This window comes from Natrix helvetica, assembly GCF_964273705.1.
Source record: "Natrix helvetica genome assembly, chromosome: 4".
NCBI classification, from domain to species: Eukaryota; Metazoa; Chordata; class Lepidosauria; order Squamata; family Natricidae; genus Natrix; species Natrix helvetica.
The window spans coordinates 50,483,428-50,771,785 of NC_138550.1; the positions used below are offsets into that span (position 1 = coordinate 50,483,428).

General features: G+C 37.8%; 5 protein-coding genes across 13 annotated transcripts; 2 read left to right on the plus strand and 3 right to left on the minus strand.

Annotated features, from left to right (window-relative positions):
* Positions 1-15,079: 15,079 nt before the first annotated feature.
* Positions 15,080-28,795, minus strand: MRPL39 (mitochondrial ribosomal protein L39). Its single transcript, XM_081950763.1, has 10 exons — positions 28,586-28,795; positions 26,701-26,907; positions 25,942-26,081; positions 24,665-24,764; positions 21,366-21,433; positions 19,994-20,106; positions 19,247-19,312; positions 18,120-18,270; positions 17,129-17,176; positions 15,080-15,202 (listed from the first exon to the last, which is right to left on the minus strand). Exons 1-10 carry the CDS (start codon positions 28,632-28,634, stop codon positions 15,137-15,139), a joined length of 1,008 nt encoding a protein of 335 aa, XP_081806889.1. The 5' UTR covers positions 28,635-28,795; the 3' UTR covers positions 15,080-15,136.
* Positions 28,796-45,395: 16,600 nt separating this feature from the next.
* JAM2 (junctional adhesion molecule 2) lies at positions 45,396-78,740 on the plus strand. Of its 4 annotated transcripts, XM_081951476.1 has the most exons (10): positions 45,396-45,665; positions 52,953-53,018; positions 55,917-56,030; positions 57,345-57,497; positions 63,744-63,949; positions 65,030-65,132; positions 71,727-71,834; positions 74,043-74,058; positions 74,764-74,803; positions 75,970-78,740. In XM_081951476.1, exons 1-10 carry the CDS (start codon positions 45,605-45,607, stop codon positions 76,000-76,002), a joined length of 900 nt encoding a protein of 299 aa, XP_081807602.1. In that variant the 5' UTR covers positions 45,396-45,604; the 3' UTR covers positions 76,003-78,740. The 4 variants fall into 4 exon arrangements, with proteins under 4 accessions (XP_081807602.1, XP_081807603.1, XP_081807605.1 ...); XM_081951477.1 differs by lacking the exons at positions 71,727-71,834; positions 74,043-74,058; positions 74,764-74,803; positions 75,970-78,740 and adding an exon at positions 66,605-67,028 and having other exon boundaries at positions 65,030-65,128; XM_081951479.1 differs by lacking the exons at positions 71,727-71,834; positions 74,043-74,058; positions 74,764-74,803; positions 75,970-78,740 and adding an exon at positions 67,057-67,252 and having other exon boundaries at positions 45,397-45,665; positions 65,030-65,128.
* A 1,460-nt stretch (positions 78,741-80,200) lies between these two features.
* On the minus strand, positions 80,201-89,097 carry ATP5PF (ATP synthase peripheral stalk subunit F6). Of its 3 annotated transcripts, none has more exons than XM_081951484.1 (4): positions 88,959-89,097; positions 86,182-86,373; positions 81,623-81,747; positions 80,201-80,312 (listed from the first exon to the last, which is right to left on the minus strand). In XM_081951484.1, exons 2-4 carry the CDS (start codon positions 86,349-86,351, stop codon positions 80,284-80,286), a joined length of 324 nt encoding a protein of 107 aa, XP_081807610.1. In that variant the 5' UTR covers positions 86,352-86,373; positions 88,959-89,097; the 3' UTR covers positions 80,201-80,283. The 3 variants fall into 3 exon arrangements, with proteins under 3 accessions (XP_081807610.1, XP_081807609.1, XP_081807611.1); XM_081951483.1 differs by lacking the exon at positions 88,959-89,097 and adding an exon at positions 88,746-88,945; XM_081951485.1 differs by lacking the exon at positions 88,959-89,097 and adding an exon at positions 88,625-88,742.
* A 241-nt stretch (positions 89,098-89,338) lies between these two features.
* Positions 89,339-106,516, plus strand: GABPA (GA binding protein transcription factor subunit alpha). Its single transcript, XM_081951475.1, has 10 exons — positions 89,339-89,468; positions 92,268-92,368; positions 93,410-93,554; positions 94,424-94,508; positions 95,004-95,249; positions 96,545-96,739; positions 98,642-98,698; positions 100,529-100,669; positions 102,198-102,390; positions 104,047-106,516. Exons 2-10 carry the CDS (start codon positions 92,292-92,294, stop codon positions 104,273-104,275), a joined length of 1,368 nt encoding a protein of 455 aa, XP_081807601.1. The 5' UTR covers positions 89,339-89,468; positions 92,268-92,291; the 3' UTR covers positions 104,276-106,516.
* Positions 106,517-107,851: 1,335 nt separating this feature from the next.
* APP (amyloid beta precursor protein) lies at positions 107,852-215,341 on the minus strand. 4 transcript variants are annotated; one of them, XM_081950032.1, is made up of 17 exons: positions 215,103-215,336; positions 180,093-180,260; positions 165,883-166,012; positions 160,816-160,928; positions 157,113-157,306; positions 153,023-153,222; positions 141,353-141,520; positions 132,487-132,620; positions 130,863-130,937; positions 128,629-128,787; positions 126,941-127,069; positions 124,900-124,999; positions 122,683-122,901; positions 117,389-117,442; positions 111,440-111,540; positions 110,613-110,759; positions 107,852-109,128 (listed from the first exon to the last, which is right to left on the minus strand). In XM_081950032.1, exons 1-17 carry the CDS (start codon positions 215,160-215,162, stop codon positions 109,027-109,029), a joined length of 2,253 nt encoding a protein of 750 aa, XP_081806158.1. In that variant the 5' UTR covers positions 215,163-215,336; the 3' UTR covers positions 107,852-109,026. The 4 variants fall into 4 exon arrangements, with proteins under 4 accessions (XP_081806158.1, XP_081806159.1, XP_081806160.1 ...); XM_081950033.1 differs by lacking the exon at positions 117,389-117,442 and having other exon boundaries at positions 215,103-215,339; XM_081950034.1 differs by lacking the exon at positions 141,353-141,520 and having other exon boundaries at positions 215,103-215,338.
* Positions 215,342-288,358: the final 73,017 nt, after the last annotated feature.

Consider the following 288,358-nt stretch of genomic DNA (forward strand, 5'->3'; position numbering starts at 1 on the left):
AAGTCATAGACAAATATTTTAAAAAATATGGAAAACCCTACAAAAAAAGGGATTTGTCAACAGATGTCATTTGCTTTTTATTAAAACAGGATTGAAGAAATTTGCTGGTTTGCATTTTAATAATACAAAATTACTATCTAATTCTGACTTGCTTCCAAAACATATTGTGACTGTTACTATCATAGAAAATAAACTGGACAGCTAGAATATTTTGAATTTCTGCTAGTTTTAGTGTCTTTCTGTTTTAATAATCTTTCCTACTTTGAGAAAATGATAAAAATTGTTAGGATAATTTGCTGGACCCACACTGCCAATTTCTAAATAATCTTAAAACTACTAATAGTCAATTTTCAAATAAATTTAAGGGGAGAATAATGTGATATCATATAGTTCAACAACTAAATTCTTGAAGTCACTATGCTAATGTGTAATAACCACACTTGGTATCATTTGATCTCATGTGGATTTTTCCATTCACTCCAGAGATTTTGATATGAAAATGTTTGCCAGTTTCTCACCAACAGCTAAGCTGTTCGAAAAGTACTGGCAGTAGTTTCACTTTCATTTTGTCTCTATTCCTGCTGCAATTTAGTAAAGTTCATCAGAAACGAAAATATGATTTATGATCTAGGATCCAGAAAGACAACAGGTGCTTTCCCAACTTATATGACGTTTTAAAGTACATTTTACATGTCTATACAAAAGCAAGTTTTCATTAGTAGGGCATTCTTATGGCACAATTAAGTCAATAATTATTTTATTTAAACACCATTGGTTGTATTCTTGTTGTTTAAAGGACACCAGAGTCAGAAGTAGGGTTTTTTTCCCTTGCTTGCTTTTCTGAAATGTGCAAAACAAGTAAGACTTAAAACAAACTTTTCAGCAAATTTGTTATTAACTGGTTCATGTGGTGCCACTTATTTACTTTTCAAGATTTATGTCCTACTCAATCCCAAACGATTCCAGAAAGGTTAACAGTAAGATAAAATACCAAAAATATATTCCCAATGCCTTTTTTTTTAAGTAATTGAAACTGTTCATTTACAAACTCTGATTAATTATCATTCACAATTGTTCTGGGACACAGGAAAAATGTGGAAAGAGTTATCTCAATACATCTCTGACTAGGTGATGATACTAAAGCTATCGGGAATTTGGCATACTGAATAGACATCCATCACAACTAAAAAAAAAAGTCTACATGAATTATAGTCCCATGGATAAAAGTAATGCTGTTTGGGGCATCTTTTTGAAACATTGGCAATATAAGCCATTGGGGCGAGAGAGAAAGGCGTCTGTTCTTAACTATTAAACAAGAGTACAAGCAAATGCTTTCATATTTAACACTGCAATGTCCAACATGCAAGTCTATTCAACACTTGAGCTCTCAGCTTAGATAGTATGGTACCTCTCTCTCCATATAACTGCCATAAACCATAGATTCATCATAGTGTTAAAAAAATGCAGGGGGAGGGAGCAAGGCAGGGAGAGAGAGAGAGATTTGGTGTTTATGCCAGACATAATGGTAGTTCTATAGATTTGAGACATTGCTGAGTCTCTCTGGTCTCTATTTGGATCGTTTCATTTGAGATGGAAAGACCTCCGTCACAAAAGTCATGTCAAAGGAATTCTCATTTAATACAGATTTTACAGTTTGTCTTGTTAAGCTCTATATAAAATAAATTACCTGTCTACATTTGTATGATTGCCTGTAGTTTTGACTTGTACATTATACCTGTATCTTTTAAAGCATAAAGCCAAATGATATATTCAAGAAACTGTAAGCAGAATTCCTTTTTGTAGATTGAAATTTGATTATCAGGAAGGATTGTACATTTGCTTCCATACAAAAATTCTTTGGAACTTTTAATTTCCCAAACCAAACTCAGCACTTTTCTATTTGCTTTTTGTTTTGATTTGTTTTGTTTGGGGGTGGTGTAAAGCTGTGAGAGGCCATACTGCAAAACCTGTCATATTTCACAATATGTGACGTAACTACACATGCTCCACAGTGAGGTATTACCACCAATTTCACTGGTAAATGACAGGTTATAGTAAGTGAGCATCAAGTCTGATGTCAACATTTTCTGGGAAAGTTTATTTTGTCCACCGACGTGTACTCCCCATTTAAATAAAGGGTGGCTAAATTTGGTAGAAATCTTATTATAATCCTAAAACCAAAAATCACAGCTTGGATGCATCCTATGGTCTTAGGACAATAATAATTGACTGAATTACTCCTATATACTTATGATCAAAGGTGTGATCACAATATGCAATACCATGTTTCAAAACCCATATTTTTTTCTGTTGCTTTCAAAGTCCATCAATTTTTACAATGTTGTGTTAAGGTTTCGCAGGTGTACCTCATTAATTTCTGTGATAACAATGATATCATTTATATAGATTTCTTGACATGCCTGGAAAGCCTAAACCACTTTTGTAGATAATGACCCAAAGCAAAGTGTGTTATAATTATAGGCCAACATCTTAACACCAAACTGGCTCTCTATACACTTACACTTTTTAAAATTCAAAATAGAGCTCTAATGGTTGCTTCCATGCTCAACTGTTCTATCTGCCAGTCTTATGTCTTTTGTTTTGTTTTCTTCTAGAATTCCATAGATAAGCAAGTCTTCCAATGCCTCATTAAGTCCTTTGCTAAACTTGAAATATTCAGACTTCTTTTTAAGTGCAACTGCATTCTTGCAATGGACTCTGTCTTTTAATTTGTGCTTATGAAATTTGAAACATTACAATAACATTACAATTGCCTCAATAACAGTTTGGCTGTTCCCCATTTCTGCATCACTGCTGCTAGTTCTGGAGACCTGAACTGCTAGGATTTTTGTGAGGCAATTAAGCTTCTCAATGAGTTGTGTGGTTTGTCTCCCATAACTCTCAGTGAAACAGCTTTTTTTTTCCTCCTTTGCCTCAAATAGTTGCTCAAGTCTCTCTGTATATAATGTCCAGTCATCTATGGTACTATGAAATACATCAATCTTTCCAATAAACACAGTCCTGCTGGCCTCTTTTCCCTTTTGTCTTTACTCACTGTCACAAGTTCAGCATTATTTTTGTTTGTCTATTTGTTTTTCTCTATCTCTATTTCTCTATTTTCTACTATCCTTTCTCTCTCTCCAGAGATAAGGCTTGAGTGATTTCTGTTATAGTCCCACTTCATTGCCACTTGTGTCTTAATATTGACAAGTACTAAAATCAAGCCTACCTGTTTTTTGCTACTTGTCTTCAGAAAAACTTCAAGAGATAGTCTGCAAGAATGATAACTTATACCGACAGCCCAAGGCAGGTAACAATATATGAACAAAGCATACTTAATCAGTCCTATAGCTTAACATCATTATTTTTAATTTTAGTTAGTAAAGCTTTGGCATGATCTTAAATATGTCATTACAATGGTTCAGCTGGACTATTACTGAATGCCACACAGTGCAAAGGCTATATCTATTTATCTTCATAAATTCATTGAACACATGTGAAAGGAGCAATGTCCATGCTTCTGTCAATACATTATCAATGCATGTTTGGTAATGCACAGAGAAAAGCACCCCATATTGTTTCTATCCAATGATTTTATCACAATTTCTGTTTATTTCAACAAACAATTTAAACTTTCAGTACAGGACAATTAATGAATGAGTGGGTTTTATTTATTTATTTACTACAGAAAACGTTGACAGTGGATTTTTAAAAAGATAAGAATTTCATCCTAATAAAAGACACAAAAAACAATAATTCATATGGAGGATGGCACAATTTCTTTTTTAACAAGTCCAGCAGACTTTACAATGATAATTTCTGGGAAGAAGGTCGAAAAAACCCTAGACTGTATTTAATAGTTTAAAATCCCCTGTACTTTTGTTCACCTAGTGATCAGTGAAAAGATTGGCTTGAAAGCATGAAGACATTTAACTAAAGTCTCCCCACCTACATGATTTATGTCAAGTATGCATATTATCACGCTTCTCTTTCTTGCTTAGAGACTGTTAACCTACTATGGGCCAAATATAGTCAATCTTTTTTAAAATTACAGGAAATCTGTGTTCAGTTTCCTCCCATGTGTGCATACATTCATTCAAAGAATTAACCCTTCCAATAATTCAGTCCAGCTACAACTCTACTACCATACGTAATTAAAATACTGAAGTTTCTAATTATTCAAATATAATTGTAAATCATAGACTTAATAATTGTAATATAATAAATCATATTAGAATTATAAATGATACAACATATTAAGCAGGATAGTTAGAATCCAAATAACTGCCAAGTTAAGGGCCAAAGTAGATTCAACCAGACTGTGAAATATGGATTATTATGGTTCGGCGCACAAACAGCCAGATGTTCAGACTGGATTTGGCATTTTTGCCAACCTAGGAAGATGAAGATCTTTGATGGTGTTACAGATATTGTGACAGGATGTGTTAGCTATTCCGAGTAAAGATGCCTTTTGCAAGTGACTGATGGTGAATCTCAATGCTGGCGGTATTCGCTCAAGTGATGCTCCAGTTGTTTTGGGACTACACGCAAGGTATCTATGAGTATTAGTGTTACCTATGATGATGATGAACATTGTCATTATAATATTTTAATGTACATTTTACCAAAGTGAGATGTCTATGGAGATTCTCATTCAGGTCACAGTTGTCCCCAAGGGTGCTTTTTTCAAGAGGCAACTGGAATTTCTGTTTTTTCTTTGGAAAAAAAAACAACAGAAAAACAAGAAAGTCTAGTTGCTTCTTGAAAAATCACCTTTGGAACTACCAAAGTAAGAGTCAAAGACAACTTTTGGAGAAACAGGGAAGGATATTTATTTATTATTTATTTATTTATTTATTTATTTATTTGACTTATCAGTCGCCCCCTCTCCGCAAAGGGACTCGGGGCGATGTACAATCAAAACAGATATACAGATGTGGCATGGAGGAGGTGACATCAGTGTTTAACAAATAAGATTCAAATAAAAAGCCACTAGATTAAAATAAATAGCAATAAAATTAAAACAGTTAAAATAGTTTAAAACTCCAACCTTTACATTTACCATAATTAAAATTGCCAGGGAGGTTAGAAAGTTCTAGTTAAGCCAGGCCGGCTAGTTGGAACAGGTGGGTCTTGAGTTTCGTGCGGAAGGAGCGGAGATCGGTCGTTATCCTGATGTCTGGGGGGAGGTCATTCCAGAGGGCTGGGCCCATCACAGAGAAGGCCCTACTCCTGGGTGCCGCCCTCTGACACTGCCTGGTGGACGGCACCCAGAGAAGTCCCTCTCTGTGAGAGCGAATTGGTCGCAGGGATGTATGGGGCAGAATGCGATCCCGCAAATAGCTAGGTCCTGTGCCATGGAGCGCTTTAAAGATGGTAACTAACACCTTGAAGCACACCCGGTAGACCACAGGGAGCCAGTGCAGCTCGCGCAGGAGAGGTGTTATATGGGGGAATCTCGTTCTCCCCATGATTGCCCGCGCGGCCGCATTCTGGACCAGTTGCAGTCTCCGGGTGCATCTCAAGGGGAGCCCCATGTAGAGAGCATTACAGTAGTCCAGGCGAGACGTCACCAGCGCGTGAGTGACTGTGCGGAGGGCATCCCGGTCCAATAGGGGGCGCAATTGGCGCACCAGGCGAACCTGGTGGAACGCCCCCCTTGCCACGGCTGCCACATGGTCTTCCATAGACAGCCGGGCGTCTAGGAGGAGGCCCAAATTGCGCGCCCGCTCCACGGGGGCCAGTTGCTCGCCCCCGATGGCCAGCGATGGAATACACTGGTTGAACCGGGGGGCCGGTAGCCACAGCCACTCCGTCTTGGAGGGGTTGAGTCTGAGTCTGTTGTCTCCCATCCAGACCCGTACGGCTTCCAAACACCGGGACATCACTTCGACGGCCTCGTTGGGGTGGTTTGGGGTGGAAATGTACAGCTGTGTATCATCAGCGTACAGATGGTATCCCACCCCAAAACCACGGATGATCTCGCCCAGCGGCTTCATATATGTGTTGAACAGGAGAGGCGAGAGGACCGACCCCTGTGGCACCCCACAAGTGAGCAGCCTCAGGGTCGACCTCTGCTCCCCTGCCAACACACATTGCGTCCGGTCGGAGAGGTAGGAGCAGAACCACCGCAACACGGTGCCTCCTACCCCCAACCACTCCAGCCGGCGCAGTAGGATACCATGGTCGATGGTATCGAAAGCCGCTGAGAGATCTAATAGGACCAGGATAGAGGAACAACCCCTATCTCTGGCCCTCCAGAGATCATCCACCAACGCGACCAAGGCCGTCTCTGTGCTGTGCCCAGGCCCGAAGCCGGACTGGCGCGGGTCTAGATAATCAGATTCCTCCAGGTGACGTGGGAACTGCTGAGCCACCACACTCTCTACAACCTTCGTTAAAAAAGGAAGGTTGGAGACAGGACGATAATTTGCTAGCTCCATTGGGTCCAGAGAAGGCTTCTTGAGCAAGGGCCTCACAACCGCCTCTTTCAAGGCGGCTGGCAGGAAACTCTCACTCAATGAAGCGTTCACAAGTCCCAATAGCCAGCCTCGTGTAACCTCCCAGGATTCCAGTACAAGCCAGGAGGGACACAGGTCCAATAAACACGTGGTGGCTCGCAGTCGCCCACACAGTCTGTCCAAATCCTCGGTGGCAACAGAGTCAAACTCCTCCCAGCATGGTCTCTCAAGACTCGCTTCGGACGTCCCCCCTGGAACACTGAAGAGGGCCCATTCCCTCTTGAGCCATTTTCTCCTGTCTCACAGAGTTCAAATTAATATTGGGAGTGAAATGTCCTTAATAGTAATGAAGTTCAAAGCTACAATCTTAGCAACTAATTTAGCAGAATTGATGATATTCCTATACTTGGTTCTTTCTCCATATTCACATATGTTAATCCTAACCATCAAAGGCTTCTGAGCAAACTCAACTGCTTTGAAACAAGAGGGCATATATAATCAGACTGACTCTAATTGTTAACCAGTTACCAATATATAATAAAGCCAGTTAACTAATCCACAAGAACAGACACTTTTCAAAATGAAAGGATGGACAAATTTGGATCCAATAATGATATAAGCTTGACCGAAGTCTTTAATACTTGTCCATAAAAGATCTGGAGTTAGGGATCAGCAATGAAATGTCTAAATTTGTAAATGACATTAAATTATCCCAAATGATAAAATAAATTAAAATTGCAAAAGGTTTTTTTTTAAAAAAAATCCCTAACTGACTGAATAAGCCTAAAATGGCAAATAGAAATCAACATAAATAATTGCAAGGTGGCAAAGTTTTTAAGATGAATAGGTTTTGAACATTAACTGGAATGAAATTTTGGAGCATGGTAAAGAATTCAATAACACCTTCAGCAAACTCATTAAAACACCAGTGTGCAATTATTATAAAGATGAATGCAATTAAATGTTTACATTAGCTCCTTTGGTCCAGAGGGCACATTTGGAATTGTGAAAACAACTCTAGATTCTTTCTGCAAGTCTTACCATGGGATAACCTTGTTTGCTTACAAAATGATTACTATTACAAAGTTCTCATTTACAGAAGAAAACTAAAATTCTCTCCCATCAATAGTTTAGGAATAACTGCGTTCTGCATGTGTACAGATATTCTGCATCAATGATATAGTTGCACAGAAGTAACTTATCAGGATTAATGCCTAAGCATAATATTCATTTATTTTTCCATTGGGGCTACTAACCTGTTCAATGACCCATTAACATTTGGAATATATTTATAATATAATCATTGATATTATCAAGTCACAGCAGCAGATATCTTTTACTGCAGATACAATCAACATAATCCACAACAAAACAAGTACATAGGCACCATGTATAACTTACAACAGTTTATTTAGTTAAAAGTTACAGCAGCACTGAAAAGTGACTTATGACCATTTTTCAGTTACAAACTTTGTAGCATCCCTATCATTATGTCGTCAAAATTCAGATGATGGGCAATTGGTTCATACTTAGGACCATTGCTGTGTCCCAAGGTCATGTGATCATCTTTTGCAACCTTTTGATGAGGAAACTCAATGGGGAAGCTAGATTCAGTTAACAATCAGGTTACTAACTTACCAACTGTGGTTAGAAAGGTTATCAAATGGGGCAAAGCTACCTGTGCATGATTGGGGGAAAAAGGTCATCTGACAAAAGCCAAAATTAAATATCAATGTAATATTGTTTCAGAATATTCAGAAACATCAAAAATAGACCTTTCGATCCATTTGCATGCCTTATAACTTAAACTGCATCGTCAAATTAAACTTGACACAATTTTCTGCTCACTTGAGGGCTAGAGGAAAATTTACTATGACTTCACAAGAGTGTTTCACAATGATAAGCTAGATATTGCTCAGTAATAGATTTGATCCATTCATACAACTGAAAATAGAAAACTTAATCACAAATGCAAATAATTAGTTATTTCATATATTCGACCCATGTTTTCTACAGAAAGTACATGTGTTTTTTTTTAACATACATGGAAATTTTATAATGCCACTGAAAAAAACCTGAGCATTAGATTCTAAGAAGAAAAGATGTAGGGGAACCCCTGCAAAGAAGAGAATGAGTCACCTTCATGACTTATATAAAAGATCTTGGGAATTTATAGGACTGGCTTTCTTTGCCTATCTTTTGCAGCAAGGATGGAGGGTGCAGAGCCAGACACGAGACCAATTCCAGCAACTTCTGGGCCACAGAGAACCTTGTGCTTCTTTTTTATTTATGGTCCTTTTTCTCAAAAGAGACAGAAAAGAACCTACACACCGAGCACTTTTGATTTCCATGAAACGTAACGAAAGGAAGTCTGTGGCTGCTTTTCTGAACTACTTATGTCTATGTCAAAACAGCTTCTAATAACAGGTAGGTGTTTTCTCATTCTCTTTCTCTCTCTCTCTCTTTCTAAAATAAAACTACAGGACGCAATGAAAGAGCAGGCATGGGCCCAGAGTCATTGACAGGTAAATAAATGTGAATATGTTTAAATAATATGAAGAGTTAGTTAAAATTATACTTATGGGAACCATGGATAGTCTTTGTATGCCTTAGGAAATTGAGACAATGTTTTCAGGCCATATTCTGTCAAGATAAAAACATATGAGACTCATAATAGCTTCATCATTAGTGATTTAACATTAGGCCACATCTACACACACAGTATTGCTATTTTACCCAATAGATTCCCCCCCCCCCCTTTTGATAAAGTAATTTTACAAGTGCAATGAATCTTCTGCATTGGCAAGGTCGAACTAAAATACTGTCATCAAAATCTTGTTACATTGAAGAGCCACTGTACTAATAAGATTTGAATTAAATGTAACTCTCTCTTCCACTGATTTTTATTGGGTTGCAACATTGCGCTCTTTGAATTGTTTATAAATATGCTATTTATTCAGCATCCCTCTTTAAAAACTAAACCTTTAGAAATGTTTATCTAGAAAATGTACTTATAATTACACATTTCTTAAAAATATGTATTTTAGTGTTTAAAACTTTCATGGAATATTTTTTAATAATTTTAACTCAGGTTTTTGAACTCCTTGTATGCAGTTCCAGTTCAATTTACTGAAGTATCATTTACTAATTTCAGAGAGGGTTTCTCTTTGCTACAACTCAAGTCAGATAAGATAGTTCTGTGAAATTTGATTTTATAGGAAGAATTTTAATTCAGAGTTGCTCTTCTTCACCAAATGCTTCCAAGAAAGCATGTATTACTCAGGGATGTTAGTCTTCAGGTTTCTCTAATGGCCCAGTGACACATACAGTGAAACCAAGTAATAACACTTCCTTGAGCAGTACCAATTCAGGTAACTCTGGGGGAGAGATGAATTATGTTCCTTTATTTAAAAGAGGGAAATTCCCTGCAAACGTACTCTGTAAGATTGAAAACTAGGCTGATCATATCTCCTACACATACTGTTATTCCGTTGGCAGGAATATTTTTATGCTGCTTTGATAATGGATACACAATTTTAGCCTTTGATAGCCATCTGGATGGGTTCATATCTACAACCACATTACTGGCCATCACAGAAGAAAGGAAAATTCAAAGTATGTTTTCATTAAAAAAATAAAAAAATAATTAAAGTCTCCAAATAATAATCAGTTAGATAAATATCCTTTTAAGTTCTATATGTTTCAATAAAAGTTCAACATCTCTGGAAGGTAAATGATACCCTTCAAATAACCATCTAATATGTGGCTTTTATGTGGGTAGATGTTATTAACTAAAGTCATATATGTTGTTATCCATAAGCAGAATTGAAACTGGTAACTGTGAGAAGAGATTACTGTAATTTCCACACTGGGACTAAGTAACAAAATCAGAAGCTCCACTACCTGACTTAATTAAAGCAATCCCATCCCCTTAGACAGCATTTCGGTTTTCTGAGCCCTGGAAGACAACACAGAATGAAATCATTTGCTTTTCACAAAAACCTTTATGAATCAGGATAAGGAATAAGAATGATGCATTCCTGCATACACTAATCAGGAAAGCCCAATTACTTATGTACTTAACTTGCAAGGAAAACTCTTGCAAGGATATCTTGAGGACCATTGATTAAAATATGCAACTAAAGAATAAACATTGCTGCTCTTCAGAAGGGCCATCTGGAATGCTGGTAATCATATTTTGCACTTTTTTCAGAAGTTGTAATATAGCATTTGTTTGCAAAAGTCCATATAGTTCACATTTACTGTTTCTTCTGGGCATTTACTATTGTGTCTTGTGATTATACTTAACTGGTTTAATTTAAAATAAAAAGGAAGAAGCAATTTCCATTTATCACTTAAATTAACTTACCACATCTTAACCCAACATCTACTTCCTCTTTGTTTTTCGGTTACTAACTGCAACTACTATGAAAACATAAACTGTTTCATTTACTTCCATCTCCCCCAAAAGAAAAAACTTTGGAAATAGGTTGATGTACTTTAAACTAGGTTTCTCCATTACTGGAGCTGCAATTTAGGACAGTAAAAATATACACTACGAACTAAAACGCCGAGTGTCCACAAAATTCCTGCTGTATAGAACCACAAGAAACTGCTTCTCAAGTACAAGTAGTTGGTGCTAAGAGAGAAAGGATTATTATGTTTCATTTACATGACAACATACAAAACAGCCTGTAAGATTACATTAATAGTATCAATATAAATATGAATAATATTCCTGAATTTAGAAATGGGAAATCTAATCTCAAATTTTCATACAACCATAAAATTCATCAAGTGATCTTAAAACAACTCACTACCCATAGCTTAGTATATTGCAGAGAGCAAAAGCAGGTCTATACTTCCTGTTTGAGTTATTGTTGACACCTGGTGACTGTTGAGATAAATTCCCGCAGTTTTCTTTCAGAAATGTTTCAGAAGTGGTTTGTCATTGCCTGCTTTCTGGGGCTGATAAGGAACGACTGGCCCAAGGTCACTCAGTTGGCTACATGACTTAGGAAGGTGGGGGGGGGGCTAGAACTGTTTAAAGCCAGATGACTTAACTACTACACCAAGCTGGGTCTCCTTCAAATATTTACCGCAATTAAAATAATCTTTTTTTTTCAATTCACATATGCAATTCTGCTTGAAATACCATTTTTACCCAATTTCAATATTTCTAATACATGTATACCAAACTTGATTTTTTTTAAAAAAAAATGGTACAGTAATTGTTACAGATAAAGCTGTTGAGATGTATTTCCTATTAACAGAATGTATTCATCAATATTTATTAATTTTTAAATATTATAGTGCTTGATTTGTTTAGTACGAACTCCATTGCCTTAAATTCATTATTGCTTTTATATTATAGGTCCTGTAAATAAGACATAATTGTCCAGAAGCTTCACCTTTATGGATTACATTAAATCTGCAGGCCATACACTGTTAATGCTAATTGTGATAGGTGTTTTATTCTGATCAACTCCTACATGTTAGCATTAATAGGGTGTGGTGCTCTTTTCCAGAAGTAATGTGGAACATACTGCTGCTGTTTGTAAGAAAGCAAAAATAATAATAAAAATAAAGGAAACTATTTCATTTGCCAGTTTGTTAGCATGCATTTGTTTTCATCCAACAAAAGTAAACCATTGTATCAATACATCTTTATAAAGACAACTGACAAGCACAAGTGATACACTACAACTTTTTCTGTCATATCAAAACCCATCCGTCTTGGTACCAGCAAACTACAACAAATAAAATGATGCCTAATGTGTTCATAAATAAATTTTCTGAAACCAAAAGAAAAATCAGGTTAAAATGTTCCACTTCACAGACTACACTTTGGGCATGTACCACTATTGAATGTAGACATGAGGGAACTGTAGCTCATAGAGTAAGTTTCTGAAGTTCAAAGTTGAAATTTCTAGCTACTAGTACTTCAGATCACATTTCCCATCATTTCTATCCATGGCCACACTGGCTACAACTGACATAATTTGCAGTTTAAAATATAGGGAAACCATTGATAATTCACAATCTCCTGGTCTTAAATAAATCTGAAAAATAAACATGCTATGCTCTTAGTTGTAAAGAACATTAAATGCATTCTATTTTCTTAAGGCAGGATAGAGACACATTTCAAAATTTCCAAACTCCCACCTATCCTTTGTCATAGAACCACTTTTCCTCCTTTCGCTGTTTCAATGTTTCCAGAAACTTTACATTACTTAACTCACTTCCCACGGTCTGAGTTTCACAAGCATGAAAGTTCTGCTATTTCAAGAAGGCAATAAAAAAAAACCTTCAGCACTGCAGATAGTAGATCAGAGATCATAGAGATTCAATAAAAATGCTTCAAATGCAACTATCGTAAGAGTACATTTGTTCCCTTGTACACTTGACATGCTTTTTACCTACATAAAAAAAGCTTTATTATCTGCAATCCACTCAATGTGTTATAGACATATAGGGCTAAGTGGTTAGAAACTATGACTGGTATTAATGCTTGAAAGCAATGGACATTTGATTTGGCTCCAAGATATTTCCGAAGATTAAGGATTAATACTGATAATTCATGCTGCTCCTTTTGAATAAGGGGACTGTGGTAATACAGACTGCATTCTGATCTCTTTCCAAATAACCCACACACAAAAAGACCATAAATTAACACACACAAAAGAAGGTAAAGGCCAGGCCGATACACAGTTAAAGTGGAATAACCTAAAATACATTTCAGGATGATGAATTACAAGATTGCAAATTACAAATTCCTTTTTGATGGAATTCATTGCATCCTTAATTAATTGGTTTTTCTCTCTTATAGTTATATTTACCAGTGCATAAAAAATTGTCACTAGTGGATGGAAATTTCAACTTTGAAGTTCAGAAATTTTCTGCACAAGCTACAATGCCCTCATGTTTACATTCAATAGTGGTACATATTCAAATTAAAATAAGCTTTCAAAATATCATGTAGGTACAAAGTATGCCCATTGTAGCTATACTGAAACAGTAGCAGCATTTACCAATATACAAATGTCCATTTGAGCACTACAATCTAAATACAAAGATTAAATCTGATCACACAACTTGGTAGCATTGCTCTAGTATCAAACATAACTAACTACTTTTTCCAACTTTATTCCTGGAATATAGGAATAAACCATGGAATAGACCATGAAGTACTTTGTTAGCCTTGTAAAACACCCCAGACCTTAAAAGGTCGCTTTGCCACTTCTGAACTTGTTACTGAGGACATTCTGACATTTTTTCAGAAATGGAAATACCAGACATAACGGTGGAGTGATGAACTCTCTGACATAGGCTTCAGCACCTACTCTGAATTCTAATTTTTAACCTCTTATTACCAGAACTCTTTTGAACTGGCAAGGACTTCATTCCCTCTTAGCTCTGGGCTTCTTTAATATGGTGATGTTTCAAAACTGTTCTCTCTCATGCTGGTGTATTAAACTTTGATACTAGTTCTGCCTACACAACTGATTCAACTCAATCCTCAACATTTTGAATATGGACTCAAGGGTGGCCATTCAGATTATGTATTATTGGCTGAAAGCTAATGCTTACCTTCAGTATCATTTGGGCAAATTTAATTATTTTTAAGAACTAAAGGGGGACCATGGTAATACATCCAAACATTTATTGTTTTCTTAATAAAAGTTATAATCATATTAAATATTTTTCTGTGCTAGCTTTCTTACTTTCTCAACTGTCTTCCTCTATAGAATTGTATCTCTCTGACTAAATCTGTTGCTGCTGCTAACTGTTGCCAAAGGCACAACTGAGTCCCAATAGGGAGGAAAGGGTTCTGCTCAGAAAGCAGCAAGAAAAACATCCTGATATATCTATTTTCCTATCATTCTGCAAATCCAGAGATAGAATTAATAAAGCATTTTTTTGGTGGAGTGCCCAGACAAGGCTTGGCACTCCAGAAAACAAGCATTTATCTTAAAATATTTTCTGAACGTCTTTATTATAAAACTGGAGTAAGGTATTTGCTGCATTGGTTCAGTAAGCACAAATCAAGCTCTCTTTGCCTCCAAAGAGGTTCAAGAATATTATTTCAAAAATATTTTGTAACATCCAGCTGTAGCATGACAGGGTTAAAAAGTCTGCTGAATCGCCTATTTTTATCTCATTCAATAATAAACATCTGTGGGTATTTCAATGCTTTGCTCTCACAGTCCAGGGATATATATTTTTCTAATCTGAATCCCAATTGTTTAAGTAGTTCAAATCAATTTGGCTCCAAATATCAAATTGCAAACACAAATTCAATCAAACCCTCTTTGAATCTTCCATTCAAACTGAATTGGAGTGATGTGTACGGGCTTATTGCTCATATTTATTAACTGTGAATCGTAGAGGTATTAAAGCTGAGAGGAAAATCCAACATCTGCCAGGATCAGTATCTGAACTCATTTCTCATTTTGCAACAGGCTTTGAATACCTGCAGATACTGTAAAACACCCCTAGATATGCAATCTTTTTTTATTGCCATTACAATTCTAATCTGGTAGAATAAGGGTGATGTTCTGTGAGTCTCTGAAAATCTGAACTTTTTCAAAGAATTGATCTGAATAATGAATCTGTACTTTAAAACAATCTCAATTTAATTCATAAGTATTTCCACATATACAGATTAGAAAGGGTCAGGCTAGTTCAACATTTGTAATTTCATTCCCATCGTTTGTTTCTTTTTGTCTTCTTTCACTGATCTGTAAAACATAATACATTCTTGAGGTAAAATATGAACTTTCACATTCCTTTTGCCAAATCCCCAAATCCATTCCAATTCCTCCCCCTTATTCACTGTTCATGCTGATCATCCTGCATGTTGGCAACCACACTTTGATTTTCTTAATGAGAACTGCAATGGGTAAACTGAAAAATCTGGGCAGAAATGATAACACTGTGCCTCCTGAGAAAAATATTGTTCATTTCTCATTAGCATTTGCTTCAGAAAAAAAATACTACTGAAAAAAACACGCATTAAATATAATTTTGTTTAATATTCAGACTACCCAGGAAAGAAAGAGGATACTGAGAAGCTTTAGAATTATGCTTGCTAGTAGATATTATAGCAGATGTACTTATATACATGGCAATACAGAACATTTAGAAAATATATTTACATAAATAGGAAAGTAGCACTGAAATTTGAAATCTTAAGGTTTTTGTCAATAGTTTAAATTAGCTGATAATATTAGATTGACAATGCCATTATTCTTAAATCTAATTCCTACTACTACTTTTATACACTCAAATCAAAAATCAGTTTTGCAATTCAGTACTCTCCCTATTGCACCCATAAACAAAATAAAGCTTCAAGACTCCTAGCAATCTTCAAATCATTTATGTGCTGCCTTTGGCCACAACTGTCAAAGCAAGCATTACATTTTTTTGGCCATCGAGAGATGAAAATCCCATGTCTACTGTAATTTATACTATGACAAAAGTAGACATTCCCACACCTCCAAACTCAGTAACAGATGGGTAAGAATAAGTCTCTGCTTTTTAAAAACAGGAACAAGTCAACAATAATTTTCATGGATGTTTGCAATACACATGCAGTGTGTATGCAATCTAAAACGTGAATCAATATTTTTTTAAAAAGTTTTTATTAAACATTTTTATCTTTAAAAACAGGGGGGGGGGGAACACAACAAAAAAACCAAGACAAACCTAACAATATAAAGTAGTTATACAGTCTTCTGTATCGGCATTCATGTTTAGCCTTTGTAGTTCTCCATTCTACATTGCCTTCCTATCGATTTTAACTTCTCTAATAGTGTAATAACAGTAGTACTAACACTTGTAATAATATCCATTGTTCATATCACCATTGTATTTACATTGTAGTCAATACTTTTAAGTTTGATAGTAATTACCCAAAGTTAAAACGTGTATCAATATAACATACAAATAATAACAGAATAGTGCTATTGTCATTCCTTCCAGGCCCAAGAAAATAAAAATAATTTTATGCCTTACATATTATGAACATCTTATGAAAAATTCTTCTTTACACATTGGTACATACTATACGTAGTCCTAAACTAATGACTATTAGGTTCACAAATGTTTGAAATTACAATGGTACTAAAAAAGTAACTTATAACTGGTCCTCACATTTATATCTGTCACAACATCCCCATGGTCAAGTGGGGTCAAATTTCCCAGGGAGCTTCCAACAAACATAGTCTGATGAGGGAAGCCAGATTCGCTTAATGACTGTGGCAAAAAAATCTCGTAAAATTGGGTGACACTTAATGACCACATATCTTAACACTGGACATTTTGGTCACAATTGTGATTGCAAGACCAGGATTACCTATAAAAAAAATCTACAGCAGGGGTCTCCAACCTTGGCACCTTTACAAGTTGTGGACTTTACCTCCCTGAATTCAGCGAACTGGCTGAGGAATTCTGGGAGTTGAAGTCCACAAGCCATAAAATTGCCAAAGTTGGAGAATTCCTGCTCTAGAATATCAGAGCAAAAGAAACTGATTATAATTTCTAATGCATTTTTCTAAAATATTGATATTTTATGTTACATTTTATTACAGGGCTGTGTTTCTTCATAGGTTTCAAAAAAATAAGTCATGCAAATGTAGTGATTATTCCTTGAGGCTTAAACTTACTAGTTTCTCTGATCTTTTCCGCAATCTGTGCCATATAGTATGATAAAGCTGTAATGAAACAGAATCAGTCAGTATTTAAGTTTAATAAATCGTTATTATTATTTTGCAATGAAAATGTGTTTCCATGTTGTGTATTATGGGCAAAATCTCATGAGAGGATCAAATAACCACATTTCATAATTTTTCAGCTTTCTTATATAAAACCTCTCAGGATTTAAAGAGGAAAAATCCAGTTGTATTTCTTAAGAATAAACATTAAATAGTGGTGTCCATTATTTTGGACACCACTAGAATGTGTGTGTGTGTGTGTGTGTGTGTGTGTGTGTGATTAAAATTTAATATTTCTCTGGAAAACATTTCTTTTCCCAAATATAGCAATCAGGTAAAGCCTTTTGGGGGAAAGTGATGTTACATTTTCTAAATAAAAATACAGCACTATAATTTGAAAAGTTTGGCTGAATCTTTTCCACTAAACTCTAAGATGCTGGGTTTGTATTATTTATTTCTAGTTTAAAAAGGAACAAGAGATGCTTTCCAATTTCCTATCATTTTTCTTTAATTCTCCTTATGGATTCTAAACTATGGAGCAGTGACTGTTTAATAATTACTTTTCCTAATAATTCTTGTATCAATTGTTGCTGGGGGTTGTGCGGTATAAAACCCGTTTAAAAAGCCCTTTCCTTTTTTACTAGCCCTTAAACTCTTCACTATTGCACTGCCAAATTGCAAGCACATGGTTTTTCATTCTTTTCAAAGAACTGACAAACATTTTTTATTTTTCCAAAACATTTAATGTACTTATTTTACTTTTTTAAAAAGACCTCAAAAATTTTCCAGGAGTTTTTAAAAGGGTAAAATATTTTCTACTGCCTCATGAGAAACATCAGTGAATTTAGGATGAATAATTTGAAGGCTATTTACTGCATACCATCCTAAGTCAATATTCTCTTTCTTACCCTAAACAAAAAATACTAATAAATAGATTACTAACCTTTAAATGATGTGGTACAGAGAGACCCTGGAATCTTCTTAATTCAGACTGGCTGCTTTGAAGATGATGAGCTGCTGTCACTTCATACTGATCACACAAGCTAGTTCTTGAAATATGAGGTCCTTCACTAATGTCTACAAAATCACCAAATCTGGTTGAAAACAAATCACAGAAAATGTGTTAGTAATAGCTTGAAAAGTGTATCTGTTACCTATCCAGTGGGGTGATAAGCTCCCCATTCACTGGATGTGTTGAAGTGAAACTGAATAGATAATTGGAAGACTGACTAAATTTCTTAAGTGTTCCCTATTTGACTTTTGCACAAATATGGCTTGGAATCATGGCCTACATTTCTTCTGACAACACTTGAAGCTTCTGGAATGATTGTCTTTAAAGATCTATAATGAATGTGTCTCTGGCTGAAAAATTAATGAAACATTAAACCTGTAACTTTATTTTTGCTACATATTTTGCCATTTAAAAGTGCTAAAATAAAGTATTTTAATGCCAGTTAATCAACATTTCTAAAATATATTATAGCTTTCAGGTGGTGACAGACTTGTCTACTGAGATAACAGACCAAACACTACACTGAATTGCACATGGCAATATAAATAATAAAGTATAAATAAATGGAATGAAAATATATTAAAAGGGAACATCAGCGATGCATACGTGAATTGTGATTTCCTTCACACTATATAATTTTCAACTGGAGGCTTCCAGAACAAAGGATTGAGGCCTTATTTATCCCTTGCAAAATATCTGCCCTAATCACAAAAGATAATTCCACGAGTTCTGAAAGTGGTTTGGGTCACTGAATATAATGCATTTTTGTAGATTTTTAGTATAATGAAATATAATGCAAGAGAAATTGCTGATAATCATATATTCTGATGAGTCAGGAATGACGGGTCTCTTCTTTGACATCAATTTAAAGGGAGAGAAAAAGAGAGATGAAAGCAAAGACATAACTTCTCACTGAAGTGTTAAAACATTGCTCAGATGCTTACCTCCTCATTTATTCTCCCCATGATTGTAAGAATATTTCACTTCTTTATGTAAAGGTCATAAAGGTAAAAATTTCTAGTTATTAAAAGAAAAGGGCTGGCTTGGGCTTTGCTCACCTGTGCACTGTAACTACTCCTTTGGAATTTTGAGCAGCTCTTTCTTCAACCATATCCTGTTTGAACCTAAAACACAAAGAAACAGGTCCATAACTAAACTTCCTACTGTATTTAATGTAAAATAACCGCAAATTCAGGTAGAAGAATATGTACATGCTATTTAGGTTTTTTAAATCATACGTCATTTTTCATTCCTACATGCCAATTCTAGTAACAGTGGGCTAAGGAGTATTTTTTCTTTCTTTTCAAAAACTGAGAAAATGTCTCTTTACACCCACCACCAGGCCTTTATTAACTGTTGCCGGCCTTGCTTCTAGTGGAAATGTTTCTAAAACTTCAGAACCCTATTCTTATACAATAAATGTTGATGCATTTAAACCCACAGAAAACATATTCCGTTTTACTCATTCTTCTTATTACTCTTCAAAGTGGAATGGTGTGTATTATTATCTATTAGAAAATAAAGAATATACAACTTATGTTAAGTGCAATATATGGCTATTTGTTTTAACAGGAGTTATACATTGTTCATGCATATTCCTTTTAGCTAACAGTAGCATATTAATAGACATGAAAACCAAAAGTAAATGAATAAGGACCTGTTTATTTTTTTAATCTCAAATTATATCATAGATCTTCAGAATGAAACACTAATTTCAGATTATATACATGACTGCGGGGATAGGCAGATACACATCTTTTTTTGAATGACATTTTAACTCTGACATATAGGTTGTTAATACTAACTTGTTATACTCAAATATTTCAAGTGCCACTTTTGCATCGACATCCAGCACTTCAAACGGCAAATCTTTCTGAATTAATCGAAAAGCATCTTTTGAAAGGGAATGGAGATTTTCCTTCAAAAATGAGATAAAAATACTGAGATTATATAGACAGATAAACAAAAAGGTGGAAATAATTTAAGTACTTTAAATTCTTGGTGTGCAATATTTAAATTTTATTCTGGAGACTTTTCAAGCTGTAGCTATTTAAGTTAGCTCTGTCTTTGCAGGAATATAGAAAGCATAAAAAGTGGAACATATTTCATATTTACTATTCCTCCTTTCATCTAAGCTTTAAAAAACCCAATATCCTCTATCTGCCCAGCAGTCTAAAAAATTATTTGACTTAATCAATTTAAACGCATGACATAGTGTTCCTTTCATGTCATCCCTAATGCAATACAGAAGGAAGTTTCTGAATTAATAATTTTAGCAATTATAGAAAATACTATAAGAAATATTTGAGGAATAAAAAGGAAAGCTTGTGAGGCTATCCAAATCCAATTTATATATTTTAATACACCATACTTTTAAAAAATGTTTCTACTATATTAACGCAAGACTGAACTTAAAATTAATCTTCTTCCTTGCATTTTTCTACATGATCTACAATCAATAGTATTGGTTTGTCGCACATTCAGGCAACTGGGTTAGGTATTTTTGTTTGCCTACCTACTGGTAGTCCTTTCCAAGGACCAGAGATAGACATATATGGATATTTGATGTTATTTTTATTATTATCATTTATTAAACATCTGCTGCCCATCTTGCCTGTTCCAGAGGGTGAAACAATGGCAGAAAAAGTGTTTTATAACAGAAATATGATCAGACTAAAATGACCAGACCAGAGCTGAAGAAGTTCCAAATTAGGTTTTATAACTTAATATTATATGAATTAAGGTCTGAATCCAGAACAAAATCTAATATTGACTCTATCATCATAGGAGGATTGATCAATCAATTTCTGGTCTGCTAATTCTGCATACATTCTGTTTTCAGATCAATTTTTACAAAATATTTAAATATTTCCTCACAATATGCAGATTTTAAATAAATTTTATTCAAAACAAATAGACATTTGTAACCCAAATAAGTATTAGAGGCTTGGTCCAGCAGTCTAGGAAGTGCAGTTTAAGATCTACATTTATAAAAAATGAATTTCTCCAGTAGTTCAAAATCATGTTTTATTACATAATAAGAGCAAATAAAACACAGGGCACAAACACATAAAGTTCTATGTGGATACAAATGCCCATTGCAATTTTTACATTTAGCAATTATTCTTTTCATAGAATCGATATATTGAGTTGTCCATTAAACCAGTTTGATCTTACCTCAGTTGGCGTCCATGCATCAAGTTTGCTATCCAAGATTACATCATAGCAAAATGCTCCACATGTCACTATATAGCAAGACAACATTTTGAAATATTGATGTGAATAGATTTTTCAAAATCAGATATTAAACAAAGTCAATGAGAATCAGCATATAGTTACAGTATCAGTTTTCCCTCCCAGAAATGTGGCTATACAATTAATTCTAAATCCATAATTAGGCATGTCTTAATCAAACAAAATGTCAAACACAAGGTACAAGGTTTTGGGTTATTTGGGATTCTTCATTAGAAAATATATTATCAAAACAAATAAATCCTGGATGGTAAAGAAATGAAATCTAAATATGGCTGAATAGTTAATTATTGAGTTCTATATATCCCACTCTTGAATAAAAATAATGAATTATGTCCAAATATCAAGATAGACTTTTGAGTCTTTCTCCAGCATTGACACTTGCTCTGGCAAAAAACTGAAGAAACATTTTGGTCAATAACTGTATGTCTTTGGAACCTTTTCACAAAAAGGTTCACCTAACACTATCTTACCGTATTTTTCGGAGTATAAGATGCACCTTTTTACTCCAAAAAAGAGGGTGAAAATCTGGGTAAGTCTTATACTCCGAATGTAGCTATCTGGGTCATCTGAAAAAGGGGCAGGCGAAGCGGGCGCTGCAGAGATCATGATGGCTGGAAAGGAGAGGTTTCACTTTCAGAGTTCCTGCTCGGCTGGGCTCCTGGGAGGGCTTAGGTGGTGGCTTTCAGAGCTTCTGCTCGGCTGGGCTCCTGGGGGGCTTAGGCAGTGGCAGCGGTGGCAATGGCTCCTCACATTGCTGGGGAGTGAAGTCATTGTGGCCATTGTCTCCCCTGAGCTGCCCGCTGAATCTCTGAGACACCTTTCGCTTGCAGCAGGAGGAGGGCGAGGGCAGAGTATACCAAAGCCTCTGAGTAACTGGGAAAGAAAGCTTTTCTCAGAATGCTAGATTGGGAAGTTAAAAACCTAGAATGGGACACAATCAAGCTTGATTCTTAGTTACTTACGGGATCGTATCCTGCCCCATACATCCCTGCGACCAATTCGCTCGCACAGAGAGGGACTCCTCCAGGTGCCGTCCACCAGACAGTGCTGAGGGGCGGCGCCTAGGAGTAGAGCCTTCTCTGTGGCGGGCCCAGCCCTGTGGAATGACCTCCCTCCGGATATTAGGACTACCTCTGACCTCCGCTCCTTCCGTATAAAGCTCAAGACCCACCTATTCCAAGTAGCTGGCCTGGCTCAACCATAGTCTGAACATATCGCTCCTGACGGGTTTGTTATTTTTGTAATTTATTTAATTTATTTAGGGGATTTTTAATATTGTGATTTTAATTGTTTCCATCCATTTGTCCACCTCCTCTCTGTATACGTCTATATTATATGTATGTTTTGTCCATATTTGTATTTTTATGTGTTTTATTGTACGCCGCCCCGAGTCCTTCGGGAGAGGGTGCGGCTAAGAAATAATAATAATTATTATTATTATTATTATTATTATTATTATTATTATTATTATTATTATTATTATTATTGATTCAAAGGCTTTGGCTCCTGAGATCGGTGCGCTGCCATCCAAAACGCTGGTACCACGATCTCTGCAGCGCCCTCTTTACCTGCCCCTTCTCGGGCGGTTCCAGGCGGCAGAGATCACGGTAATAGCATTTCCGGGTGGCAGCACACCGATCTAAGGAGCCAAAGCCTTTGAATCAAGCTTGATTATGTCCCATTCTAGGTTTTAACTTCCCAATCTAGCGTTCTCCACCCCCAACCCCAAATCTCTCTGGATCTGCTTATTGCTATTGCTGCTATTGCGCCCAGCTACTGTATCTCTTTGCTGCATGACAGATCCGGGCAGATTGGGGGGGGTGGAGAAAGGGTAGAGAAACAATTTCCTCATTATGAAGTCTTTTCTCAAGATGCTAGATCTTCACTTTCTCTCCGGGAAAAGCTATTGGCATCGTTGGGATCTTGGCTAGTGGAAGAAGTGCAGGATGGAAAGGAAACTTCGGAATGCAAGAGTGCCAGGTCAGGAGTCTCCCTGCATCCTGGGACCTGCTTTTGCCCTGAGACTAAGGAAGCGGGTTGCCAAGAGGGCTGTGAACAAGCCTGGTTGTTCAAGGAGGCAGCCTTGCTGGGTTGTTTCGTTTGGGCTTCCCTTTTGCCACTCAGGTACCATTTCAGCAGCCCCCGTGTGTCTTTCCTTCCTCACTGAAGAGAAGCAAGCTAACTGCCACTCCTTGGGCCAAGTGGCTCCGTGTCGCCGGTCAGAAAGAAGTGGGCGACAAAATAAAGCGCAGAGAGATATGTTTAGTCCTGCCCTGCCATGGGAGGGATAGAGAAAAGTAGGTTTGAGATTGATAAAAACCTTACTCTTTAGGAAGATCAAGCCCCCTTGTGTCACCCATGTGTTTTTGCCCTCCCCCCCAAAAAACAGAGTGCAGAGTGCTCCTGGGGGCCAGGGAGGGCAAAATCTTTTTTAAAAAATTTACCCCTTCAAAATCTTGGTGCGTCTTATACTCCGGTGCGTCTTATACTCCGAAAAATACGGTAATTTCACTTTTTATTCAAAAGAATAAAAAAGAGAGGTTTTTATTCAAAACCTTCTTTTGGGAGCCGAGAGGGTTATAACACAACTCTCTATATATACATACATAAATTTCTTCTAGTTCAATGGGGTAAAACCTTTCAGATAAATTGAACAAATTGCAGAATTTGAATATTAAAAGTAATATTCAAACTATGTCTGCAATTCTGTTCTATTTAAACAGGAATTTTATCTGTTCTGCTATAGTATGCAATTGAGAATTGAACACGGGTAAATAAATCATTTTAAGAAGTATGCATTCTCCAGCATTATGTTGTTTAGCATAGCAGTTTTGGATATAGCCAATTCCAAATAAAGACCAACTGAAAAAACCTTTTATCTTCAGAGAAAAAAATAACTGAAGTATTTACCATCATAAGAAATGTATTATTCTTATGGTGGTAAATACTTATTAATTAGATGAACAACTTATTAAATACTTACAAAAAATTTATTAATTAGATGAACAAAACCAGTTGACAATCATCTATTGAAACTGGTAATTTAGTAAATTGTCTATTATAATTTTCTTCAGCTTTAAAACCTTCCAGTGGGTTCAGACTATAATTCATAATATTTTGCATGCACTTCAAATGCTATAATATCTACATTTTTGAAATGTGTAAATTACAGAGATTATTTTCCATGTTCATTGTAATACTCTTCCAGAGAGTTATGTTACCTGGTATTTCTGGAGCTTTAACAAGAGTCACTGAATATTCATCTTTAAATGCTTGTTCTAAAACACAGCCCAGAATCATAGCACAAGAACGCCAATAAGCCTGCAATAGATATTAATTCAAATTATATCAACAGTTCAGTGTAAGTTTCAAAAGCAAAATTTAAAAGACTCAAAGCATCACTTATGAAGTTTTATGTTTGACAGCAAATATAATTAAAAATGCAGCCAGACATAAAAGGTATTTGCCTTGTATTCTGTTTCTGACTATCCTAAGGAATAAGAATGTCATTTATTTTATGAATCAAAAATACTCCACTTGTATTATTTAAATCTGTAATTAGTAGAAAGTCAGAAAGATGAAACTTTATCCTTTATATCCTTTATAATAGATCTCTTAATATACCATTCACTTAAATCTGGAAAAGAAAAAAACTTTGAGATGAATAATAAGAGAAACAGAATATCATTATATTCAAATCATGTTTGAATCAACTTCTCTACAAGTTGTTATTGGGTTATGACCTCAATGGTGCTCAATGAATGGCATACTGTTATTGAATTTCTAGCTGCCACAGCAGTGCCACGAGAATCACAATTGTGTTTCAGGTATTAGCAATTATTTCATTCTTATGACAGTTGCAATATTCCAGTTTTTCTCGTGAGTATCCCTGCTACAAAGTTAAAGATCTGGAAAATCTTACATTCTGTAGAACATGTCCACTGTATCTGCACTCCACAGTGTATGCATACCTGACCATGTTTGCACTGGGCCATAGGCACCCTGCAATCATGCTAGGCTGCAAGACTTAACTTCTGCCTAGCTGCACTCCCATCACAGTACCCTAAACCCTCCCCTACCTGGCCATATTCCATAACACTTACCTGCCTACTGGCCTGCTTGCAAGCTACCTAAAGAAAGATTTGTCACAACTAGGACTTGCAAATTCCTGCCTGCTTCTCCTTTGACTCTGTTTGCAGGAAGTCACAACTGCAGCTTCCTGCTTGCTTCCCCATTGATTTTGCTCGCAGAAAATCACAGGACGTCCTTGCTTAATAACCCATGATTCTCACAATCAAGATTCCCATCACTAAATGGCATGGTCACATTACATTGTGCTTTACCACTGCATTGCTCAGTGACAGAAATTCCAGTCCCAATTATCAAAATTAAGCAAAGACTACCTGTATTTACATTCAACTAAATTTACACCATGCATCCTTTTGTCCTTCAGGTTTAATAAAAACAATATAAAGCAAGAACTTCAGTATTGTCATACTTTGTTCACTTCTTCTGCATCCTCATCTTTGAAAGTAAGAAACTGAATTTCACAAGAATGAGTCAAAGGTCTGTACATATCCCAGAGCTGCCCATCTACAAGGGCAAGCACAGATCTCTTAATATACCATTCACTTAAATCTGGAAAAAACAAAGTAAAATAAAAATTAAACTTCAAAGAATCATAAAATCATATTTTATTAGTGAAACAACAGTCTAAAACAATCACCTGTATAATACCTATGATAAAAACTAATTGTTTTTAAGAGATGCAGCAAGGTTTCACCCATAGTTTTTTTTTTAACCATCTGCTACTTCTACTTATTTTTCTTTTTTTAATCCTACTATGAGACACTATTAGAATCTTTTTTGGTTAACAGGAAGAAGCCAGGATTTTATTTTATTTTTTGCCTGTTTTGGATCAAGTTATAATTCATTGCAAAATAGCATGAATATATTTCTCTCCTTTAATGATGCTTCATGGGGAATTAACAGGGATAGGTGAAATTGACTCAACAAAACTGAGGATTCCAAATGGCTAGAGACTAGGTATCAAAGAAGAGAACAGATCTGTAGAAACCAAGAAACATATTAGGGAAGCAGAATGACTGGTGATCCCAAGTGAACACTTACTAGAGTAAGTTTAACTCCCAAACATTATGTATTTGTAGAAGCACAACTAACTAAGCCATAGCCCTTCTTACATAAAACATGTTTCAATTTGTTATTCAGCCTAACAACAACCATTTCAATTACTTACGCATGGCACAACTGTATGGAGTGGAAAGTCCTTTGTTCATTATAAATAAGGTGCCAGTATGTGATTTACCAACATGTTTTACTTCAATTTTCTCAATCCGTGGATTAAGAGACAGTTGTCTTTCTTTCTCTTTTATGAACAGATCATTGCGCCTTTGAGCAATTTCTGCTGTTGAAAGTTGAGAAGTAGGTGCAATGGAAATTAACCCTGAGGGAAAAAAAAGAAGGGTTTGTTAAAATTATTATTTTAATTGTCTAATATCATCTTTGCTAATACATTTATATAAAAGTAAGCTCTATAAATTTTGACTAAAATTAATGAAGGAAAAATATTCCTTGCTGCAATATATAATTTATAATTATAATTATTATAATTAATATCTAACGAATATCTCTGGAATCTGTGAAAGTGCATTTCCTTTATTCAAATTCTGACAAAAATAACTTAAGTCTTAAGAGAAGTAAGTTCCTGCTAGTTTGAGGTGTGTGTGTGGGTGTGTGTGTGTGTGTGTGTAAGAGGCAATGCAATATCACATGCCATTAATACCTGCCATATCACATAATCAAATGATCATTTGAGCCTTTATAAAGATGCACAATGATGCTATGAACTTCACTGTGCAAACACCTTACCATATACAATGCACATTGCTTCTAATATGTCAGACCTACCAACTCTGCTTTTCTTACCAACAATTATCAAGAAAATACCCTTCAACTTTAGCAGCATAGAGTTTGAAATGTCAGGCTATAAAATCTCCAGGGTCAGAAAGCCAGACACCAGACACCTAAAACAAACTGAACTCAATGTTCATAATCATGGAATCCATTTTTAAATTCCAGGGTTAAACTTTAGAAATGCAAGCCTTCCAAGAGGAAATATTATTGATACTGTGCAAGTGGTTATCTAACTTTCCCTAATCATTAAAGCAAACAGCCATCTCCATGCTCGGGAAGCTGTTCTTGCAAGGTTTAAGAAAGACATGAGGAGTCATTCATGCTGTCTGAGATTGTTTTCTTGCAGACATTTTGTTACCAAACTAAGCAACATCAGCAGTGCTAGTAGGGAGTGGTTTGCTCTCATTTTATATTCTAGTCACTGGTGGCTTTCCCTGTCAGTGTCAGTGTGAATCATCCTGGTTGTTCTTTGGTCCTAAACCAAATGTTAAATGTGTTAATCTAATGTTCATCTTGGTATTAATCTCTACTTATCTGGGTGTTGATTGCTGGTGAAGAGGTTCTAGTCTTTTATGTTCCCTTTTGTTGATTGTCTCTTTTGAATGGCAGATAGATGTTGTTTGTGCTTGCTGATGGCATATTTGTCAGAGTTAGGGCCATCAAATTGGCCACCAACAAGCACATAGACACAAACAACATCTACATATTAATCAAGAGACAATCAAGGAGCAAAAAAGGGAACAATCTTACATTGTTATTGGTCTAATGTTAATATTCAGATTAACATTAGACCAACAATTAACAAACAATCAATGCCCCAATCAAGGAATTGCCAAACAAGCTAGCAATAAACAGCCCAACCAAAGAAGGACCAAGACCATTCCCACCAACACTGCCAGGGCAAGTCACTAGAATACAAATTGAGACCAAATGTGTATACTACTCCCTAACAGAAATGATGATGCTGCCTAGTTTGGGTAACGAAACGCCTGCAAGAAAGCAACCAAAGGACCCCACGTTTCAATTCTGGGTTTCAGATATTATGCTGCTCGGTCATTAAGAAGGACAGGCAGGGATGGCAGTGTTTTAATCTAAGCAGCGTAACACCAAGGTACATCGAAGTGAATGGCAATATAACAATCCCTTAGCTGCATCCCCTGAGCCCAGAGTTTAAACCAGCCATCCCTCGGGCTCCTCCTTAGGCTTACTTTTGCCGCAGCCCCGCCATAGTCCGCGGGCATACGAAACAGAAGCCATCCCCCGTTTCCTTTCACTCGTCCTCCACCACCTCCTCTGGGCGGTCCGACGCGCTTCGCGTCCTCCGGAAACACCGATCGCGAAAAAAGCGTTCCGTCTCTCGCGGTTCCTCTCCGACCGCTTCGCTTCAGCGGTAGTCGAGGCTATTTGGAATGGATGTTTCTTTCTTTCTTTCTTTCTTTCTTTCTTTCTTTCTTTCTTTCTTTCTTTCTTTCTTGCATCGCTATGAGACAATAACATTGCGGGGGGCGGGGGGGAGAGATTGCTATCCTAGCTTTAAAGCCTCTTTTTTTTAAGGCTGCCATATCGGTGCTTTGAAGTCCCTAATAGCCACTCAATGATAGCCAAGGCGTACTTGATGATTTCGTTGCGGAAGAAAGAGACCGCTTTGTGACGTTTGCTTTGAGGCATAGCTATAAGGAGATTTGTCAGGAGGGGGGTCAAAAGCAGCCACCTTCCTCTCTTTTTGAATCGTCTGATCTTGACTCATAGACAAACTTTCTTTTATGACATGAAGATACGGCACTGCACTACTGTACTGTCTGGAGAGTCTGTAACGTTTGCTTTGAAATCCTGGGTAGGTTCTCGTTACTCGGGGATGCAAAAAGGCTGCCTTGCATTAGACCTTCCTATAAGGAATTAAAAGTGAGATGGAAAACTCTGTGCTGTACGTAAAGCTGGCTCCAATTAAATTATGATAGTGATGATTCATATTCGTCTTCATTCCAAAATTGCAATCCCAAAACCCTTTACTTCGAAGTAACGGCAATTAAAATAAATGCAACTTATTTCTTCTGGATAAATATAAATGAACTGGAAGAGTTCCAAAGGGATAAAAATAGATCCCTTATGGATTCACCTAAACAGCAATTAATTCTACCGTATTTGGGACTGCAAACCCAAAGTTGACCACCAGATGGCAGCGATGCGTTATCTCTTCTTTAGTCTCTTGTCTCTGGAGGCTTGTAGTTAAGACATGGCAGCCCTAACTTAGCTACTGTTATCTAAGTAAAGCCAAAGAGAAAAAGAATAATTTTTATTTGAAATATACTTGTGTTTTACAGCACTCACAGTGATAAGCATCAGTGATGTTTTCAGGATAGTTTTCAACTTTCTAAAACAAAGTGATGTGAAATAACAATCTTCATCTGACTTTGTAACTCATTATAAAGTAGCTTTCAATTATACTTTAGTGGAGATAGTGTTCAAAGACTAAGATACCACCCTTGGAAAAGCTCATTGCAATGCTCTGCTTGGAAGGCCTCAGCAGAAGATTTTATGGCTCAAGTAGAAAGAGGAATTTTTTACTGACATTGTGGCCTTAAGCTTTTAGAGCTTTAGGAGTTGAAACCAGGGACAGTCCTAGGACAGTTCTCCAGTTCAATGCAACAGGCATGGAAGAAGGCAATAAGTGTCAGCATGTGCATTAAAACCTTGTCCTTAGGCTGGTATTAGTGCTTCCTTGTGGATTATGGTCTGATCTTTCATCTTTTGGTTGAACTCGGTCCATTGTTGGATAGCCATTTGTCTGAAACGGTATAGGGTTTCCTGCCTAGGCAGTGGGTTGGACTAGAAGACCTCCAAGGTCCCTTCCAATAAGGTGACCAACCGTCCTCCTTTAGGGAGGACAGTCCTTCTTTTGTAAGTTCTGTCCTCCCTCGAAAAGTGTCCTCCTACATGTCCTCCTTTTTGATATTTGAAAGCTAATCTGTTGCGCGTTATGTGACGTATTTTATTAAATAGTTTTTAATGGTGTTTTTTTTACTTCATCGCAAGTATATTGAACAGATATTGAATCTTGTGTTGAATTTTTCTAAAGAAATGCTAGACATTAAAATAGACGACAATTGTCTCTTTGAAGAAATTAGAAACTGAATGTACATTTAAATTCTGAAAAATTAATACAATGGGAAAATCAATATGTTGAAATTGATAAAAGATGGGTGGATATTTTCAGCCATTTCAAAAATGAACATATTCCATGTGAACATTTATTTATACTTGTTCAATTTACGTTGTGCTGCCCTGGAACTAATGCAGCAGTTGAAAGAGTTTTTTTCAATTGCCAATGATTTTTCAACAAGTGAGAAATCGAGATTGAATGTTGATACTCTAGCTGCAGCACTTGCCGTAAAATTCAATATGAAGGATATTTCTTGTTCAGATATTTCCAATATATTGTTAGAAGATGATACATTGACAAAAAATATTAATTCAATGGAAAAGTACTCGTTTAAATAATAATTAACAGGCATGTAAGCATAATTACAATATAAAATGTTGCAAATGTTTTTATTATGCATATATCATATTTTAGTGTATTATTGTTGCAATGAATAAAATATTTCTTTTATTTACGATATATTTTTTCCAATTTATTTGTCCTCCTTTTCATTGTAAAAAAGTTGGTCACCTTACTTCCAACTCTACTATTGTATTGTATTGTATTATTATTGTTTCTTGGTCCAAGAAATAATAAATGGAAACTAATCAAGGAGAGAGCCAACCTGGAATTAAGGAGAAACTTCCTAGCAGTGAGGGCACTTAACCAGTGGAACCTTCAGAAGTCATGAGTGATTCATCACTGAAGGTTTTTAAGACATCGCTTGTCTGAAATGGTATAGGATCTCCTGTTTGAGCAGGGAGTGGACTAGAAGACCTCCAAGGTCCCTTCCAACTCTGTTCTGATTCTGATTATTCTGATTCCACAAAACTGATTTGGTTTTGGTCTATGATCTATTTAATGTACATTTTGATGATATTATTATAATGGCTGCCAAGGCCATAGATGCCTGCTTTATCCTACCATATCCAACATATTTTTTATTTTCTTGTGGGTCCATAGTGTCCTGGGTTGCAAGTAGCCCATGGGCCATGGGTTAGACATATCTGCTTTATAGGGATTTATCCTACTGGAGATCAATGTAATACTCTCTAAAGTCCCAAAATCTGATAAATGGAACATCCAAGTACAACACCTGAAACAATTATTCATGTCCAACCAACCATAAATACAACTTTATTCCAATTTTCCTACTTAGTGTGGTAATTTAGAATTAAATGCTGTAGCTTTTTTTTAAAAAAAAACCTTGGCTTTTTAATCTGAGGGGTCAGGATTGTTGCATGGAAAGTTATTTGTGGTAATTTTTAGAATGTCCTTGTTGGAAGTAGACGAGTTTTCCATTTTCAGATTTCATATGATTGTTTCTCTGACGTTACAGATCTTGAATCACCATTGTGGCTCCTGAGGACAACAAGTGAGCCTGCCAACTTCTGCTTCCTTGACATTTACCAGATTTCCTGTTCCTTAGTTGTGTTTTGATTATTTTTTAGATTGTTAATTAATTATCAGATTGCAAAACAATGTTTATCCTGAAGCATATTGTGTTATTGAGCAGTGACTCTAGCACGCAGAAAGTCCCTAGAGGTCCTCTTAGCAAATTAAATGGTGGGTCACTATCACTCATGGATGGGGAAGAGATATGGGAGAGCTTATTATCACTAAATTTATCCACCGCAGGATGACAGCTTCTTATTGAAGGTTATAGATATTAATCCACCATGCTGGTCCAGTGCAAGTTGCAAATAAAATGTTTTTTGACCTCACAGTCTAGGGCTGAAAGTGTCTCCTCCCTGGCGGTGGCATAAAGCTAGATAAGAGATGCCCCAATCCCTAAAATCTGAGTTGGAGATCAGAAAATTATGCAGCAAGCTAGCAACCACTGGACTTACATGTAGTATATACAGTATATTTCTTTGATATGAGCTGTTGCAGGTTTTGCTCTTTGGGCAGGGGGTTTGTTTACTTGTGTGTGTTCTGGGACTGGCTGATTAAATTAAACCTGTTTTGAAATACTTGTTCAATCATCTTTGGCTGCTTATTTTCTTTCAGCTTCTTCTCTGATACATACAACAATAAAGATCTGAATTCTAAATGAATCAGCGACATACAGTTTGGACAAAAAAAAAGGATACTTTACCCCCATCAACTATTGGAGAAAAGGCAGGAGGATTGTTACTTATCTGATGTTGAATGACCGCTCCAGAGAATTTTTTTGCCAAAATGGCTTGTGGCAATACTATCGAATAGTAGTTGTGAAAGATGTAATAAGATTGTACAAGTTTAAATTCCACTGCATGGGAGCTAATACACAATCTTCTACTCAGGCATATTGTATGTGTTTTGATTTGTTACTACTGTACAATAAAGTACAAAATAGCATTTAGGTATATATCAAGATTTATTTAAGAATACTTGTTTTATTTACAAAAATGGAACTTACAATGAGACATTATTTAAGTTTCACTTTCGCCTTTATTTTGTTATTATAGTTGGTGGTGGAGGTAATGTCAGCTTGCAAATCTTGGCTGATCCCAAGTCAGACCTGTATGGGATGATCAGGTAATCTCAGGATGTTGATTGGGAGATCAAAAGAACACCCTGGAGAAAAGCAATGACAAAGGGTTCTATATTGTTGCCATTAAAAAAGAAAGAAAGAAATTCAGCAAATGTTGAGCTCTACTCAAGGAAATTTTTATCTCTGAGCAGTATACTTTTATTATATGTTTAATGAATCATAATTATAATTTATAAGGAATCCATAATTTATATTTACATTTGAGATTTTGGTTACTTTTGCCTGCTTCTCTCTTACACACAGATGAAACCCAAGCAAATATTTAACCTTTATAGTTTTCTTAATGATTTTTAATCATTTGCAGAAACCCTAAACTGAGAATTGCACATCAATAAGCACTTACAAGCTTTGGCTACATCAGCTAGTCATGTGGATAGCAATTTAACTAACATGATAATAAAAGCAGCCAATGATGACATGGTGATGACCGCAGAAAGAACCATGATTATATGTTTGGATGTCTTAATATGTTGCCAAAGCAGTACTGAAACTCAGTGAGTGCATTGCTCTTTCTTACAAGCATATGTAATATTTTACTACTCTGTAGTCTCAAGACTGAGGATGTTGCTTAATTTTACTGCTTAATATAGCATTATAGGTAAACCTTGGGAACAAAATATGCAAGGTGTTGTTAGTATATGTATTTATTTACAGTATATTTGTTCTTACCTTTATTCCTGCATAAATAATTTGGTGAACATACCTAAAACTCCTTCCTCCTCCTCTTTTTCCCATAACAAGAACCTTGTGAGATGCATTGGTCTGGTATATACATAGAACATTTTTGGAGTATTTTAGAATCACTTCTAGGTAAAAGCATTTGACAGTGTAAATGTGGAGGCTCATTAGATCACCTCGAGACACTGTAGATGCCCAAAGGAAATTTGTGAAATTGATTGAGCCTGAACAAAATTGAAGTACTTTGCCAGCCTGTGTCTAATACTAAGCCCTGTAGAACTCCAAATCACTATTGATGACATTCCACTGAGAAATGCAAACAGCTTCAAATACTTGAGAAACATCATCTTGAGCAATGGGTTCTTGGACAAGAACTTAACTCCAGGATTAGCCAAATACTGGGATGGCTGTGTACTAGAGTGTTCAATCAACATGACATTGGTATCTTCACAAAGCTAACAGTCTATAGAACTGAATGTGAGTCCTGGACTCTGTACTGAAGGCAAATCAAACAACTGGAGACATTTCTCATATGTGCTCTCCACTCCATCCTTGACAATTGTTAGAAACACCCAAGTCTTCAACCTGAAAGTCTTGGAAAATGTGAAGTCCCCAGCATTAAATCATTTTTATGTTTATCAGAGCACAGATGAGGCAGGTGGGACACCTCATCAGAATGTGTGATTCCTGAATGCCCTGCCAATTGCTCTATAGCAGCGATGGCGAACCTTTTTTGGCTCGCATGCCATAAGTGGGGGGAGCGCAGGGGGGGTCATGTGCGGGCGTGCCACACCCATAATGCAATGCGCAACCCCCAGTGCGCATGTGTGCACTTCAGGCGCGACCCCCCCATTTTTACATGCTTTTTTCACCCTCCCCAGGCTCCAGAGGCATTATAGGAGCCTGGGGAGGGTGAAAACAGCCTCCCCCACCCCCCCAGATGTCCTCCAGAGGCGTCAGGTAAGCCTCCAGATGGTTCCTGAAGCCTTCGGAGCGCTCAAAATGATCCTCCGAGCAAACCGGAAGTGACTTCCTGTTTGTTCAGAGGGTCGTTTTAAGCATTCCGAAGGCTTCAGGGACCGTCCGGAGGCTTCCCTGATGCCTTCGGAGTGCTCAAAACGACCCTCCAAGCAAACCGGAAGTCACTTCCGGTTTGCTCGGAGGATCGTTTTGAGCGCTCCGAAGGCTTCATGGACCGTCCGGAGGCTTCCCTGACGCCTCTGGAGGGCATCTGGGGGGGCTGGGGAGGCTGTTTTCACCCTCCCCAGGCTCCTATAAAGCCTCTGAAGCCTGGGGTGGGCGAAAAATGGCTTTAAAAAAGGGTGAACGCAGCTGGCCAACGCGCGTATGCGAGCACCTCACGTGCCCTGACAAATGGCTCCGCGTGCCACCTATGGCACGCGTGCCACAGGTTCGCCATTACTGCTCTATAGTGTACTGGATCCAAGAAAGAGACTTCGAAGTCAAGCACACAAGCACTGTAAAGACACTGTAAAAGAAATTCTAAACTTTCTGATATCCAAAGGGAACTAGAAGCTGCAGCTACTGACAGAACTTGGTGACAAGCCCTATGCTATGAAGCTCCACCAGATTTGAATGTACTTCAATGGGCTTCCAGTGACCCACTTGCTAGAGTCTATGCTTCCAGAATCTACACAGCCACCTCCATGGACAACAGAGTGTCTTCTTTGAAGTTGAAGGGCTACTGTCTACATAATATTACAAATATCCATATAACCAATACATGACAAAAACAAGATACAGAAAATGCTAACTCTTTGCAGCCATCTAGTTGTTGTTAGGTGGATTTTTGCAGCCCAGATTGCAAAGATACTTTCCTGAGATTCTCTGAATAATAGTAATAATAATAATAATAATAATAATAATAATAATAATAATAATAATAATAATAATAATGCCCTCCTTTGCAACAACCTTAAAGTGTAGAGCTAAGTGATCTAGCAAAAATGCTGAAAGAAAAAATTGAAAACCACATCATAGTTAATGTAGAAAGAAAAAGACTACCTATCATTCGTGAAGGGCATAGCAAACGAGTGAAAGATCTGTTAACTGCCATGAACAATATTTTAACTTCCATCCCATCCAGCACACTATATGAAACCAACCAATTAATGTATAGCACAGCCGCCGTTATAACTGCAGAACTAGATTATAAAATGCCAAAAAAGAAACCCACTGGAACACCAAAGTGGAAAATTTGACTTGAAAATAAAATTTAAAAAACTATGAGGGGATATCAGCAATCTGAAGTTCTCAAAAGAAGGAAAACTAAAGAACAAAAAGCTGAAAAATAGTTTACACAAAAAATGAACCTGGATGAAAAAACAATAATGGAAATTATGGAAGAACTAAAACAACGTGCAATAGCAACAGCAAGGAAAATTGAAAGATACGAAGGATGAATAAAACAATATCGTAAAAATGTTCAGTTCAGAAGAAACCAACACCTCTTCTACTGGTCCCTTGATGAAAATCGAATCCAAACTAATATTCACCCATGTAAAGAAAAAACTTTGAACTTTTGGAAAGAACTGTGGGAAAACCTAGTGGAACACAGCAACACTGGCTCCTGGATCAAAGATATTCAACAACAAACAACACAAAACAAGATGGAAAATATTGTAATAAAAACTGACATGGTGGCAAAACAAGCAAAGAAGGTCAAGAACTGGAGTGCACCTGGCCCAGATGAACTGCATGGATACTGCTTAAAACACCTGACAAGCCTCCATCATCGCATGGCCACTCAATTTGATCAAATGCTTCAAAATGCAACAAGTGAAGAATGAATAACACCTGGCCGAACATAATTGATAATGAAAGATCCAGAAAAAGGCACAGAGCCAAGCAACTATTGCCCAATTATTTGTCTGCCAACAACGTTCAAACTTTTTACATGGATACTGGCAAATTCAATATTCAATCTTCTGATGGAAAACAGTTTGTATCCAGTAGAACAAAAAGGAAATTATAAAAAATCAAGAGGAACAAAAGATCAGCTGCTCATAGACAAAATGGTACTAAAAAATGCAAAACGAAGAAAAACAAATTTAAATATGGTGTGGATTGATTACAAGAAGGCATTTGACTCAGTACCCCACAGCTGGATTAACACCTGTCTGGAAAACTTTGGAATCAGCAAAAATATCTGCACATTATTGAAAGCAAATATGCAAAAATGGAAAACAGCTCTAACAACAAATGGGGAGAACATTGGTGAAGTCAACATCAGACGAGGAATCTTCCAAGGGGATTCACTTTCACCACTAGTTCAACATTGCATTAATTCCACTGACAATAATCCTACGAAACGCAAAACTGGGATACCAAATCTCAAACCAACATGGCAAGATAAACCATCTACTATACATGGATGACTTAAAAATGTATGCGAAAAGCCCCATTGAACTTAAATCAATACTCAACACAGTTCAACTGTTCAGCAGTGACATCAAAATGAACTTTGGTCTTGAAAAATGTGCTATATTATCCATGCAGTGAGGAAAAATGGAAAAAACAGAAGGAATAGAACTGGGAAATGGAAATATAGTGAAAGCATTAGCAAAGGATGATGGTACCTAAGCATATTGGAAGCAGATAACATCTTGAATGGAAAAGTCAAAGAGTCAATGCAAAAGGAATACATCAGGAGGGTCCCCAAAATATTAAAATCAAAGCTGAATGCTGGAAACATAATTAAAGCCATTAATACATGGGCAATTCCAGTGATACTCAGCTGGAATCATCAACTGGACTCTGGCTGAACTGGAAAACTTGGACCGGAAAACATGCAAACTTTTGAATGTGTACCATGCTTTACATCCACGAAGTGACATCGACAGGTTGTACCTGCCAAGAAAAATAGGTGGGAGGGGGCTATTGCAAATCCATCAAACTGTAGAAGAAGAAAAACGAAGTTTGAATGATTATGTGAACCAAAGTACAGAAAAATTGCTGCAGGCTGGGAAAACGGAGAACAGTATAAAAACAACAGAAACAAAGGCAGAATATAAGGAAAAACAGCTGGATGACAGATTAAATAGATGGAAAACCAAAGCTTTGCATGGACAGCACTTGAAAAACATTGAAGGAAAATGTGATGACAATTTGACATGGACATGCCTTAAGATGGGAATTATCAAGAAAGAAACGGAATACTGGCAGCTCAAGAACAAGCACTACAAACTAATGTCATGAAAGTGAAGATACAAAAATCCATTGGCAACCCAAACTGCTGATTTTGCAATAACAAAGTCGAAACTGTTTCATATTTAATATGCGAATGCAGCAAAATCGCACAAACTGATTACAAAGCTAGACATGACCAAGTTGCTAAATTAATCCACTGGTCATTATGTAAAAATATGATTTATCTGTATCCAGGAAGTCATGGGAACATAAAGGTGAAGATCTTGTGGGACTTTCGAATACAAACGGATCATCATTTGGAGCACAACACGCCAGATATCATGGTTATAGAGGGCCGAAGCGTACAATCTATTGATATCGCTGTTCCTGGAGATGCTAGAGTCGAAGAAAAATAATTAGAAAAAATCATGAAATATCACGACCTGGCCATCGAAACTACACGGCTAAGGATGAAGCATGTAACTGTGATACCCATTGTCATCGGGGCACTTGGCACCATGTCCAAGAATTTTACAAGATACATCAAATTGCAGCTTCCTGCAATAACACCAGCAGAACTGCAAAAAACGGCACTACTCGGAACAACTTATATTTTAAGAAGGTACTTGGTTGATATCTAGGACGCTGGCAGCAAACCGGATCAACCATTAACACCAGTCATTGGTATTTGTAATGCATTTTTGAATGTTCAGTTGGCTGAGTTTCATGTTTAATGAATAAAGTTTATAATAATAATAATAAAATAATCACAGGATTACCCAATTGATTTTGGTGAACATGCTTGACTACATATTATTTAGGAATTAAACGGCCACTTTCTTTCCCTATTATTAATCCTTAAAATGCTCTAGGATAGGGGTGTCAAACTGGCGGCCCACGGGCCATATGCCTCACATGCAGGCCACGATCACCTCTGTGAATGGGGAAAAGGTCGCGAAACATCACATGATGGCAATGTGACACAGCAAGTTTGACACAGGTGCTCTAGGAGATGGTCTTCCTAGAAGAAGAGTGGGAGAGAAAACTAAGATCTATGTTGTGTCTGGATTGTTAGGCAAATCTTGGATCGTTGGGCAAATCCTAAAGTAGGATAAGTGTTCTGTTTCCAGGTGCTGGAGTATTTTGGGCTTCTACTCAAACAAAGATAATTACAAGAACTCCAATAGATGATCCAAACAGACCCCTGTCACCATCATGAGATAATTTCTTTGGCAACCTTCCTGGGTAATATAAAATTATGTACAAGACAAAGAATTTGTGGAGTATCAGTCTGTTATGGTATATGACCCAGTGAGGGAAATAAAAACATTTTCAGTGTAGCATTACTGGGTCAAAAGTATCTGAGCAATACAAGACAGCTGCATGTTCCAAAATTGCTTCTTAATGATAGCTCTAGGAAATAGATATTTCTGTGCCAGCACTGCTATTTAGTTTTTCAGTTTAACCTACTTTATACTACAGCCAAAGCAAAAAAAAAAAAGGTGCATAGAAGTCACTATCAAAACAACTGGACATTGAGATAATCATGGCAGTCTACCGTGTTTCCCCCAAAATAAGACAGGGTCTTATTTTCTTTTGACCCCAGAAATAAGCACTTGGCCCTATTTTCAGGGAGGTTTTATTATTTTTGAGGTGCAGAAGGCAGCAAATGTGGTCACCTCATGGCTGCTGCTGTGTTGCAATATTTTCGGGGTTTATTTTCGGGGAGGGCTTATTTTAGCACATGCACTCAAAAGCCCAATTGGGCTTATTATCCAGGGAGGTCTTATTTTCAGGGAAACGGGGTAATCCTATGGGACATATTATTTCTGGCCATGCATCATACCTTTTCTCAAGAACCTGCTTGAAAAAAAGTGAAACTAAAGCAGCACTCTATGTAAGAGTTAACCACCACAGAAACTTGCTCAGCTATAACACATTCACATCAAAGATCATTACCGCAGATGCCTTGTCCTAGAAATTATTTTTGTTGTTTTTATGATTGTGTATATTCCTTTGTATATATGAAAACATATGAAACATAAACACGTCCTGTTTCATATCGGTTAGATTTAATTACTAATTCTTCCTGCAAGTGTTTGAAGGAGATTAAAAAAAAAACTTGCAATGCACCTCTGTTTGAACTGGAAAGCCTAAAAACACTGTATGCCACATTACAGGCAGAAATCATGTATTGTATATATCAGTGATGTCTAACCTTTTTGTCGTCGCATGCTGAAAGCGTGAGCCCGCACCATAATGCAAAGCACACGTGACATCTCCCCGCATCCCGCCCCTGTACATGTGCACACGACCCCCCCATTCTCCCCTGCCCACACGCATGTGTGCACGATTCCCCCCGCACTCCCCCCACCCCCCATGCATGCCTGTGCAACACCACCACCCCCTGCACCCCATTTTAGTCCTAGTAAGCCTCCCGCAGCCTCCTGGGACCAAAAACGGGCCACGGGGGGGGCACTAAACCCATGCTTCCTCTTGCACATGCACATGTGACCCCCTGCATATGCAGCCCCTACACATGCGCATGTGATCCCACCCCTCCCCCCGTGCATGAGCACATGACCCCCAAATCAGCTCGTTCTTTTCTCTTGCCTTTTTCCTGGTGCGTGGAAAGAGCAGCAGAAGGAATGAAAATTAAAGATCATGGAAAGAAGTGAAAGGTGGAGCTTTTTTGCCTATGAAAGGGCAGGTCTTCAGATCTTGAGAAAATAGAAAACTCCAAAATCACACAGTTCAAAGGCAAAAGCTGGTTGTGATGTAAACAATAGGAGGGAGGACACTATCTTGATCCCAGAAGTGTTTATCACACAATAAAAGTACTTTCAAATTTTACACAAAAATTGTATTGGATAGATGTGGTAGTTATTTACTTGTTTTAATACTTGGCCTTATAATTATTTCACTTTATAGTTTCATTTTGTATTATGTTAATATCCGTTGTTACGTCAGCTTAAGTTATATGTAGACAAAAACTCCAGTAGCTTTTCTTAAATAGCAATAGACTTCTATACTGCTTCACGGTGCTTTACAGTCCTCTCTAAGTGGTTTACAGAATCAGCATATTGCCCCCAACAATTTGGGTCCTCATTTTACCCAAGGATGGAAGGCTGAATCAATCTTGAGCCTGGTGAGATTTGAACTGCCAAATTGCAAGCACCCAGCAGTCAGTAGACGTAGCCTGCAGTACTGCAGTCTAACCACTGTGCCACCGTGGCTCATAATCCCCAAACTGTAACAATGTACTTGATGCTACAAGAGCAAACATTTTACTGCTCAATAAATATTAGGAGCGCTATCATGCCTTTCATGTTGCAGGAGGTTATTAGTCAATTTGGAAACATTGGGGTCATTTTTGTAGTAAACTGGTGTGTGCATGTGAACTGAAGTCAAGACACATTGGCATGAATCCATAGCTCGTGGCCACTTTATGCACTTTATGATAAATATTACTAGCATCTCCATGGATATCTATCTACCTAATATCACATTTTCTGCCAGTGATCATGTATGAGAAATAGATTATAGCAAAAAAAGTACATTTTTATAATATTTGTAAACAACTAGTGGTCATGTTTGTACTCATCAAACTAGAAGGATTATATAGTACTGACCTGCCTTTCTTTCCTCCACTTCTCACAAATACATACATATACACATACATGCATAATAGCAATAGCACTTAGACTTATATACTGCTTTACAGTGCTTTACAGCCCTCTCTAAGTGGTTTACAGAGTCAGCATATTGCCCCCTCAATTTACGCACCTCGGAAGGATGGAAGGCTGAGTTGACCTTGAGCCTGATGAGATTTGAACTGCCAAATTGCAGGCAGCCGGCAGGCAGCAGAAGTAGCCTGCATTACTGCACTCTAACCATTGCGCCACCATGGTGCCACATTTGGCTAAATGCAAGTTGGATTGAAAGCATTGGTGGGTATTTTTCAGGAGGATTCAGGGTCGATGAATCTATAACTTTTTGAATAGAATAAAATCCCAAAGGTAGGGCAATTGGATCTGAGCTCTAGTAAAAATAACTCTACCACTGCTACTATCTCATGGTATCTAGATTTTTGCAGTTATCATGATTATTTAGATTTCCCCTCTCATTTTTGTAATTGATTGTGTGCCATCAAGACATTTTTACTTCTAGCAACCACATAGATTTTCTCCACGATGATCTATCTCTGACCTGGTGTTTCAGGTCTTCCAATGGTGTACTGATTGGCCAGCATGATTGAACCAGTGGTGGGTTCCAGGAGGTACATCCCGGTACGGGCGTATCGGAGCCTGCCCGGCGCACCGGATACTATTCTGGTACGGTGCTCCAGAGGGCCCACCTGCCCACCCGAGCTCCTTACCAGTCTTTTAAGTCTTCGGGGTTTCCGCGCATGTGCACGGCACGTACAGCGCCTGTGCAACGCTCCGCTGAGCAGCTGGAGTGTCACGGAGGCTCATGGAGGTGCTCATGGATGCCACCAGTTGGAACGGGATCCGGAACCCACCACTGGATTGAATCCATCTATCTGTCTTCTTTCCTTCCACTTTCCCTAGTGTCAAAGCCTTGTCCAGTTCAATGTGATATTGTATGATAGTTAATTTCATTTTTGATGCATGATTTGCAGATATATATTTTTTTCCCTGCATAATCTGTTCAAAGTCCCAGGAATTCCATTAATTACATGGGCTTTCGTGTTATAATGTCAAGCCTTATCATTAAATTCAAGGATGGACTGAAGATGGTGATGGGTGAATCTCTGCCATATTATTTTTTTATTTTATTTATTTTTCAACTAAATTAAACTAACACCTGAAAAGTTGTTTAACTGGTCCAGAATCAGATATAAAACATGATTCAAGGATTAGCAAAAGGGAGAACCTACCTTGTCCCAATCTATACAAGCCACAACATAGACTCCAACCAAATCTTTGAATCAGTAGAAAAGGATTAATAAGCAATAAGCAGAAAACTTCAGTAAGTAACTCTGATCCTAGTTACTCCCCAGGCAGGTATGACACAAATAACTCTTTGAAATTGGATCTATAGATAGAAATTAAAAATCAACAGTGTGTTGAACTTCTCTCTAGAACAGTTTGTTGTAGAGGATTCCCTGCCTTCCCCAGCTGCTGCTATTTGTTCACAAGCTGCATTGCAAGATGGGGATGATATGAACCTATAATGGGAAAAAATAACAGACTTCAAAGCTAGACAAACAGTAACTCACAGAGTAAACAGTAATCTCGATCTTCAAACTTTTTTACTTCAGTCAAAAATAAGGTTGACCTACTAAAGGAGCCTTTTGTAAAGTATACTGAGTAAAGTAGTATAGTGAGAGTTACCAAAATAAAACTGAAGAAGCTGTAAAGACACGTCATACCAACAATCAACAGTTAACAGGGAATTTGGAGCTACTCCTAAAGCTATTAAGAGAAAGAAATACTGTTGAGAGTTTGACTCCCTAAAAGGGCCAAAGGTGAGATAAGTGCAATTATTACTTGCATATCAGTCAGATTATTTTGCAGATTTCCAATAATTGAGTGAACAGAGAGTGATGAGATTCCAAAAAAGCAGTTATTCTGTCCTAGAGGAAGCTGCCTCACCAAGGCAGCTCTTTGATAGATCTATTACATATCAAATGGCTACCACTGAGAAGAGGCTGCATGTGAATTTTGCTCACTTTTAAGCAATCTACAGTCTCTAGCATGCTTTTCAGAATGAAGCCCTTCCTAATCACCTTCTTCTATTGGCAGTGTATGACTTCTGATCAGAGAAAGCTACCCCACATTTAGATCAGTTTACCCAAAAGAACATTATTACTTTAAAATCGAAATTTACCCTATTGAATCCAGAGAACCTGAGGGATGTTTGACTAGCAATCTTGTGCTGGTTAATTATTGCAATAAACCTAAGTATTAAAGTTTCATCAGCACCAATTTTGAGAAAGAAGAGATCTAATCAGCAAATTGTGTTACCTACAGCTGAAGGTTGTAGCAGAAGGTTCTGCTAAGGACTTACATGACTTACAGGATGTAAAATTGATTGGCTCATTTAGTGCATTACAAGATTCAGAGCAAGCAGACACCACACTGAGATTGGTTAAATTAGGACAAACATTGGTAATAGCACATTTCAGAATGGCGCCATTAATTAATTTGGTTCTACTATGTACTCAGGGTTGTGGCAGTAAATTCAAGCAGCAAATTGATAAGGCTGCCACAGCTACAAATAGGTCAGAACGCAGATCACCATTAATGTCTAACCCTAGGTTATAGCTTGACAAAATGCTCTATCACTCAGAGAATCTAAAGTATGCAGACGCCAAGAAAAAAAAGCATGTTTCTTGCCTCATCTGATCCAGGCATTGTTTTAACATCAATATGATCCTATAGTGGAACTACTCAATTGTATTCTGCCCCAACTACTATCATTGTAGGGGTAGATGGGAATATTGAAAATAAAATTGAAAAAAGGAAAATAAATCTTATTCCAGCAGATAACCACTCAGAAGCAGAAGTCTGGCGTTGGGTCTCATGCCATCCCTGGAAGTGTTTTTTTAAAATATTTTCTAATGTCACATTTTCATTAAAAACAAACAAGCTTCAAGGCAGTGAATATGCCTTCTATCTTGTCCACAACAGTCACTCTCCTCCGAGGTGAATTGGGCTGAGAGACACCACGGACCCAAGATCACCCAATTGGCTTTTATGCCTAAGGCAAACCACAACTCATAGTTGTTACACCTGATCTTTTAAAACTCTCATTGAGCAGCTCATCATCACTGTAACTGAGTCCATCCATTTTCCTGCTGGTCAACCTCTCCTTCCCATTCCTTCCACCTTTCCCAGCATTAGAGAGCGGGGTCTCCGTACCCCTGTTTATTGACCCGTTGACTTCAATGAGGAAGAACAAAAGTCTACAGATAAGGCTAGCCATCAAGATAATTTCTTCTGTGTGGAAAAAGACAGCATAAAAAGGCAGAAGCCCAACGCATTTATATGACAGATGCAAAGAACAATGGTTGACTCAACTTGATTTCAGATATCAGTAACAATTAAATTCTATTCTATTCCATTCCATTCCATTCTATTGTGACAAATACACTTATAAACGCGATTTTTGGTTAAAATGAGGCTAGCTAGCTGGTGGCTCCTTGGAACGCAGCGTTAAAGGAAATCTGGAGCATCTCCATGGACCATTTCCACACTAATACTTTATAGAGTCTTCATACCACCATCTAACCACAGTTAGAATGGTATAAAACTTGAACGCACCGCTTACTTTGGCGCTAAACGCAACCTTGCTGCGATCGGGGACTTCTCTGTTTGGGGCGTCACGTCCCCCCCAAGTGGGTGGAGGGCTCAGCTCAAAGACCCCTCCGGTTATCTCTTGCCCACTCGCTTACAAGGATCCAACCCGCCGCTCCCTTCACTCTCGCTTTCTTGCACACACACACACACACACACACACACACACACACACACACACACAAGCCCTGGCCTACAAAGCAAAGCTCCCTCCCTCCCCTCCGCGAGGTGCGCAAGCGGAGGAAGGGAGGAGCAGCAGCGGGGAAGCTGGAGTCAAGGCTTTCGGCTGCTGCATCGATTTTTCTCCCCCAGTCGGAGGGAGCCGCCGCCGCCACCCGCCAGCCACTTTTCTCGTTTGTCTTGGGGGGCGGGTGGGGGAAGCAGCTGTTGCTCTGGATGGAAGATGGCGAGCTGCCGCCGCTTCCTCTGCTGGCTTCTCTTCTCCCTCTTGGGGTCCCTTGGCTGTAAGTCTCCCGAGGTTTCTCTCCCCTCTCTTCTGGGGGAGGTGGTGGTGAGGTACTTGCTTTAGCATTCAGTTCTGGGCTGCGAGGGAGGACGGTTGGCCGAGGTGGGGAGAGGACTCTGAGCTTAGGAGCTGCCAAACTCGACGCCGCCTTAAATCTTCCTTCTTTTGGCGAGGAGCATCTTGTGGCGACGGGGAGGCTCTCGGTGCGGGCGCTCTTCCTTCGCCGCTTTCCAGGCTGGCTTTTCCTCTCACTTTTGAGGGCAGGGGAGCAAACAAAAGCCCGCTCCCGGGTCTTCCTACTAACTAGGCTGCTTGCGAAGAAGAAAAAAAGGGGTAAAGGGCTCCTGCCCTCCCCTTCCCCACCCACGGCTCGCTTTGATTTGATTAGCAAGCTTGGCAAGGAAGGCGAGCTTGGCTGTTGCTGCCGAGAGGCGTGCGCTTCTCCCGTCAACGACTGGGGAGCTGAGCCGGTCGGGTTTGGGCTTCAGACGTTGCGGGGACCCGGGAAGAACCGAGGACACTTTTCCAGCCGACCAAAAAAAAAAAAAAAAAAGTTCGTTGGCTTGTTTTGGCTGGAAAACTGCAGAAGGTTTTGGGTGTTGTTGTTTTTTCTCCCCTCGCAAATAAAAACCACCGATTCGGTGGAGCGTTTTGTGTTTGCTAAGTCTGGCCTAAGACGAACTGGGAGTGAAGCTTTCCTCAGCATGTTGATGAGGCTCCGTCCTTTCACCGTGCTTTGAAGATCCCTTCGCAAGGCAGGCTGCAGAATTTGTCTTGGTTGCCGGAGAGGTGGTCGTGAGGCTGACCATGTTAACCAACTACCCAAGATGAGCTCTTAAGGCAGGCTTGCGATGAAGTTTACAACCTTAGAATTCGGGAGCAGGATAAACTTCTATGGAGTATCAATAAATCTGTTGATCTGTCCATCAACCAAGTGATGATCCATCAGATATTTTAAAAAGTTTTTACATTTCTTCTCAACTGCCCCCTTTCCCCGCTGTAGGTTATTCCTATTCAAGAATATGTCCTAATGTCAGTCAGTACAAAATAGATGCTACCTATCCTATTGATGATGAGTAGAATTTCTCATACTTCATTGCTGCTGCATATTAATATTTAGCTTGTGCTTTGCCAATTCTTTAATTGTCTTCTTATGGACTCCAGTACAATCAAATCTTCTGCCCAACATCATGCATGTGATACCCCACTAAAATGCAAAATTGTATAGAAATCCATTTTGTTAGTTTTGGCTTCGTTCTACTTATTGTTTTAAATGTTCTTTTCAGTGTGATGGCTTGTGCAAATTTGATAAGCTTTATCTGTACCTCTTCATCTATGTTGTTTGTAAAGATATTTGAGACATGAGGACAAAATGGTCCTTTTCTGGTTTATATGAAATACCTGCTAGTCATAGATACATGTAAGATTATCTTTGTTTAGTTTACAGTTGCTAGTTTTGCAGTGTTGGCATGGATATTATTGAAAATGTTGCTATAAAACCCACTGTAAATTTCTGAGCAAGTCTGGTTAAACAGTTAAAAGTGTCACAGAATCCTCCTTCAAACAAATTATATCAGATGTTTCAAAATATTGGTTTGTAGTATTTTGATGTTTATAAAAATGGGCACAGCTATTGAAAACTAAAACACTTAAAAAAAAACAATAATGGAATAGAAATCACCACACCCAAACAATGTGTTGATCATAGATAAGTGAAACTGGAATGCACAGCTGTCAAAATAGTTTACAATGAAATATGTAGGACCATATTTCCATGCTAAACCATATCATATATGCTAAGGTATAGCCATGCTAAAATTATACATTACACTTGGTTGGCTTAACATTGATGTGATTATGTCAGAGGTATCCTTTATTTATATTGGAAGGATTCAAATCATGGCATTACAAGCACACAGAAAAAGCAAGGGGCAGAGAACAATTACAAGTTTTCCACCAGTTCAACGTGTTTAATTTCTGTGCAAGATGAAGTCCATTTTTGGATCATGTCTAAATATGTAGTAATTATTCTTTTTTAATAGAAGTCTAAGTAAAAACTTTAAAGTGCTACTATACGTTTACTGTTTCAGAAACATGTAGTTGCCTGGAAACTGTCTTCTCTGAAATATGTTTTCCCTATCTAATGATTTGGTTCTTTAAAACTCCTTTCCAATGTCTTGTTGCTATTTGTTTGTAATTTCATTATAAGAAGGAAGCAGGTGCCATAGTTCTGCTATCTTTCTGTTAAGCCCTCTGTAGGCTTTCAGGTGCTTAGGCTTTGTAAAGACCTTTAGGAAGGAGCTGCCTCATGTTTGCAGGTATACCTTTGGAACTGTATTGAAATAAATCAATAAATCAATAACATTGCCACTTTACAAAATGATTGTAAAGTCAAAGTCAGGACACTTGCACACTTCCTTTGACTATTTTATAACTAAGGTAACTGCAAGAATTCCACTGAACTTCCTTTACTTTTGAAAACAAAGTCGTTTCATTTTCTTTTCTTTTTTTACACATTTTGCTAGCAGCTTAGGAAGCAAAGTGCTAACCTTGAAGTAAGAACTTTCCCTAACATTCTAACATGGCCAAGGCAGGCTTTTACTTTGGGGATCCACCATTGCCTTTAGTGGAAAAAGTGAAAATGATAAAAGGGTTAGAAAAGGTCAAAGGGTGTTGAAAAGTAGTGGCATTACAAAAATAAAAAGGAAGCAAACAGAAGTGGTGAACAGTAGAGAGGATGGTTTTAAGATGAAAAAAAGTTTTCAAAGAGAAAATCCTGTTTTTATGATATCCAACTGCTGTGGAATCTAGCAGCTGGTAAACAATGGGAAGAGGACTTCATTTTCAGAAATTAAACATGTTGCAATTAAAAGACAAGCAATTTTAGTGTTATCACCAAAAGGTGGTAGAAGACTGGGAACTGCTCACCACTGCTAGCATTGGTGAAAATGTGTACAGAACAGCAACAATTTCTGGATGCTATTTGGTTCTCAAGACTGCAAGCTGCATTGGAGGACAGCAGTGCAGCTGGAGGGATGACAACATGTTCAAATAAAAGAACAGTGGGCCTCTGTGGAAGCATTTGTAGTGTTTATTATGAAGTGTGTGTGTGCACGCGCATGTTTAAATAGGAGTCTACTTGTGCTATGATGTGGTAAATTCTTAATCAAGGATTTCTGCATCAGTTCTCCATTCCTTGCCTTTCCCTTGTCTGAAATACTCATGGCTTGCACTAGATCAATCCTATTTAAAATTTGCTAGGTGGGGTCTGATTATTAAATCACACTTCCAACACATATTTAATCTAGTTAAAATGCAGGTGAAATGATAATACATGGAAAAGAAATATGGAAATGAAAGTAAAGACTAGTCATGACAATTTTATGTAGTTTGATTCTGTGAAGAATAAATTTTCCAAACATCTATTATCAAACAAATATCTGTACAAAATAGGGCAATCAATAAATACTGTATAAAGACTTTGATCTTAATATGGCTTTTAATTCATGCAATAAAAATTCTGCTGATAGAATAGCTATTTTATCCTTTGCTTAAGATATAATGTATAAGCAAGGAAAATAAAGTTTACACTGTGGTCCTTTTTGGATAATAGTAACACTGTAACTGGCAAAGTAAAAGTGAGAAAGTAATTACAGACCTACTTAGCAGCTGTATTCACTCTACTGATACAATGACTATTTCATTCTGCCTAAAATAATAGAGAACAAATTTATGTATCCAATATTTAGATTTGTTTATATCTACAGTATATGTGTTTGGGTTGATATTAGTATGATCTGTCTAATGCTTTGGATTCAATTCCATAAAGGTACTTCAAAGTGTTTGGGACAATATATTTTCCTGGGATTGCTTAGTAGCTCCTTTCAGAAATTTCAGATCTCTTCTACTTTGATGCTTCCATATGATCCAGAATATCCTGGTGCAAACTGGCTGAATCCCACCACTGTATATACAGTGTTCTCACACATATCATTGGATACAATTTATGTGAGATATTCTAAAAACATCTTATGATGTATCTACTTATGCACTTTAAAATGAAAAATGCATACTTTTAGGCATATTAAATTTGTACTTTAAAAGTATGCATGTATGTGTGTTGATTTATTCAGCTGTTCATCAGAGAAAATCTATCACATATAGCTCCCCATTGTCAAGGATAAACAATAACCCCACACACCCCAATCACAGAATAATAAAATTCATCTACCCACCTGAATGAAATGTTGGGAAAAGATACTGTAATATATATATGTTTTATCAACTAGTAACCTTTCCCACAATTTTGTTGTTTTTGTCATAAACTCTATACAATATAAAAGTATCAACCTATTTTTCTGTAATGCTAAACCGTTTAGCTTATTTTCCTGTTCATTTTCAGGAGAACAGGATTGGCCAGAAAAATGTTCAGATTTTTTTAAATATTGCCGCATTTACTCATTTCATTTGTCAAAAGAATTTAAAAAACACTATTTAAAACTGTTATAATATTGATAAATAGACTTGGAAGACATAGCATTAAAGATATGCAAGAAATATCCTAATTATTTTTGGTTACTAAAAAATTAGATTATAATTCTGAATTTTTGAGGATCTTTGTGTAAGTGATGTTCACTAAAATTTAAAACTATGTTCAATTTTTCTATTAATTTTAATCTGAGTACTGAGCATTGAACTCATTTTTTCTAGTCACTGTTTTGAAAGTGATTGTGGTTAGATGTTTTGGAGCTTGTCCATAGTTATGAAAGATCTTTCCAAATAACACAAGGTGAAAGGGTTTATATAAATATTTTTTCTCCTTTGGAAAAAGGAAACAAGCAACAATAGGGTTCACAAAATGTACCACATTTATATGGATGAAAATTTTTTATACGGTATTATATTTTATTATATTTTCTCTATTGTAGTATGAGAAAACCCCACATTTAGCTTGATTGACATAAGAATCTAAGTTAAAGCAGAATAATAAATGATTCATATAGATGAATGCCATAAGATTGTTTTATATATTTTTTAAATTGGCATTTAGATATATAATGAGTCCAAGATCTCAATCTACATACAGAATATAATAGCAGAGGTTAGATGTCATATCTACTGTTTGCCCTATATAACTCAATGTTTATTTATTTGTTAAAAATTACAGGTTACGAACAAGTTACTGTTAGTGGCACACAATAGTATTTTAAATATATACGATGATACCTTTAATACCATCAAACAAAACCATTTGCCTATTCCAGTTTGAGTCAGAAGGACTCAAATGTGGACAAAAATGTCAAATCCTATCTAAACAATAACACTTGATTTTGTTTGATGGTATTAAAGGTGTCATCACAGGAGATAAGTGTTCCAAGTAAAGCTGCCTTTTGCAATTGACTAATGGGGTTTTTGTCAATACCAATGCTGTTCAAGTGATGCCCTAGATGTTTTGGAATTGCACGCAAGGTGCCTACTTTCTTTGGTCACAATTATTCTACTTTTATTTGCAGGTCTTTATATTTTATTATTTTCTCAGTTTTTTCCACTCTTTCTCTTCTATTCTGCTGCCTCCAGGTACTGCCAATTCCACTATCCATTTTTTTGTCTGTCTTATCAACAACTGTTATGTCTGGGGTGTTGTGTGCAGATGCTCATCTGTGCAAATTCTAAAGTCTCAGAGCACTTTAGTTTCTTCATATTCTATTTATCTATTTTGTGGTCCTTCCAGTTGTTGCTTGCAGGCAAGTGGTATTTCTTGTAGATATTCCTGTGCACAATGTTGCATAATGTTGATTGTATTTAATTAATTTTTGGAATCTGTTAGGGATGTAACCCTAGGCTTGGCTTGGCAATGTATATAAGCTATGATTACTTTACTGTTGCTTTAAATGCTTAAGAAGTGTAATTGGTTTGTTACCTCATGCAGCTATAAGAGGGAGCCAGAATGGTGGTTAGATCTCTCTCTGTTTTGTTAGAAGCTGGTTGGTGTATTTTGAGGTATTGTGGTTGGCTACTGTTTAGCTACTTTGTGTGTTAAACTGAGACTATTTGATAACTGAATTACTGAACTGTGTATGACTTGGACTCTGAATACCTCTATATTTCTACATAGTAAACTACTATATTTTATACTATTCAGGGTCTCTGTATGCTGGTTTGTGCGTGTTATTCCATATCACTCTCATTACACTTCTCTGCATACTCGCTCTCCTAACGAGGAGCTTAATTATTTAACAGAATCCATTCATTTATTTCATAGTAATTGAAAGGGAAGAAGGGATTGATTTATTCTCCATAGCACCCAAGGGCAGGACAAGAAGAATGAGTGGAAACTTATCAGAGAGAGATTCAACTTGGAAATAAGAAGGAATTTCTGACATTGAGAATGAGTAATAAATTTGACAGTTGTCTCCCAGAGTTATGGGTACTCCTTTGCTGGAGATTTTAAAGAAAAGATTTGACAACCATTTGTACCAGATGATGTAAGAACTCCTGCCTTGGCCAGGAGGTTGTACTAGAAGACCTCCAAGGTCCCTTCCTGTCCCATGATGTGCATAGAGGAAGCAACTGCATGAAAGTAGTTGGGTTCTGTTTGTGTTTCTTGCATTTTTGTCTTAATATCCAAGAAGCTGAGCAGGATGTTTTTTGTTCTTTCACAATGATCCCCCAAGAATCAAGATTGATTTGGACTCCCTGTGATGAAACAGAAATAAATATTTATTATATGATCCTCTGTATCATGTATATCTCAGTTGGGCAATGGTTTTTGACACGAGTGACTATTTGACTTTAAAAACTGTTTAGAAGCTATGCCATTAAAAATAAATGAAGCTCGATCTCTAGCATTCTCACTCTCTCTTGTATGTTTATCAGTTGTTCTTTTGTGTTTCCTAATCATAAAAACAATAATGTAACATTTTATCTAAATTATTTAAAGTACTTTTACAAAATGAAACCTAGTTATTCTGACATAGAGCAAATTCAACATCTTAAATGAAAGAAGAAAATTGATGTAATTTCAAATAATAGTTACTTCTAACATAAGTAACTATTATATAACATGAAGCCTAGTTTCAAAAAAGAACAAGACACATTTATATATATATACACACACACATTTGTTAAGAACCTAAACCCTTGATTCCTCATAGAACTCCATAAATTTACTATAAATGATGCCAAGCAGTTTGAGAGTATGATTGCCAAGAAAAGAGAGGGTTTTTTTAGTTTGTTTCAGTATAAAAATAATGAACATTTTAATGTAAGTTTTCTTTCTTTTCAGACTATAAAACATACGGAATCACTGTGTACTCAGACAATGAACGTGTTACAGCAAGAGAATTTGAAGGTACAGTACGTCTATTTTACACACACACAAACGTGTGTGTATATATATAATGTTTACATTATATTGAAAGCACAGAAAAGCAGAAACAAGGTTAAGAGTCAGGAAGGCTCATATCATTAAGTATAGTAGGTTGTAGAAACATAAAATATCCATCCAGAACCATTTAGTTACTTGACTAATATACTTATTTCAAATGTTCTTTAGCTTTTCTCATAAGTGATCCAGCTAAACTCAAAAATGTATTATGTCATATATATTTAATAGAAGAAAATTAAAAATATAATTAAATCTAGTTGAAAGCATTCATAGCACTAACCTTGGCTATATCTTTTTAATTATTATTCACAGCTATTATCAGTATGTAAATTATGTTACTGCTTGTTCAAATCTTTCTAAAACAATGAAAACAAATGTATTCACAGAATGATATTATACATAATCCCACACACTGCAGTGGGTGGGTTGATATTCGGGGAAGTCACTTGCAACTTTCATTCCATGCTTTTTCTCAATTCCACTGAACCTATTTCCTCTACCTTTGGGAATTTGATATTTTGTTCACATTACAAAATTTAGATAGGAATATGTTTCCTGAAATGATTTTTTTGATGTTCCATCCTCGTTTTGTGTGATATTCATGTTTTAGTTTGATTTTTAAGTCTGCCATTATTGGCTCTTCTAATTCACAGGTAGCAAAAATTCTGCATTCATGAAAATTTCTCCTTCACTGATATAGAATCTATACGAGGCTATCTTCTCGGTTCTTTAAGTTTGCCTTCTACCTCCATGGGGGCATAAAGATTTTACAAATCTTTTCTCCTTAGGCTTCAAGTTATCTGATCTTACAATAAACCTACATTTTACTAGTGTCTTTCTCCTTCAGGAACATGGACAGATTTCTAACATTTGAAAATTTGTTTTCACCAAATTTTGTGAATTTGCTTAATTTGGGATTACTGCTATAATCTACGTGATATATTTTGACATATAACTTCTGAATAAGCATCTAACATTTCTTGCACGTGTGTTCAAGATTGCTTATAGTATTGTGGACTGCCAAGAAGGATTAGTAGAAATCATTTATGCAATTATCCCTTCCCATTCCATTTCATCTTGATGCGTTCCTATTACAACAAAGAAGAAACTAGCATGTTGCAACTTTTTGTGGAAGGAATACTATCTTTATTATCCATTTCTGCCTTTGAAAAAATATTTTGCCATTTGATAAGAATTTCATAAAATTTCATACATCAGGTTATTTTTTTCTTTCAGATCCAAGACAGGAGCAATATTGGCTTCTCTGCAAGTGTTCTGTTGAAGTCCTGTCTTTCTAATACAAATCCCTATCCTTGCCTATGTCCATACTCATCATGTTTGCTGTGGGCTTTTGATTAATAAATTACATTTTTGACATACATTCCATCTTGTTACATGAGAGGTCAAGCAGGAATACTTTGAAAAGGAATATGTAAAGGAAGGATTTATATGGAGCTTCAATTTGTGTCTGCAGAACAATGGAATAAATGGAAGTTTGGACAATGCATACTTTAAAAAATATTTCAAGTATATTTTCATTAATTTGAGAAACCTTAGCATTTTAAAAGCTTGGACCTTGAATCACTTTATTATTTTAGATTTAAATAGTCTGTTTTCTCAAAAATGTCTTCATCTTCCCTTCTTGAAATGTTTGTTATGAATTCTCCATTCCAAAATTCACTTTTTAAAATGTTTATTTTGCTTTTTTTTACTTTGTGTACTTCAGAAACATTTTTGCTTGGTTATTAATATTATATAATACCTCTCAATTTTCATTAAATTGATTAATTTCCCTTATTATTTTCTTTTAAGAAATATGAGAAATTCAATTTGAAAAGACTTCTTTTTTTGTAAAGATATGTGAAAAAAATTTTGAGTTTTTTCCTCATGTGTGTGTTAAATGATAATTTTATAGTCTCTGTTTCAGCAGTCCTCATTAAAATTCATGCACACACTACAATCATTTTTTTAAAAAAGACTAAAGGAATAAGAAAAGAAAGAACATTATGAAAACAAAAATGCTTTGATTAATAACCTTTATTCCTGAAAGAATAAAAATACTCTGAGCTCCTGATAACTAAATTTCAGGAAAAGCACCGTCTAGCCATTTCCACTACTTGGCTCTAGAAGTCTGCTATAGTAACATTGTTCATATTTTCTAAGAATACAACACCTCATCAGTACATCTTTCTTTAAAACAGTGTCTTTTGAAAACATTTGAAAGAGTGTTCTTTAAAAATGATAGCATGGATATTCCTAGTGATCTAAAGTTCAGGAATTCTAATAAATATTGAAAATGAGCATCCTGCAAGATGAAAAATTTGATTTCCTGTGTAGCCAGAGTTTTTCCTACGTGTTGCATAGTAAACCCCATGTTAGTATAATTCAGATGCAATGGACAAAATTTGTTCCATTCCACCATTTTATAGTATGTATGCATAAAATAATTCTTAAATTTGAGTCTTCTACGTTAATGGATACCATTCCCTACTTTGAGTTAAAGTGAGGGTTTGCTTATACTTTTGAGATTTATTCTTACCTTGTCCACCATTATGTGTTATACTTGGAAGTTGACAACTAAAAGGTCTGACAAATGTATCAATTTAAAACAAGGTCTAAGAAAGAATGCACCCACCATTTATAATTGACTTACATCAAATTACATGGTGTTTCAGGCATTATGAGAATGAAGGTATCTTACATTCAGGTAACTAATCTCTGTTCAAAATACGATTTGTAAAATGTCATTCAGAATCATCTTATTGAAATCAGTTTTCATGTTATGCTGGTTGTTTGCATTGTGCGATTTTAATATAAGCAAAAAAGAAAAAAACAATCATCTTTTTTTCCTCTTCCCTGTAGGGGTATATCTGAGTTGTAAGCATAATGTAAAGAAGGAAATTGGCGCAAGGGTTGAATGGAAAATGATTAAAGGCTCCACACTCTCATTTGTCTACTTAAGAGATGCCTTTGTAGGTAAGCAAATATTTTGTGGTTTTTTATGCATTAATATGCTGTTTGTAGTACATTAATGACCCCAAATGTAGGATCAGTTAGAGGTCAACTATAGGTTATTGGTAGATTTTATGTTCTATATTTTATCACCCTTCCAAGATTGTCAAGGAAATACATTCTTTCCCCATTTTATCCTCATCACACCCTGTGAGAGATGTTGGGCTGAAAGATAACGATTGATCACTCAATAAATGATTTGTCTGTCTGTAAGAATTCGGCTGTCCTGGGCTGAGCTTGGATTTTAGCAACTCTTCTGATCAAACTGTCACCATGATTATTTGGAGAAATGGCTGCTGACTAACGTGAGCTTAACCAGATACAACCTTTTTTTATTTGCATGCTTCCAGGGGCTTAGAGGAATACCCAGAAAAGATAAGTATGCGGTTTAAATATGTGAAGACAACTTCAGTGCAATTAAAGCTTGGCTAGGATGTTCTAACACTGTGTTTGAGGGTCCTGATTTAAGCAAAACTCTCTTGGGAAGGGGCTTTTCTAGAGAGGGGGAAATGCAGAGGTTTTGGGAATGATGGCAGAAATACATGTCTGGATACATTGGAGAAAGATTATGATGTTATATTCACCCTAAGAGGATTTTGGTGAAAATATAAAATGTAGTCTTGATCAGTGGTGGGTTCCTACCGGTTCAAACTGGTTTGGCTGAATCGGTAGTGGTTTGGTGGCCTGGGTTGCTGGAACCGGCAGTGACCCAAGACTGCCACGCCCCCGAACCAGTTCTCCAAGCAGTGCCATAAGCACCACCATCTTGTTTTTCGCTTCTACACATGCGCAGAATATTTTTTATTGCACTGCACATGCACGCAGCACCCACGAGCGAACCGGCAGTAGTGACTCCCGGAACCCACCCCTGGACCTGATTCTATTCTACCACCCTCCCCGTCTCAACATAGAATATGGATTGAACAGACACTACCTTTATGGGAAGAACTGTGGACAATAGCAAACCAAGATTGTTATAGCCACTGCCTCAGCAGCAGGCAGCAGGCAAAGAAAAACAAAAATGTAGTTGCATTTGTTTGATCTGAAAGTGTTAATTTGATTTTTTTTAAAGCTAACCCAAAATACAAAACTCTAAAATAATTCATAAGAAAATGTCTTTTGGGGAACGGAAAGCAACTGTGTGTTATACACTGAAAAAGAAAACCATTTTCATATCAATCTTTTACATAGAAATCAGTCATCCAAGAGCCTCTAGCTAGTTGCTACTAACTCTTCCTCCATCCCTCTCATTTCTCTCTAAATGTTATTGTTTTCCAGGTAATTTTAAAGATCGAGCTGAAATATTGCACTCAAGCATTCATATTAAAAATGTGACTAGAAAAGATTCTGCAAAATATCGCTGTGAAATTAGTGCACCTACCGAACAAGGACAAGGAACAGGGGAAGTTGAAATCTCTCTCTTAGTCTTGGGTAAGAAATCTAAATGATCTTATCAGCAGTTTAAATCAAGTTTTAATTGTAATTCTGCAGGGCAGCTTCATTTTTCTTTAAATTTAACTTGAGAGCTGACACAGATAAAATACAGGAATATTACAATTTTATGAAAAAAACACTTTTTACATCAAATAAATGCATCTATTTGGATGAGGGTTAATTAAATGACTTTAAATGAGAAAAGTAGGAAACTTAGAGACGTGTTAGGCACTTTAAACAAATTAGGTATAATTTGTTTAAGAGGCATAGTGGTGCAGTGGTTAGAATGCACCGGCTCCAGGTTGACTCAGTCTTCCATCCTTCTGAAGTCGTTAAAATGAGGACCCATATTGTTGGGGGAAATATGCTGACTCTGTAAAGCACTCAGAGAAGGCTGTAAAGCATTATGAAGTGCAGTGACGTGCAGTCAGGGGAGGCAGGGGAGGCACAGCCTCACCACTGTCATCATGAAAAGGAAAAAAAAATGTAAAAGGAAAAAGGCGAGTGCTGAAGTGAGGCTAGCTAGCTGCTGCCTCACCATGAATTTTTTCAATTTCAATTTATTAGCGCTTATAGACCGCCCCCTCTCCCGAAAGGGACTCGGGGCGGTGTACAGTCCATGTCAAAGAACAAAATTAAAACAATTAAAATTACTACATGGAGAATATATATATACAAATATAAAATGGATGGATGGATAAGAGGAGGATAAAAGATGTGCAGGACTGTATTGCTAATAAATAATTAAAATAAACAGACATTAAAATCCCAATACCCAATAAAATTAAGTCTACAGAATAATACCCTTAAAAACCAGTAAAATATAAATGCCAGGAGATAGGCGTTGAAATTATGCCAGGCCAGCCAGTCGAAACAGGTGAGTCTTTAGTTTCTGCCGGAAGGAGCGGAAGTCGGTGGTGGTTCTAATGTCGGGGGGGAGGTCATTCCAGAGGGTTGGGCCCATCACAGAGAAGGCCCTACTCCTTGGCGTCGCCCGCTGGCATTGCCTAGCGGACGGCACCAGGAGAAGCCCCTCTCTGTGAGAGCGAATTGGCCGCTGGGATGTATGTGGGAGGACGCGATCCCACAGGTAACTGGGCCCTATGCCATGGAGCGCTTTAAAGATGGTGGTCAAGACCTTGAAACGCACCCGAAAGACCACAGGCAGCCAGTGCAGCTCGCGCAGGAGCGGTGTCACATGGGAGTACCTGGTACTCCCCATGACCGCCTGCGCGGCTGCGTTCTGGACTAGCTGCAGTCTTCGGGCACGTCCCAAGGGAAGCCCCATGTAGAGAGCGTTACAGTATTCCAGGCGAGACGTCACCAGTGCATGAGTGACTGTGCGTAGGGCATCCCGGTCCAGGAGGGGGCGCAATTGGCGCACCAGGCGAACCTGGTGGAACGCCCCCCTTGCCACGGCTGCCACATGATCATCCATTGACAGCCGGGCATCTAGGAGGACGCCCAAATTGCGCGCCCGTTCCACAGGGGGCAGCTGCTCGCCCCCTATGGCCAGCGTTGGAATTAGCTGACTGAACCGAGGTGCCGGTAGCCACAGCCACTCAGTCTTGGAGGGGTTGAGTTTGAGTCTGTTGTCCCCCATCCAGACCCCGACGGCTTCCAAACACCGGGACATAACTTTGACAGCCTCACTGGGGTGGTTTGGGGTTGAAATGTACAGCTGAGTATCGTCAGCGTAGAGGTGGTACTCAACCCCAAAACCACGGATGATCTCACCCAGCGGCTTCACATATGTGTTGAACAGGAGAGGCGAGAGGACCGACCCCTGTGGCACCCCACAAGTGAGTGACCTCAGGGTCGACCTCTGCCCCCCCGTCAACACACATTGCGACCGGTCGGAGAGGTAGGAGCCGAACCACCGTAAAACGGTGCCTCCGACTCCCATCCCCTCCAGCCGGCGCAATAGGATACCATGGTCGATGGTATCAAAAGCCGCTGAGAGATCTAATAGGACCAGGATAGAGGAGCAACCTCTATCTCTGGCCCTCCAGAGATCATCAACCAGCGCGACCAAGGCTGTCTCTGTGCTGTGTCCGGGTCGGAAGCCGGACTGGCGTGGGTCTAGATATTCGGATTCGTCAAGGTGTCGCGGAAATTGCTGCGCCACCACATTCTCAACAACCTTCGCTAAAAAGGAAGGTTGGAGAGTGGACGATAATTAGCCAGCTCCATTGGGTCCAGTGAAGGCCTCTTGAGTAAGGGCCTCACCACCGCCTCTTTCAAGGCAGTTGGTAAGGATCCCTCACCCAATGAAGCATTCACCAGGCCCAGAAGCCAGCCTCGTGTCACCTCCCAGGATGCCAGTACCAGCCAGGAGGGACACGGGTCCATTAAACATGTGGTGGGCCGCAGCCATCCACGCAACCTGTCCAAATCCTCAGGGGCAACAGAGTCAAACTCCTCCCAGAGTGGTCTTACAAGACTCACTGTTGACGGCTCGTCCGGGCCACTGGAGGGGGCCCATCCGCTCCGGATCTGAGCGACTTTGTCCTGCAGATATTCCCCAAACTCCTCTGCTCTACCCTGCAAGGGTGCCACCCGCGCCCCCTGTGATAGGAGGGAGCGGGTCACCCTAAACAGGGCGGCAGGGCGGTTATCCGCGGACGCAATAAGAGCGGCACAATGTCTACGTTTGGCCGCTCTCAATGCCACAAGGTAGGTCCGTAAATAGGATCTTACCTGTGTTCGATCAGACTCGGAGCGTGAGGACCTCCACCTGCTCTCTAGACGTCTCCTATGGCGCTTCATCGCCCTCAGCTCCTCGGTGTACCAAGGGGCTCGGGCGGATCGCTGCCGCAGGAGAGGTCGCAAAGGCGCAACCCGGTCCAAGGCCCCAGCCACCGCCATATTCCAGGCGGCCACTAGGTCCTCCGACCGAGCGCGGGTCAGGGCTACAGGTAGCGGCCCAAGCTCCGTCTGGAACCTCTCCGGTTCCATCAGGTGCTTGGGGCGGTACCAGCTTGGACGAGCTGGCTCCGCCTCCTCGCGGTGAGGGGTAGCGACAGGGAAGTCGAGCCGGAGACATGAGTGATCTGACCATGACAGGGGAGTGATAACTAGGTCCCCTATTCCCAGATCACTCGTCCACTGTTCAGATACAAAAACAAGGTCCAGTGTGTGACCACCCTCGTGTGTGGGGCCCTGAATTAGTTGGGTCAGGCCCATGGCTGTCATGGAAGCCATGAACTCCCGAGCCACCTCAGATGCTGCTCCCGTCGACAGCAGGTTGAAGTCCCCCATGACCATAAGCCTGGGGATCTCAACCGCCGTCTCTGAGATCAGCTCGAGGAGCTCGGGCAGGGCCGCTGATGTATAGCGAGGAGCCAAGTATACAATCAGCAGGCCCAACTGCCTCCCTGGGCCCCATTTAACACCTAGGGACTCACAACTGGGTATCTGAGGGACAGTGAACTCTCTCGGTTCTAGACTCTCCCGAATAACTACCGCCACCCCGCCACCCTTACCCAGGGCCCGGGGCTGATGGAATGCACGGAAACCCGGTGGGCACATTTCCACGAGGGGTAAGCCACCCTCATGGCCCAACCAGGTCTCCGTTATCCCTGCAAGGTCCAGCTCCCCCTCGGAGATCAACTCACTAATGAGGGGGGCCTTGTTGGTTACGGACCTTGCGTTGCACAGCATCAGCCGCATGTCCTGGCCCTGTAGAATGACTGCCTAACTGTTTTAAAAAGCCTCTAAAATGTGCCCTCTACTATGAGGCAGGAGAACTGTGTACCTCATCTAGTCTAGTCTGACTTCTAAGGCGTTTTATGATCGCTCGAGCAGAGTTAAGCAAGGGTTAAAAGCCTAAAAAATCCCGAGGTAAGAGAGGCACGCAGTTCTTCTGCCTCCAACTCTCTCCTGAAATCAAGGAAGACTGCCTGGATGACACTGCAGAGAGGAGAATTCCTATTGGTCCTCTGGGGCTTCATTGGTTCCTGGGAAAATGTGATTCGCTGATTGTAGCCTGCATTTCTCTGCACATCTGGCGTTTCTCAGGCATTGCTTCGACTTCTCCCTTTGCTTTGTGGAGAGAGGTAAGCAGCGTGGAATTGGACTGCCTGAGCCAAAGTGGTCAACGGGATCTTGAGACTTGATTTTTGAGCAGTACCAATCCATTCCACTCTTTCCTTTCCCTTTCTGTCCTTCTTCTATCTTCCTTTCCTTTTCCTTTTCTTTCTTTTTTCCTTTCTCTTTTCCTTTCCTTTCTCCTTTCCTTTCTTTCCTTTTCTTATTTCCTTTCCCTTCTTTTTTTCTTTTCCCTACCCTTCCCTTTTTCTCCTTTCTTCATCCTTTGCTTTCTTCTTTGTCATTTCCTTTCTCTTTTCCTTTCCTTTCTCTTTTTCTTTCTCCTTTCCTTTCTCTTTTCCTTTCCCTTCCCTTCCCTTTCTCCTTTCCTTTCTTTTCCTTTCCTTTCCTTATTTCCTTTCCCTTCTTTTTTCTTTTCCTTTCCCTTCCCTTTCCCTTCTTTCTTCATCCTTTCCTTTCTTCTTTGCCATTTCCTTTCCTTTCCTTTTTCATTTCCTTCTTTTCTATTTCCTTTCCTTTCTCTTTTCTTTTCCTTTTCCTTTCTCCTTTCCTTTCTCTTTTCCTTTTCCTTCCCTTTCTCCCTTCCTTTCTTTTCCTTTCCTTATTTCCTTTCCCTTCTTTTTTCTTTTCCCTTCCCTTCCCTTTCCCTCCCTTCATCATCCTTTCCTTTCTTCTTTGTCATTTCCTTTCCTTTCTCCTTTCCTTTTGTATTTCCTTTCCTTTTTCCTTTCCTTTCCTTTTTCTTCTTTCCCATTTCCTTTCCTTTCCCTCCCCCTTCCTTCCCTTCCTTCCTTCCTGGAGGTATGAGGGAGAGGGAGTGGACCCTTTTCCTCCTTGCCCCCCTCCCCAACATCTGCTCTGATGGCAAATGTGCTTTTTTGTGTGCTACAGTATGTGTAAAGAATGCTGATATGAAACCTTAAACATAACCTTTTAACTGCTGCCAATCAAATATCGGATAAGATAATTTGTAGGATTTAAATGTTTGTAAATCTGATTGTGATGACATCAGTGTCTCACCAGCCATAAACCTCACCGCACGTCACTGATGAAGTGGTATATACATCTTAAGTGTTATTACTATTACTATAAAAATAACCAAGTTTAGATGGCAAAGCATCCTGTGGAAGACTTCAGTCTTTAAAAGGTTCTGGAACAGGAGTGTTAAATGGATTTCTTCAAGGGCTGGATCAGCATTGTAGTTCTCCATGGGCTGGGGGGGGCGCGGGAGTTGGGGGGGAGATGGGACAGATGCCTCCTGCAGCACCCTGTCAGACAAAATGGGGCATGGGACCGTGTACCCTCCCCACCCCATTTTCGCCCTGCCTGGCCTCCAGCAACACTGTGGTGGGCTAGCAGAGTGCTGCAGGAGGCTGTGGAGGTCAAAAATGGGGTATGGGGGGGTGCACATGCCCCCCATGGCCCATTTTAGCCAACAGAGGCCCAGTGGGCCAGATTTAAAGACCCTGCAGGCTGGATTCAGTTTGCAGGCCTTGAGTTTGACACACCTATTCTAGAAGACTATTTCAGAGAATACCAGCTTAATTTCTAGAGGGAATCTATTCCACAATGTAATTGTCATAATGGAGAAATAATGCTTTCTAGCCTCAGCATCACCTCCCCCACTCCCGCTTACTTGAGGCAAGTGTGGTACCAACCAATTTCATTGTATTTAAGTACAATGACAATAAAGATTATACTTATACACTAGGCAGTTTTCCCTTGTATTATTTAATGCTGCTGTTGGAAAGAAAATTCGTCTGGTTCAGTTCCAAGCTGGGAGAAAGATGCTGGAAACAAAATGGAGGCTGGAGACTGATTGGAAAGAAAGTCTATTTATTGATAAAAAGAACCACTAGGATTTGTGGTTTTGGGTCAGTTGAACCAGAACCACAAACCCTGGTGGACCTTCTTTCCAATCAGCCTCCAGCCTCCATGTTGTTTCCAGCATCTTTTTTCCAGCATGGAATTGAACCAGATGGATTTTCCTTCCAACACTGTGAACAAAAATGTATGTGGAAAATACAACTGATATTCTGGTATTTTATTATTAATTGATTTATAATTAATCAGCAAAATAGCAGATGTTTTATATATACATACCATTCAAACTTTAATTTGAGTAACTTATGAAGAAATATTCAGATTTAGAAATATGGGTATTTGTCTTAGATATATGACATAATTTTCTAGTGCCACCATCTGCTCCTATTTGTGAAGTACCTATCTCAGCTCTGAGTGGGACAGTGGTAGAATTGCGATGCAAAGAAAGTGAAGGTGTTCCAGCTTCAAAATACAGATGGTATCGGAATGGAGCTGTTCTGCCTGAGAACACATTTTTCTGGAGGTTCAGAAAAGAAAAAAATCCTTATACTTTGAATACTACAACAGGAACCTTGGTAAGTTTACATTTCTTTAATGACACTTCGTGTGTGACTTTCCAGGCCTCAAAACAATTCAAACTATATTATAGCAACATTGAGGAAATTCAAAAGGGAACTATAGAATTTTTTTAAAAAAGGAAAGCCAATTGCCAAAACGGTTCACATTGTAAAGATTTTAATTGCAAATTCAGTTATGAGAAAAATACATTCTGAATTAAATAATTGGGATTGAACTGATGCAAGAATGGGAATAATAGTGAGAATTTAGTTATTTTAGAAATGTCGAATATATTTTATTGAACGTTAACTGGGAAGTATACACCATTACTGCAGAAACTTCCCTTTATTCTGATCTTCATTCTGATCTCAAACTAATTTCTGTCTACAAGTCCATTATGTCTGAAGTCTACTACATATACAGGATTATTTCCAAAGACCTGTTGGTGATAAAAATCTGCCTGAACAGGGATCCTGAATCTCATCCCACTTTGAGGACAATACTAGCAAAACAATTGATTGACAAGAGCATTGATTGTGATAAAATCAGGCTTGAAATACAAATTTCATCACTGAGCATGTGCTGAATTGTTACAGAATAGTAACCTTAGCTGAATAGAAAAACTGTAGTTTATATTTTGGATCTTTTTTCGTTGGCACTATTCTGGTAATTAAAGAGTATTTTATCACTTTATTCTTACATGGTAGCATAGCACATATTTTTGAAAAAAGGATACCAGTTTGCATGTAACAAATAATTAACTTTCTATATCTGATACATATTTTGAAGAAATTAAAGCCAAAATGGGTAGTGACTTCCAATCCATCTTTTCCCATCCCTATGACTTTCATATCCCTCTATTTTATTTTATCATTTTTCAGTCTGCAACCCCAACTTTTCAGAATTTGGTACTACCTTTTGCTTATGTTTCCTCTGAAAAACAGTAGCTTGCTTCATTAAATTAGCTGCCAGATGTTGAGATATTGTAAATAAATATTTCTAAATAATGCAAAGGAATATATAGGAAATTTGTACATCTAATTGTTCATGAACCTTTTACCTGGTAATGAGTTAGGCTGTATTTTCTTTTAAACTAGCTGTTCAATCCTGTTTCAAAGAATGACACTGGGGAATACTACTGTGAAGCTTATAATAAAGTTGGACGGGCTCGAAGATGTCCTGTGAAGAGGATGCAAGTGGGTAAATATCAAATGCAAATAAGGCCACAAAATGTTTCTATGAAATTGTTATAAGTTAAAGAGGATTTATTGTCCAGGACCAGTTTTTTTTTTTAAAGGCACTATTTTGAAAAGCTTACCATTTACGTTTTGTAAGGACCAATCTTATTTTAAGGCTGAGACTTTTACACAGAATTTCTATCAACTAAATTTTAGGGTAATGAATACTAATCTTAACACATTACAAGCAGTCCTCTACTTACAACTGTTCATTTATGGTAACACTGAAAAAAGTGACCTATGACCAGTTTATAACCTGTGAAATGTTAGTGCTGGCCCACCTGAAAACTACCAGGTTTCCACTGTTAGACCACTTTCAATTTGCCTACAGAGCAAATAGATCAGCAGATGATGCAGTTAATATCGCACTGCATCATACCTTACGGCAGTGGTTCTCAACCTGTGGGTCGGGACCCCTTTGGGGGTCGAACAACCCTTTCACATGGGTCGCCTAAGACTATAGGAAAACACATATTTTCGAAAAAATATGGAAAACATAAAACAATTTTATGGTTGGGGGTCACCACAACATGAAGAACTGTATTAAAGGGTCACAGCATTAGGAAGGTTGAGAACCATTGCCTTATGGCAGCGATGGCGAACCTTTTTTGGCTTACGTGCCATAAGTGGGGGGAGCGCAGGGGGGTCGTGTGCGGGCATGCCACACCCATAATGCAATGTGCGCACTACAGGCATGACTCCCCCATTTTTACATGCTTTTTTCTCCCTCCCCAGGCTTTATAGGAGCCTGGGGAGGGCGAAAACAGCCTCCCCCGCCCCCTCGGAAGCCCTCCGGAGGTGTCAGGGAAGCCTCCGGACGGTTCCTGAAGCCTTTGGAGCGCTCAAAATGATCCTCCGAGCAAACAGGAAGTGACTTCCGGTTTGCTCGGAGGGTCGTTTTGAGAGCTCCAAAGGCTTCAGGGAAGCTCATGAAGCCTCCGGAGGGCCTCCGGGGAGGGCGGGGAGGCTCTTTTCACCCTCCCCAGGCTCCTATAGAGCCTCTGGAGCCTGGGGAGGGTGAAAAATGGCTTTAAAAAGGGTGAACTCAGCTGGCCAGCGTGTGCATGCGCGCTGGCCAGCTGACAAGGCAGCGCCTCACGTGCCCTGACAAATGGCTCCGTGTGCCACTTGTGGCACGCGTGCCATAGGTCCACCATCACTGCCTTATGGCATCTTGAATCTTCAAGGACCTATGCAAGGGTCCTTTTTGTAGACTTCAATTTGGCATTCAATACCATCATTTAATATATTCTTCTCACTAAACTGACTCAGCTAACTGTGCCTGACCACACTTGTAAGCTCATAAGCTTTCTAACAGATAGGAAGCAGCAGGTGAAGCTAGGCAAAATCACATCAGATACCTGTACAATTAGCACAGGTGCTTTCCAGGGCTGTGTGTTCTCTCCATTACTCTTTTCTCTCTCTACCAACAAGTGCATGTCAAAGGATCCCTCTGTTAAAGTACTGAAGTTTGCAGATGATACAACAGCCATTTGATCTCATTCAAGACAGCGATGAATTTGCACAAGGGCAGGAAGTTGAATAGCTGGTCCTGTAGTGGGGCCAGAACAATATTGAAATTAACAAGCTCAAAACAGTAGAGATGGTAGTAGATTTTAGGAGAAGGGGTCCTGTTCCACCACCTCTTGCAATACTAGGCAACGCAGTATCAACAGTACATACCTTCAAGTTTCTGGGTTCTATAATCTCTCAGGACTTGAACTGAACACCTAATATCAGAAACATCATCAAAAAAGCACAACAAAGAATGTTCTGCCTGTGCCAACTCAGAAAGCTCAGACTGCCCTAGGAGCTGATAGTACAGTTCTACAGAGGAATTATTGAGTCTGTCATCTGTACTTCAATAACTGTCTGGTTTGGCACAGCAACCAAACAGGACAGATGCAGACTTCAACAGATACAGTAGCTAGGGCTGCAGAAAAACCAACTGCCACCAGCCTGCCTTCCATTGAGGATCTGTATTACTGTATGAGCCAGAAAGAAGATTGTGAAAATATCTACAGACCCCTCACATCCTGGATATACACTGTTTAACCTCTTCTCTCGAGACAATGCTATAGGGCAGTGATGGCGAACCTTTTTTGGTTCGCATGCCACAAGTGGGGGGAGCGCAGGGGGGGTGAGTGCGGGCGTGCCGCACCCATAATGCAATGTGCGACCCCCCAGTGCGCATGCGCGCACAACGTGCGACCCCCCCCATTTTTACATTTTTTTTACCCTCCCCAGGCTCCAAGGGCTTTATAGGAGCCTGGGGAGGGCGAAAAGAGCCTCCCCCGACCCCCCAAAGGCCCTCCAGAGGCTTCAGGGACTGTCCGGAGGCTTCCCTGAAGCCTTCGGAGTGCTTAAAACCACCCTCCGAGCCAACCGGAAGTGACTTCCGGGTTGCTCGGAGGGTCGTTTTAAGCGCTCCGAAGGCATCAGGGAAGCCTCGGACGGTCCCTGAAGCCTTCGGAATGCTTAAAATGACCCTCCGAGCAAACTGGATGTGACTTCCGGGTTGCTCGGAGGGTCGTTTTAAGCGCTCCGAAGGCATCAGGGAAGCCTCGGACGGTCCCTGAAGCCTTCGGAACGCTTAAAACGACCCTCCGAGCAAACCAGAAGTGACTTCCGGGTTGCTCGGAGGGTGGTTTTAAGAGCTCCAAAGGCATCAGGGAAGCCTCGGACGGTCCCTGAAGCCTTCGGAACGCTTAAAACGACCCTCCGAGCAAACCGGATGTGACTTCCGGGTTGCTCGGAGGGTCGTTTTAAGCGCTCCGAAGGCATCAGGGAAGCCTCGGACGGTCCCTGAAGCCTTCGGAACGCTTAAAACGACCCTCCAAGCAAACCGGAAGTCACTTCCGGTTTGCTCGGAGGGTCGTTTTAAGCGTTCCGAAGGCTTCAGGGACGGTCCCTGAAGCCTCCCGGGGGGGCGGGGGAGGCTCTTTTCGCCCTCCCCAGGCTCCTATAAAGCCTCTGGAGCCTGGGGAAGGCGAAAAATAGCTTTTAAAAAGGTGAACTCAGCTGGCCAGCGCGCGCATGCGCGCTGGCCAGCTGACAGTGCAGCGCCTTGCGTGCCCTTACAAATGGCTCCGCGTGCCACTTGTGGCACGAGTGCCATAGGTTCGCCATCACGGCTATAGGGCATTGCACGGCAAGACACAAGGACAGTTTTCCCTCCATTCCATCACGCTGCTAAACAACTTATTTCCGCAACACTGTTTTATTCCCTGGCATGTCAAACCATGTAGCAGAGCTATATTACTATTATCCTTTTCATCTCTCCCACTAGCTATTCCTTTATCATCTTATGACTGTAACTTGGTTGTTTGTGTCTTATAATTTATGTTGATTGCTTTTATTTAGTTTTCCTAGGACTATCACTGAGTGTTGCCTCTTATTATTTATGATGATTGTATTTTATGATTGTGATCCTGATTTATCACTTGTTGCTTATATGTACACTGAGAGTTTATGTACCTGAGACAAGTTCCTTGTGTGTCCAATCACACTTTGCCAATAAAGAATTCTATCCTATTCTATATTCACATTTATGACAGTTGTAGTCTCCCCATAGCCATGTGATAAAAATTTAGGCATTTGGCAACTGACATGTCTCAGGGTCATGTGATCAGCATTTGTAATCTTTCCAGCTAGCTTTCAATAAGCAAAGATAGGGGGGAAAGCCAGATTCACTTAACAACCACATGATCTATTTATAAACTGCAGTGATATGCTTAGCAACTGGCAAAAAGGTCATAAATTGCCTTGCTTGGCAATGGATTTGAGGACTACCTGTACTATATTAATTTTTTACTGAACATACCAATAGGTACTAGAGTCTGGTGATCAAGTGAGCAAATGTTTTTTTTTTTAATTTATATGTTTTTGTTTTATTCAAAACAAAGTTAAAATACAAAATTCAGAACTAAAAAAAAAATCAAGAGGACAAAAGGAAAAAAACACAAAACACTCAAAGCATTAAAATGTGCATCAAAAAAGACATTACACACATATTATCCCCTCTAGTTTAATACTGATTAATATATTACTACAACATTAGTTCCCACTCCTTGCAAAACAAGCCCTCCAATTTTTTAAAAAAACTACTAAATCTATTTACAATTTGTTGACCCGTTTTCTATGTTATATTAATGATCAAATAATTAACAGAAAAAACAACATTAGTGAAACATAAGAGTTTCGAAACTATCTGTTAACAGGATGCTTTTGTAATCCACTCATAGAAAGTTTACCATGGCATCTTATCTATCCCAAATCATCCCAAAAATTATAAACAAATCATTCTGGATTAAATATGTTAGTTTCTTAATATTGTCTCTAGTCAATTGCTATTTAATTAAATATAGCAAATTCAATCTCCAAAATAGGCCTATCAAAGTGCAAGCAGAAGTAATTGCCAATTAACTATAATAAATCCATTCAGTCTCCCTCAGACTTCGAAGAGATCTGGAATCTGTCCTTTCCTTTTTAGTCAAAACCATAACATTAAAGGATGTGCAGACTTAACCTTTGGAACAAGAGATGAAATCAGAACAGCGGATGAAATCCACTTTGTTGGTTCTCCAGCCATGAGAATTCGATCAAAGTCTTTTCAGATCTTAATGTTATTTTAACAATCATTAAATCAAGTTTTCAAGAGGGAAACTGCGCATAGAAGCTGTGCATCACCCCACTCTCCTTTCTTAGGTTCAGAGACTGTTAAACCATCTTAATCTGTGAAATTTAGGGAACAAAGAACCCAAAAATTTTTGTTTGCCTCTATATACCAATCCAAGGTTATAAGAAAAGTTCAATGGAAATAAACTCCGGGTGTTTTACAAATTCAAAAAAATACAGAATTCAGTGGTGAGAGTCTGAAAGCTGTTCACCACCTCTGAACATTTCTATGCTTTCCATACAGAAGAGAGAGGTTATCCAAAACAACATATATCAAGAGAGAGAGAGAGAGAGAGAGAGAGAGAGAGAGAGAGAGAGAGAGAGAGAGAGAGGGAGAGAGAGAGAGAGAGAGAGAGAAGGCAATTAGAATCCAGCAAGGGGTTGAGATAAATGAGCACTCAACCATTAGCCAACCTTTTAAAACAACAAGCAAAATAAAACAGTGAAATCAAAAAGTAAAAGTTAAAATTGTGGCATGCTTAGAAAACAAAACTGCTTGATGGGAAGATGGATACACCCAATGACCTTTTGATCCCTTCCAGAGGGAATTGGAATCTTCAAGAACTCCCCCCCCCCTTTGCCCATTGGGTCCACAATCGTCCAAAGGTCATCTTGGGTCACTCCTAAGTGCTCCTATTCAAAACCAGGAGCAGTGCCAAAGAACCAGAAGTGAAATCAGCATCTTGAAAGGGGAGCACTTAAATGTTGATAATTTTGAATATGGACCTGTGTTGCTTTAAATCTTAAAATAAGTTATAACCATTTATTTTTAAATAGAAATCTAAATACTTTTAAAGTACACAAATCATGTAACAATGGGAAAAGGGTATCAAAGATTTTTTTCCCATATGAAAATGTCTACATTGATATTGTCAGAATCATTCTCTTTGTACCCCTAACATATGCTCAAATATTTGTGCTAATATTTAAAGCAGCAATATATATCCTGTACTTTCATGATTGTAATGGCAGCTAACTCCCGTTTATAGCATAATCCTATATGTACTTAGTACTTAGATGTTAGTTTCAATAGTATTTAGATTCAGGTATGCAGAAAAAAGTATTTAGCAAAGGTAATAAATGCATATATGAGTATATCAGAGGTATCAAACTCCCACATGCCAGATTGCCTCTAGTACAGGCCACGCCCACCCCAGCTTCGCAAAGGCAAAAAATATCATGATGTCACGTCACGTGATCAAGTTTGACACCAGTGGAGTATCTGCTGAGGTTTTCAATCATATATTCTAGATTTCTTGGAAATATTGATTGGCTACTGCCAGAAGAATCTATTATCTATTTAATATAGTGACCATTTAAATTCTACCTTTATTTTTGAAGCACTTTTCTATTTTGGTCTCAAATTATTTCCAACTACATTCACTTGGCATCTGACATTTAGAATGGAACCTTTTTGGAAGAAGTGAGAATATAATGAGCTATAGTTTTGTTCTTTTCATAGCTAAATCCTTCAGAACATAACTTTTTCTGTAAGATGTTTGCAAGGGAAGAAAATTGGAAAAAAAATGAAAGCGTTCTTCAAAGTGATTTCACTGCATAATTTCACAGACCTCACTTCATCTTTATAACAATTATTTTCTATAGTATTGAAGAATTTCAGTGATTATCATATGGGAGAATTATGGAGATAAGAACAGAGACAGAAGCTTAGATAAGGCACTCAATAAACTCATCACAATGGTGAAAACTGAACTTTCATTGTTTACATGCAACAACATATGAGTAAGGTTTTTACTTATTGTTCTCATTTAAGATTGAACGTTAGTCATTGTTGCCTTCTCTCAAGATGATTTACTTGACAAAATTACTCTGGGTATTGCATCCCTTCCTGATATATTTATTTTGCTTTGAATTTTAGATGACCTTAATGTAAGTGCTATCATAGCTTCGGTGGTCATTGTGGCCTTAGTAATGGCTTCCTGTGGTCTTGGGGTATATTATGCACAGAAGAAGGGTTACTTTTCAAGTAAGTAGAGTTTACCCTTTCTTTAAAGTATTACAAGATTTCATTGCATACTTGTTTGTGAATTGTGGTTACAATTACAATTAGGACAACAGAAGTGGTACCCTTCATGGGGGATAGGAAGGAATAAAAATGGTGCACATCTAGTAACTGGATGTTCAAAATCCAACCCTTTTTTATGTGCACTGGATTCATTGTGTATACTAATAAGGAGTAGGTGATGATGTTGACATCCCACTCACCCTATGACTAACCCTTTCCTGGCTGGAGAATCAACATAATTTATATTCTTTTTTACTGATTAAGTACAATTAGATTTAATGTTCTTTTGATAATTTGGGAGACACTTCCATGTATTCCAGCAGACTGCATTACTGCTATTATTGAGGAACAACATGACTAGAGAATAATGCAGCTCCGCAAAAATAAAGATTCCTTTAGAAATGTGCCATTATTCACATTGGAAAGAAATGTCTAACTTGCTATTGTAGTCTTTTTATATTTGAGACTATCGGAAATTTTGAAAATCATGAAACTGTTTGGCAAACTTAACTCTAAGAACAGAAAGTAAGAATGTGCAGTACAATTCTGAAAAGGTGCATTTATTTTTTGTTTGTTTATTAAATTTATTGGCCCATCTTACCAGATGATAACTCTGGGTGGCTTACAATATAAAAAAAGATAAAACCATACAGAACCAATGGACAATATAAATACTATAAAAATCAAAATGCTCATCCCTAATTATAAAAGATGGGGAGGGAAGGAGTAAGATGAGAAGGAAGGGGTGAGATGGGATCTGTTATTAATCTATCACTCCCAAAGGAAGCCCCTTCTTTGGAGCCCAAGTCAATTGGTAGAGTCAGGTTTTTAAATATTTGCGGAAGGCCAGGAATGTTGGACCGACACTTTGCTTCTTTTATCATGATTAGCTGCATTTCCCCCAAGATTATATGTTTGCTAAATTGAATATTGTATCAGAATCTGCTACATTTGTGCCCCCATGTATACCTAGATACCTTTTTGGAATTCAATCTGAACCATTATTTGAACTCTAACAGGTGCATTCTGGATTATAAAATGCAATTATGCACATACTAGCAACTTAAAAACTGGTGCACTTTTCTTTACCCAAAGAGTGATGTTTAGTCAGCAGGTTTAATCTTTGCAGAATTTTCATTGTTAACTCCCTCTGCCGGAGTACAATAGAAGCACACTCATTTACAAAGTACTTTGCTGAAATAAAATCCACTTCACTTTCAGCAGAGCAGCTGGTCAGTTCTTGCTCTCTGAATGCCTTACTCTTACAGGAACAATGAACCACAAAAGGAAGAGAACAATTTGGATTCTTAGCAGCAAAACAGAGCCATTATTCTTTGAGGAAGCAGGCAGGAGAAATCTAACAATATTTTAAGTCCATTGTGGGGGGAGACTCTGTATCCTAATCTTGCTTTCTTTCTCCACATAATGTTTCTCTAGATTCTCTCAATTTCTGAAAATATGTTTATCATTTTGTAATATCATAATTTCTAAGAAGTATTGCCCCATTGTGGCATTGAATATTTTCATAATTGATCAAAAGGAGTTTGTATTTTTAAGCATTTCAATAGCACACCATAAAAATATTTTTAAAATCTTGTTGTTCTCTTCAGACACATAAAACATTAGATAAGAAATAGCTGTGAGTAAGTTTGCTAGCACCTACTTATAATTCCATGGCAAAGCAATCCACACTAGATAAAGACCAGATGCTCAATAAACTTCTTCAGATTATTTAGGAAACGTTCCAAGTTAAGCTATCCCTTAGCAGGATGAGAAAAAGCACAATCTGCAAGGAAAATTCATACAGAGAAAAAACATTCCTTAAGATCAGAGGTGTCAAACTCGTGGCCCGTGGCCTGGATACATCACGCACTGGCCTTGCCCACCCCCATTTTACTGAAGGGGAAAAAGTCATGATACGTCATGTGATGACGTGACAATGCAAGTTTGACACCCCTGCTTAAGATTACACTTTCAACCATGCAAGTCATGTTAATATGTAACTGCAGTCTTATAGGAAATACAAAAAAGAATGTGTCCAAAAATCAGTGAGAGAATACACTATCAATGCAACTCAATGTTTTGGTAATAGTTAATTTTTCAAAAACTTTGCAATTAAGCAATATCAAATTGCATTAGTCTTATTGCATTTTGTCCTTATTTTTCTAGAAAGAAATTCTTCAATGTAAGTACAGTTACTTTTCTGTCTATTGTCATGTTTATATTGCCAAAATGTTAATCATAATTTTTATTGGGTTGTGGAAGCAATTGAATAGAATGAGTAGATTTAGTTGCATTATAACCTTTTGAAGAATGTAACCTATAAATTTTGGCACAGCTGGAAAATATTTAAAGAGTGTGGGTGATTTCTAATACATCATCTAAAAATATTTGAATACAGTAGTCATTGGGCAATCTTTTTCTTTATGCATTATACAGTTTCATCATTGAACATGTATAAAGTATACTCTCTCCTATGGTTTATGGCCATTGGATTAAATATATAGTTCACTTTCATTAATTAAAAGAATAGTAACTGCTGTTTTCATAAAATGCATGCATTTTCTATTTAGACAAATCACTTAAATAAAATGCCAAACCAAATTTCTATTGCAATATTTCAACATGAGGGTTTTGTACACATTAATATTATTATGGTCACAAAAATAAGGCATTACTCAATCCAAAATTTTAAAATTTGATGACTGGTGTTGCTTTACACATGAAAATATTTTCCTCAGTACACTATCCAGGCAGCTGATAAATTTTGGTTTCAGTTCAGGGAAACTCAGTTGAAGTATGTATGAAAAACCTTTATATACACGAGATATTTAGATTGGCCAGAAGTCCTCAGATGTAAATGTTGTTGTTTTTTTAATTTCATGAACAGGAACAATAGTTCAAAGTACAGAGCTACAGAAAGTGAAAAGGTGAGTATTCTGCATTTATCTGCATGTTTCATACAGTTGCTATGTAAACTGCAGTAGCTGAAAACTGAACAAGTCAATTGAACCTAGTAATATATTCTTGCTGAGTGTGGGGAAGAAATAGGTAGGGAAAGAAGATGGGACTTGATTTTGAATATGCCCCAACATAAATGTTCCCATCAAATGTTTCTCAGCCTTTGGGCAAAGATGAAGTGTGGTATCCCTTCAAATGAATACTAATATTTCAGGAGGGGAAGACTCCAAATGGCTATTTTATGTTTAAGCATAGATTTAGCTTATAGAATTACCTACCTAAGGTATAGAAATATATATGTAATGTAAATAAAAATAAATGTAAATAAAAAGTCTACTTTTAGAAAAATGTACTTTTTGTTTTTTGCTATGATCTTTCTTTCATACATGATCACTGGCAGAAAATGTGATATTAGGTAGATAGATATCCATGGAGATGCTAGTAATATTTATGATAATGGCCATAAAGTGGCCACGAGCTATGGATTCACGCCAATGTGTCTTGACTTCAGTACACATGCACACACCAGATTACTATAAAAATGACCTCAATGTTTACAAATTGACTAGTAACCTTCTACAGCATGAAAGGCATGATAGTGCTCCTAATATTTGTTGAGCAGTAAAATATTTGCTCTTGTAGCATCAGGTACATTGTTAGTTTGGGGATTATGAGCCACGGTGGCACAGTGGTTAGAATGCAGTACTGCAGGCTACGTCTACTGACTGCTGGGTGCCTGAAATGTGGCAGTTAAAATCTCAACAGGCTCAAGGTTGACTCAGCCTTCCATCCTTCCGAAGTGGATAAAATGACAACCCAAATTGTTGGAGGCAATATGCTGATTCTGTAAACTGCTTAGAGGGCTGTAAAGCACTGTAAAGAGGTATATAAGTCTAAGTGCTATTGCTATTATGCATGTAGGTGTATATGTATGTACTGTATTTGTGAGAAGTGGAGGAAAGAAAGGCAGGTCAGTACTCTTCTGTTTCAAGAAGATATAAAGTATCATACCTTGTATACTATATAACCCACCTAGTATGATGAGTGCATACATGACCACTGGTTGTTTACAAATACTACTTCATTAACCTCACTAGAACTTGAATGAATTATGTTAATTATTTAATTCCTTTAGGATTTCAAGCACACCAAGTCCTTTATTATTTAAAAGAAAGTCAATTTCTGAGGATCAGAATTTGCTGCAGAAGATATCAAAGGGATGTTTGAACTCTTCTATAAAAACAATGTTAGGAGCAACAACAAGAAACAACTGGTGGCAGATTTCAAGATTCTATTGCTAAAAGGTGGTAAAAGCTGTCAAAAATGTTAGTCTGATGCTGCTTGTTTACTAAAGGAGTGGAAATAATTGGCAGAATATAAATATTGCTGTTTCACATGCCTATATGTAAAGAAATAGTGAACTAATGGTATAGTTCTGATTAGATCTCAAAAAGGGTACTGTTGAGTAGAAAAATATGTGTAAAAGAGCAAACAAATTTATGAAGACATCAAGAGGTATCCTAAATAGGAACAGTGTTTTGAGACTTAAAGAATTAAATAGGAAATTACTGGGACCATGACCAGGCTTTATAACATTATGTAATCTATGAAGATTATGACAGATTGGTGTTTTCTCACTGATAGCATTAGTTCCCATGCCTTTTGGTGACATATGGATGAAAATATCCCATGCAGACAAAAAAAAAATAGTATTCACATTACTTTTTGGGATTTTTGCTAATTAATGTGACTACTATTGGCTTGGATGGCATGGAATGAGAATTAGACAAATTCATTTAAGACAAGACTAAAAATGGCTACCAGTTGCAATAAGCAATTACTATTTCCCATTTTTTACAGAGTATTAGTTTGTGCAGACAAACTATAGGAGAAGGCTACCTCTTCTCTCAAAGGTTGATAGAAGCATTAGGCGCTAAAATCAGAAACTGGATTAGTACTTTGCCCTAATTAAGAGGGCTAATTACACTTTTCTGAAACGAATTCTGTGACTGGAGTAGCCTTAAACAATTATCCATATTATTCCAAAGCAGAGTTTGGGGCTTTGGCATTCATGGAGGACTTCCTCTTTCCTCTTTCTATAGAGTTTGACCACTAAAACTGCTGCTATCATTGCCAAGGAAGGAAAACAACTGCAATCATTCTGTTTCAATTTATAGTAACCAGATGTTTTCATGAAGCAGAAACATTTCTAACAAATTGGTTTGAAAATTACTGTCAATTTGTATCATTAATTTGGATTTGAGGGTAAATGTTTTGTTGCTGTTGTAGGGCTAGGATCAAGACAACAACTGTTATTGTAGTGGTAAAAATATATGCTCTTAGTCTGAAACTTTATTCAAAAGTTTGTGTGTAATCTACTGCAGAAACGAATGGAACTGAAAACTTCTCAATGACAAAGGACTGCACTTTTCTATTTGTATGACTGGATTTTGAAAGGGGATTGGTCACTGAAATAAATGAAGCCTAAATATGGCATTGTTTTAGTTGTTTTCCACCAAACACAGAAAAAAGATTGCCATGCAATCCAATGGCATGATTTTGGGTGTGCTAAAAACATAAAGAATTACCTGAGGATATATAGGCTCCTTCCCAACCCAAGTGGCAAAAGATACAAATTCACTCAGTCCATTATTTCAAGTTGAGTTTTTTCTTGCAGTAAAATTGGGCCAAAATATTATTTAAAAGCATTTTGCTTTAAGTATTTTTAAGGATTTTGATGGCTTCCAATTATATATTTGATACTGAAATGATGGTAAATGGTTCTTTACCACCATTTATACTTTTATTTTATTTTTATTTTATTATTTAACAGTCTAGGAAGGGTGTATGTATGTATGTATGTATGTATGTATGTATGTATGTATGTATGTATAGTTTTTACATGATATTCAGGTGTCTGTATCTCCAACTATTAAACAATGCAATAGATTTCAGAGTATTTTGCACATACCCCACAATCTTTAATTTGAAAGTAAAACACGGCCATCTAACAAAATGATGCATCATTTAGTACTACCAGTGTTTTGCTAGAATAAAAGAAAATGTTCAATTTTTAAAACACTAGGAACATTGTGATTCTTTTTCAGCCACAAATAAAATCAGTAGCATAGATCTGAATTTAATCAAATTTATAACAAATGTAAATAATAATAATAATATAAGCATACACTTAAATCACAACTGCATTTTGACCATTCTCTTTTATATTAAAAATCCTAGAAATATCTAATTTGGCAGCGATATAATTTTCAAAAATAAATATGTGATCATACTTCACAGTTCTCGAAGTCACCATTTAAAGCGGGGAAATCATTTACTGTTCTTTTAAGATTTAAAAAAATATGTACTTTATTAAATTGATAATAAAGAATATTCAGTTTTTAATATCATTGACATACTGTAGTCTTGCTTGCTATCTTTAAAGTAATTATTTACTTTACTAAAGATCAGTATTAGCAAATTATGGACTTTGTGATGAAATTATCTACAATCTTAATGGCTTTTCTGTTTATTCAAAAGCAAGCATTTCCGTAAGACTGTGTAAAAATATGGAGCTCAGAAAAAGGCTGCCAAACAAGAGTAATCACTGGTGTGCATAAAAAATTTTAATCATTTAAATAACCCTATTGCTATTATTAGACATCTAGTGTACTAATTTCTCATGATTGAACTATGTGGAATATTTAAATTATTTTCCTAACATTTTACTAATTAATTTAATTAAGTAATTAAAGCTTATCAGGAAAACAAAAGATGTTGGATGAGGGAATAAATGGGGAACTCATCAAATTTGCAGATGACACCAAGCTGGCAGGAATAGCCAACACTCCAGAAGACAGGCTTAAGATACAGAAGGATCTTGACAAACTTGAACATTGGGCATTATCTAATAAAACGAAATTCAATGGTGAAAACAGTGAGGTTCTACATTTAGGCAAGAAAAACGAAATGCATAGGTACAGTATAGGTCAGCGGTGGCGAACCTTTTTTGGCTCGCGTGCCATAAGTGGGGAGAGCGCAGGGGGGTAGTGTGCAGGCGTGCTGCACCCATAATGCAATGTGCGACCCCCGAGTGCGCATGTGCGCACTACAGGTGCTCCCCATTTTCTGCATGCTTTTTATGCCCTCCCCAGGCTCCAGAGGCTTTATAGGAGCCTGGGGAGGGCGAAAACAGCCTCCCCCGTCCCCCCAGAAGCCCTCTGGAGGCTTGAGGGACCTTCAGGATGCTTTCCTGAAGCCTCCGGAGCAGTCAAAACGAACCTCCGAGCAAACAGGAAGTGACTTCCGGTTTGCTCGGAGAGTCGTTTTGAGCGCTCCAAAGGCTTGAGAGACCTTCAGGACACTTCCCTGAAGCCTCCGGAGCAGTCAAAATGACTCTCTGAGAAAATCAGAAGGCCGTTCCCGAATTTCTGGTTTGCCCGTAGGGCCGGTTTTTTGCGCTCCGGAGGCTTCAGGGACGCTCTTGAAGCTTCCAGAGGGCCAGGGGAGGCTCTTTTTGCCCTCCCCAGGCTCCTATAAAGGCTCTGGAGCCTGGGAAGGGCGAAAAATGACTTTTCAAAAAGGGTGAACTCAGCTGGACAGCGTGCACATGGAGTCCTAGTGGAAAACCATTTAAATATGAGCCAGCAGTGTGCAGCAGCTGCCAAAAAAGCCAACACAGTTGTAGGCTACATAAACAGAGGGATAAAATTGGATCACGTGAAGTGTTGATACCACTTTATAATGCCTTGGTAAGGCCACACTTGGAATACTGCATTCAGTTTTGGTCACCACGATGTAGAAAAGATGCGGAGACTCTAGAAAGAGTGCAGAGAAGAGCAACAAAGATGATTAGGGGACTGGAGACTAAAACATATGAAGAATGGTTGCAGGAACTGGGTATGTCTAGTTTAATGAAAAGAAGGACTAGGGGAGACATGATAGCAGTGTTCCAATATCTCAGGGGTTGCCACAAAGAAGAGGGAGTCAAACTATTCTCCAAGGCACCTGAGGGTAGAACAAGAAGCAATGGGTGGAAACTAATCAAGGAGAGAAGTAACTTAGAACTGAGGAGAGATTTTCTGACAGAACAATTAATCAGTGGAACAGCTTGCCTCCAGAAGTTGTGAATGCCCCAACACTGGAAGTCTTTAAGATGATGTTGGATATCCATTTGTCTGAAATGGTGTAGGGTTTCCTGCTTAGTCAGGGGGTTGGACTAGAAGACCTCCAAGGTCCCTTCCAACTCTGCTATTGTATTGTATTGTATTAATTTGTGATGAAATATTTAGTAATATGCTTTTACAAGATATTGGATAAAAAAGAATCTATATATATAATTTAATTCAAAACACCAGTGCACACTATTAGCATTGAACTGTTTATTTAAGTTATAATTGCAGACTAACTCAACATGTCCAACCTAATGTTTCATATACACGTGATCACATCACTTCTGAACTTCATCAAATTTGGGTTCTGTTGAGAATAGAAAAAAAATCTTGTTAGTTTATTTTGAAAATAGTTTTCTAACTTCATTCCCATTGCCATGCACCAGAAATAAAGTCAGAATGTTCAACACACATTTTTTTGGGATAAGAGCAAATAAATGCACATTTGCTTGTGATATACCATGGCATAAAAATGTTCAAGTAATCAACGTCAAAAAGCAACATTGGATTCTAATTTTTTCATACTAGAGATACGAATCACTGAAATTGAATTATGCAAAAATAAAGCTTGTTGTTTCTTAGTAAAGCTATCATCTGAAATAACAAAAGGGAATTTTAGGAAGTTTCATAAAGTATAATAACAATAAAAAACCTTACATTAATTGTAGCCGATATAAATATTAACACAAAAATACCAACTGTGAATGTGTATAGATATTGTTGGAAACGGAACAGATTATTATTGTGCCAAGAATATGAAAATGTGGGCTTCTACAATTTCATTTTAGTATTAATATTTGGATATGTTTCATAAATGTACTGAAATTACAATTTGGTAATTGAGTTGTTTTAAAACAATTCAGAACCCGTAAACTACATTTAGAATTCAAATGTATTAATTACTGCCTGCTGTCTGAATAAAAAACCAGTTTGGTGTAGTGGTTAAGGCATCAGACCAGAACCCAGGAGACTATGAGTTCTACCTTAGGCATAAAGCTAGCTGAGTGTCTTTTGGCCAATCACTTTCTCTCTCAGCCGTAGGGAGACATCTTCTAATGGGATAATATAGCAGCCATTGAAGGTAATAACCAAGGAAACCATATAGGAAAAGGTACAGGTGCTTTAAGGAGTAGTAGAAAGGTGTTTGCACCCTGAAGCACATTTTTGCCTCAATCAGAAATGCTGCACATAATCTATTGCATGTAATTATATTGTAACCATCAGTAAACTATAACTTCAGATTTTAATTACATTATATATTAATACAGGTAATCCTTGATTTACAAGCACAATGAGTAACAGAATTTCTGTTGCGAAGCAAGGCATTGCTAAGTGAATCACACGGATGTTAAGCAAATCCAGCTTTTCCCGTTGACTCAAGATGAAAACTACCTGGGAAAGTCACACATGGCAACATGACCCCAGGACGCTGCAACTGTTGTAAATACATGCTGGTTTGCAAGTGTCCAAATTCTGATCACCATGGGGATGCTGCAAGGTCATAAGTGTGATGATTGATCTTAGGTGACTTTTTTCGGTGCTGTTCTAACTTCAGTTACTAAAGAAATGATTGTAAATCGAGGACTACCTGTAATAGGCACATTTCCAAAACCTTACGTTCAAATTTGAACTCCGGAAATTTGGTCATGTCTCCTCCGCCATATAACCGTGTGAGTTTCTCAGTTTGTTCATTCAGCTCTTTCTCATATTCTGAACCAACATCAACAGGGCCACCAGTTTTTCTAAAAATACAAGAACTGTTATTTTTCAAAGAAATAAAAAAACCTGGTAACATCTTTTTAAAAAGATCTCTGTATGAGAATTCCAAATTTAATTTAAGCGGAAACAGAATGACAACTGATTACCAGATTTATAATATATAAACATATTCATAATAGCTTTCAGATCATTTGCTGTGTAACTGCTAAATTATGAGAAAAAAGCCATAGGAAAATGCCATTAACAAATTGATTAATCAGGAAATTCTAAACTGATTTATCAGTCACTAATATACTTGCAGAACAATCTTAGGCCAGACATAATATATTGGGTTTCCAACTTGTAACCCATTGACATCTTTGCACCTATTGGAATAAATGTGCCTAAACATATCTCTTAGGAGCAAGAGTGGGCAATAAAATTTCCCAAAGGGGCCACATCAGAAACTGGGCCTGTTGTGAAAGGACCCTTCTTGTTTCTGCTGTTTCCGCAGGTCAGATAAGTATATTTAAAAGGCTGTGGCCTGTGGTCCATAAAATCCTTAGGCCTGCTTTGGAATATACCAGATTTCCTGCTCCACAATTTTAATTTCAAAATAGAATGCATACAAGAAAAATTGCAGCCTCGACTTCATTTTCTAGTATTATTTATTTTATTTTTATTTATTATTAGCGTTTATATACCGCCCCCTCTCCCGAAAGGGACTCGGGGCGGTGTACAGTCCGCATTAAAATGCAACAGATTAAAACATAGAAATAACTACAGAAATACATGTATATGAGGATAAAATATGCCAAACTGTACTGCTAATAAATAAGTCAATACAAAAGTTTAAAATATCAGATTAAATTTAAAACACTATCCCTCTAAAAACCAGTAAGAATGTGTATGCCAGGAGGTAGACGTTATAAATTATGCCAAACCAGCCAGTCGGAACAGGTGTGTCTTCAGTTTCTGTCGGAAGGAGCGGAGGTCAGTAGTGGTTCTAATGTCGGGGGGGAGGTCGTTCCAGAGGGTTGGGCCCATCACAGAGAAGGCCCTACTCCTCGGTGTCGCCCGTTGGCATTGCCTCGTGGACGGCACCAGGAGAAGGCCCTCCCTGTGAGAGCGAATTGGCCGCAGGGATGTATGTGGGAGGATGCGATCCCGCAGGTAACTAGGCCCTATGCCATGGAGCGCTTTAAAAATGGTGATCAGAACCTTGAAACGCACCCGAAAGACCACAGGTAGCCAGTGCAGCTCGCGCAGGAGAGGTGTTACGTGGGAGTACCTAGTACTCCCCATGACTACCCGCGCGGCTGCGTTCTGGACTAGCTGCAGTCTTCGGGCGCGTCCCAAGGGAAGCCCCATGTAGAGAGCGTTACAGTAGTCCAGGCGAGACGTCACCAGTGCGTTAGTGACTGTGTGTAGGGCATCACGGTCCAGAAGGGGGCGCAATTGGCGCACCAGGCGAACCTGGTGGAACGCCCCCCTTGCCACGGCTGCCACATGATCATCCATTGACAGCCGGGCGTCTAGGAGGACGCCCAAATTGCGCGCCCGTTCCACAGGGGGCAATTGTTCGCCCCCTATGGCCAGTGATGGAATCAGCTGGCTGAACCGAGGTGCCAGTAGCCACAGCCACTCGGTCTTGGAGGGGTTGAGCTTGAGTCTGTTGTCCCCCATCCAGACCCCGACGGCTTCCAAACACCGGGACATCACTTCGACAGCCTCGTTGGGGTGGCTTGGGGTGGTATGCCTCCATCACTCTCCACTTTATTCTTGAACAACACCGGGTGGCTACAGACTTCTTTTGAAAGTACAGTATTTGCATCTATACAGTTATATGCATCAATTAAAAAAATGGGAACCTGGTAAAAATACTCTGGCAGAGAGTATCCTTTACTAGTTTGTATTTTACTACACCACATTTTGGGAGTAGCCATGTCTATCATAAAGCAACATATTGTGAAAGAGACACCTGTGCCATGGCATATATTTTTTGAATGGATAATCTGCTTCATTTGTTGCAGATACCCTGTACCTGCTCAATTTGCCTGAAAATGGAAGACTACATTAGGGAAGAAAGATTCTTGGAGGAAATTTGGTAACATTACAGCATAGGCGAACAAAAAATAAGTCTAAGCTACAATGGATAGTTTACTAGTTGGCAAAGCTTGCTGATGCTAGAAACATTACAGAAGATTATAACCTGTCATGTATGACTACAGTGTTGTACTTCAATACTATTTGGGGGGAAAGATAACTTAGATACAAGCTGAAGTTAAACCTAATATTTCCTGCTCAATTATTCCTGCTACCATTGTTGAAGCAGTCCATTAGTGGGTCATGTATGGAGAATCCCAGGATTTAATCTTTCTTCAGGAAGTGTATTAATAACACATGCACTAGCATATATTAATTCACCAGTTTTGCCATTTATGGTCAATGACCAACAAAGTAACTATATTAGAGCTAGAAAATCTACACACCCATTAAAATGTTAGGTGTTAGAAGTGTAAAAAAATCAGATCAAGATAAATCACTTCAGGTTTTTTTTAACCTTTAATATAACATGTAAACTGTACAATTCAACTGAAAAGCAACTTGAAATCTTTTAGGGGGAAGATGATAATAAAAATCTTACAATAATATGGTAGCATAGATGTGCACATCTTTATACTTCTTGGAAGCACTTGATTTTTTTGTCAGCATTCAGTCTTTTGGAGTAGGAGCCTATCAGCATGGTACATCTGGCCTTGGGAATCTGTGTCCATTCTTCTTTTAAAAAGCCCTAGAAATCTGACAAGATTGTGAGGGCATTTCCTGTGCACAGCCCTCTTCAGGTTACCTCCCAGATTTTCAATTGGATTCCGGTCTGGGTTCTTATAATAAAGGTAGAAGAAAATTCTGAAGTGATTTATCTTTGTCTGATTTTTTTTCTTCATCTCAAATACCTGACTTTTTAACAGGGGTGTGTTGACTTTTTATATCCACCGTATAATCCCAATACAACATATAAAAGCTCAAAAACAATAAGAATAATAAAACCATACAATTCTATCAATTAAAATTTACACATATATTAAACAAAAAGATCAAAATATAAAAAAAGCAAAACAAAATTGATAAAATTTAGGCAAGAGAATAAAAGAACTTTCCAATGGTTTCCAAAAAGGAACTCACCCTTGCAAGTTGCTTATAGTGCTTGTCTAAAGAGCAACATTATAGACCCTTTGGCAAATCTCGGCTTTTGCTGTCTTTAGCAGGGTGGATAAAAATCAATTTTAAAAATATTTTTTTTAAAAATCAGATTTTTAAAATTTAAATTGAGATTTTTTAAAAATCAAATTTATTTTAATAAAATGCTTTTGGAGTAAAAATCTATCTAAAGATAGTTTTCTATTTAAGATATATTAATAATTTAGTTTCTTCAGCATGAAATGGAGCTTAATTATGTAGCATGAGGCTGTTGTATATTCTGCAATATTGGGATTGTCAGTGAGTCAACAGCGGGTCAGAGGAGGAGCTACTGTGGGACTGAGATAATAGTTGCTCTTCAAAAATTATAATTTAAATCAAGTTGATTTAAATCAAGCCTTTTTACTAGATTTAAATCATGATTTAAAGCGTGATTTAAATGAATTTGATTTAAATCAAATCCACCCTGGTCTTTAGGCCTAGAAGTAGCCAAGAATGGGTAAATAGGTCCCATAGCACAGGTCAGCTGTGATATTTATGTCACATCTTGATGCAAAATCAAGAATTAGTCAGCCAATAAAAAAATAGAAGTTTAAACCAATAAGATAGATAACAAACAGACTACTGATTCCAAAGGGATCACTCCTGTTTCCATGAGAATTAGAATGTTTGAAATACAAAATGGAACCTGAAAGAGTGCTTCCAAAATTTACATTGGACAATATCCAGGAGCTTTAGATGATTGTATGTGTATATATGTGCATTGGGATACAGATTCATAACGGTGTTTAAGAGTTAGTGAACCGTTTTCAACTTTCAATATTTTTGCATAAATATGTCTTGGAATGCAATGTATTCTCCATACAAGTCCTCAAATTAGACAAAGAGAACCCAATTAAACAAATGAGTCAAAAACACACTTGCTCCTTTACCTGGGAGTTTTTCCACCTTTCAATTTATTTATTAGTCTCAGACTCTCCGGGTGGGAGGTCATAGAGGGATGGTGTGAGTTATCTCATTCAGGGGCAAGTAGATGGAGAGAGAACATGTATTATAGAACTCTTATATAACTTAATCTATATAAAATTAAATACATAATCCCAGGATCTTTCAATCCATGGGTTTCATAAAAAAAATAGTAACAAATAAAAAAGTCATTATATTATCCCTTAATAAAATACATACACTTGACATTTACATAATACTATAAAATAACTTGCAGGAAGTATGAATAGTAAAAGTAGTTGTTCACATAAATTAACTGATGATGAACTTACAGACTTTTGGTTTTATACTCTCTAATCTTGTCCAAGAACAGCTTCTGTACAGGATCAAGTTCCTTTGCTTTATTAAATGCGATGGCAGAAAAGCCAATATTTCTACGCAATTGGACAGATAGGGAGGAACAGAAAATGGAAGAAAATCTAAAGAGCTGTTGAAGAATCATGATAAATTTGCGAAATGTTCACCTAGAAAGACAAAAGATATCACACTGAAATGCAAATTATTTACTTTGATATGATCACTATACTAGTCTGAGATATGTTGGGAATCCTGCTTCACATTTAAACTCACTCCACAAGAAGGAACTTCCAAGTTGTCACTTCAAAAGTATTATGAATTTTGCTCTGCTCATTACATCACAATATCTTCCTTCAGTATACTAATGATCGGCATTTGATTTTTAATGCTTTGTTTCATTTGATTTGTTTCATTGCTGACCTCTTAAAATCCAAGTAGTAGAAAGCTATAGATAAATCTGGCAAACAATTTCAGACTGCCACTATTTCATTAGATAGTGTCCCATTCAATGATGGCAGCCATGGCCAGAATGGTCTTGTCCTATGCCACTGCGCCCTTTCCTGGGCTGCTCATGTCTAAGTATCTTTTTCTTAGATAATTGCAATATGCTATATATGTGGCCACCAATGAAGACCATTCTGAAGCTTCAGCAGAGTGTGGCCTCATAATCAATTATGAATACATCTTCGTATTTCTTATGTAACAATTTTGCTTTGTCTTGTCAAAGTAACTGTGTTATATCCAGTGAGCTCCATGAGATGAGTTTCTAAATACAATTCAGTGAGCTGGTTTTCATCTATCAAGCTACATGACTTAAGGACTTACCTTTCTCTGCTTGTCTTAAATGATCTCACAGGATGGTATCCCTGAATCCCTTCATTTAAACACTATCACCTTGTGATGCTCAGAGATAATGTGTCTTCCCTTTGCCATTCATGTACTCTAGAATACTATTTCTCAGCCATTTGGCCCCATCCATATTGTGTTTTACAGCAGTAGTACAGGTAGTTCTTGACTTATGACTGTTTAATTATGATTCAAAGGTACAATGGCCTTGGAAAAGGTGATATATGACCTGTATTGCATTTATGACGATCACACCCCTGTAGTCATGTGATCGCAATTCAGATGTGTTGCAACTAGCTCACATTTGTGACTACTGGGCAGCATCCTGCAGTAACATCACAATTTGCAACTGTTTTGCTAATTCCCATCAAAAAACAACTTACTTGGGAACCTGGATTTGCTTAACAACCATGGTGATTCATTTAATGACTGAAATAGAAATTCTAGTCCCAATTGTGGCCATAAGTTGAGAACTATTTGTATAAACCTGACTTTTTGAATAGGTCATCTGCCAAGTTTGGAATACAGCCCAATGATACTAATGCTCATATTTATTTAGTGTACACGTTGCCTGTCTCTAACAAGTGACTCTGGGCAGCTAACAATTAAAAAAAAAGAAAAAAAGAAATACAACTAGACAATCAACTACAGAGATAAAAATATCACCAACAAAAATCACACCCATAAGTATAAATACAATATAAATATTTCAATAATACTAATTTGCAGTAAAGCTCTGGATGAAGAGGATACTTCCCATTCATTCATTTAATTTTTGTATCTTTTTGTATCTGATAATTTTGCTCAGTTTTACGATAAATCACCTTAAATTATTCTAATTTATAGGAATAAAAGTCAGGTTGCCAATCCATCAGACATCTCCTTATGCAAAAATATTTCTACATAAACAACTCATTTAAATGACTCACTTTATTGATAGAATCAATACCAAACTATCAGCAATTAATACAATATTCTGGAAGACTGCTCATTACAGAAGAATTAATTACTTTAGACTCGAAGCTGTTTGAAGGATTTGGATTACGGGCAAGATCAAGGAAGCATTTACAGGGGAGCTAATACAGTTGCCATCAATGAATAGCTTTTGAGGCCCATTCTATTATCAAGATCAGAGTATTGTTACTACAGTAGTGGGTTTTGTGTAACAGGCATCCATTCGTGTGGAAAGTGTGTGGGGGGGGGGGGGAGGGGAAGCGGCAATAGCACTCAATTCATCCTCAACCACCGAATTAAAAACAAAAACGAGTCTAGTAAAGGTAGAAAGGATAGCGGTTGCTATATTGCGTCAGAAGAAAAGCAGCTGAGGGCATAATGCCCAAGCCTACGGCCTCCTCAACTGGCATCGGCCTTGTCTGCAAAGAAGTTGCTGTTCAGAAAACTCCTGTCCAGCTCTCGGGAAATTCAACCCACCATAGCAACCGACTTCGCATTCTCCAATCCCACTTTTCCCTAATGTGATCCCCTCTGATGCACCGGATATTATTTTCACGATCCCCACAATGTGGCCAAATTGACCCACCGGCTTCGGAATGGACGAAGTTAACGGTTTACCTGTCGCTAACTGCAGCCACTTATCATTCTACGGACTATTTAGAAGCCAGAATATCCAGGGAAAGACGATTCGGAACAATGTGATTGGGGGGAAAAAAAGAGAGAAATGGGATCAAACTACCTAAGGCCGAAATCCTTCAGAGATGACTGCTTTTTCAGCCTCCTTTTACCCGACTCCACTCCTCAAGGAGCCCCACCACGATCGGTCACCTTCCTGGAGCCTGCAGTCAAATGGCCCCGCCCCGACGCCGAAAGTCGCAATGGGTTTCGGGAATTTTGTTTTAAGACCGCCCGCCTCCGATTACTTGCTTATCTAAGCGTGGCTCACTTTTACCTTCTCTCTAAGCGTAGCTAGTCGAAATTCCCTTCCGGCTCTTTTCTAATGAGGAAAGGTCATTAAAAACTCGGAAAAAACTCTTTAACCGATGGCCAGTATGCCTACCGGAAGCAGAAAGATTCACTTCCGACTTAAAGTGGCGCCTGTAAAAATACTTTGAATTTTACTATAGTAGCTCTAGGCGGGCTCGCAAGGGGCGCTGGGAATCGTAGTTTTTGTCCTTGGCGCGCGGGGTGGGGGGGGGATCGTGTATCTGCGCTTTTCCCCCGCCAGGGCCCCGCGCGCAGGCCTAGCCGACCGACCGACGGCCAGAGTTGGGAGTCCTCTAAGGGTTCCTCCCCCCACCCCGACTCCCTTTCGCCGCCAGGACTGTCAGGGAAAACGGGAGCTTCTTGGTTGAACCGTCGTAGCTGCCACGGCGGAAAAGAGAAAGCAGCGGCGCTGCTCCAGTCGCAGCGGGGCTGGATTGTTTTTGTGACGGAGACCGTGAGGTGGCGGCGGCGGCTGGTGAGTCTTCAAGCGGGAACTCCGGGGCGCGAGGCTCGGAGGAAAGTGAGCGGGAGGGGGAAGAGGAAAGCGCCTCGCGCTGTATCCGGGCGGGAGGGGGGTCTCGTGGCCTCCTCACTTCTTGTGTTTTGTTTCCGTTTCTGCTCCGCGCGGCGCGAGTCTCATTTCCGTTTCGAGTTCAAACAACAAGGAGGCGCCGCCGCGGGTGACGGAGGAAGGCCTGGACCGGGGGAAGGATTTCCCCCCCTCCCTATTCGTCTTGGCAAGATTTTGCCTCCCCCTCCTCGAATCATGGGGCGGGAAGGACCCCTAAGTCCTGTTCTTTTCCTCTTTTGGACATTGGAAAAAGAGGCCTCGGGACTCCCGCCGAAAGCCAAGTCCCTTTGGCAGGCGCCTTTCCCCCCTCTACACAGGGATAGGTTGATATACATGTTTGTTTTTTCTTTTACCTGACAACCTTGGGTCCCGGAGAGGGTCTCTGACAACAGATTTCAATATGAATTCGGCAGCCCCTTTTCCCTCCCTCAATTTTAAACGCTTTTTCGCCATCTCCATCCTTGAAACGCCCCTCCACATCACGGTCGTCAATACAATTTTCTTTCGCAGTTTTCTTAGTCTTGACTTGTCGGCTTATTTTAGTTACGTTCAACTGCTGTAGCCGTATATATTTTGTCAAAATCGATGTGTAATTATTTCAGTGAGGAACAAGGGGCGTCTGGTGGATAGCCGTAGTTGGTAGCAAAAGTTATGTTGTAAGTACCGTAAGTATATGGGCACTGTACATCCTGTTTAAAGTGCAGTAAGGCCGCTTTGAAAACAAGAACAAGGGATAAATGAAATGTATTTAATTGTTATGACAAAGAAGGGTTTATATTTATCATTTCTTGTAATGTTTTGACGACAAGGAAAATACAGCTTTGTTTCTTCAGTGCAGTTGTTACTTGTAATTTTGATGGGACCCACTAGAAATACAGGTAGTCCTCGACTTACAGAAATTCATTTAGTGACTGTTTGAAGTTACAACTGCACTGAAAAAAAGTGACTTATGACCATTTTTCACACTTATGACCATTGGAGCATCCCCATGGTCACGTGATTTTCATTCAGATGCTTGGCATCTGATTCATATTTATGACCGTTGCTGTGTTCCCCAAGGTCACGTGATCTCCTTTTGCGATCTGACAAGTAAAACCAATGGGGAAGCCACATTCATTTAACAACCGTGTTACTAATGTATAAACTGCAATGATTAACATAACAAATGTGGCAAGAACAGTCATAAAATGGGGCAAAACTCAACTTAGCAATATAAAGTATGGCCTCAATTGTGGTCATAAGTCATGGGCTACCTGTAAACTACTTTTTTGTGTAAGTTCTTATTGCATGCATATGTAGGGTTAATCTTTTTTTTAAAGAAAACTTCAATTTAATAAAGGATGAAGAACTGGTTTGGGAGCAACTAATTATTGTTTTTATTTCTCTTTACAAATACCAGGTAAAGCAGGATATAGATGTAGAGGGAAAAAAGAATGTCTGGATTTGAGTTTTATCCTCTTTTACTATTGCTTGATCAGCATGACTACAACAATTAGCTAACCAATTGAATTCTTCATTGTAAGGAGCAAAATAACATCCCATTGTTTTTAATTTAAAATGTTCAACTTTTCAACTCCAAAGCTTCCAATTTCATTAGGCTCCCAAGAGCATCTTAAAGATCTTAGTAGTGAAACAATACCAGCCCTATGACTTAAAATGGTTGAGTTCTCCTGGTAGACTGAATCATAAACTAGCCAGTTATATTTTAGCCAGCATATTATGTACACAGCATATTACATACACTGAGAGAGGTTGATAAAGGGAGAGATGTATTTAGTTTAAACAACTGCAGACTGCTGTAGTTTAATGTTCTAAAGCACCATTTTGTCTTTGAAATTGAAGGGTATAGCCCTACCTTTTAAAATGCATATTTTAATTGGCAAATGTATGCAGACTAAAGGTAACTCTTTTAAGCTACAACATTCTAGTAAGCTGTATGAATTTCTTGGACTAGAGTGAATATAACATACTGCATGTTTCAGAAACTGATGGAAAAAGATGGAAAATAAACTCAGTATAAAGTATGGTTAACATCAGCTGTTAAAACTACAGGTAATCCTCGACTTACAACAGTCCATTTAGTGACCATTGGAAGTTACAACGGCACTGAAACAAATGAGTGATGACCATTTTTCACATGAACATTGCAGCGTCTCCATAGTTACATGATTGAAATCTGTGGCAAGAAAGGTCATAAAATGGAGCAAAATTCACTTAACATATGTCTTGCTTAGCAACAGAAATTTGGGCTCAATTGTGGTCATAACTCGAGGACTACCTGTGCAGGACTTCTAAAAGAGACAGTGCTGTAATATCTTCTTAAAAATAAATCCAGAATATATGAGGTGATTAAAATATGGTGAATTTAAACAATTTTAACACAAGTGATTTGTTTACTGTAAGTGATTTCAAAGGCTGTGCAGCACTTCAGATTTGAAGGGCAAAAAAAGTTCTTTAAAAATGCTCAAGTGTATGTATATAGCACTTGTCAACAATTTAAAGCAGCATTTTTATTTGTAATGGAATAACCATTGCTTCATAGTAGTACTCAACAAACTTTATTTCTAACATGCATTCTTTATGCTACTGTATATCTTGTTTTCAGATTCTATGAAATAGTAAAAATGCATGTTACATATAATTATTTTTATTTTTATTTTAACACATGTGGACTACTAGTACTTGTTATGTTTGAATTTGCAGGCTATCTCTTGAAATATTTCAACCATGACTAAAAGAGAAGCAGAAGAACTAATAGAAATAGAAATTGATGGAACTGAAAAACAAGAGTGCACTGAAGAAAGGTATATAGAAAGATTCCATGGGCCTCCATACATGATTATTTTTATAGCTGTCTTTCTGATTAATAAAGGAAGGTCAAATCCATTTGAAAAAATGTTTTCATTTCAATTATATGGAAATAATATTTTTCTTGACTTTAAGGATGTAAATGTATGAGTTTTTTTATGAAGGATAGAAAGCATAAATTTGTTAATACTGTTCAAAGAACTTTTGATGCTTGCAACAAGTTGAAGCAACAGATGCTTTTTTCTACCTCATCCCTTATTATTTTGGGGATAGGGTTAGGTTTATAAAATTGAAATAAAAATATCACATGAACAGGACTTTCTTTAAAGCCAGAGTACATATTACTTATAAAATAATTAAAAGAAATATTTAATGGTAGGGGAAATATTGTTTTATAGATGTTAGTTCAGTGTCATAAAGTTCATTACCATAGTATTAAAATACTAGTTAAGAATTTTGTGGATTACTGTTGCTAATCATCTGCCAGTATGTATGTAATATACTTGTGTCTTAGAAGTCACTTGTTCCTTTTTAGGTGACTTTTTAAAATCGCTGTTGCCTTAATCACATCCTAGTCTATTTTGAAGATTCTTTATAGGGGTGTAGAAACAATAGAAACATTTAATGATATCATGCTAATTCTCTAGGTGATTTGCCGAAAGACTACACCCCTTTCCCAAATTATCATAAATTCCAAAATCTTGCAATTAATTAAAAATGCATTTTTATATGAAAAAGATCCATTTAGGTCTGATACTCAAATTATTGTTGTGGTTTTTGTCTCACACCTACTTTAGTGGATTTCAGAATTCAAAATAAAATAGTTTCATTAAATGTCATCAATCGTTTAATATTTGGATGTGACATTGATTTAGGTGTTTACATATGAATTATCTACCTGTACCTCTTGTACAGGTACAATATTATTGAACTTTTAAAAAATGTTCAAATCAGATTTAGGCTAACAAATTAAAAATCTATTCTAGAAAAAAATGTTTAAAATACAGTGGATCATTTTTTAAATTCTTTCATTTCAGCATTGTTGAACAGACTTATACTACTGCAGAATTTGTAAGTCAGGCTATTGATATCAATGAACCAGTTGGAAACTTAAAGAAACTACTGGAACCAAGACTTCAATGTTCCTTAGAAGCCCATGAAATCTGTCTCCAAGATATACAGGTATAAGCACAAATTGTTAAAGAGTTGTAAATAAGAATCAGTTTTAGAGTTAGATTTAGTAGTAAATCAATACAGATTTAGTCCAATATAAACCAGTCATAGGTTCATGTACACTTCTTTTATACAATATGTTCTTTCCCCTCCCCCAACCATTCTACTTATGTTTCCACTCTCATATCCAATACATTTATCAAGCTAGTTTTATATGAGTTTTTGAATCATTTAAAGGAAAGGAAAGATAATGTAGGAAAGGAAAGTATATATAATAAAATAGAAAATAAGGTCAAGTATGAGAAAGCTAAATTATAGCAAATAAGCTACTTTAAATGTGAAATACTAAAGTTGGTGGAATGTTGTAGTGCATGTAGAGGAAAGTTTTGGCTTGGATGGTGGAAACAGATTGTTCTAGGATGCAAAACAAGCCATTGTTTGGTTATGAATACATCGGAAAAAAACCAATAGAATTTTGATTTATTCAGATAAATCACATGTTTTTGTGTATGTAAATGAGAGCAGAAAGTTGTCTTTTTATTTAAGGAATATCTAGCTTATAGAGAATAAGCAGTACAGTACTATGTGGTGTAAATGGTATTTTCAACAAACTTCCAAAACAAAGATTATTCTATCCTGGGGTGGGGTGCAGGGAGGGAACTATTTTAATCTGCAACGATTTTGATGTTAAATATGATGCTAACTGAATCTTTGGGATATTGCCATATAATGTAGTAGGTTGTGTAAGTTTGTGTACATTTATCTATGTATCTGTATTTGTAAAGTCAATACTACTTTGAAATTTTAAAGAAATGTTCACATTGATAGTTACGAATTGTTGACTTCAACATTTTTCTAAATCTCCTTTCGTTATCAAGCTGGATCCAGACCGTAGTCTGTTTGATCAAGGTGTCAAAACAGATGGAACTGTGCAGCTTAGTGTCCAAGTAATATCGAGGCAAGGTAAATTATTACAGATTATCTAATAAAGTAGACTTTCAATGTGAAAAGGTAGAATAGAATGATAAGGTAGCGAAGAGGGAACAGGAAAATACCTTTGGCACCATTTCCTAATAATTCCTAAGTTTCATAATGGAGAGCTGGGATAGATATGGGCAGCTTATGAAAGTATCATGTGGCATCATTACTTTTTCTCTCACTTGCTTTCCCTTCCGTTGTTTCATGAAAGATATATACGTTTGAAAAAACTGAAATGAAATCCTTTGCTAATTAGTTCATATAGGAATATTTCACATATATTCCATTTTAAAAAAATGTTGTAGAGAATAAAGGCTAAACTTTTTTCCGCATATGATTTTTAAAACTAAACGCCTTTGAAGAGGCAATCTAAGTAATAATTCTGTTCATTCTGTTAATATTATATTTAGGTACCGTACTATTTCATTATTTATAAATATTATTTTTATATATTCATTCACTTCCTTTTTCTGTATATAGGAATGGACCCAAAGTTAAACATCCTTGAAATTGTAAAACCTGTCGAAACAGTTGAGGTAGTGATTGATCCAGATGCCCATCACACTGAAACTGAAGCACACCTTGTTGAAGAAACTCAAGTAATAACGTTAGATGGAACTAAACATATTACTACCATATCTGATGAAACATCAGAACAAGTAACTCGATGGGCTGCAGCATTAGAAGGGTACCGTAAAGAACAAGAACGCTTAGGAATACCCTATGGTAAGACATTGTATAATTAAATGATAAGAATTAGGGGTGTACAAAATCCATTGCTCCATACATCTCATTTTCCCAGAACATGATGATAGGGTCATCTGAGTTTAGTAGTTATCTAGAAGTAAACTTTCTAGAACATGCCATTTTAGACCGTGTCTAAAACATGAACCATCTGTGTTATGGGAAATTTATTTCTATAAAATCACTCAACTACTCCTGCAAAGTCCAGGTTGGTACATTACGGTAGAAGAGTGGAACTTATTATTAAGAGTGGAAATACAGTAGATAGATAGGGAGAGGGAGAGAGAGAGTAGGTAGGTTCGTAGGTAGAGGAATAGAGAGAGAGAAAGAGAGAGAAATACAGTAGATAGGTAGGGAGAGAGAGGAGATAGGTAGGTACATAGGTAGATAGAGGAGGGGGGGAGAGAGAAATGCAATAGGTAGGGAGAGAGAGGGTAGGTAGGTAAATGTTTCCAGGTGTATTTATCCATGTGCTGGAGAAGGAAACAGCTGACAATCTGCAGCACCAAAGATTTTGTTTCTGCTGGCAAAGTACTTGATCAATGTAATTCTTATCAGTTAAGTAGCTTTCTGAAAGGGGGGGGGGGAGTTTTAGCACTCTGCAAACCTCCCAAAACCGGCCTTTTCATGAAAACGGCCTCTTTTTTTTAAAAAAAAGGCATGAATAGCCGGGGGGGGGGGGGCTTGCAGAGTGCTCCTGGGATGTGAGGGGGCCAAAAACAAGCAAAAAATGGCCTCCCCCCCCCCCAAAAAACGGGCCCTTTTTTGTCAAAAGAATTGCATGCATAGCCTTATGGAGGCTTATAAAATGCTCCTGGGGGCTAGGGCTCATTTTTTGCTCATTTCTACCCTCCCCAGCCCCCAGGAGCTCTCTTAAAGCCTTCATTAGGCTATGCACGGCCATTTTGGTGAAGGGGCGGGGTTTCAGGAGGCAAAAAATGCTGTATTCGATGTATAAGACGCACCCAGATTTTCAGCCTGTTTTTTGAGTAAAAAAGATGCGTCTTATATTCCAAAAAATACGGTAAGCATTCCTCCCCTATACATCATACAGGGGAGGAACATCATCAATACAGGTGATGAATTCCAAATGATTCTGAAAGAAATTGCAATTTTAATTAATGATGTATTAGATTTGAGCCTAATTCTCAGTTGCTTCTGCGATTACTATTTTCTGCTGGACTTTTATGATGACTTAATTATTTTTGCAGAATGTACATTATATAGAAGATGTCATATTTCAGCATTAGGAAAATGAATTCTTTGTATTTTCCTAGATCCAGTACAATGGTCAACTGATCAGGTACTGCATTGGGTTGTATGGGTGATGAAGGAATTCAGCATGACAGACATTGACCTCAATACACTTAGCATTCCAGGAAGAGAACTGTGTAGCCTCAGCCAAGAAGATTTCTTCCAAAGAGTCCCTCGGGGAGAAATCCTATGGAGCCATCTGGAACTTCTTCGAAAATGTATGTGTATTTTCTTAAGCAAGTGTGATTTTTAAAATGTAAATAAATAAAATGTTTTACATTGTGGATATTCTAGTTCTCAGAATGTATGTATGAAATGTGAATTTAAATGCTATTTGGCTATGTGAAATTATAATCCATTTCTATCCTTTCCGTTTTTAGCAGAAAAAAGAACTTAGCATCATTTGAAAGATATGGATACTATGAAACAGTGCAATTATTTTAATAATACTATTGAAATGTTAATGCTTATGTTTTTCTATTTAATAAAACAATTTTGTATAATTTTTAAAAGGTTATAGTCTGCCTCCGAAAAATAAGCAGACATTAAATAAAAATGCACAATTTTGTATAATGCTATGGATACCCAATGTTCTATATACTGGTATTTCCTTGCTTGCTTGCTTGCTGTTCCAGGTGAAATTAACTTTAAGCAGTATTATCCAGCCATTGTAAATTGAATTTAAAACATATAATAACCTTTGCAATAAAACAATAGCTACCACAGTTCATAAAATAGCAAATATATAATGGCAGAACCTGCGAATCTAATCCATTCACAATCACCAAGCATACAACTACTGCTGTTGCAAGAAGGAGTAGATCATACAGTGTCACTTTTTGCGAGGACTTCCCAAAAGTCATTGTGTGCGCGCTGTGTTCAGATACCCAAGCAAATTCTGTTCTGCAGAGAATGCTTGCCTCTGATGTCTAAAGATGGCTGTCCTGTATCAAATAAACATTAAGCTAGTCACCTGACTAAATGTTATTTGAGGTGTAGGTATGATTGGGAATCTAGCTAATATCCACTTCCTCAACCATACAAAATTAAATGAACACATCTCCCCCTCAGTGTCACTCATAACAAAAACATATCCATTCGTAATTAAACATTTTCAATAGCAGAAGTTAATTGATGAAAAAGACTGGGAATTTAAAGAAAAATATGAAATGAAATTGGCTTACAGAATTTATAACGTAATTAATATAATAGATACATAAAGAAAAATATCTTGGTTTACTGTGTATATTTATAGTAGGATCTACAAAATATTACAGATATAGAACAGCTGGTTTCGGGTTATTTGATCCATGCATAGAACGAAGTGGTTGCCTTGTTCTTGAGTAAAATGGAGTTTACTCTGGTAGCAGTGGTGATGATGGAATCAAGAAAAAAGCCAAGGACACTGTTAAGTTGAGGATGGGAAGGTCCTTGAAAAAAAAATGGGCAAGTTGGCTGGTAGGGTATACTCTTCTGGGATATCAGTAGCAGCTGAAGAGAAAGGAAAGGCACTGTGATACTGGGGGATGATTAGGCTTTTAGAATATGTATTATGGAGTATACGCAGTAATAGCTATGGGAAGATGCTGGTAAGATGGAGGGGCATGTAGAGCAGTGGGATATCCTGTGCTGTCACCTTGGCTGTGGCTATGGTGGTAGCTGAGATGATGAATAAAAGTGTTGAAAAAAAGGGGGCAGGGGTATGGGGAATATGGGTGCTGGGATATTGCCTGAGAAAATAGGAAAGGGATAGTTGGGAAGGAAGACTAGTGAGATTTGCCACTCAGAGCTTTAGAGGGGGTTAAAGGGAGTAATGCTTCCCAACCTTGTCCTGTTTGGTCTATCTAGATTTTCTTTCTTTCTTTTGTCTAAAACACAAAACAATTAAAGCATTGGGGTTTCAGTCCTACCAAACCATGGCTGATCTGAAACAGTTTTCCAGAACACACAGAATGTAATGAATTATTCTGGCTTCAAACAAAACAAAATCTATTTTGTCCTTATCTTCAGTTTATAATACTGTACATAAAATCCTCACATCCTTTTTTATATTTTCCTTGTTTATCAACTGCAGTAACATTTTCTTAATAGCAAAATTTTGTCTTTATTATCTATTGCAGATGTACTAGCCAGCCAGGAACACTCTGGAGAAATAGCAACAGTTACTATTGATCAACGTAAGTTGTCATTCTTTGAATACTTACGAAAGAAAAATACTTAAATTAGAGATTTAAGCTATAAAAACAAAAAACAACTTTTATAAAGTTAAATCTGTAATTTAAAGTATAATCAAATTAAATTAAATTGAAATTATTATTATTTTACTGAGAAAAGTCTATTCTGCAGATATGTAATTATACTTGAACTAAAATTATGCTACTCTGCTGGACAACCTAGATCAGTGGTTGGCAAGCTGCGGCTTGCGAGCCACATGCAGCTCTTTACACACTTTAATGCGGCTCTTCTGTGTGCCGGGCGCCCGCTCCCCTCCCTCCTCTCGGGCACTTCAAAACAAGCGCCCCTTTCCCTTTTTTCTTTTCGACCCACAATGATTAGGGAGGATCCTGAAGTCGGGCGGGGACGAGAAGCGAGGAGGCAGAAAAAGAAACGGAGGCTAAGGAGCTTCCCCCCCCACCTCCTCCCAGCAAAAATCTAACCGGGGAGCTGGGCGGGCAGTAGCAAATTGGCCGATCACGCCGCGTGATCAGCTAATTTGCTACTGCCCGCCGGCTCCCTGATAAGATTTTTGCGGGGGGGGGGGGAGAAGCTCCTTAGCCTCCGTCTCTTTTTCTCCTCCTCGCTTCTTGGGACTCCACCAATGGCGGAGCAAGGCCCGCCCAGCGCCAGGCTTTGGGTTAACACAGAGGTCTGCAAAGGTGGCTGTTTTAAGACTGGTGGACTTCAATTCTCAGAATTCTGGGAGTTGAAGTCCACCAGTCTTAAGAGCCAATTTTGCAGATCCCTGCCTGGGCTAATATGATTGATGCCCTTGGTGGACTTCAATTCTCAGAATTCTGGGAGTTGAAGTCCACAAGTCTTCAAGCTGTCAGGTTTGAAGACCCCTTGGGGTTTTTTTCCCTAAAGGGTTAGGGATGCAAGGATCTTGTAACTTGACAGCTTTAAGACTTGTGTGCTTCAAATGCCAGTTTATTGAAACTAAAAACTGTACCATCCTATGTATTTTCGGTTTTAAAAATGTGGCTCTCAAAATAAATTTCAATCGTGGTTTTGGCAAGATTTGGCTCAGTTGAAAAAAAAGGTTGCCCACCACTGACCTAGATGATTGATATTTGATTTATATCCCTCCCAAAAATAATTGCAAAGGGTATTTTTTGAGCCTAATGCCAAATACAGAACCAACAGCCTCCAGGTACAGGTTCAGGCGTTTCTTCAATCTTTAATTTGACCCTGGATGTTACAGAGCTAGTATTTGTCATCAGCTCAGTTGAAGTAATGGATGACTTTTCCAAGAAGCTTACCTAATGAATTAACCTCTGAGTTGTTGGGAAAATAGGATATGTTTTGGGAAAAGCTAAGAGTTCATATTGGAGTTAGCAAGGCCTTTAGTTCTGTTTTTCCATGAATACAAACTGAAACTACCTACTCAGGAGCAGAACCACTACAAAACAATGCCTCCAACTCCCGTTCACTTCAGGCAGCCCAGTAATAATATCAGTAATAGATTTTCAGTAAGGCCAAGAGTCACCAGGAGTTAAGCTGACTTAAAATCCACTTTGTATTTTCTCATAAATGTCTCATTTTTAGTTTACATGCAAAGTACAGGTTACAGATAAAGGTGTTAAGAAATAATGCTTCTAGTATAAAGCATTATGTTGCTGATTCATTATATATTCCTTTTTTAATTGCATCACGTTAAGCAGAACATTATACATTGCCTATCAAAAAAAATTAATATCTTGAGAAATTGTCTCTGTTATGGATGGAAATGGCAATATAATGTATTTTGTTATTTGTAAATTGATTGTCTGATGCTTTGTCCTCTCTAGCCGTGCAGATTATTCCAGCTTCAGTTCAGCCTTCTACTCCAACTACCATTAAAGTAATTAATAGTAGTACAAAGACAGCAAAAGTACAAAGAGCTCCAAGGATTTCAGGGGAAGATAGAAGTTCACCTGGTAACAGAACAGGTATATTTTTTTATTAAAGCAAATATTTTAATTATTACTATAAAGAAAGACAATGATTTTGAAGTTAAAGGAAAATGTCTATGTTGCCAGGCATTTGTGAAAATCTAGAAATGAAGTACAATCTCTGGAAATATAAAACTATATAAAGGCACACTTTATATTTTATTACTCTTCTTTTTAATTTTCCATGAATATTTCATTCATAAATTAAATATTTTCTCCAATAAAGAGAAAGCATCTGTTTAAGAACTAAGTTATTTATAAATTATGAACTTTTTATTTTTATTGTAGGTTAATGCTTCCCCTCAAAGTGTTTGAAAGTTTCACTACCATTATCTAGATAAAAAAAGTTAGTAACTCTTTCAGAAAATTTCAATCCCAAGGATGTTTAATTATATTTCTCACTAAATTTATGTTTAAGTTTGTTGTCTCTTCAAGAATTTTCTTGATACCTATATACTATAGAAAATGTAGCAGAGCCATGTTAATCTATGGTAACAAAAAAATCAGGAGTCTGGTGGCACTTTCCCAACTAACAAATTTTATTAAAATGTATGAACTTTCATGATTGGTTACAATCATGAATGGATACAAGCTGCGCTAAACACTTTTCTTAAGTAACTGTAAATTGGGATTGGAATGCAGGACTTCACAAATAGTATTCATTAGAATTAATTAATGTTAAGCTTTTGAATTAAGAAATATTTTAATTGAGCGAGCTCAATCTTCTTCACCTCATCTGCAGGTATGTATCTGTCTATTTCTCTGATTTTCAGCAATGGTGATGCGGGAGAAGTAAGTTGTAGTTGGTGGAGCATGTCCAAATTGTGGAAAGCTGATATAAATTGTAAAAAACATTTAGGCATATTTTATACTTGAATTCTAACTTGTAGAATTTTAATAAATAAAAAGCTTGGTCTCTTCACTGACATTTTAGTTGATCTTAAATTTTGATGAAGATTTTCTATTGTTACATTAGTTGCTTCTTTTTAAATAGATTACAAATAGTCCTTCCTTACTGATTGCTCTTTCAGCAATTGTTCAAAGTTATCATGGTGCAAACAAGGAAATATATGACTGGCCCTCAAAGTTGTAGTTACCATCCCATCCCCCCAGATTTGTGCTTTATGCACTTAGCAACCAGCATATTTTATGATGGTCACGTGTGTTCCACAGTGACATGATTACTATTCATGCTATTCACCAGCCTTCACAGCTGGCTTCCAACAAGCAAAGTCAGTGGGAATGCTGAAAGGAAGCAATCACATTCATGTGATATCATGCTTAATGATCACAGGTGATTTGCTTAGTGACTGCAGCTATAACTGATATAATTTTGGAGTGGTCACATAACATTTCACTGATTGCATTGTTTAGCAACAGAGTTGCCAGTTCCAGTTGTGGTTGGTAGGTAAGGATTAACTGTATACAGTTAGCTAAACTTTATCTTTACAATTTTATTCTGCTTGCCTTAACTTTATAATAAATGAAATACTTAATGTATTTATTTGCATATTAATCATAATAGGAAACAATGGTCAGATCCAGTTATGGCAATTCTTGCTTGAGCTTCTGACTGATAAAGATGCCCGAGATTGCATTTCATGGGTTGGTGACGAAGGAGAGTTTAAATTAAATCAACCAGAACTAGTTGCCCAAAAGTGGGGACAACGTAAAAATAAGCCTACAATGAATTATGAAAAACTCAGTCGTGCTTTACGGTAAGTTAAAAACTCTTGATTGATTTTATAGCATTGTTACATTGCTTTTCAGCTGAAAGTTCTAGAATAATAGACATGATCTATAAAAGTTTATAGGCCCCATCTAGAGTCTTATAATCTAAGCAACAACATAAAATGCAGAAAAATGTATATTGGATTCAATTCTCAAAATTAAATGATTAATTAACATCAAAATGGTTGAAGCAGCTGAGGAATTTGCTGGAGCTGACTTTTCAGCAAAGCTTTCTTTGCTACTTTTCCTCTATTTTATTTTCATGAGAATTGGAGAAGGGGCTGTTAGGCTTTTTCACAAATTCCTTTCTTCTGTTGGGCTCAAGTCTTGTTCATCTGATTCTGGCCTTGATAGTGGATCTGTCTCAAGACTATCCTTTTTAGTCAATGGAGTAGCTTAAAAAATAAATAATTAAGATTAAAATAAAAGCCAAGGATAGAGAAATGATTAATACCCATGTTGAGGAAACAGAAAATCAGTTAAACACTATAAGTCAAAAGGTACATCATAAACCACCCTGCCATACAGCCTCCTTAAAAAAAAGGCTTTCCCAAAGCCCAGCACAGTGTGGGAAAACCTTTTGGACTTCTGGAGAAAAGCCGTTCCAGAAGACACAGGTATCCACATAAAAATTGATGTTTGGTACAACCTATGTTTAAAAGAAAGTATTCTGTAATAAAATACTTATTTCTATCTTCAGTGGAGTTTTCAATCTTCCCTCTTCAATTGGTATCCTGTATAGTTTCAAATTACACTATGACAATAGGAAAATATGTTCCTAATATTGGAAAATCCTTTTATTTCTCCATAGTGGTGGAGGTAGCATCCAGACTGGGTTGACCTTCATCCACTCATTGCGAAGACTGAGCCTGACAGTTAAATTAAACCATGCGCCCTGTCACTAGGCAAAAGCCCAGTTCCGACTCAGTCCACAAAGAGGACGGATGCATCATCGCCTTTCTCTGATAAATTGATTAATTGTTGTGAGCTTCACATTCTGTCGTTCATTATGAAGATACTCCTAATATATGGCTTGCTTGTTTCAAATATTTATTTACTTGCCAGCAAACTTGCTTACAAGCTGCTTCAATCAGAACTAATTTTGACATGATTTCCCTCACAGTTAAAACAAAGGCTCACAGAAAGGGCCATATATTTCTTTAAAATAGTTTGGAGCCATCTTTCTTTTTACCAATTTAAGGATTTAGTTGTGCTAAATGTTTTAGTGGCCTTTAGTGGAGTCTTTCATGGTGCCAGTACATATGAGGATGCACAGAAATATCATCCTAGCCTATTAGAATCATGCAGTCTGTGTTTTAATGTATATTTTAACTGAAACATTATTTAGTAATTCAATAGTGATATTGAATATGCAGGAAGTTCGGGCAGTTATAAAGGCTGATTAAGCTCAAATTTAAACGAAATGGAGATTATCTAACATGATAGGGGTGAGTTTCTCTTAATGTTTTGTGCCACCTCCAACTCTTACTGCTTTATAGTTTCTGAATTGGTACAGATTTTGAGGGAATCACGGGAATAAAATCCATTTTATTGCAAAAGACAAATTTTACAAATTTAAAAAATGGGCCAGGTTTAGTCACTTTCCATTTGTCTTCTTGTTGCATTTCCTTTCCTCAATGAAGGTATTACTACGATGGTGACATGATCTGCAAAGTACAAGGCAAAAGGTTTGTATACAAGTTTGTATGTGACTTGAAGACTCTCATTGGGTACAGTGCAGCTGAACTGAATCGGTTGGTGACAGAATGTGAACAAAAGAAACTGGCAAAGATGCAACTGCATGGGATTACGCAACCGGTCACAGCAGTTGCATTGGCTACAGCATCTCTGCAAACAGAAAAAGAGAACTGAGGACTAGGACCTAAAAGCTTGACAACATTCTTTTACACTTAGCAGTTTCTGGTTTTAAAATTAGAACTGCATCTATTCATTGGCAATTCAATATGATGCATGATTTTCTACAAGGAACGCTCATAAATTAGGGCCTTTTTCACTTAAAGATGTGTTTCATGAATGTTAAGGGCACTCCACAGTTCAACAAGACATACAGGTTGTAGCAAAGAGTTTGGGAATTATAAGCAAATTGAAGATTTGTTGGTATTATGTTGTGCTACATTGCTTATTTTTTCAGAGCTTAAAAGCATTCACATATAGAACAGTCAGATTTTTTTTAAAAAAAATGGTCTCTCCACTTCTTCAGATGCTGTGTTAATAAATTTCTAAAATTAGAACAGCTTGTTAGCTATCCTCATAATTTTAAGCATGACAGATTGTAAGAAAAACATTGATATAAAGGTGTTTTCTTTGCCCCTTAGCAAGAAGAAAGGTAACTGCTGAAAAGAGAAATCCAAATTTAATGCCAATAAGCCAATTATGAGTATTTTGATATCTGTAGATAAATATGTGCATTTGAGGGGAAAATGCTTACTATCTTGAGAAATTTTGTTAAGCTTAATGTCTGGCACAAAAAGGATTTCCACATTTTTATTGTAGGAATTAAAAACTTGAAATTTGTCTCTCATCCAAAGAATAAATTTGTTTTGTTTAATCTACACTGCAGAGTATATCAGCTGTTTCTGCTTTTATACTTGCACTGTAATTATTTTTCAACTGAAGACTTAAGTTAATCACAGAAAGAAACCCCTTGTTGAGTAACAGAATTAAAGAATGGAGTTTGATTTCCCTAAGTTATATAAATGGCTGTGTCAAAAAAAATACTTTCTTTAAATTACTTTCCAAGCTTTGCTTTAATGCTTTGGAAATAAAAAAAATTATTGAAAAAAAAAAGAGTCCTGTAAATTTAAAATATTTTTAAAAATTATACCTAGTTGAAATCCAGAAATGCTGACAATAGTTTGCGCCTGTTTTTTGTTTTACTTATAAAATTTGGGAAATACATTCATGGATATATTTATTACTCTTGGTTAGTTTGGTATAAATATTATGAATTAAAGCCATTAAAAGTTATGGTTTACTTAATCAAAAATGTAGCCAAGTTGAACAGAATATTTATCCTTTATCAACAATTCACTTAGTTAAATATCATGCTTTCATAAGAAGCAATGATCATACAACATGGTTTAGTTCTAAGGACCCTAGTCTTATAGATGCTGTTACTTTAACAGCTCCACTAGTTTCTAAGGTATAATTCATGGTTTTATTTACTCATTTTCAAGTTACTAAAAAACCAGACAGGAATATATTGTTGTGTTTAAGAATCATTTTGGGCAAACAAAGCATGTAATCTTGTGGCCAGTTAAATCCAATTCACTCTGAGGTGTAGTGAATACAAAATAGTTTAAATTCTATTAATATTTTGTTATTTTTCCTTTTTCTTCCCCAATCTGTACAATAATTATAAAGAATTGTTCATTTGAAATATATTATTAAGAATTCATATTTTGTTTTAGCATCACTCTATGCCAATATAAGCTTTAGGATTGTTATTGCATAACAAGCAACATAGCTCAGATTACTCATTCATATTTATAAAACTGTTCATTTTATGTCAGATTACTCTGATCACAAATTAGTTAATGCTATTATATTCTCTCAGCTATGCATATTCTAGAATAAGCCATAGTAAGGAACATGGCATATGGCCTCTCTTTTATATACATTGATTCCCCCCCCCCCCCGAATTTTAAATTTTCATTGTATTTCTTTTAGAGGTTTGCTGCACTTGTTACATTTGTTCCATTTTATAGTGCTGATGTATGTTAAGCCTTGCTTATAACAGAACCACGGAAAGGATAAAACAAGTTAGAAATATTTTGTTGTATTTCTTGTGAGGGACAATCTGTGACTAATTTGAGGTCTTCAGTACAAGGGTATGGAATATTATATGTGAAATGGCATTGTGTGGCTGTCAGAAGAATAATATAGATCGTATATTCCCAAATGTTTGTAAAATAGAGGGTTTGCATACATTTTTACTCTTCAAGGACATGTGCTCTAAAATTATGTATTTCCTTTTGTGTTGAATGTTTTGGTAATTTTACATGAAACAATTATTTTCTATTTTTACGCTAAAATATTTGTGCATAAAATTGTCAATATAGTAAAAGTAAAAAAATAAAATAAAATTTTACACAGCAGTTTTGGTTTTATGTCCAAGTATGAATTATTCATAGTTTTGTAGGTCTGCACCCTAAACATTCTGGAACTATGATATTGATTGCTTTAGATTTGTTGCCAATAATAAATAGATTTGGGCCCTTGATCCTACATTAGTTCAAAACTAGCAGAAAGGTTTTTCTTATGATTGCCTTAATTGGAAACTTTCTTTTACAATAATATTGCTCTATAAACAATAAATGCCCTAGATTAAAAACATGAAACTGTTCAAACTAAAAATGGCTTTTACACATTGTTACAAAATGTGCTTAAAACAATTCCTTGTTGGACAAATAATAAGCTTTTTTGTAAAATGCATTTTAGTTAATGTGATAAAATGTTCTTACTGCATACCTTGTATATTTAGTGATTAGTATTAATCCAAATAGTAGGCTTTTAATATTAACTTCAGTTCCCTGATAGGAAAATCAATATATAGAAAATATAAATTAATATATAAGTTCAATGTTTTGTAATTGTAATAACTGAGAGAGACAGAATACACAACTCATATGAAATAATGAAAGTGCTGAATCTTTGCAAATACAGATTCTAATCACAATCAAAGCTCTTTAGGAAAAAGGTCATCCTATAACAACCACCCCCCAAAAAAAAATCTGGTGTCAAGCATAATTTTGGCTCAAATGCTGCAAATTGAATTAGTTTCTTTCCGTTGCTTTTGATGCTGTGTAGCTTGAGAACTGCACTTGTATATATAAGTATACATTTAAGGAAAACAAAATCTATAATTCTATATATTCCTGACTATACAGAAGAAAATAACATGATGATGGAAACTAGGTAAAAAAATACTCTTGGGGTTTTCTTCCTGGATAGCTCAGTGGCAGGGATAGGTGGCTGTAAAGAAGCAGGGGCTGAGCATATCATAAGATTGCATCATAAGATTGTGTGCCCTTATTACCATAGAAGATATGTTAATCCAGTGAACCAGGAGCTTTTAAACTAAAATTACATCCTTTCCTGCATACCAGAATGCAGCCGCCTCTTTTGCCAGTTATTTACAAAAATTAAAGCATGTTTCTTGAAAAGTTAATCTATTGCTTCCTTAATTATCCTCATTACCAGAAGATTATCAACCTTGAAAGTTTGATAAAATTTCAGTAATCTAACAGTACATTTACTTAAAAGTAAATCACACTTAGCTCACTTGGATATAACATTAAAGAGCTTGTGAGGATCAGTTTTCCAAATTTGAGCTTACCAGGAAAGCCTGAGCATTCTTCATGGAACAAAGTGTTCAAGCAAGTAATACAGAACAGTTATCACAGAATCACACTAATACAATAAGACTCCTCCAGGAATGTATTTATTTACATTAAAACACTATTATACAAACTGAAAAAAGACATTTTAGAGGGAAGGCATGCCAAGGCAAACACCCTCTCACCCACTGCTAGTTTAATCTATTGTATTTAAAGAAGAAATTATATGACTCATGTCTTTTTGCAGAAGAAAACAAACCTAACTCCCCCACCCCACCCCACTTGATGGTCATTATTAAAATTATTCCTCCCAAAAGGTAATTTTTCAATCCAAGTAAAACTCTTTCCCAATAGTCTTATTTGTAATTTATTTATGTAACACAATATAGAAAGCTATCAATTCATAAGCAACAATTCTGTATATTATCCTGCAGAAACATTTGTAGGTTCCCTATAATTTTTTAAAACCAGCAGGCATTTCTCCCATCCTTCCCCTTCACCCTGCCCTGGTATAAAAGTGCTCATGATTTAACAGGGATGATATTTTTTTCTTTTCCTTCCTTCCTTCTTTCTTTCTTTAGATGAAAAGATACATGGCAAAAAAACTTTACTCCCTCAATGCCTAAAAGTGTGCACATAAAACAGGCACAAAGAAACAAATGTGTATTCCCATGATTTTCTACATCACTAGTGCAGCAGAAGCAACAATCTGTACAATAAAATGCAACTGCAGAAGAAAATAACTCATTTGGAATACTTTCTAAAAAAAGTTCCAAAACATTTTGTCTTTAAAATGCATAGTAAGCAGAAAAAGGAAAATTTGGCGAAGAGAAGCAGCTCAATCCCACATACACAAAAAGCATCCCTCATCAATTCTTAAAAGTATATTTCAATTAGGACTTAATTTTTTTTTGTTCATCACAAATCACAAGAATAATATACAACTGGCTAAAGGAGCTGTATGATAAATAATCAAGAAATAATCTATTCATGCACTAGTTAAGTACAGCTAACTTTACAGTACACAAAAACATTCATTAATAATGTAGTGTAAAGACTGAAATGTCAAGAAAGAGTACATTACTGATTTTATAATTCAAGTTCAGGCATCTACTTGTGTTACAGCACAGCTGTCAAAAGGCGATAATGAGTAAATAATAAAACATTGTTTTGTTTGCTTATTTCCATATTACTTTCAGCTGAACATCGATGGGCAGTGAAGCAATCACTTTGCTGTCCAATTCATGAGGTTGCTATGGTGTTCTAGTTCTGCATTTGCTCAAAGAACTTGTAGGTTGGGTTTTCATAGCCGTTTTGTTGCATCTTAGAAAGGTGACGTTCCTCTGGTGTCACTGCAGCGTCCACCTAGAGCAGGACGAAGGAGACTACAGTCAAAGACCAACATGGACAGGCCACAATTGTTTGTGGGTCCTTTGGTGCTCTCTGAGCTTGGTGGTTTGACTTGCAGATGTTTTGTTACCAAACTAGGTAACCTCAGTGCTAGTAAGTGGCGTTTGCAGTTATTTTATATCTTAATGGCCATTAATACATAAAATGACAGAAAACCCCATTCCCTACTAGCACTGATGATGTTACCTAGTTTGGTAATGACATATCCGCAAGAAAATCAAGCTCAGAGCGCACCAAGGACCTCACAGTTCAACCCTGAGCTACAAATATTCTTTTCTATTGATACAATTGCTGATTTATCTATTCATTCCCAGCATTGGTATTCCCCTTTTTTTGTACAACTCAGTGCAAATCTAAATCATTCAATAATATAATTAAATATGTCAAAATATCTTGTTGCTTTATTAAAATCTTCACCAGCTGCTTGAAGAGCAAAAAGATGGGGGCCGGTCTGCATACAAAATACTTAAATTTTGTCATATAATAGCTTACTTGTTATTATAATAATAGTAGTAGTTTTAATTAGTAGTTTCTTTTGAACATTACAAACACTGGTATTGTATAATTATTTTTTGTGATTACTAACAATCATGAAAGTATCTGATCTATTAGTCAATAGGCAATGCTGAATATGTCATCCTACCCAATTTTTTATATGGAGATATTGAAATAACATTTCTAGATATAAGAAATATTGTATAAAATCCACTGTTTATTTAATATTTGTTTAAGCCAGTGGTTCTCAACATGAGGCCCATGCCCCACAGGGGGGGGGGGCAATTTGAACCTTGTTTAAACCAGGTTAATGGCCTTTTAGGTTTCCTCCGAATGAGTAGAGTTCACTTTTTGAGTAAAGTAAGAATTATATGTCACAGGGGGAGCATCAAGATGTTAGAGATGCTTAGATGGGGCATGATAAAAAAAAGGTTGGGAACCACTGGTTTAAGCTGTTTAAAAAGTAGATGAATGTTCAGTCCTATTACAGTCATTCAAATGAGGATTGGTCCTGGAAAGCATCAGAGCTGTCATTCATTGTGTTTTACATCCCAATAGATGCTATGCAGAAAGACAATACAGTCAGTGCTTTGGTTAAACATTGTGTAATTTAATACCTTAAAAATTGTGAGATACAGCTTTTTAATGCCTTAAGACTATAGAGATAGACAATGTATTTCATGCTGTTATGTGGGTGATCTAAACAAACAACTAAAATTTAAGTTTAAGCATTCTTTTGGAGAACAGGTCTATGTATCTAACATAGGAATATTAACCTGGAGAAATTGACTCATACTAAAGATAAGAATGTTAAGGATACAGATGACATATCATACAGATAGTTAACACCATTCTATTAAATACATAATCTACACAGATGGACTTAAATCTATTTAGCATTGTCAGAAATAATGTATGGAATAATATTTATGAGTTTCATTTACCTCCACTACACCATGATGAATAGATGTATACTGTTTCTTCTTTAGCATCACTAAAGTGAAAACAATGACTGTGGCAATGACAACACCCCCTACCATTAGTCCAATGATGGCACCTTTATTTGAACCTACATCTTCAGCAAAGAATACCTAAACATAAAAATAATAGGTTATCACGTAAGAAGATAACATGATTTCCAATGTATTTTTTAGCCTTGCAAAATGATGCATTTGCAGTGTACAATCCAATAATTTCTCCAAAGTATACAAGTTTAAATAAAATATTGTTTCCTGAGGCAAATTATTATGATCTGATTCTCATATTTTAAAGGTGCCGGTTTCACCACTGATTTTGTTTGTGGAAAGCCAACAGTGAAAGTCACAAAGCACAATCATGTGACCATGGGACACTGATGTCATAACTGCAAGCTGGGTGCCAAGTGCCCAGATCATGTTCACATGACTGAGGGAGACTGTGCTGGTTGTAAGTACAAGGTCTGGTCATAATTACTATTCATTAAACATTGTGATTTTGAGTAGTTGCTAAATGAATGGTGATTAAACAAAAATCACCTGTATGATTTACCAAAAATCTATATACTACATGTTTACATAAAAATATAAAATAACATATTGTAACATGTAACATAATAAAGTGTAAGATTTGTACTACGAAAAATGTTATCTTACAATGTAAGATAATATGGTTTCTCAAGATCCAGATTTCAGTAATCACAGGACAACATCCTACAGAAATGTATATGAAACAGATTCATAAACAATTGTTTAATTTTAGCTAAATTAAATCTAAGAATTGAGACTACACTTGCCAGTTTCTGATGATGTACTTCATATCCTGAATCATGTCTGTATTCTGCATCCATCTTTAATTCTGAAGTTTCTTCTGTTTTAACATTGGTTAATCCAGAGCCTGAATTAAACCAAAAAAAACCCAAGAAATTACTAAAAACAAACTTTTGAAAATAGTTACATGAACACCATACACCACAGCTACAACATAAAAATATTAAGAAATGCAAATGAAAAATTAGGGAGTGAAAAGTAGAGTTAAGCAGTGAGACAAAGAAAAAGACTACTCAAGTAATTTAGAGACTACAAACAGTGTTCAGAGGAAAAAGAGGCCAGGTAATTAAGTTGGAGCAAGCTGGAAAGCATGAGTCTTATTCCTGGCACTAAGAGACTGCTGTGCTTGACTGTTTGAATTGGCCCACTGAGACATCTAACATTAACATAAATTAACATCTAACATCAAGAGAACCTTGGTTGTAGTTACATCGGGATATGATGATTGTTTCATTTCTCAAAGTACAAGTTCAAAATAACATTTGTGGCTCATTGTGAGAACAGAACATGTTAAGAGTCTAGAGTTAGACAATCAGGCCCTAAAGCTATAAATACAACAATTGTAAAATGCTGGTTGATATGCACTTCTTAGTCAAAAGATCATTGCTAATGAATAATAAAATTTATATCCTGATATTTAATTCTGGTTTAAATTAGTAATCGGTAACTCTAACTCATGGCTGAATTTTAGCAAGGCTGCCATTTATTTATGTATTTAACCAGGCTTATATGAACCAAATCTGATGTACGTAACGTGTAAAGAATGTTAAAATAGCAAAAATAGCTGAGCAATGAATAGCATGGAGTCCCTATCTCAAGGGATAATATATCCATACAGCTGTATAATTTTACTCAACAAGAATCTCTTTCAAGCCTTTCTTCCTCAAAGTTCTATTGAAATCATCAAATTTGACTTGCTTTCCTAAATCTCAATTATGTTGTGGTGACAAGAGACTTTACTATTTACATGTGATATTTTATCAAAATTTCAGGGGTAAGTATGCTGAAATCTCATGATGTAGAAATCTTGTAAGAGGTATGTCTGGATAGTGGACACTGCAGTAGCTGGAGGCAACACAGAAAAGAAAGAGCTAGAGAAAATTACAAAACTCTATTTGCTACAAATAGAGTTAGAATGACTGGCAAAAGAAAGCAAAGATAGAACCAATAGTGATAGGCACCTCATGTACAATCTCAAAACAACTGGAACACTTTTAACTCCATCAGCACTGACAAAATCCCCATCAATCAATTGCAAAAAGCAGCTTTACTTGATGCAGTTTACATCCTATGACATACTTTTACCATCAAACATCATCATCTCCCTATCCCAGGTCTTTGGGAAGAATCAATGGACAAAAACCGCTAAATCCAGTTTAAACAATCTGGCTGGCTGTGTGACAAACCGCAACAATGTTATCTACAGCAATGTTTTTCCTCAAGGAAAATACATACTGCTTTTTCTCTCATTTCTTCCTAAATGATCCCTTATATTATTGCAATATGGTTTAATAAGGCAAATATATGCAAATTTGCCAAAGATTTGATGCCAGAAAAAGGTTTGCAACAGGTTTGTCCATTGAAAAACAAGCAAGCCAGGCTCTGGTGCCTTACTGTATGCCATAAAATGTATTTGTGTTGGGTGTGAAATTTTGCTACTTGTATAATAGATGGGGAAATAGAGGTATCTGTCAATCTTTAAAGAAGTTTTTTTAAAACAACAACCAGCAGTTCGCAATTTCTTGCTCAGTATCAATATCAGTATCAGTATCAATATAAATCAATATAAATGCTCAACATTATAAAAGTAATGTGTTCATGTCGAAACATTCTGGATGGCAGTAAAGCTTGCAAAAGTTTACACTTTCCATTTTATTCCAGTGAGATCAATACATAGCTGCCAGACTAAAAGAATGTATTTGCTAATTTATACTTTTCTGTGCTTATCTAGTGAAAGCTAGATGCTTAAGTTTAAGAAGTGGAGAAGCAGAGTCAACAGTGAGTTACTACCTTAATTCAATCTTTAGGGAGTCATATCTATAGAACTACTGAAGACATCAATTTCTTCAACAGTTTATTGTTGTTTAAATTACTACTCTATATCACGGAGTCATGGTGAAAGCTGGATGAGGAACTGCTATATACATGCCATGATGTCCTGAAGGAATAAATTTAATAAATGTGAAGTGCAATTAGTGTATTTTTGAGATGCAAGTTAATAATTGTTTTTAGAAAATCCACATTTTGAGACAATATTTAGAAGCAACTTTTGAAATTATATCATTCCGCATTTAGCAACATATCAGTTAGTTGGCAAAATACTAATTAGTGATCTCTTACAAATACAACTGTAATTTTCTTTAGACAATCATTTTTTGACTAATGTGCAGTTTGTGTACCTGACAAAAAAAGCTTTCAGTCTGAAACAAAGCTGTGCTGGCTTCTAATGAACTAATTAAGGTCACATTGCTGAATTTGTTAAAGTAATCTCTGCCTTGAGTAAGAGCAAAAAAGAAAAAAGGAAAACATAAACAGATCAAGGATAGGGCAATGTAGGAGAGGGGTATCAAACAAGTGGCCCACAGGCCAGATGCGTCATGCACAGGCCATGCCTACCCCAGCTCCACAAAGGCAAAAAAATGTTGTGATATGTCATGAGGTGATCGAATTTGACACCCATGCTGTAGGAGATAACTTTATCTGAATTAGATGACACGTATCTTCCCAGCTTTTTTTCTCTTTCTTTTCTTCCTTTCTTTCCTCTCTCACACATACAAACACTCACACAACGATTTCACAATGACAAAGTCAATTGAACAGATTGTGACAGTTAAACCAAGAGAGGATATAGTTTAGAGGAATAAGTCTGTATGTTTTCAAACAGTTCAAATTTTCTGTACGATCAATGAAGGTTAATGAATAACAATGTTTAATGTCTTAGCATACAGTCCAACAATAAAAATTAAATATCACAGGATGAGATTTTTATTAGGGTAGTTTCAAGAACAATATATTTTGCTAGTTAACACAAGGCATTTCATTGAGCGAACTGTCCATTTTTTTTCTTAACACCCCTACCCTGGGATATTTTTCCTTGAGAAAACAGACATCAAAATATATTTTTTCCATCTTATAATATATGAGTGATTAAAGTCAAGAAGAATTTACAAAGTCAGCAGATATGTTTCTGAACAGGTTTCATTGAAAATGGAAACAGTCATTTTAAAAATATTTGTAGCCTTTACAGAATTTGAGGTATATTATTTTTTTCAAAAATGGCAAAAACGTCACATTAATTCTCAAGGCCTGTAATTGGTGATTGGATATGGAAAAAGTCTGATAACCTATATAAAACAGCAAGCAATTAAAAGCAATTATTTAACTAGTTGTTGACTTGAGGAAACTAAAATCCCTCCTCCAAAACTGCACTATTACACATATTTTATTAAGACTTGTTGAACACTTCAATAGGCCTTTTTATGAAATAAATAAAATGCATTTAACAGGTTTAACCCAATAATCTTCATATGTAAGCTGTCTTCTGTAAAACAAGGGGAATATTTGGTGATACAATACAATAATACAATAGCAGAGTTGGAAGGAACCTTGGAGGTCTTCTAGTCCAACCCCTTGCCTAGGCAGGAAACTCTATAGCGTTTCAGACAAATGGATATCCAACATCTTCTTAAAGACTTCCAGTGTTGGGGCATTCACAACTTCTGGAAGCAAGCTGTTCCACTGATTAATTGTTCTAACTGTCAGGAAGTTTCTCCTCAGTTCTAAGTTGCTTCTCTCCTTGATTAGTGTCCACCCATTGCTTCTTGTTCTACCCTCAGGTGCCTTGGAAAATAGTTTGACTCCCTCTTCTTTGTGGCAACCCCTGAGATATTGGAACACTGCTATCATGTCTCCCCTAGTTCTTCTTTCTATCAAACTAGAAATACCCAGTTCCTGCAACTGTTCTTCATATGTTTTAGTCTCCAGTCCCCTAATCATCTTTGTTGCTCTTCTCTGCACTCTCTCCAGAGTCTCCACATCTTTTCCACATTGTGGTGACCAAAACTGAATGCAGTATTCCAAGTGTGGCATTACCAAGGCATTATAAAGTGTATTAACACTTCACGTGATCTTGATTCTATCCCCCTGTTTATGCAGCCTAGAACTGTGTTGGCTTTTTTGGCAGTTGCTGCACACTGCTGGCTCATATTTAAATGGTTGTCCATTAGTACTCCAAGATCCCTTTCATAGTTACTACTGTTGAGCAAGGTACCACCTATACTGTACCTGTGCATTTCATTTTTGCTGCCTAAATGTAGGACCTTACTCTTTTCACCACTGAATTTCATTTTATTAGATAGTGCCCAATGTTCAAGTTTGGTGATATTTATTTTGAACTGTAATTTTCTTTATTTTTAAGTGTTGCGTTGTGCAACATGATTAATATTAAACTTTGATTTGTTTTTGCTTCAAAAGATATTAAATTTTCTTTCCGTATGATCTTAACGATACACCCAATGAATGTCTTGTGAACTTGTGAACCATAGATCAGTGTTACATGTTTATCTTATGACACTGGGCCCAAATGACTTATTAGTAAAAAAAGTTATTTTAATGTTTATTATACACCAAAAATAAATGCCTCCAAAAGCCACTAATTTTATACACATACCCATATTTTTCAGAGTATAAGACGCTCCAAGATTTTGAAGAGGCAAATTTTTTTAAAAAAACTTTTTGCACTCTGCAAACACCTCCCCAAAACAGTCCGTTTTTTGCAAAAACCGGCCCGTTTTTTCCCCTCCAAAAAAGGGCATGAATACCCCTAGGGAGGCTTGTAGAGTGCTCCTGGGGTGGTGACGGTGAAAAATGAGCAAAAACTGGTCCATTTTTCGTGTAAATGAGCCTGTTTTTCATCAAAAAATAGGCATGGATAGCCTTTAGGAGGCTTATAGAGTACTCCGGGGGGGGGGGGATTGAGCAAAAAATTGCCCTTTTTTTGCTCATTTCTGCCCTCCCCAGCCTCCAGAAGCTCTCTGAAAGCCTCCTAAAAGCTATGCACGGCCATTTTGGTGAAGGGGGTGGGGTTTCGGAGGCAAAAATGCTGCATTCAGTGTATAAGACGCACCCAGACTTTTAGCCTCTTTTTTGAGTTAAAACGTGCGTCTTATACTCCAAAAATACGGTATATTCTCATTTTGATATATTCCAATTATGCTCATGAAAGAAGTAAAAAATGCTATTTACTATTGTTTAACTATTTTTAATAATTATTTTTACTAAAGTAGTGTGGTAGGATGGGTAAATTACATTACATAGAGTAGTAACTGAAAGGAAAATTATGAGGCAGTCTAGAAAATGTAGCTTAAAATAATATTTGCATTTTGGGCTAAATAGATGGCACATTTTAAAGCCTTATTAAACATTTTTGTTTCATGTGTAAAGTTCTATCATGAAATATTACATTTTGAATATCAAATTGATGCTGATGAATGTTAAGTATATAGGGGGAAAACTACATAGGAACAATATGTCAACGAAGACTCAATCATTCAGGCCAAAAGTATTTAAAAGAAATTAAATTAGGGCAACTGGACTAATATATACTTAATATACTTTGGTTCAGTTGCCCTTATTTAACTTTTTTAAATACATAGGAGTAACAATTTCCTAAACCATTCAGTCAGTCACCCTGCTCTTAATTTCATCACATTGTTGATATTTATAATTCACGAGTCAATGGAAATATTGAAGCAAGGTTATTTTGCTTGTGTGTTACTGTTGTTAAATCATGCCTATGCAAAGACAGAGGAGCACAGCAGAGAAATATGAGAAAGAAAAGATGATTCCTTCAGCTCAAGCCAAACATAGACATGCAGGACAACACAAGTTAGGTAAAAGCCGTGCCAATTATATACCTGGTCGTGTGGTGAGTCCTCTGTCTGCAGCTGGACGGGCATCAACTGGCTCAACTGTGTATATGCAGCCAAAGAAATAAATAAAAAGGAAAGATAAAGAGCAAATAAAAAGAAATAAACAAAAACTTCAAAAACAATTTGCCTGTGGTTTTGATTGGGACAGTGCAGGAAATATATGTGCCATAAATGAAGTTACAAAAGCAACAGCTGAGAAAAATATCTGCTTTAAGTTAATCCTGAAAACAAAAAAGAAAGAAACAAGAACATTTGAAACTAAATGTATATATGCCACTGACATCTTACTGTAATTAATTTCTAGCTTACAATTTAGCTGTCCTGAATCAAAATAATAAACAATTATGTGATAGAAAAGAAAAAGTATTTCTTTCAAGGTGAAACAAATTATCCTGTTTTTTTTTTAAACAAAACTGATAACATAAATATCACAAATAAATACATACCACTTATTTTATGGTAGTTCTTACTCCATTCATTTTTCTTACCCTTTAGAAGTTATGGTGCTATTGTTTAATCATCAAATACTATCATAAATCTCAAAACATTTATGCTTCAGTCTAGCTTGTAACAGAATAACTGAATGAAGTCTTAAGAACTTATCATCTTTTCAAAACCAATATTCTATATCTCTCTAAAAAAAAAGAATCATTTCTAAAAAAATATTTTGGAAAAGAATAACTGTGCATGATGGATCACAAGTCCCATTATTTTTAAGCCAAATTAGAAATTACAAGAATTGGCACCCAATATATTTGAAAGGCATTTGATTAGAAGATAGTCTTGATTATAACAGTTCTATAATTATAAAAGTTATTTATAGAAAATTGTAGCTACAAATAGTTTTTGCTTTGAAATCCAGCTTACCTGCCAAGCCATCACAATGCATTCTAACTTAAGTTTAATATTTAGTTCATTAATGCCTACACTCTTATATTTGACATTGTGAGCGCATGCAAATTTATTATTTTCAAAGTAGCAAAAGATATTTAACTAACCCAGAATTCTCACTCAAGGCACAAACACCCCGGGTTAAATTATCCTACTTCAGACACATTATGTAAAGACCTGCCTCTCTGGAGAAAGATTTAATGCTTAGAATGGTAGAAGGAAAGAGTAGAGGAAGAACAGTAGGAAGGTGGATGAACTTAATTATAGTGACAATATATTTGACTCCAGATCATCTGAAGGACCAAGTTAGAGATGTCCATGTTACGTCATAGAAAAAAGTAATCTATGTGTTTGCTCAGAATTGACCCTAACTTGATGGCACATAGTAAAAAAGCTAGGAGTTGGGGGTTTTACTGGAAAAGCAGACAATATAAAATCAACAATAACAAGTAATAATTACAAAATTCAGAAATGTACAGGGAACGTAGAAAATATCCATATGGAATATATGAATGAGAATCAACATGCCATTGGTTACTTTTAGTAGAAAATAATTTTAAAAACTCTGCCCTGCAGCGGGACTCAGGAGATGGCATGCATTTTCTATGGTAAAGGAACAGCATGTTCCACGGTCCCGAATTTGTTGGCCCTCCACAAAGTTTTAAAGGCCTAGCCTTTCCACAGGATACTGAGCTAGGATAAAGGAGGAACCCATTTGTAACTCTCCAAAAAGTGAAAGGATTGCAGCCTTGGGCCTTGCTATGCTTTTCTTGTGCATGTGTAATGCACAAGAAATCCTTGACCACAACTGGGACCACTGCTGAGCAAGGTGGTGGTTAAGTGAGCCATGCCCAATTCTACAACATATTTTGCCCCAATTGTTGCAGAACCATTTCAACTGTTGGATCACATGGCTGTTAAGTGAATCCAGCTTTCCTCATTGTCTCAGCTTGTCGGAAGCTGGTTGGTTGCAAATGGAAAATCTCGTGACCCTGGTACACTGCAACCACTGTAAATAGATATTGGTTGCCAAGCCCATTAATTTTGATGACATGGCTGTAGGGAAGCTGCAATGGGCATAAATGTGAGAACTGGTACATAAGTCACCGTCAGTACTGTTATAACTTCAAACAGTCTCTAATTGAATGGTTGTAAGTTGAGCACTACCTGTGTGTGCTTTCATCTTGTTGATCTATTTTTTTATTTTCATTCCATATTGCGAGTTGGGCAGTCATATTAACTGACAAAATAAATAATCACAGAACAGTTAATGTAAATCTACTTACAACATAAAATTTGAATACAGAACCCTTCGAACCAGTGGTGATTTTATTATTCATCTGCAGGCTGAGAATTGGATAAGTAAGAAGAAAAGCCCATGTGAATTGTGGGATTTATAGTCTCAATCTGTGAAAGCTTTTGTACTTCTGTTTTGTCTTTCTGAGCTGTCAACAGAAAATATTTTTTGGACTGCAGAGTTTTAGGCAGTGTCATCCATTAAAATCTTGACTGAGTGGATAACCTGAATTTTTGCAGAAGATTCAAGGGTTTGCATCCATTTATTTATAACATTTCTATATTGCTAATCTAATTAGCCTTCTGATTATTTTAAATCCATAAAATCACACCTCCTTAAAAATGGCATCAGAATGATTCCTATGCCCTTCTATATCCTTCAGCAGCCCAAAATGCTACCTAAGCGGTGTGTTTTGCTCTGGAAAACTGTAAGGATGCCATCTGGATCTCCACAGATAAGGTTTACATAAAATAGATGACCATAATTTTAAAAGTAACATATTGTAGCCTCGTTCTCTAATCTCATGAGAGGGCTCTCATACTGTTTTCTGGGCCAAATAATCTGGAATTGATTCTACCTGGAGCAGGTGCTCCCACAGATACTGAGGCACCATGCCAGGAAAGGCTTTATAGATTATGCTACCCGTGTGGCTCTCATGCACTGCAAACAGGCTGCTGCATTCTTTGCCACTTGCAGCTTCAAGTGAGAGCCTTCAAAAGAACACTCATATAAAGAACATTTCAATAGTAAACCCATGAAATGATGAGGAGCTAGGATCTAAACTACTAAGTAAATTGGCAGTTACCAAAATTGTGAGCAAATGTAGCTTCTCCCATTTTCACAAAAATGAGGCTTCATTAGAAAGCAAAAGAGTAACTGGAATGCTTGTACTATAAACTTAACCTTTCTAGTAAGTACACTAATTGGGACCTTGAGGTATGTTCCTTGGATTGTTTTCTGCTAGGATGTTGAAGGACCAGATGCATCTAGAGGATCCCCCAAATATGGATCTATATCTAGGGAAGTCTTTCTATCCAGCATATCACATGATATCACATCTCAAGCAAAGTAAATTACCTCTGAGATAAACCTAATTCAAACCAAGTAGATTACTCAGTCAGCATCCTCACGTAGATGTTACATACACAGGAGAGAAAGATGACCTTGCAGCACTAGAAGTTGGTTACTGCTGGACAACCACATACTTCTAAGTAGTGGTCAAAGCATGCCCCATGTACTACCATTGACTGGTATGTACAGATGGGAAGGAGAGAAACACTGTAATATATTGCCCACAAATTCCAATGTTTAGCATGTAGTCCAGAAGGATTTCATAGTAGACGGTATCAAAGGAACTCAAGGGATCTAAAAGGACCAGAGGACTGTACTACACTTATCCATATTCTAATACAAGCCATCCAGGAGGGAAATCAAGGTGGCTTCTGTCCATGCTCAGTTATTAATCCTGACTTCCATTCTAAATAAACAATTACCTTTAGGGTACTCTTTAGCTGGTGCTCCACTAGTTTTTAACAACTTTATTTTAAAAAAATGTTGGAGTCACATTGTTATTATTAAGAATTGCTGGTTGTAGGGAGGGGATGAATGGCCACAAATTTCAAGGCAGCAGGCATAATGCCTTCCATAAGAGAAATATTAACAACTTCTTGGCTCCAATTGCTCATCCCTTTGTAGTTTCCTGAAAAAGCTAGACCAGGCACAGGCTAAAGCACATATGTGACTACCTACTTTCTTGCATCCATAAGCCAAAGTTAAATCTCAGGTAACCACTTGAGGTTGCAAAATCCTTATAATGTCCCCTATTTCCACCAATACAGCGTTCACCAGAGCAGATTTTAGTTATTTTATGGGCCAAATGTTTCTCCATGAGTTTTTGGCACCTTTAGGAAAATCTTATCTCCCAACCCCAAGATAAGAGCATGCCACCAAAATAGGCCAAAATGAGACATAATGGATACCCTAAGGGTGTAAAAGTACACTTGCTTCAGCAACTTTTAAGTCTCTGATTTATGTTGTGACTCATCAATAATGACTTTTCTAATTTTATATAAGTTTAAATCACAAGTGAGGCTATGGTGGATGAGAAATATGGAAGACGTATTGCAGAGTATTTAGAAAGCATCATACTATTAGATAGCTATTGAGATTTTATTTTCAGCTTATTTGAGATAGAGTCTAAGCTTGTTACATTTCCTTATTACCAGCAATGAATGGAGATCAAATTCTACAACATGGCCAACAATAGGTTTTAAGATACTGGAAAGAAAAAAAACATTGGGAAGATTGGGGTTAGGATGTCATGCTGAGATAGTGACAAGGGCTGAGGAGTGGATAAGGGGTAAGTTGTGGGGGTGGGCCAATGTGCTGTGCTGAGAGCTCTTGATGGGAAGAGAAGAAAGAGGGGGTGATGTGTTTTTCTTTCCTCTCAGCTATCACTGATGTCCTTGATTTTTCTTATAAACTTCATTCCTGCTGCTCCTTAGAGACATTTCTGCCTGGAATAGTCTAGTTTTGGGCCACAGACAGTCCTAAAGAGCCACATTTTGCCCATGGACCAAAATAATTAAAATTTACAAGGTTTGGCTTGAGCACAAATCACCCCAAGACAGCTATTTCATTGACAGAATGGTTCAAGCATGGTCTATTTTGCATATCTCTAATTGGTAGCATTTTTTGAATATGCCAATTAATATTAATTATTAATTAAGTGTACAATATTCCTTTAAATTTCACTTTAAGTCTCCAAGTTAGTAACACTCATCTGAGCACTTCTCTTAATCAGGTTTTATTATTTCAAATTATAATCATTTCTGACTTGTTTCTTGGCATTAATACCCTAAAGGCATCACTTCAATTTTTTTACTGATTCTTGGTCCAATGGAGTACATGAATGTCATCCCTGAAATTTCTCATGCATATCAATATGTATATGCCACAAACAAAGTGATCAAGTTTTTCAGACATACCTTCCACTACTCAGAATGATTTAAAAGAAACCTTGCTCAAGTCAGAGAGATCAAGTCTTTCTCATAATGAATCTTATACTAAGCACAGCATCTCCATACATTACCTTCATTTTCAGTATTTGCTGGGACTGGATCAACTGCAAAGGGATGCCAAGGCTTAAGATCGTCTAGGCTGAATTCTCCATCTACCGGGAGACGTTCAACTGTTTTAGTCTCTGTCAATGAAGGCATGAGGGCGTCATTTCCATAGCTGATCCTGGGTTCACTGATCATATTAGCCAAGACATCATCAGAGTAGTTTTGCTCTTTCTGAAGTAATTCATCTGAAGAAAGAAAGAAAAAAATAACAAAACATATTTTAGACCTTTACTCTAATAATTTACCTTGATACAACATTACACTTTACTTCTTTTAAACAATTTAAACAACCCTCCTGAAGGCAAGACAAGAAGCAATGGATGGAAATCAATCAAGGAGAGAAGCAATCTAGAACTAAGGAAAATTTTCTTGACAGTTAGAACAATTAATCAGTGGAACAAATTGCCTCCAGAAGTTGTGGGTGCTCCAACATTTTTAAAGAAGAGATTGGACAACCATTTGTATGCGGAGCCATTTGTCAGGGCACGCGAGGCGCTGCCCTGTCAGCTGGCCAGCGCGCATGCGCGTGCTGGCCAACTGAGTTCACCTTTTTAAAAGCTATTTTTCACCTTCCCCAGGCTCCAGAGGCTTTATAGGAGCCTGGGGAGGGCGAAAAGAGCCTCCCCCGCCCCCCCGGAGGCTACAGGGACCGTCCCTGAAGCCTTCGGAACGCTTAAAACCACCCTCCAAGCAAACCGGAAGTGACTTCCGGGTTGCTCGGAGCGTCATTTTAAGCGTTCCGAAGGCTTCAGGGACCGTTTGGACGGCGGAGGGAGAGGGGACTCTATAGCCTTCCTGCCATGCATCCCGCACAGGAATCCGTCCCCTCGGGGCTTTGCGCGGGCGTCGCAAGGATTAAGCCGAAAGGGGGGGGAACGAGGAAAGCGAAGGGGGCTTTGTTGTCCTCCTTCTCCTTCTCCTCCTTTCCCCCTCCGGCTCGAATGCGGTGCCGGAGCCCGGCAGGCAGCGAACGAGTCGGAGCCTGCCGACTGGAGGAAGAGGGTGAGAGGCGGGTCCTGTGAACGGCGGCAGCAGCGGCGGCAATCGTTGCAACTCGGCGGCGGGCCGCCCCGGCTGGGAGACAAAGGAGGGGAAAGGCGGCAGGCAGCCGAGTTGCGACTATTGAGCGCGGCGTGGCCTGAGGCCGGGATCGAGGCGGCTGCGCGGCCTGCCTGGCGTGGCGCGGCTAGAGGAGGAGGAGGAGGAGGCGAGGGCGGCGCGGCCGAGGCCTGACGGACTTCCCTTCGGCCGAGCCCATCCCGGCAGCGATGTGAAGGCCGGGCCCTGGCGAGCGCGCAGAGGCTGGGCGGAGTGGCGCAAGGACGCCGGGCCCGAGGCACCGCGCGGCGGAGGCGATCCGAGCCTGGGCGATGGAGACGCACGTCTCGTGCCTGTTCAGGGACCGTCCCGAGGCTTCCCTGAAGCCTTCAGAGCGCTTGAAACGACCATCCGAGCAACCAGGAAGTCACTTCCTGGTTGCTCGGAGGGTGGTTTTAAGTGTTCCGAAGGCTTCAGGGAAGCCTCCGGACATTCCCTGAAGCCTCCAGAGGGCCTCCGGGGGCCGGGGGAGGCTCTTTTCGCTCTCCCCAGGCTCCAGAGGCTTTATAGGAGCCTGGGGAGCGCGAAAAAAGCATGAAAAAATGGGCGCGTTGTGCGCGCATGCGCACTGGGGGGCACGTTGCATTATGGGTGCGGCACGCCCGCACACGAGCCCCCCCGCGCTCCCCCACTTGTGGCACGCAAGCCAAAAAAGGTTCGCCATCGCTGGTATAGAGTTTCCTGCTCGAGCAGAGGGTTGGACTAGAAGACCTCCAAGATCCCTTCCTTTACTCCTCTCTTCTCCATTCCATTCTCTTTGAAAAGCACATACAATCCCAGCAACATTGATAAAAGCAAACATATTCTTCTGAGCAATACATTTTATTTCCCTTTTTCCAGTTTGTTGCATGAAGAGTATGGAGAAATTCAACTTCTTATGAACACAGAGTGGCTTTTCTCACCCCATATTATTAATCATGTGGTAACTCAACACCAGTTCAGTTCTGTGTTTGCATCAGACTGTATGATAAACCACTATCTCTTTTAATACCATGCATGTTTCAATTTCTTTTCTCCCAAATTATTGAAAATTATTGCATTATTGTTAGAATAAATTTTTTAAACTCAAATGAGATTGTATTTACCAACTTCATCCTGAATCTCTTCAGCAACTGCCGGCACATTGTAAAGAACAGAAAGAGACTGGTTCATACGTTCATATGTCACACGTAGATGTGTCATAACCTACAGAAATAAAATCACAACAACACTTACAAAAGTCTGGAAGTTATAGCTGAGAATTTTATAAAAGGATTAATAAGAAATTCACTGTTGTTATCCAAACCTTGAAAGGGTAAACTTCTATTGTGTTAATTTTATTTACAAGAAGGTCACACTAGTTTATTTTTTCTTAGAAAACGTTTAGTAAGGAAGATAACAGAACTATATGACAGTATGAGAGGAGCTCTCAATCAGGGGCTTTTCTGAACAATTTGAAAAGGTAAAACTATTTGTTCTATTCATGACACCTACTAATGCCTGAAAAGCCTTCATTCATACTAGTGTTTCAAATTTACAAAAGCAATAATATTTAAGTGTTCCGATTGAGGATTGATAAATTTGGCTAAATAGACATGCCTAAGACAATGAGTTCCTCACCCTGACATCTATTCTTGCTTCTGACTGAGTTTCACCCAAGGATAAGAGGTGCTGGAGCATTACTGCTTTAACATGTACAAGCTTCAAAGGGTAAAATATTTTTTTTATAGCCAGTACAAGAATTCCTAAAATGACCAAAATATCATTACCTTGAACTGTCATATGTCTTCTACTGTCCTTCAGGGAAATACCACAGTGACCAAGGAAGCACTTCCTGAACAATTTACTTTGAATTCAAACATTAGAATATAGAAAATCTCCAATGGAAATAATCTGGTCATGCACAAATTGTAACAGGAGGATTTTGACAGGAAGAAGCTTATAGCTAATCTAACTGACAACATTGCAGATTCCTTACTGATTCTGTTGCTGGTGTTTGAAACTGGTAATACCAACTGTCAGAGTTAGGAAGGATTATACAGTGAGGTTTTCAGTCATAAGGCCCTTTCTCCACTGACTTCAGCAGATGACAGAAGAGATATTAAAAGTAAGCATTTGCTGGATATTCCACATATTGGGAATATCATTTTCCCTTTCTTTATTCCATAGAAAAGTTGATAAAGATGTTTAACTGAATATTTTATGATTTGGGAGAGAAGAACGTAGCGTATATTCTTGGTATTCCTTACAGATCTCCCATTCAAGTACTAACCATTTTGCTTAGCAACTGAAGCCAGACAAGGCCAGAAAACTGTAAAAAGGGAAACTTAAGCCAAAGCCAGCTATGCAAAATGGAAAGTTCAGCCCTTGTTTTCTTACTTGTATGTGAGATTGATCTATTAAGCACTTATTTTACAAGCTTCATACAAGAATGGGCTAATAATTCAACTGTGAAAATCTACATAATGAGAAAATGCATTTCTAATATATTCTTACAACTTTTGCCTTCTAATACTTGTAATAAAATTGTGTTTTAATAAAAACAGACAAGCAGCTTTTGCATATTGTATATTTAAAACCTTGGAGAGGGAGGGAGGGAGGGAGGGAGGGAGAGAGAGACAGACAGACAAGAGATATCCACAGGAAAATTTGAAACTTCAAAAATTCTACAAATATGCTTGGCAAAGCATTATATTAATACCTTAAGTAAAACAGGCAAATTAAACAGCTTTTTAAATAGGAAACTATCACTCACATAGTAACGGCTGACCATCAAGGTAATAACTGCTATGTCTGGATGAGCAATCATTTACTGTATAAGCATAACTATACATCAAGAATAGTTTCATATAATATAGGAATAAATGGAAAATAGACATAAGTGAATTTAGATCAGAAAGGAGTATTTGATAAAAAATGCAGCCTAAGCAGAAATCAAAATTTTATTATAAAAATACTGTAGTAGATGCAACAAAAATGCTTAAAGCGTGACAACTTTAGTTTCTCTAAAAGATTAAATGTAAAGAGAAACAATATTACTGTATTGGATCTTGCAGCCTTTTTAATCTCTGCTTTCTATTCAATCTTTTTATGCTGACATTCACACAATATTAAAATAAGAACTTCTATAATTTTCTATCTTATTACCTGAGATCTGATCTGTGCTGCTTTCTTAGGGTCCACCATACGCACATGTTCAAAATGTTTCAGTGTATGCTGTCTGTCTTTCTGCTCTGCACGCACATATTTCTTCAGCATATTGAATACATGTCGAGGCTATAGAGATAAAAGCCACCACATAAATCACTTATGAAGTTGACAGGCCCATGAAATGTTTCTGTCCCTTGTATGTAGCCTTTAAAAGACTAATAAGCCTTACGTTCTGTGAAGTAAGGTAGTGTACTTCTGTTATTAGGACTGTTCATTTCCCAAAGTATAGTAATATGAAAAAAAAATAGTGTATAATATAGAGGACAATCTTAGTTTTTAAGTGTACATTTCAATGTATAAGCTGCCTTCAAAGTTCCAAGTCATATCCATTTTAGAGAAACACTCACATAATCATAGTAAAACTTTCATTTATCCAAAGGCAGGATATATGTTTCCATTAAATCCAAATACCCATAAAATCCAAAGTGCATTAATTTACTTCATTATAAAGATGAGATATCTTTTAATAGTATCAACAAAACCAAAATGAATTATTTTGCATTCTGTAATAGCATTATCATAATCACACTTTTCATATTTTTCAATATAAACAAAATATATAGACAAAAATGTGTTAAGCTAGCCAGAAGAGGTATCAAATACAGCGTAACACAAATGCCATACTTAACAACCTTTAAATGGAAAAATAATGTCATTTCTAATAAATACCTTATGTAGAAATATATTGGATTAAAAAAAAATACAGTAGATCGGAAAAAGTGAAGCTTCTGCAGTCCTCTCTAAAGCCGCAGTCCTCAACCTTTACAGCCTGGCAGGGGAGGGGGGAACCAGCCTAGGCAAATGGTGGGCAGGCACATGCATGCACATGCACACCAAGCCACTGCTTGGCCAATTCGAACTGTGTGCCAGCCCACCACTCACGCAATTCAAATTTGTGTGCATCGGTCCGCCACTCACACAAGTTAAGCTGTGCATGTGTGCCAGCCCACCACTTGTGTAAGTCAAACTGCACCAGCCTGCTGCTCGCACAAGTCAAAATGCACATGTGCAAGCCATCTTTTCACACGGCCAGGTTCCAAACAGGCCATGGCCTAGTAGCAAGCCGCAGCCTGGGGATTGGGGACCCTTGTTCTAAAGATACAATACATTTACAAATCAACCATACTTTAAAAATTGTTAGTTAAGTCACACATTCAATTCCTAAACATCATTTTTTTTCCTTCTGCAAAGCCTATCATTTACTTCTTAAATTAACAAACCTATTATTCACTTATTATACTTATTTAGGGATTTAAGATCAATACCGTATTAGTCTTTTGTTATAAATGTCCCACTAACATGTAATCTTACATGGGAAAAGATCCGAATACAACAAGACCAGCACACACACACACACACACACACACTCACTCACTATATTATTATTCATGGATAAGAGATATTTCAGAATTTGTTAACATCTGGGACATTATAATCAATGATAAATTTTAACATTGTATTTAAAGGACAATGCGTTTACAAAGACAAATAGCTTACTTTAACTAGTATAACGTAATTTAAATTCCAGTGTATATTACTTTTGAGATAAATGGCTCCATGCACTCCTGCTTGTGAATAAATTCCTAGTTATATTCATATAATCTACGATTATTTGAATCCCTTACTTTAGGGGGCACAGCCTGTAGAGCTGTAATATAGTTTTCCAAGGCAACACGGCGACGGTCATTGAGCATGGCTTCGACTCGGGCCATGTGAGTCTCTACTAGCTGTTGTCTCTCATTTGCAGCTTCTTGTTCCAAGGATTCCACCTTCTCTTGGAAATGCTATTGGGAGGGAAAAAAGTATTACAGCAAAAGTAGTTATAATAATATAAGCAGCAATACATTTGAAACATAAAGTAAACATTCTGAAAATGACTTGGTATTGTATGGTCTTCACTGGGATCTTCTGGAATTTTCTGAATTTTTATTGCTTATGGCCAATCTTTCCAGTATGGTTAGATGTCTCTCCTGATTCTGAAAATTGTAGCAAAAAGTGATAGTGTCCAGTGATGATCCAAGTTTCAATGTTCAATAAAATGTGATCATATATATGTAAAGAAAAAAACTCAACTTTTACTGTACTGATAAAATTACACTATTTTTTTCAAAAACAGAAATTATACAATATATCACATATTCTAATAAGTATAATATGCTTCTGAGATCAGCAAGTCACCCTATCTTCGCAAAACTGAAAGCACATATGAAAAAGTATGTGTGTATTTCTATCCCAATTGCATCTCTCTTCTCATATTGTCTCCAAATTAACTTCAGGCATATTCCCGGGAGGATTGGGGGGTGGGGGGAAGGACGGGACTATGATACTAACTATAGTCCAGAGGGTTATATTTTCTGTGTATTCCATTGTTCAAAGCATAAGTACATAAGGGGATGATTATGGTTATTTCCTCCTACATATAGTACATAAGGCTAGACTATATGATTTGCTCAAAGTCATTAAGTAAATTTAAGGTCTTGGGGATAGGGGAGTATAAAGTCTATTCTTTAAGAGGAATTGGCTGTTATCTGCATAAATTGAGGAGAATCATCTATCTGCTTTCTGTACATAATTTAAATTAAACTGTATAAAACTTTACCCACTTGTTGGAAAAAAAATAGTTTGTTCAGTAGCTTAATTATTTTAGAAATAAAATTATTACTTATTTTAATAACAAGGATCGATAATGACAAAAAAGAATGTGCTTGTTTCATTCTATTATTCAAAGAGAGCTACTACTATACTATTAAAACTATATGCATAAATAGAACACCAAATAATAGAAACTAAATATAAACATTAAAATTATAAATCTAGATAATTACATGGAATTAAATGGATAGTTTTTTAATATAATGGTAGAGGCCAGAAGTACCTAACTCCGGGCTGTAGCCCACGACTGGGCCTTGACCTGTTTGGAACAGGGCCATGGAAGTGGCAGGGAAATGCATGTGCTTGATTTACAACCACAATTGAGACCAAAATTTCTGTTGTTAAGCGAGACATTTTTAAAGTGAATTTTGCCCCATTTTATGACCCTGCTTGCCACCGTTGTTAAGCAAATCACTACAGTTATTAAATTAGTAACATGGTTGTTAAGTAAATCAGGCTTCCCCAAATGACATCAGAATTTTGCAAAATGTGATCACATGACCCTGGGACACCACAAGCGTCATAAATATGAACCAGTTGCCAAGCATCTAAATGTAAATCACTAGACCATGCGGCTTCTGCAGCGGTCATAAGTGAGAAAAACGGACAGTTTTTTCAGTACCGTTGTAACTTCAAACAGTCACTAAATGAACTGTTGTAAGTCGAGAACTACCTTATAGGCCCTTATACTATACAACCTATTCTGTGAAGGAACGCTTTCCAGATGCATATTCAGTCTAGTTTTTGGGATATCTCTTACAAACGCTGTGCCATCAAGATATGTTAGTGTTATACTGTAACATACATGAAGATTAGGGATCGCAATTCCTTCCCCCACCTGCTGAGAAGGGAAGGGGAAGAGAAGAAGGGAGATTTTCCATGCTCCTACCATTCTCACAAGGAAATTCAATGGGGAAGCTGGCAGAAAAAGTCACTACTGCTCCCTCTTCTTTTGCCTGCCCATGGTCATTCTGTGTGTCTGTTTAGATAAGGAAATATCTCTGAAATGATGATCCAGTGGGGAATGAATTATGTAGTGGTTATTAAGTGCATGTAAACACACAATGTACACAGTCTATTATAATAAGCTCTGTGGACAAAATAAATTAAAATAGTAATGCTGCTAAGTCTGTTACACAAAACTCAATCATACCACAGACTTATTTTTTTTTACTACATAATCCTAAATTAGCACTTTCTTTTTTACCTGAATGACAGCCTTTTTATCAGCCTTTGGCAAATTTTTTGCTTGATGTTCTGCCTCTTCCCATTCCCTCATGACCTATGCAAATAAAATAGAAAATGAACAAATACTGTTTTATGTAAAATGGTTTCAAATGTTTACTGCTTAGAAAAGTTTTGTATGGAGTGACCTCCTAAAAGCTGAATAGTGAAAATTATTCACATTCCAAAGAGGCATTCGGTGTTCATTCTAGGGATAGCCTAGGTTTGCCATTAACTTCAAGCCAGAAAGTAAAGACAATTCACAGTTAACCATGAATGTATATATACATAGACTGGAAGGCAAACACGAATCACTATACAATTATGCTAATTATTAGATAATGAATACAGTTGATTAGTTAAATATACACAAAATGTGCTTCCTTGCTGTCAAGAGATAATATATTGTACGTTTGAGAAAGTATTTATGCACAAGACATTTCCAGTGCTTTTCTGAAAGTCTTATTTAAAACTGTACAGCAAGGCTGGACAAATCTTAGGCTTACAGGATGTGCATGTGCTCTCAGTTAAAATACTGAAATCAACCAACCAACCACCAGAAAAATACATAGGATGTCAATTAATTTTTAAAATTAAGAAATGTGTTTCCTCACGCCAGGGACTTATCAGTATCAGAACCAAATTCACAAGTTGATTGAAAATATACTTGTTTCCCCCTGTGTTTAATCAAAGGGGTCATTGTATATGCCATTTTTACATATTTTAAACCAATAATCCAGTTTACAAGCGAACATATCTGCCCAATCCATGTTATGAAAAACATTTACTATAAAAACAATTTAAGGCTAAATATTTGTGTACCTTCACCCAATCCAGAAATACTTTACTTCTGACGTATACTTTTTATATCCCTAGCATACCTCACAGCAGAAGAAAATATGGATATTTTTTGTTTTGCCTGTCAATCAGTTTTATACATAAATTGATTACATTCACTTATTTTGGCTATTTCATCCTTTTTTGACGCTAAATGATTAGAGTCATTGCTATATAGTTGACAGTTACCTCTGCAAATGTATATACCCATTTTATGATCAAAAGGATATTGTTATCAGCCAATTAAAATGGCGGGCAGGAGGAAGACGTTTGGACACGAGATTTTAACATTAGTGGCCAGCAAAAAACAAACAAGAGATGAGAATATAATATGTGAAATGCTTTATCATAGCTCATCATTTATAATTTACAAAAGTTCTATAAAAAGTGTAAATGTTTAGCAGGCCAGCTTCTCTTTGAAAGTTATGAATGTTCACTCTAAAGCTGAATCAAAACTTCACAGATTATATTTTGAATATATAAGCATGGGAGGGGGGGGTTGATGCACCATATCCTCAACTTATGAAATCAAAAGTGAATGCTTCTTTAAATTCAAGAAGAGTGCACTATTGCATGAATAGGCTTGCAGGTTTTTTTAAAAGACTTGTGGTGTGGGGGAGTAAGCAACTGGAGGAACAAAAATGAGAGGATAAATTAAATAATCAGAGAAATTCATTAAAGTTTAGGAAACTGGAACACTTGATTATAGTGGATAGCTATATCAAGTTTGCATTACAAAAACCAGTTAATAAGACCCATCTGCGGTTTACCTGAGACATTCTTTCACGATGCTTCGCTTCTAATCTCTCTTTTGCTTTTTGGAAATGGGAATGTTCATTCTCATCACCAGGTGCTTCTAGGTACTTGTCAACAGCATCCGGAGTGCTGGCAGCTGTGGTAGGTACTAGAAACAGGAATTTACAAAAGAAAGCAAATATTTCTTTTAAAAGGAATTATGAAATCTTACATTGTAAGCAACCAGCTAGTAGAGGAACAAATACAGAAATAATGTATTTCAAGAAAATATGTTTGCATTTCAGAGAAGATGCATATAAACACAACAGGAAAGCATGAAAGTTTCAGGTTATTTCAGAAGAAGCAATGAGAGGAAACTAGGATTTTAAAACATTTTTTTTTAATTTGGGAAGGCAAACAAGTATATAATTACATATGCAGATTTAATTCCTAGGCAAATTTGACTTGTACCCTGTTCCTACATACAACACATTTCAAAAATCCACTTTATGACTATACTCAAACATTATTTTATTATTAGCTACAACTAACAAGACAGGAGGTAGGAATAGCATATGAGACAAAGACAGGGAGAGAACACTAAACTTGATCTATGCAGCTCTCCAAAGCTTTGATTGCCAGAAAAAGCTCACAAACATATGGTAATAGCGTATGTTCAAAATTCATCATTCTCCAAACCCAATCTTTCCTGCTAATTATTGCTGGCTTCTTTAGCCTTGCCTTTAATTTGGAAACTGAAGAAATTACTACACGGGAAACTGTCATAAACCAAGACAATTTATCTGTTCATCTAGGCCAGACTTATTTTGACTCTCAATGGTTTTTCAGGTTCTCAACTGGTCACACATATAATCAATAACATGATTTTTTATGCCATGATTAAAATAAAGCAAACCTTCCACTATTCAGTTTTTCTTTTCCCATTTAAAAACCACAAATTAACAGCAGATTTAATGAAGTGAAATGTGCAGATACAGAGAGATATACTCAGAATTCCTGTCATTCATTTTATTCTCCTTATTTATCCAAAATTTGTATGAATATTGAATCAAATCTTCAATTGTAAAGCATACTTTCTTTTGTAGAATTTTATTTTTTTACAAATGCCATCTAGACAACTTCTGAATGTTAAAATATAAAAATAGAGAACATTGACTATCTTCTTGTAACCAAGCAAAACATTTTAATGTCCAGGGAGACTTCATTTAGTGAACACAATTGGGATGAACAACTCTTGTCACCAAGCAATACAGTTGCTACATGAAACATTAAATGACTGCTACAGACTGACAATGTCATTTCCCATTTAATCATTTAAAAAGTCACTAGGGGTCATTAAGTGTGACATCACATGACTATGGATTGTGATTTTCTGCTAGCTTCTCCATTGACTCTGCTTCCCAGAAGCTAACTCTTAGGTTTGCAAATGGTGATCATATGACCATGGGACTTTGTGACAATCAAACACCTGCCAGCTGTGAAATGCCCAAAGTTTGATTACATGATCACTGGGATGTGCCATGATCATAAATGCAAGAACTGGTTATAAAGTTACTTTTTCAGTGATATAGGAATTTCAAATGGTTGCTAAACAGGCAGTTGTTAAGCGAGGTCTACCTGTATGTTCATGCAAACACAAAACTACACACTTGGACACAATCTCACAGCTTTAAAAGTTTAAATTACAAATATGGTAAAAAGAACTATATAGGCAAATACAAATTTTCAAGATGCTTTACAATCTGAAATTGCACTGTAACCCTAATATCTATTAACAATGCTTAAGAAAGCTCACTCAAACATATTGGATCTGCCATAATTACAGTGTTGATGAGGCCATTATAATATATTCAGCAAGAGTTAAGGGTTTTATTTGTTAATTCTTGGCAAAAGTGTTGTAAAATTCTTTACTAAAGAAATAGCTATCTTCATTTCAAGAGTGCACATCAGGGAACAAATATAAATGCTAATTAATTAGTGCAATTATGAGCACTTTAATATTGAATTTGTGCATATCATACAAAATGAATCATGCTGATTCAAGACCTTTGCTTACATCTTTCAAGAAGGACGAAAGCAGAGTTGAAATTCCAATTGTTTACCAAGCAAAGGCAGGGGGAAAAAAGTAATAAATTTATTCTTGCAGTGCACTATTTAGAACTGGAGTAAGATTCTTCTTCTCTAATTCCAAACTTCAGAATGCCTATCCAGTAAGATCAGGGCAAGTTCCACATACCCACAATTAAAAAATGTCCTCTCTTCAGAGAAGGAAACATGCTTTCTCATTCATGATACCTGCCCCCGATAGTAGTATTTCCATACAGATCCATCTAGCTCCCACCCTAATAATGTTCTGAAAATCTTTTAAAAGCACAGCTGTTCTCACACGTCTTACAATACGGTGGTTGCTAAGCCTTTATAAATTGTTTTTTATTACAATGTTTGTTTTTTCTCTTGTGGACATCTATGATCGGTTTCTTACTTTTTGCTTTTAAAATGCCTTACATTATTATGGCTGGTCACATAATTAGCCCAATATTTAGATTGGATTAGGCATTTTTAAATCCACCTATCGAGTCTTTCCTAAGGACCTGGGATAGGGAGATGCTATTGTTCAATGATCTTAAAGGCATTGATACAGGATTTATTTTTATTTTATTTATTTATTAATCCAATTTATAGGCCGCTCCCTCTCCGCCAAGGGACTCGGGGCGGCGTACAATTCATTATACAAAAAAATGACGAGGAGGAGATATACAAAACATTGTACAATACATCAATAAATAAATAATCATTAGTTAAAAACAGCATAATACAATTAAAACAATTAAAATACCCAAAGTCAAACTTAATTTAAAATTTAAAATTATCCAGGGGGATTAGAAGTATAGTTATAATTCAGTTATAATTCAGGCCAGGCCGGCTAATTGGAACAGGTAGGTCTTGAGTTTCGTGCGGAAGGAGCGGAGATTGGTAGCTGTCCTAATGTCGGGGGGGAGGTCATTCCAGAGGGCTGTAAGCTGTATGTAAGCTGTTCCAAGTAAAGTTGCCTTAGTATTATTCTCTGTTCACAACAATATGGAGTTTATATGCATCGAGAATTATTGTACACACGTAGAAAATAAAATCTTAATAGCATCTATGGTCAGTTATTTTAATTGTTCCTGGTTTTAAAGTATAAGTAAAGTTAGTGCACTAACTTTATTATATAGAGAGAGAAGTAAAAAAAAACCTTAATTCTAATTCCTATGCTATTTGAGGAAGGAAGCAATGTCTTACATCTTAGCAGAATGTCATTAGCCTAGTAACTTTCTGACTGCCATAAGATTCAACATCTAAAAATGTGTTTCAAAACTTTGTATCTTTCTTAACATACTTAACATCAATGCTGTGTGTTAGTACTGAATTGTTAAATAAAATAGTCCCCGGCAAAAACAAAAACTTTTGTCTATGTTATGTTCTATGCTGTTATCTCTTCCGAAAAATATTAGTTAAATAAAATAGGGTCCAATGGGAGTACTAAAAATTGATAAAATAAAGCAAATCAAGAGGCGCTGCTGCAAAATCCGGCACCACTAACCGAAGGGCGGTTCTCGTTAAATAAAATAGGATTTTTGTGCAATGCTACATTGCATCGCTTTTAACAACTGTCTGTCCTAGGAAACTAATGGGAATCTTAAAAGCAGTTAAAGATTGAAATTACTGTTTTTAAGAAAAATCCTTTAAGGATCACTATTGTATTAACTGAACACACAACTCTAAGATATTTACAGAAAATCAGACAAGAACTTTGAAGCTCAATCCTTCTATAACCTGTAATTGGTTTACAAATATGAATACCAAAACATTTTACGTGAAATAAAGAAATAATGAGGCCTATGTAGAATCTATTTTTAAGCGATCAATAATTGCAAGGGCATTTTAACATATGTTGCAGAATTGTACTATTTCTCAAGAATATGACAGAAGGTATTAGGATTCTAAAGTACTTATATATTTTAAAGTTCACTGTTCAAAATCCCATTTGTTTTCTTAAACATAACCCCACCTAAGTAGGAACCGTACTTTTAATGCTTGATGAATCTTCACCAGCATTATAAGGGGCGGGGGGGGGGGAGGGGGGAAGAGAAAAAATTACAATCTCATTTGCTTAAAAAAATGTTAAATTATTCAAATATCCAAACAATTTGGACCTTTAGAAATGGGGTACAAATAGTCCTTGACTTACAATTGTTTGTTTAATGAACGAAGTTACGACACTGAAAAAAGTGACTAATGACTGTTTTTCAAACTTATGACTGTTGCAGCTTCAAAATCTGGACACTTGGCAACTGGTATGTATATATGACATTGCAATGTTCTGGGATCATATGATCATGTGTTACAATTTTCTGACAAGCAAAGTCAATGGGAGAGTCAAATTCAGTTAACAACCAGGTTACTAATTTAACAACTACAGTGATTCACTTAACAACTGTGGCAAGAATGGTCATAAAATGGGGAAAAATTCACTTAACAACTGTCTTACTTAGCAGCAGAAATTTTGGGCTCAATTATGGTTGTAAGTCAAGTACTACTTGTATTGGACAGAAGGAATAAACGAGTGGACCAGCCTACTTAACAAGCAGAAAAATGTGTGTGTGTGTGTATATATACATATATACATATTTGTTTTTTGAGGTTTTCGTGGGTGTTTATTCCTAGATGTCTTAGTCTATAAGAAATCCAATGGATCCCTAGGACACACCATCTACCAAAAGAAAACACACACACACCGCTATTTACACGCACTCTCACACCACCACCCAGCACAGATCAACTCTGTAGCCAAGACCCTCATCTCCAGAACAAAACTCTTAGCTGACGAACAACACCTCAAATCCGAACTACACACTCTCACCAACGTACTAATATCCAACGGATTCCAAAGAAACAATATAACTAACCTAATCCAAAAAGAAAACCCCACTAAAATCCAAGACAGTAAACAAGAAAACGGCAAAGTCTTCCTTCCATACATAAAAGGCACCACAGACAGAATCAGCAAGATCCTCCACAAACACAACATCAAGACAGCATTCTACATAAACCGAAAAATATCCACCATCCTAAGAAACCCCAAAGACAAAATAGAGTTAGAAAATCAAGGAGTATATGAAATCCCATGCACAACCTGCCCTACCACATATATCGGACAGACCAACAGAAGAATAAAGGCACGCATTGAAGAACACAAAAACTCAGTCAGAAAGGAGGAACCAACTTCTTCCCTAGTCCAACACCTCAAAGCCACAGGACATGATATAGACTTTAAAAAGACCAGAACTATTGCCAAAATTGAACACTTTAACAACAGAATAATCAGAGAAGCGATTGAGATAGAGAAACGGCCACACAGTATGAATAAACGAGATGATACCTCCCGCCTACCAGCCATTTGGAAACCCGCCCTCACTAACAAACGAGTCCCTAACACAAAAAATGATATCAGACCCACACTCACAAAAACCACACAGGAGTCACTATCACACATCCACGCAAAAAGCAAACCCAAACCCACACCGAGGATGACCTCAAACCAGAAGACCGACTACAAACCAGAATCCAGACCACATCTGCATTATTAACCACTTTAAACCCCTCCAATCCATACATGAAGCAAACTGATGCCCACCACGGAGATGTGGCACTACCACAAACGCGAAGCCAAACAACAGTAACGCAACTCACCAGCTCAAATCCCTCTACAACTCAGACTAACACAAGCACAACCAAGCCCCCACCCATACAGAACACGCCCCCATCCAATCAGAACACAGCCAAACTCCCATCCAATCAGAGCACAGCCAAGCCCCCTACCAATCAGAATGCACCTCCTCCCAATAAGAATGCAGCCAAGCTCCCACCCATTCAGTTCAAATCCCCACTGGCAGTTAAAAAGAGAAACCGGTCGAGACCTCACATTGCTCCTGGAAGCACCAAGCCAGAAGCACCAACCTGAAGATGATGAATGAGACTTCATCGAAACGTCGTGAAGACACTTCCAATTCTACGCGGGGAAAAACCCGAATAACCAAAGACTTACATATATACATATACATACACACACAACCACATACACATATATATTTCACTTTTCTTCTCTCTCTCTCTCTCTCTCTCTCTCTATATATATATATATATATATATATATATATATATATATACATATACATATACATATACATACATACGTACATACATACATACATACATACATATATATATATATATATATTGGAAATAGAGAGTGAAGCTCTTGATGAATGAAGCAATTCTGTAGTTCTTATTTTAAAATGTTGACTAAAAAGAAATTAGTTTCACTTACTCTGGCATCAAATTCTTAACAGTTTATCTTCAACGTAATGTATCTTGAGTTTTAACAAGTAAATAAATTTATTTATTTTTTAAAAAAGTAATAATTGCTGCTTTGTCAGATGTGGCTATGATATATATTTAGTCTAGTTTGATACAGAAAACATTCTGGTTTGTTTCATTGCATTTACTTTTCTTCCAATCCAGTTTTCCTCCCTGCCAAACACTGGTGGTAGATTTAACTGAGAAATGGCATCTGATGCAATGCACTCTAATATCAAAAACAGCTGCAAGTTTGGTTTGTTTAATAATATTGTAATAATAAAGATTATTAAAGACAACTCCAACCTAGAATTAAGGAAAAATTTCCTGACACTGGGAACAATTAATCAGTAGACCGGCTTGGATGCTCCACTACTGGAAGTTTCCAAGAAGAAATTGGGAACTAATTGTTTAAAATGGTATAGACCAGTGATGGCGAACCTATGGCACGCGTGCCACAAGTGGCACGTGGAGCCATTTGTCAGGGCACGCGAGGCGCTGCCCTGTCAGCTGGCCAGCGCGCATGTTCACCTTTTTAAAAGCTATTTTTCGCCTTCCCCAGGCTCCAGAGGCTTTATAGGAGCCTGGGGAGGGCGAAAAGAGCCTCCCCCGCACCCCGTGGAGGCTTCAGGGACCGTCCGGAGGCTTCCCTGAAGCCTTCGGAATGCTTAAAACCACCCTCCGAGCAAACCGGAAGTTTGTATTATGGGTGCGGCACGCCCATACACGACCCCCCTGCGCTCCCCCCACTTGTGGCACGCGAGCCAAAAAAGGTTCGCCATCGCTGGTATAGACCCTCCTATTCAAGCAAGGTATTGGACTGGAAGGCCTTCAAGGCCCCTTCCAACACTGTCATTCTATGTTCAATCTCTGAATCACATTACCAGTCAGCTCTTTCTCTGACAACACTTAAGATGTTTTCCCTCAGAAGGGAGAAGACAATACAAGGTAACAAATGAGGTTGCACTTGCAATAATAAGACCAAAAACTTCTTGTATATACCCCTTTTGAAAATAGTTATCCTGGAAAAAGAAACAGCTTTGAGAAGAGAAGACATTTCTTCTGCTGTGCCCTGGCTTCAGAGCGCAAAACATTAAATACTAGCTTCCCAAAACCCAAAGTAACTTCTTCCACTTAAGCAGAACTAAAACATACTTAATGACTTGTAGAATGTTTTCCTAAACATATTTTCCTCTGAAATAACTGCAACTGAATGTAATTCAATTGTACTCCCAATATGTGCCTTTCAGACTGCAGTATATGTAGCTCAGAACAGAATTGACACAATGTATTTGATTGTATATGTATCTTTTGTAGTGTATATGCAGCTAAAATAATCAAATTCATATGTAAATAGAATGACTGTAATATTAAATGAAAACATTAGTTCATGAGTAGAATGAACTGAGGAGAAAATGCAATAATTTCATAAAATATCATTCAACAATAATTTCAGTAACCATGTAAACCAAATCATAATAAAGCATATAATAAAAGGGACAAGATTTGTGTCCATCTCCCCTTTTGTCCATCCTATTATTTGAAAGTGAAGAATAACTGCTTAGTCTTATTAGTCATAGTTTGTCATTTTATTAAACTATGACAAGCTGTAGATTACCCCAATTATCAATCTTTTGAAATGCTTTGTTTGCCATTAAGATGCATTATAATGTACCATAAAGCAATTGTATAACTGTAACCTGTCAAATCAGACAATAAATATTCTATTGCATCCCCAAATGTATCAGAATGATATGGAAACATGTCAATTCAATAACTGGCACAAGCCCATTTTATAAAGATAAATTCTATTTTACCCGAACTGAATGTACAGCAATTATTCAAATGTAGGTGTGATTTAATCTCCACAATCATCTATAACAAATAAACAAATGTGTACATGTATATATTATATATACAGTGTATGCACGTGTGAGTACTCAGATCAAATTTTTCTGAAAAGATAAGTTTATTTTGTGTGGACATGTATTTTGTTGCATCACTACTATTTTACAAAACAGGACACAAGCAAAATAATATAACCGGAGGCAGTTTTACAAGCTTGCAGATTGTTTCTATTTTGATAATTCACTGTGCATGCATGAGAACAGTATACAAATGCACAACAGTGAGTATGTTTGTATAACAAGGTTGTAGCATAAATTTTAAATTCTAAGTTTTTCATATCCCAGTTTCCATTACTGCAGCAGAAGTAATTTGTGTCTACAACATAGATGACAGAAGTCACTAATTGTCATGCCTGAATAGATAGAAAGCGAGAGAAACAGACGCACTAATGGCCAAACACATTCTACAAAGATGCGGGCAACTAGGAAAGCTGACAGAAATATGGTTAGTGATAGGCCCATTCCCAAAGTCTTTTTTTAAAAGAAAAACAAAAATATTCACTAAGAACAGCAGAGGCAGGGTGGCATGAGATAGAAAAGAGAAAGAAACTGCCACAGGCTGGAAAGATCCACTTACTGACGCTGCCACAGACTGCCATGCAGTATTCCTCAGTGTCAAAGTTGTTTCGGTTTCCACCACATCCGCCGTAAAAGAATGGGGCACATTTTCCTTCAGTCACATCAAAGTACCAGCGGGAGATCATTGCTCGGCAAGGACCAGTCTCAGCTTGTTCAGAGCACACTTCTAATTATAGGAGATGTGGAGGAACTACATTTAGCATGAAAGTGGAATTGTTAATTCTGTTCTATATACGTTTATTTGTATATGTAGATATGTCTCTACATATTTTCCAGGAAACAAAAAATTGGAAGTGGTTTTTCAATTTAGTGTTTTATACCTTTATTACAGCATCGGCAAAACTTTACTGCTTCAAGTTCCACTCTTTAAATTAAAACATATTCTTGTTTTAGGTCAGTGCTTAAAGTCTATCAGGGAAGATCTGAACTGAAGACAGTTGATTCTATGGAAAATGCTCCTGTGTCACCTTTGTTTCGAAACCATCTCCCAGAATGAAAAATGTTGAGATTCAAATTCAACTACTTATTAGTGTTACTCATTAGAGGTCAGATCAAATCAACAGTGTCCCAAGCCTGTGGGGAAGGGAGAAGTAATAAACCCTTTTTTTCAAGAAGATACACAACACATGGTCATATTTGCCTTCTATTATTTTTGTTATTTTTAATTATCGCCATCTATTTCAAAATACAGGATCTGGGTAGCCTCTACAATGCTTACCACATTTCATAGCTAGTTTTTATTTAGATTTTCAGTTTTATACATTTTTAGATTAGAAATAATTATTCAGATCCTTTCACTCCATTTAATTGCATAATCAATAATACTATTTGGATAACCTTTGCTATTTCTTAATTGAAGTGGTATTTTCTATTGCCAACACTTAAGTATTCTTAAAAAGGATATTATAAACTTTGTCATGTAAACTGTTTATTACAGTTGTTCCCACAGAATACATTTTTGCTAAATGTAAAAGTATAGTATATATAAACATATGAATAATGCAAAAACACATTTTCTTCAAAATGTCCCCTTACTTTTAATTTCTTAACAAAACCATACTGCCTACTTTGAAATGAAATACTATGAAACACCTCTATGTTTGTTAGGGCTATATGGATTGGTAAGTTACATAAGAAAAAAGTAATGCTTTTTTTGTCAAAAAGAAAACAAGTAAAGCACTAGTTGTGGAAGTGTGCAAAACATTCTGATTTTGAAATATTTCAAATGTTTAACATGCCAGAAATATGATCCAATGACCTTTCCTAAAAGTGGAGATAAGCTTAACTTAACATCTGAATATGGCACTTCAGTTTCCTGTGTTTAAAAGAAATGAAAGAATACAGCCAGAGCGCATATTAGGTGGGAAGGGCTGCTGGTGGTTTAATATAGATATACATTAAACTGCAGCCAGTAACTTGTCTAAACTGATTAAAGTAAGTTTCATGCACACAGATATTGGAGTATATTATGTGGAATAACATAAGTGAATAGTGCCATTTAGTTCAATAACACTTATGCTACAGCTCAGCATTCAAAATTGAGTTCCCAGGCTAAATTTTATCAATAACCTTAAAAATACAAACTAAACATTATCTGTAATATTTATATTTAAAGAATAAACAAAGACTTTTTTTGAGTTAAACTCAAGGGTGGGTTCCTGCCAGTTCTAACCTCTTCTATAGAAGAGGTTCCACAAATCTACAGTGCCGTTTAGAACTGGTTCCAGCTCCCTCCCCCCGCCCGTCTGCACATCATCAAGATGAAGAGCAAGAGGAGGAATTCTGGGAGTTGAAGTTCACAAGTCTTAAAGCTGTCAAGTGTGAACACCCCTGGGGTTTTTTCTTCTAAAGGGTTAGGGATGCAAGGGTCTTGTAACTTGACAGCTTTCATTTTTTTCAGCCAGATTAAAACTCGCCTTTTCTTCCTAATTTCATATCTACACCAATTTCAATATGATACAGGCACTATTAAATACATTTTAATAGCACTGTGAAATAAAAGGTCTCTCATAAAGTATTATGCACATAAATGGATAACAAATGACTCAAAAGATGTCATGCAGAACTACTTCATATTCAGTTGCTGACTTAAATATAAGGTTGAAATGAAAATACAATATTTAAAAATGTAAACCAAACCAAACCAAACCACTTATTGCTTTATAAAATGTTTGGCTTTTAGAAAACTAGGACACATTCCATTTCTAACTAGAAATAAACATTTTCCATAAAATGGTAACGCTACAAGAAATACAGAATTAAACAATGTGGCTTCATGCCAAACCAAAGAGGAAAAATAACCCCATTTTCATATTTTCAAGAACTTTCTCAAACTTTAAAAGCTTTTTGCTTCCTATATAGTAAAAGATTACTTTATATAATTTAAGGATCCAAAATAGTTATCTCTGCATTGCAGCACCAGCAATGAATAAAGCACATGCAATAAAGAATCCTGAGCAAGATTACTGAACCCTGGAACCATTTTCTACCTGCCATAATGTTTTACAGCTACTTGTGAATACAAAACTCTTAAAACTAAATCAATGGCTCCAGACATATTCTAGTTTCCACCCCCCCAATCTTTTTAGTCATACCGACCATTGTGGAGACGTCCTATGCCTCCAAATAAATTTCATAAAATATTTGACACCTTATTTAGTGTAGGTATTTGTTTGTGTACACCCAAACATCAAAATAAATGATTTAAATAAATGAAGCATGTTAGAATTTGTGAACATTTCTGAGTAATTTACAGGCATTAAACAAGTTTTAAAACAGTGCTTTATTATTTGCTCTTAAAGGAAAAACTGAATTTTAAAAGACAATTTCTTAATTTTTATTAAAATGTTGCAATGAGGCTTCCCAGAATGATAAAAAGGGAATAAATGAAGGTGGGGAAAAACCCTTCTTTGTATTAGCCTAAGGTGAAGAACTAATGACATTTCAACTATTACAGATCTTTTATAACTGAAATGTGGTTTTGGTGTCCAGGTGAGGAATGAAGAGCTAAGTCGTCTCTGAATGAGCAGAGATTATGATGGTGGCTAAGACCAAAAACTGGCAAGTAGACCATCCCACAGAACATCACTGAATAAAGATAGATCAGCCACTTGTGCTCTGGATGGTTGCTCCTCACAAGGAAACAGGATAGCAATTTCTCATGGGTTTGAATGTCAGTAGATGAAGGAAATAATCAGGCTGTCAACTGCAATAAAGGCTTTTAAAGGTCACTCAGTGTGCTAACTCATTTTCCAATCACTTTTGGAAATTACCTTAGAACTCAAAATAACTGAATTGGAAGGGACCTTGGAAGTCTTCTGCTCCAACAAATGGTTGTTCAATCTCTTCTTGAAAACTTCCAATGACAGAGCACCCATAATGACTGGAGGCAAATGTTTCCACTGATTGTTTGCAGTGTCAGGAAATTTCTCCTTCATTCTAGGTTGGATCTTTCTTTGATCATCTTCTATCTGCTACTTCTTGTCCTGCCCTCAGGTGCTTAGGAGAATAGATTGACCTCCTCTTCTCTGAGCAGCCCCTCAAATATTGGAAGACTGCTATCATGTCATCCTAATCCTTCTCTTTGTTAGATTAGACAAATCTAGTAACAGCAACCATTCATTGTATGATTTAGCTTCCAGGCCACTAATCATCTTTGTTCATTTTTGTCTACACTCTTTCTAGAGTCTCAACATCTTTTTTATATGGTAGTGACCAGAACTGAGTGCAATATTCCAAGTTTGGACTCACTAGTGCAGTATAGAGCAGTACTATACTTGTGACTTTGATGCTATCCCTCTGTTGATGCAGCCTAGGATTGTGTCGGCTTTTTTGGAAGCTGCAGCATAATGCTGGCTCACATATAAGTGGCTGTCCACTAGGGCATCTAGATCTCTTTCGCAATTACTGCTGATGAGCAAGGTATCACCTATTCCCGTGATGGCGAACCTATGGTACACGACCACAGGTAGCACTCAGAGCCCTCTCTATGGGTACACACACTGCTGTCAGCTGCTCTTCTGGTTTCCGACGTGCCAGCCAGCTGGTCTTTGTGGGCGCCGGAGTGCTGGAAAACGGCCTGAAAAACAGCCCAAAACAGCCTGAAAATGGCCCCAGAAAAGTCCCCAAAGCAGGCCATTTTGGGCCAAAAACTGCCTGAAAAATGGCCAAAAAACAGGCATGTGCATGCCGGCCAGCTGGTCTTCGGGTTTCTGGTGCTCCAGCACGCACACCTGCATGGACATGGTTTGGGCACTTGATGCCAAAAAGGTTTGCCACCACTGACCTATTCTATACCTGTGCATTTGGTTTTTCTTGCCTAAGTGCAAAAGCTTACTTTTCTCACCACTGAATTTAACTTTGTTGGTCCAAAGTGCAATCAAGTGTATCACGATTCTTCTGTATCTTGAGTCTATTCTTCTAAAGTGTTGGTTATTTGCTCCAGCTTGATATCTGCAAATTTGGACCCAAGATAGAACCTTGAGTTACCTCAATGCATGCTCCCTTCCATGTACTTGTAGTTCTATACATGTTGAGTGCATATGATCAGCTAGTTGCAAATCCATTTGGTGGTGATGCTGTCTATCCCAAATTTTTCTATCTTAACAAGAAGTGGGGTGCAGTTTACTTTATCAAATGCCTTACTGAAGTCTAAGTAAACTATGATAACAGTATTTTTCTGATCCACTAATTTAGTCACTTTGTCAAAAAATGTAGTAAGGCTTGTCTGGCATGATTAGAAGACTGCAACCATATCAACTATTTTGTAGGTCTCTAGTGGTTTCTGGTATTCCAGGAGCTTTGAAACATTTGGTTCAGTAATTCTGAGTTCACATCTGCCAAAATGTAATTAATCTGGTCCTGGTGATTTGAACTTATCTATAGTGGATTGATGCTCTTTTACCATTTTCTTGCCTATTTTGACTTGTAGTCTTTATTTTGTTTTACGATACTGCTTTTGATAGGTTGGACTATTTTTTCCTTTTATGGAAAGGCAGATGTGAAGAATTAATTAAGCAGTTCTACTTTCTCTCTGCTACCTATCACCTCCTTGCCATCTTCTACCATTAGTTGACCATTTCTTTGACTTTAATCTTGTTTTCCCATGTTGAAACTTCATTATTTTTGACATTTGTTACAAGTCTTACTTCATTCTGAACCTTAGCTTTCCTGATTTCATCTTTGCAGATTTGGGATATTTGTTAGTGTTCTGTTTTAGTTATGTGTCCCTCTTTCCATTTTTCATTCTTGTCTCTGTTTATCAGATAATTTTTTATGCAAGCATGCTGGTTTCATTGGTGGTCTCTTATTTTTCTTTCTCAGTGGTACTGTGCTACACTGCACTTTTATGATCTCTGTTTTCAGAGCTTCCCAAGCTTCTTGAGTTGTTTTCCTCTTTAAGATTCCATCTATGTAATCCTTCCTAAATTCATTTCTAAACTTGTGGATATCAGCTCACTTAACGTCTTAAGACACTCATTTGATTCTGTTCTATTACTTGTGCTTGCATTATGTTGAATTCCAATATGACAGAGTCATTCTCCCCCAAACCTCCCACAACTTCAAATCCCTCTGTTTGGTTGGGTAGTCTGTAGTGTACACCTATGGTAATCTCATTTCTTTTTCCTATTAATGCAAATGCATTCAAGAAGGTTGGTTTTTTACATTTCTGTAGAGATATAGTTATTTCTTACATATTATGCGACTCTAACTTCTCTTTCATTAGATCTATTTGTTTTGAACACTTTAAAACCTTCTATCATTATTTTCCAGTCATGGGTTTCATTCCACCAAGTTTCAGTAAAGGCAACACTTTTTAAAATCTGCCCTCATGTACTAAGACTTCAAGTTCACGCTGTTGGTTCCTTATACTTTGAGTGTTAATGTATAGGCATCTGAGTCCAATTTGACCAACCCTGTGTTTGCTTCCTATGTCCCCTGTTTTGTGTCTGAATTTCCCTTCTTTCTCACCACTTAGTTGATTGCCTTGAGGTATATGCTTGGGATTAGGTCCAAATTAAAAAAATAAAATAAAAAACAAACCACAAGAAAAATCCTGTTCAACAATTAGAAATCTTCAAAATGACAAATTTGAAATAATTACCTGGTGAATTCACTTTTGTATTCAATAAGAGAAAATTAAATTATTAGCTTGTGAAATTAAAATATTAGTAATTAACGGCAAAATGCTAAGTAGAATCTGGTTCAAGAACATTTATAAGCAAATTAAAGGGATTTAGGAAAATGGGATAATGGGACATTTACCACAAGATATTGGAAATAATTATATAAATAAACAGCACTTTCATGTGAACCAATTTGTTTAGTCTCTCCTAAATCAAAACAGAAATTTGAAATTTCAGAGACTGAATACTAGTGGGGACTAAAGATTCCAGGCACAAAACTCCCTAGAAAAGCTTGTCTCCCCCCTCCCCTTTAGTCAGCATTGGAATTTGGAAAATGACAGAAAATGCTCTGACATTTGAAATACTTGAGGACATGGCTGGGCAATTAATTTTCCCAATGACTTAAGGAGCCATATGAGTAGCTAAAACTGTTGTGGCCCGTCCCCACTACTGTTGCTGATATTGCATCAGCATCACATTCTCTGCCGCTGCCATGCCATGCCCTGCCCTGCCATTGCCACTGTTCCACCTACCATCACCGCTACGGTCCAGACGAGGACTACTCTGCAGGCCATAAGAAAGCTAGAACTGCTTCAGAAGGTTCTTGAATTAATGAGTTAAAACCAGCAGCTTCATTCTCAGGAATGTTAAGTGAATCTGGCTTCCCCATTGACTTTGTCAGAAGGCCGCAAAAGGTGATTCCATGACCCTGAGACACTGCAACAGTCATAAATACATCCCAGTTGCCAATCATCTGAATTCTGATCATGTAACCATGGGGATGCTGCAACGGTTGTGAGAAAAAAAAGGTCATAAGTCACTTTTTTCAGTGCTGCTATAACTTCAAATGGCCGCTAAAAGAATTGTTGTAAGTCGAGGAGTACTTGTGCTTACATGTAACAGAACATGGGGTGATTATTACGTTTATTTGCCCTTAAGATTGAAGACTGAAAGCTACTTCTTTATTTTTCCTTCTCATATTTTTTCCTTTATTTTTTGATAAACTTTTAATTCTCTTTTTTCTTTACTTCTATTCTTTTTGTATTTTTTTACTACTGTTATTAAAACCTTCAATAAAAGTTATTAAAAACACAGAAATGTGATCTTCCTCCTTCAGTATTTAAGAAGAAAAACATACAGAGCTATTGGATTTAACATAAAGGAAGTACTCCAACTTTAAGGGTAGTCTTTTCAAAACCCATTGAAAAATAATACAAGCATAATTTGCAATTTTAAATGTGGTATGTTTCACTATTCCTTTATTATCAGTTTGCTCTCAAACACCACAATAATGTCACCGGGATCCTTATGAAGTCATAAGCAGTCAATAGAGGTGCTATAGTTCACTAATAATTACAGACCACAGAAGAAACAATGAATCAAAGAGGCTCTGATTTGCTGACATTGCCAAAAAAACATTAAACACAGCTTTACATGTCAATAGGGATAAATCTGATTATAAAGTTTCATTAATTTAACAGGAATGATATCCAACTAAGTTATTATGTCACCTTCTTTCTCCACTCTTGTTTTTCTGAAAAAGAGCAATGGCTAAAAACAACTTTCATTTATTTCTTGCCAATGGGCAAAAAATAACAGGCTGCCACCTGTCATCTTTCAAGCACGAGTAACACTGTTATGTTCTTTAAAATGGAAGCATATCTGTTCTATCAAAGATATTTTGGCTACCACTTACTAAGTATTAATGTTTCAAGAAATTATGATAAATAAAAATATACCAGGTTTTTATTTCCCTAGATGACCATCCTATTCACTTGTGCCTAAGGGCACAAGTTCAAACCTAGGATTTTATATGGAATGAATCATCACCTTATAACCCAAATTTTACAATTCATTGAAAAATTTCAAATCATGTTATTCTTAGGGATAGTACTCAGGCTGTGCATGTCTGAATTCAGAACCAATGCAAAGGGGGAAGAGTTATTTCCTGTGTTGTTACTATGATTACAGGTTTGGGATGATAATTACAAGACTAATACTTCCAATGTGTTCTGAACTTCTTGATTGTGGTTAGTAGAGCAAGTCTTTTAGGAATGCTGGAGAAGAAATGAGGGTAAAGCCCATGGTTACTGTGGCATCTCTAGTTAATGATATTCAACCACCAGGAAATGTATTGAGAGCGTTTATTGCCTTCCCTCCATGAATGATTAAACCCAAACTGAAGTTTTGTTCTAGTCATAGAGGAGAGAAGAAATACAGATTTATCCTTCAAACAGAATACAGAATTCCATAAAATATTCATCCACTGTTTGATGTGGAAATAATAAACTACCTTTTTAAAATGCTGGGCACAAGAAATTTATTATGTTTACTCTCGTGATGGTATATTACTAGCTATGCTTTCCAAAAACTGTTCTTGACTTACTCCTGCTATATTTTCTCTATGCGTCATTTCATAGATCTTCATGGCTATATGATTATAAAACAAGAATCTATTATGAATTTTTCCAAATTCATCAGACAAAAAAAAAATCAAAACCTAAATTTTCAAGAAATAAGATGTAGCAATTTTCATGAGACAAAAAGGTAAAATAGATGTTAATCTTTGACTAATAGGTATTTCAGCACATGTGTAGATATGAAAAACCATTCATTCATTTTATTAGACTTTTGTGATAAAATATTTAAATTAACATTATTTTACAAAGTCGCGATGATACGATGTGCAATCTCAATGCTCTGAGATCGCAATCAACACTTTTGCCATGGGGGGCGGGTCCAAACGGATCTAAACTGTCCCATAGAAACAGTGAACAGGAAGAATACGTCTTGCTGAACTCGGGGATATCGCAAAATCCCCCCCAAAAGCAAGATAAATGTCTTCAAGCCGGTGACAAAAAATCCAGCCAAGGCTGATGAAGTCGGGGCGGCCCCAAAACGGAAGGAATGGAAAGTGTTTCCAGCTGGTGAGGAACCTTCATTGTTTTAAAAGAGAGACTGCCTATAAAAACTTAAAAAATGATTTAAATTGAAGAATAGAAGATTCAAGCAGCGAAATTAATCTTGCAACGGTTTTGGACAGTAGCTATCCCATTTTCTTATATGCTATCTTCATGGATGAAACCTTTACAAGCTTCTTAAAATGGACGGATTAACTCTTCTGTTTCTATCTTTTTTTCTTCTATGACTCTCGGTGATTTATAAACCAAAGCTTTACTCTTTCATCGCTGTGAGTATTATTATTTTTTAATTCATCTAAAGACTTGGCCTCTTTTTAAAATTTGAAATACAAAACAGATAAAAAAAAGAAATATCTTAAAAGTGCTACGTGCCAGGAGGTTTTGTTGATTGGAGCTTTGTGTATTCAAGCGAAACTTTTCCCTTTCTTCGTGGTTTGTTTTGACGGCTATTACAGAGCGATAGGGGTAAGCCAAATGTCCCTTTGAAGCATGTTTTCAACCAGAGAAGAGGGGAAAAAATGGCTTTTGTGAATCCATGTTTTAACTTAAAAAAACCTTCCATGCAAGAGCTCTTTGTTTAAGATGGCGGAGTGTCAGGAAAGTGGAGAGATTGTAAGTCTGGAGACAATATTTTCAGAATTATTAAAATTAACAAATACATATGAGAAGATTGAACAAAAACTGGAATTTTTGGAACAGTTAACAGAAAGACGTGATCGAAAATTTGATTATGTTCACCAAATGCAAAATGAGGAGATTAAAACTCAAAGAATTGAAGTGGAAAATAAATATAAAGCGATTAAACTTGCTGACATTTATAGTAATTGGTTTGTTTTTGAAAATGCAAAGAATGGAATACTGAAAGAGGAAATAAATGGAGAGGAAACCTATTTCAAAGGGCAAGACATAGAAGAAGAGGAAAAAAGTAAAGAATTTATGGACTATGAAACTTTATTAATGAAAATATGGATAACACTGCTGACAACTAAAGACAAGTGGAATAAAGAAGCAGAAAGAGGGCATCAGGATTATATGAGAGAACTTACAAGCAAGGAGTTGCTAGGACTAATCCATACAAAGCTTAGAAGATTGATACCACAAATGGCAGAGGACATAAGATTGTTTTGTTATTGGAAAGATACAGGTTGATAGATAGAAGAGTATAATTTAAAACTACTAGCTAAACCTAGTGATAATACGTATAGTTAAATAAAAAATTGATAATAATACTGTATACAATGTGTAGTGTTAGGATAAGTAATAATTGGATATGAATGTTGAATGATACCCGAGATTATATATAAAGGTTAATAATAATAATAACAATAAAAAAGAGAACTAAATTAGACACAGTTTTGATTATTAGGGGGAAAATGTTGTGAAATAGAATATAGCCAAATAAAGAAAGGATAATAATAATAATCTATATATATATGTATGGGTATAATATAAGGAAATTGAATGTAAATTGTAAACAGCGATCTGGAAAGGAGGACTAGAAAACTCTGTTATTAAATATTATGGATGTTTAGCTAGAATAGGATATAAGAATTTAATGTTAATGGAGGATTTTACAAATAAGTAAATGAAATGCCAGTATGTGGTTATGTATTAAATTTTGCTATATTTCATGAAGAAGGACGTTTAAACAATTATAGTCAAATAAAAGTGGAGGTATGATGATGGTAATATGTATAAACATTTGAGTTAAGATACTAGAGTTAATATGAATTATACTTGATGACGGTAGAAGAGATGCACAAAAACCATTTGTAACCAACTGACACACTTTCTACAGGATATAAAGAAGGAGGATTTTTATATTTGTTTTAAAAATAAAAAATAAAAAAAATATATTAAAAAAATATAATGTAAAACATATATCTTTATCTGCAATAACACTGACTTAAAAGTCCCAGAGTCCCCATTTAAAATGAATGTATAAATAATAAGAATGCAGGATCTTGACTGAAGTCCTGCAAACACACAGATTTTATTTATTTTCCAGTACCACCAATCATACTTTCTAAGAATTCTTGAAAAGCGATCTCAATACATTCAAAGTAAATCAGATTAGGGAAACCTTGGTTTACAAAGCATTGTTACAGAAGAAGCTTGTGTAAATATGTAATGGTCAAATCAGCTGATTTTAAAATTTATTGAATTGACATTTGTATTTTATACTTCAATGACGAATAAAACTACAAGGAAAGAAGGCAACACACTAAATCTCCTAGTCTATTTTTGTTACACACCGACCATTTTTTCAGCTTTATTTAAAACGATGACCTTACTGATATGAATCCTTCCTATTTCATACCTTACTAAATATGTTTGTCACATGCTTGATTCTATTTTGACTTGAAAGTTCACATCTATTTTAATTCTCTATATACCAATGAACAGAAAGGTGAAAATCTTGATGATTCCATTTTTCTTTGTTTTTGGAAAATCTAAGATGGCAAAAATATAAATGGAGCACTCAATTTTTACATCATAGGAGAAACACATGATATAAATGACAACATAGAACACTTTGCTGTACACTTTTAGTACAGTAGTAAAGGACAAATGTGCACTGTGAAAAACAGTTTCTCAGACCTAGTGCATAAAACATCTTACCTCGAACAACCTCTTCCACAGACTCAGTAGTGGTAGTGGTAGTAGCAATGCTGGTTGTTCGTTCAGTGGCTTCCTGGTACTGATCTTCTGTAACTTCTTCAGCTTCATCACCATCTTCGTCGTCGTCATCATCAGTATTTTCATCTTCTACATCTGTAGTATCCCCTTCTGCTAGCTGCTCTTCTGTTACTTTGTCATAACTGCAAAGAACAGATTTGGTCAAATTTTTGATATTGCTAATTCCATCACAGCATGGAACAAACATGGCCTTACTTAAATTGGTCATCAAAAGAAGGTCTGGATATTTATGGATGTAGGTGTTTTCGAGAAGATAAAAGGAAATAGAATCAATTTGTTCCTGAATAAACAATGGTATGACATAAATACCATGATATATGAAATTTTGTTCAAAGTTTAGTCTCTGACCCCTTGAATGTTTGACAAGCATCAATATCTAAGGATATATTGTCCTATTTTTCTATTTTATACTAATAGTTAATATTACAAAGGACAAGGTTTATTCATAATTACTACAATTACTACTATAGCTGTCTATTCTGTTTGAGGGAAATTACATTTGAAATTTAAGTTATTGTTTTACATCCATACTACATTTTATTATGCTTCGAGGTAAACCACCTGTAGGTGGAATACTGATTGACAGCATATGGTGTTATTCTTAGTAAAAAAAAAAACATCATTTAAAATATGCCATTACAGTACATTTTCGTATGGTGCATTCAGTATCATATTAGAAATGTCTGTTATAAAATGAGGCTCATTCTGATGTGGGCATACTTGAGCTATATATGTTACTGCTATAAAAACAGATGCATGATTAAGTCCAGTGGCTTGATTAAAAAAAAAAGAGCTGTGCAAAATAATAATTGGATCTCAAACTGAATAAGATCTTTAAAAAAAATTAAACATCCATCTCTGTCTGATTTAATTATTTAGGGTAATTATACCCTACCATCAATTACATAGACATTTAAGTCCACGAAGAAACCTGGGTTCTTTGCCAGCTTATGTCTAGTTCCAATTCTTCCTTAGTATAACTTTTTTCTATATAATTTTAACTAAGGTTTGTAATTACAATATCAAATTACAATAGTGAAACTTTACATTATTGAACAATTTCTCACTATTCTTATTCTTCAATTGAAATAATTTAGCTCTGTAATAGTGGATTAACAGCATCATCACGTGAAAAATGTTTCTCCATTAAAATATGTGTATAATGAAGCGATGTTGACAATGAAATTTCATTGTTCATATTTCTCATTTTTTAAAAGAAATAATTTATTCTTTATCTGAAATTTAGATACTAATTATACTATTCCATTAAGAAATAATGAAAAGGGTTTCAATTATTCCCAAAGGTATCAAGAGTTTACACTATTTGATTCCGTTGGGTGGGCAGAACAAAGCCTTAAACTTAATGGTGATCACTTCATAATGAACTACCGTGTTTCCCCGAAAATACAACCTGTCCTGAAACTAAAGCCTTGCCACACTTTTCGCATGGGCAAAAATATATGCCCACCCCCGAAAATAAGCCCTCTGGACAACCCACCCCTCCGGCCAGGCAGAGCACCGCTCGCCGACCTAGCGGTATCCCGAAGGCACCAAGCCACGGGAATGAGATGGGGGCAAAGGCGCTTGCATTGCTTGGTGCTTTCGGGATACTGCTAGGTCGGTCAGCGGCGCTGTGCCCAGCTGAAGAGGGGGGGTTGCTGGGCAGCTGCTCTCTTGCGAGCGGGCTCCCGAAGAGCCGGGCACAGCCTCAAGGTCGAATGGCTGCGTTGCGCTGTCGCAGCAGCAATGCAGCAGCCATGAGGTGACCAAGCTTAAGAGCAGCCGCCCAGCAACCCCCCTTTCCAGCCGGGTACAGCGCTGCTGACTGACCTAGCAGTACCCAGAAGGCACCAAGCAACGCGAGCGCCTGTTCCTCGCCCTCTGCGGCTCGGTGCCTTCGGAATGCCCCTAGGTGAGTGAATGGGGCTCTGCATAGCTGGAGAGGGGAGTTGCGCAGCGGCTTTTCCGCTCCCTGCTTGCGCGAAGGGCATCTCCGTTGCTGGCGCCGTCCGCTGCTTGGGCTTTTTTTTTTCAAAGGACGGAGGATGGATGCCGCTCTGGAAGTACGCTCTATGGTTGTACAATCTGCAGCCCAGCGCTATACCCGGCTGGAAAGGGGGGTTGCCGGGCGGCTGCTCGTGAGCTTGGTCACCTCATGGCTGCTGCGTTGCTGCTGTGACATCGCAACACAGCCATTGGACCCTGAGGCTGTGCCCGGCTCTTCGGGAACCCAGTCGCAAGGGAGCAGCCGCCCGGCAACCCAAAAATAATAAGCCCTCCCCTTTAATAAGCCCAAGGCCATATTTCGTGGGTCAAAAAAATATAAGACCCTGTTGTATTTTCAGGGAAACACGGTAGATAAACAAGTAATAATTAGAAAAAGTTAAAATTTCTCCAAACTACAATAGATAATTATGTTAATTGAAATTGGTTACTGTTCTGAAGTATTCCAAGTCTGAAAATGTATTTCTTCCATGAATACAATTTTAACAAAAAAATAATAATAAATGAAATACAGGCAAATTGTATACTTTCTTTATAGAAGATTGAAGTGCACTAGAAAGCTCAGTGTCACCATTTTCAGGGCATTTTCATTTGATACAGGCATAGACAAGTCCCAACTTCATTTCTTTGGCACTACTGGAACAAGTCTTGTATGTGCGAACCCGTGTAGGATTAAGGTTTCAAAAGTGCATGACCTCACAGTGCTTTGAGCTGTTAAGTTCAGAAAGGATTTCAAAAAATGCCTCTCAAATAATTTCCACAGACCTAGAAGTTTTTCCCCAAATAATTTGACTTCAACAAGGTCACTTTTCATTGTATATATGAAGCATATTTGGTTTTTAATGTAAAACTTTCCTTCATGGGGAAATTGTTAATATTTAACACAAGAAAAAACCCTGATATCTGGATATGTAAACGAAAGTTGCGAAGAACTGGTTTTAATATATATTTTTATGTGTGAAACAAACACATAGCCTCAAGTTAAATTTTAGACAGTCAACTGTTTATGATATGAAAGAGATTACATTGAAAAGGCATTTACCTAACATTTCCATATGAATCTCAAACATGTGGGCTTTTTAAAAATTATTCCAAAATGCGAACAAAATTCTTATACCTTTGTATTAAATGTGGAAATATCCCTAAAAACAGCTAGAAACAAGTTTTAAAACTTAAAACTTTAACTTTAAAAAACCAAGTTTTGTATCTGCTCTTTCCTTATTGTTCCATTATATGTGTCTTCATAAGATTGCTGTAAATTTCTAATACATATTTTCTATTAAAATCTTCAGTAAACATAACCATCATTGTATCCTTATATGCTGCATAACACTACAGAACAACACAACCAAATAAAGGCATTTCAATATTATATACAGTTGGCTATAGCAATTATTTAGCTGAAACTAGTAATAAAGTAGTTAGAATTATTCTACCTCCAAATACAGTACATAATCCCATAGAGAACAGCTAAAAAACAAAAAAAATGTTTCCCTGCAACCTGTCGATAAGCTGCTGAAATGATTCATAAATGATATATTATTTAAATTTAGTTAAAATTAGCAGATGATGCAGCTCTTAAGCTTTAGTAAGATTTTTCTCTTTACATACATCAAGAATGAGTACCGGAGAGTAAAGGACAGCTTATTTGTAGCCCAGTAATGAAAAATCTTTCATTACCAAGATTTTTAACAGGGGATTGTACTCATCTTATGTTTCCACATTATTTAGAGCTTTAGAAATTGTGCTTCTAAATCTCATAGGAAGACTGTGGAAGAATTTCATTTGTCAAATTTATATAGCACTAGAGAATCATACACTGTGACTAAGCAATCAAATCAGAGAAAAAACTCCTACTCGTACCCATTATGGTTAGGTTAATGGGATGAGTGGAAAGAAACTGATTAGCAAATCCCCCTGAATCTACTGGGATGTACAGTACTTTCAAATAAACATGGTCTTAACCACTACCACCCCCATCTAATGATGTTACGAAGATCAGTCTTACCTGCCATCTGCATAGTCTGCATCTGCACCGCCCCACCAAACGTCAGAATCATCTTCCTCGGCCTCAGCTGAATCAATATTGTCACTCTCATCTGCTACTAGGCAGCAAACAAACTCCACACCACGGAATTTGTCAATTCCACAGGGCAAGAGCATGCCATAGTCGTGCAGATTCATTCCCTTTTCACTGCAGGACTAAAAAGAAAGCCAAAAAGAGACACAACATATACAGTTACAAAAAAACAGTTTTTAAAAACTGGTACAGACTGGGTTAGAGAGTCAATTGTCTTAGTGCTAATTCAAACTACATGGCAGCGGTCCCCCACATCCCGTCTGTGGCCCAGTGGCGGGCCACAGCCTGTTTGTAACTGGGACACGGAAGTGGTGGGTGAGTGCAAGTGTGTGAAGGCGCATTTGTGAAAGTGGCCGCCTCTGCCAGTCTGCTAAGCCAGAAAAGTTGGGGACCATTGCTATACGGCCAGAGACCTTTGTAATAGTCTTCACAAAGTAGTAATTCAACATGAGAAAGAGTGAAATACACTGTTATATGCATACAGTTTTGCTGCAGCATGATGAATGAGTTTTATTCAGAAGTAATGTTAAGTAGTCTTATTTTCTTCTCTTTCCTAAAGATTTGGATTTCCTCATGATGTAATGTTCTCTACTCAGCCTGGGAAAAACTAAGCTTCATATTTGTAAGGATAAACCGTGATTTATTAACACATGCAAAACACATGATGTCCTGCAGAGGCTGCTGTGGCATTAAATTTGCTATATTACTTCATTTAGTATATTAATAAAAGATAATAGTGTGATTCTTTGTAAGAACAAAATGAACACAATATAGTAATTTAATGCTTAAAACAATTCTTTTGAGATAGAATCCCTAAGATATGAACCTATCAAGGCAGGTTTGTCTAACAAAAGATAATATGCCACCTGCCTCTGTGGGGTTGAATCTTAGGATTGCCTTAGTTGAGCTACAGTAAAACGTATGTTTATAAATCATGCTGTTTAGGAATATTATATAACAGGGTCTTATTTTCTTTTGACCCCTGAAATAAGCATTTGGCCTTATTTTCTGGGAGGTCTTATTATTTTTGCAGTGCAGGAGGCGGCGAGCGTGGTCACTTCATGGCTGCAATATTTTCAGGGAGGGCTTATTTTGGGGGGAGGGCTTATTTGAGCATATGCGCTCAAAAGCCCTATTGGGCTTATTATCTGGGGAGGTCTTATTTTCAGGCAAACAGGGTATTTACATGTTGTATTTCTAGTCTTTATGGCATGGAAATGTTTTAAATATATTTTATATTTTATCTTTCTTTTCTTTTTCTTTCCTGTAATTCTGACTATTGAGAAAAATAATTAAAATCGATCTTCTGCTTATTATTTGGCAGAGCTATTTAACTATTGTCTCCTCAGGATACAGAACAAATAAAAGCAAGATTTTCTTCCTGGAGCATACAAGCAGTCCTTGAATTACAATTGGTGCTTAATGACTGTTCAAAATTACAATAGGCATAGAATTTGTGGCCATAGTAAATTGTGCGCCATACACACATCTGTGGTCACATGACATTTCGGATGCTTAGCAACTTGCTTGTCTTTACAACCAGTTGCAGCATCCTGTGATCTGAAACATTTTTTGCCTGTTTAGGAAATGGGTTCACACTTACAGTGTTTGCTTAGTGGCTACAGATTTGCCTAATGACTGCAGTCATCTGCTTAATGACCAAAAAACTGTCATAAAATTGGGTCCCAATTGCCAAATCCAGTCCCAATTGTGATTGTAACTGAAGACAACCTGTAATTCACTTTATATTTTTGGATCTGATTTATGTAGTTTCAGCATTTGCTCTATTAGGAACATATTAAAATGGTCCCCAGAGCTTTTATCTCACATAAATTTAAAAAATTAAAACAAACTCAAAACAGGGCTTGAATAATATTTAAATCTTCATGATTATAATGTCCAATGGCAATCAAGAAAACATTACTCTGTTATAATTAGTTCCAGATTAAATTATTAGTTTGAAAATGAAAATAATTTACCTCATGGAAAAATGTATATGCCAAAAACATATCATAGTATGAAAAAAATCACAAACAAATTTACAAAGCTTACTGAAAGCCTGAAATCACTACAGTTATGCAAATAGCAAAGTAGCACTGATAGTGTTACATAGTTTGGGTAATGAAATATCTGAAAGAAAACAAGCAAACTCAGATAGCACCAAGGACCCTCCCTCATTTCAACCCTAAACTACAAATATTCTCCTTTAAATAGCAAAATGTACAAAATCCTAAAAACAAAACTTAATATAACCCAGAATAATAGGAAGTTGTGGTAGATAAGTTTGCCACCTTGAATTAGTTGTAAAAATAATAAAGGTGGGATATAGATAAAGAAATAAAAATAAAATATTAGCAAAGAGTTTAAAAGTCAAAAGGTGACCAGGTGGACCATCGTATATATTAGTAAAAACACAAATAATATAGAGGAAGCAAGAAAATTAAATAACTTGAAGAAATAGCAAAGCAAGCCTGTGTAAGCAGATGTACATTATGTTTTACATAATATAATTTTTAGAACTCACTTCTAGTGGGTTCAATGGATTACATTTTTTTCTGTATGTCCACAGAAGACATGGAAAGTAGCTACAGCTCTGCATGACAATCAGAACTACTATTAATTGCATCTTTTGTCCATAAGCTTAAAGAACAAGGGAAGTCTATCTTGTGAATGTTAATGCAAATGGAATGAATCATGAGTTTTATAAACTTCATTTGATAAAATTAGATATCTAATATAAATTGGGTATAATTAAATAGAATCTAATTTTTTGGGTATTTTTGTTTTCTGAACAATACTTTTAGCATTACACATATAATGTTGCACTGTTGTTTACAGGTGTCATGGCCAGCTCCAAAACAGGATTCTAATACCAAGGAGATTACGCTGGCTCTACCTGAACGACCTCAGCCTGAGTAAGCTTTGAGAACTCAATTGCCTGAGGCTCATCTACCTAGTCATCATCAGAAGCAACTTCACCTGAAGTCAGAGAATAAGAAACTGAACACTTTGACCATCCTAAGAGTGCATTGTGTGCCGCAGATCAATAGCATTCAGTGCATCTCCTTGTACATGAGCGGCAATCCCAGTCTTGATTATATTTATTGATTTCATCCCTATTCAAGAGCCACTGCCAGCCTAGCATTCCTAGCTGGAAATTAGAATGACATCAGTGATGTGCAAACTGTCACCCAAATCCTAGACCAGCTGCTCACCCATGATACTTAGAGCTTTGGGAAAGATCCGGGTACATTTCTTCTTGCTGCTTTGGTTTTTGGCCATAAAAACTTCTTTCAGGCAAGCTTCCGGCAAATTTAGGAATGTTATACATGACCTGCCTGTTGCCATTTATAATACAACAAGCATTTAAAAGACATAAGACTACATTATTTTTTAAAATCTGTGCTTTACATAGTCGCAGAATAAGAAAATACACATTTACGAATCAAACTGAAAGAAAAAAGAGCTGTTGGAATGAAGCTAATGTTTCTGCTTTAATTAAATGACTATAAATTGTTCTAAATGCAGAACTGAAAATGTGGCTGAAATTTTTCTCGCTCAATGTTCTATTTATTTTTAAACATCACAAAAGAAATGTTCAATTTAAAGAGGACTAGGAACTTCAACATACCTCCTTAGCAACTGTGTGCCAATGCAGGTGAGTTTCACAAATATCCATCCTTTCCTGGTGAAGGAACTTGCACTTATCTGGCACTAAAAGGGCATCACTCACAAATTCTCCAACTGAAAGAAAAAATATTTGAACGTTCCCATTTTATTATAAACTTGAATAAATGGTTTATAAGCAAATACATTTGGAAATCTCTAGGGCAGGGGTGGGGAACTGTGGCTCTTTTGCGACTTGTGGACTTCAACTCCCAGAATTCCAGAACCAACATAGCTGCCTCAGGAATTCTGGGAGTTGAAGTCCACAAGTCGCAAAAGAGCCACAGTTCCCCACCCCTGCTCTAGGGAATAATATTATTTTTAATGAATTAAACAGCTACCTCACATATGAATACCTGATATTGAAAACTAGACTTTATTACTGTATTTTTCGGAGTATAAGACACACCTTTTTTCCTCAAAAAAGAGGCTGAAAATCTGGGTGCGTCTTATACATTGAATACAGCATTTTTTGCCTCCCGAAGCTCCGCCCCTTCACCAAAATGGCAGTGCATACCCTTTTGGAGGCTTTCAGAGAACTGTTGGGGGCTGGGGAGGGCAGAAATGAGCAAAAAATGGGCCGTTTCCCCCCCAGCCCCGAGCAGCACTCTATAAGCCTCCATAAGGCTATGCATGCAATTTTCTTGAAAAAAAACCAGCCCGTTTTCATGCAAAACGGGCTGTTTCTTGCTCATTTTTGCCTCCCCCCCCACTTCCCAGGAACAGTCTGCAAGCCCCCCCCCAAGGCTAGTCATGCCTTTTATTTGAAAAAAACCAGGCCCATTTTCGTGATAAACGGGCCGTTTTGGAGAGGTTTGCAGATTGCAAAAACATTTTTTTTGCTTTCGGAAAGCTGTTTAGTTAGAGTGATTGGTGAGAATTACATTGTTCAAGTGCTGTGCCAGCAGAAACGAGTCTTGGGTGCTGCAGGTTGTCAGCGATTTCATTCTCCAGCACATGGATAATGCACCTGGAAACATCTACCTACCTACCTACTCTCTCTCTCCCTACCTACCTACTGTATTTCTCTCTCTGTCCCTCTACCTACCTACCTACTCTCTCTCTCTACCTATCTACTGCATTTCTCTCTCTCTCTCTCCCTCTCTCTACCTACCTACCTACCTACTTTCTCTCTCTCCCTACCTACCTACTGTATTTCTCTCTCTCTCTATCCCTCTCCCTACCTACCTACTGTATTTCTCTCTCTCTCTCTAACTCTCTATCTACCTATGTACTCTCTCTCCCTACCTATCTACTGTATTACTCTCTATCCCTCTATCTATCTATCTATCTATCATCTATCTATCTATCTATCTATCTATCTATCATCTATCTATCTATCTATCTACCGACCTACCTACCTATTCTCTCTCTCCCTACCTACCTACTGTATTTCTCTCTCTCTCTCTCCCTCTACCTACCTACCTACCTACTCTCTCCCTTGATCTACCTACCTACCTACCTACCTACCTACCTACTGTATTTCTCTCTCTCTCCTTCTCTCTACCTACCTACTTTTTTTAAAAAAATTGCCTCTTCAAAACCTTGGTGGGTCTTATACTCCGGTGCGTCTTATACTCCAAAAAATACGGTAACTCAAATTGGTCATGCTACTTCAGCAACAGCATCAGTTTATTTAGAAACTTCTAAAGTCAAACTATTGGAAATACAAGGTGATATCTAATGACATTTACTAAAATTTATTCAGTCCACTTATTTCTTCCTGCGAGGAGATATATAGCTGTATACAGACTATAAATAAGCTATCAGGGATTTTGAAGATCAAGATACGTAACTCAAGAATCTATGAAGGAGCCATTTTCTCAAAACATATTTTATTTCATAAACGAGACATTGGAAGGGGAAATATACAAATAACTAGGTTTGTAATGCTGGTAATAAAAAGATATTTTGTTCTAAAGTCTTGAGTTATCTAAAGAATTGAGTATTGGATTGATAAAAATGCTATTGACTAAAGCATATCCAGTTTGATCATGAAGACTTTTAACAGATTTCTCTGGGAAACTGAAGATGAAAATTTTAAAGGATGTCAGATCAAGATTTGTGGGTTGTAAAACAAAAGAAAAGACAGGAATATTCTGTATTGAACTGCTCAAAGATCTGAATATTTGCTCATGAAGTTCAAAGCATTCATTGTCTATAAAGTTTATAACAGAAAAACTGAACTTGAATGTTTCGTACAATGAATAAAATATGACTTCATGGATATATTGGTAGGATGACTTCCATAATTAGAATATAGCAATTACAATATACTATTTGTTCAACAGAAAGGGAATAAGTATTGCAATTCACATTTGAACAGAAATCTATATGAATGAACTTTGTGCTACTGGATTAAAATAAGAAATACAATTTTAAAACCTGTTGATACACACTATCAACAACAAGGAAAAGATGTAGGTGATCACTTTTAAAAACAAACTGCAGGTTTTCTATGTGGAATGAAACAATACTGATGACTGAATATTCCAACATTTGTTGCAAAACACATTCAGTCAGGCATTGTCCTGCTGGGAAATTTCTAGTTTGTGCTATCAACAACTTCATTATTTAGAAAATGGACGAAGGCCCAAGAGAATTAGTCATTGTTGTCTGGATGGTCACCAGAAAGAAAGCTGATGCAGAGCAAGAACACTAGCAAGAATAGTGAGGAAAAGTGGCCATGTAATAGAATTTTAATTAGTCATTTTAAGGAAAACTAATTCTAGTATATCTTAGACTTCAAAAGCTTCAACTTTCACAATAGCCGGGGAGATGAATGAGAAGAAATCCTTGAAAAAGATATTAAAAGCACAATTGCAACCAATTTTGATAAAGAAAAAACATGAAGAAAAAATCTTCCATGTGGATATTTAGCAAAAGTCTAAAAAAATATATTCCACAGGTTGTCTAGGAAGTACGCAGGCAATTAAGCTTAGAAAGAGGTTCTATCAAAAAAGCTAGTTTCATTTCAGAATGAAATGAAATTCAAAGGGCACACTAATAACATTTTTTAATATATAAAGCAAGCCAATGGAGGCAGTGTCAGTTAAGGGAAGGCAGAGAAATGATAGGAATGGGTACTATGGTGGGATATGCTATAGTAGAAGCAGTTCAAGGAAAGCAGGGAAGGTGCTGGAGGATGGGCAAGGCAGAGGGACATGCCACATTGGATCACAAAGGGAGGATGGGGGGAGGCATTGAAAAGAATGGGAGAAGACAGGTTGCTAAGTAAGAGGAGTGAGAGACAGCTGTATTCAGTAGCCTCAAATCACTCTGAGACCTAGACAGTTTTGTTTTTGCCAGAGCCATAGAAAAAATAAAGTTCCAGATTTTGTATTTGCCAAACAACTGTTATTCAGAATGTTTCAGCAGAACTTCCCGTGTGTGATCTGTCTGAAGCAAAAAACATTTTTCCATTTCATGTCATTTCAGGGTACTAGATATGGAACAATGGAAGTTACAATAAAATTACAGTTGACTAATAAAGTGGAACTAAATAGCCATCTTTTTTGGATGATTTATTTTGGAGTCCTCAATTCAGCAGTGGGATAGACTTGGTAACTGAAGAACTTAGTATTTTTTTGGAAGATTAAATTTTCCGGTAAATATGACAGTTGCAATGAAAAACATTTAACTGAAGCCACAGTAAAACTAATTTGAAAAACTTGAGTATACAGGAGGCAAAGAAATACGAAACCAAGTAAATCCTCATGACATTCCAAATGAAACCTTGATAATTCTGTTTTCTTCCTGGTGCCAATACAAGTATCTTATATAAGACTTGAGACATAATTTCCAAACAAATAAACAAATACTGGGTTGGATCCAATTTTTTTGTTTCAGAAACACAAGGTCTTCAATTTATTTAAGGAGACAGCATTTTGTGAAGCAGATTTTTCCATTAGTAAGTTTCCTTCTATCAAGGGAATGAAGGTTGGAAAAAAAATAAACAATTCTCTAAAGGAGCCTAAGAACCCTTTCTTTTGTGATATACATAGTATAGTACTTCAAATGGCAAAAGCTTAAGGTAACCAGCTCTCTACTGTGTAAAAAGATGGTCCAAAGAGATTTGCTTTCTGAATTAGAATAATCATAATTAAAATTAACTATTCTTTGTCCAGATACAGCAAGACAGTATTAACAACAACAACAAAAAAAACTAGCAAAATTTTTTCTATTTTTTTAAATGGCCACAGTGGAGAAAGAAGGTATATGTACTATCTTAGGAATAAGTTTTTAATACATTTTTACATCTGGAACCAAAGCAAATAAGAGATTTGAGAAAATATCTAACACATGACAATAACTTAGTTGTTTCTGTCATTCTATACACAACTTATAAATGTATAAAACTAAGAACGAGAGTACATTTTATTACTACTGTAATGGCATAAACATATTATATATTTATTTTTTCCTACTTACTTTAAAAAACTATTGCTTAATTTCCTTAAAACAGGGGTGTCAAACTCAATATCATTGAGGGCTGCATAAGGGTTGTGTTTGACATCGGTTGCCAGGGTGGGCCTGGCCAGGGTGGGTATGGCCAGCTTGACATCACTCGTGTCGGGGGCCCTTGTAGTGGCCCAAGCGCTCGCAGCCCTCCCAAACTGCGTTTTCGCTGGCAGAGTGTTGCAGGAGGCCATCACAGACAAAAACAGAGCTTGGGAGGGCTGCGCGTGGCCCTCCCGATCTCTGTTTTTGCTGGCAGAAGCACCGTGGGGCGATCCTTCACTGTTTCCAGGGCAGCCCCTTGGGCCAGATCTAAATACCCTGAAGGTTGGATTTGACCCCCAAGCGTTGAGTTTGACATCCCTGCCTTAAAGTGTCATAATGCCATACTTAATAGGAAAAGAATACTTGATATTATTATACAGACATTTTCTTAGAATGAAATTAATTTTAAGTGTAAGTATACATATTTATGTGTGTGTGAAAATAAATACACACACATATATACACATAAATATACATAAATGTGTAGTTGCATTCACAGACTAGCGACAAAATGTATAATTATACTTACCCAAGCATCTATATGGAACAACAATATATGGATGACTCCTACACTGCTTCCTTCCCTTCTTGCACCAGTTCTGGATTGTTACTGGTTGATTAGCTTCAACAACATTTGTGATTTGCAGTTCAGGATAAACCTATTATTGAAAACATAAATAGTGAAATAGAGATAAAATATTACTGTAGATGCATATGATATTCATAACATTATGATTGGAGACCTTCATAAAGTATATATAATAAGCAGAAACCTATATGAAATTTTTATTGTGCATGCCAATTTTATATACAAATGTTAGAAATCTGGCTTGCAATTAAGGAAATTATCATTAGGTGTTCTGCCAGAGAGAATAATCATAAAATATATACTCAGAAATTGCAAATGGCATCTCTTTCTGAAATATAGAAAAAGTGTTTTCATCTATCCTGAAATGAAGCTGTTCAGGATTTTTCAAATTAATATAAGTTACTGCAGTTATGATTTAAAGCTTGTAGAATAATTCAGGCACATTTTGAAGCTCTTTTATAATTCATTTATGTCAAGAATTGGGATGCTAGATCTTCAACGGGAATGAAGTTTTGAGAACAGTAGAATATAATTAGATATTCTGTTTTCCTTATATTATAGTATATTCTTTCTCTTAAAATCTTTCATTTTTAAACAAAAACTGTGAAAACAAATTTTAGTTAAATTTATTCCTCAAATAGTAAAGGTTAATTTGTACTAAAACACATTATTTGTTCAACTGACTGCGTTGTTGGGTATATAATATAATGAAACCTGGATTTGTAAAATTCTCCTAAAATTGATACTATAATATGATATAGAAAATTAAATCATATCTACAGTGGAATATTGCTCTTCCAATCTTGTTTCTGATGTTTAAATTAGTCTTCCGGTGTCAGTTAGTCTTCCAGTGTAATCTTACCATTTACATGGTTTATACAGTAAATCCTAGTATTGTACATTAGATTAGATGTTCACTTTTTAATTTAACTTGATGAATAGACGGAAAGCAAGTGACTGCCATTTTATAGTGTCTGCATTGTACCTGCTAAGAATTTTAAGTGATTGGGGTGGGGGGGGGGGAGAATAGGAAAAGTGGAGAGAGAGAAAATATCATCAATGAGATTGTTTTTTGGGCTATATGCTCAAGAGTAAAAGTTTTCAAACATTATAATCCAAATTATAGTATAGATCACATCAGATAAATGACTTCAACTGTGGCAAGCAATTCTCACCCCAGAACCATAGATTACAGCTTTGATAAGTAATACAAAGTATTTAATGGAACAAGCAAAAATAAAATTGTTGGCAGACATCCACATGACAGATTACACCTTTTCCCAACATGCTCTCCGTATTAATTTGACCAAAGCTGCCATTATCCCTAGATATCATGATCAATAGTTACTACAATGTGTGAAAATAAAGAGTAGAGTACAATACTTTAAAGAAACCAGTTTGGAGAAGTCTGTTCTATAAAATATAGCAAAGGCTTTTATAATTCACTGCAGGAGAAATCATTTTGCTAGGCTCCCTGAAGCAATTGTTAAAATCTATTCTAAAATCAGAACTGCATTTGATTCTACTCAAGAGCAAAATGATTCACAGTGACAGTGTGAACCTTAATAGTTGTGGCATATTTTAAATAAATAAAAACCAAATTTAGGCAAATCTCTCCCCCTCCCCCAACATTTAGTAGCTTTGCATTTTTCCACCAAGAGGCACCTGGAATATTGGCAATCTGAAAACAAATCCCTACAGGCTGCTCATCCAGCATTCACTTTTCATATTAGCATGAATGAGAAACCTGCATGATGCAAGGTAACTGAAACACATGATCTCATGGTGGCAGTTTTCTTTTGAGTGCTATTCAATTAATAATTAAATCAATAAAGAGAGGCTGTTAAGAGTACTGAAATATATACTGTATAATAAAACAAACACAAAACTACTTCATCACACATCCACTCCTGCTGTGCAAGTAAAACCTTATACACTAGCTTCATTCAAATGAGATGGAATGAAAGCAGGAGTGCAACAAACAAATAAAACAAGTTATTGGGTCTCATCAACCACCTTACTATTGATCTATTTATAGAACTTATTATTTATTTATAAATAATTGGCTAGGACTGTAGCAATGTAATAAAAAATTAATGACCTGTTGTAACAACAGCATACAGTATAATTAATTATAGAGCACATTCAATGCTACTTTTAATGAACTTGTTCATCTTGTTTATTTGGAGTAGGTGTTTAACTACATACCAACTACTCTTTCTCCTTATAATGTAATTATTTTAAAATTAATTATATTAAAATATATTCTGTACTGGCTTTAAAATGTTAGCATGTGTTGCTTCAATTATCTGAAACATCAGTCCATGTAGTTTTGCTACAGATTCAGTCACCCATGTATTCACCGTAGAAATTCAAATAAATTGAGTGAGTTTCCTCATTACTTGAAGAACTTTTTGCTAAGTCACAGTATGATTTATAAGGGTTTTGATTACAGAACCCAAATGGCTTATAAATAGTGACTGACTGATTATATGCCATCAATCAGTATTGATTCTTAATTATCATGGCTGGTCCCCAATCCAGCTCTTCAATTCATCCAAAGGCGACCCCATTGCCACTGTAATTAAATCCATCCACTTTGCTGCTGGTGATTCTCTTTATCTCCTTCCTTCCACATTCCTCAAATTTACAAACCTTTCAAAAGATCTACAATTTTATTTGTTTTCTTGGTAAGTGTTGGCATTCTCAGAGTCTTGTCTAACACCAAAGGTCAAAAGCAACAATGTTCTTCCTATCCTACTTCTCAGTGCAAAAACACTTCATGACATTTCTTTTCTAAAGTCCTCATTGATGCCTACCACATGCTAGTCTGCAAGGTATTTCTTGACTGGTGATTTCCTTGAATTTGATATGTCAATCCACCATTTCAGCATTTTCACTGTCAGTTTTATGACTGCTTGATGGACCTGTTCATTAATTTGGTCTTATTAATATTAGTCTCCTTTTTTCACTGTGCTCCTTGACTCCCATTACTAGAGCTTCCAGATCATTTGTATTTTCAGTTATCAGAGCAATGTCATCAGCATAATGCAAGTAATTGATTTTTCCCCTCCAGTTTTAAAATTGTCATCATCATCTTCTTCTTCTCCTTATCATCATCATCATAAACATGAAACAGTCAACTGAACATTAAAAAAAGTATCACAAATACCATTGACTGGTGTTAATGGTTGATACGGGTTGCTGCCAGTGTTCTAGGAATCAGCCAAGTACCTTCTTAAAATATACGATGTTCCAAGTAGTGTAATTTTTTGCAGTTCCGCTAGTGGGGTAGTTTCGATAGCCAGGTCGCAGTATTTTGTGATTTTTTCCCAGTTCCTTTTCTTAGACTCTGGCATCTCCTGGTACCGTGATGTCAGTGAATTGTACGTTTCGGCCCTCTTCAACTGTGATATCTGGCGTGTTGTGTTCCAAATGACAATCCGTCTGTATTCGAAAGTCCCACAAGATCTTCATCTTCTCATTTTCGGTAACTTTTTCCACTTTGTGCTGCCATGACTTTTTGGATACAGGTAAGTCATATATTTTACATAATGACCAGTGGATGAATTTAGGAACTTGGTCGTGTCTAGCTTTGTAAACAGTTTGTGCAATTTTGCTGCATTCAAATATTAAATGTGAAACTGTTTCAACTTTGTTGTTGCAAAGTCGGCAGTTTGGATTGTCAGTTGATTTTTGTATCTTCACTTTCATGGCATTAGTTTGTAGTGCTTGTTCTTGAACAGCGAGTATTAAACCTTCTATTTCTTTCTTGATGAAAGAAACCCATCTTAAGCCATGTCCATGTCAAGTTGTCATCACATTTCCCTTCAATGTTTTTCAAGTGCTGTCTGTGCAAAGCTTTGGTTTTCCATCTATTTAATCTATCCAAATGTTTTCCCTTATATTCTGCCTTTGTTTCTGTTGTTTTTATACTGTTCTCCGTTTTCACAGCCTTTAGCAATTTTTCGGTACTTGGTTCACATAATCATTCAAACTTCATTTTTCTTCTTCTACAGTTTGATGGATTCGCAATAGCTTTGTATCATTCCTTGTAGATGTCTCCTGATAAAAGCGAAATGCTCTTGTATTCCTATTTTGTTAAGAATATTATATAACTTAACATGGTCAATGCAAGTAAAGGGCTTTATATAAGCAATTACAAACATAACTACTGTTTACCATTCTTTGGCTTTCACAATTTTACAGCATGAACCAGCATGCTATATCTTTTCTAAAACCAGCTTTAACATCTGGCATATCCTTATCTACACAGAGCTCTAATCTTCAAATATTATTTTGCTGACATGTGCATTTATGAATATTGTACAACAGCTTGCATACACTGTAATGTTAGGGTCATGCAAAGCTTGGCCTTGTTAGCGTTCTTCACACAAGACTGATGAAAATCAATGAAGTGACTGATGTGATGCAGCATAGCAGCTCAGATGCAAATCTCTAAGTGAAGTGTCATGTCAAAGAAGTACTTCATCAAAGCATGACTAACACAACATATTCCTATGAAACACTGAAAGTGCTTCCAAAGTCCATTATGTGAACTCAGTCAAATGTGGCTTGTTAAATAAGCTTTAAACCATGTCTTAGCATGGTGCCTCGGGATATTTGGTGACTAGGGGATGCTTCACCCATCTTTTTAATTGTTTTGTTTTTATTTGTCTTTTCATTTTTGTCCCTTTTTATATGGATTTTATAGTTTTTATTTGTAAACCACCTACAGTCACTGCAATAGTGAGATGATTGGTATATACATTTTATTAATTAATAAAATGTAAGAGCTAGGTCAATTTTCTAATAACTTATTTATGTATACCTAAATAATTTTATGCCACTTCAATCACTTTACTCTAACAGCCTTGTAAGCAGAAAGATAATCAATGCAAATATTTTAAATACATATTTTTAAAATCAATAATTTTAATTTAATACTATTTGGAATATAATTTTAATGTAATTTTCAAACTTACATATCCTGTAATCACTCACAGTGGTTTACAAAAATATAATTCAGAAATTTATCAAAAGATGTTATAACACATCAATCACAGTTCAAAGTAATAGTGCCAAATGATGATCTCATCAGCTCCATTCAACTATATTTTTTCAGTCTGCCTCCTTCCCTCTGCTATTCTTGCTCTGCATATTTTTAATTATTCTTGTCCATGTTCTGTATGTCTAAATCCACACCAACATACTAAGAGTTTCATAGTGACCACCCACTTTTGTATTTAATCCATATTCATTCACTATCCATTCAGTATCCATTCATTATATCTATATTCCATATTCATTCAGCTGTTTCACTGCACACTTAAACAATCAATTCTTATTAAATTTGTCTTACTTTTATGTTTTATGATATCTAATTCATACATACAGATAACAAAGATGTTTATATACAATTATTTTGACTTCTTTTAGTAGAACTGCAAATAATACCACTTATTTTTTCTTAGCATTTGCACACCTTAAAATATTTAGCCAAATGTTTAATCAACATTTTTCAAAATACAAAAATTAATCTACAAGCTCTAATTTTAAATGCATAATTTGATCTCATTCAATTTTTTCCCTCATATCTGTCAACTTTGTTCTTTGATACATTAATTCTGTGATATATAGTGGGAGTCCCCAACCTCTTGTTCATATACTGGCACCGGTCTGCGACATGCCAGAATCTGGTCCGTGGAAACAAGTAAAGCCTCATCTGTGGGATTCAGGCAGCACATGAAACCATTACACACACACACACACACACACACAGTTCCATGGAAAAACCTCTATGTAAAATGTTGGGAGCAATATGCTGACTCTGCAAACCACTTACACTATGCACTATGAAGTAGTATATAAGTCTAAGTACTATTGCTATGTATGTCTATACATGTGCGGAAGGAGGGAAGGAGTATATTTATGTTCCTGTCCATCCACACCACTTACACACACACACGAAAGAATCCACTGCCCGACACTAATTTTATTAAAATTTTTCACCAAATAGCAACAAAACAGTTATACAGGAATTCTAAATTTTTCACTAAAAACTTGCTGCACAAACAAAGAACTAGAAAATAAAGATATTGCAGAAGATAAATTATTGCAGAAACTACTTCAAAGGAATTTAGAGAAATGCAAAATAATTGGCAATCTGTAATTCAAACATTTCTTCTCCCATTCTATACAGAGCTACATCAATTTCAACAGAAATACACTGAAGTAATATTTATCAGTCTGTGTAACTATTTATCAGTCTGTGTAACTATTTGGACAGGCAGACATCCATATGCAAACCACCTCTGAAAGCCCTCAATCTCATTGAATTGAGTCTTCAGAAAGCTTTCATCACTAATAGTTGAAGAAACAGTCTAAATAGTTTAAACTCTGAATAGTTTAAACAGGTGTAATATTTAATATCTCATTAACATATAAATGCGTTATTTGATTTGAGTAGCTATCAAGAGAGATCTCTGTCAAAGTCATCAAAACAATTTTTTTTTTAAAAAATGTATATTTTTTACATTGCAGAGTGTAATGTGGTGGTTTGCAACCAGAACAGACATCTAGAATAAATTAGAAATATTAAAATATTTTTTAAAAAGTCAAGGATTAACAAATTTGTTCAAGAGACCGGAATTTCAAAGAAAATATTATCTGATTTGTGGCTATATACTCTTGAACTAACTATACTTTAGTGTTCCTTTCTGTTCTTCTTTTAAGTGTGGAGATGATAGATAGATAGATAGATAGGTAGATAGGTAGATAGATAGATAGATAGATAGATAGATAGATAGATAGATAGATAGATAGATAGATGATAGATAGATAGAAAGATAGATAGTATAGGGAGGGAGGGACAGACAGGCAGACAGATTTCAATCAGTATTCTGTTACCTTCTTATTTTTTTACCAAAATGTACTTGAAAACTTCAATCTTAATTTTCTAGGGTTTGACCTCTGTTTCTGTATGGTGCACTGATGTTACCTAATTGCATAATGAAGTGTCTGCAAGCAAATTACCAACTCAGAGAGCACTAAGAACTTCAAAGAACCATATCTATTCCTACGTGGAAATTACAGTGGGGCAAAAAAGTATTTAGTCAGCCACCAATTGTGCAAGTTCTCCCACTTAAAAAGATGAGAGAGGCCTGTAATTGGCATCATAGGTAGACCTCAACTGTGAGAGACAAAATGAGAAAACAAATCCAGACAATCACATTGGCTGATTTGGAACGAATTTATTTGCAAATTATGGTGGAAAATAAGTATTAGGTCAATATCAAAAGTTCATCTCTATACTTTGTTATATATCCTTTGTTGGCAATGACAGAGGTCAAACGTTTCCTGTAAGTCTTCACAAGGTTGGCACACACTGTTGCTGGTATGTTGGCTGGTATGTCCTCTAGAGCAGTGATGTTTTGGGGCTGTCGCTGGGCAACACGGACTTTCAACTCCCTCCAAAGGTTTTCTATGGGGTTGAGAACTGGAGACTGGCTAGGCCACTCCAGGATCTTGAAATGCTTCTTACGAAGCCACTCCTTCATTGCCGGGCGGTATGTTTGGGATCATTGTCATGTTGAAAGACCCAGCCACGTTTCATCTTCAATGCCCTTGCTGATGGAAGGAAGTTTGCACTCAAAATCTCACGATACATGGCCCCATTCATTCTGTCCTGTACATGGATCAGTCGTCCTGGTCCCTTTGCAGAGAAACAGCCCCAAAGCATGATGTTGCCACCCCCATGCTTCACAGTAGGTATGGTGTTCTTTGGATGGAACTCAGCATTCTCTCTCCTCCAAACACGACGAGTTGTGTTTCTACCAAACAGTTCTATTTTGGTTTCATCTGACTGTATAACATTATTTCAATCCTCTTCTGGATCATCCAAATGCTCTCTAGCAAACTTCAGACGGGCCTGGACATGTATTGGCTTAAGCAGGGGGACACGTCTGGCACTGCAGGATCTGAGTCCCTGGCAGCGTAGTGTGTTACTGATGGTAGCCTTTGTTATGTTGGTCCCAGCTCTCTGCAGGTCATTCACTAGGTCCCCCTGTGTGGTCCTGGGATTTTTGCTCACCATTCTTGTGATCATTTTGATCCCACAGGGTGAGAGCTTGCGTGGAGCCCCAGATCAAGGGAAATTATCAGTGGTCTTGTATGTCTTCCATTTTCTAATTATTGCTCCCACAGTTGATTTGTTCACACCAAGCTGCTTGCCTATTGCAAATTCAGTCTTCCCAGCCTGGAGCAGGTCTACAATTTTGTTTCGGGTGTCCTTTGACAGCTCTTTGGTCTTCACCATAGTGGAGTTTGGAGTGTGACTGTTTGAGGTTGTGGACAGGTGTCTTTTATACTGATAACAAGTTCAAACAGCTGCCATTGATACAGATAATGAGTGCAGGACAGAGGAGCCTCTTAAAGAAGAAGGTACAGGTCTGTGAGAGCCAGAAATCTTGCTTGTTGTAGGTGACCAAATACTTATTTTCCACTATAATTTGCAAATAAATTCTTTCCAAATCAGCCAATGTGATTGTCTGGATTTATTTTCTCATTTTGTCTCTCATAGGTGAGGTTTACCTATGATGCCAATTACAGGCCTCTCTCATCTTTGATGGCTAACTAAATGCTTTTTTACCCCACTGTATTTCCTATGTAGGATTGACATAATTTTTTTTCAAGCACTAATCTACACTATCACAATATTTCACAATATTTCATCTATTACAGATACCTATGCAATTATGTTGGTTGATGCCAGGCTATTATTTAGTAACCGGTACTCTATGTATGGGAATCATGGATAGATCATGGATATTTGTGTACTGTACAATATGATATGATTTTGAAATTTGCAAAACAGAATACCAGGTATATGGTACAGTACCTTATTCAGGTACATTCTAGAAAGTACAGACTTTTTAAAAAATGTGTTCAATTACATCTTTTCTTTCTTTGTTCCAGTGAAATAGCAGGAGAAAAATATCTACATTAATATTTTTGAACATACTGCATATCAATGTACTTATTTATGCAATAAAAATCAAGAACAAAAACAAAAAAACCAGAGAGGGGAGGATTTTTTTTAATGATTTATAGAAGGAATGGCACAATATAGCCCAAAATACTTCCTGTATTTGCATATCCTTTTATGCTAGCATATATATTTTAGTAATTAAAATCATAACATTAAGTTAATAGAACTGTATTTATTTAATTAGCTTTTTAATTCCACCTTCCTCTTCCTATTTTTCCCACAACAACCCTGTGAGGTGAATTGGGCTGAGATATAGTGATTGGTCCAAAGTGACTTTTTGATTATGGTAAACTGACTGTCTTGCAAGTTCATGAAATGCAGATGTGGTAATGATTGCAGGGTGCTACTATATGCATGTATATCATAAAAAATTGCCAATTTCAAATTCCAAAATGACACATAAATTTTAAGTTTATAAATTATTACAACAGATGTATTACTGCAAATTGAAATCTGAGTCAAAATTGTAAAAAATGATTACAGCTGATTATAGCCAATAGTTCTTAGGTGCATGTTTAACCTTTCATAATTAAATGCTTCCAACTTCTTAATATTTTTCCATTAATAAAATATTAAAGCAAACAGAATACAGCAGGGTTATCTTGCTGGTGGATTTCCATATTTTCTTTGGTCATACTAGCTTCATTGGGAAATAATTATTGACTATATCCAATCATGTAAATTCATCCAGTTATTGTTGAACTTCTGTTCTAAAAGAATCTTTCCCTATTTTGTTTTCTCCAGAGAATAGGATAGTATATCCCATCCAGTCTGCGCAACGACTTTTTATTTTGGAATTATAATCTACTAAATTTAGATTTGCAATTGGCAGAGGATGCTCTCAGAAATCCCCAAAGATGTCATACATCTGATTAGAAATGCATACAGAAGAGAGAAGATTAATTAACCTTTTATCAACAATACATTACCAGTGGATAAAAAACATAAATCAAGGACTCATCAATGAGCCTCAAATTTTTACTTTCCCAACCTCCTGCTTATTCCAGCCTGATTGTGGAAAAAATTGATATCTTCTCTTCTATATTAAATTAAGCACAGTTAATAACTACATTCTAGCTAACAAAGCAAGTTATGCTAATGAAAATAGAAACCAGAACTTCTGAATTCTTGACAATGGTTTAGGATTAACATCAAACATAGCTCGCTCTGTACCAGTAATTAATGCAATACTACCAAGTAATTTGTTGGGTTTATGGTGCTTTAAACAGTTCCCATTAGTCATACAGACTAATTATTGGCAATCCCAGTGCTCTCCTGTGTACAATGTTAATTATAACTATTGGTAATAAAATGCACAGAAGTTATAGAAATGGTCTGAACACATGCAAATATACTATCCAATATTTTGTTTTTTCAGCCTTTATTTTCAGCACTTCTCTTTTAGTTGTAATCAGTTCTACTGGGTCACATTTACATTATGTTAATACCATGCTTATATTATGGCAATACATTAGTCATACAAAAAATAAAAGGATGTGCATTGTTTTCAATTTGATTGGAAAGCAGTGCTTTGGAATACACAGGAGTGCAACACAGTATGTGCCTATAGCTCATTCACCAGCTGGCTGTATAAAGTTGATACTAATTAGGTCTGGGACTCTTAACACAGTTTCTCCCTTCAAAGCTCCAGGTCATACAAACAACTCAGTTTTATTGTTATTATTTTTAAATTATTCTTGGCTATGACATTGTGTCAGCTATTGTGTCAGCTAACGGGCAGTGGTGTAACACCTACTACGGTTTAGTTCCTATTATATGGCTCCAAATTTCAAATGAAAGATTGGGAAGACCCTTGACTGAAATTATATAAATTGTTTTTGGCAAAGGGGGAGGAAACCTGTGTTACATTCAAGAAACAGAACACAGCTTATTGTATAAATTTATCTTTTAAATTAATGCTTTTATTACTAGTTTATTTAAATAGACATACTTGATTTTTGTTTTTGTCTTTTTTTCTTAAATTGCCTTTGTTCCTCTTCTAACTGTATGTTTAGAATGAACAATAACAGTAATGATCCATTTTTTCCTATGGTTATAAATGAAGGTGGAATTTTGTAAGTCACTTCAAAACCCAATGGTTTATGTCACTTGTATATATTCTATAACCTATGTATGTCTCCATTACAGATGTAATACATGAGGTAAAGTATGCAACACGGGTCCATTCAGTTGCCCCACCCCCCACCCTGATGAAAGGGGTTGCAGGGTTGTAAAAAGAAAAGAAGAAGCATATGTATATGAACGTATTATATATAATATAACATATAATGCATGGAGATATTAATGTAATATAATATAATATAATATAATATAATATAATATAATATAATATAATATAATATAATATAATATATATTATATATATTGTATTATAATATATAATATATAATATTATATTATAGTATAATATATAATATTATATTATAATAGGAACTAAACCATAGTAGGTGTTACACCACTGCCCGTTAGCTGACACAATAGCTGACACAATGTCATAGCCAAGAATAATTTAAAAATAATAACAATAAAACCGAGTTGTGTGTATGACCTGGAGCTTTGAAGGGAGAAACTGTGTTAAGAGTCCCAGACCTAATAATTATATTATATTATATTATATTATATTATATTATATTATATTATATTATATTATATTATATTATATTATATTATAATTATATTATTATATTATATTTTATTATTTTATTATTTTATTATATTATTATATCCAGATTCTTTGGAGAAAGAGTTGCTACCACTACAGTTGAGGTTATACTAACAAATAGTTCTAAAAATCTCCATCCTGCCCCCACTCAACCTACTCTGGTCATATTTAGGAAAAGCCTCCTAGCCCTGACACTTTGAATAGAATAAAATGCAGTTCATTACAGATAAAGATAAAATAAATATTATTTTTAGCCTCAAATGTTTGAGATCCAGGTTACATTACTGGACTTCCTGTGAATAAAAATGATTTAGGTAGGAAAGCTATGTTTACGTCTTTCTATGACCCTCAGAATTACTTCTGACCATAATTGCTGAAACTAATAGTCTGATAGACTGATCTTAATTGCAAATCTTGGCTCTTCAGACACATAATCCCGTGTTTAGAAACTGGCTTACTTGTTAGCGAGTTCAAAATTTAATCTTCGGACTTTTCTGAGTTAATAAATATTTGGCCATTCTTCTAATGGCCATGGAAAATGGTTGTTCTGTGTTAATATAATGGTCCCCTTTAACTGGATCCTATTCCTTATTAATTCCTCATGGGAATACATGGAAAGTATATTGTCAGCCCTAAAACAATTGAAATAAAACCCTGAAAATCCACAAATGTTAGCATGACCTCTGAGACATAACTGCCCACAAATGTTGTATGACTCCCAACCCCAAAAGTTGTCTTGCTCTGCTTTTCCTATTCTGATATTAAAGAGAAGCTTGCTTTTAAATATTTATCAAGAAATTGCTTTATACTGCTACTGTTTGCCAAATTCCCATTATTTGCAAGTATGTGGCTATTAATAATACTAGAGTGTCTATTCAATTTGTGACCCCAGGGATTAATTTTAGATCCAGTTTACACTATAACACACTATCACGTGACCCTGCTTACTAGGAAGAAAAAAATAATCTGTTCCAACATGTTTTGAAAGCATGAATAACCACTTTCTTCAACAGCATTTCAGCAGAGAGCATTATGGGATTAGAAATATTAACCTATATAGTTGGACCTGCTGTAAAATTGAGAATAAAGAGCAGACATTTTTTTCTCCCAAAGTTAAACTCAGCTTTGCTGTTACATTGCTTTTCACAAACAGGAAATATAAAGACTTAATCTGCAATGTAGATTTTGATGGGCAGAATCAACTTGTTAAATTAATAATAAAATAGGATTTAAAATATCATTCTAGGTGCCATAGGTCCCTGCATAACGAGATATCGATTGAAAGGTCTACATTACTTTTAAGTCACCAAATTGGAAACTCCTCTGTAAAATAACCATATTGATGCTTCCAAAATTCATCCATTTTCATTATTTGACATATCCTTTCATTTTAAAATGGAACACACAAATATTTTTAGACTTTTGATATACTTGGACTCTTGGGTGTCTTCTCAACCCCACCCCATCCCCCCAAAAGGAGAAAAGAGATCAGAAGGAATGAAACAAAAATGAATCACATACTGATCTGTAACAAAAGATAACACTATATTTCTTTTTCCAGCAGATCCTGCATCAATTAAAGACAGCTTATCTCTGACAGGTTCTAATTAGGCCTTTAAACTATACCACATCTTCTGTGCCATCTGCATTTGTAAGATGATATGGGCATGGATTGGGATGGGGGAGAGAAAGGGAAAGGATTGAGGTATATGGATTTTGAAGTCAATGGTAACATATATTCTGCCTATTCTGTATGGCTGGAGACATTTTTCTGTTTTTCAGCTTTACTTTTAAGAAGTATTCATCAAATGCTTTGGCTGCTTCATATAATCAAAAGAGCTTGATTACATGACAAAAGTCAGTATTAAAACAATGATCTGACTATCATAATTCTTCTTAGGAGAATCATTTTAACATTCTAATAAGCCAAACAGCTATTAATATTCCATTCATATGACAAAATAATTGTTCTTCTTTGAAAGTAGTGTATAAATGGCCATCAAAATCATTTACTATTTCAATGCCATAACAAAGTATCACAGAGATATATACTGTATGTGACAATAATTCACATTTTCTTTTAACTTTTCTACCAAATGTAAGTACTGCAGAGCCAACAATTGTTCACACAGAGAAACTGAGGAAATGCAGCATCCATTATAATAATGAGAAATGTTTTCTCCCAATCCCTTAGTGTATCACTAAGGACATAATGGGAAAATAAGATTAAAGAAGAACACACTATTTAGAAAAGATATGAGTACCATTTAGAAAAGATATGAGTACCATTAGCATCAAATATTAGTCTGAAAGACAAGATTTCAGAATATTTCACTTTAAAAGCTGGAGGAAGATTTGTATCCTTGGTATCTGATGCTTAAAATGTTTTTAAAAGTGCATGCTTAAAAAGAAACTTACTTGCTGGCAATACTGTAAAATCCCTTCTTTTGTCGCAATGCAGCTCTTAGTTCCAGAAGGATCAGATTCCCATTTTCCATTTTGAACATTCATATGCATATTCGATTTGCCACAAAACATGGCTACTTGAGGTTCTGCCAACAGGCCAGCATTTCCATCAGTAGGCACCTGGAAGCAGATATAGATAATATTATTATGTTTTTTTCAATCTCAATCTTAAGTGAATACAATTGGTAGGGTATAGAAATTCATATTATTAAGAGATTTTAAGCAAGAGCAAATTTTAGATTATTCGTGAATTGTGGAGTATATTTGTTGTGAAGCATTTATCCTCCTTCTGAGTTACATTGTAAAGATAATTTCCTAGTACAGTGGTGGGCAACCTTTTTTTTCAACTGAGCCAAATCTCGCCAAAACCACGATTGAAATTTATTTTGAGAGCCACATTTTTAAAACCGAAAATACATAGGATGGTACACTGTTTTTAGTTTCAATAAACTCTGGCATTTGAAGCACGCAAGTCTTAAAGCTGTCAAGTTACAAGATCCTTGCACCCCTAACCCTTTAGGAAAAAAAAAAAACCAGGGGTCTTCAAACCTGACAGCTTGAAGACTTGTGGACTTCAACTCCCAGAATTCTGAGAATTGAAGTCCACCAGTCTTAAAACAGCCAACTTTGCAGACCCCTGTGTTAGCCCAAAGCCTGGTGCTGGGCCTTGCTCCCCCATTGGTGGAGCCCCAAGAAGCGAGGAGGGAGAAAAAGAGACGGAGGCCAAGGAGCTTCCCCCCCCACCCCCCCAGCAAAAATCAGTTTAGCCTTTTCTGCCTCCTCGCTTCTCGTCCCCGCCCGACTTCAGGATCCTCCCTAATCATTGTGGGTTGAAAAGAAAAAAGGGAAAGGGACGCTTAAAGTTTCAAACAGTAGAGCAAACGCTTCAGAGGCAACAGTTTTCATGGGGAATTAGAACAGAGAGCCCTGGAGTTTCGCTGCCCACCCGGTCAGACCTCGCTTTCCTCGCATGATTGGCTAATTTGCTACTGCCCGGCTCCCCGGTTAGATTTTTGCTGGTCCCCGCCCGACTTCAGGATCCTCCCTAATCATTGTGGGTCGAAAAGAAAAAAGGGAAAGGGGCGCTTGTTTTGAAGTGCCCGAGAGGAGGGAGGGGAGCAGGCGCTTCAAAACAAGCGCCCCTTTCCCTTTTTTCTTTTCGATCCACAATGATTAGGGAGGCTAATAATCCGGCACACAGAAGAGCCACATTAAAATGTGTAAAGAGCCGCTTGTGGCTCGCGAGCCGCGGCTTGCCGACCACTGTCCTAGTAGAATGTACACAGCAGAGGAAGCTAGATTAGACTGAGAAAAAGAATCTGTGGGTTCACATCATACAGCACTTCCACATAACTGAAACGTTCAGTGTTTTTTAAAAAAAATGTAAAGGCAAAATATTACTCCCTTCATATATAGGGGTTAGATATAGCCTTGTAATCTCCAGACTACTACTATTTACCTACTCTAGTTGATAAGGGCACACAAGCATAAAGTTTGTTTATCAGGCTGATAAGGGTACACCAACAGTATAAGTATAATCTGTATAATCTTTATTGTCACTGTACTTCAATACAACGAAATTGGAAATAGTGACCTTATAGTTTGTTTATTGTTTGATTAAGCATGTTGATGTGGAAACAACCACCAGTCTGCATTTGGTTTTATAATGGCATCTTTAAAAATATTTCAAATGGTATATTTATTGGCAGCAGGGCAGGATAAATATTAATTTCACTAATACTTGTCTGGAACCAAAATGCAGTATACATACCAAAAACAAATTTCTATAGCCTATTTTCCTTACAATTTCCTTCAATGTGCCGTTCAATATTATTTCACACTGTGAGTCAAAACTGTGTTTTGTTCTCAAAAATCAAAACATAAAAACCACTTTTACTTCCCATCAAGTCCATTTTATGTATTTTAATTTTTTTTTACATATAATTTATCATTTATCCAAGTTAAGATCACTTTTTAAAATATTGATTTTTTAAAACAAAAATCTGGTTCCACATCAATTTGTCTAATCAGAGTTGCCACATGACACCTACACTTTATCAACTTATCTTTAATCTTCTTAAAACATTGATTACTCTCAAGATGTTGAGTACATAATACTTCAAGCATTTAAAAGGCAGCATTTTGTTTTTGTTTTTCTTTGTACACTGTATCTGATCCTGTCAGGAAACCTTCAGGAGCCCTGGGAATGTTATAAAAGTTCATCCATTTATAACTTAGTAAAAGAAAACATGTTTATATACACAGAACCAAATTGTCTCTCCAACATGAACACTATGTTCAGATGTTGTAGAATTAGTGGAAAGGGGCATTCTGGCAGTTAATGGAGGGCAGAAATGTCCTAGTTTGCTAATAACTTCTTATTCTAAAATTGGTAATATTAAGACAGGAAATGGAAACAATCTTTCCATTTTTGGAAAACAAAACAAAAAATATGTCCAAGCATCTCTAAATACTTTCCTAAAGAACCATATTTACACAGGAATAAATAGCTGGGACTAAGCTGTTCTACTGTTGGGAGTCTCATCACTGAGAAAGAATGACTTGGGCATATGCTAGACACATGCCTTATGAAAACAATGAGATGGGACACCAAAAGAGGGAAGCATGATTAATGGCTTTCTTTAATGTACATAAACATTTTTCTTTGATTAACCACTACACCATCCCAAAAGACTGTGCCGTGTTGATGGAGGGCCTATATTAAATTGCTGTCATAAAAAAGTAAATATTTATTGAAAACAATTTCTATAACATGTAAGACTTATCCTATATTGTATCTAATTATGTATATGTATGCATATTATTAACAATAAAATTAATTGTCATTGCACAAATATGTTTGTACATCCTGCTAGGTACATGGATAGATAGCACTCATATGTAGTGTTCATACCTGTGATTTTATTTGTTAGATTTCTTTCTCTACAACTAAACCCAGAGGTGAGGTTAACTCCATCCCTGTTATCCCTTGGAAAGTCTATGTAATGGTTGTATTGTATTTATATTAGTGTACTCCCACAATCTTATTTTAATGATCTTGTTTATACATATTTTTAAATTAAATGCCTGTGATATTGTTTTAATTGTTGATTATAAGCTGCCAAGTTTAGTGAGATGAGCAGCTATATAAATATGATAGATAGATGATAGACAGACAGACAGACGAGATATATAGATAACAAAGAACAAGCAGACTATTTTAATATTATCCCTATGCCATCTCAAATTCCGAATATTAAAAGACTCCTTACAGCAACTTGATACATTTCAGATATTTTGGTCTCCAATGCCCATACTGCATCAGTAGTTCTACTGATTGGAGCTCAGATTGTAGCTTGAAATATTCAGAAGACACCCACCTAACAAGTCATGCTTCGTCTTGTACCCAGTAATACAACAACAATACATTGAAAGTAGTAGATATGTATGGTTTGTTCTTGTCAGCCCTCCCAGGCAAACCAGAAAGGAAGTATGACCAGATGACCCACTTTATTCTAATTTACTGAAAGGCTTCATTAACAGAATCTTGAAAATCTGAAAGTACAAACTTCCCACTGTCTCTTATCAGTGTAATTATTTAGGGCAGGTCCATTCTAAATTATTTTCTCTGTTAAGCAATTGCTCCTCCCCCTTTTGTCTGATTGTTGCCTAAGCAGAATCTCTTCCTCTCCTTCCTCAGGGTCATTCCCACATACTATTACAGTTCTGGATCTATGTCTAAAATGCATAGAACAGATATTAAAACATCACTTTAATTTTTAAAAAGAAAAACCTCACAGAACTTTTTATCACATTAGGCAGTTGATGAGTGATAACAGAATATGCATCAGTGGAAGGCACTAATATAAAGGTAAAGGTTCCCCTAGCACATATGTGCTAGTTGTTCCCGACCCTAGGGGGCGGTGCTCATCTCCATTTCAAAGCCGAAGAGCCAACGCTATCCGAAGAAATCTCCATGGTCATGTGGCTGACATGACTAAAAGCCGAAGGCTCACAGAATGCTGTTACTTTCCCACCAAAGGTGGTTCCTATTTTTCTACTTACATTTTTACATGCTTTCGAACTGCTAGGTTGGCAGAAGCTGTCACAAGCAATGGGAGCAGACTCCATTACTGGTGCTAGGGATTCGAACCGCCGAACTGCCAACCTTTCTGATCCACAAGCTCAGCGTCTTAGCCGCTGAGCCACTGCGTCCCTTTATGGCACTAATAAGCTTGATGTCACTGTTTTCTCTCACATATATAATATCAAAGATTAAATTCCAGTAAACACCAAATTTAAAAAAGTATACAAGGACATGTATGATAAATATAACTAATTCAAGATATCTACTTATGTGGCTTAGCAGAGAAATCAAATGGGGAGAATGATTGCTAAACTGTTATTAAAAATATAATAAGAAAAAGGCTTATACCTACAATCACCTCAGAGTAAGGGAATAATATTCAGTATATAAACCAGAGGGAGATATGCCCATGAGAAAACATTTCTGTTATCAATTTTCAGAGTTAAATTACATTCAAGCCTTATTTAAAGATAACAGCTAATGTGGTTTTTTTCTGCATGAGATAGAAATATTAATAGTGAAATGCTGTTTCATGCTGTAAGTAGATTAAAACTGAAATGTTACAGTATCATTGTTATCAATCCCTGTAAATATAGAAAACTGGAATATAAGAGTCATATAAGGAAATATTTGCACATTAAGCAGTATTATGATCTACGCACAACTTAAAATGTCCAATAATTGCATCTAGATAACCACATGTCAGCAAACATTTAACTCAACACAACTGATAACTAATGTGGAATAATAAATATACTGAATACTTAATTAGAAAATGCTAGCCAGTTCTTAGTGCTATGAAACAGCCAGTGTGTTCAAGACTTGTTTTAATAATTCAATTAATCAAAATAAAAATAACACTGCTATTAATAACAAATAACCACTTAGTTGTCAATGTTTATTTGATGATTAATATTCTAATTAATTGAGAATTATATATGTTACCCTTACAATTGTTATACTTCCATCTAAAATATGTAATTTTGTGATGTATTACTACACATATTTACTTGAATGTAATTGCTGATGAGTTTCACAGCCTCATTCCTACCTGCTTAGGTTTTCAGCATAAATAAGCTACATATCAATATCCCCAAGCAGTACATTAACTATAAAGTATGTTAAAAATAAGCAAAATGATAAAGGTTATTTGACTTCCTCTCAAATATTATTACCAGAAAACAAGATATATAATTTGGAGAACAATGAATGTATTCATATCTGTCCTAGCTGAAGAATTATGTATGATGTAGGAATTTCTTATCCTTATCCCCTTGAGCAAGATTGCTAAAGATAGCAATTCCATTAGAGAACAGATTATTTAAAAGAATGGTTATGCAAATTCATATCTTATTTGCTAATGAAGAACTGGTTTGTATTCAGCTGGCAAACAATCTATAAGTCTGCTTTAAAAGAGATTAGTTGTGCACTTCTTAACATAACCCTATTAGAATAGCAAAAGGAAAAATTATATCACTTGTTTCCTGGGCAGCAACAGCAGAATCAAGAGAAAGTCAAATCTTTTCTTCCAGCTGATTTGTTAAAAGGATTTCAAACAGATTTTACACAAGAGTACTTAGACTTAAGAGATTTAGAATAACTTTATTGTCACTTTGAATGTATAGTAGAACCTCTGGTCATGAATGCTTCTGACCACAACCAAATCGCGTTCCGATTAAAAAATGCACATTTTTTGCAGTCGATTTCCCCTTCTGTGCCATTTTTTTTATAAACACCAAATTTCCAAAATTAGGTTTGGGTCACAAGCAAATTCAGTTGTGACCAAAGTTATGGAATGAATTATGGCCATGACCAGAGGTTCTACTGTACACTAATCATCATATATTAAAATGAAATTTCATTGCATACAGCTCTCAAAGGGTCTCCACCTCTAATATATACTACATAAACATGACAAAACAAACCACCCCTCGCTAAAGAAACGGCGGGGAAGGGAACCAGGCAGGCTGCCTTTACCATTGGGGTGGGCGGTGGTTTTTTGGGTGAGAAGGAACAGGCGGGAGGGGGTGATCGCATTGCTCGCCTGCTGCTGTTTTTGCAGTGGGCTCTTTTTGCGTGGGAGGGAAGGGTGGGAGGTGGAAGCACTTTACTTCGCCTGCCGCTGTTTTTGCGGTGAGCCCTCTTTTTGGCCCGCAAGCTGTAGGTGGTATAGTGGTAATGGCGGGGACTGGTTGCGCATGCACTTAAATAGTTGGGGTGGGCTTATTTTCGGGGGAGGGCTTATTATGGTGCATGCTCTGAAAAGCCTGATTGGGCTTTTTAGCAGGGCATGTCTTATTTTGGGGGAAACACGGTACCTAATCCAATGATGTTCCTGTCAGAGCTGGGATTCACTTACCTTCCCTACCGGTTCTCAAATGTGAGCATGCGTGGGCTTCGCTCACACATGCCTCATCTGCACATGTGCACTGCCTTGAGCACAGTGCTCGTGCATTACATTGGGGCAGGTGGGCGGAGCCTCCAGCAGCCACTGCTACCGGTTCGCCCAAACCGGAGAGAACCAGCTGAATACCACCTCTGGTTCCTGTATAAAATTTAGCGTGGAAAGAACAATTAGTTTCTACAACTTGTTCTGGAAGTATTATTGAAAAGCCAGTCTTCAATAGTAGAATATTGCATAGTAGAATAGTAGATTACTCTTCGAGTCAGTCTTCAATAGTAGGATTACTCTTTGTAATACTATATGAAGGCTGTGTCTATGTACCATAGGCAATTGCATTACAAATAGTCTTTAACTTTTGACCAAAATTGGAGTGGAATTTTTGTTGCTAAGTGATGCAATCATAAAATCCAACTGTTTTGCTACACTTTTTCTAGCCAGCCCCTGAGACTAGAGGGTATTATCTTGGCAGGCAGTAGAAGCTTGGCAACCTTCCCTATCACCATTGACTTTCTGGAGAAGCTGGTAAGGAAGATTCCAAGTGGTGGTCACATAATTGCAGGGCATCTGCCAATCAGTTGCAAGTACAAATGGGCTGCTGTGTGTCCAGATTGCAATAAGTACCTGTGTGGGCAGGAGTAACTTTGGTCATGGGTTCTATGTGTTTCATTCAAAGCCACCATAACTTCAAATGGTCGCTCAACAAACTGTCATAAGTTGAGGACTAGCCCATGGATGACAAGCTATCCATTAACACAATGTCAGTATGCCTCAGAGACATTGAACTGTATATGGATTATGTACTAAATGGTAATACATCGATATTTTACTGAGCCATTATTCTGTAGCTGGAAAAAGTCTACAGACTGTGCAATATATTTTGGACTTCACATATCTCACATTTTTCCTGAACCACTCCCCAAAATGAGACCTTTGTACATAGAAAATAGCATGCTAAATTAACCCCTTTTGTTCAAAACAACATGTTCTATAAAGAAATTATGTTGAGATTCATGTAAACAAACAAATGGCCTTGATGCATTTTAATTCCGGCAAGCACTCAAGTAAATTGGTTTCTTTCAAGTAACTTCCACCCTCCCCTTCCCAGTGCCTTTCCTTCTTTAGCTGGTTGGATTTTCTTGCTGCCCCCGTGAATGATTAATCAGTTCATTCTGGAATGTGGCAAACATTGTCCTATTCCCAATGCGGGAAGAAGGGGCAGCAGCTGGGCTGATGAGATATCCTGCTCACCTATAGTCACTGAAGGAAAAAAGAAAAAGGATGCATCAGAAGATGAGTGCATCTTTTTCTCAGAAGAGAAGCTGATGAGTCAATATAGTGTGTTCATTCTGGGAGCTGCTGAAAAAAGGAGGGAGAAAGGATGCAACATGCACCAGCCTTACAATATTCACTTTGTCTGAATTTTGTTTCACCCAAAACCACCAATAACAAAAATGTTCAAAGTTTCTATTCTGCAAATCCATGGTTGATCTGAAACAGCCCAGCAGGTTTCTGGAATATGTTTTGTCCAAGCTCAAAATAAACAGTTCTTCCATATTGTGCACATCCTCAGTGGCTAGCACGGAATCCAGCAAAACTAGTGTTTTTGATACTCCATCTGGTATAGGTTCCTTTCCTATTTTAATCTTTTCCATTGTTTTAGAAACTTCTTTATTGTTATAGGCCTGTTCATAATCTGTCTCTGCTCCTCTGTAGTCCTTGATAAATTTTGTTTCTTTAGATGTTCATCTATTTTCTCTACAGAGATTTCACTTCCTTACCATTGTTTGCTTTTCATAGCTTATCTGTCAAAACATGTAGCTATATTTCCTCAGTTTAGGCGCCGAGAGGATATTGCTGTTCATTTAACATGTAAGAGAAAACCCACAGAGTTCAACAGCATTTAAGGAATACCATAATATAGTCTTGTCTGATGAAATGCCTTTATTCCAATTATAAAAGAAAGGGACAGGTGGGAAAAGAGGATACACAGAAGAAATTAAGAAAGAATTGTTACTGAAAGAGATTTATGTGTTTCTGAAAACTATGAAATGCTCCCTTGGAGCTTTTGAGAGCAAAGGTATGAACAGAAAAAAGCTTCCTTTAGTCACCAATCATCTTTTGCTATGCTTTCATTAGGATCCAATGAGAAAGCTGTCATAGTCCAAAAGGAATCCCTTGATCCAGTTGTTGCTGAGGGAAGGAAAATGCCTGTTTTATCTCCAGTGGTTCAGGTCTCATCATACAAAACCCAGATCAAGGAGGAAACATATGATACATATTGCTTAACACAACTTCACAACTCATGGTTATGCATACTTCTATTGCATAGACATAGGCACTTCTGAGAAGGACACGGTGGCTCAGTGGCTAAGACGCTGAGCTTGTCAATCAGAAAGGTCTGCGGTTTGAATCCCTAGCGCTACGTAACGGAGTGAACTCCATTTTTGTCCCAGCTTCTGCCAACTTAGCAATTTGAAAGCATGTAAAAATGCAAGTAGAAAAATAGGGACCACCTTTTTGGGAAGGTAACAGCGTTCCATGCGCCTTTGGCGTTTAGTCATGCCAGCCACTTGACCACGGAGACGTCTTCGGACAGCGCTGGCTCTTCGGCTTTGAAACGGAGATGAGCACCACTCCCTAGAGTCAGGAATGACTAGCACATATGTGCGAGGGGAACCTTTACATTTACCTTAGGCACTTCTGACTATCACAGAATGTTCATATGGTGCATTTTCATAGTCCCTTTAATTAACTGCTAACATTCTCTAACTTTTTTCATGGAACCTTTGGGTGTGTGTGTGTGTGTGTGTGTGTGTGCTTTTTCTTGGTCTAATTGCATGAACCAGGCAGCATTGATATTCAGGATATAGTAAGTAGTGGTATAATTTTATTGAAGAAGGAAAAACAAAAAGTGATTTTTTCAGACAATCTCTCTTGTTCTTGACTCCCCACTTCCCCTCTGCAGAGCAAAGCAGAGAGATTTCAGAAGGTATTATAAGAGAGTAAGCAGACACATAATAGGAAATACAGTGGGATGTTTGCATCTGCCAGAGTCAGTGCATTGCTTTCAATGTGCATTCTTCAATGGGTGCTTGCTTACTCTCTTGTAGTTCCTTCTTCAATAAATGTAAATACAACATTAATATCCTTGTTAATTATCCCAGCATCCGCATAAGTGTTGCAAAGAGCGGAAAAGTGGCTTACAGGCAAAAAAAAGGAGGTGTGAAACTGATTAGTCTTGTCAGTTTTAATCTCAGCCCTGCTGGGATGAGCAATCCAAAAGGTGAGGGAGTAGGGAAAAGGAAAGCAGTCACCTACAGTCATATATTTTCCCATTTAAAAATCATTTCACTTAGCAACAGAATTGCCAGTCCCAATTATCAACACTAAACAAGGACTACCTATATTTATAAATAAATCTCCACATATCCAATAATGTTAGTTCCAGGAATTCTGTTCATTATAATTAATTAAATCAGATAATTGCCAATCTGAATTTGTAATTCTTCTTAGAATAACTGTAGATCAATAATATAAATTTATTGTACATTACTTAAATTTGGCACAAGGACTAAAGGAACGCAAGGAAAAGCAACAAACATATTCTTCCATTCTCTTCAAAATAACAGAATACAAACAAACTTTCCATTTAATATCCTCATTAAACTCCATGGGAGTTTGCAAGTTCATTTTGAGGGTATATATAACTTCAGACAACTTAATATTCCCTCCCACTGATTTGATACCAGTAGGCATGCACCATTGGAAGGCAGACAAGTTGATTACTGCTAAAAAGTTTAATATTAACATTATTCTCATGTAACACTGCTCTTATTCAACACTTTTTCAGTATTTTTCTACTATATTAACACTGCACATTTGGAGACTTGCAGATGTCCAGTTGATGACATAGATACATCCAGATCAGATGTTGAACTCTCCATACGGGTGAGTGAGGTTTCAATTAATTAAGCCCAGTGCCAATAAAAGAAGGGAAAATGAAACATTGCAAGTTTGGTGTTGAAGTATGTCAGCCGAGAGAAGGAAGGAAAGATTAGCTCGTATGTTCACAACAGATTTTTCTTTCAACATACTTCCAGGTGCCTCTTAGAATTATTATTTCTATAATCTTCATAAATCAGAATTCATACATAAAAGTGGAGAACATACCGTATTTTTCCAAGTATAAGATGCACCTTTTTCCCTCAAAAAAGAGGCTGAAAATTTGGATGCGTCTTATACATCGAATACAGCATTTTTTTGCCTCCCGAAGCCCTGCCCCCTTCACCAAAATGGCCGTGCATAGCTTGGAGGAGGCTTTCAGAGAGGTCCTGGGGGCTGGGGAGGGCAGAAATGAGTGAAAAATGGGCCGTTTGTTTGCTCAATTTTGCCCTCCCCCACCTCCAGAAGCACTCTATAAGCCTCCATAAGGCTATGCATGCAATTTTCTTGACAAAAAGACAGGCCCGTTTTTGCAAAAAAGAGGGGCGTTTTTGCTCGTTCTTGCCCCCCCCCCCCCGAGCACTCTGCAAGCCCTCCAAAGGCTATTCATGCCTTTGGGGGGGGATGGGCCCATTTCCACGAAAAACGGGCCATTTTTGGGAGGTTTGCAGAATGCAAAAACTTTTTCCCCCTTTCATAAAGTTCTTTAGTTAGAGTAATTGATGAGAATTAGATTGATCCAGTGCTGTGCCAACAGAAACAAAGACTTAGGTGGTGGCAATTTCCTTCTCCAGTACATGGATAAATACACCTGGAAACATTTACCTACCTACCTACTCTCTCTCTTCCTAACTACCTACTGTATTTCTCTCTCTCTCTCTCTCTCTCTCTCCATACGTACCTACAGTGACGTGCGGTGATGTTTATGGCTGGTAAAGGCACTGACACAGTGGTGGGATTCAAACTTTTTTAGATTTGTGGACTTCAACTCCCAGAATTCCACAGCCAGGCATGCTCAGTTCCGATTTAAAGCGACAGCATTTGTTTTTCTCCTTTGCGAAAGAAGCTTCCTTCTTTCTTTTTCTTCTACCTTCCCCACCTTCCTCCCTCTCTCCCTTCCTCCCCCTCTCTCAAACACACACACACACAAGTTGGATTGAACTATCTCTCCTACCCCCTTCCTTCTCTCTCTCTCACTCACTCACCTACCTACCTACTCTCTCTCCCTACCTATTGTATTTCTCTCTCTCTCTCTCTCTCTCTCTCTCTCTCTCTCTCTCTCTCTCTCTCTCTCTCTCTCTCTCTCCCTTTACCTACCTACCTACCTACCTACCTACCTACCTACCTACCTACCTACCAACTCTCTCTCTCTACCTACCTACTTTATTTCCCTCTTTCTCTCTCTCCCTCCTTCTATCTACCTACCTACTTTATTTCTCTCTCTTTCTCTCTCTCCCTCCTTCTATCTACCTACCTACTTTTTAAAAATTTGCCTCTTCAAAACCTTGGTGTGTCTTATACTCCGGTGTACCTTATACTCTGAAAAATATAGTAGATGGTAGGAAGAATATAATCTTGGTTTTCTGAGCTACTTAAATTCTCCAACAAGAGTTTCTAGGGATTTAATTCAAGACCATATATAATATGGGTAGCATTTATACTGTGATCTTGGAGCTCTGCCCCATCTTAAATAAACAATGAAATCAGTCATCTGAAAAATGATGAGGGATACATTTGCATGCATGGGCAGACATGCATTTCTGTATTGTTAAATCAAACTTCCTGAATTTTCTTAGATATTACTAATCAATTAACTAAATAGTATTTGACTATATTGCTATTACCTTCTCTCAAGTCTCATAAATTTGCCTGTACAAAGCTAGGATAATAAAACTAAATTTCATACTGAAATAACCATACTTTTGTGAATTATAATTAGTTTCACTTGTGCCTTTTAAATAATTGATGTAAAAAAGGAACCATTATGCATTCATTTTGTGTATTTTAGGAAGAAGAAATCATCCCCCCCCCCCCAAATATGCTTCCCTCCTAGACTAGGAAGAAAAGAGAAAATAAAGGGTTTCTAGTAGGTATTTTTGGTTTTAATTTTTTTCCAATAAAAAACCACATGGGTTTTCAGCTTTCATATGTAATTCAGCCATTCTTTAACTTTATAAGAATAATGCTGTCTGGGGAATTCTAGGAATTAAAGTCTTAAAGAATGTTAAAGCTGCTAGATTGAGAAATATTGGCTTAACATGTTATTAACAGTAGACCATATATTGTTTAGTAGAAAAATAATGTTCCATTTTCTCAGTTTTATAGTAGACTGTTAGATTGGGTAATGGATAGGCACATACAGACTTAACGGTAACAACAGCTCTTTATTAAGTACAGCAAGTGAGAACAATCCAGCGAAGGTTGAGTCTGACAGCAGCCCTTTTATAAGGAGCTGTCAGACCCTTCAACCAATAGGATTAAATCTCTGTTCCCACTGGAACAGAGGACCTTGGTGGAAACCACTGTAGTTAGAACAAGTATCTAACATAGACATTTCAAAAATCAACCAGGAACAGTTACATCCATCCTTGAGCAATATTTGCGAATTACTAATTATATTATTATTCATATAAATTATTCTTAGTTGCTTCCATAGAGAAAATACAATTGAAAGCGTGCAGAGTACACATAAAAATACAATAATATTTTTTTTAAAAAAATAAACATAGTAAATGTAAAGGAGGCAACAACAAATCAGAGGAAGGTTATCTGAAACAGTTCAGACTTTTTAAAAAATCAACAAAACATCTCCGGGATAGTTCTACAACACTGTGTAGAACAAACAAACAGATACAGAAAAGCAGCACTCCCTCACTTCAGATCCCTGAATCTCTCCAAAGTAGTGGATTAATAGAATTTTTTCCTTGGTTGATCAACTTGATTAGCTGATAGTGACTGAGCTAATCAGTCCTGAAGGCATTTAAGTATCAATACAAAAAATGCATTCACAAAAGAAATCCAGCACCTTAAATTAGATCTAGAAAACAATCAGCAACTACTCAATATAATATGCTCACAATGCTGGCAACCCAAACGTAGTTTCTAAGTAGTGTTTAACTGCAATTTCAACTAAAGTGCATTACAGTATTCTAGATGGGTACTGTTCCAAAGTTCTCCTGCTCTAAGTAAAGCAACAACTGCTACACCAGCTAAAACAAATGTTGCTGCTCTGACTAGAGTTCTAGAAACAAGTACTATGAGGGACCTCCCCCACCCACCCACAAAGAAACCTGCTTCTTGATGGATAGTGCTTACTCATCCAGGAGTAACTGTGAAGGCCACAAAGTCCTAATGAATCAACAGTAACTTCAACTTATCAGGGTTCAGGTTCAGCTGTTCTCTCCCATCTATCCAACAACATGAAGCCCAGGGGTGGGTTCTGGCTTCTTCTACTGCCGGTTCGCTCAGGGATGCGCTTGGGCACACATATGCTTCGTGCATGCTTGATTCATGCTATGTGTGCATGCACAGTAGTAAAAAATTGCTTCTGCCCCTGCGCAGAAGCAAAAAACAAGATGGCGGCACCTACAGCGGCACTGATAGAACCGGTTTGGGGGTTGTGGCCAGCCGAATTACTGCCTACCTCCTACAGTAGGAACCCACCTCTGATGAAGCCCTAAGAAGGCATCAACACCATCTCCCCTACCCCCTGGGGTAGAAATGTACAACTGTATAATTAAATATAAAAAAACACTTCTATTTATTTTCTACATTACACTATAATTAAATCCAATGCTATGTTTGTTCTGAATGTACCTTACTGTCTGTGATCTCCAATTTATAACTCAAAATCCAGTATACCCCTTGCCTAATAGTGGACTAGTTGTGCACTTCTGCCTGAAAGATGTCTGCTGCTTAAGGATATAGCAGAATTACTTTATACAAGAATCCTGTATAACTTTCATTGTTGCAAATAAGCGGAAGGCTTATCTGCATTTTGGTTTTTGTATTATAATAACTGATGAACAGACTTAATACGATATCAATGTATAGGTTTTAACACCCCTCCCATTTGCCCCTCCCTGCCCTCTCTTATTCCCTTTGCTAGAACCACTTAATTACGAAAAACTGGAACCACCACAAAACACTGCTTTTTACTCTCAACCTGGTATCTACAAGAAAGATATCATGATTGAAAGAAGCCCTGAGATAACTAGCAGGACAGAGTTGTATACCCTCTGTTTAAATCTTGCGATAAACCTACCACTGAAATGATATACATAATTTCAGTTCCGTGTTTGGGGATGAATGCTAACCAAAAAGATTCCAGATTATCCACAACTTCCATAGCCCTTTGTAGCCAATATCTATCACCATTTTGATCACCCCACCTTTCACAAAGAAACGCTCACTACAGCATAGTTCATACTACCTGTTTCCATGCTAGCAGCTTGTAGTAGCCAGGTGGAAGATAGATCAAGCAGTAGGCTAGTTCAGAAGGAATGCTAAATCTGGACTCCCCAAACTTTGAAGCCAATCAAAGCTCTTTGTCACAGGGAAATCCCTAAGATATATGTGGAGTTCAAAAGGTTTCTTCAAAATAACTATTATGGTTGAGCTTAACACATTGCCTTGCAACAAACTAACTTTCCATTTAATTTCCTCATCAAAAGTATCTTTAAAGAAACAAGGGAGTTTTGGCACCTGGGAGCTGTCCAAGGATGCTATAGGACAGGAGTGTCAATCTCAAGGCCCGGGGGCCAGATCTGGCCTATGGGGTGCTTAGATCTGGCCTGTGGGGCCACCCTGAAAACAGTGTGTGGCCCTCCTGAGCTCCATTTGCCCTGGCAGAGGGCTGCAGGAGGCCCTCCTGGGCTCCGTTTTCGCTGCCAGAGTGCTTGGGACACCAAAGGCACCCTGATACGACTTTGAAATGGCCATGCCCCAAACCCTCCCCCCAGGTCAAACACAACCCTGATGCGGCCATCAAAGAAATCGAGTTTGACACCCCTGCTATAGGAGATGATGTCACATTCCAGCACTCACAAAGGAATTCAGACAGAGCAGCAGTTTGTTTTTTGATATGCTTTATCTATCTCCAAGAAGCTGTGATAACTGGGCACCAAGTGACAAACAGTAAATGGGCAAAGTCAGTTCTAACATGGTTAATCTCTCCACTGTATATATAACATTTGCTTCTCCCACCCAGATCCACCCATGGGCCCCCCCCCCATCATATCCCCCCAGTCATGATGCCAGCACAGAATTCGAGCATACGAAGGCCCAGCTACTCAAGTGTTCTCGTTAGTCTCACAGACTGAACTAGGAAGGGAACATCCTGGTAAACAGTCCCCGATCCATGCCTCCATGCCAGCTAGCTGACAATCCTTGCAGCAGCATTCTAGCCAGCATGCACCCGCTAGCTGGAGGCTCCCAGGGTGACACGCTGTTGATGGCGCAATTCCTCCGGAGCGACACGCCAGTGAATCTGCACCTGTCAGCTGGAGCCTCCCAAAGCGGCCCAGAGGCGAGGAAAACGAGCAGAGGAAAATCAGCAGCCAAAGAGGCGACAACCGGGGAGAGATGAGAGGCAAGGTGCAGGTAGGACCTAAAACCCTAAACTATTGTTTTTTTTTATAGAAGGGAACAAAAATGAGTCCTAAGTTTGTATCTTTTTGTTCTTCCCTTTTGATATGACCACAAAGCTGAGAAACTTTCATTTCCATTTTGCTTTAGCTACCAGTTATCCATCCATACAAACTACAGTTAATCTTAATTATATGGCCATGTTAAAACAATGAGTGATGAAATGAGCTTATTTGTCACAGTAATATAATGCAGTAAATAAGAATAAGCAACCTGGTAACTAGCAAGGTGTGCTACAAGAAATACATGTTGGTTGGAGTTTAACAAGGAATGGAAAACTGTTTTCTGATACATTTTTCTTTCTCTTTTAAAGCTGTCTTCTGCATTCTGTTTTTCTTCCTAACAGTCTTTTGTCACTCCCAAACAGCATTTTGTAGGGAAGAGAGAAACAATTGTTGCCTGTGATCTGAATCATTCTGCTTGCATGGATCTTATAAAATTAGGCCAAGTTCTGAACAAATTAAACTAAGGGCAGCAAGTAGCCTACCCTTGCACTAAATTTTGATTAATTTAAAATGTAACATTTTCAATCTTTTTCTCAGAAACTTGTCTTGCTTCAGTTCATTCTTATAATGGAGAGCAATAGCTTAATATTTTCTTCTGCTATTATTATTTCAAAAGATATCTGCATTGCAGATAAACCAGCATTATTGAATGCAATAATAAATGTTATGTCCAACTATGTCAGCTTTGTGATGTTGAAACTTTTGTATGATTATGTAAGGAAAGGATCACAAAGAATATTAGAGCAGTTTAAATTCATATGTAGAATATGATTCCAGAGGGAGTTGGGGCTATGTGATACATCAGCTACCATAAGTTCTAATTTATTTATTCAAAAGACTTATATCCATACCCCTCTCAGCACATGACTCTTGGCAACTAACAACAATTTAAAGCACCAGCAATAATAAAAAGCAAAATTAGGTAACTACAATTGCAAAAAAATTAAGCAATAAATGCAACTGATTTTAACTTTAACTTTTATTGCATTGTATCTAATCGATTGGTTAATTACACATTTAAGGCATGTTTAATCTGAAACAACTCTTCTCTTTTTATAGGCACTCTAGGTCACATTTTGGATTACCACATTTTTCAGAGTATAAGACGCACCTTTTTCCCTCAAAAAAGAGGCTGAAAATCTGGGTGCATCTTATACACTGAATACAGCATTTCTTGTCTCCTGAAACCACGCCCCTTCACCAAAATGGCCATGCATAGCCTTTAGGAGGCTTTCAGAGTGCTCCTAGGTGGTGGGGAGGGCAGAAATAAGCAAACAATGGGCTGTTTTTTGCTCAATTCCCCCCCCAGCCCCCAGGAGCACTCTGCAAACCTCCTAAAGGCTATTCATGCCCTTTTTTTTGAAGAAAAATGGGCCGTTTTGGGGAAGTGCAAAAACTCTTTTTTTAATTTGCCTCTTCAAAATCTTGGTGCGTCTTATATTCCGGTGCGTCTTATACTCCGAAAAATACGGTAATATCAGAATAAAATATCAAGTCAAGAGAAGTGATACCAAATGAAAGGCCAACTCTATCTCTTATTAGTTGTCTTAAGGGAGTTGAGTATGACAATACAGCTATAAGATATGTCAAGACAGCTTTAAGATATGATAACTGCACTTATACTTTATCAGCAGAACACAATTCCTTTAATGTCCACCAACTCTTTCCAGATGGGTATGAATTTCATTAGGCATTAATCAATGTTCATAACTACAGCATATTGTATACATCTTGCCAAACTGATTAAATAACATTAAAGCTGTTTCACACAACTCAGTTATTCCCAAATGTCTAAAATGTCATTTTAGAGGTCACTTTGAATTAAGGATTAAACTTGGAAACAAAATAGAAATGCAGCATATAGCAAAAAACAAAAGCATCTTTTATTAGTACTGATGATGTTACCTAGTTAGGGTAATGGAATGTCTGCAAGAAAACAAAACTCTCATTTCAACCCTGAGCTACAAATATTCTCCTCTATTGGTAACGGAATATATAACCTACTCCCACATTCCTTGAAAAATCCAATTGTTCTGGCAAATGGAGCATACTATTCAAATATTAAGTTGTACATTCTTTCCCACAATAAGGACTAATTGAAACTTTTAGCAGAGAGCAACTTAATAATACTCTGGAAAAAGTCACATACTCTTTGTTCATCTGTTCTAGAGAATAAACAAACAATGTAAGAGATTAAGTCTATATACGCATCTAATTCCAGATCTTCTACTTTTTTATATATCTAGGAACATTCCAACATCCCAACTTTGGTAGAAAACTCACTGGTAAGACTACTATCAATTGTACCCCATATTTTAATTAAATCAATTTGTGTTTTAAAAATGGTTTTCCCCACTGGTTCTCTAAATTTCTTTTCTATATTTTTTCATTTAAGAACTCTTAAGAATACTTTTACTAGAAACAAAGTAGAAAGGTTTTGTCTCTTTTCCTTTTTCCTCCAAAGTTACAAGAATTACAAAATCAACAAACATTTTTGTTCATGTACAAAATTCCTTGAACATGACATAATAACGTTTTCAGGAATCTAAACAAATGGGATTGTCTGTAGAATTTACCAGACCATACCACATACCATGTTTCCCCAAACATAAGACAGGATCATATTTTCTTTTGACCTTGAAATAAGCACTTGGTCTTATTTTCAGGAAGGTATTATTTTTGAGGTGCCGGAGGTGGAGAGTGTGATCACCTCACCTTGCAATATTTCCGGGGAAGGCTTATTTTCGGGGAGGGCTTATTTTAGAGGATGCACTTGAATGCCCAATTGGGCTTATTATCCAGGGAGGTCTTATTTTCAGAGGAACAGGGTAGGGCAAATTCTTACATGTCAGTTGTCTCTCTTCTACTGAAGAAGCAATGCCGCAAGTATAACAGGCCTTCTTCAAAAAAAAAAAAAGCTTGTACAGAAATGTAACATTTTAAACATTATATTAAACAACTAACATTGAATCTTTGCAGCATGATTAAATGGACATTAGAAATATAACAACACCTTGGATAGTGTTAGTCTGCTTTGTTTATACAAGATTAACCAGTGTCTGTGTAATATGCTCACTAGACCTTTGACAATGTAAATGGTTTTTCCTCTGTTTGATGTAGAAGATTAAAAAGATAAAAGATTCTCATGAAACACAACTATTGCTGATTATGTGGATATGGACATTTTCTTGATGGCAATACAGAAGCTGCAACTGTCATTTCCTTCTAGGATATTTTGTCGTTTAATTTCCATCATAGAAGACTATGCATTTTATTAAATATGAAGATATAAAAGGATGAATATCATTTATTTTCTGACAATTGAAAGAGATGAAATATCATGACCAACTAATTATAATGAATTCAAAGAATCCAATTTTAATTCAACCTATAGCCAATCCAGAGCATATACCTCCAGTCCAAACATACTATCTTCCATAAAATAACCCTAACTGCAATACAACTCCCAGAGTCACTCACACAACACTTGATTTATGCCATGTAGAAATCTTAAAAATATGCATTATTTAATTCTACTTTTTAAAGAGAAACTAAGCATTCTGCAAATACTAAGATTTAAATACCAAAGCATAAGAAACGCTGTAAGAAACCCCTTTAAATATAATTAACATTACCATACAAAGTAGATTTCCCCCCCTCAAGATAATACTATCTAATTATCAGTCTGCACCATCTGTAACATCACAGAATTCCTTTTCTTCGGAAGAGAAATTCAGACAAGAATGGCTATTAAGTTTAGGAAAGCAATAATTGTACATATAATTATTAACATATAAGTATAGAAGTGTATTTTATTGAGAATTCTTATGTGTGTAAAAAAAGGTAAGTACTAAGAAACAGCTTGTTTCAGGTCTGTATCTGACCTGCAAATGTAAGCTGAAGATGCTTTACAGTACAATTATACCTGAGCAGGTGCAGAAACAGCAGGAAGAGGTTTTTTCTCCCTTGAAGTGCCATTCTCAAGCAGATGGTTTCTTGGAGGCTTTACTATATACTGTAATAAAAACAACTATGCATATGCCTCCACTTGCAATATTCTTTTTATTTCCAAGTGGAGAATATTTCATTGCATTAACAATATATTTGCAAGTTTAATCAAGTAATTTGTTCAGACACTGCAAATCTCGGCTAAACAATGTACATATCTAAAGAGTGTAGACCCATGATGACCAACCTGTGGCATGCAGAGCCCTCTCTGCGAGCACGCGAGCCGTTGTCCCAGCTCAGCTCCAACACGCATGAGGCCACATCTCCTGACAGCCAGCTGGTTTTTGGGATTAGCACACATGCGTGGGGGGGGGCGCATGCAAGGGGGTTGTGCACACATTCAGGAGGGGCGGAGAGTTGCGGGGGGTCATGTGTGCATGTGCAGGGGGTGGGGCACACAGGGGTTCGCGTGTGCATTGTATTATGGGTATGTATGTGCGCGCCCACCCTTTTAGCACTCGGCGATGAAAAGGTTAGCCATCACTGGTGTAGACTTTATGCACTTCAGATATAAAAAGAGGACATTTTTTTCTATATTCAGTGAGCCACAGACCTAAACTTTTTTATAAAACTAGAATGCACCTCAAGAATGATTCAATGTCTTTATTCTCTTCATACATTATTTTAACATTATGGCATTAATAAAATGAAAAATAGAAGATTTTTAAAAAATGGCAAGCAATGCTGCTCTACCTTTTTCCGTTTCTGTCTTCATAAAGGAATAGTTAGACACAATATATGTGTATGAATGAACCGTACACTTGAAGAAAACCCTCATTTCTTAGCTAGGCCAAAGGATCTAAGACAGTGGTCGGCAAGCCGTGGCTCACGAGCCACATGCGGCTCTTTACACACTTTAATGCGACTCTTCTGTGTGCCGGGCGCCCGCTCCGCTCCCTCCTCTCGGGCGGCCGCCCCAAAAGTCAGGACTCTGCAGCTAGCCTCTGTAATTGCGCCTATGTTTTCCACGGCGTGGAGCAGCGGCGAGGCTCTGTGCGGCCAGCAATGACTCTGGGGGCCATCTGGGAAGACGAGGAATGCGAGGGGGGACCCTGCCCCCCACTGATGGCCTCCGTAATCATCGCTGGCCGCGCAGAGCTCGCCGCTGCTTCACGCCATGGAAAACATAGGCGCAATTACAGCCCGGAGCAGGAACAAAGCCCCTTTCCCAACTGTCCCTTCCTCCCTCGGAACGCTTCGGAGGGAAGCTTCTGCAAAAGCCCGGGCGAGTGACAACAAGTTCCCGCCGTTACGAAGTCTCCGAGGCTGTAATTTTCTGAGCTGTGTGCACGCGCCTGTTTTCCACGGCGTGGAGCAGCGGCGAGCGATGATTCCGGAGGCCATCAGTGGGGGGGCAGGGTCCCCCCTCGCGTTCCTCATCTTCCCGGATGGCCCCCGGAATCATCGCTCGCCGCGCAGAATCTCGCCGCTGTTCTACGCTGTGGAAAACAGGCGCCTGCACACAGCTCAGAAAATTACAGCCTCGGAGACTTCGTAACGGCGGGAACTTGTTGTCACTCGCCCGGGCTTTTGCAGAAGCTTCCCTCCGAAGCGTTCCGAGGGAGGAAGGGACAGTTGGGAAAGGGGCTTTGCTCCTGCTCCGGGCTGTAAGCTTCCCTCCAAAGTCTTGGGATGTTCTGAGGAGCCCCCCAAGGCAAAACGCCACTTCCAGGTAGTTAAAAGTACCTCTCTGATTCTATCAGACTCTGTCAGTCTCTCTCTGATTCCCTCTCTCACTCCCTCTCTCTGTTCCTCTCTCTGTCTGTCTGTCTGTCTCACTCACACACACACACACTGTGGTCACCTTGTTGAGTGTTCCAATCACATTTGAAACACTCAACAACTGGCCTGCATTTATGGTATTTTGCAGCATTCTGCAGTCATAGGACCAAAATTGGTCCTATGACTGCAGAATGCTGCAAAATACCATAAATGCAGGCCAGTTGTTGAGTGTTTCAAATGTGATTGGAACACTCAACAAGGTGACCACAGTGTGTGTGTGTGTGTGAGTGAGACAGACAGACAGAGAGGAACAGAGAGAGGGAGTGAGGGAGGGAATCAGAGAGAGACTGACAGACACACACACACACACACACAGACAGACAGAGAGAGACAGAGAGGGGGAGGGAGGGAGAGAAAGATAGACAGACAGAGAGAGACACACACAGAGTGAGTGATTAAGTGAATGAGTGAGAGACAGACACACCCAGATACACAGAGTGACAGAGAGAGAGGAAGGGAGGGGAGAGAGACAGAGGGAGAGACAGAGACAGACACACACACACACACAGAGTGAGTGAGAGACAGACAGACAGAGACACACACACACAGTGACAGAGATGGGGGAAGGAGGAGAGAGAGACAGAGATACAGAGAGACAGACAGATAGACACCCAGAGAAAATGACAGAGGGAGACAGAGAGGGAGGGAGGGAGAGAGAGACAAATAGCCAGAGAGAGAGAGAAAAGAAAAAAAGAAAAAAAGAAAGTGGGGGAGAGAGATGAAATTAAAAACAACAACATACAAACCTGACTTACTCAAACTATCCAAGGAAATGCAAGGCCAATGTTCACATTAGTGGTTGTGACTTTGTCAGTCATTGTCATGATGTAATTTTCTCTACATTGTAAGGCAAATTTTACGGAATTTAACGTTATCGATAAATAATATCGTTCTAAAGTTTTTGTTTTAGTTGTGTTATTTGTATCCTCCCGACCTATGTGGATACTTGCATGCAGAATATTCTCAATAAAAACTTATTGAAACTAAAAACAGTGTACCCTCCTATGTATTTTCGGTTTTGAAAATGTGGCTCTCAAAATAAATTTCAATCGTGGTTTTGGCGAGATTTGGCTCAGTTGAAAAAAAAGGTTGCCCACCACTGATCTAAGAGATAATATACAAATCATTATCATTACATTTTTGTAATAACACATCATACAATTTTTTTTAATTGGGCAAATGTTGTTTTTCTTCATACTATCTTAAAATCAGAAGCCAGTGTCAACTAAAAAGTGACCTACATGCCAAACTATGCTGCCAGTTAAGATAACTAAAGCTCTAAGTATTTGGAAATGTTCCCTTAGACATTCCACACTATTCAAGAAGGAAATGGACACCTGATACCATTCTACGAATGGAGACTGAAATAAGATTAAGGGAACAAACAACAGTATTCTGGTCATGCTGGGCATTTACAAGAATATTCACCTCTTCCATAAGGAGAAGATGCACATATGTATGCATACTTAGTAGACATTTCAACTTTGGCAATCATACCTGGAGGAAAGGCAAATCAAGCCAACCATGATTCTAACAGCTTTAAACAAAGCAATACAAGAAGCACAATATATATAGTAGATATTCTGAGAAACAAAGTATTCATTTGTAAGCTATTTAGAAGAAATAAAGAACCAGGGAGAGTCAAATGCCGATACATTTAAATATGCTGATCATCATTAGCTTGTGAACTATTTTCTCATAGGATTCTCTAAAAGCAAAGATACCTTGGATTTGTTATAGAAGGTCTGTAGCACTTACAGAAGACTTGGAGCCCACCTATCTGGTCTGCAGTAAACTGTTTCTATTGCTAGCTCAGGCCTTCTGAAATATCAACAAATTTTGACTCCAACTGAACATGTTCATACAAAGAATTAATGGAAAGAATTCCAAGCCTGATCAAGTCAGTTCAAGGGAGATAAACTGGAATAGAAAAATGAGTTCTGGATTACATAACTACATAATTCTATATTGGTTAAGGAGAACCAAATTTTCTGTTTGTTTCCATTTATCATTTCCACATCAGTCCCACTTCTCCTTTACTATTAATTGAACCATAGCATTGCTTTTTCTATTAGGATTATACAGTGAAAAGTTTATAAACCACTATTTTTCAACACTAATGAGTAGTACTATCTCTCAGGCTTATGCAGCTTCTGTAGAAGTTGCTCGTAACTAGTTCTACTTGTACATACTGTACAGGTACACCCAACCACATACGTGTACAGTTGAAAGTAGTATCTAAAGCGCTATGTAGCCTGAAAAAAGAAAGCACTGTAATACATTAAAAAGAGGTGCTTTATCATCCATGCTAATATTACATGTACGTGATCTTATTTTCTATCTTGAAGGTTCTACATTTTCCAGTGTTCTTCCATAATGTACAATAAGAGGATTCATTTACCGTATTTTTCAGAGTATAAGATGCACCTTAGTTTTTGGGGAGGGGAAAAAATTCTGCCTACCAGCATCCATCGGTATTATTAATCTGGCTAGCATCCTTAGCAAACAGCCTGGTCAGCTTCAGCACATTAGTTCGTTGGTTGTGAGCTTGCGCATGCACTTTGCTCGCACACGCCTCCTAAGGGCTTAAACGCAGCTTCAAAAACACAGCTGATCATCGCGGGGAGATTCAATGAGTAAAGCAGGAGAAGCATGGAAGCGGTCGGAAAAGGCAGCAGCTGTTCCAGGTTGCCATTTTGGCACATTGCTGCCAATCACCGCCCAAAAACGTGACACGGGGAGGCCAAAAATGTGATGTGCGGAGATGGTGATCGGCGGCAATGTGCTCTGGCAATCCCCGCAGCCTTCAACAGGTCTCAAGTGGAGTGTTCAGAGGCTGAAAACGTGACGTGCAGAGACCAAAAATGCAAGTCACAGAGGGGTGATGGTCTGTGGCAATCCCTGCAGCCTGGAACACGTCTAAAATGCGACATGTGGAGACCGAAGGGTGGAGGCCGGTGGGTGGGCGGGGCTACATTCAGTGTATAAGACACACCCACAGTTTCACCATCTTTTAGGAAGGGGAAGTGCATCTTATACTCAGAAAAATACGGTATACCCAGATTTAAAACCAAATGTAAATAAAGATGCTGTTTCTGTAATGATCCTAAGCCATAGAAAAACAAAGAGCCAAAAGGAAGAAAATATGTTTGAATCTTAGCATACGTCTCTTGTCCTAGCTATCATTGGGAGATAAGGAATACTATACACCAAATTTGTGGACATCAAGTAGTGAAGGATATCCAATTTTTAATATGGTATCAGTTGTAGGTTGCAGGCAGTACGCCTCGGTATGGGGGTACCGCATCCTGCCCGGAGCACCGGATACCATTCCGGTATGGTGCTCCAGAGGGCCTACCGGTCCACCCACGCTCCTTACCAGTGCTTTATGCTGTTGGCGCTTCCATACATGCGCACGGCACGTACGGTGCCTGCGCAGCACTCCACGGAGCAGCTGCAGCATCCCGGAGGCTTGCGGAAGCGTCATTTGACATTAGACTGCATGTGCGCGCGCCACACGCGTGCATGTGGGTAACTCCGGGGCCGTTCCAACCATACCGGTTGGAACGGAATCCGGAACCCAACACTGTATATACATGATACGAATGTCAGAGGCAGCAGCAAACATTCAACTATCTTAGGCAGTGTTTGGATCCAGCAGTTTTAACACAGAAAGAAGGTGGGGAGACAAATAAATGGCTTACAGAGGATAAATAGTTTATAGGATAATGTGTGAGCCCCAGACCATGTGGGCTTGTTATGTTAACAATTTAAGACTGTTCTTGCACACAGGTGATAATTGCAGGCTTCCTTGGCTAATGCAATTACTTCACTTTCATAATTTCTCTGTTCTATTTATATAACTTCTCTTTGTATCTTCAGCTAAACTAATTTTGTAATAAACATGATGAAACACTTTTACTAATTTGCTGAAAAATAGCTGCCTTATAACACATACCCCAAGTCTCTTTTCTTTTGTAGAAAAGAACTGCTGAACAAGTCTGCCTACTAACATTCATTAAATGAAATGTTCAATTAAATGCAAAATTATATTCTTGAAGCAGGATCCACTAAAACAATTCTGGTTTTAACAGAAGAAGCAGATTGTGATTGTGCCAAAATGTTACCATCAGGGTAATTCCAATGTATACCAATTGAGTAGAGTTCAGCTAAAAAATGATACTGATAGTTACTTCCAGTATGCAAGGTGATGAAAGATTTTGGCTATTAAGGAAATTACAAGATAAAATTTCTAGAAAGAGGAAAAAAACCCAGACTAGAAATAGTATTTTATGTATCACATTTCCTTATAAAATAATTTGAATTTTACAAGGCATACTTTTTGGCTTTCTAGTCATTGGAGTAAAGTTACTGCATTTTAAAGTGGTTATTCCACATTCCTCAAAAAGTACTTCTTGTCCTGTCTTGACTTCAGTAGGTCATCTCTATAGAAGTAATCTTACCAAGTTTTTTTTTAATCACACACTGTGTTATGCCAAGATTTTTTTAACTGTAGCCTATTGAACAAGCCATAATATTCTGATGGCATGCAAAGCAAGTGAACAAACCCAAAAATTCAATCTTAGTTTACGTTTCACTCATTTGGATTCCTCCAGTATTTATTTTGTTATTTTGAATTCTATAAAAATATCTGCAGTCAAAAGTCACAGCTTCAGTTCTACCATAATTCTGCTTTATATAAAGGCTAGAACCTGAGCCAGTGGGGACATAAGAAAGCTTAGACAATGAGCAACAGATACTAGACAAACCAATATAAACATTTCTGTAGTCAAGATCTTTTAATGAATCAAGAGAACTTCGTGTCAGTTTCATTATGATGTAAGTGATTATGCAAGGAAACATTCTGTTGAATCCAGAGGAGCAATAGTCTTTTGAGGGTACCAGTGTGGAAACCCAATATATTATTTCAGGGCTGCTAGTTTCTAGAAATAAGGCTTGGTATCATTGGTTCATAACCTTCAAAATGTCTGAACTAGGCAATCAAATATTACAATAAACCAGTATTTATCTTAGTAAGGGGTATCAGTTGGATTGTTCTCCATGACTCCTTCAGTAAATCATACGGGCAAAACTCAAAAAATTAGAATATCATGCAAAAGTTCATTTATTTCAGTAATGCAACTTAAAAAGTGAAACTAATATATGAGATAAGACTCATTACATGTAAAGCAAGATAGTTCAAGCCGTGATTTGTCATAATTGTGATGATTATGGCGTTCAGCTCATGAAAACCCCAAATCCACCATCTCAGAAAATTAGAATATTACATGCAATTAATAAAACAAAGATTGTACATAGAACAATATCAGACCTCTGAAAAGTATAAGCATGCATGATTTGGGCCCCTTTTGCAGCAATTACTGCCTCAATGCGGCGTGGCATGGAAGCTATCAGCCTATGGCACTGCTGAGGTGTTATGGAAGACCAGGATGCTTCAATAGTGGCCTTCAGCTCTTCTGCATTGTTCGGTCTCATGTCTCTCATCTTTCCCTTGGCAATGCCCCATAGATTATCTATTATTATTATTATTATTATTATTATTATTATTATTATTATTATTATTATTATTATTATTATTATTATTATTATTATTATTACTTGAACTTATTAGTCACCCCCTCTCCCCACAGGGACTCGGGGCGACGTACAAAAGTATTATATAGCGTACAGAGGAGGTAAGAATAAATAAATAAGTTACAATACCTAAAAAAGTTAAAACCCCAGTGAAATTAACCCTTAAAAACTAAAATTACCAATTAAAAATGCCCTGGGCTGGAGAGGTTGTAGTATTATGCCAGGTCAGCTAGTCGAAACAGGTAGGTTTTCAGCTTCATACGGAAGGAGCGAAGGTCGGTTGTTGTCCTGATGTCTGGGGGGAGGTCATTCCAAAGGGTGGGGCCCACTACAGAGAAGGCCCTACTCCTGGGCGCTGCCCTCTGGCACTCTCTGGAGGACGGCACCCGGAGTAGTCCCTCTCTGTGTGAGTGGACGGGTTGCAGGGATGTATGGGGCAGGACGCGATCCCGCAGGTAACTAGGCCCTGTGCCATGGAGCGCTTTGAAGGTGGTAACCAGCACCTTGAAGCGCACCCGGTAGGCCACAGGAAGCCAGTGCAGCTCGCGCAGGATAGGTGTTATATGGGAGAACCTCGATCTCCCCATAATTACCCGCGCGGCTGCATTCTGGACCAACTGCAGTCTCCGGGTGCACCTCAAGGGGAGCCCCATGTAGAGAGCATTACAGTAGTCCAGGCGAGACGTCACCAGCGCGTGACTGTGCGCAAGGCCTCCCGGTCCAAAAGGGGCCGCAATTGGCGCACCAGGCGAACCTGGTGGAACGCCCCCCTCGCCACGGCTGCCACATGATCTTCCATAGACAGCCGGGCATCAAGGAGGACGCCCAAATTGCGTGCCCCTTCCACCGGGGCTAATTGATCATCCCTGATGGCCAGCGATGGCATATGCTGGTTGAACCGGGAAGCCGGAAGCCACAGCCACTCTGTCTTGGAGGGGTTGAGCCTGAGCCTGTTGTCATCCATCCAGACCCGTACGGCTTCCAGACACCGGGACATCACTTCAACAGCCTCGTATCTATGGGGTTCAGGTCAGGCGAGTTTGCTGGCCAATCAAGCACAGTAATCCAACAGTCATTGAACCAGGTTTTGGTGCTTTTGGCAGTGTGGGCAGCTGGAAAATGAAGTCAGCATCCCCAACCTAGTTGCCCAAACAACTGCACACTGGACCCACTGAAGCAATAAACATAGTCCTGACTGATATGGCATTTCCTAGACTGGTCTACCTGTGAGAAGAACTCACAGAAGTGCTCATACAGTTCTAAAAAAACAATTTCGAAGTTTAAGCATTAATGGCAAGCTTACAATTATGGAATTAATGAATAAAGGCCTAGTATATGGAATACAGACCCATCAAGAAATTGGGTCTCACTTATATATATGAGGCCATATTTGTAAGTTTTATACTTCATTTAATTGTCTAACATTTTAATTACTTCGCATCTCACAATCAGATACATGTAAAATCAAGCTGCCAATTTAACCCTCAGTAGTTAACCCAAAAACCAGATTCAATTGGAATGAAAGAGTTTATAATTTAATTCAAGCTTACAACTCCTAAATATTAAACTTTTTAAAATATTTATTTCCAATATTTTAGGGCATTTTAAAAAAGACTTAACATTTATATAGTCTTTAAGTGAAGTGAAAAAAATCATTGATGCCCAATGTTTAATGTTAGTATTCATTTGAGGGGTAGGGGAGGAAGAGAGAGAGAGAGAGAAAGAAAGAATGAGTATGAGAATCCCAAGTAAAGGAAAAATAAACAAGCAAATAATAATCAGGCTTTTCTATTTTAAAACAAAAATTCACCTGTCCTGCAATGTTATTCTCCTTCTCCTATTTGGGTAAAGTGGATTAACCATAAATTACTATGGCATTCATCTCAGCAAATTACACTCTAAATCGTTTCAAACTTCAAATGGAAATTTTGATTCTGGGAGGCCAAAATTATCAACTCCAATTTATTTTGATACATAAACATAGCATTCATGGCAATTTGGAAATGAAACACCTTCATAACTGTGTTACCCACATTAGAAGAATCATTAGGCACATTTAGTATATTTTTAACTAGGAAAAGGAATATATTAAAACATGCTGGGAGACAGCACAGCTATTTTGAAACACATATTAAATAACCTAAGCTTGCTCAGTGATATTTTAGTTATCTTAGCAGTAGTTCATATGCTTCTGTTGCTCCTTAAAGATGGTTCTCAAATATGGATGGATGAAGTCTGATGCAGCATATACATTCAGACACCACTTATTCTATTTCAAAATTAGTGTAGTGCCTAGCAGTAAGCTTCACATGTGCAGATTACTGGTGGGAAGAACAGGCAGCTGTTATCTTTGAGTATGCCATACCAATTTGCAATGCAACATGTGGAGCTAAAGACAGAAGTAGTTTTCCTATGAAGAACTTTAATCTTATATTTTGTTTTAACATATTTATATGGCCACACATCTATCAAAAGCACTCTGGGCAGCAAACATAAATACAGAAGAAAATCACAATTCACAGTGCGAATAAAAACTTTTTCTTGCTGCTTCTAGCCAGTGTTGACGCCTGATTCCTGCAGTTTTCTTGGTAAGATTTCAGAAGTGCATTGTTTGCTTTTTAGGGCTGAGGAAGAACTAGCTCAAGGTCACCCAGTTGGCTTTGTGCCTTAGATGTGAGTTCTACTCACAATTTCCCACTTTCTATCCTGATGCCTTAACCATTAACCAAACTGACCCTCAAATAGAAAATAGAGAACACTGAAAAGCTCTATCTAACTACTGATACACCTGCACCCATATTAGAGTTCAGATAGCATCCTGGTCCCAGATTTTGGAAGGCTGGCAGTGTCAGGTCATCTATGTTTTCAACTGAGGCTCTTCCATCGCTTCATGGAAGGCATGCTTTCCAGGACCTATCAAGTGACACTATTTCACCAATGGGACCTACATCATGCCCACCATACACCGTCAAGTGATCTGGACATAAACCAGTGGGGAGAGGAAACCCAACCCCGTACCAACGAAGGCTTCAAAAGTGTGGGAATTAATTTCTCTTTTTCATGCAGTACGGTATGATGAAAAACTGCTCTACTAAGAGCAGAAGACATAGAGTGACACTTGTGAATTTATAATGGTAAAGAACAGTCATTCATATTCTTAAAAGCATATAAATATTATGGCATATTTGTGCAGTATAAATCCTCAAGAAAAAAGAGCAAAAATTGATTTATTTCAGGGCAGTGAAAAAAGGTTATATATACATTGATGGTTAAGCACAGTGATGGGATTCAAATTGTTTTACTACCAGTTCTCTGGGCGTGGCTTAGTGGGCGTGGCAGGGGAAGGATACTGTAAAATCTCCATACCCACCCCACTCCAAGGGAAGGTTACTGCAAAATCCCCATTTCCTCCCAATCAGCTGAGACTTGGGAGGCAGAGAATAGATGGGGATGGGGCCAGCCAGTATATGGGGCTTCAAACTCTCTTGTCCAGGGGTGTCAAACGCTACTTTATTGAGGGCCAAATCAGGGTTGTGTTTGACCTGGGTGGGGGAGTAGGCATGGCTGGGGTGGGCATGGCCAGCTCAACATCCTGCAGCCCGCACACGGCCCTACTGAGCTACATTTTCTGCTGACAGTGGCCTGCAGGAGGCCGTTGCAGCCGAAAACAGAGCTTGGGAGAGCCACATGCAGCCCTCCAGAGCTCCATTTTCGCTGGCAGAGGCATTGCAGGCCAGTTCTTCGCTATTTCCAAGGCAGCCCCATGGGTCAAATCTAAGTACCCTGCAGGCCGGATACGGCCCGTTGGCCTAGAGTTTGACATCTCTGCTCTGGTCCATAAACAATCTAACTTATAGGCAGGATGTGTCAAGTATGAACAGCAAAAGCATTTAAAGGATGTATTTTCACACAGAAGAATGAAATTTTCATCATCACTTGGAGGTAATATACCCCTTACCAACATATGTCATATATAGGTTGACATATATTGGTATGGGATAACTAAACCATTATTTAAGCTTTTATACATAAATGTCTATATTTAATTCTCTAAAAGAACAGCTCAGACTAAGAGAGTAAACACCTTTATATTTTTCAACTCTTTACTTTCAAAAAGCTAAAACTTCCTTTCTCAATGCCAGCCTTGTAATAATTTCAAGGTTTAAGTGTCACTAAAGGTTGTAATTAAAAATTTTGAAATATTTTCTTCATAAAAAATTTTTTGGGGTCAAAACATTGCAAACACAATGAAATCAAACCAAAGTGTGTTATATGATAATTTGCAGCAACACTGAGAAAAAGGGAACAGGGGCAGAGGAAGGAAGAAATGAAAGGTAAATTACGTTTTCATAAAATAGCCTTATTCATAAAACTAGAAAAAGATGGACATAAAAAGTTATAGATGTATTTGTACCCTGGCAAGTGTGCTCCTTTACAAGGTACTGCTAATCAGTCATGTCTTTTTCATGAAGTGGGTATATAAATTTGGATACAATCATCCTAAACTCTATCCCAGTCATTTTTAATCTGTTGTATTCCAGTGCTTTGAATATATTTCTACTATATACAGCATGGAGAGGTCAGCACACAGACCTTATACATTAAACACTAAGTTCACATACCACAGAAAACAAAAATGACATCAACCATATAATGGTTGAATATGATACATGAACCAATATATGGCTTAATGGAACATGTAAAATTGACTAAGTCAGCTCCATGGTATGACATGTTACTTAACGCCTGTTAAATTTTATTATTACTTATATGTAAAATAGACCTAATCTGCTTTGAAATTGGAAGAAATATCATGAAAGTCAACATAAATTCATTGGACAAAGAAGTGGAATAAAAAAGCATCATTTAAAAAAAATTGAACAAAAAATTAATTCCTAGCTTTTTACAGATTTCATAGGCAGGTTATTCTCAGTTGGTATTAATCTGTTAATAAATTTCACCAGTATGGAAAAAACATTCAAACCTCAAATACAAACAATTTGAAAAGAATTCCTATTCTACAATTGACATATAAAACTAAATCTAATGTTTAACAAACAGATCAACCAGTTGCTCTTTTGAAAACTTTGTTTTTTTAGATTGTCCACCCACACAATATTAGTGAAGTATATCCTACATCACCATTCTATGCATTGTGACTTCAAAATGAGTCACATTCATTTAACTGGGATTTCTAGAACAAGTGTGCATAAAGTAGGATTATAACCTTAATGTGTCATCCTGTGCTCACCTACTAAGGAATTAAACTCAATGAGACTCATTTGCATCAACAAATACAAGACCCAACGCACTGATGAAAAGACAAGTCAGCCTGAAAGCAAGGATGCAAAATAGGTAAAGGAGATTGCTCTTCTTCCTTCTGCCCTCTGCCTTCCTGAGAGTTAAAAAAAAGTGAATCAGCCTTCACAAATTTAAAAATTCACATTTTATATCCATACCTACCACAATATTCCTTTAATCATAACAAGTATTATGCAAAAAAGTAGTGGAATGGAAAATAAATTTAAGGTCTATGAATACTACTGATCTCTGCCACTTGGGTCAATTTCACATGTTTTTTTTAATTCATAGAGCCTTGTCTCAATTTTCTATAACTGGCAAGGAGGAAATGGGAGTCAGTTTCAGCTCATTGGAGGGAGGGCAGTATGTCAGAAGGAGAACCAAGTTCTATTTCAAGCTCACACTACTCCATGCAAGCTAAGATCTTGAATCTCCCTTGCAGGCCAACAATACAGCATACCCATCCCACCAAATGCCTTAATCTTCAGGCTCAAGAAATTAAATTCCAAGACCCTCCACATTTTTTTACAGTTTTCAAAGAGGGTGTGGAATTTTTAGACCTTCTTTTGGCAATGCCAGGGAAAGCCAACCAGTCTACCTAAAGCAGAGCCCAGCTTCAGCCCAACGGTTTCAGTGCAACTGATTCTGCCAAATTACAACAACGAGGAAAGGGGGGGGGGTTAGAGAAAGAGAACTAAACTAAAGTCCAACCGAGGGAAAACAGTCCCCTCTATGCAGGGAAAGATTTCTCTGGCATCCCCTCTCGTTCTCACCCATCCCTTTCTTTCTACTCCGGATGCTGAAGCCGAAAAACATTCCACCAGGCATTCACTACCTGATGGGGAGCTGACTGAAAGGAAGAGTCGAGTTGTTAAAACACCTAGCGGTGGGAGGGCTGCTTCGGTCTGCAGCTTTCATTACAGCGTTTCCTTACTGCACTGCAGAGGCGCCATCTTCTCGCTCTTAAGCTTCGCTCCAACCCATTTCCTTTCATCTGGTTCCCCCAAGCTTCCCTCCTTAAGGGGAAAGCCTCTCGGTGTACGAAGCGCTTTATGTCTACACCGAAGGAAACCCTCTTGCGGGATTTGGGCAGGTTTCTGCCTCCCCACCCTCTCTCCCAATCCTGCCTCCCCAAGCCTGCAACGCACTCCAGGATAAACTAGACGACCTTATTACGGGGGGAGGCCCCATCATAATGCCCCTTTTCTCCCTGACTGGGGAGCATGGAGGGACAGAGAGGGTCGCAGTTGGTGGGAGCAAAGCCCCCCCCTCTACCCAAAGGCGGGAGGGGGGCTGTTCCGCAGGAGCCGCAACGCATTAATGCCTTAGTACTGAAGTTGCCCGAGCCACAGGCACCTGAGCCGAGAGAACTTCCTCCTCCTCCTCCTCCCCCCATGCACGGCGGGAGTGAGAGGCAATCCCCAAAACGAGCGCCTCTTGTTTGCATTCCCTGTGAGGGCGAGGAAGAGGAGGAACTGGGGGGGGGAGCAGTGATGAGCGGGCGATAACAATCGCCTAGCCGGAGGATCGGGTCTCTCGGCCCCAGCATCACAGGCGACGCCCCCCCCACTTCTCGATTTCCGCCCCCAGATCGGCCACACCAGACGACACAAAAAGACAACCCCCCCCCCAAAAAAACCCTGCACGGCGGCCGCAACAGACCCAAAACTCATCCCTCCTCCTGCCCTCCCCTTCATCTTTGCAAAGCAAAGCATCGAATCCATCGATGCCAAGTTGGCGCATTCCAGAAAGGATGGATGCGAGGCAGAAACAAGGGGCCTCGCCCTCCCCCTTCGCGCCCCCTTTTCTTTCTCATCCCGGAGACTGCCCGCTTCCTTAGTAACAGAGAAGAGGCAAGATTCCCCTTCTCTCCACCCTTCGAAAGCGCCCCAGACTCGACGGACGCTCGCCGAAAGGCTACCGAAAGCTACCCGCAAGTGAGCAAAAGAGGCATTTTGGGAAGCCGCTCGTCCCAGCCCGCCCAGCCTCCCGATCTCCATTGTTCAGGCGGAAAGCAGAGGTTTCTGAAGAGGCGCGGATCGAGGAACACACCCTTTCTTCTCGAGCCTCAGCAGGCCGCTTTCATCGGCCAGTTTCGGGGCGAAGCCCCAACTTAAAGCTGCGGGAGGCTCTCGCCGAACAAAGACTTTCTTGTCGTAGCAACAGGGAGAAGGTAATGGGGAGCCGCTTACCTCCAAAGCTCCCGCTGTCCAAGAGGCTCCCAGCAGCAGGAAAGCTAAATGCGGCAGCATCGCGGGCAAAAGCAGCAGCTAAGGACGCTGGAGCTCAGGCACTAGTTTTAAAACGTATAGGGAGACAGTGGAAAGATATCCGCCCAGTCGCCTCGCTTCGCCTCCCCGCTCTGCTGAGGAATGAAAACCGAGCTGCAAGAGCAGCAGCAGCAGCGCCAGCGGAGCTTCGGAAAGCAGAAGGAGAGTCAGCTGATACTCCAACCCGCCCAAAGCGGCGGCGGCGGCGGCAGTAGCAGCAGGCCGGTCCTTCGCAGAGTCCCCCTAGCGACCGAACTGAGCAACTGCAACTGCCATCGTTTGATTTGTGAAAGCCCCGGTCGGGAAAAAAGCTAAGAGGAGGGAGCGGAAGGGTCTCTGCGTGAGGCGTCTCGGCCAAGTTTCGTATTTGTTTCTGGCGCAGCAGGCGGTGGCGCGGGATGTAGAGCTAGATCTGAGGGATCTCGAACGTTATTCAGTTTAATCAGTTTATGGCGTTCAGAATTGCCCCTGCCCCAAATCAGAAGGATTGCAGAAACGAAAATCGATTTTAAGATGGAAGGATCCTAGAATGAACTCTGTTTAGTTCTGATGTCATAATCAAGTCAAGGGATCAGGAGTTCTAATATATATGACTTCGGTCAGATTGGTAACTTTGGGGTTCTTAAAAAATACAAAGCAGATTGACAAGCCACAAATTGAGCCCTTTCTTGTACAGTTCAGCAGGATGAGCCATAAGTGTTGCTAGAAAGTACAGGGTGTCATGTCCCAGAGGTGCTTTTTTAAGAGGCAACTGGACTTTCTTGTTTTTCTTTGAAGGCATTTCGCTTCTCATCAGATCTCATCCATGGTCAGAGCAGAAGAAGCTTCTTGGATGAGAAGTGAAATGTCTTCGAAGAAAAACAAGAAAGTCCAGTTCCCTCTTGAAAAAGCACCTTTGGGACAACCGTGACCTGGATGACTGAGAATCTCCATAGACATATAGTATGTCATAGCTAAAGCGCTCTAGTAACAGTTCCTCCTGCCTCCCACTTGTGCAAGTAAAACAGTTGGTGTATATAGTGCAGGGGTGTCCAAACTTGGCAACTTTAAGACTTGTGGACTTCAACTCCCAGAATTCCCCAGCCAGCAGAGCTGGCTGGGGAATTCTGGGAGTTGAAGTCCACAAGTCTTAAAGTTGCCAAGTTTGGACACCCCTGATATAGTGCATCTCTTGAATTTACCATCTAAGAAACAGTAAAAGTAATGTTGAAAAACTTAATGGCTAAAAAATTAACTTCAGTGCCATGAAAACATCCTTACTTATAATAATGATGGTACAATCATATCCAAAAGCACACATTTACCCATTATGTTGTGTTTCACTATGTGTTTCATTATGTTGTGTTTCACTATGCTTAGAACTGAAAGTGAGAACAGGTGATTAGTAATGATTAGTAATGGCAGTGAACAGTGGTGGATTGGGGCAGTTATGGAATTTGTGGTTATACCTCCTCCCTCTCTCTGGTCACCAGCCAATCTTAACCATTTTTCTGCCAACACATCTCCTTTCCATTTGCACTTCGTTTCTCACATTTCTTTGATACCCTTTGCTCTCCCACCTCACCCCCACTCACTTCTCTCCAGAGTTTCAACTAAGAAGAGAACAGCCAATCTTACTATTTCTTCTGGGGAAGGAAGGCCTTTGGGTTTGTGCTTATATGCCCACTTTCCCATATTCATCACGTTCACAGTTAACTTCCACCTTTCTGACTGCACATATATTTATTTGGAAGGATTTATTTCCATTTATAAATTGTAAGTAGCATATCATATCTGTAAAAATAGAAGACAGCCACCTAATAATCAGTCACCAATGCCTGCTGAAACAGGATTGTTCTGTTAGCTCTAGAGAACAATTGTTCTTTTGGCTATGCAGAAGAATGTTTTGCACAACTGTGAGAATAGGAGTTCCAAAGTGATGGTAAGGTTGCTGCAGATAAGAGTTCACTTTGGAGCCATGTCCCTTTGAGTTGCTTTAAACAGAACATTGAATGTAAGTTACTAATTCTTTATTCAAATTAAACAGAATGTCGGAATATCTAACAACCTGAAGTCAAAAAAAGTTAGCAATGCACTTCACCAAGGCTGAAAAAAGTATCAGAGATGTTAAAATCTGTAAAATATGATTCCAACACACACACACACACACACACACACACACACACACACACAAATGCTACAAGAAAAATGCCTCAACCAATTGACTAGTAGAACCAGATGATCAAGATATGTCTACAATTAAGCAATAGAATAGAAATGTCAGCTCAGTGCCAGAGAAGAATTGGTAACTTCTAAAAGTGTACACAAAAATGTGCAAACTGGTTAAATAGTAGGGCCAAACTTCTTTCCCATCCTGATAATTCATGAACCTGCATTATTAAATTAATTCTGGGGGAAGAGCTACAATTAACATACTTAATAATTAAGTAGGTATCCATAACAAACAATTGAAAGAAATTTTAAATATTCAGAACAAGTTTTGATTGTTAAGGCTTTTTGCAGAATAATGGGTAGCCACTTATTTTTCCAGACAAATACCACATTTTTTGGACGATAAGACGCACTAGTGTATAAGATGCAGCAACATTTCCACAGGAAAAAGGTATGTCTTATACGCTGAAAAATACGTTAAGTAACTTACCAACTAGATCCGTGATGGCGAACCTATGGCGCATGTGCCAGAGGTGGCACACAGAGCCCTCTCTGTGGGCACACATGCCGTCGCCAGCTGCTCTTCTGGTTTCAGTGCATGCATGTCCGCCGGCCTGCTGGTCTTGCGCTGGAGTGCAAGAAATCCAAAGACCATCTGGCTGGTGCACATTAGCGCACCATCCACCTGGTTTTCGGGTTTCTGGCGCCTGTGAAGATCAGCTGTCCAATGTGCATGCACACACCAGAAACCCAAAGACCAGGTGGCCAGTACACGCATGTGCACCGGCCAGCTGGTCTTTCAGTTTCCAGCAATCCGACGTGTGCATGCATGCACTCATATGCACATGTTCCAGTTTGGGCACTTGGTACCAAAAAGGTTCGCCATCACTGAACTGAATAATAACCTCTCAAACTGGATAAGAATTCCAATTTCGACAGGCAGTTCTCCAGCTGGACAGACGTGGGGGATGTGACCGCTGAAGAACCTCATATGAACCCTGTGTGACAAACCAACTCCAGGGATCCTTTTTTGAATCAGAACCCCCCTGAAGGGGGGGAGAAAAAGGGGCAGGGTCTCATCAGACCCAGGGAGAGGCAACAAGTCCCTCGCAGGTCAGAGATTTGCCCTCTGAATCAGAGTGGGGGTAGCAGCAAAATTGCTGCCCAAGAAGCTGCCTTCTCACCAAAGCACTGAACAGGAGGGTGAGGTTGAGATTAAAGACCGGTAAGAAATTCATTTAACCCACAGTCATAAATCAAAACTTGGAAAAGGCAAAGAGTACAAATAATATTAATACACAGATCTGGATTTTGGCAAAAGGAAAAAAAAGAAAGGAAAATGGAGGGTTGAAAACACTAGCTCCCCCAAAAAGACATTTGTTTGAAACAATTCGGACAGAAAGGGTGAAAGCAGAAAATGACAAACCCACTCAAATACAAACTCTAAAGTTGGTTTTGGATTTGAAATAGAAACCAAACATTCTGAGGGAATTACTTCGTCCGAATGTCTGCCTACTAATATATTGTAAGCAATTCCAACTAATAAGAGGTGGAATGTAACAACAGAGAAAGATCAAGGAAAAAGCACTATTTTCTCACTGACAACTGATAACCTAATCTTGCCTATGTGAGAAGTTTTAATTAACCAACTGCCATAAATCAGAACTTGGAAAAGCAGGAGGCAAAAGAAACATATCCAGGTTTGGCTGTATGTAAGTGTGTTCCAATTGATATATTTTGAGCAACTGTGGCCAACAAGACATGGGGGAAAATAATAACAAGGTCAAGAGCTGGGAAAATAGGGAGGTTTTTTTTCTTTTTTTCTGCAAAAGATCAAGATGGCTCCAGCTTCTCTTCTATTTTCACATTAGTTGAATTAGCTAAATTTAAGGTGGACCAGAACTTGGAAATAAGATGTTTCGGAGGTTGATAGTGGCATAAGAAAAATTGAAGGAGGAGGTTATGCCCCAACAAAGGGAAATATAAAAGATTTATTTGATGGTGGTTTGGGGAAAATTGAAGAGGGTGGATGTGTCAAAACAAAGAAAAGAGAGAAGGCAGGAATAGAGAAGTGGGACAAAAGACTTACTAGGAAAAAATCAGACAACTAGAAATTGTTATATGGGAAAATACAAAGCTGAGATAAGGGGTTTATTCCTAAATATGGCAATAAAATTAAGTTGCTAACTGATTGATTATGATAATGGAAACATAATTAAATAAAGGTTAAAATATATGGAATATGGACAAATATAAAATTGATATGGGGAGATTGTAAAGCAGAGGTTTGTGATTCATTTTTATACATGATAATTAAACTGAGTTGCTAATTGATTGAATATGACAATAGAAGAACAATTAAGCATGGGTCAAAATATACGAAACATGGACATATATAGAATCTGTAAGATGATGAACAAAGTGAGATGTGTATTGCTTGCTATTCTATATAGTAGATTAAGGGAATTGTAATGAACATTGAACAGTAAGGATTGCCATTTACAGACAATTAAGGGTAACCTAAACCAAGATATGGAAAAATGGAGAGGGAACATGAGATATACTTACAACGGGAAACTATTGAGATTTAAAGACAGAATCACAAGGTAGTGTGTGTAAGGATGCATAATTATATAAATATAATGATGAAAATAGCTGGGAATTGTAATCAGGTCTACATCTCGGCCAAAATGAGGCTAGGATGGTGGTGGTTAAAAGAATAATGACTATATATGTATAGCTTGTTTTCTCTCTTAAAAAAAAAAGAAGATATATGTTAAAATTAAATATGTATATTGAAAAGGAATTATAAATACCATCAACATAAAATGGAACTCTCTCAGAAGCTGAAATACACTAACTAAATGAGATGAGTGTGAAGTAGAGGGGAGAGGTAAAGGAAGAAGAGAGGGATAGGAGAGAGGGCAGGGGGAGAGGAGGAGAGAAAGGAGGAGTGGAAAGAGGAGAGAGGAAAGGGAAGTAGAGAAGGGCAATAGAGAGAAGAGAGGATGGGAGGTGGATGAGAGAGGGAGAAGAAAGTGATGGATAAGGTACAAATATAGTGTATGGAGAGTAGAAGAGCCAATAATTGATTTTGGGAGTTGATGGCAAGACAAATTGATGTAAACATTTAATAATACAATACAATGTTGGCTATATAATAGTATACATGTGGTTGTATGTTATGAAAATGGAAAAATAAAAAAACTTTATTTCAAAAAACTGGATAAGAATTCCATGTTATTTTCAACAAGCACTAGCACTTCAATAAATCTAAAAGCAACAGCACTAATTTTACTATAACAATAAAAGTGATATAATTAAGATGATACAGTTTGAGTTAAAAAAAACCTTTAATATAAATAAATTTGATTAAGCAAGGATATGTGTGCAGGTTAGGTGTAATAATTAAGGCACTAAGCTAGAAACCAAATGATTGTGAATTCTGGTCCTGCCTTAGACACAAATGCAGCTGAGTGACCTCAGTCCTTCTGTTGCAACCCTATGGAGAAGGCAAGGACTGATACATCCATAGAGGATTGCTGGAAAGATTATGGTGTTGAGGATTGTTTGCTCCTGTCTTAAGGTGTCCAATTTGTTGGAGAATTCTTTTTATGTGACTAAAGCTAACTCATGCTGTTTTTCTTTTGTGTGATATTTCTTAGTCAACTTTGTTGACTAAATTGAGTTCTTGGCAAAAATATGTGTGTTCACTTCTTGCTTCTCATATCCAAGTTTCATTTCATGATATTGACCAAATGGGTTGAGTATATATTGGGCTTTGTGTCTATTGATCTTTACTTCAATTCCTTTACCTGTCTCGTTTAGCTTATTTAAGCATTTTTTCAGCTTCCTCAACACTAACAATCACAATGTTATTGTTGATCCAAAGGGGAGTGAGCTTTTCATTGTCTATATTAATGTTTCTTTCTTCCCAATTATGCCCTCTGAAGATCTTTTCAAAAGCTGCTGTGAAACACTTTGGGAAGATTGTGTCACCCTTTTAAGATCCTTGGATGTTCATTGGATGGTTAAATTGTATAACATTGGTTAAGCAGTCTTCAATTATTTTCTGTAATAGTCAGGTATGTTGTTTATGAATTCCTTGATTATTTAAATATTTTTACAACTGCATTTTAGTCTATACTATCAAATGCTTGTACATTGTCAACAAACTGAAAAAATATAGGAACTGGTGGACTTATATTTGTTCCATGAGCTGGCTGATCTTAGTATAAGTGCTTGTTGATTGAACAGTCATTACATAAACCAACTTACTCCCAAGGCTGATGCTTACTCAGGTATTTTTCTATTCACATGCATGAAAGAGGTAGAAAGGTGGCAGATTGGGCAATGGTTTGTAATCTTTTAGGGATCTTCTGTTTTGATGAATATATCATTTTTGAAGATTTCCATAGCTTATGGATACCTCCTACATCTAAGCAGTCATCGAAAAGCTTGTTTAGTAGTTTTGCTGGTATTTCTCCATATGTTTAATAAACTTCTGAAATGGTTGAATCTAGTCCTAGGATTTTGCCTGATTGCAAACTAATTGCATTGTTTTCCTTTTTTTAGCATTAATGACTAGTCCTCTGAATTTTGGGATAGCTACTTTTGAGGCAAAAAGATCATTACAGAAGCTCCTATGTTTTTTTTCAATTAATATAAGATTGGTTGTAGTGGTGGTACCATCTTTCTTGACAACTTTCAAGAGCCTTCTTTTCTTTTGCACTTCCTTCTAGCATTTTATGATGCTACTTTTGGTCCATCTGCAAGTCATTGTACTCGATAATTTTTATAGTCTTCCTGTAGTCACATGATGGTTTAGCTCATAGAGATTAAAATACATACAAAATAATCTGGTAATATTAATTAGTAGCATTGGAGCTCACAAGTAAGTTGTCTTAGCATATAGATGTTAAATAGTAAAGGGCAAAGAGCTGAATCTGGAGCATCTCCTACTGGAATAACCAGCACTGTTCCCTCTAAGGTGCGCGCCTGCGCGGCCGCGCACGTGCCTAGAGTACACCGCGCACTAATTTCTAACTGCCACGCAGCGCCAGCGTCGCGTATTTGGTGTGGACATGCACACGCGGTCTCCAGCCAGCTCCAGCTAAACGCAGTTCATTGTCGCCTGAGCCTGACTAACTTGTGTGACTTCAGGATTCTCCTTAATCAGTGTAGGTCAAAAATAAAAAAGGGAAAGGGGGGCACTTCAAAACAAGCGCCCCTTTCCCTTTTTTCTTTTCGACCTACAATGATTAGGGAGGATCCTGAAGTCGGGTGGGGCTGAGAAGCGAGGCTCTGTTTCTTTTTCTGCTGCCTCGCTTCTCAGCCCCGCCCGACTTCAGGATCCTCCCTAATCATTGTGGGTTGAAAAGAAAAAAGGGAAAGGGGCGCTTAAAGTTTCAAAATATTGCATGGGAGCAAAATATCGCTTCAGAGGCAACAGTTCTCATGGGGAATTAGCCCTGGAGTTTCACTGCCCCACCCGGTCAAACCTCGCTTTCCGTGCATGCCGTGTGATCAGCTAATTTGATACTGCCCGTGCCCGCCGGCTCCCTGATAAGATTTTTGCAGGGGGGGGGGGAGAAGCTCCTTTGCCTCCGTCTCTTTTTCTCCCTCCTTGCTTCTTGGGGCTCCACCAATGGGGGAGCAAGGCCCGCCCAGCGTCTGCAAAGTTGGCTGTTTTAAGACTGGTGGAGTTCAATTCTCAGAATTCTGGGAGTTGAAGTCCACCAGTCTTAAGAGCCAATTTTGCCCAGGGATCTGCAAAATTGGCTCTTAAGACTGGTGGACTTCAACTCCCAGAATTCTGAGAATTGAAGTCCACCAAGGGCATCAATCACTCTCAGAATTCTGGGAGTTGAAGTCCACCAGTCTTAAGAGCCAATTTTGCAGATCCCTGGAGAGCCCGGTCACATGACATGACATCATGCTTTGTGACCACATTTCTGACTAATAAAAATTCCAGTCCCACCCACGTTGTAATGTTAAATCATTTGGAGCAAATTAAAATCACTACTTTATAAACAAAAGGAAGGTGTTTTTTTTCCTCTTATTTGTTATGGTAGAGCCATTTTAACAATCTATTTAATTTGCAAGTAGTATGGAGTTTAGAAATTTTTTAGAATTAAAATCTTAACTACAATATAAGTACTTTAAAGTCATCCACACAGTTCACTGGGTTGTAGGAGGAGTAAGATTTGAAAAAAGTGTGGTTAAAATATTTTTCACTTCATTTTTTTAGAGTTTTGGATAATGCAATTTCCTATTCTGTTTAGCTATTCATTACTTTTTCCAGTAGCAAGCAACTTCTGTGTGAGCAATCATGAAAAACAATAAGATTTTATGAGTCAAATTATTTTTTCATATTAAAAATAATAAAATTTAATGTATTGCCATTAGTTTTGCAGTAGTAGTAGGTTACTGAAACCACCTGTATAGAGAGGAACAAATTCCCACAAATTTTTAAACAATCAGCAAGCATTGTTGAACATGCAGGCAATAAACCCTTGAGTTTACAAATTAATGATGGAAGAAAACTCTTAGATGTGAATGAGACTTTATGTATGGGGATTTTAATAATTTTACTCATTTAAAATAGCAAATTGCACACAATACATTCACAGAAGCATACAGTGTATAGACAACTTTTGCAATTGAATGTGAACTCATTAAAATGAAGTATATCGAGTGAAATTCATTAAAATGAAGTATATCAAACATTTACTATTTTAATATTACTGGTATTAAGTGCCATTTATATATTCATTTCAAAGCTCTTTTTTATTTAATCCAAAATGAATTTGAAAAGATAATTGTAATAACCCTATAGGTACATCATCAGTCAGTGCTGATGTCGAAATGTAAAGCCGGAGTAAACATTGTTACCGTAAACACTATACAAGTATTTTAATATTGCAGACTTGCAGTTATAAGTGATACTGATGTATAACACTTTTAATTAAACGTGTATCTTGAATAAATATAACTTTGAGTTTCAAATAACACTGATTTCGTTCTTGTCTTGGGTGACATCTGAAAAAAATTCAGGTGCTCAGGCATGAAAATGTGCCGGTCAAACACTATACTTTTCCGCCCACACCGAAAAAAAATTAGAGGGAACATTGATAACCAGAGGCTCAATTTCTGATCACCAGTTACTACTGATCAGTTAAAATCACTACTTTTTACCACTGTCACTGTATGCATCACTTCAATTGCCTCATTTCCTGGTATTCCTCAGTAAACTAAGAGGTATGGTGACTAGAAGGACACTCCTAAGAAGCAGTCAAATCCAGTGCCCTATTTGTCTCCTTTTAGGTAACTAGATGTGTGATGGAACTGCCCACAACATATTGCAAACATCTCCAAGCAATCAGGTGTGTCCAACCTATGGCCTGTCAGCTGCATGTGGCCCTGGACAACAGGTAATGTGGCCCCACAAGATTAAAATATTAACATTATTCTGTGATTTTTAGTGATAGTTACAGTACATTATATATTTTATATAAGGCACAAAACAATTCCACTTCACTTAGTGTAGCCCAAGTAAGGCAAAAGGTTGAACCCGCCTGATTTAAATCCATCCGGTGCCTAGAGCAGACCAAGTTCCATTACTTTTGCAGAAGTTAAGAATGGCGGCAATGTACATTTTGACTGGAAACTGATCAAACAACAGCAAGGGATTGATGACAATATAGCGTATCATTGGATCACATGCCATCTTCAGCCAAGTGAACACCAAGTCTATTGTCTGACCATTCACATGAGTTGAGGCTGAGATAAACTGATACAAGTTCTATGATTATTTGGTGATAGTCATTGTAAATGATTCTGAATACTTCTGGACCTCACCCAAAGGCATAGAAATTAAAGTCCTTTGGTGATAACAGATTGAGATATTCTGCCATCATCTAGACAGTATGATCAAGGAGTTCAGCACTGCAATTGAGTGTCACCCTGCAGTTGAGTGTCATAGAAAGGCACTCACACCAGGCATTATCAGAGCATTTTTGGCAATCACAACCAGATCAGCTGCAGGACTGGAAATTTGGAAAGGCAACTCTCTGGCAAGCCTACATTCCCTTCATCATTGAACATGCTTGAACACATGAAGTGAGAATAGCGATTGCCTATCAACTTGTTATTTTTAGTTATCATGCTTTTAGCACTTAGATAACTGCATATTTATGGCATATTTCTCTTATTTCTGAGCCTATTTTTCTCATGGTATTTTCTTAAATTGCTTTATTTTGTATTATTTGTCATGATTAAGATATTTGGAGATGCCCTAATGAGATGTGGGAGGAGGTGAGCATTTCCTGCATTTTTACACTAGTAGAAAATAGGCAGAGGCTTTTCTTGAACTGACATCAAGTTGCTGGAAAAGCAAGATATGATAACCATTTCTGTATAGCTTATTTTGCCCTTCAGGAAGTGACTTTAATGATTTTCATTAATATTTTATTTTTGGTATACTTAACTAAAAAAAATGCTTATTATAATTTGCATCTTATTATGTTTTACTTGCTTTCTTTTCTTATCTTTCCTTATTTTTCTCTTTACTTTCTCCTACTTTTTCTTCTTTTTCCCTAACTTTACAATTTCTAGAATGAAGTTTATTTTCAATAAATTGGATAGAAATTGACAGGTCCTGTATTCATTTATCACTGGTACTATAAAATAAAACTCAATGTGAATTATAGGGGGGGGGGGAGGAAGAATCATGAAATGAGACCTACCTGTAGCAATATTAGGTTATGGAAGTTTTCCTCACTGGCTGGTGACAAGCCATAATAGCAAAGCAGCAACAACTTCTTCATTAATCTGGACAATACAATTGTCAGTGTCATGGATCAGACACAATGGAGGCAGGATAAAGCTTGGCAACAGGGTCAGCAAGTTTACATTAATGTTGCTTTGTATTGACTTAGAGATGTGTGGAGACCCCTTTCCTACTTAGTATATAGTCATAGTATCTCTTTACTAAAAATACTACATGGGCTTTCTTCTGTTTATACAAAGTAGTGTCTTGGTACCAAAATCAGAAATAAAACAACTGCAACCAAACTGTCTACACTATCTCTGTTCATATAACACACTAATCCATGGTTTCCTTAAATAGGATTCATTTAACATAGTATTTGTTAAGTCCTCGAGGCTACAACGCCATTGACTATCATTGTGGGCCCCTGATTGGTTGAGATGCGAGCAGCCAGCTGGCGGGAGAATGCAGCCATTCTATTGGTTCAGCGTGTGACAGCTCTAGTATAAAAGGGCTGTCAGCTGTCAAATGTTGATGTTTGCCGGTTCGAGGTTTGCCTTACATTTTGCCATGTTAAACTGTTAATAAAGATTGTGTTAGCTTCAACCTGCCTTGCCTCAGTTCCTGCCTGCCTCGTTCTCCCTACAGAACAGTATTTATTTGTTTATTTGTTTATGTAATAAATGTATATAGCCACCCAACTCACACATAGGTGACTCCCTATATTCACACAACGGGTCGAGGACTGTTCTCCTCGTGCCCTTCGCTGCCCCTGGTTTGCCCCCAGGGTTCTCTCCCCAGTCATTGACCTCTACCATTTTGCCTCCGCTGAAAAGACCCTAGCTGTTTTCCTTGGGCAATGGGACCCAGCTTCTTCAGTCCCAGAACCTTCCTCACAGGCCATTAGGTTAAATACTGCTCACCCCAGCCTTTTGTGCTCAGGAGACAGTTGGCCGCCAGCCAATCAGAGGAAGAGAAGGGAGAAAGAGAGAGAGAGGGAGGGAGAAAGTGTTCTGTGTTGAGCTAACTCTCTGGGGTTTGTTTCTCCACCCAGTCCCCTTGGTCCAAGCTAGAAACCTGTTTGCATTCCCCCTCCCTCCCCCAAATTGTGACAGGACAACATAAGGGCCATAGGAAAATTAAACACAACTGGGTTGGAGTGTGGAGGTTGCATTCCCCCCACTTGCTTGAAAACCCTTTAGATCCCCCCACTTGCTTGAAAACTGTTTGCATTCCCCACCCCTCGAAATGTGACAGGACAACATTGAAAAGACAGGTTTGTTGGCTCCGTTACTCTGATTCATTCAATTATCATTATCTTCCCCAACAGCTCTGACCTCCACACCCCAACCCGGTTGTGTTTAACTTTGCTGTGGCCCTTGTGTTATCCTGTCACATTTTTGGAGGGAGGGGGGAATGCAAACGGTTTTCAAGCAAGTGGGGGGATCCAAAGGGTTTTCAAGCAAGGGGGGTGGAATCCAAACGGTTTTCAAGTAAGGGGGGGGAATCCAAAGGATTTTCAAGCAAGTGGGGGGGGGATCCTCTCTGGGGTTTGTTTCTTGGCCCAGTCACCTCAGTCCAACCTACAAAATGATTTGCATTCCCCCCACCCGAAATGTGACAGGACAACACAAGGGCCACAGGAAAGTTAAACACAACCGGGTTGAGGTTGCATTCTGCCCCCCCCCACTTCCTGTGGCCCTTGTGTTGTCCTGTCACATTTGAGGGGGGGGGAATGCAAACAGGTTTCTAGCTTGGACCAAGGTGACTGGGAGGATAAACAAACTCCAGAGAAGAAACTCAACATGAAACACTTTCTCCCTCCCTCCCTCTCTCTTCCCTTCCTCCGATTGGCTGATGGTCAACTGTCTCCTGAGCCTAAAAGGCCAGGGTGAGCAGTATTTCACCTAATGACCCGTGAGGAAGGTTCTGGGACTGTAGAGGCTGGGTCCCATTGCTCAGGGTAAATAGCTAGAGTCTTTTCAGCAGAGGTGAAATGATAGAGGTCAATGGTTGGGGATGGAACCCTCGGGGCGAACAAGGGGCAGTGAAGGGCACGAGGAGAACAGTCCCATTCCACACACAACATACTGGACAAAAAGGCTAACATAACTGACTAGTTTGTAGTTCGGTGCATTGTATGAATACAGTCCTCATCATGTTCCCCAATTGAAAGAGAAATAAATCTGAATCAGTTTACACACAGTGTAATAACTTGTTGAGTTTAATTAAACTTGTTGAGTTTGATTATTTCACTTCAAAGAAGATATCTTTTGTTTTACTCCTGAGAAGAAATTTAAGATTTGTACTCTCCTTCTATGATATGGCAATGCAGTGGCATTAATGGAGTACGTGGGAAGGAGGCTGCAGAAGTTGTTTTTACAGTGAATTCAGTGGTTCAATTCAAAATATAAAGCACCTTGTTTGAAGGTGAAACTGTTCTTTATACTACTTACTTTATTTGCTGCATAACCTGCCCTCCTAATGAATCTCCCAAACTACGTATGTTTTCTATCTTATCCTACCTGCAACTGACAAGATTAGCTGTGGAAGAACTACTGTTTGAAGTTCTGGGATTGTTTTTTGAATTTTAGAGGTTTCTAATGAACTATTCCAAAGTCAGCATTCTGTAATTGCAACTGAAAACATTTGAATGTTAGTCATGCTTTTAATCAGGAAGAACAGGCAATCTCTGAGTCCCACTAGTTAAACAATGCTATCTTATGGGCCATGAGCGCTCTATTACTACCCTATTCCTTGGAGTACCATCACCCTGGAAATTCATCTGGGTCTAATCTTGCAATTTTGCAGAAAAGCTCTAAAACCATTGCTTTTCCAGCAAGCCAGAAGTCAGGATGAATTTGTGGTTCCAACTCCAACTCGACTTACAACAGTTCATTTAGTGACCATTCAAAGTTATAACAGCACTGAAAAAGGTGACTTATGGCCATTTTTCACAGTTTCAAACTCTGAAACACCTCCATGATCATGTGATCAAAATCTGGATGCGTGGCAACTGGTTCATATTTAGGGCTATTGCTGTGTCCCGGGGCTATGTGATCATCTTTTACGACCTTCTCACAAGCAAAATCAATAGGGAAGCCAGATTCACTTAACAACTGGGCTACTAGTTTATCAACTGCAGTGATTCAACTTAACAACTGTGGCAAGAAAGGTCTTTAAGATCGTGCAAAACTCACTTAACAAATGTCTCACTTAACAGAAATTTTGGGCTCAATTGTGCTCATAAGTTGAGGACTACCTGCAGTGAACAATAGAAGATTGATGTCTGAGTGCTGTTTTCCCTCCAATATGTTATATTTGGCCTCATGGTTTGTTACTGGTTTCATTTTTTTACTGGTTTTATTTTGTATCCCACATACAGAATATGTGCTTTTACTGGTTTTATTCTTTATGCCATAGAGGGCATTCAGGTTTGATGGGCAACAAATCTAAATAAATATGGACGTACTATAGTAACTGTACATAATCTTTTTGGCATGTTGTTTGATTTTGCTCTTTTCATTCTGTCTGGCTATTAAATTTACCTTTGCTATTTTTTCATAGCAGCTATTTGAGCTGACTCAGATCTCTAAGCTACGGATTGGCTTAGCCTCCTGGCAGGTAAAGAGCTTCTTTTCCTCCTTTCCTATCACCTTTTCCAGCATAAGTATGAGTTCCCCACACTGTAGTGTGAAAAGTAAAGAAGTAGCAAGATTTGACAGATGGCTAAATTTTTAAATTCAGCTATCTGTTAAAAACATCAGCAATCACACCGGTGATCTGACTGATGGTTTCCCTCTTCCTCTGCACAACCAAGATATTGAAAAGGTTTGGAAAAACTACATTTTACCTATTTGAAATGGAACAAAAAAAAACCTACATCTGCAAAGCAGAAGAGATGAAGTTTGAAATAATGGAGACAGCAAAATGTGTGCCAATTTAATTTTCTTCTGGTTCACAGATAGGAAGAGAATACTTCATTGAGCTGTGAAGAGCACTGATAAAATACAATTGTCCTTGCCTACCATCGAAAGCACAATAATGTTGACACAACATTAGGACCACCACTAAAATTAATGTTGGCATGAGACAGGAAGAACTTGCACTCTCTCCAATATAGCCTTTCACTTTAAACTTCAGCAGGGGAAGTACCCAGAACAGGATCTCTGAAAATACCTATAGTTTATCTTATGTGTTCCTATAGATAACTTAGACCAGGGGTGTCAAACTGATGGCCCGTGAGCTGGATGCATCACATGCAGGCCACACCTACCCCAGCTCCAAGAAGGAGAAAAATGTCACATGATGGCAACATGGTACCATCAGTTTGACACCCATCATAGCTTAGACTATCTATAGGAACACACGAGAAGACACATTTTGTCAGATACTGTATCAAAGCCAGAAAAAGATTTACAAATCAATACCAATGCTTTCAAATTAGGACAACAAAGACTTTCTGTTTTGGCCTCTCTGATTGCTCTGAATTTCATCTTTCTGTCATAGCTATCCTAAAGTAAAGATGGGGAAAAGATAGAGAAGAAGTGGGTGGTTTTACATCTGTGTAGTAGTTTTGACCTTGATCATGCCATCATGGATTTTTCTTTCCCATTTCCAGAGGACAAAAATAATGGAAACAGCAGAAAGCAGGGAAAAGGGAAAGGGAAAAGACATATTTTCAACAACAGCTGGCAAAAGTCTAAATAGGTCCACTTGAAAAGAGCATCTGACCTCATATAAAGCTGCCAGCATATAAAGAAGAGTCAATTGCTTGAGAAAGGGATTCTGGCATGAGGAGAGACCTAGAGTGTCTTTTGGTCACTGAATTACTTTGGGGAGACCCAGTTTGGTGTATAGCACCCACTACTGTCTACAACAAGAAATCTATTTGTGTTTCTTGCAAAAGCTCTTCAATAATGAGGTCAGTTCAATTTATCAGAAGGTTAATAGCTGACCAGTTTTCTTCCTTGGATGCCTGCTTACATTGCTATCTCTTCCTTATGTAATCTGTTTCTACTTTACATAAATGTATGCAGCATGCTGTTCCCAGGTTAATCATCAAATTATGCCTGCATAGTACTGGAAATTAGCACATTACACAGACTATTTGCACTTAAGGCCTACTGATCAGTTAACTTACTTTAGTCATGCTTAGCTGTTAAACCTGTTGCTGTCAGAAGGAGCAAGAAGTGAAAATGGTCAGAGAAAAATACCCAAATCCAAAGCAGATTGGCTCTTCAACCAAGAAATATGTAATTTAATTTTTAAAATATTAATGAAGAATTTACAGCATTTATAAATTCTTAGTAGATTTTATAGAGAAATTATGAAATTATCACATCACAGGCTTATAGTGAAAACTATCCGCTGGGTAATATAAAATGGAGATTATTTTTCATTTTCATTTTTCATTCGGGTTAGACTGTAATATAGTTGGATCAAATGCTTTTAATATATCTAGGGAGACTGCTCAAAATATTGGTCTTTATATGAGCTATCTCCTGTACAGATAATCCTTGACTTTAAACCACTTATGACATTTGAATGCACTAAAGAAAATGACAACCAATCTGCAGACTTATGGCCATTGCATGATCTCTGCAATCATGTGATCAGAATTCCAAACAGCATTTATTGACAAGGGTTATAGCATCCTGGAGTTATGTGGTCACCATTGGTGAACTTCCCAGATGGCTTCTGAGAAACAAAGCCAATAGGAGAAGGCAGATTCATTTAACAGTCATGTGATTCACTTTTTATTTTATTTATATTTCATGTTTCAAGATTGCCACCCTCATGGCAGAAGTTGTAAAATAGGATACAACTCACTTAACAACTTCTTTGCTTAGCAATGGAAATTCTGGTTCCCCATTGGGGTCATACGTCAAGGTTCTCTCTCTCAGTTCAAACACAATTTATATACTATATCAATATCTAAGAGTTAATTTTATTGAGTGTTGCATGAAGCGCAAACTGACTTTTGATGATCTGCATTCAGACTTCATTCTCCTTTCTAAATTCTGACTACATTATATTTTGAAGCAAGAAATATATGAATTGTGTTAGTTACTACACTCTCAAGCTGTCATTATGGTAAAGGGAAGGGGTGGGAGTATTCCTGAGTTGAGAGAAGAATGGTTGGAATTTATATGAATACGTAATTTTAGCAGGGTCACCCAAAGAGCAAAGGGATTCCCATCTGCCCAGCTAAAGCAAACAATATAGGAAGATAGTGGAGGGGGGATGTAAGTACTCCTTGACGTATGACAGAAGTTGTGATTGGGATTTCCATTACTAAGCAATGAAGTCATCAAGCTTGACTGCATCGCTTAGTTATTACAATCCTTGCAGACTCGCTTGCTGTTATTAATTGAATCCCATGATTGCTAGGTGAGGCAATTTCCTGCCAGCTTCCCACAACCAAATTGTTGAGACGAAGCCACCAGGAAGTTGCAAATTCCAGGCAGCTTGCAAGCAGGCCAGCAGGCAGATAAGTGGCTTCTGCTGGGTGGAGAAGGATGTGGGAGTGTAAGGGAAGCATAGCAGGACTCAGGAAGGGTGCCTGAGGGTGCAAGGAGGTGAACAAGGCAGTGAACAAAGGGGTGAATGAGATATGGCAAGGTTGTTTGTATGTGTGAGGTGTGCAACAAGGCTTGGGAAGGGTGCACAAGGAGATGCGATGGGGTGCCTGAAGGTATGAGAAAGGTAGAGCACAGCTGAGGGAGGGTGTGTGAAGGTGTGAGGCAGACACAAGGAAGGTTGGGGATGATGCATTAGGGTGCAAGGTGCAAGCTAAGGTTGTGGAAGAGGTGCAGGGACGTGTGATGAGGCCCAGGGATGGCACAGAAGTGCATGGATTTAATAGAATGTGTAAATGATCTTGAAGAAAGAGGGAAAGAGATGCTGCCTAGGAAACAATCAAACAAAAGAGGCAGGAACCCCAGTGACTTAATAGGAAAAGAAGCTTAGGAAGGACCTGGCCCAATAAATAAAGTAGTAAAATGTAGCAACGGAACATTTGTACCTTCAAACTTGAAAGATTCTGTTAATGTAGCTTTAAAGTAAAGTAGAATTAGTTCATCAAGACTTGCTTCCTGCCTAGTTTACCTGGAAAGGCTGACAGAGGGGAACAGGGGGGGGGGATGTCAAGGAATGTGAGTGGCTGGCTCAGCACAAGTGGAAAGAAAAGTTGTCAGTAGGAGAAACTTATTCCAGTTACTTGCAATCTTCCCTGCCAGCTTCCACATTAAGTTTATGGGAAAGCCAATAGGGAAAGTCACAAACAATGATCATGTGATCGCGGGCCACTCTAACCAGTAAGAAATGTGAACACCATTTGTTCAGTGCTATCCTAACTTAGATACTCATACTAACTACAGTGGTTTTCACCAAGGTCCTCAGTTCCAGCGGGAACAGAGGTTTGTTCCTATTGGTCGAAGAGTCTAACAGCTCCCTATAAAAGGGCTGCTGTCAGACTCAACCTTACTGGATTGTTCTTACTTGTTGTGTTATAATAAAGAGCTGTTGTTACTGTTAAGCCTGTGTGTGCCTATCCATTACCCAATCTAACACTGGCGATGAGGATGGGATTGGAAGACAACTAGGCAAACCGAAAAGAGCGAAGATCCAGCAAGTATATCCAACCCAGAATTCAGCACGGCTTCGAGCAGCCATTTTTGAGTGGCAAACTCAAAGCGCCCTCTGTACGCAAAATGGCCATGCATGCCTCACCAACTCCATATGATCCAGTCACCGAGCATTGGGGTTTGTACATGCTACGATTTGACTGCTTCCTCGAGGCAAACTACCTCATGGGCCTTTCTGAAGGCTGCAAGAAGAACATGTTCCTCAGATACTGTGGTCGGAAAGTGTTCGAGACAGCAAAAGACCTCTCTGAGCCGACACCGCTCCAATCAGTTGCCTGGTCTGTGCTCCAGCAGACGCTTAGGACTCACTACGCACCCAAGCCGTCCAAGCATGTTCGCCGGCATGAATTCAATATCAGGAACCAAAAGGAGGGCGAGTCTATTAATGAGTACATTACTCCATAAAGCTGCAGCATACTATGAATTCAGAGACTTAGACGAGCTGATTCTGGATCACATAATATGCAACATTCGGGACATTAATTTCCAGAGGAGGTTGCTTGCAAAAGCAAACCTCACTCTGCAAATTGCCTTGGGTGAAGCCAGGGGGTCAGAATCAGCTGTCAAATCGACTGAAACCTTGCAGCGCCAAAGCGCACCCCAAGGAGCACGGAAAAGAACATGCATTCATCGCGAGGCTGCAGAGCCCAAGAGTTCTGAAGAAGAAGATGACAGCTGCTGCATGTGCAGTAACCGCGCCCCGCTGGCGTGCAATTTCAAACAGCGTCTCTTGCCTTGCGCAAGCTGTGGAGGAGACCATGTCAGATCAGCTTGCCGTTTCCACGACGCAACCTGCCAGCGTTGTGAGCAAAAGGGGCAGATCACAAAGGTGTGCTGGAGCGAATTCCCTGCCACCGCTTGGCATCCTAGAGGTGTACAAGTCACCAACCAAGGCCCAGCCAAGGGGCCTGGCAGAAACCACCACGGCTCTCAGAGGGCGACAATAGAGTCACCTACCACACGTCAATCAGCCAAGTCCGCACCAGGCGGCCAAAAAAGCTGAAGGTCACAGTCCTCATCTAGGACTCTCCATGTGAGATGGAGATCGACACCTAGTCATCACTGACCATCATGCTATGGTCTACCCTAAAGCCGGCTATCCCTAGCCTAAAGAAGCAGCATCTTCGCACCCCTGACATCCGCCTACGCGATTACCAGGGAAACTGGGTCCCTATCGTGGGCCAAGGCACCTTCCAGGTGAAGGTCAAGCAGTTCAGTGGAAAACTCCCAGTGACAGTGGTCAGCGGCAACCTGCAGAGCCTCCTAGGGCTAGATTGATTCCAAGCCCTGGGCCTAGAGGTGACCGGTATCAACGCCTTGAAGGACGATGGCGCTGAAGCCATCTTTAAGGAGTTCGAAGACATCTTCGGCACCGGTCTGGGTAAGTATGTGGGGACCCCAATCTCATTTAATTTGGACCCCAACATAGCCCCATGAAGGCTAAAACCCAGGAGAGTGCCTTTTGCTTTCCATCCAAAAATTGACAGGGAAATTGTCAAGCTTATAGGCCAGGGAATCCTAGAGCCGGTCGATCATGCACGCTGGGAGACCCCTATAGTGACACCTGTCAAATCTGATGGGTCAGTCCGCATCTGTGCAGACTACAAATACACAATTAATAAAATGCTGCAACAAAGTGCCTACCCTGTACCCATTATAGAGCACCTCCTCCATACGTTAGGCCCCAAAAAAATTTTCGCTAAATTGGACATGGTGCAGGCATACCAATAATTGCCAGTAGATGACACTATGGCGGAGGCTCAAGCCATTGTGATGCACAGGGGTGCATTCAAATGTCACCGCCTGCAATTCGGCGTTAGTATCATCATGGAAGGGCTTTTGCAGGGGATCCCAGGAGTTGTCCCCTATTTTGACGACATCTTGGTATCGGCTACAAATGAGGCGCAACTTTTAAAACAAGTACGAGCGGTTTTGGCTAGAATTAGAGACAAGGGCCTCCATCTCAAAAAGGAAAAAATGCCAAATTAATGTGCCAAGGGTTGAATTCCTAGGGTACCCGATCGACGGCTCTGGGTTTCACCCAACCACACAAAAAATAAAGGAATTCAGGATGCCCCCACACCTTGCAATCAAACTGAGCTGCAGGCATTCCTCGGGCTCCTTAATTTCTACATCATCTTTCTTAAACAGAAAGCCACCGCTGCTGAGCCCCTACATCATCTACTGGCCAAAAGCATGAAATGGACCTGGGGAAAAGCCGAGGCTGCCGCATTTGCTGCAGTAAAATGACTCCTGTCAGCGGATTCGTTCCTCATCCAGTACAGCCAGACCCTGCCGCTGGTGCTGACGTGCGACGCTTCACCATTCAGTGTCGGTGCCATCCTCAGCCACCGTATGCCCAACGGAACCGAAGCCCCTATTGCCTTTTACTTCAGGACCCTATCCGCCGCAGAACAGAACTACAGCCAGTTGGACCGTGAGGCTTTGGTTACTGTGGCAGGAGTAAAAAGGTTCCACGAGTACCTTTATGGAAGGGACTTCGAACTGATCATGGACCACAAGCTGTTGTTGGGTCTACTGGCTGGGGACTGTCCTACCCCAGTGTCGTTATCACCCCACATGTCCAGATGGACTATTTTCTTGGCTGCCTACTCCTACCGCCTTATCCACTGACCTGGCTTCACTTTGGGGCATGCCGACGCTCTCAGCCACTCCCCGCTGCCAGAACTTCTTGCTGACCCTACCCCCGAGATGCCAGCCCTCCTCATTGACTGCCTGGAGACTGGCCTGTCTTGTCCACTGATGTTGCCCATCACTCTGCGAAGGACTCCACCATCAAACAAGTTTTGAACTGGGTGTGGAGGGGTGGCCCAGGGGGCCAGTTGGGGCTGATTTTAAAATGTACTTTGCTCAACGTGATGAATTATCAGTGGTAAATGGCTGTCTACTGTGGGGGGACCGGGTTGTTGTTCCACCCAAACTGCGCATTGCAGTATTAGAAGCTTTACATGTAGGGCATCCTGGAATTGTCAGGATGAAGTCTTTGGCTAGGAGTTATTGGCTAAGAATTAGGTGGCCTAACATGGACAGGGAGATCGAACAATGGGTGGCTACCTGCACACCATGCCAGGAGTCCAGACCAGCTCCCCCAGAGGCACCCACTAAGGAGTGAGAGCGACCTCAAGCACCATGGTCTAGGGTGCACATTGACTTTGCTGGCCCAGTTCATGGCCAGACGTTCTTAGTAGTTGTGGATGCATACTCGAAGTGGTTAGAGGTAGTTCTGATGACCTCCACAACGGCAGAAGTGGTCATCAAGGTGCTATGGAGACTTTTCTCCACGCACAGCCTCCCTGATGTCTTGGTCTCTGACAATGGGCCCCAATTCATGGCCATGCAATTTGAGACCTTCCTAGCAGCTCAGGGAATCAGGCATGCCCTGGTCACGCCATTCCATCCGGCCTCCAATGGTCAGGTGGAGAGAATGGTGAGATCTGCAAAACAGGCCCTCTCTAGGATGGGCCCAGGTGATTGGCAAACATGGGTTGACCATTACCTACTGATTCAGCACATCATGCCTAGTGCCACTACTAGGAGAAACCCCTCCGAGCTTCTCATGGGTAACCAGCTATGGTCCCATTTAGACCGGCTACACCCCAATTATTCTGCCTCCTCGCCCCCAGACTCCACAAGCAAGATATGTGTCAGGCCTGCAGAGGTTCCTTTAAGAATCTTTGGCCTGCCACACTTTCTTATAATTTCCTATGTGTTCCATTAGTGTAGTAGTTGGGAGGGGGGAATAAAAAAGAGTAGGATTATGGAGTGTATTGTTGTGATCTTTTGTCATCTTTTGTCTCCGCACCTCGACACCTGACCTGAAGCAGAGGGGTGTAGATGCCAGCGTGGAAGATGATGATTGGAACATGTGATGAATTATGGGGTGTGGGGATAGATATGAACTTTCAACTGGGTGAACCCACAGGATGTACATTAGAGTTGAAATTTCATAACATAATGCCAACATGCCTGTATTATTAAATTGGAACTTTAAGGATGATTCTGTTCTGGACTCTGATTTACTTTTGCATGGTATTTGGAACGCTGACAATATGACTTTTAGCATTGGGGATTTGGTATATGCCCACAACTACGCCTGGGGACCTATGTGGATTCCTGCCACAGTGATAGGCAACACCGGCCCTCGCTCTTACCTCCTAGAGCTCGAGGACAGTAGGAATTGGAGAAGGCATATTGACCAACTCCATGGCCACATCTCCAACTCCAATGTTAGACAACCAGAGGTAACTCCTGCATGAGTTAGCCAAAGCCCTACCCAAACGGAGCAAACGCTCACTCCTTCCACAGTCAGCTCAAGCCCGAGGGTACCAGGAAACTTATCTGGCTTTGTTGCAGGCCCGCAGCAAACTCCAAGTGAACCGGCTCTAGAAGCTCCAGCCACGGCATGTGAAAGGTTCCAGGAGCTTCCACCAAACAGAGCTGTGGAGCAAACAGGTCCGTCCGACCTGTCCAAGGAAACCCCTCCTACTGAACTGCACAGGTCAGGCAGAGCTACCCAAAAGCCAGCCTACCTGCATGACTACATTACCAGTAGGATTGTTCAATTTAAGAGGGGAGGAGTGTTAGATACTCATACTAACTACAGTGTTTCCACCAAGGTCCTCTGTTCCGGCGGGAACAGAGGTTTGTTCCTATTGGTCGAAGGGTCTGACAGCTCCCTATAAAAGGGACTCAACCTTCGCTGGATTGTTCTTACTTGTTGTGTTATAATAAAGAGCTGTTGTTAAGCCTGTGTGTGGCTATCCATTACTCAATCTAACACAAACAGTCGCTGAAGGAATAGTGTGAATTGAGAACTACCTGAAATCGCTTTAGTAACAAAGGTACTGTCATCATTTAACTACTGTGCAGGTGAAGGCAATGGTAAACCATAAATCTCCAATTAATATTATATAAATGCCTGTACTGAACTAATATGTGTTAGTTATGTCTTTATTATGCTATAATAAAACTAATTGTTAAAAATATTATTGTGACTGTACTATAACAGATGGAGCTGTTTTCATTTCATTTTGAAGGGAGTATCATAATTGGTGTACTACACAAGGGAAAAACAAAACTGTCTCACTTTCTTATGTAACAAACTTATCTTTTGATCACAACGTGTTGTTTGTTTGTGTGTGTGTGTGTGTGTTATAAAAAGTTTCACACCCAAAAGTATATGAATTTTTAATATACCGAGAAAGATATTATTCCTCTGCATTTATTTTATTTTATTTTTATTTATGGAGGCAAAAATAGCTGTATAGTATCTTCATGTAATCTTAGATCATGGGTTTCTTATTTCAGCCTGGGACTGGGGAAGTTCAAGCAATTTGTTATAATTAGCACTTTGAATTGAACCTGGAGGTGAATTGGAAGCCAATTGAATTAATGCTTGTGTGCTTTTAAAAAAATAGAAGCGGGTGCAATTTCAGAATACTTTCCAAGGACAACTAATTGTAGTACACAATTCTGAAATCTAACTGGGATAAAATTCAAACTGAGGTGCTTGATCAAATTGGATCAGCCATATCTCAATCCTTTGCAAAACCATAATGCTTTGTTTCCATAATGCAAACATGCCTCCAGAAACTGAGCACTCTGCCTAAGCCAAGCAAAGTCCCTCTGGAATTTTACAACTGTAATTACACCATTTCAGCACCAGCCTGCTTGTACACATAGTAACATGTAATTCTACCTCTTTTAAAAGTATGTATCTTTAGAGCAGATAAATGAAGGTGTTGTTTCCTTTCAAAAGAAATAGAAAAAGAGAGTGCCTGTATCACAGGGCTATTATATGATATTCAGGAAAAGATAAATGTTCTCTGCCTTGCTGTGTAAATGGACAAGGCATTGTATATTGTCTTCCTTCTTAATGCATTCTAAATGTGTTCACCATTTTCACTAATGCATTCTGAAAATGGAGAAGTATTGTAATAACATGAACAACAACCCACCTCTCAGTGAAGCTAATGGCAAATTCCAAGAGATCCACAATATACTCATTTTCTTAGTTCCAGAATCTACAAAGGATGTCTCAATATATCTCTTCACCATTTATTTCAATAAAGCACAAACTATTTTAAAGTAAAAGCAACAATATTATGGTTTGCCTCATTAGAATGAGGTGGTAAATTTTCCTTTGCTAGAAGTCTTCCTACGGAGAATAGATAGTCATCTGTCAGAGATCCACATGTCTAGTGGATCCTGCACAGGCCACTGGGATGGACATGGACTCTATGATAACTGTGTTGCATTTGGAAGAATGTTAATAATGTATCAATCAGAGGTGGGATTCACTTACCTTCCCTACCAGTTCGCAAATGTGCCTTCTGCGCATGCACAGTGCTCGTGCATTACATTGGGGCGGGTGGGTGGAGCCTCCCACATCTGCCGCTACCAGTTCACCCAAACTGGAGAGAACCAGCTGAATACCACCTGTGATATCAATAGAATGTAGTGTCAGATAGGAATAGTTTATTTCAGGTTAGGAAAATTATGATGTTTCAAATAATTATATATATACTGTACTCCCTTTATTTATTTATCAGTACAAATATAACACACACACACACACACACACACACACACACACACACACACACACACACACACACACACACACACACACATATATATATATATATATATATATATATATATATATATATATATATATATATATATATTGTAAATGGCACAGTTTATCACATAATTGCAACTTTTCCCAGTGCATCAAAATAGTTTCATTAAAGAGGAATTTGAGGACAGGTATAGAAAATGCTGACCAAAGACACTATAAAATTTGATTCCTAGAAATCCAGAAAAAAAACAGGTAACATGATTAGAAAGAGAAAGAAAGAAAATGTCTACACTAAAGGGAACTCCCTCCTCTGATATTTCTAATCCCCAACAGTATAAAATGTACACTTATTTATGTATTATTCTGACCCTTTATTATAGACAAAATATCAAGCTGAAGTAATTTGATTTACAATGAAATATTATTTCATCTGTCTCCTTTGTGAATGCATCCTCAAATCTGCATAGCCATGCCAGTAAATATGAAAAGGGACAAAATAATCAAAGGACCATCCTTTTTTCTTCTCATGTATCAACAACTTAACAAGTCCCCAAACAAATAAGCACCTTCTTACTTCTGCAGTCTTTACCTGAGGTTTCCTTCTGGTTCATTACATTGCTCTTGGCTTTTTGATTGCCTTAGCTTCAGCCTTCATGCATTGATTTTGCGAGCCTTGGCTGATAGTATCTGCTTGACACAGATTTCTGACAAGAGTGAATGGAATACTAAAATCTTCCTTTGAAGACTAACTTGCACCAAATTAGTTATACGAATGAAGGCCAAGCTGGAGTTAGTTTCAAGGTCTTCTTTTGTATTATGCAAAATGTTGCAACAATCCTGTTCAATATTCCAGCAGGTATCCATGCTATCTTGAAAGATACTATATAATTCTATTTTTAGCCCCCCATCTTCCAGCTCCTCACTCTCGTCCAACAGTTTACATTGGCATGTAGATATCTGAGCCCCAATTGTCCATCAGCCTTTCCAAAATTTCTTCTACAAACTCTGGATTTTTCACGATTATAATAATACATTCCTTTTGAGCTGTGTCATTTCAATGAAACAATCCAAACAATTCTTTAAAAAAGAAAGAAATCAAAATTACACCTACACAATCTTCTATCTACAGTACAGGTGGAGATCTATTGTTGAATCAGTATCTCCCCTGGGAATTTCACAAAATGAACTGTTGCTTTGTAAAATTTATTGTGATGGCATATTCATTTTTAAAAGAGAATCTCAAAACAACTACAGACCTGGGAATTAATTCAGGCTAGGAAAACAGATTAATCAATTATGTATTTGTGGCAATGCTTTCACTAGCATGTGGTTAGAACTAAAGTATGCACTTCGGGATCAAACCAATATATCCAAGGTTTATAAATGAGCACATCTGAAAGTAGAGAAATAAAAGCTAAAAATTACAAAGGATATAAAATATTTTTGTCCTTTACAAGTGCATTTCTCTGCACATAATTTTATATGGAGAAAAATTACTATGTTTTTTTTCAAATATAAGGGTAGCCCTAAGATCTATTTGAAAGAGGTCAGGTGTCTGCCAGGTGCTACTGCCAGCAGAGACAAGAGGCATATTCTTAAGATAGTCAAGAATGCCAGTAAGGACTGGGATGTTGATGCTATTATACATCTTGGCATAAATGACCTGTCCCCAAAAGATGTACTTTCTGTGCAGAATGAGTTCCAGAGCTTGGAGTATGAATTTAGTAGTATAGATTGTAGGCTTATCTTTTCAGAGGTTTTACAGGTATATAAGGAACAAAAGGGGAAAGGCCAGCATGTAGCAGAGTTTAATGTGTAGCTAAAGGAGTGGTATAAAAGTGGTTTTATTAGTCATGATATCTGCAGCTGGTTCAATGAAAAACTGTATAAAAGAGAGGGTTTGCATCCATCCAAGAAAGAGACTGAGTTACTTGGCATTAAATTCACAGATTTTCTGGATAAACATTTAAACTGAACAGTGGGGACAGAGAATTAATTGATACAGAATATTTCTCTCCCCAGCAATCTAAAATTAATAGGGTTATCAGTGCATGTAACATAGATGTTTGTGTGGGTAAGATTATCAGCCCTGCTGTCAAGCATTTAATAGTGAGTACCATACCATGTGCACTAATCAAACAGGTGTCAAGAAAGTAGGGGCAGTCAAGCACAACACAGGTTATGTAGACAGTAAACACAGGGTCAATCAAAATAGACTCAAATGTTTATACACCAATGCACAGAGTACGAGGAATAAACAGGGTGAATTAGAAATTCAAGTAAATGAAGGAAGATATGATATTGTTGCCATTATGGAAACTTGGTGGGATGAAATCCAAAAATGGAACATGCAGGTTTCCTGCCTAGGTAGGGGGTTGGACTAGAAGACCTCCAAGGTCCATTCAACTCTGTTATTCTATTCTATTTGTTATTCTATTTGTTATTCTATTCTATTCTATTCCTGCCTCACCTATAATTTCTGACAAATGGGATTAATAATAGGATTAACCCACCACCATTAGAACAGCAAAAGGCTCACAAGATTGCACAACCCCTGGAGCATCTCAATCAGAATCCTATAAAATCCATCCACTCACTCAGCCATTTGGTCAGCTACCCCAGAAACATTTGCCTTTGTCACTAAATTTTCTAGAAGAAGAAAAAAACACCCTTTTTTTTGGACATGCAGTCAGCCTTCATTTTATTTCCAGCATCTTTTCCCCGGCTTGGAACCAGACTGGATTTTTCTTTCTACAACATTTAACTCAAGGGAGTAATATTCCTCCCTCTTATTTTCCCCACAACAACAGACATGTGGGGCGTGTGGGGCTGAAGAGAGTGACTGGTCCAAAGTTACCTATCAGCTTTCATTCACTGCAGGACTAAAACTCTGTCTTCCAGTTGCAGGATGTTTTCATTTTTCATTCTTTTATAGTTGCTCTTTAGGTTAATATGATCAGTTTTACTGTAGTCACACATTTTAAAAAAAAAACCAGTAAAAATAACCAGACACAAAGCCATAAAGATAAATGCTAGACTAAAGGAAGGAGTCAACAAAAAGAAAAAAGAAAGAAAGTAAAGCTAACACCAGGGACACCTTTTTTAGACAGAAAAAAGGATTCCAGGATATTCCAGGAGCTCTTGATTAAAACTGGGAAGGGGGGATGTGGGGAGGGAATGTATCTGGTATTTAAGCCCATATCTACAATGGGATAAAATTTGTTTTGACTATAACAGCTGGATTTTGTATTTTTAAAAATGGAGAAACAATAATGATGTGTGTGTGTGTGCGTGTGCACACCTGCGCATGCATGCAAGCTCATTCTTGAAAAGCTTTGGGTTTATTTTGGTGGAAACCCAACACATTTTTAGAAGGCAAGACAGAACACATACATAGATTTCCTGACGCTTCGTGTGCCAGGTAGATAGTCATGACCAGATGAGCTAATTCTACTTTATGGTGAGGCTGCATTAACAAAATTTTGCAAGTCTGACAGTACAAATCTCCCAGTATCTTCTTTACAGCTTGAGTCTCTTTCTCTGCCCATTATGCAGCTGCAGGCTATGCCCTCTCTTATCTAATGTTCCCAAGGCAATATCTCTTTACCCCTTTTCTCAAAGCCTTTCTAACATACCATTATGCCATCCAAGTCTAAAGTTTGAGCAGACACGACCTGAATGCCAATCACATCTTTTATTTTCCTCTCTTCTTTAAAGAGACTTGCAGATATATATATATCTGCAAGTATGTATACACACACACACACACACACACACACACACACACACACACTTTCGTATATTTTCACGGGTGTAGGTATGCTGGTCTTTTGTATTCGGGTCTTTTGTAAGATTGAGATTGTCTTGGCAACTTTTCAGCGAGGTCTCACTTGCCATCTTCAGGCCATCTTTGTAGAGAGATGGCAGCTCCGATCACGCTTTAAGCCCAAAACCCAGCCTGAAGATGGCGACTGAGACCTCACTGAAACGTTGCCAAGACAATCTCAATCTTACATGGGAAAAGACCCGAATACAACAAGAACAGCATCTATATCTATATCTATATCTATATCTATGTCTATGTCTATGTCTATGTCTATGTCTATGTCTATGTCTATGTCTATGTCTATATCTATATCTATATCTATATCTATATCTATATCTATATCTATATCTATATCTATCTATCATCTATCATCTATCTATCTATCTATCTATCTATCTATCTATCATCTATCTATCATCTATCTATCTATCTATCTATCTATCTATCTATCTATCTATCTATCTATCTATCTATCTATCTATCTATCTATCTATCTATCTATCTATCTATCTATGACTTACAGTCAGGGGAGGCAGGGGAGGCAGAGCCTCACCGCTGTCATCATGAAAAGAAAAAAGGGAAAAAATGTCTCCCCTTTTCTCTTTCATCTCTTTCTTGCGCATGCAAGCAAAATACCCCAGGATCACGGTGGCGGGGACAGCAACTCCTTCTGCTGTGCTGCGGAGAAGAGCCACGCTGTGCTCCTCAGCACTAGCCTCAGATCAGCGCGAGCCACGGTCCCCTTCATGTTGGCTCAGGAAGGAGGAGAATGGGACCACATGTGCAGGAGGCTCCTAAGCGTCAGCTTCAGATCAGCATGAGCTGGGAAGGGGGCCTCGGCTCGCGCTGAGCTGAGGCTAGCACTGAGGAGCCTCCTGCACACGCGGTCCCATTCTCCTCCTTCCTGAGCCAACAGGAAGGGGACCGTGGCTCCTGCTGATCTGAGGCTAGCGCTGAGGAGCACAGCATGGCTCTTCTCCACAGCGCAGCAGAAGGAGTTGCTGTCCCCGCCACCGTGATCCTGGGGTATTTTGCTTGCACGCTTGCAAAGATCAAAGTTGCCACAGTCCTCCCTTCATGATGATTATTTGATGATGTCACCAGCCTCACCAGCCATAAAGCTCACTGCACATCACTGCTATCTATCTATCTATCTATCTATCTATCTATCTATCTATCTATCTATCTATCTATCTATCTATCTATCTATCTATCAATCATCTACCTACCTACCTACCTACCTACCTACCTACCTACCTATCTATCTATCTATTTATCTATCTATATTTTCCATTGGCTTCATAATGTCCATTGATTGGAGATTTTTCCTTTGAAAATAGCATTCCACTGAAGGGGTGGGAGGGCAGAAAAATGCTTATTGTAGATCATCTGTTAAACTCCAAATAGCTGAGTGAAAAGCAAAAGAGCTGCCATGAAAATGCTTAACAGCTCATGCAAATTCCTGTGAAAGAGCTGATTTTTGGGACGGAATCCAAAAACAACCATTAGGCTAAAATAAGTCATTTTAAGATTGTATGTCTTACTCTTTTGGCATATATAATTTACAGTTTTGGTTTTTCTTTATTTCCTTCTCCTGTATTATTAGTTTTTGAACTGAGAGCGAGTTTGATTTTTTGGAATGCAGATTGCAAGTCATAGAGTTGGACATATTTGGTTGTCATTTCTATTAATCTTTCTTGCAGTAGAATTGCTTATACCATTAGCTATTTTGCTGGACAGTTCAGATATGTTTATTGTATGTGTGAAGCTGAACAACACTCAACCAAAATTACTCGTCTTCAGTCCAGTCAAGCTTTTGTGATCGTATAGGGAATGATTGCATCTTTGTTTGCTGCGAATTGCAGAGATTCCACAGATGAGGCACTTTTAATAGACATTAATATGCAGTGAAGTATTAAGGCATTAAAATCTTCCAATATTTCATTTTTTTTATTTGCTCTAGATTCCCAGTCAGCAAAAACTGTTTTTCCAGTATTACAATTAACATGAAGCAGTTGGTTTTATGAGATGCCATAATGATGAGATAATCACCAATAGAATCTCATGAAACAGAAATAATCAGGAGGACAGGGATAAAGAGATAGTCACCACTGTGTGAATAAAATAAAAATAAAATTAGCCAGCTTTGTTGACTGACTCAGAAAAAAGCAACTTAATATAACAACCAAATGTGCCACTCAAATAATAATGACACAGTCACGATAATAAAATAACCCTAAGAGAGTCATTAGTGCAGGTTACAAGAAGTTAAAGAAAAATTTCCAGCTACAACAACTCTTTTCCAAAGAAAAAAGAATACTTAAAGAATACTTTAACCTGACCTGCTGGTATCTAGACATATCAAGATTAAAATACTCATCTTATAAAACTTCAGTTCATTGGATATAAACAATGTTACATTTAAAAATGTAATATAAAAATAACTGCCATTTATAGTAATGAGCTGTGTAATGTGTGTATAGTACATATGACTAGCAGTGACATAATTATTTCCCTTCTCATCCTAAATGGTGAAGTCTGGAAAGTGTAGCATGTGTTCTAGTTATCTGTTTTAATTGAGATAACTTGTGTTTTATGTTTGTTGTTGATCATTTTTGTTCACCATCCAGAGTAATGTTGCTTTAAGTTAGTCTACTTCAAACCAATATACTGTACCTGTTCTGACCCAACCTTAGCAGAAACAAGAAACAGACTCCTTGTCACGGAAAACCCCTCTTTATTATTTTACTCTTGTGAATTAATTGCATTGACCCACTGAAAAGTCCAAGCATTAGTCCTTCAAGGAGATAACTGCAATACAGACCTTATCAATTCCTTGTGATAATTTCAAGGCTGCAAAGTAAGTTCTGGCAAGCAGTCTTTGTGACATGAAATGCAATGAGCCTGAATCTTCAGAACTACGAACTGCTGTCTCCTACGACCACCACTCCTTCTTTTCCTTCTTTTTATTCTCCAGCCAGGGAGGGGCCATTCAGCATCCACGTATGCCTTGCTTCCAGAGTTGACTCCTTGTCCTCAGTTATTCTCCTGTCCTAATACCTCTGTGCATACATCAGTGGTGGGTTTCAAATTTTTTTGGGAACCTACTCTGTGGGTGTGGCCTGCTTTGTGGGAGTGGCTTGCTGGCCACGTGACCGGGTGAGAGTGGCTTGCTGGCCATGTGACCGGGTGGGAGTGGCTTGGCAGTCATGTGACTGGGTGGGAGTGGCCAAGAAGATGTCACTGAATTCTTTGCCCCAATGGATGAACTACAATAAAATTAAAATATGTACAAAAATAAATAATACTAACTGCAAAAGAAATAAAACAATATTGGACTCAATTGTGGTTGTAAGCTGAGGACTATAGGTAACAGAAGGAACCTCTGCTTTCAACCAGCAATGTACAGTCTTTTCAGGAAAGATGAGAAACAGGAAAGATATAAACAAATGGGAAAGATATAGCCTTTCATCCAAGAAGTTAGTTCAAGAATGAATGTCATAGGTAGATTCCCAGAGCAATACAGATTTCCTTTTTCTGAAAGTTAGGTCTCAGTTCCAAAAAACAGGAATATATGAATTAGGTTCAGTACTTAGGTCGGTCCAAGTAGCTATTCAGAAGTTAGTGGTTAGAAGCAATGGTAAAGCAAGATATGGAATTAAAACCAGAAATATTTTGTTGGCTATTTGAAAGGGAGCATAATATATATTTAATTTTACAAATGTTAGCAGCTGCTGGAATTATGTTTGCACAACAGTGGAAAAACAGAGATATGAAAATGAATAAATATTACAATGTGCAGGAATAAATAAATTGACAATTAAAATCAAGAAGGCTTTGAATACTTTTTCACGTGGGACGTTTTTTAAGAAATTGCTAACTAACAGAAACAGAAATTAGAAATCCAAAAGTATGAAAGAAAACACCAATTATGTAAGGAAAGGTCACTAAAATGCATAAGGAAATATTATTAGTTCTTGATCATTATTAATGTGTAGATAACTGCGGGACATTACACACCCACACCCACACAAACTATGACAGTGCCAGGAAAACACCAAAAAATAACAATTCCCCCCCCCCAAAAGAGTGCAAATGAATCCAGTTTTTTCCCTTAACCCTAAGGACAGGAAAGACAAAGCCACTGGAATAAAAACCATCAAGGCATTGTGGGAAATAATAAAGGACAGTGCCAGGAAGCTCACAGAACCAGCAACCACCTCAGAATTACCTAAACAACCAGGGTGAAACACTAAATCTGGCAACGCTGCCTTGCACCAACCTGGCCTGCCCATAGAAAAGCAGCCACTTTGAGACACATAAACCTGGTCTGAACACTTAAAAGCAACATATTGCATCACAAAGAAAACATTTGCAAAAAGGAATAACATTTCTTGTAGTAAATATATTTTATAAAGAATTAAAAAATAAAATTTTCCTAAAATAATTTAAAAAATAGATATTCTATAAATAAAAAAAAATCCTTAAAAACCATTGTTAAGTATTCCACACATAATACTTTATATTGTAACCATTTCAAGGTATTCTATACACAATAAATTGAAGTAAACCATTTTAAAATATTCTATACTCAATACTTTTAAGTAAAACTATTTTAAAAAATTCTATTCACAATACATTTAAAGTATTGAGTATAGAATTTTTAAAAATGGTTTCTTTTAATTTATTTTGGATAGATTCTTTTTTAAATAGTCTAAGACAATTTAAAAAAGGAATCCACACACAATAAACTGAAGTAGAACATTTTAAAATATTCTATATTCAATACTTTTAAGTAAAATGATTTTAAAAAATTCTATGCACAATAAATAAAATATTATTTTAAAAAACATTAAAAGAATAAAAGAAAAAAACCCGGGTCACTTACCAGCAGGCAGAATCAGCAGCTCTCCGATGCGATGGATGCAGCAGGGAGCAGGCAGGCAACGAGGCAGCAGGACAGGTAAACTTACCGGACTGGAGGCCCGGTTGTCGGTTAGCTAGGCACGTCCCCTGGCAGGCTTAGCCAGCCAGGCGAGGCTGGAGATGGGGGGGCGGGTGGCTTTCAGCTGTGTGGTGTACACCAGCTCGTGGCTTTTGCGAGGGAAGGCCTGAAGGTCTTCCCTCGTGAAAGCTAGCCTGCCGCTGCCGCCCAGCCACTTTTGGCTGCGTGGCATACGCCAGCTCATGGCTTTCACGAGGCAAGGCCTGAAGGCCTTCCCTTGAGAAAGCTAGTCTGCTGACGCCAGCGCCGCCACCCACCCGCTTTCGGCAGGGTGAGCGAGCAACAGGGCTGGGGCAGGCCTTCCCGGAAGTTACTTCTGGGTCCACCGGTCGAACCTCCTCTCACCAGATCGGTAAATTTCACCAACCAGTTCTCCCGAGCTGGTGCGAACTGGCAGAAACCCACCCCTGGCATACAGTCATCTGGAACAGGCACCAGGTGATCTTCCTCCCCACTTATCTCAGCCTCCAAAGACAGCTGCCTCTCCGGAAATGTTGGACAGCCCTAGCTCTATCTCTGCATCCGACACAGAGCATCCATCAGAGCCTTCCCCAGACTCCAAAGCTGGTCGATGTTCCTCCCCAACCTCATCATCATCTGAATCAATGGTTTGAGGGCCACAACAATACCAGAATTCATTAAACTAAGATATTTCTGCATCTGTCTGAGCTGCGACTTATTTCTGCCATTTACAATGTTTAATGGAAGAAAACTGCTTGGATAAAAAAAAATCAGTTATTTGTTTTGGCCAACATGGGAAACAGTCATCACAAACTATTTTGGATTTGTTTTAGAACCTGGTTTCTTCCAAACCTGATAACGTTATTTCCTAGTACTCGGGTAAAAAAAAAACACCTTCAGATTGGTAATCAAAGAAATATTCAATCATGGTTTGCATGAATGGAGTTTAAGGAATGCAGACAGTCATTACACTGAATTAGGCCACTAGCTGAATTCACATGACATTGATTTGCAAATCAGATTTTTAAGTCAGTATGTAGTATAAACTCAGCTAATGTATAACTTCAGCTTAGAATCCTGTCAAACATGACAAGAAAATCAATTAAAAATGTATTTGTTTGTTTGTAATATTTGTAACTGCCCAGTCTTGGAACTCTGGGTAGTGAATGATATAAGATAATTTAAAAAAAATCAAGTAAAATTAATGCATTTTTGTTTATATAAAACCTTATGTTTGTATAGCTCACAAACAGCTCGGGTTAAAGGCAGTATTTTCATATCCTTTTCCCCCAATATGGATGTGATTACTTACATAAAACATACATATTGCTTTCATTTTATCATAGTATAAATAACATGGAAATCCAATAACTATGATGTACTCAAAATATCTGCTTACGTTGCACTGAGAATAATAAGTGTATCCAAGCTATAAAAACAATGATTTTGTATTCTTTGGAGATTATATAAGCAAAGAGATCTGAACAAATCAGCAGATTGATTCAAAGAAACATGTTCACAGCAGTAGAATATCACAAAAACATTTAATTAAATAATTGATTTCCACTGAATGTTGCTCCAGTTTTGCCTTGAAAATGTAACTAACAGTTTCTGGATCATTTAGTACTCTAAATAAAAAACCCACATCTCGGGTTCCAACAATGCCAGGGCAGACTGGTTGAGCCGCACAACAATCAACCCAGCAGAGTGGAGCCTGAATTGTCGTATCTTCCACCAGCTGTCATCCAGGTACAGGATACTGACTCTAGATCTCTTCGCAATGACATCCAACAAACAACTGCCCAGGTACATGTCTCGCTACACGACACCAGGCGCGGAAGGAATAAAGGCTCTACGGTGCAAGTGGCCTCACAGTCTCCTGTACGCCTTCCCTCCCTTCCCTCTGATACAGAGGGTGATTCAGAAAATGATAGAGGAGTAGGCCGAACTCGTTCTAATCGCACCCCATTGGCCACGCCGGCCATGGTACGCGGAACTGGTCAATCTCTCAGTAGGGCCTCAGTGGCGCCTCCCATTGATACCGTCCCTTCTTCATCAGGGATCCATTCACCATCCCAACCTGCGCTGGCTCTGCCTAACCGGGCGGTCTTGAGGGCGGCTAACCTTTCTGAGACTGTTATTCAGACCATTCATGCTTCCCGCCACCCGGCCACTAATTGGATCTATGAATCCGCATGGCAGACCTTCATTACTTGGTGCCTTTCTCGAGATGAGGACCCCCTAAAGGCTTCGGTCCCCCAACTCTTGGAGTTCTTACAACAGGGGTTTGATAAGGCTCTCTCCCCAAACACCTTACGGCGACAGGTGTCGGCTCTTTCCTCGGTTCTCTCACTTCACCGAGACGAATTCCTCTCCTTGCATCCTCACGTCCGCAGATTCATTAAGGGAGCTTCTAATCTCTGCCCTCCTGTCATTCACCATTTCCCCTCATGGAATTTGACCAAAGTCCTTGACTTTCTCACTGACCTGCCCTTTGAACCTCTGAGGTCAGCCTCGTTGCATCATCTCACGCTTAAAGCAGCCTTTCTGGTGGCCATCACTTCTGCATGGAGGGTCTCAGAACTGGCTGCTCTTTCTATCCATGCTGATTTGTGTGTGTTCCACCCAGACCGGGTGGTCCTTCGCATCGACCCCACCTTTGTCCCAAAGGTCAACTCAGCATTTCATTGATCTCTGGACCTCACTCTTCCAAATTTCTGCCCTGCTCCTTCTCACAGTCTGGAGCACAAATGGCACATATTAGACATAAGGCGTTCTTAAGATCTACATAGCCAAGACGGCAACCTTTAGACGTACCAAAGCTCTCTTCGTCTCTTTCTACCCTACCAATAAGGGGCTGAAAGCTTCTCCATTTATGATTAGCCATTGGATCAGGTCGGCAATCTCAAGGGCTTACCTCTCACATCATCTCATGCCTCCTTCCAACATTATGACTCATTCCACACGCAGCACAGCTACGTCAGCGGAGTGGACGCAACAAACCTCAGTGGAAGAAATCTGCAAGGTGGCTACCTGGTCTACTCCTACCTCATTTATCCGCCATTATAAGGTGGATAAGTATGCTTCGGCGGATGCGGCCTTCGGAAGACAGGTCCTCCAGCAGGTTCTTCCTTCTTCAAGCTCCTAGTCCAGTTTTTTTCCCCTCCCAGGGACACGCCAGCTTTGGTACGTCCCATGCATGACTGCTGTCTCCACCAACTTAGGAGAATGGGGCATTGGTTCTTACCTGATACGCCCCTTCTCTGGGCAGGTGGAGACAGCGGTCATCGCCACCCTTTCTGGGTTCTGGCCTAGTTCACAAAGGGTGATCTGGGAGCACTATTGTAATGTTGCAGGATGGAGAGCAATTGTTTGGCGCACAGCAGTCTACTTATCTCCTTTGTCAATAAAAGCGGGAGCATGCTCCTTAGAGGCAATGACATCACTTTGGTAGACTCAGTTCTATTGGTTACTGACTGAGTTAACCCCATGCATGACCACTGTCTCCACCTGCCCAGAGAAGGGGCATATCAGGTAAGAACCAAAGCCCCATTCTGCCCTTTTTAGTTCTTGGACTATGCTTCTGTGGAACAAAATCTGCTACTTGTGTCATTCTTCAGAGGTCAGTAAAATGAAGACCCAGATTGTTGGGGGCAATAGGCTGACTCTGTAAACCTCTGTAAAGCACTGTGAAGTGGTATATAAGTCTAAGTGCTATTGTTATTGTTATTCATGTTCATTTTATTTTCTTATTCTCAGGCAAACTTCTATTGGTCTAGTCTAGTGAAATGCCTCCAGGGTATTGTTGTCAATCCCACTTCACTCAATGTTATTCTGCCTGGGAACAGAACAATTGTAGAGAATTGAAGATGGGGATAAACCTGGAAGCCCTTTTTATGACTCTTAAAATTAGTAGATCATTCCATAGTATTAGGAAATGTAACATTCCTGTTGTAAAGATCACTGTTTTATGACATTGCTTTCCTTATCATTTCTATTTAATATTTTTTGGAGGATATAATCCATAATCTTGCTTGGCACTAGCTCGTTTACATTCTTTTGGATAGGAGCTCAGTGATCAGTGTAGCTCTGTATGATAATGAAATGTTTTTGTTGTATTTATTTTTCTCACTAGTAGATCCAGCCACTTTTTTTTATACGTGTCTGATGTAAATTATTCAGAGACACTCCTTAGTCAATCAGGGCAGAATGCTTTCCAACTTTCAATTGTCTTTAAAATATCTCCTTCTTGTTGTATTCAAGATGATGAGCACTAATGTGGTTTGTAATCCCACGAACTTTCATAAGGAAGTCTAGCTGTTTGTATAAATCCCTCATAGTAGAAGTGTTCTATCCATAGGCAGCCCTGGCATTACACCTCAACAAAAAGTCAGGTCTATAGGCCCATGTGGAAATATGGGAAGAAAGATTTATCATTGGCAGTGCCTTACATTCATCCATCCCCCCACCATCCTTGCCTTATTATGAAGGCTTTTCCTCCTGTAATATGTCTTTGTGTAGAATGTGCAGCACTGTGATTTTACAATGAGATTTTCCCAAGGTAAGATGAAGGGAAGGGTGTTTTCTGGTCAAATTGGATACTTCAGTATCGTATGACATGTTGACTTGTCATTTCTAATGCAACACTTTGAGGTTTCTTTGCATAGCAACTGTTACCAAGACAGGCATACTAGCTGGCTTCATATTCTGTGCTAAGCTGTGCTTTCTTTAATCATCTCTCATTGATTAAACTTTAGTTTACTTGGTTCATCTGTATATTTGAAACTTTAAGCCATGATTTATAAAACATCTGCATCACATAATATAATTTGTTCCAAACAATCAGGCCAGCATTGTGCTTAGCCTAATAGATAAATATATAAATCCAATCATTGACTCGGGCACTTTAGAAAATAAGAAACTAAGATATTATCAGACATATGATAAGGCCCTTCACAGCTCATTTCCAAAATGCCACGCAAATATAAATTTACAATTTAAAGGAATTTAACAATTCATTTAAAGATCATTCTCAACATTTATTACAGTATACAAATTTATAGTGAAAATAGAACGTTTTCTTATTTCTCTAATAAACAACAGGAAGAACATTATTGTCATATATATTTTGATAGATAATTTAACTATGATTTTTTTCTCTTTGGCCTTGTTCCATTTAGTATGTACATGAAATGAGAACTCAGTATCCATAACTATAAGAAGACACTTTGGGAGCTGATGTAGTGTAGGGCTAAAATCAGGGTGACCTTGGATCAAGTTCATTCTCAACATAAAACTCACCCAGTGACTTTGAACCAATCACTTTCTTTCAGCCCAGGGGTTGTTTTTGTTGAGGGTTGACTCAGCCTTCTGTCTTTCTAAGATCAGTAAAATGAGAACCCAGACTGTTGGAGCCAATATACTCATGATGGCGAATCTATGGCACGCGTGCCACAGGTTGCACACAGCGCTCTCTCTGTGGGCACACGAGCTGTTGCCCCAGTTCAGCGCACCTCCCGCAGGCCAGTTGGTTGTTGGGTCTCTGCTGTGCATGCGCAGGGGGCAGGGAGCATATGGGGGACCCACACGTGCAGGCATGGGGGCGGGGTGCATGCAGGGGGCTGCATGTGCATTGCATTTTGGGGGTTCGGGCACGCTTTGGCCACTCAGTCTGGAAAAGGTTAGCCATCACTGAAATATACTGTAATTATAAACTGTCCAGAGAATGCTGTAAAGGACTATGGGGTGGTGTTCTGACCCCCCCCCCACGCCTGTGAATAAACCAGAACATAGGCTTGGCTGTTTGCCACTGTTTAATTACTGAGATAACGAATCCTTTGGCTGAGGACCCAGACAACTCACGTTCAATAGAATAGCTCTGCAGCAACCCAGATAATTCAAATGAAGCAACGCAGATAGTCCAAACGAACAGAAACGGCTAGAATACAGGGATAGATTTTCTTAACTACTAATTCAAATGGTTGCAAATGTCTCCTCCCAACGCCTCACCTATAATCTCTCTTGGGAGGGGCCAATCCACAACCACCTGTGCTTAATCATCTTCTGTGCATCTGCCTACGGAGTTGCTGCTCCCATTTATCAGCCCTTCTCAATCTAGCATCAGGGACAAACTGCCTTTGATCCTCCCCACTGCTCCATGCCTCAGGCGCCTCCTGGTGGCCAACCAGCCTCTCTGGTCCTGGCTCTGAGTCTGAACCCTGCACAGGGTCCTCCACATCGTCCAGGGCAGACTCATATGGTTCCTCGCTATCTGAGTCCATCAGCAGTTCAACAGGATCCTGCTGGGCCACAACAGGGTGGTATATAAATTTAAGTGCTATTGCTATTCAATTTGAATCAGGCTGATGTGTTACTTGCGCACAAAATTGTCAGTAGAAGCCAAATTGTCTGTTCCATTCCAATTTTGTTATGATTATAATAAATAATATGTTCTATCAGATACAGAATACTTAAACAATTATCGTGCTGTGCACAGCATACAATGAAGAGTAAGCTACAAATAAAGACTCTCTCAAGCCAAGCATTTTCGTGTATATACGGACATTTGTGTCATACGCTTGGTAACAATATTTTTGCTTTCTTCTGGGATGCTTTTCAATACTCTCTGTAAAAATCTATGCATCAGGTTTTCATGCTAAATTTTAAATGGCAGGTCAGGACTGTAAGTGAAGGCATATAAATGACACTGGACATAGAACACCTAAGATTTTTAACTGCTTATTGCCTACCAAACCCAGTCTCTCCACCAACACACCAAGTAAAGATTTAACTGAAAGGGGAGATCTAAAGTAGAAAAAAACTGAGATTTATTTGCTCTAACCTTCTGCAATCTAAGAATACTATTGCATGCAGTAATATTTTCACTTAAAAAAAAACAGCTTCGTACAATTTGCTACATAAGCAGATTTGTGCTTATTTAAAATCAATGTAGCCTCAAAAGTCATTGTGCAGAAGTTGTGTTAAAGTTTCATTTGTGTGTGCATGCATACCAGCCAACAATTGAACAATCTTCTCAGCGCAAACATTTTTGATATTAGGAATATTTTGTGTTCAAAAAATTCCTAATGAATTCATCTTTTTATTCATATTGTCAAAATGAGATATCCAAAGGATATTACTAAATCTTAAGACAGCTCATAATGCAATCTATCAATTGCATTGCATTACCATACTGAATAATAATTGGATATAGGGGCAGAACTTTAAAAAATATTATATTAATATTTCTAAACGCACAAATAAGGTGAATTGCTTTGTAAGACTTTGTTCAAGAAAACAAATGCTTTAAGGAGATATTGGTATAGCCCCATTTTTTCTAGATATAAATCCAAATTGTGACAGTTAGATGTTTCCCAAGAGGTAACAATAATGGAAATGCTGAAAGCCTTATGAAGTAAAAATGAGTTTGAATTTGTTTATTCAATCAGCTTGTAAAGGGCTGTAATAAAATTACAGAGTAGTTAACATAGTGAAAGATTGGTGTTATTGATGTACCATTTTCTCTCTTTTACAGTATTGATTACAAAGGTCAATTTTTGAAGTTAATGGTACATAACTGCCAGGGTTCATTAAATGTATTTTAAAAATTTTCTTCAGCATTAAAAAGAAATTGAAACAGCAATGATCAACAAAATATTGAAAATTTAAAAGCTCTTTCTCCATCCTTAATCACCAAAATAAGAGCTATACAGCAGTAAAACAAAATGCCTAGCTTGCATATACAATTTTGACATAAGGTACATCTGAACATATATTTTTGATCTGGTACAGAATTTTAAATGTCTACATTAAACAGTTCTATTTAGAATGTCATTTTTAATCTAAAGTAATCTACTGAAAATTATATTATTGATTTAACACTAAAGGAGAAATCAAATATGAATGTAACAATCTTTAATCAAAGATTTCTTCACAACTGTATTAATTTTTAAGCCACTCTATTATCTTCCATACTTTTAAACACTATTGATTTGAAGAAAGATATTGGTTTTCCAGTCTATCATGCTAAAGTAAATTTGACAGCTTACAACAAAACAACAGAATTAAGTTGAAATTATTAATATTATATAGAAAATGGTATATATCTATTCAGCATCATTTAATACAATACAATACAATAGTAGAGTTGGAAGGGACATTGGAGGTCTTCTAGTCCAACCCCCTGCCTAGGCAGGAAACCCTATACCGTTTCAGACAAATAGCTATCCAACATCTTCTTAAAGACTTCCAGTGTTGGGGCAGTCACAACTTCTGGAGGCAACTTCTGTTCCACTGATTAATTGTTCTCACTGTCAGGAAATTTCTCCTCAGTTCTAAGTTGCTTCTCTCCTTGATTAGTTTCTACCCTTTGATTTAAGATCAAAAGGAAAATAGACTATAACTTAAATGAGAAATGGTTGGATTCACATAATAAACAAAGCCAAGACACAGAATAATCTTCATTATAGCTAAACTTAATATATGATTACAGCTACTCTCAGCAACTGAGTTATTAAAAGAGCTATTAAACACTTATTTTACAGTCACTATTCATAGTATGGTCATTTCTACCAACCCTCAAGGAGGAACCAAGCTTTTTCCTGAGGAGCTTTATCAACTTTATCATTATTAAAATAATCACCTATAATTATAAAATTGGATGGCTGGGATTCATGACACATCTTTCTTTTCTTCTGCTACAATTTTCTTTCAACAAAATAGATGATTGATTGATTGATTGATTGATTGATAGATAGATAGATAGATATACAGACAGACAAAGACAGACAGATGATAGGCACAAAGAGAGAGAGAGAGAGAGAGAAAGAGAGAGAGAGAGAGAGAGAGCGCCGTATGATACACATTGAAGTATAATTTAATTTATTTAGTGTAGGTACTACCCAACTCCAGACAATTCCGAGTGGCTCAGAACAAATACAATATAAATTATCAGAGACAAAAAACCAAAAAGGAAAGAAAGAAAGAAAATCAAAAACAGGAATAAAAAACAAGACAGCAGATCAACCTCAAGAAAATACATCTCACAAGAGCTTCATTCACTTAGCCTATATTTAGAAGAAGAGCCAGATCTTTCAGGATTTGCAGAAGGCCAACAGGGTGGGAGCCAGACAGACATCCAGGAAAACCTCATTCCATTCTCATTTTCTGGGCTAGAAAAGGGTCCCAAAGATGATTAATTGAAGGGATGTGGAGAAGATCAACCCTATACTGGCCAGGAGCATATCAGGTAGATGGGGAGTCCCACAAGTCTCACCATGTAGGGCAGGGGTGTCCAAACTTGGGAACTTTAAGACTTGTGGACTTCAACTCCCAGAATTCCCCAGCCAGCCATGCTGGCTGGGGAATTCTGGGAGTTGAAGTCCACAAGTCTTAAAGTTCCCAAGTTTGGACACCCCTGATGTAGGGCTTTATACATAAATGTACTGACACACACACTTGGTGGAGTATTAAAAATAGACTTTCCCTACTCTACTTTTCCTACTAAATACCTAAAGTATTTAGGAGTTTTCTTACTTTAATCAGTTCATTTTTCTACATATGGAGATGAATGCCTCATTTTGTGTTTCTAATGTAGAATAGAGAAAACCCCAATTTAGAAGAAAAATAATCCATTCATATGATTCTGCCTGAAGAAAGAATTCAATGTGCAGAAATATATCTAATATGAAATTGTAATTTGAATTATTCAATTTTTCTGAGACTATTTACATGTAGTTTGAGAAATTTATGGAGTATTCTTTCTGTGGTGTTTATATTAGTCTGGTCCCATTCTGATTTGTTGGACAAATTGCATCAATAACATTAAGTAGATATTGAGTTTAGATATGCCACTTATATGTATCATCTATTCACTGAATTGTGATTGATGGTTACCACAACATTTTTACTACTTTTCTCTACTACTTCAGCTTTCTCCAATGAAAATTATTTTTCTTTACCACCAAATAATGTTACAGTATGTCACAAAGTCCACCACATTGGTGTATTTGCCAAGATATAATAATGACAAATAACAATTTCATTTCTTTTCAGTTTTCACTCCCTGTGCCTTGAAATTTGAAACATAAGAACAATAGAAAAAGCAAGAATCTTTTCCCTTGTTAGCATTTTGTTAGATGGTTTTATTAAAACTTCATAAGCACACAAGATGGTAAAATATTTCTACTAATACTCAGTTTTAAAGCCTTTAACCACATCACATGCTTGTCACTCATTAAAATTGCTTTATGAAAGAGCTAATCCAGTTATCTTGGTTTGTTTTTCTATAGTAACATGATTATATTCACAAATGTGGCACCTGATCTTACACATCAGCTCTCCTAGAAGTTACATAGAGATGTAGAGGTATGTACTTCAGAGTTGGTATTCAGCAGATTCTGACCAGTTCTGGAGATCTGGTAGCGGACATTTTGTGTAGTTCGGAGAACCGGTAAATACCACCTCTGACTGGCCCCATCCCCATCTATTCTCTGCCTCCCGAGTCCCAGCTGATCAGGAGGAAATGGGGATTTTGCAGTAATATTCCCCTGGAGTAGGGAAGGAATGGAAATTTTACAGTATCCTTCCCCTGGAGGGGTAGGAATCAGAGGTGGGTTCCTAGCGGTTCGGACCGGTTTGGCTGAACAAGTAGTGGTATGGTGGCCTGGGTCGCTGGAACCAGCAGTGACCCAGGCCTGTCACACCCCAAACCGGTTCACTGCTGCCATCTTGTTTTTGAGTTCTGCGCATGCGCAGAACAGTTTTAATTGAACTGCGCATGTATGTGCATCCAGTGCGGCATGAGCAGTAAAACCGGCCAGAACCTACGCCTGGTGGGAATGGAGATTTTACAGCATCCTTCCCCTGCCATGCCCACCAAGCCACACCCACAGAACTGGTAGTAAAAATTTGTGAATCCCACCACTGACGTACTTCTTTCCAATATCAAAATCAAGGAATTCTCTGGCCAGAATGTTCTACATTTCCTACTAAAAGTGATTCCTTGCTATACTTTTGAAAGTAGGTGTTATTGTTAAAAAGGACAATAAATATGCACAGGGAGCTTTGATCTTACATATTTATAGGGAGAAATTTAGGATGAAATATAGCACATCTACAATCTGTTTCTGTCATTTGTCTCTTTTCTCTCCAAGGTTATTTGGTGCCCTTTCTGTGCCTTTTCCTCATGCTTATGGAATGTACCTATTTAACAAGTGTTCACATTCCATTTCTAGGTAAAACCATTCAAGGAGAAGTAGATTAGCTGAGCAGTTTGCTGAACATTCTGTCTCTTTGCACACTTTTGTTTATCTTATGGAGAAATCTGTTTGAGTCATCTAGACTTCAGACCAGCTAATTATGATCAAAAAGTGTGAAAGGCCACAATAAAATCCTCCCTGGAACTTTATTGTATTTGCAGTTGATCCAAGCAAAAGGACAGGCAAGTCTGTGTACACTGTTGTGAACATAATTTTCCTGCCACCCAGCAGAATATGGATATTTTCAATACAATTTTCTTATTTCAAACAGAATTGACGTCCATGAGAGAGACATGGCTTATTGGTCACATACACAGTCATATTACACCCTTTCTCCCATTGCTGGAAATGGGATAAATTTTATCTTTTGAAAAGAAAAAGGACAGAAGTTACTGAACTACATCTGTAGAAGAGTGAGGCTTAATATAATTCTCGTGGCCTGCTAAAATCTGGGAATTTGGGAAGCTTAACAGTTCATTTAACTGAAAAGGGAAATACGTGTTTCAAGAATCTGTTCGCTGTAGGGGAAATTTAAAATATTCAACCAATAATTTTGCTAGGGTTAATTTTTGTTTCTTTGTGTTGTCAAATCTAATTTCATTTTTTTTTTGAACAAGCAAATTTTGTAATATTAGTCTATCCATCCTTCGGGCAAAACAAAGATATTAGTAGCATTTAAAGTATAATTTTCATATAATCTGAAATAAGAGTTCCCTGTAGAATCCTCTAGCACATTCTATTTTGTAACATCTTTTCAGTTACCCTAGAACATTGTTTTTTTCTTTTATAATTTTCCTTTTAAGCTGCTGTTTTTGCATGATCTGAATGGCTTTTGCATCTTTTAATGTTTGTATTTGAATACTAAACGTTAATGAGAGTTTATATCTTTGTCATTTTTTAAATAAAAACATTGCTTTTGATTATTTCTGGTGAGATTTGTCTCTCTTTAAAAGATGGAAGGAAATATTGAACAATTTAGTCACATATCTTATACTATTGAAATTATTTCACATTTTTCACTTTTCATGTATGAAAAGGCAGCCCTATCTTTTTCACACCCAAGAAGGAACCAGGGAAAGCAATTTCTAAAGATAAGTGGTAGCAGTAATGGCTATTACCACTATCCTATAGCAGGGTGGAGACCAATATATGAAGACACACACAGAAGGTACCTGGGAGTAAAGGTTTGAAAAATTCTGCTTTCTGTACCATAACCTTAGCTATTTGCTATAGATCTTCTAGCATCGTTCTCCACCTTCTGGATTCTCTATCTGCTGCCAATTCTCAAGAAACACAACTATGCCAGAGAAATTACAGTAGTCTTCTTTCTTTTCCCCCAACCTTTGAATCTCTTATCTATCTTAATCTAAAGACTGGCTTCTTAATGACCTATATTTTCTACTCTAATAGGCCTTCTACATAGGTTGGCTTCAGTCCTTCATATATCAACAGAGGGATAGAATCAAGATCACGTGAAGTGTTAATACCACTTTATAATGCCTTGGTAAGGCCACACTTGGAATACTGCATTCAGTTCTGGTCGCCACGATGTAAAAAAGATGTGGAGACTCTAGAAAGAGTGCAGAGAAGAGCAACAAAGATGATTAGGGGACTGGAGACTAAAACATATGAAGAACGGTTGCAGGAACTAGGTATGTCTAGCTTAAGAGAAAGAAGGACTAGGGGAGACATGATAGCAGTGTTCCAATATCTCAGGGGTTGCCACAAAGAAGAGGGAGTCAAGCTATTCTCCAAGGCACCTGTGGACAGAACAAGAAGCAATGGGTGGAAACTAATCAAGGAGAGAAGCAACTTAGAACTGAGGAGAAACTTCCTGACAGTTAGAACAATTAATCAGTGGAACAGCTTGCTTCCAGAAGTTGTGAATGCCCCAACACTGGAAGTCTTTAAGAAGATGTTGGATAGCCATTTGTCTGGAACGGTATAGGGTTTCCTGCCTAGGCAGGGGGTTGGACTAGAAGACCTCCAAGGTCCCTTCCAACTCTACTATTGTATTGTATTGTATTATTGTATTTTTGCTTCCTCCTGTGGCTGGATTTCTGGCTCCCAAAGCTAAGACATGTCCTCTAATACCTTCTTGTCAGAGTCATTTGAGAGTTGGGCAGCATACAAGCTCCATGTATTATTATTAATATCCAAAACTAATCCTCTAAAGCAAAGAAAAGGGTTTACAGAGAACTCATACTGGTTTCCTCATTTCCCTAAAAACCTCACTATACTATCTCATCATTAGCCATCACAAATTATGTCTTTCTGGTCCCTAGTACCACTAAAATGTTATTTCACCATTGAATTCTATTTATCCTTGATTATTATTCTGTCCACTATCCCCTTGGCATTTCCCTTTGACATATTTTTTGTGTGTTGTTCCTCAGTAAAATCTCTCCTCTTCCTAAGATGTAGGTAATGCTGCCGTATTTGTGGTCCATATTTGTGGAAAGTCTTACTGGTTAAATGCTTCTATGTTAAAAAAAGAGATTAGTTGCATTCTCGTTCCTTTTTGGCAGAACCTGTGTTAGCATACCAATAAATAGGTAGTAAGGCAATAAGAAAACTAGACTTTGTGTGCCTATAGTCCAAAGATAAGGTTTTACAGAATGGTTTCAAATTGCTTAACAATTCTGCACATAAGATAGACCAAATAAACTGATAGTCATATTTCTCTTTGATATATAAATGAAACAGTCGGGCTAAAAAATGTACATGATAGCTCTTATAATCTGTGCCAATGAATTTAGAATGACACAAAGTATTTTTATGAAACTTGGCACTTTTCATACACTAAACATGTTAAATCATTGTAAACTGAGGATATTTTGCAGTTATTTAAATAATGTTCCCCAAAGCTTTAAGAATGGTTTATTTCAGTTTCTAAGAGTTGTCTAAATGGATCTCAAATCATGACATATTTCAGATAATATCTTTTCCCTAATTTTAATCCATCATATGTTGTAAGAAATAAACAAAGTATTTTCTAATGTAGCATGTCAAGAAATTATAGTAAGTCAACCTTTTGATGGCTGCATGACAATTTAGAGAAGAAACATGATTGATATGAGAAGAAGTTCAGTGGCAGATGCTGGTGTGCTGGCATGAACTGGATTCCAAAATGCTCTGTTCTTCCTCAACTGTCCATTCCCCCTCCCAATTTCCCATCATAAAGGAATACAGCTTTATTGTTCATTTATTCACCCCTCCCTTCCCTTGATGGCAGAATGCTGGCAAGGTGCCAAGCTGAAGCTGGTTGATCTGACACAGTGAATCCTTACATGGAGCAAAAATACAAATCTTAATTTCATGATTTGAATTATGGAAGTCAAATGACATTTCAAAATATTTTTCAGCTTTTCTTTTTTTAAATATATATTTATTATGTTTTATCAATGGGAATAAATACAAAAAAGACATACATCCAACAGTAACAACAACAACAACAAAAAGAAAAAACAAATCTGTATAAAAAAAGAAAAAGAATGACCCAAACATTTCGCAGCTTTTCTTGATGGATTGTAAAATACTTTTTCTTTGTCAACTACAAACAATAAAGTCAGCTCTTTTTACCGATGAAGATAGCAAAATTTCCCTTTATATATCCCACTGCATTCAAGTGGAAAATCAATTATCATTCTGAAAGGTCTATCTGTTAGGAACTGACATTTGGGTAATGTGTACCTCAGACATACACAGAATGAATGTTTTACACATGCTGAGTAACACTCTTAAATGGCCACTTTTAAGAAGTTATATTTATACGCATAACAACATTGTTGCTTGAATATATTATATCCTGCTCTTATTCCCTTGGCAAGTATAAATAGCATGCTGCCACATTAACGCTGTCTTTCTTAGTCTCGTTAGTACAGCCTCTTACAATATATACATTAAGACAGTTGGGTACCAAGTTGGGTACCAACAATAGTTCAATTCAATGAAACTGTTTTAGAAAGGATTTCTACTGAAGTTAATGTTTCAGTTATAAAGTAAGAAATAAAAGAATGATCTTGTTGAAATTAATAATTTTAGAACAATGTTACAGGTTTTCTGTATATTATTCCAAATGCGTTATTTACAACATTAAAATAATAATTGTGATAAACCTTTGAAATCACAAAGCCAATGAACTGGAAACCAAGGCAAGATTTACAGTACATCTTGGGTACAGTATATTTTTTATTACTTACTAGCTAGCAAATAAAAGTTGATGCTTGATCTAAATAAAAGGATTGGATAGGGAAAAAAAGTCCTACTTTATTAATAAAAGGTATTAATACATTAATGAAAAGGATTTTCACTGTACATGTAGTCCTCACCTTACAATAATTCATTTAGTGGCCATTCAAAGTTACAATGGCACTGATTTATGACCATTTTCCACACTTACGACCATAGCAGCATCTCCACAGTCAAAATTCAGATGCTTGGCAACTAGTTCATATTTATGACAGCTGCCCTGTCTTGGGATCATGAGATCACCTTTTGTGACCTGATAAAATCAAAGGAGAAACCATATTCCCTTAACAACTGTGTTACTAGCTTAACATCTGCAGTGATTCATTTAACAACTGTGGCAAGTAAGGTCGTAAAATGATGCAAAACTCACTTAACAAATATTTCACTTAGTTACAGAAATTTTGGTCTCAGTTGTGGTCATAATTTGAGAACTACCTGAATTTAGGTTTAGAATTCTCTCATTTACAGGAGAGTTTTCTTTCTAACACTGTCTTAACAGTGATATAGATATAATCCAGAGATTCATGCTAAATTAAGATTTTTTTTAAAGAATGTCTCATATTAAACAGTCCTAATACAAAATAAAATTAATTGTTCTTATAAAACACTATGCCTTTTAGCTAAAAAAAAAAAAACAATTCAGAGATTATTAGTTTATTCCTTTTTATAAAGTAAGTACCAAACCTGGTATATGAAAGATTAAATAATTTATTCTGCCCCATAAATTAATTTTCTCTTGAGATTTGGGATTATCACTGATTTCCCCGGGTTGTATAATTTATGATCCAATCTGAGACATAGCTGAAATATTGAACATGTTCTTGTCGGTCCACGGATGAAATATCAATTTCACCCACAATTACTAAAGCAAAAGTATGTACTAGATAATTTTTCTCAGTAAGAAGAGAGTATTCTTTGGGTCATCTGTCCAATGCAGAATAGAATGGAGTCACTGCAGCATAAGATTACATTTGTGGTTTTAATTGCAGTTGCATCACATTTTCGATTTATGTTCAGTTTATGGTCTACCAAGATACTCATGCCTTTTTCACATGTGCTGCTGCCCGATATAACTTTCCCTTTTCTATACTTATGTTTGTTTGTTTTTTCCTGTGTAAATGAAGGATTTGGCATTTGTCCCAATTTAAAATCATTTTATTTATTGCTGCCCATTCTTCCAGCTTGTCAAGAAATGTAAGAAAATCGCATATGGGAAAATATTACTTTATTCTCTAGTTAATTAAATAATTTAATACACTTGGTGCTTGTTGATTTTTTTAAATGATTCATGTTTAGAAAGCCCCTGAGCCACTTAACAAAAAAGTTTGGGATTATTTTTTGAAAAAGTTGAAGAGCAGTCTTTGTTGCAATGTCATTCTACATTCCTAAAATGGATAGCTACCTCCCAGACACAAAATACACCAACTTCTTGAGCAAGATCTTTCTGAATGTGACATGCTCCAACTCAAATAGGCAGGGAGATATTCTATCTGACTCAGAAACTCAAGAGGCAGACCTAATGGATAATCTTATAATCTTATGGCTGAAGCAGCTGCTAGACAGAATAAATCAGAATTTATGGGTGTGAATCAAATAATGAACAGATACTGACAGGACACCAAGCCCAAGAACATGCCTGCAGCTAAGGAGGAAAGAGCAGAGGTGATTAGCCTCTTTCATTAAGAAGAGAAAGCAGGAAATCCCTAATTCATTCTAGAACCTTGGCTATATGGGGAAAAAAACTTCTAAATTCTTTTCTTTTTGTTGGAAATGGCTCTTCTGTTTTGGAACTTTGTTCCTCTGGCATTTTGTTCAAAGTTCCTTTTGTTGCCTGCCTACATCTCTGCCTGGATCCACAAATGGACTCTCGGACCAATTTTCTCTAGTTATAGACCTTCGGACTGCTTCAGACTACAGGTAGTCCTCAATTTGCAACAGTTCATTCAATGACCACTCAAAGTTACAGCACTGAAAAAGTGACAACTTTTCACACTTATGATTATTGCAGCAGCCCCATGGTCATGTCATTTACATTTGGATGTAAATACCACACACTTCCCTGCGACCGATTTGCTCTCACAGGGAGGGACTCCTCCGGGTGCCGTCCACTAAGCAATGCCAACGGGCGGCGCCTAGGAGTAGAGCCTTCTCTGTGATGGGCCCAACCCTCTGGAATGACCTCCCCCCCGATATCAGAACCACCACCGACTTCCGCTCCTTTCGACAAAAACTGAAGACTCACCTGTTCCGTTTAGCCGGCCTGGCCCATTTATAGATTTATAGTTTTATTCTACCTCCTGGCAGATATTTTAATTGGGTATTTTTAGGGTTATTTAAATATTGTTTTTTAACTACTTTGCTTCGATATGTACAGTTTCTTATTGCCTCCTCTTTTGTGTTTGTATTTTCTATTTATTGATGTGTTTTTATCCGACTGTACACCGCCCCGAGTCCCTTTGGGGAGAGGGGGCGGTATAAAAATCTAAATAAAAGTAAAGTAAAAGTAAAGGATGCTTAGCAACTGCCTCATATTTATGAGGGTCACAGTGTCCTGGGATCATGTAGTCACCTTTTGCAACCTTCTGTCAAGCAAAGTCAACGGGGAAGTCAGATTCACTGAACAACCATGTTATTAATTGGATAACTGCAGTGATTCACTTAACAAATGTGGCAAAGTGGTAAAATGAGGATAAACTCACTTAACAAATGTCTCACTTAGCAACAGAAATTCTGGGTTCAACTGTGGCCATTAGTCAAGGACTACCTGTACTCTCGTGTCTCTATCTCTGAAAATGACTGTTAGCGATTTGGGTACTGCTTAAGCTACAAAGTAGTAACTAACTCCTTAAAATTAATAGCCATATTTTCTCTATATATATTAATGTGTCTCACCACCAGTTACTTCAAAGTATTTGTTACTCAGCAATCAAAATTCTCAGATTTTTTAACTGCCTTACCTTTTGTGTCTATAGTTTGCATAAGCCAAACACTGTGCAAGATTGCTTTTATTTTCAGTGAATGTTTGTCTAAATTTTTTGTCTTTGAAATTTGTTTTCTCTGCATTAGCTCAATTATGGGGTTTCACTTGAAATTTCTTAGCAACCCCAGTTTCTTTAATTAAGATAAAATCATCAAAGTCTTATTGCCTGCCTCAAAATTTTAATTTGCCTTTATATTTTTCCATTGGAGGGTCTTTTAAAATGATTGCAGTTTGAATAATTTCATATTTTTTATCCGTTTCATACATTTGTTGCATAATCTATATACTACTAAAACTCTTGTTATCATGACCTTTAATTGGGCAAAACAGTATCACAGGGCAACAATTATTGAACCAGGGCAACCCAAATGGGATAACTTACAGAACATGTTCAAAATCCAGGATCCATGACTCTTAATGGAATGAAATTTGAGGAAGTTATAGCTGCTTCAATGCTATTGCTGTTTGCTTCTGAGTGGCTGTTGCGGTCGCATATCTTCATTTTCAACAGTCTGTGACAGTTTCCCAGCCAGTCTCACAATCTTTCACTCCCTCCCCTCCCCAGCAGCAGCCACTAATCTGCTTGTTAGAAAGGGAAGGGAAGTGGGGAAGTGAATGGAAAGGGGAGAAAGGGCGGCAGAAGTTAGGAGGAACAAGGAAGAATGAATATATTAAAATGTATAAAAATAGGAAGCCATCCTCAATCCATAGTTATTAACTTGGTTGAGAGTCAGGGGGGAGCAAGTTTTATTGGCTCTGGCTCATAGATATTGTAAATCAATGTCCGTTGGACTATCCTAAATTGGGCATCCTTGAGATCGTAGTTTCCCAAGGCATCCTCTGTGAAACCTAGCAGATGAAGTTTCTTCAGCAGCTCTTTCTCCCAGTGAGAAATATGGGAGTCCGTGAACACCAGGGAGAGGTAGCTGCCAGGAACTGCCAGAAAGAGCACCCGAAACCACCATTTAAAGGTGTTTATCCAGGCCATACATTCCACCGATCGAATGCCTAGTTCCAGGTATATTGGGGCAAAACCAATACAAGGGGGAAGACCCAGAAGTTTTCTAAGGAAAGCAGCCTGGGTTATTTCAATGCAATCCTTGAAGCCCCGTATCCATATGGGAATGCCATATAGAGTTTGGGCCAGCGTTTTGGCTTTGTAAATACGTAGGGCAGAAGGAATGAACTGGCCGCCCTGGGTATAAAAGAATCTTAAAATCTGCTGGTGACTACAGGAGGCCGAGTTCAGCACCTGGGTTCGATGTCTAGTCCAGGCACCAGTGTTCTGAAATTGAATACCTAGATACTTAAAATGGAAAACCTGCTTAACAGCATTGCCACTGATATCCCAGTTATACAATTTCCGGGCTCTAGTAAACACTAGTACTTTTGATTTATCATAGTTAATAGCCAAATGGTTTTCAGCACAGTAAGACCCAAATGCAGAAAGTAATCTTTTCAGTCCTGGCCTTGACAATGAAAGGAGAACCGCATCATCAGCGTAAAGAAGAAGCGGGATCTTTGTAGTTGTCAGCTTCGGGGCGTGGGACTCAATATGTCCGATGTAACCAGGTAGGAGGAACAAGGAAGAATGAAACCCCATGAAAAAAACTACCAACATACATTACAAGACAGAAAGCAGAACTAGAACATAGAGAATATGGAGATGCCAGGAGAGGAGTGTTAAACCTCCAACCTTTTGCTCTTTGGGCAGTAGCTATGCTGTTATTGTATATGTAACAATCCACTGGATCTTGATTCTTGGTGTATGGGGTCTTGAAAATATTAATTCAGCTTCATGGTAAATGGGATTCTTCAATAAGTGTGGTCCATCTTCATCTACTTGGTGATACATAATTTAGCAGGACAAGTCACTGTCACTAGCCAGGACATTTTTTCCATCCTTTATCAAGTTTTCTTATGTTTTGGGTTTTTTTTTTTGTTTTGGTCTACTGGTCAGATGCATTATTTCACATCATACAGTAGCATCTGAAAAGAACTTAAGCACCCTAAAATGCCTCTGGAAAATGCATTTTTGTTGAAAAGGGTTTAGTAGGCAAAGGGGGAGTTTTTTGTTATCTGATAAGAGGCTATCTGTTTGAGATGAGGCTGACTGACAGAAAAGGCTAAATAAAGAAGATGACCCAAATTACAGCTTTGATAGAGAAGCAGAGAAAAAATCCTGGCTGGACAGCTGGTAGCAGAGCTAGAGGCAGCTGTAAACTCATAATCTAGAAGGAGGACCATAATTGCCCTGAAGAATTTCTAGTTAGCAATCCAGAATATGACGACACTGAGACTGATTACCATAGTGACAAGCAGAGAACAGGCAGTGGTGGAAAAAAACTGTCACGGTTTTGAGCAGGAAAAAAAGTATAAAGGAGCCAGCTGTAGACTTTTGAATAGGAGGGTCTTTTAGGGCTAGAAAATAAGTTATCTTCCTTTTTTTTCTTTATCTTCTGTATTTGGAACAAAGAAATAGTCCAAATGAAAGTGCAAATGTAGCAAAAACAGTAATGAAAGGCTAACCAATAAAACAATGTAAAGGAAAGTGTAAGCAAGAGTGTTAATAGTTATAAATCACAGCAATGGGTTATAGCATGTTGAGATGGAACAGTGCAAATTTGTGTTGAGTTTTGGCTCTTTCAAAAGGACTATCATTGCATAATTATTTGTTTATTTATTCATTGGCTATGGAAGGTACCCAGCTCCAAAGTAAGACACTTACAATTTTAATGAGAAAAAAAAAGAATTAAATCCCACTTAACAAAACTGATGGGACTCCACAGGGATCTTATTCAAAGGAAAGGCCTGAGAGGAAAGGCCAGTTTTTCAAAGACATCATTAGGGTAAATCCCAAACTACATTTTTATAACTCTTTGATAACAAATTAGAACAATAGTACTGTTATTGACATCTTTTCTTCCTGTTATATTTTAAATTTTAACATTGCAGCAAACTAGTTCCCCAGAAAGAGAACATCTGCCCTGCTGTTGAACTTGCTCAATATTATGATCACTTATCTCTGTTCTTCTCTTCCTCAGAGCCATAGTTTCTATCCCTTTAATATAACAAAACATGATGAAATCTATTTCATCATTATATAATGAAATATTCATATAATGAAATAATTTTTAAGTGATATCTACCTCCTGAGTATCAGCTTCATGAAGGAGATCGTTACTCAGAATCAAACTTGCCTTTCTGTCATACAATCATATAGGGTTTCATTGAGATCAACCAGTGTTTCTCAACCTTGGCAACTTTCAGACATGTGGACTTCAACTCCCAGAATTCTCAGCCAGCAGGGAAGGTGAAGTCCACAAATCTGAAAAGCTGCCAAAGTTGAGAAACACTGAGATAAAGAATTCTTTGATTATGAACAGAAGTTTATAGTTGTCTTTCAAAGGTCCAGGAAGACCAGGTGAGATTCCACAAGAATGCCTGCAGCTCTATTGATATCTCATGTGTTGAAAGCCTGACAGCATTTTCCTTCTCTTATACTTATTCTCTTATACTCAAGGGATTTAAATTCAGCTTACCTCAATTTCCTTGTAATGGCTTTTCTCTCTGTCCTGCACTTAAATCATGTTTTTCTAATTGTCATCATATTGTTTCTACAAGGTCATCTCTATCCTTTTCTACATTAGTGTCTAGTATCTGTATAATGTGTACTATAAATCATTAGAAACATATAATGTGAGGTTTGGAAGTGACCTTGGAGCTAATGTAGACCAACCTTCTGTATTATTATATTCTCAATAGATAGCCATATGGCCTGCTTAGATACAACAAGAAGGACTTTACCTCTTCCTAAAATAATGTTCTTTGTTAGTCAACTCTTACCAATAAACAATAATCTAGTAAAACTATATGTATGTGCATATATATATATATATATATATATATATATATATATATATATATATATAATCATTATCTAAAACAATTATATAGTAATTCAAAGCATTAAAAATTATAAAAGCAAAATGGAAAATAATAGGTGAAGGAGTAATGAGAATAATATAATAAGGGAGCCACCTCAATTATTCACCCATCACATTATATTCCTTCTTTCTTTCATTTCAGTGATGTTAAACTTGTGTTCCAGGAAGCTCATCCTTGAGTCCTGCTTTGTTTTCCAACTAGGAAACTATAGGATAGACTTTCCATTCATTGGCTTGTATTTCACTCAATGGATCTCTTTGCCTGCAGCTTTTATAGGAGCTGCTGCCCATGAAATGCTACATTCTAGATTTTCTGCTATGTGTGATGACTCCACCAGACACTTCTCCAGATACATTTCCAGATTTCAGCTTGGAGAAAGATGAACCAGTTCCGGGCACGTCAGGAAGGGAGTTCGTTACTTGCCCCAAGCAGCCATCTGAGAGTGATTTGGCTGAAGCATAGTTGCAGTAAGACAGCCTTCAGGCTTTGGGTGAGGAAAGCATGCAGCTGCAGCTGGTTAGTGATGATGATGAGGAACTGCCTTCTGTATCTCATCCAAGAACACATAGGGCAGAGAAAAGGCAGGAGCAGCGACGGTCAACCAGATTACTCATGAGGAGGCAGCCTCACCCTTCTTGATGGGCTGCACCAGAAGTTGGTTATTTAGGACAGCAGACAGATGGAGACGATGCTGGGGACAACATGTTCATTTTCTTGCTCTGTGTGTTCTTGCCTTGAACATTAGACTGTGTCTCTTCAGCTGTTTCCTTTGCCTTTGCCTTTGCCTTTGCATTTGCCCTTGTTCTTGTCCTTGTCCTTGCCTTTGTCTTGGAATTTGCCTTTGCTTTGGAAACTTGCTTTGGCCTGGTGGACTGGACTTACGTTTGCCTTAAGATTTAGTGTTGGCTTCATTTGAGTAGCTGTTGGAATTCGTTGGGGTTGAGCTGGTGCACAGGGAATTGCTGGGGAATATCAATTCAGGCTCAGAACCTTGATAATTACTCCTTACCCCCATGGTGTGTGTGTGTGTGTGTGTGTGTGCGCGTGTGCGTGCGTGCATGTGTGTGCATGCATATGCATGGGCCAGCATAGTATAGAACATATATTGGCTTCCTGGCAATTTGAAGGAGGTGCTTCTGGCCTTGGGAAGAGGACTTGATGTAGCAGCTGGTTTTCATAGGGCCAGGCTGAGCACACTCATCAGTAGTGGGTGGAAGAAGACAGTGAAGGTTATTTGGGGCTGCAGGGGCTGCAGAGTGCAGGGCAGCAGGAACAACTGGGGCTTTGCACTGTAGCACTGAAGTGGCTAGCCAAGGAATGAGGCTTGAGGCAGCACTCCTTGACAGAAGTGGCAACACCAACAGTTCTGGGTGAAATAGAGATCCAGGGCAACGGAAGCCAGCTGAAACTACTGAAGGCCTCTACTTCAACCCAACTGCACTCACCACAATAGCAAAGAGCAGAAGTCACTGGATAGCCCCATTCATTCAAAGTGTCTCTGTACTTGTACCCATGCAGAGTCTATTCAACAATTGCCATACTTGCTATTTTAAGTGAATTGATCATTAAAGTAATGTTCTATGGCAGTGACATCACTCAAAATATTCACTGTATTACACATTTTCCCCTCTACACTTCCAGGTTTATCACTAGGCATTCATTTCGTTTCAAATTGTTTCCAACATTTCAATAAACATTTTTGCCACATTTAAAGCTGCTAGTTCCCTTAAGTGCAAATTCAAGTCTCATGAAATATGCTATAGTTAATTTTTTCCACATCAAATAATATAACTCAAATACTCATATAGATAATCATATGAGACAAATACAGTAATTCAAATCAATTGCAAAACATCAAAAATTCCCAGAAAACCCACAACTCTATTGATTGCAGGTGTTGGCCTATCTCTGTGAAATACTCTTCTTACTTATAAATCTAAAATAGATGCACATTTCTTTTCAGAAGTAAGGAATTGCTTTCTTGGTGTTGAGCTCAGATCACAAAAATGAATAAGAAAACCACAATGTTATAAACAGACCGAAAGTAATAATGAAATTATATCTAGACTATATATCATAACTATATAAACCGATTGAAAATTATTTTTTCTAGAATTAATATGCTGATTTTTTATGATTACGTTTTAATGTTTGATACTTAGATGTAACCTATGAGTTTGGAGGGAGGGGGCGTCTGCCACACTTGCAACTGCCAAAATTTGTAACCATTCCACTTACCCTTTTCCTTATAAATGTTTTAAAAAACCAATAAAACTTTTTGAAAAATAAATAAATAAATAAAAAAGAAGTAAGGAATTGCTGGTTTCCTCAAGTGGAGGAGGCCCCAATCATGTACACTTGGTATCTCTCATGAACAGATACAGTAATATTTTCATCTGTTAGAATATAATCCTCAAAGTTATTTCAGCACTTGGGATTCCATTTCCTGAAGCATTTATTTCAAAGAGTAAAGGAGTGAAAAATACATTATAATAGCTGTAAGAAAAAGAGGAGTCTTAAATTCTTTCCTGAGCTTTTCCTGAGCTTTGAAGGAATGGTAGTTCCTTTTTCTGATATTATAAAATCAGGAAAGGATAGTTTTGAATTTTGGAAAGAGATAAAGGTTAGTGTTAATTTCTAATGAAACCAGCTGTGTTTTTGGTAACATTCTGATTTATAGCCTGCCCAATTCTCAAGAATGTGTACAGAGGTATGCTTCTGAGCATGCATGAGTAGATGGGACTTTCAGTTTATGAACTAACCAAAGAGGCTTATTTCACATCTATATTATCTTCTTCTGGCCCCAGGCAAACCTCTTTTTGTATTTTTTTGTATTTTAGGAAGAATTACAATATTTTAGAACTTTTGAGTTAAGATATAAATTGTGCTTTTATACTAAATTTATTTGTAGTTTTTTATGCCATAACCTATTGTAAGCAATTGAGAAATTGTCACTAGGCAATATAAAAGTCCAATATTAAATAATAATAAAAGGAATATGTACATGTCTATTCTTTTTCCTATGTGAGACTGTTTAGATATGTTGTTTTTTAATCAGAAAATGGACAAAAGAAGAAGGGGATGACAGAGAATGAGGTGGCTGGATGGAGTCACGAAGCTGTAGGTGTGAGTTTAAATGTACTCCAGAGGATGGTAGAGGATAGGAAGGCCTGGAGGAACATTGTCCATGGGGTTGCGATGGGTCAGACATGACTTCGCAACAACAACAAAATCAGAAAATGTTAACTTTAAAGAATGAGCAGAATTCCTGCAAAAGGATTACAAGAAGATAATTTTACATGCTGACTAGCTTTGTGGAAGACACAGATTTAAAAAGAGAAAAATAAATGCCAATTTTTTGCAGTAGTAAATTCAATTTTTTAAAAGAAAGATTTCAACAAGGCACCAAAACCAGTGGTGGGTTCCGGTCCCCATCGCTATTGTTACGCAGTGCATGGGGCCGGGCATATTAGTCATGCATGCACAGTGCACATGCATGCGCAGCCCAATGCCCCTGCCACACTCAGCAGCTTGGTGGAGGTAGCGCAGGTGCCACATGCTGTGCGCCCGTGCACAATTGTCAAGTCGCATTTTGAACAGGTACGGAACACAGGCAGGAGGGTGGGCCAAAGGAGCCACCGTACCGGTACGGTAGCCGCTGCTCCCGGCTACTACTGGTACAGTTGTACCGGGCTGTACCGGCCGCAACCTACCACTGACTGAAACCATTAAATTGATTATTTTCTTCCTTCTTTTTTAATACACTGTGATAGCAGCTTTTCAAATTGTTTTGAGTATTTTCTACGTTTTAGTATCATCTGCAGAGAAGCTTCTAATGAGGAATGAGAAATTGACATCTTACTAGTGGGAGATATCACAACTGAACATGCATCTGGATGCTAGATCTGGACCACAAAAAAAAATCTCTCTAGAGAAAAAAAAACCTTTGATTTGCTCATAAGTGCTCCAGACTGCTGTTTGTTTTGTGTCTGTAGATGTTAGAAATAATATTTTTGTGGTCTTTTGCAAACAGCTGAGAGTCATGAGAATCCATTGAGCTCAGAGATATTAATGTAGCTTTTATGGGCATAAAGTTTGACCAAACCTTACTTTTTAAATCGTTCTGGATGGTTTTTCTTCTTTTTAAAAACATACTGCTCATTAAAGATTGAAAAGGAGTTTGGGAGGAGTTTGACTCTGTTGCCCCCGAGGATTTAGACGGGTTGCATGGACGGCTGCGACCCACCACATGTTCAATGGACCCGTGCCCCTCCTGGTTGGTACTGGCATCCTGGGAGGTGACGCGAGGCTGGCTTCTGGGCCTGGTGAACGCCTCATTGAGCGAGGGTTCCTTACCGACTGCCTTGAAAGAGGCGGTGGTGAGGCCCCTGCTCAAGAGGCCTTCACTTGACCCAACGGAGCTAGCTAATTATCGTCCAGTCTCCAACCTCCCCTTTTTAGCGAAGGTTGTTGAGAATGTGGTGGCGCAGCAATTTCCACGTCACCTCGACGAATCCGTATATCTAGACCCACGCCAGTCCGGCTTCCGACCCGGGCACAGCACCGAGACAGCCTTGGTCGCGTTGGTGGATGATCTCTGGAGGGCCAGAGATAGAGGTTGCTCCTCTATCCTGGTCCTATTAGACCTCTCAGCGGCTTTTGATACCATCGACCATGGTATCCTACTGCGCCGGCTGGAGGGGATGGGAGTTGGAGGCACCGTTTTACGGTGGTTCGGCTCCTACCTCTCCGGCCGGATGCAATATGTGTTGACTGGGGGGCAGAGGTCAACCCCGAGGCCACTCTCTTGTGGGGTGCCGCAGGGGTCGGTCCTCTCGCCCCTTCTGTTCAACGCATACGTGAAGCCGCTGGGTGAGATCATCCGTGGTTTTGGGGTTGAGTACCATCTGTACGCTGATGATACTCAGTTGTACATCTCAACCCCAAGCCACCCCAACGAGGCTGTCGAAGTGATGTCCCGGTGTTTGGAAGCCGTCGGGGTCTGGATGGGGGACAACAGACTCAAACTCAACCCCTCCAAGACTGAGTGGCTGTGGCTACCGGCGCCTCGGTTCAGCCAGTTGATTCCATCACTGGCCATAGGGGGCGAACAATTGCCCCCTGTGGAACGGGCGCGCAATTTGGGCGTCCTCCTAGACGCCCGGCTGTCAATGGATGATCATGTGGCAGCCGTGGCAAGGGGGGCGTTCCACCAGGTTCGCCTGGTGCGCCAATTGCGCCCCCTTCTGGACCGTGATGCCCTACGCACAGTCACTCATGCACTGGTGACGTCTCGCCTGGACTACTGTAACGCTCTCTACATGGGGCTTCCCTTGGGACGCGCCCGAAGACTGCAGCTAGTCCAGAACGCAGCCGCGCGGGTAGTCATGGGGAGTACTAGGTACTCCCACGTAACACCTCTCCTGCGCGAGCTGCACTGGCTACCTGTGGTCTTTCGGGTGCGTTTCAAGGTTCTGATCACCATCTTTAAAGCGCTCCATGGCATAGGGCCTAGTTACCTGCGGGATCGCATCCTCCCACATACATCCCTGCGGCCAATCCGCTCTCACAGGGAGGGCCTTCTCCTGGTGCCGTCCACGAGGCAATGCCAACGGGCAACACCAAGGAGTAGGGCCTTCTCTGTGATGGGCCCAACCCTCTGGAATGACCTCCCCCCCGATATTAGAACCACTACTGACCTCCGCTCCTTCCGACAGAAACTGAAAACACACCTGTTCCGACTGGCTGGTTTGGCATAATTTTAACGTCTACCTCCTGGCATACACATTCTTACTGGTTTTTAGAGGGATATTGTTTTAAATTTAACTTGATATTTTAAACTTTTGTATTGATTTATTTATTAGCTGTACAGTTTGGCATATTTTACCCTCCTCTTATACATGTATTTATATAGTTATTTCTACGTTTTAATCTGTTGTATTTTGGTACGGACTGTACACCGCCCCGAGTCCCTTTCGGGAGAGGGGGCGGTATATAAACGCTAATAATAAATAAATAAATAAATAAAACTTTCAGAAAGGCAAGTCAAGTTGTATTCACTTGGTGAATTTTGCTTCAACCCTTTAAGTAAGAAAATTACAAGTTTAAAGTTTTTCAAAGTTTTTTTCCCCCCAGAATATACAACAAAAGGTGATTACAATGTAGATTTTAGAAAGTTTTAAATGGATTAAAGGTTTTGAAGGACTGAAATTAAAGAAGAACTTTGAAGTGAATTAAAAGAATCTTTTCCCCTGGGAAAGTCTGTGTTTATATTTGGAAACAACTGATAACACAACTTTGAAGGTTGGACACTAAAGGTCATTAGGAAGAAATAAATATATCAATGACTACCTTAAGAGACATTTATGATGAATGGGCCAAATATGTAATTATACAGTTATCTTTTATTTTGGAATTGGAAGAAATGATTGAGAAGAAGCAAGTTACACTGAATAAAATTGAAATGTATTTGAATGTGAATCTAAGAATGATAGCCCATAAGAAAGACATAGCAATAATAGATTTACAAATGAAACTAGATAACAACTTACTAATTACAAAAGACACATAAATATCAAACCAGAAGAATGATATGGATAATTTCTCTACATTAGATTTACAACAAAGATGTCAAAGATTTTGTAAGAGTCAATGTAGAAATATAAACAGTGATGTGGATAATGTTCTTTGACTGGAATTACAAAAAAGGTTTGGTAAAATATCAATTCTGAGACAAGAGACAAAGAATGTGAGGCAAACGTTAGGATTTTGAGGACTTGAGAAAGAAGAATACAAAACCAGTTACCACAATTTAATTGCTATTTTTTGGCAACGTTTAATGGATTTTTGTTGATTAGGATTGTATGACAATGTTTTAAAATTCTTACTTATTTGAAGAGAGGAAATAGAGGAGATATGTTTAACTAAATGGAGGGATATAAAGAGTTTAGCATTCAAATATAAAGGGAAGTATTCAAATAGGGTTTAGTAGATATAGTTTGTAATAGTTATGCAGCCAACCCTAAATGCTCTCTTATGGAATGCTATGTTTAATTGTATGATGCTTTTTCTGGGCCATAAGTACATTTCAGCTATTTATAGAAAGGCTGAACACTATAAAAAGTTTAAAACAAATGTGTTTAACTGGAAAAACAGGCACTTTACTATCAACTTACTTTATTTTCCTGCCAAGCTATTATCAATTAAAATCCTCAAAATTTGATTTAGCCATCAGAGATTACTCAAAGCTTTTATCTGCATACCATCCAACAATATCAAAATGTATACTGTTCAAAGACCACCAAAATAATTTGTGCATGTGAGCAAGAAAAAAAACCCAAGGACCTTTCCTATACCATAATAATAATATATAGTATATAACAATTTAAATGCCTAGCAATAAGCTACTCCTTTATAACAGCCACTTCACTCTGATGTGAAAATGATGTCTCTTTAGAAGGAACTTCATCTGATGGACTCTCCTTTTGAATACTGATTTCTTTATTAATATTTTTCTATATATTCTTTCATCTTAATATTTGCACTGTAGTCAGAAGTTGCTTTTATCTTATTTATCTTACAAAAGTATAAGGGATTTTTTGAGATGAACTTCAGGTTAAATATTTTTCAGCATCAATCATTTCCTTTGAATGCATTCAGATAGATTCGTTTTTTCCATTAACACTACCTTCTTAATGTAATTGTATGTTCATGAACATTTGCGTCTGCATTTTCTGTTCTCAGCAAAAAGTTGGCCCTAATACTGATTAGGCAAACTTGTATAACTATATGCAGATTAGGCAAATGTATGTCAGCTTTCAACCATACTCAGCACCAATCATACAATTTTATATAATGATCATAGAGGAAGGTAAATATATAGTATATAATTTAGAAAGTAGTTCATAAAGGGACTGTGGCAATATGTCCTAGAGTATGTATACCAAAGGAATTAATATCTGAATATTTTAATGATCAGGATTGTAAATCTCAAAAGCTAAACATGAAACCTAGTTAAAGCTGAGAACAAACACTTAGGAAATATTTAATGTCAAGTCCTGAATATAAAGTTTTATGAATGGCTTCATTATTACCTGCATATGCTGGCACAGCAACAAGTCAATAGCTATAATTGCAACTATTTAATGGGAGGCTTTATGATCTTAGCAGATAGTTGTTTAGATTGTTAAACTGGTATAATGCTTAAGAGGTTTGAGACAATTTTGTTACAATCTTTGCTTCCTCAGCAGAAGTCCAGTTTGAAGAAGTATGGCAATTAAGAATTTGTTTCAGATAGATAAAGGAAGAGATTAAAAAAAAATCTAAATATAGTTGCATAGTGAGGGGAAGAAACATTCCACTTCCTTGTCTTAATGATGGAAATATCAAACTGAGACTGCAGATGCAAAAGTTTCCTTTGATATTTTTTTTTATTTGGTTTTCGCTTTCTTAGTGATAGGGGATCTTTCAGGCATACAAATATAAAATCAAGTCAAAGTTACAAAGCTGAAGAAGAAAAGATATTTTGTGGAAAACAAAGAAAAACGTGCTTTCTGAACAATCCATTGCATACTGGAAGTTTCCCTGTCAGAAATTGCACAAAATTGTTTGATACTAAATCAATTTAGCCACTAGCCATATTTTAGTAACAGGCAGCAACTGTTCCCTTGTCTTCAGCAGAATTATCCATTTGTTTTTAATTTTAAAAGTATAAACCTTGAAGTTTTAATTTGGCATTTTCTGCACATAAAATACAATTTTTCCCCAGTATGTCATGGCCTTTTGAAACAGGGGTCCCCAAACTGTGGGCCATGGCCATGAGGGGGATTGCTACCAGGCTGCAGGAATAGCCAGTGAGTGTGCAAGCAGGGGCTGAGGGCATGCATGACTGCACATGCAAATCGTGCAAATGGAGTTGCATGTATGTGAACTTGCTGGTCACTCACACAGAATCATCCCCCCACTGGTCCACAAAGCCCGAAACATCGGGGAACTCTATTTTAAAATAATGATTAATTATATTTAATTATTTCTGCTCCCATTTCTGACCTTAAATGGGATTGGACTTTGTTCACAATCTCAGGACCTTCCTGAAGTAACAGCTCCTGCTAATGAGCAGGTGGCAGCTATGGCCACAAAGGATTCTGCATAACCCCATGTGGTTCCTAGATTGGGGGGGGGGGCTTCAAACAGCCACTCACATCCTGTTCACTTCACAGTTTAACTATGGCAACATCGTTTACATGGAACTGCCTTTGAAGACTACCCAAAACCTTCAGTTTGTCCAAAATGCAGACGTGTGGATAGTAACATCTTTGCTTCTTGACCTGCATTAATTGCCACTTTCTATCTCAGCGCAGTTTAAGGTCCTTGTTATCACTTATAAACCCTATCTGGCTAATCTGACAGGGTTGCATGTTCTGGGTTCCTTTGATGAAACAATGGCATTTAATTGGATATAGAAGTGTTCACCACCATCTGTCTCTGGAATGAGGTTCTCTCAAGATTCAGATTGCCCCCATCTGCTGTTGCTGGGAAGGGCTATAAAGACCTGCCTCTTCTCCTAGGCCCGTGATGGCGAACCTATGACATGTGTGCCACAGGTGGCACGCAGAGCCATTTCCGAGGGCATGCAAGGCATTGCCCTGTCAACTTCAACACACATATGTGCACTGGCCAGTTGATTTTTGGCCTTGATTTTCAGCTGTTTTTCACCCTCCGTAGGGCCTCTGGGGGGATGGGGGAGGTCATTTCTGCCCTCCCCAGGCTTCTAGAAAGCCTCTGGAGACCGGGGAGGGCAAAAAAAGGAACTACCAGAAGTTGGAAAACGGGCCGTTTCCAGCCTCTGGAGGGGCAGGAAAAGCCGCTTTTGCCCTCTCCAGGCTCCAAGTAAGCCATGTGCACATGTGTGGTGCAGCAGGGTGGGGGGGTCACGTTCACATGCACAGGGGGCACAGAGCAGGGGGGCAATAAATTATAGGGTGGGCACGCGTGTGTGTGCGATAGCACATGCATGTGTCTGCTTTTGGCACCCGATGTGAAAAAGGTTCGCCATCACTGTCCTAGGCCTTTGGTAAAAGTGAGTGAAATCCCCTTTTGGGCTATGTGAGTTAATTTTCTAAAATTTCCATTCAGATTTTTTTTTTGCTACTCTTCACTTTTGTCTATTGTTATTTTCCCCTCTGAGTTTTAATATTTATATTTGTAACCATTCAGAATTGTTGGAAGTTGGGTAGTAAATAAATCTAAGCAGGTTATTTGGACCTATTTTAGTTGGGATTCAGGCTGTGGCATTGTACAAAGATATCGTTGGTTGCACTGGTCAATGACCTTTGGTGGAGCCAGAATGGGGTGATGCATTCATTCTGTCCATCTTTATCTCTCAAAAAACTATGGATAGGATCAAGAGTATCCTTTTGCACTGTTGTGGGAATGGGCGGTCTTGGATTATGGAAATTCTCTTTCTGTCTCTGAAACTGGTTACAGTTCGTGCAGACATGTGGAGTTGGGTGGCTTCTAAATCTAAATTAATAAACAAATGAAATAAGTCCCAAAGGCCTTGACTGTTCTGATGTCTCAATTCCTATATCTTACATTCTAAGAAAAAATTGGATGGATAGGTAAACCTCCAGTTTTTCTTTCAACTATTATGCTAAAAATGCATGAAAAATGGATAGGGGAAGAGAGGATGTGAAAGATGGAGAGTTATCAGATGCAGCCCATTGTCACACACATATTACCCGGATGGGTTTGTTTGGACATTAATTCATCTCTAAGAACTTCAATATACCACTGAGGATATAACAATATTCTTTTTTACATTTCTGCTGAATCTGCTGTTCCAAAAGATCTTCCCTTTGATTATTTGGTAGCGCCTGACCTTCCTTTCTTTAGAAAAGCTTTTAAAATACAATTATTTCTCTAAGCACTGTAGCCAGAATAGTAAATTCTTATTGGAAGAGGGTAAGAGTGTTAGGCCATGTCACACATTAGTGATTATTACTATTATTATTTATTATTGTTTCAATACAGAGTTATAATGTTGAATTGGGGCACCATCTAATTTTTAAAAAGTAAATGGTTGGCAATATTTTCCCTGGAACAAACCCAAATCCTGTAACATTAACACTACTGAGTCAGTAAGGTATTCCAGCCCAGAAATGGCGCCATCATGCAAAGAATGTTGAGGCTTGTCATTGTTGTTCAACATGTCCCTGTTGTTCACAATAAATGTACTTCTACAAAAGGTTTACCTAAAGCATTATTACATACAATGCTTACATAATCCCCTTTCACTTTCCACCCACACATTGATGTGGAAACAAATTACAATCAGAAATCAAGGACAAGGATAAAGTTAGAGATGGATACTATAAATGTCAGCATTTCAAACACGTAATCCATTTTTTCCCCTTTCCACATCTGGAGCAGAAAAAGCAAAGGCGGAATCAAGCAGGGGGAGGAAAGCCTGATAGGCTTCATTTAAAAAACAACCACATTTTCCAGTCAAAGTTAAGCATGTTTATATAATCCTGTGGTTCAGAAGAAACAGTCCCAAGGAGGACCTGCATTTGTGCACAGGTACCTTCCATACTAACAACAAGGACTTAGGAAATCACAGACGCAGCCAGGACCTTTTTCTGCCTGGGGCAGCACTCAGGTACACAATTCTTTTGGCAGATATTATCTTTAATAATAACTACTTGGATGATGGATCATCTTCATAAAATTCAAAATGTGTTATGTGATGCTAATGGTACAAGATCCAATCTGGGTCAGTCACCAGGACCAGAGATTTTGTCTTTGGAGGTTTGGGACTCATGCTGGAACTTCTTCAAGGAACTTCTCGCTACGTTCTGGTCACCACGATGTAAAAAAGATGTGGAGACTCTAGAAAGAGTGCAGAGAAGAGCAACAAAGATGATTAGGGGACTGGAGACTAAAACATATGAAGAACAGTTGCAGGAACTGGGTATGTTTAGCTTAAGAGAAAGAAGGACTAGGGGAGACATGATAGCAGTGTTCCAATATCTCAGGGGTTGCCACAAAGAAGAGGGAGTCAAACTATTCTCCAAGGCACCTGAGGGTAGAACAAGAAGCAATGGGTGGAAACTAATCAAGGAGAGAAGCAACTTAGAATTGAGGAGCAATTTCCTGACAGTTAGAACAATTAATCAGTGGAACAGCTTGCCTCCAGAAGTTGTGAATACCCCAACACTGGAAGTCTTTAAGAAGATGTTGGATAGCCATTTGTCTGAAACGGTATAAGGTTTCCTGCCTAGGCAGGGGGTTGGACTAGAAGACCTCCAAGGTCCCTTCCAGCCTTTTTTTTCCCCATGGATCGCGTTTGGAATTTGGACTCTGTTCTCAAAAGTGAAAAGACCCCATCTTCTATTTCCCCTGAAGTCTCATTTCAGAATATTTGAGTTTTGGAAAGTCTGAAAAGCAGGCGTGGGAGAGGAAGAAGAGAAAAACTTAAGCAATGTGGTCCAAATTATTTTCTTCCATTGCTTCACAATAGGAATCATTTAAAGGCACCACATTCCAATTTTCTTTCTTTCCTGCCAATTTATTGCTGCAGGGCATTGAGTTTGCAAGATCATTCTATTGTCAAAGTGTTCCAATTCAGGGATTGCACAGTAAGAAGCCAGCTGGGCACCTTTCAAAAGCTGAACTTTTTATCATCTTTATTTCAAAACTTCAGACTGAAATCCTTTAATTAGGAAAGAAATTTAAACAAAGATACTTGGGGGAAAAAGGCTTTGTCCTTTTTGCCACATGTGCAATGAGAATATTCAGTTATGTTGAACTGTATGTTTTTAATAAACAAGAGTGTTTAGCGAAAAGAATGCAAATGTCTAGTTGTCTGTAAGGAATAGAAATCCTTCCATTCCCCACCATCCAGTCAAAACTGAAGAACCTTCTTGGATGAGAAGTGAAACATCTTCTAAGAAAAACCAGATAGTCCAGTTGCCTCTTGAAAAAGCACCTTTCTTAACTTGAAAGTTTTTTAAAAAAAAAAGTTTGGTGAACTCATAAAGATTGTGGAAAACATTCAGAGGCAAGTGATTGTAAATCAGTTAAACCCACAAAAGGAATGTGATTCAAAACCCGTAGATTTACTGGGAAGAAATATGGACTTAGATTTCGAAATAACAGAGTCAACTCCAAACATCTCTCTGAAATTCAAACCTGCACTCTTATGCAACAGCCGAAAATTATCTGAGTGGATATGTGATAAACTAGACTTTTTAAAATGGACAGAAGGGGATTGGGAAATTAATTTATCACATTTAATTGGGGAACAATTTTATCTGGATTTTTTTTGGAGAAGATAAACTTTGGAGATCAGAGTTATTATAGCTAATCAGACAATTTATAAGAGATAGTGTTAAGAAACAAACATGGATATTTGATTCAGGACCAATCAGTGTTATTTCTTGGGACAATTTGAGATAGTTAAGAATCTCGCTGTGGTAAATTTTCTACAAGTTGATTACAATAACAATTTGTTAACAGAGGGTTTTGGAATTTTAATATCATCATCATCATCATCATTATTATTATTATTATTATTATTATTATTATTATTATTATGTGGTTAATCTCTGGTGAGATTCACAGCCTTTGGGGCTGGTTGGTAGCTCAACAGCTCGAGTCCTAACCAAGGACCTAGGAACTGTTAAGGTAACGTTGGACGATATAAGTTGTTCCAAGTAGGGTGATTTTTTGTAGAGTCAGAATGTTCAAGTCAGGTAAATTTAGAATTTTCAAATAGCGAGGTAGTCCCAAGGGCTCCAATTACAATGATTTCTTTTTCCACAGTCGCTCAACATCAATTTGCAAGTCCTGGTATTTTGTGATTTTTTTCTTGCTGTTTATCTTCAATTCGTGCATCACCAGGTATGTAATGTCAATGAACCATACTTTTTTTCTATTTAATTATTGTTATGTCAGGTGCGTTGTAGGCCAAGTGCCTGTCAGTCTGGATTCTGAAGTCCCACAAGATTTTGCCTTTCTCATTCTCTAAAACCTTCTCAACCTGGTCCCAGTGGTTTTTGCTGTACTCAAATCCAAACTTTTGGCACAATTTTCAGTGAATAAGCAATGTGGTCATGGCATTGTAGGTTGTCAGTTTGTGAAATTTTGCTGCACCCGCTGATCAGGTGGTTGACTGTCTCATCTTTCTCATTACAGAGGCAACATTTGCTGTTGGTGGTAACATGTTGAATTTTTGCCTTCATGCAGTTTGTGGCTAAAGCTTGTTCTTAATAAAGCCTTCTGTTTCTTTTTTCAGTACTCCTGATCTTAACCAGTTCCAAGTTAGTTTTTGGTCAGCTTTGCCTTCAATACTTTTCAAGTATTGGCCATGCATAGCTTTGCTTTTCCAATTTTCAGCTCGCTTCTCAATTACTTCTTTCTTATATTCAGCTTTTAACTTAGTTGTCTTCAAAAGGCCTCCTTTATTTACTTCCTTAATCATTGGTTCTTCACTTTTCTGGATGTAATCATTCAAGCTGTGTCTTTCTTCTTCCACAGTCTGTTTTACTTGCAGGAGTCCTCGACCACCCTCTGCTCTTGGTAGATACAATCGGTCAACATCACTTTAGGGTGCAAAGCATGATTCATTGTCATAAGCTTCCTTGTTTTTCTGTCCAAATTGTCCAACTCCATCTGGGTCCAGTCAATTATTCCTGCAGAGTTACAGGTATAGCCCAGGTATTTATGGCTTTTATGTTTCCTCCACTCAGTTTAGACTTTAATATCTTGCGAATTCGCCGAATGTACTTGAATGAGGTTAATTCCTTGACTTTATTATTATTATTATTATTATTATTATTATTATTATTATTATTATTACTATTTTGTCATTAATATAGTACATAAATGACAGGTTAACAACTTGTGAATATAATTAATAGTTTAGCAATTTAAAATTCTTTGGGCTTGTTTTGCAAGGGCAAAACTAATATTGTAATATATTAATCAGCATTCAGTTGGGGGGACAATATGTATAAATGTATTAGTGTTTTTAATGCACTTTTTTCTTTTTTAATTTCTTGTTTGCTTTGTTTTTTCTTTGTTTCTTTAATTTTTTTATGCTTTGTATTTTTACTTTTTTTGAAATAAAAATAGATTTTAAAAAAAGAAAGAAAAATAGGCCAGGAGATTGATACAACATTGAAAAATAAATGACAACATTCCAATGCAAATGCTTTCTTAGACTTCTTCCTTCAGAAATGGTAACTCAAACCTTATTTTTTATTTCAATTTTCCTGAGTTTCCCTTTTCCCTATTTCAACTTTTAATGCAAGGTGGAGGAGGATGTCAATCTTCTCTTTTCTCAGCTTCAGTAACCTTTGTCTGATAATGATAAAAGCAAAACTTTCTACTCCTGTATAGAAGAAAAGGCTGAATCTTCTATCTGTATTTGTGAGCTCGGCCTTCTAATTCAATGCTGCAGCTGATATTTAGCCTGTTTTGATTCTCCCCATAAATGCTGCTGGCCAAAACAGTTGAAGGAGAATTGCTTACCTTAAAATAACTAGAGTAATAGGGTTCAATCAACTGGAACAGCTGATAGCTTAAGATGCCTTTCATTATATTTTAAAAATTACCTTCAATAATAAAAACCATTTATACAAGCAAAATATTACATGTGGCAAAAGCTGCATGGGTTGATGGATATTTTTATCCAGGCTGTAGCCAGCATCAAATTTCTTATTGTACTAGAATAGAAGGCAAAATAAGAAGAAGTAGAGGCAAAGATAAATGTAACATGTTATGGTTGATGGCTATGCAATTTGCTTCCCCCCCCCCCCATTCCTTGAAAATTGTGTCTTAGATGGTAAATAAATTACATAACCAGAATCTAGATGCTAATAAAATTGATCTCGCTGATCTTAAGGTATTCTACTTCCAAGAACAAAGAGATGCTCATTAAGCTTGACTTTCAAGGAAATGAAAAACATAGAATGCTTTTAGAAGAAGGACTAAAATCTTGCCTTTTATTGTGTATTTTTCTAATCTGATAATTACAAATTTGTTATCAAGCTACTGAACACAGCCACAGTTTATTTTATTATTTATGCACTTTTATTTAGTAAGGCCACACTTGGAATACTGCATTCAGTTTTGGTCGCCACAATGTAGAAAAGATGTGGAGACTCTAGAAAGAGTGCAGAGAAGAGCAGCCAAGATGATTAGGGGACTGGAGACTAAAATATATGAAGAACAGTTGCAGGAACTGGTTATGTCTAGTTTAATGGAAAGAAGGACTAGGGGAGACATGATAGCAGTGTTCCAATATCTCAGGGGTTGCCACAAAGAAAAGGGAGTCAAACTATTTTCCAAGGCACTTGAGGGTAGAACAAGAAGCAATGGGTGGAAACTAATCAAGGAGAGAAGCAACTTAGAATTGAGGAGAAATTTCCTGACAGTTAGAACAATTAATCAGTGGAACAGCTTGCCTCCAGAAGTTGTGAATGCCCCAACACTGGAAGTTTTAAAGAAGATGTTGGATAGCCATTTGTCTGAAACGGTATAGGGTTTCCTGCCTAGGCAGGGGGTTGGACTAGAAGACCTCCAAGGTCCCTTCCAACTCTGCTATTGTATTGAATTGTATTATGTGGACTTTTTGCTTGTTTTAGTGCTTTTGGCAATATTATATGGAAAAGCAACAAGCGATAGTGGATTAACTGGATAAATTGCAGATGATGTAAGAATCAGTCTCTAATCCATATTGTTGGTACATGTGAATTTAATATTTCAAACTT

Excerpts from the sequence above, each read along its gene's own strand:
- JAM2 (XM_081951476.1), top strand. The coding sequence starts at position 45,605 with ATGGCGAGCTGCCGCCGCTTCCTCTGCTGGCTTCTCTTCTCCCTCTTG. Across the intron at positions 45,666-52,952 it reads CCTCTTGGGGTCCCTTGGCT|ACTATAAAACATACGGAATC; the intron begins GTAAGTCTCCCG and ends CTTTCTTTTCAG. Across the intron at positions 65,133-71,726 it reads TGTGAAGAGGATGCAAGTGG|ATGACCTTAATGTAAGTGCT; the intron begins GTAAATATCAAA and ends TTTGAATTTTAG.
- ATP5PF (XM_081951484.1), bottom strand. The coding sequence starts at position 86,351 with ATGATTCTTCAACAGCTCTTTAGATTTTCTTCCATTTTCTGTTCCTCC. Across the intron at positions 81,748-86,181 it reads GAGTATAAAACCAAAAGTCT|AAAAACTGGTGGCCCTGTTG; the intron begins GTAAGTTCATCA and ends TTGTATTTTTAG. Across the intron at positions 80,313-81,622 it reads TCCGGAGTTCAAATTTGAAC|AACCCAAATTTGATGAAGTT; the intron begins GTAAGGTTTTGG and ends TATTCTCAACAG.
- APP (XM_081950032.1), bottom strand. The coding sequence starts at position 215,162 with ATGCTGCCGCATTTAGCTTTCCTGCTGCTGGGAGCCTCTTGGACAGCG. Across the intron at positions 153,223-157,112 it reads GCAGACTATGCAGATGGCAG|TTATGACAAAGTAACAGAAG; the intron begins GTAAGACTGATC and ends TGTTCTTTGCAG. Across the intron at positions 110,760-111,439 it reads AAGTACATCATCAGAAACTG|GTATTCTTTGCTGAAGATGT; the intron begins GCAAGTGTAGTC and ends TTTTATGTTTAG.
- GABPA (XM_081951475.1), top strand. The coding sequence starts at position 92,292 with ATGACTAAAAGAGAAGCAGAAGAACTAATAGAAATAGAAATTGATGGA. Across the intron at positions 92,369-93,409 it reads CAAGAGTGCACTGAAGAAAG|CATTGTTGAACAGACTTATA; the intron begins GTATATAGAAAG and ends CTTTCATTTCAG. Across the intron at positions 93,555-94,423 it reads TCTGTCTCCAAGATATACAG|CTGGATCCAGACCGTAGTCT; the intron begins GTATAAGCACAA and ends TTCGTTATCAAG.
- MRPL39 (XM_081950763.1), bottom strand. The coding sequence starts at position 28,634 with ATGGCTTCTGTTTCGTATGCCCGCGGACTATGGCGGGGCTGCGGCAAA. Across the intron at positions 19,313-19,993 it reads GAAATATTTGAGTATAACAA|GTTCAAACAGGATATGGTTG; the intron begins GTTAGTATTAAC and ends TTTGTGTTTTAG. Across the intron at positions 15,203-17,128 it reads GGAAAAGATCAGAGAAACTA|ATCAGTGAAAGAAGACAAAA; the intron begins GTAAGTTTAAGC and ends TATGTTTTACAG.